The sequence below is a fragment of the Diceros bicornis genome, chromosome 38 (genome assembly GCF_020826845.1).
Source record: "Diceros bicornis minor isolate mBicDic1 chromosome 38, mDicBic1.mat.cur, whole genome shotgun sequence".
Taxonomy (NCBI): domain Eukaryota; kingdom Metazoa; phylum Chordata; class Mammalia; order Perissodactyla; family Rhinocerotidae; genus Diceros; species Diceros bicornis.
Genome location: NC_080777.1, coordinates 26819728 through 27108085, shown reverse-complemented (window position 1 = coordinate 27108085; position 288358 = coordinate 26819728). Strand labels below are relative to the sequence as shown.

Genomic DNA, 288358 nt, shown 5'->3' with positions numbered 1-288358 from the left:
ATTAGTGATGTTGAACATCTTTTCATGTGCCTGTTGGCCATCTGTATATCTTCTTTGGAAAAATGTCTGTTCATATCCTCTGCCTATTTTTTTGATTGGGTTGTTTGTTTTTTTGTTGTTGAGTTGAATGAATTCTTTATATATTTTGGAGATCAACCCCTTGTTGGATAGGTGATTTGCAAATATTTTCTCCCAGTTGATGGGTTGTCTTTTTGTTTTGTGCGTGGTTTCCTTTGCTTTGCAGAAGCTTTTTAGTCTGATGTAGTCTCATTTGTTAACTTTTTCTTTTGTTTCCCTTACTTGGTCAGACATGTTATTTGAAAAGATGCAGCATTATTCACAATAGCCAAGACATGGAAGCAACCCAAGTGCCCATCAACTGATGATTGGATCAAGAAGATGTGGTATATATACACAATGGAATACTACTCAGCCATAAAAAAGGCAAAAATAGTCCCATTTGCAACAACATGGATGGACCTTGAGGGTATTATGTTAAGTGAAATAAGCCAGACAGAGAAAGACGTATACTGCATGATTTCACTCATATTCGGAGTATAACAAATTCATGGATAAAGAGAACAGATTGGTGGTTACCAGAGGGGAAGAGGGGTGTGGGGTGAGGAGGTGGGTGAAAGGGGTAAAGGGACACCTATGTGTGGTGACGGACAATAATTAGACTACTTGGGATGACCACGATGAAGTCTCCTCAGAAAATGATAAACAGTAACGTACACCCGAATTTTCACAATGTTATAAACCATCATTATCTCAATCAAGTTACTGGGGAAAAAAAAGTGGATCCTGAGGGACTCTTCCCTTGCCCTTGGTACCAAAAAAGACACCTATTCGCTGGGGTCCTTCAGGTCAATAGATGTTATCAAATATAATCACTTAACATCAACTCGGCACTTCGTGCTTGCCCCTCCGTGTGTTTTCACCCATTCTCTTCCCATCTGGATGGAACGCTTTCTTACCTCTTTTATTCTTAGACATATTTGTAGTCTAGAATCATAGAATTCTTAGAATTGAAAGAGAATATCGAGTTGGTCAAGTTTAATTTTCTCAAATTCCCTTCCTCTGAAAGCCTGCCTGATGCTCCAGTCACCCCAAAGTGGTCTCTCTCTCCAATAACTGTATTGCCTGTTTCACTTTGTAGGTACTTAAATAGTAGCTTGAATAAGACAATATTCATGCATAAGATCCCTCAAGACAGACATTGTGTCCTAAATTTCTTTGAATTCTTCATAGACTCTAGCAGTATCTTTCTCATAACATTTATTGAATAACAATTTATTAAGCATCTACTGGGTATCAGACAATGTGCTGGTCCTTATGGGTACAAAGACAATTAGCACATATTCCTCATCCTTGCAGGCTTTACAGTCTAGTAGATATTTAATATCGCAGCAGTGCATTTGTTATGGTTTAGATGACATCCTTGGGGGAAATGATGAAGTGATATGGACTGGATGCAAGAAGCGTTAGTTAAGAAGCTAACAGGTTCAACTATCCTATCCAAAGGGTACTGAATAGTTAATGTGTGATGTCAGTCTTAGAGTAGGTTCCCAGTGTCACAGTGCCCTTGTCCCTGCTTCATTCAACATCATCTTCAATGATTTGGATGAAGATCTAGAGGATATGCCTGTCGAATTTGTGGCTGAGGTAATTGTCAGTTCTTTGAATTATTAAGTTAGGATCCAAAAGGAACTTCTTAGGTTGAAACGATGACCTGCATCTAGGAAAGCGAAATTTTCCGGGATGAAATAGGATCCTTGATTTGAATACCCAACACCACTTTTATGAGGGTAGAATAGGAGAATATGGGTTTTCAATGATAGCATGTTCCATATGAAGCAATATACCCTCTTTTTTGTCTCAGCCCAGTATCTGGAATAGGTGACATGCTGCAATAGGAAACATGGGTGTCACAGTTTATAAGGAGGAATATAGACAAACAGAAGTACATGTAGAGACGAGGAACCCGATAGTCAAAGTGACTCAAAATTATGTCGTAAGAGGAAGAGTGGAAGGAACTGAGGTTGCTCTGCCTGAAGAAGAAAAGAAGTAGGAGGACACAGCCATTGTCTTCAGTTATTCACAAGAGGGATCAAAGTCACTCAGTGTAAACCTAAGGAGATGTTGGGAAATTCACAAAGACAAATTTCAGTGCAATATTAGAATGACATTTCAACCATACACCTAAGTAAACGGTAAGTGTGAAAGAGAGAACTCAGGGAGATCCCAATTTGCCAGTGCCCCCTCTCTCACAACGTTTTTACTGCATCTTCCACGTTGAAACAACTGTAACTCTGTTTCAGGAGTGCTGTGGAGATTTTGTTTATGAGTATGGATTTTGTGTAACAGTTGTGTATTAAGAAGCTGTTTGTGTTATTCAGAATACACGATAATATGCATATGAAAACTCGCCTCTCTACATCCCCTTCAGAAGAAGACATTAGAAGAGTCATTAGCTAAATATATTCTGAAGGTGAAGCCTAAGTTAAGAGCTGAACTAATGCCTAAAGGAAATTTTTCTGCAATTCTCCACAGAGAAGCAGAGAACTGGGAAGGGAGAGCAGTGGCCTCACAGAGCCAAGGGGAAAATGGGCCCCACACCAGGAAGCTCTGCGATGGGCACCCGAAGGGAATCCTTTCTTCCAGCACACTGAATGGACAGAGATAGCAGGTAGCTGGTTCTTTTTTTTTTTTTTCTCCTGGTTTTAAAGAGAAATGATTCACATACATCACTGTATATGTTTAAGGCGTCCAGCATGATGGTTTCATTTATATATATTGTGAAATGATTACCACAATAGGTTTAATTAACATCCACCGTCTCATATAGATACAATTGAAAAAAAGAAAAAAAATTCTCCCTGTGATGAGAACTCTTAGGATCTACTTTCTTAATAATTTTCCTGTATATCATGCAGCGATGTTAACTATAGTCACCGTGTTGTACATTACATCCTCAGTACTTATTCATCTTATAACTGCAAGTTTGTGCCTTTTGACCCCCTTCCTCCAATTCCCCCTCCCCAACCCTCACCTCTGGTAACTACCAATTTGATCTCTGTTTCTATGAGCTTGGTGGAGTTTTTTGTTTTTCTTTTTGGATTCCACATGTAAGTGAGATCATACAGTATTTGTCTTTCTCTGTTTGACTTATTTCACTTAGCACAATGACTTCAAGGTCCATCCATGTTGTCGCAAATGGTGGGATTTCCTCATTTCTTATGGCTGAATAATAGCCCATTGTATATACGTATACCACAACTTCTTTATCCATTCATCCATCGATGGACACTTAGGTTGTTTCATGTCTTGGCTATTGTGAATAATGCTGCTATGAACATGGGGGTGGAAATATCTTTTCGAGCTAGTGTTCATATTCTTTGGATATATTCCCAGAAGTGGAATTGCTGGATCATATGATAATTCTATTTTTGACTTTTTGAGGAACCTCCATACTGTTTTCCATAGTGGCTGTACCAGGTGACAGGTTCTATTCCTTCCCCCTCACCGCCATACACTCGGAGTCTAGAGGAATACAAAGCAGGAGGAGAAAAAATAAAATGTGCCTAGAGACCTTCAAGCCTCAGCCTTCCCTTTCCTGAGAGATCCTCCAGATACAAGATGACCTGCTACCAAGGAGAAGTTTAGGAACCTGCTAATGTATCAAAATTCTGTTAAAATTGCAGCGCAGTGAGTTCCCAGCCCCTGGTAGCGTTCACAGCTCACAGCATCAGGAGGGCTTCAGGGGACCTTACAGAGGGGAAGAGACTCCAGTATCAGACAGAGGCTGACTAGGGCAATCTTTAAGCCTCTTTCCAATTCTGGGACTCTGGGTTTGAAATGCACTGTGCTGTTCTGGCCAACGAGTTTATGTTCTTCATGCTTAGGTCTGTATCAGCCTCGGTAGGTCTAGAGGGGAATTTTTTTTTTTTTTTTGTGGTGAGGAAGATTGTCCCTGAGCTAACACCTGTGCCAGTCTTCCTCTCTTTTGTATGTGGGTAGCCGCCACAGCATGGCTGACAAGTGGTGTAGGTCCACACCTGGGATCTGAACCTGCGAACCTGGACTACCAAAGCAGAGCACACCAAACCTAACCAGTAGGCCATGGGGCCAGCCCTAGATGGGAATTTTTAAATGCTCAGCTAAGCAAAAAAGGTCCTCTTATTCACGGACTCAACATCAGACTGAATCACTGAAGTGAGCAGAATTTTCTCATAATTGTGAACGTGTGCAGAGGAAATGTTCTGTGTGTGTGTGTGTGTGTGTGTGTGTGTGCGCGCACACAAGTCCATGCACTGGGGCACACATGCTCTGCTAAAACATGTTGTCTGAGAGGGGGGTCCTCCCACTGAGCCAGCACAACTTTGTTATGCAAAACATTGGCATTGGCAAAGGTTCATACCACCATGCAGCCATAATCTGCTTGGCAGGCACGAGGGATGTCGCAAAATCCCGAGGTTAATTGGGAACTAGGCAGTAAACACGGGCCTCTCCCAGGGTGTGCTTCAGACTTCGGAGCTGTCTGGGGACAAGGTCTACTTCTTCCTCCATGGACAGACAGCTATCTGAACTCTCAAAGGGAAAGAAAAGCAGTGGCAAGATTATCAAGATTTTACAGAAATTGCACAGTAATTTTTTTTTTTAAATGTTGAAAGGAACGTAGGGATTTAGATGGCAAATCACCTAAGATTCACAAACGTGAGGGAAACTTCTAGTCCTGGAGCCACACACAGGCATCTCAGACCACCCTGAAGTGGCTTTACATTCTGACATTTATAGGGGCTCCTTGCTCCTGAGGCTTGTTACACTCTTAATATGCAAACTGATGTAACACTTCTGGGCACAGAATTGGTATCTTCACACCACATTAGAGAGAATTCACAAGCAGAAGAAAAGAATAAAGGGTGAGGGTTGTACACGTAAGAGCTCTTCAATTCACTACATAAATTTTACTTCAATAAGACAATGTTAAACTGGAAAACATAAAGGAGGTGGGCGAGAGGAGGAAGGGGAGGTGGGGTCAGGGAAGCGCTAAACACAAGGAACATTTTGTGGCAAAACAATGGTGAAGGAGGAGGGTGACTGAGGTAAACCAGTGACTACCCTGCGAAACAGAATGAAAATGTACCGGGACCAAAAGGGAGAGGTTTGAACTGGAGAAAATGAACAGCCACCAAGAAAAAAATGGGGAAATTGAAAGCAATAGAGCCATGCAAAGAGACAGGATAGATAATATATGAAAGGAAAGAAGTTGAAAAGAGATGGACAGGGAAGAACAAAATTAATTCTAAAAGTCAAAAGAAATGTGAAATCTTTCGTAATCATGGTGCTATCTTTGCCCCTAAGAGCTCGAACAAAGGAAGAAGAGATGCCCATAGCTGTGATTTATCCATGCCCCCTGCTTCGGTGGGGTTCTCCTGGCAACATTCCAGCAGCTGTGCCATTTGCAAGAACGGGGACTTTCGAGTGCGGCTGCTCTGAGGATTTGGTCCTGTAATCTCCTTTAATGTTTTTGTTGCATCCAAAGGTCACTCTCACTTCATATGTTCATAAAATTGACACTAGTTTGAGGTCCCTTGGAGATCTGAAGCCATGGCAGACACAGGGGGATGTCTGTGGTGGAGATCATGCCTGTGTGAAAAGAATCCCCTCAAACGTTTGTCACCTCCTAAGGCTTAATAATCACGCCGCCACACCAGGCCTACCTCTTCCATCTACTATGGATGTTCCACCACAAACCAAAATTTCAGTCGCAAGCCATAATGACTGATTTAAATAAAGCAGTACTCTGCTAGACATGGCAATGGAGGATGGAGGCAGATGTGTCAGGGCCTGTGCCTGGAACTTGAGGTACATTATTTACAATTTGTGATGTATCTCTGCCCCACAACTCAGTGTCCCATGACAATTTCCATTTATTAAGATCTACTAGGTCCCGGGTTCTTTATGTGTATTATCTCTGATAGGTATTCCAGCCCTGAAGTTGATATTAATATCCTCACCTCATATGTGAGAAAACTGAGTCCCAAAGGGTTTGATCTGACCAAGGACATACAACTAGTAAGCGTCATGGGTGGGCTCTGAACCTAGATCTGACTAGGGCAGAGCACACACACTTTCAACTTTACCGCATTGGCCAGATCATTAAAAGTTGTTGTAGCCATATTTTCAATCTGCTATAGGCTAAATTAGAGCAGATGATTTCAATAAATTCAGGTATTTTATTGCATGCTGTGCCATGTCAGGCACAGGAATAGAGACAGAAAAGTGAGTAAGGCCGTTTTCCCCTTTAAGAAGCTTACCATGTAGCTCAGAGTCGATCTTCCTCAGCAAAAAGAGGAGGATTAGCACCGATGTTAGCTCAGGGATGATCTTCCTCACAAAAAAAAAAAAGAAGAAGCTTACCATGGAGTAAAGGAGGTAGACACATAAGCAAAATTCAGAGTCCCAGCCCACTGGGGCTCCAGGAAGGACTTTTCGGTGCTTCTGAAACTAATTCACACTGGACCACTTAAAGCCAATAAAAATCATGTTTGTTTGTTTTAATAAAAATTCTTCTTTTTCAAGGAAACAATAAGGCTGAGCCAATCTATCTAGAACTAGCCCCATCTCAAATAACCAAGTTGACTCTGCAAACCCTTTTCCCAGGGCCGCTGGGAAGGTTTCATGCAGTTCACTAGACTGATGAACCTATAATCTTGTCAGTCTACCCTTCAGTGATAAACACCATAGAAACTGGTCTTATCACTCACAAACGGAGGCAAGGGCAAGGCCGTTGGATGGAATCTTTACTTGTCCAGGAAGCCATAATGTCAACACTGCAAATGAGAGTCGTACTGGTGTTCCACCCCATCCAGTCTCTGTCTCTTCCCCTGTATAATGTCACTGGCCAGGGCCAGCCTTACACATGGTGAAGCACGTGGTTGCCCCATCAGGTACTATACGGGGTGCCTGTGAGGGCCCTTACCCCAAAAACGCCTCCCTCACTGGCTCATCTCAACGCCAAAATGCCACCATTTGGGAGGGACAAAATGATCTTTTATTGGCCTTTATTATAAAAATAATGCACACTCACTGGAAAAAATCAAACAGTACATAAATCTGTGGAATACAATGTGAAAATCCCCTTTTGCCATTTCTTCACCCCAAACCCACAGGCATTTCCAGAGGTAATCATTGTTAACAGATTGAAGTGTGTCCTCCCAAATTTTCTTCCCTGAATTTAAATAAGTAGTTTAATTTTTGTAAAAATGTACTTGGTTCCCTGTTGATGGACATTTCATTTGTTTGTAACTTTTACAACTACCAAAATAGTTGCAATTAATATTCCAGCATGTACCCATTCTTTGAGTACATGTGGAAACATTTCTGAAAGATAATTTCTTGAAAATAGAATTGTGGGCAAAAGAGCTTGTGCATTTTCCATGTTCGTAGATACTTGTGGAAACTCCGTAAAGCAGGACTGAGTTACAGTGAGTACACTGGAAATTGGCTATACCATGAAGCCTGCCTCCCTTGGGCTGCAGCCCAGACAGAAGGATATCTGGATACATATCCATGAATATTTGTCGTGCATTCAAACACCACCCACTATGTGTGTCCTGGAAACAAACAACGGTTGATAACTGTTGCTTTAAGCCATTCTCAACCATCTGAGAGTAGGACCTTGAAACAGTGGGTCACAGGAAATGTTAATGGGAGGGAATGTGGGTCCAAGATGCATAGTACAGAGATGATTGGCATGAGAGGTCTGGGTACCGGAAAGCAGAGAGGTGGGCACGGAGGGAGGAGAGGAAGGTAATGAGAGGGAAATGTGAAGGGAAGAGAGAGAACTACAATCCATTCACAAGTATTCCTAGAGCTAACTGTTCACAGCCATCTTCTTTGTATGTTCTCCCGGACAGAGATGTTCTCACAAGACAGTGGAGTAGGGAGGAGGAGAATTAGAGCAGAGGGGTGAAAATCCATTGCCACAGGAGAAGAAAGGGAAAGTTCCAGAATAGTTGTCTCTGCCCTCATGAAATCACTAAGTAAAGTGCTCGGCTCCAATGTTGGGTTCCTTCCTTTCCTCTCCCTCCTCCAAACCTTCTGTGAGAGCTGCCGTGAGAAATACAAAGAACTAACACTTGAAGTCACCGTCATTCCCTGGCCTCTGACAGGTCGTGTAAGCAACAGGCCACCATCAAGCTTCTCAGTTTCTTCTCCAGCCGCCCTCTGCATTCCTGCATTTTCTGTACAGTGAGTACCAATCTCTTTTCCATTTCTGTATCTTTGCATGTACTGTTCCCTCTTCCATCAACCCATCATCCTCATTCTCTGGACCAAGAACTATCAAGTCTAAATTTTAATGTCAGTCTTCCGGAATACTCCCCTGACCCCACGGCTACATTTTCCCCCAGGCTACTCAGTTCTTCACATTAAATATTTTCAGAGTGCCCTGCACCTTCTATCCCAATAGAGATTAAACAACTATTTGTATAATTGCTTATTTGCTTACGTCTAGATGAAAGAACCATGAGAAAGGAAATATATCTGCCTTGAGCACCAATGTATCTACAGCATGGCATAGTCCCTAGCACACAGTGTAAAGACTGTAGAAGGAATGATGAAATGAAGGGATGGATGGATAGATGGACAGACAGACAGCTAAAAAGCAGTCATCAAAAGAGATGAGGGATTGTGCCAAAAGAGTTGAATAATTCATAACTAAAAAATCAATTTCTGATTATTAGGAGTTAGCTATAGTCTTGAACTAGTTTGGTGAAAATTTATGCATAATCGCCATGAGATAAGTGATTCTCACCGGTAATAAGAAAACTCTGCTAGTATAGAGACAAAATATTTTCAAAATTAAATATACCATATTCAGACATATGTTGATCAAAAGGTATGAATACATTCAAATGTAAATATATTTAATAAAATATATTAAAACTATGGTGAAAGCAGTTTTGTCCATCAATAGAATTCTCAATTAAAACTGAAGAATTAGTTTCATGACAATGAAGTGTTGAAAATATTTTTGAGGGGTCGGCCCTGTGGTACAGCGATTAAGTGCGCACACTCCGCTGCTGGCGGCCCAGGTTCGGATCCTGGGCGCGCACCCACACATCACTTGTCAGGCCATGCTGTGGTGGCGTCCCATATAAAGTGGAGGAAGATGGGCACGGGTGTTAGCCCAGGGCCAATCTTCCTCAGCAAAAAAAGAGGAGGATTGGCATGAATGTTAGCTCAGGGCTAATATTCCTCACAAAAAACGAAAAAAAAAAAAGAAAAGAAAATATTTTTGGATCTTTTATGCATTAGAGCAAGGGAACTATTTCAAACAGATTAAGTCATATTCTTCTATTTACAAGAAAATTAACTTTAACATTCCTAGAATGACACAGTTTTTATTTGATACTTGATATTCAAGTTAAGATTTATCTTCATTTTCAACACTTGAAGCTTATTTAACAAAAGACATTTTATCTAAGGTGCTCAAACATGTTAATTGTAAATAAAACATTGCCTCTCTGATGAATATATATTTAGCCCTTCCACCCTTGTTAAACATGTATACTATATGATTTACCTCAAACGTTGGAATGACTCCAAATGTTCCATGTAATTACATAATTAGGTTGTTTCTTTAAATGAGGATCATGTACTGAAACAAAAAATGTCTGTTTTATCATGCCAATATATAATCAAACTGTAGACACTCCAATAAAATTCTGGCCCAAACTCATACTAAATAGAGTGAAAACACACAGGAGATGCCATTTAGGTTTTAGGCTAATGAGAATTTGGTAAACATTACATCAACTAAATTTACTAGCAAAAGACTCAACTAATATTACATAAATCATAAGGATTATATAGTTGGTGATGAAATAAAAATAAACTTCTTCTCAAAAGCATAAAAAATCAGATCAACCCAAAACACTTAAATTTATTATAGTGTTGGATCCAGCTTTTGAAATTATATTCTAATCAATATTAAAGTAGTCACTTTCTTTATCTTTATTTAAAGTTATGGAATCTCTTTTAAGCATCAAGGATTGGATTATCCATAATATTTTCGTAAAAGTAGATTTTTATAATATCTACAGCTGAAGATTTTTTTGTGGGTAAATATTCACTTATCTTACCATAGGTGGTCCCTTCAAAAAAATATTCACCTTTGACTTAGAATTATAGATGGATACCAATTTGGTTTATTCTCCAGGAACTAAATCAAAAAGCAATTCGGAGTCTTTATATTATCTTTTTAAAAGTCAGGTCAAAAGCCACAAAAAGAATGACTGAATCTCTCAAGATTTAAACTGTATTAGATGTGTCCTATTGAGAAATCCATTTGCTTTCGTAAAGAGTGAAACCAAAGTAGCAGGCTAACAATAGTCACATCTCTGACACAGAAAGACGGGCAGTCTGTATGCTGTTGTCTTCCCTGGCTTAAACATGTTCCATGTTCTTTCACCCTAAACTCAATTAGCTTGAGTTGTTGATCAAAGGAAGTTATGCATGAGAGACCATTCTGTTCACGAATGAGGGTCTGTCATGCCCTGAAACATCCCTGTGATTTATAATATATGAACTCTGCTTGAAAAGAGGTAACTAAATTAAAGCAATTTGAAAACAGAGGGGAAACCGGCTGTGTATACAATCTATCGGCCACACAGCCCTGGATATTATATTCTAATCCAACCTTAATTTCTAAATATACTTGGATGACATGGGCAGAAACTGTCCTAAATGTATGTAAGACCACACACACACACACACACACACACACACACACACACACACACGTACACACGTCAAATGTAATAAAATCACACTGGAGAAATCATTTTTCTGCTTATGTGCCTTTTAAAAATGAATTTGATTCTTTCAAGTTCTTATTGGTATAATTAAGTCAGCTTGCCCTTTGTTAATACTTTTCATTTTTACCTTTGACTCCTGCAAGCAATTTGCAGTTCATCAAGAACTTTAAGCGAAAATATTCTCTCTGCTAAACCAGGAAAAGTTTAAACCACACCAATAATAAGGAGAGAAAAAACAAAAAAGAGATGTCAGTTCAGTTCAGGCTGCTCTTGTGCATCAGGTGGAAAGAATGAACCATTCCCCTCCCTTGCAGGGAAGAGGAAGACGGCGCGCTAAGCAGAAGGCAAAAGAAATTACTGGGATAATTTCACAGGTTCCCCTAAGTCAGGGCTGTACAATGACTTAAAGGTTGTTTTCTGAAAAATTTTGAATGAGAACTCAGACGAACTCTTAGTCATAAGTAAATGGCGAAGTTTACTTCAAGCCAAATACAAATAAATTATTTTTGGACTGCTTGTAATTTGAGATAACTTTTTACATGCTTCCTCTCCATTACTAAGGAAAATTCATGTCAGTTTGGGATAGTAAAATTAAAAATGATTAGGAATGTTTGTAATAAATTTAAGGCATTGCAAGTTTTGCACATATTATTAAATTAGGAAATTGTCCTAAAAACGTAAATGTTCTATCATTCTCATGAGTTAGCTCACATCTTCTCAAAAAGAATCCGAGACGGTTTATTAAAAAATACAATCAGGGGCCAGCCCGGTGGTGCAAGTGGTGAAGTGCGCACGTTCTGCTTCTGTGGCCCGGGGTTCGAGGGTTCCGATCCTGGGCGAGCACCAACGCACCACTTGGTAAGCCATGCTGTGGCGGCGTCCCATGTGGAGTAAAGGAAGATGGGCACGGTTGTTGGTTCAGGGCCACTCTTCCTCAAGAAAAAAGGGGAGGATTGGCATTGGATGTTAGCTCAGGGCTAGTCCTCCTCACACACACACACAAAAAATACAATCAGGCTAAAAAATAAGCAACTAGAAAAAGTTGGATGAAGAGAAAATTAAAGTAGAAAAATAAGATGAGACCAGTATCAGGAGTAGTACATGCTGTGAATCATGTACAACCTTATATAATTTCCGGAATTACATTGTGAATCTGACTCTGAGCTTCCCAGCGTCCAAAGCAAAGCTGCATCAGCTAAAATCTACCCGCCATTCAGAAGGATAGATTTTCCAAGGAAGGACTAAGAAAAGCTCCTTCCCTGAATCTTCATAAAAGGGACACTAAGGGACATGGTAACATCTTCCACAATGTCACCAATATGGTGTTTTGTGTGGTGTTTTGTGGTGTTCCAATGTCACCTATTTTTGCAACATTCTCAATAAAAGCCAATAATACAGTGCCAAAGTCCTATTCAGCAAAACAATTCTTCATAAAGGCAAGTGTATGTCATCCTACCTGTTGCTTTCTAGTGAACTGGATTGATTCAAGAGTAAATTTTCAACTACCCTGAATTAATAGATTGTGTATCCTTTAGGTAGGCCTTGCAACGAAATTTCTTAAAACTAGAAAAGAGGGCTGGCCCGGTGGCACAGGCGGTTAAGTGCACACGCTCTGCTGCTGTGGCCCAGGGTTCGCCGGTTCAGATCCTCGGTGTGCACCACCACACCACTTGTCAAGCCATGCTGTGGCGGCGTCCCATATAAAGTAGAGGAAGATGGGCATGGATGTTAGCCCAGGGCCAGTCTTCCTCAGCAAAACAGAGGATTGGCATTGGATATTAGCTCAGGGCTGGTCCTCCTCACAAAAAAAAAAAAAAAAAAAGAGAGAAAAGAGACAGCTCAAGATTTTAGTCCCTAAGTGAAACCTGGAGTGCAGACATTCCCTTTGCCAATTCCACTCACCCTCCAGTATCTGCACTTTCCACATCCCAGATTCAACCAACCACAGATCAAAAGGCCTATGATGATTCCACCTGTACTGAACATGTGCAGACTTTTCTTCTTGTCATTATTCCCTAAACAATACAGTATAACAACTATTTACATAACATTTACATTGTATTAGGTATTATAAGTAATCTAGAGATGACAAAGTATGGGGGAGGATGTGGGTAGGTTATATGCAAATACTCCACCATTTTATCTAAGGGACTTGAGCATCCGCAGATTTTGGTATGGGAGGTGTGTCCTGGAACCAAGTGCCCCTGCAGATGCTGAGGGACAACTGTAACATGAGATCCACGGGCTTTGACAATCATCCAAAGAGTGAGCAGGATTTTCAGCATCACCTTAAAGAAATGATGGCTCCTGACCCAGCGATGTGGAGGGAAGGGTCACCCAACTTAGGCACCATCTGGCCTTATTGGATCAGTTCTTAAGAATTTGTATTATGCATTCTCTGACTGATATATTACAACTGATTATAGGTACCACCCTGCAAAGGAAACCATATCAGATAACTTAAATCTGCAGATATGGAAAAATGAAAACATGATATTTTTAATGACCTTTTCTGACCTCCCAACACTTGGGAATTTCTCCTTCCATGTCCCCTAGGCATTTGAGCCTTGCCAATTATAGCGTTTATCACACAGTATTATAAATGCCTGTTCCTTTTCCTGTTTGCATTCCAGGCAGGAACGGTGTGTACCTTATTCACTTTTGTGTCCCCAGTGCCTGGCCTATTGGAGGCACCCAGGAAACATCTGTCAAATGAATGAATGAAGACCACTTGGGTTAATTATGAGGATTAGAGTGAAAGAATGTATGTGAAAATGCATGATGCATAGTAGGTGTTCAATAAATTGTTTCTTTTAATCAAGTTTTCAACAAAGGAAAGTCAGGCAATTTTCAGAGCTTTCCAAAGAGTCTAGGAGGAGGGGAGGCAGAGTTGCCATCAAATCTCTCATTTCACTAGTATTTTGCCTAAAAGTTTGTCATTCTAGTATTATGTAGAGATTTGGATTCAGACTCTGGTTTTCGAACTTGGTTCAGTCAATAATTATCAGAGAACTTAATCTGTCCAAGTCTGCATTTTCTCAGCTGTGAAATGAGGATAATATCTGTAACTACTTACCTGGGTTATTATATGAGAAATAAATGACATAATACATCCACTGCGGTTGGCACGCAGGTATTATCGTTGTCTCAGTTCCTGGTCGGCAGAGCTGCGACTACTCCTGTAGCCTCTCAGACTGTCCTTCCCTCTCCAGCAGTCCCTGGACCAAGTGGACTGTGGCGATTCGATCAGGAACCGTTAAGTGCAGAGATGGTCCAAAGATCTAAATCCATAGTTCTTAGAGGTGGGAACTTGATAGCAAAAGATACAGGAGTTATAAGACGGACAGCCTTTGGGGATTTCCTCCTCTCATCTGCATCTTCCACAGATTCATTTTATCCCTTCTTCGTCCCTCTCCTTTAAAAACATGCAGAGAATGAAACCTCTTCTGTTTCTCCTAAAAACCATTCTCTCACACCTCAGTGGCATTTCTGTACAAAATTAATTCCACAGATACACGCACTCTCTTTTGTTGAAAGAATAGAGCATATGTGTTAGAGCAGAGCATTTTCAGTACTAGTCAAATTCTGGCTTGAATTAATTAATTTTAAGTCTGTTCAATATTTTCAGAAGTATATGTATTCCAGAAAGCCAGAGACACCTGAACCATTTGATCTCTCTTGTATTAATCTATTATCAGGTATAAAATCTATCTTAAACTGCTGCAACAAAGTATTTCTGAATGAAACAGAATGTTCCAGGGAACACGCTGGATGGAGAGTTTGGATTCAACCAGGTTTAAAAGGCAGAGTCAGCGACCCCAGCAAGGTGGGCGGGTGCCACGTTCAGCCTCTGAGATTCTTGAGGGCCAGAGCAGTGACCGTCCTCACAGGACCCAGCACAGTGCCCACCGTGTAGTCCATCCTCAACACACACTTATTCAACTAAACTGGTAATAAGAACGATAACAACTAGAAAATTGGAAAGGAACTTAGGAATCAGCTATTCCGAACTCCTCATTTTATAGATGGGGAAGCTGAAATTCTTCTTTAAAGTGACTTGCCTGAACTCCCATTACTGGGAAAAGCAGTCTCATGCATGCAGTCTTTTGACCACTACTTGGTCACCTACGAATGGACCTTGGGCCTGGGGCACTTCCTTACCGAGAGATGGAGTCCTCACAGCCAGTGCTGTGTTTATCACCTTGTGTGGAATATCTTTCCTTGGTTCAGACTCAATGCATGCTCCTTTGTTCTGCTTAAGTCTGTGCATCATATGGCACCTGACCCACCCCACTGCTCTACGTGTCCTCTGCAGGGAGGGGACAGGGCCCTTCTGCTGCGGCACAAGAGGGGTGTGTGCAGGCCCATAACCCTGCATAGGCTGTTGGAAGGGGCCCACTTGCCGTGGGAGACTGATGCCCACTACTGAAGCTGATCTTGTTCTCTTGCTATGTGAGTAAAGCGTTGTTCTAGCCAGCGCTGGACTGGACTGTATTTTTCTTGGCAACTGCAATGCCCAGATACAGTGGGCAGAAGTGCTCAGACTTCTACTCCTGATCGTAGGCAACAGGTGTCACTTGTTTGACACACGTAACTCATCAGTTTGTAGAATCTGGTGTGGTAAATAGCTCCCTAGAGTCCTCCCCTCCTGGCATTCATGCCTTGTGTAATCTTTTCCCCATTAGTATGGGCTGAACCTAGTAACTTGCTTCTAACTAATAAATACTGTAAAAGTGATGGCGTGTCCCTACTGAGATGAGGTTACAAAAAGACTCTGGCTTCTGTCCTACTCACTCTCTCTTCCTGCTCACCCTCTCTTATTCTCCCACTTCACCCTGATGGGAGCCAGCTGCCATGCTATGAGTTCCCTATGAGGACGTCTTCGTGGTAAAGGCCAGTAAGAATGGCCAGTGAGAAACTGAGGCCCTCAATTTAACAGCTCATGAAGAGTTAAATCTTGCTAACAACCACATGAATGACTTTGGAAGTAGATCTTCTCTCAATCAAACCTTCAGATGAGACCACAGCCCAGGTCAATGCTTTGATTACAACTTTGTGAAAGACCATAAAAAGGACTCAGCTAAGCTATGTGTGGACTCCTGACTGGCAGAAATCATGAGATCATAAATGTTCATTGTTTTAAGTCACGAAATTTTGGAGTCATTTGTTACACAGCCATAGATAACTAAAACTTCAGGATTAGGACTCAACTTAAGTGTTATTCTGCCTCATCACAGACCACTTTGCTATGATGTTTTAAAAACTATCTTTTGAGAACTGTTTTCCCTATTACTTCCATTTTTCTGCATATTTTCCATTTATTTTAAAACTTCCTCTTCATGAAGTAAATCTGAGTATTTTACTACCAAGACAGCTTTTTATTTCTTTTACTTCTGTTGGCAAAGTTCAGGATAGGTCCTGTGCCCTCAATTATAGACAATGTAAGGAAGGCACAGTATGCCAAAATGTGTGTCCAGGGACTATTTTATTAGATACATCTCAGATATGTCTATTTTTAGAACTCCATAAAGACTCGGATAAGCTGAAAAGCAAGAAATAGAAAAGACTTAACAGTTCACCCATGCAGTACACACCCCGTTCCCCATTTCCCATGGAGTTGTGCCATTCCCTCTGTTTTAACCAGACCTACCATTAAGTCTTGTGGTTTGAGGCTTCCAGGTAGGGATTCTGGATTTCCTGTCATTGACTTAGTATCTAACTTTGGGCAAGTCAATTAGCCTTGCTGTAACTCTTTCCTCCTCTCATAAGTAAAAATAAAGTATCTTGGGAGAGAATTTAGTAATCTTTGGAGAAAAATTATTATTGAAGAATATTTTCTCAGACAGTCACCCTGTTGATTATATCATATTTGTATAGAAAATGTATGTATTCATGAAGTTTTACTATTATGGTTATAGTCATATGCAACTGCAAATTCAATTGGCAGCCCCCGCTACATTTTTGAAAAGATGAGAAGTTTCTTTTGTCTATGTGGTTTATTTACTATTTACCACATTATAATAAAAAAGGCATAAAAGCAGATTTTATCACTGCTGAGAATGTACCCATAAATTACATCAATTGAGAAATTAGGATGTGAGATTATGATAGATGTTGGACCAAAGTTAGCCCAGGAAAAAATGCTAGCATATTACTGCAGTATTAATAAACAATAGTTGGTTTTTAAAAATACTTATTATTCAAATAATTCCAAAGTGTCCCATTCCCTGCATTCATCATATTTTTTTGAAAAGTAAAGATGTGGGGAATATATGAAGTTGCATTGTTGTAAAAGGATATAAGAAGAGATTTTAATTAGATTTTAAATATTTTAAACTAGCAATTCTTTAAAAAGACACTCGTTAACATAACCACTATATTGAATTACAATATACCTGATTACATGGAATGTAATCACAACGCAGTTTTATTGTGTCTCCCTCTCCTCCTTAAAATGTGTTGAGTGGAAACAGTTTTTCTCTGCTCTTACTTCCGTGACTTTGCTGGTCCGTCTTGGGTCACAGAATGTCCCACGGTCACTGTAAGTTAAAAGCACAGTCTCAAGTCAGACAAAGTGTTCAGGCTGTAGTAATAATCCAAACTTCAAACTGGATTTAAAGGGAAACTTCCCTCTTGCCAGTGGGTCCTGCTGTGGGCTTGCCATTCCTATGGGGGAAGGAGATACGGTTCTTCCCTCTTTCTTCCCACCTCATTCCTGCTAGAAGCTGTCTTTGACAGAGCCAGGGGCAGAGAAAGGGGAAGGAGAAGCAAAGGAGGTTCTGACCCGACCAGGCCTGTTAGGAGCTGCCTTTGGGCTCTCTGGGCTACAGTGAGGATGGGTCGGTTGGTCATCAAAGTTGTCTCTCACAAACTCAGCTGAGTCCCTCTGGCCTCCCTGGGGCACAAAACTCCGGTGCAGGGAGAGCAGAGAGTGACTCTTTTGACTGGCTGCTCCTGACATTCACTCTTGTCACCCCTTCTGGAGTGCCCGCACCTGCAAATCCCTTCTGGGCAGGATCCCCTTCAAAAGGAGCCACAATCAGGTTAAGAGTTCCCCATCTAGTCCCAGATATTCTCCCACATATAACCTGCTATTGGAAGGTCGTGTCGTGCACTCCCAGAGGCAGCCCTCACTCTTGGTCACGGATCTTTAACAGGAGTCAGGCAGCCTTGTGCCCCCATGGCTGCAGGGGACACATCCCACCCTCTCCAAGTGGTCCACTGAAGTCCCCTCACCTAGCTTGGGATGCAGAGAGAAATATCTCCTATTATTCCACTTCGTCAGAGGACCTCAGAGCTCAGTTCCCTCTGAACAAGTTCTCTTTATAAAATCTTCACCAACCAAAACCGTTTTATTTCCCTGGAATGGACTTGGGCCAAGAGTTGTGAAACCACTTTTAACCCAGTTCCTTAGAAGAAGTTGCATACTCACTTTGGAAAATGATATCCATCATAACTTGCCTCTTCAGCAAAATTTCCAACAACATACCTGATAGAATGAGCTGAACTGTAATGAAAAAGTCGATCCATGGCAAATGGATCCATGGTTCTATAAAACTCAGATGTTCTCACGTGTCCTTGGACATTGAAAGCTGCTCTGCTGAGAACACACACACTGAAAAAGACATAAAGTTAGCACATACTTCTCTGAGCCGATTACAAGGTAAACGTGAAAATGCCCCCTTCCGGTACTTTAGATGCCAAGGTTCAGCCTAGGTCAAAGTCTTATGGCTAAGTTATAAATTCCAGAAAACATTATTCTTGAAGCACTGACACAAGCTTAAAAGAGAGCTGTTGAGCAGGGCAGTGGGAAAATAAGGAACACGTCCAAGAGCAAACTATGAAATGTGTCTGACAATAGGCTTTTTAAAATTATAATGAATGTTTTACATGCATCATGAGTTGGCAGACTAGTTGCTAAAGAATACATCATTTGGGACATCATTTTAAGGCTGATTTAAGTAATCACAAACGGGCTCTTGAGTGTTCCCATTATCTGCTCTGTGTAATAAACCACCTCAAAATCCAGTGGTTTAGACCACAATCCTTTATTTGATCATAACTCTGTAATCTAGGCCATGCTCAGGTGGGTGGTTCTTCTTCTAGGCTAACTTGAGGTCACTCGTGTGGCTGCAATCATCTGGAGTCATTGACTGTAGCTGGAAATCCAAGATGGCTTCCCTCCCGTGTCTGTCAACTTGGCTAGAATGGCTGGAACAGCTGGGAATATGCTGGCCATTTCTCTCTGTCCACATGATCGCTCAAGCAGAGTAGCCAGAACTCTTCACCTGGTAGCCTAGGGTTCCAAAAGAATACAGCTGGAAGCTGCCAGGTCTCTGAAGACCTAATACAGAACTGGCACATGCTCACTTTCACCATATTCTTTTAGTGAATACAAGTCATAACACCAGACCAGATTCCCAGGGATGAGAAATAGACTTGACTTCTAGATGGGAAGAGCTGCAAAGAATTTACAGCCATCTTTAATTCTCCACGTGAGTTTTTAAAGAAAATAGTGTACTTTGTTATCTCTGGAAAACATTAGCATCAGGGTTGATGAATACTCTCTCTGAAATGCTGGCCAACTGAGGATCTCAAAAATCAATTTGAGCCACATCTGTAGGTAAAAATGAGAGAGACCTCACACAAAGAGAGGGTGACAGTGTGTGTAAGGCCTAAGAAAAAGAGTGAAATACATACATAGGGAATAGCTAATGCTGGAGGAGGCAAAACAGCGTATTCCTTGCCATCTCCAGCTCTGCTTCTCTTATACAATATCATTATCGAATATTCCAGTCTCTCTCACCCTAGAAACAATACCCCACTAGGTCCTTAATCTTTCATTAATCCATTTTTTCTATCCATTTATCCACTTATTCAACACATATTTTTAAGTACTTTTTACATGACAGATATTGTACTAGACCCCAGTGATATAAAAATGAACAACACACAGTCATTTCCTTCAAGAAACTTACAATTCTGTAATTACAACAAAAGTTAAGGAGTGATGTAACAGAGAGAAAGAGGGCTGTACCTCAGCCTCTGCAAGCCACGGTGTTATTTTAGATTCCTAGAGAGAACATGAGCCAGTCATTTGAGAGATGGGTAGGAGTTTACTAGGTTCATAGAACACATGCAAAGGCAGGGAGGCAAGAAAAAATTTTAGTGCTCAGAAATCTCAGAGTAGTTCAGTATGAACAGAGAACATAGTATGTATAGGAAATAAATTGATGATAAGGCTAGAGATATAAGCATGGCTTCATGTTATTCTAGGAGACTGCATCTTAAGCAGTGTAAATAAGGAGACACTGAAACAGAAGAGGCACCTCCAAGCCACCCCGTTCCTTAAGATGACAGTTCCTTTCTTTCTTTTTCCCGAGCACCATCAGTCCTACTGTCTCCCTCTGGTGAATAACACTACAGACAGACAGTATATTAAATGGTTCTTAATGCTAACATAAATCATTTAATTACCACTCCTTAAAATCTTTTCCTTAATCTGAGTTTTAGATGATGGGAATGTTATGGCTACTTATGCACAGTGGCCTATTGTGTGGGTTTTCCTAGAGGCAGTTGTTAGGATTACTAATACTCCACGTAGAACTGGAATCAGTGCAATAGTGGTAGAAAAAGCGGAAGAAATAGATGAAATATAGAGAAGGAGAAGGAAATGTGGTATGCCTTAATGTCAAAGGCATAAAAACCAATTCCATCGTTCTGCTCAGTGAAACACAGAGACAGTTGTTGAACACTCCAACAGAATGAACATAACATGTGCAATAAGAGTCACATGGACGCCAAGGAGGGCAATTCATAAAGACTAAACGTGAATTTACATAAGCCATATCCATTGTCTACCAATGATGTCCCCGGCACATTGGTAGACACAAGCTACATAGAGCTATAACATCTGCTCTCCTAGTTCTTACCATTCTTCTCTCAATTGGTGTGTGATGGAAACTTTGTAATTTCATTGCCAAGACCTGCTTTTCTTACTAATAAAGTGAGAAAGAAGGAATGGGACTTTTCGTAGGGAACGTAAGGATTAACCAAAGCTCCTCCTTACCTTGTCTTGGCTAAGAAGCTGTTAGGACTTACACATTGCCACTACTTTGTGAGGAATGGAAGGCAACAATTTGATTGGAAGGAGGTGGAGTCAAGATAACGATTGTTGAAGTTATGTATGGAATAAGGCTGGGGGCTGGGGCTTCTCTTCTGTCCTCTATAGAAAAAATCTCTCTCTGAGTGTTATCGTGGACTTAAATCTAAAGTGACCGATGACAAGATGAATGGGGTCATTAGGGATGTGCCACTCTCTAGCACACATTCTTCTATGGAAATTAAGTCCTCTAAAGGCTCTCAATCCAAGAAGTCTACAGTTCTTCCCACTTCAAATAGAATTTAGTTCATTCTCTATTTGAAAGTGAGTCCCTTAATTTAGGTACAGCTCATTGCCAAGGCCCATTTGCAGAGTGATTGAAGGTTGACTTTCGGGTAATTGTTATACAGAGAATCTTCCATTCCTAACTGTTCAAACTGAAGGCCTCTCAAAATTGGAGGCTCCATTTTGATGCTTTTTAGACACAGATCTTGGAGATATGGCATTTCGTTTATTGAGAGCTTGAAGTTGACGTCATCAGTAGTGGAATGCATTGAAGGACAGAGACGATCCTGAAGAGATCACCCCCTGGCCCTTGATAACTAAATCAAGATTTGGGGCTTAGAGGTCGCCCTAAATTCTTCAGAATTCTCACCACTAGGCTTCTCATCCTCTCTAGTTCAACCCACTCTGTCTGGACATAGTCAGTGGGATATGAGGCACTTCTCCACCAGGCACTAAATATTAATAATCTATTCATTTTGGACAGTTGGGGAAAACAATGAGAATTTAATTACTCTGCTAAGATCAATTAAAATAAGACTACCAAAAGACATTTTATAAGATTTTCATTTGGACTCCCAAGCTCTTTAATCTGGCTAATTTAGTATGAGACTCCATGCTGGAAGCCAACTTGTAATTTGGAAGTAAGATAGGCTTTTCAATTTAAGTCCCCCTCCTCCTCTCTTTTTTATTGCAGTCAAATGCAACATGCTGTTTTAAGATTCTCTGGATTATAAACATTTATGTCCAATCCTCTTTTAAAATTATTTTCTTTTCCAACCTTTAAGAGGCTAGACCTATTAAAAAGTTTAAGATTTCCTAAGTCTTAGTTTAGGAGGAAGAGCAAAACTGGCTTCTACTATTCAACCTTTTGCATGTACAAATTCAACGTTCTGTTTTTACCGAAGAACCTTTTTCCAAATTTATTTCCAGCTACTTTTGTTTTCCTTGAGGGACCTTTGAAGCACTATATTGCTACTTTTCATGTTTTTTATTTGCCCTGTGGAACAATAAAAGCTCAAAGATTCATAAATATGCATTCTGTAAATGTATTATGCTGACAAAGTGTTGCTCAGATAGCTGTTTTGCCTTTGGGGAATGCATAAGTTTACAGCATGCTTAAACAACACTGTATGGTGGAAAGAGAAGAAAGAAAAAAGAAGGAGAGTAGAGGAAACAGGAAAGGGGAGAAAGGAAGAAAACTGGAGAGAAGCAAAAAGGAGGAGAAAGAAATGAGGGAAAATTGAAGAACCACAACCACAAATGAGGGGAAGGAATCCATCGTGAATGAAAAACACAAGAGAAAATTAAACACAAACGTGCAGCCATATTTTACAAGAATTTTATACTGTCAAGAAAGAGAAAGAGATCTGTTTTTCTATCAAAGATCGGAGGCTGTTTTTTTCCCTTAAAATGACTTGAACTGAGCAACACATAGTATCTATATTCTAATTTGTGTCAAGCATTTATTAAAATAAAATTTGAACATGAGGTTTTTGTCCTTATTAATTCTAATTCCCTCTGGAATTAATCCTGTTCTGCTTCATTCAACTCAATTAGATAAACCATAGGTCTGATGATTATCAATATGCGAGCAGTGGAAAGAGTAACACGTTTCAATGACAAAACAGAAAACACCTAAACACACAAATCTCCAGTGAACTGTGTTAATGAGAGTAAGCACAGATATTCATGAACTACAGCTCTGATTTGGATGAAGTTTCTCAGGTGTAGAAATGATTATTGGTTAACCCTATGTGAACAGTTTCCTTTCTCATGAGAAATTAACTGTGAAATGTAGAAATTCTTCACATTTTTGAAATAAAAATTGTTTTACACCAAAAATAATAAAAATTGGAAAGAAAAGTAAACAAAATAACATTTGTAACTTAAAGAAAAAAATGTCTAAGAAATAGTCAAGTTACTGTGGAAAAAATTGACAAAATATTTGAGATACTAAGATTCACTGGATAGTCCATCAGTAATTATTACCAATTATTTTATGCCACAGACATTTTTATAACTGCTCAGGGAAAATACTGAAGAATAACAAGTATCCTTGACTTGGATTTAAAAAAATGAGCAGTTTGTGTAAAAGTTTTCACCCTCAGAGATAACCATCTACCATTTATCTACCTTACACCGGACTCCACCACGGAACTCTCAACCACTATTAGCTGGGTGGAAGATCCCTCCCAGTCTACTGCCTTAAATATGGTGCTTCCGTCAAGATTTCCTCAAAATTCCATAATCATGAAGTCAAAATATCTTTTCTATGTTTTACAAAAGTTATTATTTCATTTGTGTTTCTGCTTCATTTATTCAGTGGACATTGAGAGCCTGACATTACAGGAGGCTGTTCTCTGAGGAATTTCTCATCCAGAGAGATGACACCCTAAATATACCAGGATGTGAGAAGTGCTGTAAGAGAGAGACCTGAAATGCAACAGCAAGTGCTTAGTTCTGCTTGGGAAGACCACGGAGGAGGTGATATCTGAACCAGGACTTGAAGATTCATCAGGCAGAGAAATGGGGTAGAGGCATAAAAAAAGGCACCAAGACATAGAATATGTTCAGGGAGCTGTGTGGGCATAAGGCAGCTAGATAACATGTTTAAAAGAATGGGGAGCAGGGGAGACAAGGCTCGGAAGGCCATTTGGGGAAGGCCCAATAAACCACACTGAAGCAGACTGTACCTTATAGGCCCAGTGGCTTTCAAAATTCCAACCACAATGCACAAAAGAAATATTTCCTACATGCAGCCCAGTTCAAATATACATGTAATAATTAACAAAAACTTTACATAGCAAAATTTACCCTTTCAATTTGTGAAACACTGACGTTTCTATCCTATTTAATTCTATTTGTTAAAGGAGAAGATGGTTTGGAAAGTGGAGGAGTGGGAGTCAGGAAGTCTTGTTAGGACAGGCAGTAAAGTGGTCTGGGCAAGAGATCTAGAGTTGAAATAACAAGAAGCACAGTGTTCCTCACTTCAGATTGAAGAATTAATTCATAGTAAGGGCTTGGTGATTTGCTACATTACCACTCTCAGGATTATTTACATTCTCAAAGAAGATCTTTAAGACAGGGAGTTCTTAAGACAAAGAAAAGCTCCTCAACAGAGGAAATGACTTGGGAACACATCTTCCTGGAGCTACTCAAAATAGCCTCCTTAGGAGATCTCTGTGTGCACAGAAATTGGGAGTGGTGGGGCTGTTATTAGAAATGAGTATAAAGAAGTGGGATAAAGCCATGGTAATGCATGGTTTTGCCCCCATTTCTTCTCTAAAGAGTATCCTCTCTCCTGTGTGGGGGCAGAGGTTCCCTCTGACATATTGTGAGTGCAAGAATCTGTCATCTCAATATTTTCAAACTGTGTGTGGAGTGAGGCCCTGAAAAACTGAAGGAGGAAGACACGACCTCTACAGGCTAGCATCTGTGTGTCAACTTATTTTTCACTCTGTCACCTTTTGAAAATTGTATAAATTATGTTAAAATGACACAAAGAAAAAATAGTCATTGTCTCTACCATATCAATTATTTCTTCTTTTCTCTGAGTTGTAGTCCTAGTATATGTACAACTTGAATTCCTTTTCTCGTTGCCTTAAGATTTCCATATTGCTATGTGGCTTTTGCAGAACCAAAGCCAGAGGAATTTTCCAACTTCCATTTACAAAGTATTTACATATTTTCCCCCATTTTTCTCAAACTCAGTTTTAATTCATGCATCCATGCAAGTCCCAATTTCCAAAGGAGGGAGTGAATTTGAAATGGGAGAAATACGATGTGATTTCACCTAAGGTCTCTCAGAAAGTCAGTTCTAGAATTTGAATTTAATGCTGTGTTCACATCAGATCTTTTAAACTGTAGTTCAAGGTTGGGCCTTTTCTGCATGGCAGGTATATAGAGAGGTTTAGAGGTAGTGCTAAAGTCCATGTGCACTAAATACAGTGGAAATTAATTCCTTATTTTACTATTTCATCCAGTCTAAGTGAGTATTTAGATCAAGCGCAAATCCTCCTTGTTAAGCAAACAGCTCCCCACTCTTCAGGATGCCAGTTCTTCTTCAAAGGCCTTTTGTTTTAGGTCCTCAATATTTTAACATTTCATCTCCATTTCATTCTCATTCCATCTGTTAAGCCCAAATGACATTCCTTAACATATGAGCCTTTTATTATAATGTTTTCCCTTCTTTCTTGCTTTGATTTCATTCCCTTTTACCTTTTTCATGCTTTCTGAAGAGAGCCATCCTCTTCTGAAGCAATTTTATCACATCTCTGAGGCTTCTAGAAGGAAAACTTTAAAAGTCAGCTTTTATGTGCTCTCATTCACTGTCCCTGGAGAACCCAACAAAATCAGCTACCACTGTGGTTAGAAACAAATCAAAAAAGGCCCCCGAGCATCTCCTATTTATTTTTTATATTTATTTATTTATTTGTTGTGCTTTGCATTTAGAAGTTGATTCCAAGAATATTTTTTTTTTGGTTCCAGCACAGTCCTGGATATGGCTATTGAAAGAAAATGTTACTAAATGGAGAAAAGAAAAGAAAAGTAAACTGTCACCCAGGATTGTATCAGGCAGGAATCTCTGTTAACAAGAACATACACATTTCTCAGTACACTGATAATCCATCACCACAATGATGGGTCTGAGACGCTGCAAGTTCACAGGCTGCTGTCTGAGCAGGCAAAGATCATTCCATGCAGCTCAGGTCCACAAAGATGCTCCTAAGTCCTGGAAAATTAGTTTTCCCTAGATACTGTAGGTGAGACCTGTACGTAATTTCACTGTCCACACATTCAGAAACTTTGGAAAAATGCAAAAGTATCAACAACAACAGAACATACCATGTTTTGTGTGTATATTTATTTATTCACTGATTTATTCATGAATTAAATGGCCATGCTTATGGTTGTTCTATCCTAAGCTTTGGGTTAAAAGCTTTAAATGTAAAGGTCTCCATCCTTATTTCATCCTCATAATCCCATCTCCAGCACCAATAGTTTACTCCATCTTAACCCTGGCAGATTCTCTCTTATCTTCAGACTGCCTATGCCTTCATCACCTCTGCCTGCAGGTCCCTTCTGCCACCTCTCCCTCCACCGTCACAGGCTTTGCCAGGCATATGGAAATCTCCCCTTCATAGCCCTCCTTCATACTTCCGTCTCAACTAGATCCCTTCATTGCTACAAAATATGTGTATATACATGTATTTTTAAAAATTTTTATATACATACACACATTTTTAAAATTATATATACATATACACACACACGCATAGTATATGCCATCCTCAGCCACTCAGAACTGAGATAGGTTTCACTGGGCTGCCTCTATTATTCCTTTCCACTGTATATTCATCTAATTATATAATATATTCCACCATATATTCAGATAATTATAGTAGCATTTTGAACTTCCCATTTATAAAATGTTTACCCATTCCCACCCCACTCCCATTTTCTCAACAGCAGTCTTAAATGTGCTCATCGCCTAGGGCCCGCGCCCTGTCACAGCATCCTTATGTCACCATAGCTGGCCAAGAAGCACTACAATGTGGAGATCAAGAGCACGAGTCCCAGTGTCAATGCTTCAGTTCAAATCCCAGCTGTGTGACCTTGTGGGAGTTACTTAATCTCTTTGTGCCTCAGTTTCTTCCTCTGTGAAATAAGGATATGAACAGTACCTACCTTGTGGAGTTATAGAAAGGATGAAGTGTGTTGACACACGTAGTGTTTAGAAGAGCTCCTGGTACATCGTAAACACAGTCAATATAGCCTTGATTAGAATTGCTGTTTGTATTAGATTGTGAGCTCCATGGAAGCGTGGATGTAAACACGCCATAGTGGAGGAAGTCACTGCATAAGATGGGCCCAAACGGGGACCACCAACTCGCCAGTCACGGGACCTGAAGATGGAGGGCAGGCTTCCTGTGGGGGAAAATTGAACTAAAATGCCTTTTCAGCATCACAGCTGTCATGATTTCAACCTCAATTTTCTCCTGAAATCATAATCCTAAACCCCAAATGTATACAAGTCCCCAACATTTAGGTCCCATCCACAATAGAAATATTTTCTTTCAAAACGTGTCCCATTCCCCCATCCTGTGAAATGGAGCTAGCACAAAAGAAAAACAAAGAAATTGCAAAATAGTTTTGTGACTTAACTTTAAATATTTTACAAGATTAACATTAAATATTAGTACCAGAAACTTTGCCACATTGATTACATTTCCCTGTGACAGCCCCTTCCCCTTGTGCAAGTCCAGAGAGCTCTGTTCTCACTGTAACTATAGTATGTTAAGTGTGTGCTCCAGGAAATGCCAGAAGCGTAAAATTTGACCTGCCTAGTGCCCTCTGGAGTTGGGAAGCACAGAATGCTTGACTGTGTCCTCTCCACCCAGTTTTTGAAGAAGAAAAATCAAAAAGTTTAGGACTTTTTTAGGATTAGAAGTTAATTTCTTTCCTAAACTCAGTCATCTTACATTTTTGTTCACCAACCATTCCTTTGCTTACAGAGAGGACAAGCCTACATATACTCTTTATTACATGGAAACCTTATCACCAAATCTCCCTAGTAAAATTGGCAAGCAATGGGTATCTACTAAGCATTTATTTTAAGCGCAATACTAAACTAGGCACCAAAGAAATAAAAAGAGGTGTTAACCATTGTCCTCTTCCTTCAAAATGCTTGTAGTAGGCTGAATAATGGCCCCTAAAGACATCCAGGTCCTAATTCCTGGAATCTGTGCATGTTACTTTACATGACAAAAAGGACTCTGTAGATGTGATTAGGTTACAGATCTTGAGATGGGAATATCACTCTGGATTATCTGGATGGGCACCAAATGAAAATCATCAGTGCCCTTATAAGATGGGAGACAGAGGGAGATTTGACTACAAACCAAAGAGGAGAAGGTGATGTGACAAAGCGAGCAGAGATTGGGGTAATGTGGCCCCAAGCCCAGAAATGCTGGCAGCCATCAGAAGTTGGAAAAGGCAAGGAAACAGGTTCCCCCTGGAGCCTCCTGAGGGAGAGCAGTTCTGCCAACACCTTGATTTAGCCCCACAAGACTCAGTCCAGATTTCTGGCCTCCAGAAGTGTACGAGAATACATTTCTGTTGTTAAAAGCCACCAAGTTTGTGGTAATTTATTAAGGCAGCAATAAAGAAGCAAGTACAATGTTATACACATTTAAGCCATCAAGATAACAGTCTAGGAGGGAAGACAACCAATAATCCCTAGGAAATAAATTAATAGTCCCATCTCTGCTAAGAGCAAATAAGGGGGTTGTTGTAAGCAGACAGTCCGGGAAAGCCTCAGACAGGAGAGACGATTTCACCTGAATTTGTGAAATGGTGGGGGGGGGGATGATGCCGGGAGGCATGTCAAACCAGGAAACAATGCTAGCAAATACTCTCAGGTTGGAGCAGAGAGGCGTTTGAACAACTACAGCTTTCATGATGCTCTCAACTCAGTTGCTGCAGATTGGTGGTTGCAAATGATTCAGGCTCATTGAAGACAACATGAGACAGATGGAGAACTTGACAACTACGGGTCAGACATATGTCATCATTATCACCGTTGATATTATCGTTAATATTATTACAGTAAATAATACCACGCTTCTCTTAGAACAATGCTTTTAGAGCTAGAAAACCCCAGTTTTTAAATGGCTCCACTATTCACCAGATTGTAATTACCAAATCACTTAACCCCTCTGAGTCTCAGTTTTTCAGATATGACTAATAATGCTTGTTTCCAAGTGCTGTGGTGAGGATTAAAGGGCATGGCATGTGGAATACACAGAGGGCAGTGATTGCCTCTAGTAGATTCTCGCTATCAGCAATCCTTATAACAAGCCTGGGAGGTAGGTCCGGTATAGCCTGCCTCGACAGATCCCCCTGAAGTGCTCCTTGGATTGCCCATGATGTCGATTCCTCTGGTATAAATAGGAACCAAAGCCCATGGTACACTGACCACTTGTGAATAATAGGCTAGCCTCCAGGGCTGTATTCTCCAGTAGGGTAGACACCAGCTACAGGGCGCTATTGACCACTTGCAGTGTGGCTAGTTTGAATTGAGAAGTGCTGCAAGTGTAAATTAGACACCACATTTTGAAGACTTCATTTGGAAAAAGAATGTAAATATCTCAACCATTTTTATATTGATTACTAGTTGAAATGACATATTGAGTTAAATATATTATTAAAATTAATTTCACCTTTTTCTCTTTCTAAAGCGGCTTCTGGAAAATTGTAAATTACATCTGTGGCTCCCATCTGCAATTGGATAGCAGCTCTGTCCTGGAGGGGCGCCCTCAGCTCTCGGCATGGTGGTGGATGCTTAGCAAGAATGGGCTGCATGTCTCCACGTGTTCGCTCATTGCCCATTGTTCTCGTTATTGTCATTATGCAACCTGATTAAATGTTCAAGTTAAAATATATGAACAAAAAGAGGCTTGTTATTTCTAGGACAGACTTGAACAACACTAGTTGCTAAAATAAATTACTGTTAAACTCTGCATAGATGTGACAAATGTGAAGAATGGAGATAAATTACAACATATATCAAAAGGCACTTGATTGAGTTTCTTTTGTAAGGCTCTTTATTATTCCCACTTTACATAAATAAAAACTAGAAATCTATACAATACATTATAGGTACAACTTAGGTAAGACATTTCACACTAATCAGTAAAACCTATCCAGAGACTTGACATTGGTCTGGCATCAAAAGATTATTGGATGAATGTACTTTTAGACATTTTAAGTAAAATTAAAATTTTATATTGTACAGACGTCATTTTAACTTAAACTATTTTTTTCATTAATCAACAACCAGTCCTAATTGGATTAAATCAGAGGACTCTGCTATATTATTATTAATTAAGAAAATGAGAACCAAATAGCTTAAGGCGCTTGTCCAAGGACGTCGTCTAGCATAAATGGGGCCAAAGCTCAGCCTCAAATCTCTGTGGATCCGAAGCCAAAGGCTCTTTTCATTATGCTGCACTATCTCTTGGTTTATAAAAACAACTTAGACCAAGATTTACAGTTGTATGAAAATCACTGTTTCATGCTAATTCCCCTAAAAACACATTGATCTCTATAGGATTAATTCATGCAAGCAAAATAAACCCAAGACCAAATTTTCAAAAGATAGCCTTCATTTACCATAAAAAATTAAATCACTCTTCAAAGAAAAAAATAGGAAAGAAACCAACCTTTCTCCAGGTGCAATTGAATTTTCCCATTTGGCCATTTCTTTCTCATTTAGAAAATGTAAGCAGTCAATACAGAGCATAACTAAGCCCAACTATTGACCTCAACAGGTCGATATGGATGTTCGATATTAGTCAGACATAGCTCAGTTGTCAAATTTGCACTTGAGGAAAAGATTACTGTTTCAGTTCTTATTACTTATTCCAAGAGCCAGTGGATTCCCTGTGGTCTTCTATGTAACCTATCTGTCATATTCAAAGTGAAGCTGCCTTCAAATACAATATTGACCTTAGAGAGCAATCCTGTAGGACGGAGAAATTGTTCCTGGTCTGTGTTTGTGCTTCAGCCAGACTTATCCTCATCCTTGTCAATCACCTTGCTTTGCGAGAACCAGATACATGCAATGTACCAACCAGGCTATGCAGTGATGGGTCTGAGCAATACTAGCCTAATCCTACATTTCCTACATTTATTATTTAATGAAATCTGGCCATGCCTTTCATTCCAAAAGACAATAAATAATTGCAATGTTCAACTGCCAAATGAAAAGACTACAGAGACTATTCCGACAGACCAATGAAAATGCATCATCATGTGGGTGGCTGATCTTCTGGAAACAGGAAGACAAACTTTCCTCTTCTACAGGCACTAAATCTCTGCAGTGTAGCTGAAAAGAGAGGGCACCGTGCATCTCTGCTTCCCCCATTTACAAGCAAAAGTGTGCACGCAATCCTCACACACACAACAGTATCAGGAAAACAACATCAAGGTGGCATAGCTGTAAGTGCCAAATAACATAGCACAAATTAAGTGTTTTAATAGAGAGCATCACGGCAGAAAATTGTGCATGACAAGGCGACTTAATCCATAAACTGTAGTAGAATAATTGAGCTTATCGTGCCAAATTTTGAAGGAGAAAACAGGCAAGTTTGGGAAGGCATGCATTATGGTAAGAAAATGTGGGTTCTAAGATTTGTGTACCCAGAGATCATCTTCTCCTCACTTAGCAGTGCAAGTAAAACTTCCTCTTCTTAGTCTGCCTTCATTCTCTATCTCCCAGGTACATCAGATGCCCACTAGCCCCTTCATCCCTTCCAATCAGGACAGGAACGTCTCCCTAGATAAACCGCCGTAATCTCAGGGTCTACGTGTTAGACGTTTCCACTTTCATAGGATAGTTATTTAAAAATCGGTAATAAAATAATCTCCTTTACCAGTTAAGCTGTGATTATGCCAAAGAACATTTGACAATCGATTGTTTCATAAATGAAAACAAACCGAATCCCAGTTCCTTAAGTCACTGAGCCGTATGTTTGGTTTTTCTTGGACATCTAGCATGTGCTAGTGATGAGACAGACATTGGGACACAAAAATAAATGGGACACAGTCTCAGGCCCCAAAGAGCTTGGTGTCTAATGCAAGTGACACCCATATAAATGTAACGTGATAGTGCAAAACACAGAGGCATAAACAAGAGGGGAAGTCAGGACACACTTCAGCAAGGATGGAAGAATTAAAATCAGACTTGGAAGGATAAGTAAAATCTTGTCAACTGGAGGATAGATGAGAAGCACAGGAACCAGTATTTGCAAAGACCCAGAGTAATGAAAGTTTGGGTATGGTAAGGGATAGTGGTGAAGACTAGTGAGAGAGAAGGCAAAAAAAAAAAAAAAAACACAAAGAAAGAAACAAACAAAAAGAAGAAGAAAAGGAAAAATTGAAGCTTAGTCTGAAAGACTATATACACCATGCTCGGGAGTAGGACATTTACCCCAAAGGCTATGACAACCCACCAGAAGTTTACAAGCTTGGGAAAAGGGGAGGTGTCATCAGATAAATGTGCTAAGAAGAGAATTCTAGCACAGTGTCTGGCACGAATAGGCACTCAATACGCATTTGGTAATGGAAAAAGAATATGAAGGCTGTATTGGAGGGGAGATGCGCTAAAGAGAAAGAGACTAGTTTTGCAATTATTGAAATCCAGGTGAGAGAAATAATGAGATGCTACAGGCAGGAACAGGGGGAACTAACAGGAGGGACTGACCCAACTCATGTTAAGGAGGCATAACTGACCCGACCAGTTTAGAGGTTGGATGTTAAGGAGAGAGGAAAGAGTCCAGCAGTCCTGGACTTCACATTTCTGTGATTGCATGGATGGTGGTACATATAATGGAGAGAAGAAAGATAACATAATGATCAAGTTTCTGTGAGAAAATCATGTCTGTCACTATCTCTTTTGTAATGGCATATGTATTTATGAAATTATATCTTTAATATGTCTCCCCTTTAGGTTTTAAATTCCATGGATGCCATATAGCCTATGACATAATGCTTGGTACAGAGTAAGTGCTCAGTTCAATTTAGAGATGAAAGAAAGAAGGGAGGGAGGGAGAGAGGAGAAAATTGAGAGACAGTAGCAGAAGTGGGTCTAGAGTTCAGGAGAGAAGCGCACAGGTAGGTAAATAGATATTTACATAAAACCCAAACTTGACTAGAAAGTTATTGAATCAGTGGTGTCGTATAAATGCTTTAAGTCCTCCATTCCAATATAGATTTTAAAAATCAACAAATTGCTTCCCTGCTGAAGGGCATTTTTCACATGTGCTTTTATTTATTTCCAGGGAAGTTGCATCTACATAATTAATTTTTAAGGTAGTACCTTTAACTGAAATAGAATATCTTAATTTTCAAGCATCCTGAAAGTGTAGTAGCAAATTAATGATTCTGTATTTGCACTGCCATATGGAGTACCATAACGTCTTCAATACCACATGTTCAGTGTCCCATTTTGAAAGATAAGATACAAGCATTCAGAAAACTGCAGACATTCAAACAGACACCATCAGAGAAAGAAACTCCTGAAACCAAAGTTTTCAGGATTTACCACAACAGCACCCATCGTGTACTCAAGCAACAAGTCTCACATTGTCAATTTGATGTTTCCATATGGCGCTCATCTCTGATCATTTTGATTCTGTCTCTACCAACAATGTTTAGAATAAGGATTGAAATTGCTAGCATATCACAGGAAGAAAAAGAGAAGGAAAAATTTCATGAAGTGGGTAAAGAATGCTCTGCATGTTTTAACATGTTGAGTCAAATATTCTTTTACACCTAACTCAGTTTTGTCTATAATACAGGCCTGACCTTATATGAGATGATTGACATTTTCCCCCTATTTCATCTATTGTAATGGTCTTCAACTGCCTGAGCATTTCTTAATCAAAACAAGAGTTCCTCACCACCCTTGGATATCAAAGGAGAAGGTTTCCATGGCTATTACTGAACTAAAGAATTATCCTTTGAAGAACCTAAGGTGAAACATTGAAAAACCCTTCCGAGATACAGATGAAAAATGCGACATGCGTGTTTCCCCAAGTATCAGGTGCAATGCATCAAAAGACTAATAAAAACACCGGCCCACGCTCACTTGATGCGAGTATGCATTTCTCCCATTCTTCTCTCGCATTTTCTGTGCGGCCGCTGATCTACTAGTCTTACTCAAGGGGAGTATAGCAGGACTAGGTAAAAATGCCAGCCCTGATTCATGTGTCGGGTGAGGAAATGACCTCCGAGATGCTTTCATTTCAATAAACCTTTTATGCTAAGCAGCCTGGCCCAGATGAGAGAGACATCGTCATGGTAGAGCCAAAGATATGTAACACACAAACAATAGTCAGATTCCTGCAATGAGGCATGTCCTATCTGTGGCCATAATGTCACCAGGTGGAAGTTATTTAATTACTTTGTTCTGGAAACCCAAGCCTTTTTGGTTCAAAAGAAGGCATTTAGAAAGCCTACTGGGAATTAAGGTAATTAGCACATATCCCATTATTCACAAACTCAACCCTGTGAGACTAAATAATTATAAAATTCGAGTCAGAAATGATTCGACTTGTTTTTATACTGTGGCTGGCAAATGGAGTCTTTTTATTTCTTTTTAAGATGGAAACCTACCCATTTGAAAACAGAAGTTGTTAACTTGCTCCCTGAATTTAACATCTGGTAACATTTTCATCTTTTGCAAACTAGTAAAATGTTATAGTGTTTTTGACAGTGGGAGTTCAGTGCCAGAAGAAATTTTATCAGTACAAAGAGACTACAAAATAGGTTTCTTACTGGGCCACAGAGTTTCTTAATCCTTATCTTACAGCATTAAAAAAGCGCTGCAGGGAAGGTGCTATTTGCCTATAATTTCTCTAGGAATTAATTTAGGGAGAACTTAATGGCAAAGAATGGGATACAACTATTCCCGCATACTGCATTAACGCAGAGAGGAAAATCTGCTGCTGTTTGAACGTCTTTAGTTATTGAAAGACTTGATGAGTGCTGCCACTTCATTGGAATCGCTTTTTCTTCTTATTTTATCAATTACATCTATCTTTTATTGGACCGCATTTATCATTCATTGCTTTAGTTTTTAAAGCCTTAACTTTTGTTACCATGCGATATTCAAATATTAAATATTACCAGCAAACTTTTAAGATGGAAAAATGAAAACACTCTGGGGCCAGCGAGCAGAGCCATCTCAGTGTGCAGCAGTGTGCGCATCTTGAGAGAACAGAGATGATGAACAGAAGCGAAGTGGTCACAGAGCAGCACAGTAAAGACAGCACGGGCTGTGGATGTAAGAATCCGGACGTAGATTCTGGGTCTGGTGCTGGTAAGTTCTAGAGACTTGTTCAAGTCCTTTCAACTCTCTGAGCCTCCATTTTCTCATTTGTAAAATTGGGGAGATAAGGCGTGAGAATTAAGGTAATGTATGAAAAGCAGCTGGCGCAGTGCCTGGCAATCACGGAGCTCACTAACAGTAGTTGTTATTCTTGTTATTCCTGTAGGGGGCACTGTGTGAAGCCTAAATTGACAGGAATTACTTTTAAATTTCAGCCTCATGATTTTGAGCAGAAAGAAGCTAGAAGCGCATGTGCGTGCGCGCACGTGCGCGCACCCACACACACACACACACACACACACACACACACACACACAGGAGTTTATATTTGACCATGGCTATATAACATAAAAGTGAAACATTTGTCCACTCAATTTTCTGAAGCCTCTGTATACACATAAATTATTCAGCAAGGACTTGGAAGCACAAATGACTTCTCTGCGGACTAGAAGGGTCATGCTCCATAAATGTTCTGATTAAAAGGTTCTCGCAAGGTCTGATCTGTCTGTGGTATTATAGAAACAACTTAGAGGTCGGAAAGAGAATGAGCACCTTTTCACAAGCAAAATAAAACAAAAATCATTAAAAATCTTGGTTAAGGAAAAAATAATGTTACTATCACCCAAGTGTTCCATGCAGTACTCACACAAATTGAAGGAAGGAACCTATCTGAACAGTTCTTACATACAAAGAAGAACATTTTTTGCTTCATTGTTATTAAAATAACATAATTGCCAATGTTTTTTGAACAGTTACTATGTGTCTGGCACAGGCTAAGCGCTTTTCATGCGTTGTCTTATTGAATCCTCACAACTCGGGAAGGAAATGGAAGCTTAAAAAGGTTAATAATTTTTCCAAAATCTCACAGCTCCTAAGAGAAATAAAGAGGCTGGCCCTTACCCCTGGTCTATATGATCACAAAATGGACACCTCTTCAGCCTAGGTTGTGCCTGTGAAATTACACTTTTTTAAAAGGCTCTGTGAGATTAGAACAACTCAGACATCTCCAAAAAACTCTTTTGGAAAAAAGTATCCGGCATTTTTCTATGAGAGAGAGGACAATACATGTGCATACAATTTTATGTACTGCCATCAAAGACACATGTTAAAGAAATGAAAACTGAAAACCTTGATTATGTGCAGTTAGCTTTGTATGGACAGCACATGACGATGACAGGAGTGAAATGCGCCGAGAATTCATGTCACTGAGGTGGAAGATGGGGAGAGATAAAGTTAAACTTCCCTCCAGAATGTCATAATGAAAACGATAAGATGGCTTGAACCTAAAACTTGACAAAAACCATAGATCTATCTGATAAATCCCTTCCAAATGTTACATCAATAAGAGTGAAAATTAACTCGCTGATTTTATGTCACAAGATAGAAAATTATTTGTATTTCAAGCCTTGAGCCAAGGGAAGGGAATGAAAAAATTCCTTTTTTGCTGGAAAATTGAGGACTCTGTGCCTCTCCTGCTCCTTATCCATCACCTCATCTCACACGAGAAGGAGCAAAGTCTCAGCTGCTCGGGGCCAAGTCCCCGTTCTGCCCTCATAGATGGGTCACTTATAGCAACCTTTTTAACCTCTTTGTGGGTTGGTTCTGCAATTCATAAAATGGTGAAAATGACAGTATCTACCTCATAGGATTTTCATAAGGATTGGATTTGTAAAGCACGTACAACAGTGCTCAGCCCAGAGCAGACTAGTTTTTTGTTAAATAAATATTTTTAGTTGCATGTCTAAGTAGAAATATTTCAACTACAGATAATAAAAACTAACAGGTATTGACTGCTTACCCTGTGCCATGTGCTGAAATAAGTTTCTTACATGGGTTAATTTATTTAATTCTTGCAATAAGTTTTTGGGATAGGTACTCCTCAGATACAAACACTCGAGTCAGAGAGATGAGACAGCTCACCCAAGTACACGTGGCTGATAAACTGTGGAACCGAGAGTAACCCAGGCCATCTGGCTTCAGAGTCCCCGTTCTTAATTAGAAAACAGATAATTATTCTCCTAAATACAAGAAGGAAATCTCATCATTGAATAACTAAGGGAATTGATTAATGATAAGCATCAAATGAGTTCTTAAACTGGCTTATTTTAAAATTAATCTAAACAAACAGAGACAATATAGTATATTACCTTTAACTTAAGAGGAATGTGGTTCTGTTTAATTTGTCAAAGATCATTTATGTGATTCCAAAATATATACTCAAATTCTTGCTTTTCCAGTATTAACTGACTTCACTATAAAGAGACAAGAAGAAAATAGCCACATAGATTAACTACGACCTAATTATGTTAGCCTTGTTCCCTGCAGGAACTTTCAATCTTAAATATTAGCTGTATGTTGGACTAAAGACAACCCCTTCCATCCTTAGTTTTCCTCAAGTTGCGCTCTTAGAAACCCACAGATAACAGCTCTCATTGACTGGAATCTCTCAGGTTCCACGTGCTGCACTAGCCAAGGCTTCCCCAACGATGTTAAGGTAAAAATGTTCTATGGGATGTATTGAGATGATCCAAGAAAAAAAAAGTCCCAAACAAATAAGTTGAATGTTTAACTGTTAACCAGGTTTCCTTTTTTACTGCAGAATTTCTCAGAGGTATTAATGCATTTGCTAGGGTGTGCGTTGTGAACTTCCGAGAACGGAATTTAATACAGTGGTTTTTCCCACATTTATTTGACCATGGAGACTGGTTGTGAGAGCACAGATTTACATCTCCTGGAGGTAAGTGATCTCCAGAACACACTTTAGTACAGGGCACTTCAACATTGTCTCTGTTTTACATATCACCATTTTCAAATGTAGGTATTATCACCTCTGTTATGCAACCGAAATGAAAGCTGGAGATACCAAGTAACTCAGCTGAGTTGTAGTTATTATGTGGCTGTGACAGGATTCGAACTCAGCTCCGACCTGCCCCGGTGGTTCTGCTCCCTCGCGGAGAAATGGAGCCACGCGCTCCCAAAGGCTCACCGCCTGCGCGCTCGCACCTTTCTTCCTCCCAGCACCTCCGGTTACCACCAGCATGAACCTGACATTCGGATGAGAAGAAAGAAAACTGCTAACTGTGTCCTGGACTTTCTTTCCTCTTCCTCCTCCTCACCCTCTAGGGGAAAAAGTGCCCACAGATTTGACGTCTAAGATGGAAGATTTTGGAAAGAAACAAAATTTTGATCCACAGAGCATGAGCGCAAAAACCCCGTTAAAGACCTCTAGGAGCCCCGAGCCTGCTCAGAAACATCCCAGTGGAGATGGAATTCCCCTCCGGAGAAAGGCAGGCCCTTTGCCTGCTTGGACCATAGCAGCAGACCCTCCTGTTAGCGGGCAGGCTGGGCTGGAGCAGGATGCAGTCTAATTTCAACGAGGAGCCCGTGGACCGCGCTTTCACCTTCGGTAGTTGCAAGAATCGTATTTACCCCTATGGACACAGCATTTCCTTCCTTAGGATAAATAAAAGTAGTCCTTCTCTTTCTCCTGGCACATCAGCATTTTTCCTGATGTGCTCATAGATTGAGTGCTTATGGCCTATACAAGAATATTATATATTTCAATTATTTCAATAATAATTATTTCATTCTCTCTAATATCACCCAAACTTTTCTTCTTTCTACAACTTTCATTCCCTCATTTAATACTATATTAGCAATGAATCTATGGAGCTGGTAGTGTGCTTTACATATTTTTTTCTAATACTCTCAACAACTCTGCAACATATGTGAAGAAAAAGAATTTCTTAACCCCTCTGAGTACATTAGGATTTAACTTACTTGTGAAAACACTTTCTTAATATTTAATACTTATCTCTTCTACTCCATCTCAAGGTTTTTTTGTGGTTGTTTATTACAGAAAAATACTTAGAATAAAATACTTAAGTGATTTGTAATAATTAGAAACAGATTATTTTCTTTAAGGACGCAAATCTTATGGTCCTTTCCATGCAAACAGGATGCGAGCAGTTATCATTTCTAGGTGACTGGTATTACGGCGTGGGATTATTCCAATTTGAACGATCCACACAGTCCTAATTAAACAGTATCCAGCCCCTTCAGCTCCCTCTCAAGTTTTCATTGATGTATTTACTCCGGTCAAATCAATGCAGTCCTTTCTACACTGCAAGGTAACAAGAACCAGACCCTAAACATTATGTAATAAAATAAATCATTTTCCCTTCTGTTCAGTTCTTGTTCCATGCGTCTGACATGGCGTCACCATATAAGGAGGTGGCATTTCTTGTTTTCCAGCACTGATCTGTCCTCAGCCTCTGAAATTTTTGACAGCAAAGCCTCTTGAAATTAGATTGGGAATAAAGGCTGGGAAAACATTTAAGCAACTAAACTAAGCACAAATCCATGTTCAAACTGCTCACTTTTGGGTTGTCATCTAAATATCTATGGCTTATAATACACAAAAGAATTAGAAAACAGAGTCTGTACCTCCTTTAAAAGTAAACACTCAAAATACTTTAAAATTTGTCCATCAAAAACCAGTACTTTGCATTTTACTGGATTGGCATGTTTGCACAGTACTCAATCATTATGTGAATATAATTAAGAGGGTACTTTTCATAAACTATTGTCGACACCTGTGGATTTTTGGTAACTAATAAACATTACCCAAGGAAACCTCTTTTTTCATTTGCTGATGTCAGGTTTAGTGAATAAAAGACGTAAGTAAGAATAGAGTTTGAACTTGCTCAAGTGACTGGAGGGGGAAAACGGCTGAATTCAGCCACAGTCTGATGAAAGGTTGGAGTATGTGTTCTGGATCGTTCAGTTAAAAGAATGAATAAAAATAGTAAGGGTGATTAGGAGAAGGTAGAAATGAAAAGTATAGGGAGAAGCCATAGATTTCAACAAGGGATGTTAACAATTCCCACTAAAAGCCCCATATTTAGTTACTAAACTCCTCTATTCTTAAGATTAATAAATCTTTTAGGAAAAAAATTACTTTAAATAAATTCATGTCCAAATATAAATGTTTATTAATTAATGATAATCGTTTCCTTCATTTATCCAAGAAAACATGTAAGCCATTAATGGTAATCTAACTTTGAATACATCACTGTTATGTTTTCAAACCCAAGAGAGATTTGTTGACATGATGACAACTGATACGCAGAGGCAGACAGAATACTTTCCTGTCAAGAATATTCCCCAGGGCATGCAAACCTCAAGAGGAAAACATTTTTCTTAGAGGAAAAAAAATTTAAGATCAAGACTTTGCAAATGAAAACGTGCAATATTCTTGTTTTCTTCATTGGAAGAGATCCAGACAAAATGAGAAATTAGAGTGGGAGTGGGGACGAGCACCAGGAAAGGCAACTTTTGCTTTTCTCTTGGATTTAGTAAAATGCCACATTGATTTCCAGGATGTCACCGAGTTCTGTGATGACAGGTCATGTCCAGTTACAGCTAGTAGGGACACCCCTCAGCATCTTCTTACATAAAGCCACCAATTTTGAGCTGGTTGGAAAAATATGGGAAAAGATCAAACTCAATTCAATAAAAAGAAGAGGAGGATGGGGCGTAAGGAAGAAGTAGAGATGAAATATTTAAGAAAATTAGAAATACCTGCTTTCTGGGAAGAACTCCGCCAAAGAAGACAGTTATATCTACAGCTTTAGATTTACTGTGAAGCTCAGCATTCAGAACCCCTCGCTGCATGGACCCTTCCTAGGTCTGGGGTGGTGACCAAGAAATGTGTTCACATGGTGATATAATTTTGTAAAATTTGTAAAAGTTAGCTATTTAAACCACACTCAGTTAAGATTATGGTCTTCTTCTACCAACTTTCCCTCTTTTTCCTTCACTTAAAGAGTGGCTGTGGGCATTCTTAGTATACAGCTGAGGGGAAGTTGAGGTGGGGGTACATTTAATTTGGAGTGCCAGTCTGGGTCACATCAGGAGATAGAAATCACAGTAATCTAAGGTGTGAAGACTTAATACAAAGAATTATTAACTATAAAAGTATATTGGAGTAAAAAGGAATTGGCTGGTAAGAATGAGAACTCTAAAACATATAGGAATGGCAGCTATAAGTGATAGTCACTACCCCTAGGGCTGAGATAGTGTGCCCAAGGAAGAGCCCCCCATGATAGAGATCCAGACCTTGCTGGAAAGGGCATGGTCGTGGCTCCCTGAATGGCAGACAAGTCACCACAGTTCTGCATTGGTGGAAGTTGCAGGAAATCAACCCTCTAGGGTGCCAGGGAAGGCTGTTCATGGGACGGCGTCTTCTGGAAGCACTCCACTAGAAAACCACCCAAGGCAAATGCTGGGAGAAGCTACCAACTGCTGGGTGTGCTGGCCACTGGGCCCTGAAGCAGCCTGCTGCTGGAGAAGCGGCTAGAGCTGTGGGAGCTGGTGTGGGGTCTCTGTGTTGTAGGAGCTGGGCACTAAGGAAGCTGCCCAAGGAGCATACGAGAACCAGGAAGCAAAACACTTCCCTCCTGTAAGGTCTCTCAAGCGCCCACTGCTGACAAAGCTTAACATTGGGCCAGCTGGCAAAGGAAAAATATAAAGGGCCCAGATCCATTTTTACAGAGCAGACAACAAATTTGGAGCTGAGAAGTAGTAAATTGATAACTAGCACAGTCAACCCCTTTGACTATTCTTCTATATGCCCTCTTATTTATGGACGACTCTTCAGACGAGTTGAAGTAGCACGTTCCAATGTGGTCTATAGTACCTCCAAAACTCAAGAAGGCTTCTGTTTGCCTAGATGGTGCAAGGTACAGCAACTTGTTTCTCACTTTGGAGAGGACGTCTTGGCATGCTCCACTCTACCAAACTCCTGGGAACTTCACTGCGGTGGTAGGGCCCTGAATTTTTGTGGGGTTCCACCCTCTCATTTGCATCTGTTTTATTAAGGCATTTAAAGTATTTACTACTATCTACTCATCAAATCCATCCACATACTGTTGTCAGTGTAGTGAACCAGGAGATGTTTTGTGCAACGTCTAGATATATTTATGTGGTTTTCAATCACTTGCACGAAAGTTGGCTTATTGCCAATCATTCTTATAAATTCATGTATATATATGTATACATATAAGACACACTGTGCCTAGACACTGAACATTGTAACACAAAGTGCATGGCCAGATATCACACAAAATGTGAATTTTGGCAACCAACACTGGCAGTGAGTGAGCAGTGAGAAATGAAGAAGAAACAAGGTGTAAAATATGCAAAGGCAGAAGCTAATGGTGGAAGTTTCTTACCGTCATCAAACGTGTATCTGTAAGTAGAGGCTTCAGCCCTCATAAATACTTAAGCAAAATGGAAATTCTTTTTATTATTTGGTAGTGAAGCATATACAATTATGAAGCCTTGTGTACTTTTTTCTTTTTTAATGGGAATAAAATGAAATAGAATCAATAAGAATTCCTTTGTTTGTAGAGCACAGACCTGCAGCAGTACTACCTACAGCAAGAACATGTCTGTGGAATCACATTTTATGCATCTCATTGGGCAACAGTAAAAAGTTTTATCAATATGTAGGAAAAAAGACTGCATATTTTCTCTATTAGAATTGTGACAAAATGTTTGTCATTTGAAGAGGAAAACCAGGAACATGCAAGAAGCTAATTAATAAAAATATTGTTATTTTTCTGGATTTTTGTGATGCTTATGGTATTTGTCAGCCTAAAATTTTTTATTTCTTGTATTTTCATCACTCACTCTGGCTATATATTTACTTTTATATTTAACTCTATCTTGATAATTTTGTACATTTCTATTTAAGTTTTACAAAAATATGTGAGCTTCAGGCCCACCCAAACTCGGTTCCCCCCCGTATAGCTGAGACATACAAAGATTGGTCTTGTAACACCAAATAAATTTGATATTTTAGTACTCACATGTGTTTAGAGCAAGCATTATTTACATAGGCATTTACATACTAATCTTAGACTTAAGCTTTTTTTAATCCCAAAATGATAAAAGCAAATCTAAGATTTCTAATTCTTATGGAAATACAATGCTCCATCAACCAACACTACACCATACTAACTCACAAAAACAAAGATTTTGGTTTTTGTTGGGTTCCTTATGTTACAGTGTCATATGTCTTTAAAAAAATTAACTTCATTCAAATCTAAACTAAAAAAAATTGTATGTTCTCAAGGTTTACCCCAGGTCCCCCAAGAGTGGTTGTGTGCCATTTAATTATAGATTTGCATATTAAGTATAATATTTTTCCAGCAGGTGGCAGTGAAGACTCTTGTGCTAAATCAATTAGTATATTATAACAATTTCTGGGAGAAGAAAATAAAATATCTTGAGGACAGAAATTCTGTCTTCTGATTTAGACAAAGGTGCTATGTGGGCTAGTGCCCACGCTGGCCTGTTTCAGTTATATGAGAATTCTAACCTAAGATTCATATGCCAATATAATTTTGTGAGCCTGGTAACTTGCAAAGCTACCAGGAGTTGGGGATTATCTTACCCTGGGACAATTTGGAAGAGGAGAGGGGACATATATTGACAGTAATATATTGTTTCTTCAGGGAAGATCTTGTTGCATCCCTGGTGAGGGAGTATTTTTGTGGATCAAGTTAATACAACTCTTGTAAAAGAATTAATCTGTTAAACTCTAATGATTGGTAACTCTCAACCAAAACATTCACTAAAATAAGGTTAAAAACATTTAAGACAATACGCTCTAACAATGATATCACTTTGGACCTGCTATTGGTTTTATTGAAAGCTCTAGTCTTCCTTTTCACATACATGTGTGTGTGATTATATGTACACATAGAGGAATATAGTTATTCGATATGTGCTTTAGAAACCCAGAATTTTCATATGTTAAGAATGAGAGGATGGTTCTATGAAAAGGAGTGTTTACATGGTATTACAGTAAGCGATGAAGTTCAGGACTAGGAAGACAGGAGTTAGAAGCCAAAGGTGACAAAGAGCGGGCGCGGCTGCAGGTGGAGACTGAGGAGGCAACGTGCAGCTGAGAGCTTTGAGAATAACATCAAGCGGAAACAGGAACAAAGTGATTTTGAATAGTGTAAAGGCTTAAACATCACCTTTAACTAAAAGACCAGGAATGGACGTGCTGGATCAGTCATTCTTTTAACTGAAGATTAATACAAGTTGCTCCATTATTTTAGCTGCATAAGATGCCCACATATTTGATTTAGCTTTTGCTGGCCTGCAATACTTGACAGATTAGACAAAAAAGTCTCATTTCAAACCAAAAAGCATTATAATCCACATTAAAGATATTTGACAGGGGAGCACCTCCTTGTTAAGCCATTTTTCTTGTGTCTTAAAAATCTAAGAATGGTACAAATTAGACTGTTTGTACTTAATTTTCATCTTTGACTGGAAAACTTTAAAGTTTAAAGAATCTATTTGCCATGGATTCAGCCTGTCAGTCAATAAGATAGACTTTCTTTGGGGAATTCTCTCTTCTCTCCCTGCTCTTTTGTGATTCTACACCCCATAGCATTCTTAAACATCAAAAAAAATTTTTTTTTTCTGGAATAACCCACCTGTCCCATTACTATAATCTCATCATGTACACAAAGTGTGAATTTTTGCTGTTGTCTTTTTAGGATGTGTTTGGTGTGTGAGTGTGTATATGTGTACGTGTGTGTTTTGGGGTTTTGGAGAGGATTATTTTATTTGTTCTCTTTGGGTTTTTGATTTGAAGCAAGTGTCTTAGCCACATGTGAGATTTTATTAAATCAGGCTGACTTCATTGTGAACAAGCATCTTCTCCCTCCAAAGACTACTACCTGTTAAAGCGTGGCCCCCTTTCTCCCAATAAATAAAAAATTATCCAATGTAACAATACCTTAGAAATGCCTAGTTCCTGAGTGTTCATCAACCAAAGGGGCAGTAAAATTAGAAATGTGAATTCAAGTGGCATCCCCGTGTGCCAGTGGACAGGAAGAGGTCCAAGGATAAAACAAGAAAACGAAGATATTTAGAAAAGCTTTGAGATAGGAGGAGAATGATTTAGTGAAGGGCTACTTGTTAAAGGCAGCTCAGAGAGGGTGGAAATCAAGAGGTTGCTCAGCATACCATAGGTCCAGAAAGGGTTCTTCCAAAGACATCTGTGTGGATGGGAGAGCTATCTATTACTGCTCGGTATGAAACAACTGAACCGTATGACATTTAAGATTCCATTTTTTTTTCATTGAGGAGCTCCTTAGAATACAATATGACCTGACTTAAAGGAAGGGGACATAGGGAGAGAGAAGTAGAGAAAAGAGAAAGAGAGAGAGGAGAGCAGAGAGGAAAGAAGAGAGATCTGTAGCTTCGACTAAAAGTGGGACAGATTATGGAGAGTGATGGGTCTAGAAATTCCTGATTAATGTGCTAAATTGGGTTGAAAATAAGACTCTGACATAAATTACCTTCTTCTATTACCCTGAAATAGGCAACTAAGGTCCCCAAATGAAGGACATACATGCTCTAAGATAAACGCCAACAACTGGGGACAGACGCCACCTGGAGGATGTATAAGAGATTCAGAACCAGCCCTACCACAGTCATCCTGTCCCCTGCTCCCACCCTGATGTCTTACATTCATAAGAAGAGGGTTGAGGAAAGAGGAAGGAGAGAACCATCTGAATTGTGGGTTTTCAGTGTGGTAGAGAGTTCTCTGGGAGATGGGTGCCTCTCTTCCTGCCTCACCCAAATCTCAAGAGAAGAACATCATGGTGAAGATTGGGCTGCCTGCAAGAAGAGGAGATGAGCATCTTCTTTGCTGTCGGACCTTTTCTTTGCAATGGTTTTGTTAATCTGTCCCCTGTACCTATTTGAGCAGGGAAAAAAGAGAATTAGAGAGGGATGGAGGGAAGGCGGAGGGAAGGGCACGACAGCTGTATGGCAGCGGCACATCTACAGCTTCGGGAGGGGAGTTTTCCATGGGTCAAGGGGACAATAAGGAAGGCTTACTAGCCTTGCAGGAACCCTACCTGAGGGACTGTTCAGTAGGCCAAGAGATCACCACAGCAGGGGACCTTGAGGTATACATACCACGGGAGGCAGGACCAGGGAGGCAGGTGGAGGAGTGGGAGGAGTCAAGCTAGAATCAGCACTCCAAGGATGTAAAATTAGGCAGATGGTTCGCTCCTCCAGGGCCCCTTGAGAGAGTCGGTACCCGGATGCTTATCACCAGCGGCACATTTTCCGTGAAGCTGACGAAGCTTAAGCCTCCCAAGTCTGAGAAGGGGGCTGAACGATATGTTGACATAATCACGGATTTTTATGTTTTCGGGGGGTTATTTTGCCAAACTTACCAAAGAGGATACTGTAACTAAAATTTCTTGAGATCACTGTCTCTTTCCACTTCAATTTCTCTTCTGTCACATTTCCTCCCAGGTTGGGTGGTGCTGGGACGCAGTTGACGAGAAATGGACTTGGGAATGTATTTAGTTTGGAGTTAGTGGGATATATTTATGTGGGTCTCAGTCACTTCCATTCATAGTTAGGTTATGCTCGGCCCTCCTAGTGTAGAAATGACTTCCAGAAATAGTCCCACCACCCAGTGTGCCAACTCATCCAAAATTGTGGCAAAAGGCACAGAGTGAGAGGTCTTGTGGTGATATGAATGTGTCCTGAGCACCCATCACAGAAAGTATACAAGCAGTGAAAGAGAAACGAAATTAAAATGTTTGGAACCTGGAGCCAGCCCGGTGGTGTAGTGGTTAAGTTCATGCGATCCGCTTCAGCGGCCCGGGATTCACAGGTTCGGATCCTGGGTGAGGACATATGCACCACTTATCAAGCCCGTGCTGTGGCTGCATCCCACATACAAGATAGAGGAAGATGGGCACAGATGTTAGCTCAGGGCCACTCTTCTTCAAGCAAAAAAAAAAAAAAAAAAAGAGGAAGATTGGCAATAGGTGTTAGCTCAGGGCCAATCTTCCTCACAAAAAAAAAAGTAAGGAAAAAACTATATTATAGATGTGTGTTAAGCAGCTAATAATAAAAAACATTAGGTTGATTTTCTGAAATCTATCGTTTCTGGTATTCATCAGCTTTTTAATTGTCATAATTTGTTGTGATTTCTTTTCTCATGTTGAATAAGTATTTACTTTCTTATCTAATTTTGCATCATTTTCCTTAAAGAAGCTCTGCAAAATTGTTTCAGCTTGAGGCCCTGCTCGACCTGGATCCCTGCTTGCTTGTCCTATAAAGGCCTTGATGGGCAGCCAGTGTTGGAGGAGAGGTGGAAATCAACAAAGACCACGGCCATGAGTTGTTAAGTAAAATGATGTTTGCTTTTCCTCCCTGTTCCTGTTCCCATTCCCAGCAGCCAACATCAGGAAGCCAGGCTTTGAGAAGGAGGATATATCCTCAAACCAGCCCATGGCCCCACCTACCTCTGCTCCCTGGAGCTGGAGTGGAAAGAGGATAGAAAGAGTAGACTCCCCTCCCTCCCCTTTAGATCTGCTATACCTCCAGACTGGCCCTTGATAAAACTAAAAAAATTGTACAACCTTGAATCAAATATGAAAGTATAATCTTAACTCAACTAGACTGGATTTTTAATAACAGAAGACACCAAAAAGTTATGGAATCTGCCCAAGATGTTGCTAAGGGACCCATAACCTACTCAGAAAAGAAGATTTCACAGAACACATTTGGAGACAATGAGTGGAGAAAAAATAGCACTCTATAATATCTTGCTCCCACCAAGTTAAATCTACAAAAGCAGGGAAGAAAAAACAATAACACACCAGCTTGGACTGGAAATAGAGATAAGCATGGCACTGGCTGCCTGATCACTGCGCAAACAGGTGAGAGGACTGTGGCTAGTCAATTATCTACTTGTAATTTATCTCAAATTTATGTTAAAAAATAAGTTGAGGGGGCCGGCTCAGTGGTGCAAGCGGTTAAGTGCTCGAGCTCCACTGCGGTGGCCCGGGGTTCGCTGGTTTGGATCCCAGGCGCGCACTGACGCACCGCTTATTAAGCCATGCTGTGGCGGCATCCCATATAAAGTAGAGGAAGGTGGGCATGGATGTTAGCCCAGGGCCAGTCTTCCTCAGCAAAAAGAGGAGGACTGGCAGATGTTAGCTCAAGGCTGATCTTCCTCACAAAAAAAAAAAAAAAGTTGATCCCTAAGTGAGTAACTAATCTAGAACTGGGGACACCCATTAAAAAGATGAGTTGCAGGAGACGAAAGGGTTTTCAAAAGCAAGGACAAATAATATTTGAACTCTTGGGGTGTTATCAGAAAGTTATCAGCACCAGACTATGGGTTTGGGGACACTTGTTAGGGGGAAAAGTATTGCAGGGAAAGGAGAGCATCATAATTTTGTTTGGGATTTCCTAGATTATTTTCCTCCTAGATCTTACCATAGCAGAGAATGTTTAATTAAAGGAACAGGTAGCTGCCTGGGACTTGGCAGCTATCTAGCAATGTGAGAGGGTGCCACTGAGAGCTTCACTCACCTTCTTCCACCCTCTTGTTTCCTAATCATCTTCATCCTGTTTTACTGACCTGGAGTTAGAAGGCAGAATGTTATTGCCTCTTGTAAGTGGTGGCAAACCTATCTCAGTACATTCATTTCACTTGAGAACTTCTGATATTTTCTTAGATACTGAACTTTGGTCTCCCACCACTCCATCCTCCACCTCCTGCCAAAGTGATTTTTCCAAAAGGCATGACAGGTCAGGTCACTCATCTGCTTAAAATTATCCAGTGGCTCTCTTTCCCTGGAGGAGGAAATTGAAAGTTTTTCATTTGGAATACTAAGTACTTCTTGATCAGATAGATCCCAGCCTTGCCTAAAGTCTCATCGACTACATTCCTTCTCAGATATCATTGCTATAACGCACTGAGCCAACAGCTGTACCCTTGCTGTGTTTTGCACCTTTTGAATAGACCCATACCTCTTCCTGAAATTCTTTCTCCTTTACAGTTTCACATATTCACCCTTCATGACTCAACTGAAGTGAGTCATCACCTCTGAATAGTCTTCAAGGACTCCTGCTTCCCCGTAGACTCAGGGACCATTTTTTTGTACACTCAAAGCACCTCGTTCTGTGTCTTCAGTCTAGCATTTCTCTAAGTGAATTGTAAGCACTTTTTTTTGCTTTTCTATCTCTGCTAATAGACATTGAAGACTTTGAGATCTGGGACAGAACTTGGTACTTGGTAATTGCTGAAGAGATATTTTTTTATTTACTGAATGAGTGAGGAGGAGCCGGCGTGGGAAACGCAATAGCAAGGGAACAAGGTGGCAGCCTTTGCAAGTGATGATTAGGTCCTAACTCACACACAGAGATGGCACAGCGAGACTGGAAAGGTTGGAGAGATATTTCTGAACGAAACGTAAGGTCCATGAAAGAAATGATGTGGGGATTAAGAAGAGAGGGGAGTTGAGGATGATGACCTTTCCAGCTAAGACGACGACAAGAGACGTTGACATCATTAAATGCTACAGACATAAAATGTAGAATGCCGGGTTTGGGAGTATGACTAATGAGTTTACATTTGGATATGTTGACAAGTTTCTTTCAAGTCAACTCATTTTCGTTTATTGGTTTTCTCCAGGTCTCTTCAGTCCTTGGTTCTACGTCACTCCCCATCGCTAATCTTTACTTACTAAACACACCCTCAGTGACTCATGCTCAAAACCTAAGCATAGAGTGCCCAAGTGGGGACTGTGTAACTTGTAAACACTGGCTGGCTGGGCTAAGAGGTGCTGAGTTTCCATGTGAGTATTTTGAAGTCTCATCTGAGTGGTTACTTTTGTGCTTTGAGGATGGCTATAATTGTCACCTTATAGAAGTGAATGATACAGTCCTTTTAGCAGTTGCCAAAAACCTGTTCCATTTCTATGCTCTTTCTACTAAGTAAATACTACAGAACACCAGCCCTCCTCTGAGGATGGAATAACTGCTCATAGATTGTCCCTGAGATGGAGTTTGGAGGCCAGTGTAGGAAATTCATCTGGACATGGTCCCTAACAAAATACATAGTAAAAAAATCAGGGAAAGGGGTAAATTGACTGTGTTCTGCATGACATATCTTTTTTTTTTTTTTTTTTTTGTGAGAAAGATCAGCCCTGAGCTAACATCCATGCCAATCCTCCTCTTTTTGCTGAGGAAGACAGGCTCTGAGCTAACACCTATTGCCAATCCTCCTCCTTTTTCTTTCCCCAAAGCCCCAGTAGATAGTTGTATGTCATAGTTGCACATCCTTCTAGTTGCTGTATGTGGGATGCGGCCTCAGCATGGCCGGAGAAGTGGTGTGTCGGTGCGCACCCGGGATCCGAACCAGGGCCGCCAGTAGCGGAGCGCGAGCACTTAACCGCTAAGCCATGGGGCCGGCCCTGCATGACATATCTTGAAAGCAAACGAGTTTCTAACTTTACCAACAATATCATAGGTACTGTGTGAGAGGGTTTATTTTGCCCTCCCAACCAACTCAGAGAGTTTGCCTGAGCCAAATAGTTCTAGGTGGCAGAGAAAGAAATAAAAATCAAGCTTGTCTGATTATAAAACCCATGCTCTTCCCATTATATCCTATTAGAAATGTTTAGCTATTGATAAAAAGGGTCACATTCCTATCTCAGTAACACTTTGAGAGTATTATTAACCATCTGAATTAACTCCTTACCTTTTCTGATTAACTCTAGTTCTACAGTAAATCTTAACCATAAAAGTTTTACTCTAACTTTCCCATTGAATCTATTTATAAATCCCAAAGCATTTTGATAGCACCTTCAGCATAGCACAATCATTAGAGAATGTATGTAAATTATTTTAAAGGTATAATAGATCTCTAAGGACATCCTCATAGATTAAGTGTCAGAAATGAAATATTGCATTTCAACTCCATGGGTCTTTTGGAGTAGATTTGAAGACAATAATTGAGAGTCCCGTAAAGTGCAATTTATGATCCTGCAATTCTAAAGGCCAGTCATTTTCAGTAACAATTTAATAAAATGCACGATTTAGCCCCCTAGAGTAGACTCGGCTTCAATCCTGTGACCTAATGATGATGTCTCAAGCAATCAGACTACATTTGTGAATTTAAAGAATTTACATCAGTGAGCTTCATCATTGCAAAATTCTCCATGCTTCAGAAAAGAATATAATCTGCAGGGCAATATTTGGCAAACCATTTGATCTCATCTCTAAATGAAAGGATTCTTTGGAGACAGGGATGCTAAAAAATGTGATTAGTAATACAAGGAGGTTGACTGGCTCATGGACCGTTCTTCAGAATGCCAGTCACCAGCATGTCACCTCAGATATAAATGGGTGAGAGAATCAAAGAAGAAATAAGGTCCATTCCAGCCTTCTACCCAGCAAGGCAAAAGATGAATGCTGTTTGCTCAACTTTTCTGTATTCAGGAATACATACAAAACCCAGCGGTCTCTGGGCAGCAGGTGATCTGTAAATTCCCTCGTCTGTTTGGTTCTGCTCGAAGAGCAGCCTCATTGAGCTCTGTGATGTTGCTGTTTCCCCATTTGCTATACTGCTTCTTAACTCTTCAAAGAATAAGGAAATCAATAAAGTTTCTTCTGTTTGTTTATTGCAATTTGGTGTACAGTCACTTCAAAACCTCCTTTCCATGCTGGCTCTAACAGCGGAGGGAGGGCAGACGGGTAGAAAAGCATTTCTTTCTTCGGGAGCTTTGTTATTTCTCTCCCTATTCCCCGTGGCTGAGTACAGGATGATTTAGCAACACAGCGAGGTGAGAGGGATGTCATGATGGGCTCTGACATTGCCTGCCTGGGATGAAGGCGCAGGCCAGAATCATGGTGATCGCTGATCACACGTGAGAGCATCTCAACCATGGGACTTGTTTACCAGCAAATCATGGGCTCTCTTGGATTTGGGAAGAGAGTATTTCTAGCGGTAGTTTTTATTTTTATATGTTGTCAGGTTATTCAACCAAATAAACAATCATTTGTAACTGTTGCTGAATACTCTGCCAGCCTGTGGCTCTCGGAAGCTTCAGAAGAAAGCCAAGCACCAAAGCAAATGGCTACTGCTTATAAAACTGACCTTCCTTCTGTAGAATTATGCTTTAAGTCTAAGTCCCACTTCCCATTTTAATTTAAAAAATGTAAAATCTGGTCTTCTGAAAAATTCTTTCTTTGAAAATAAACAGATAAACTTGAGTTTAACCTCAAGTTAATTTTTTGTGAAATATGGTGGAGGGAGGGACCATTGCTCTACACCAGTAAATAAAAAATGAAGAGGGAGATGTTCTTCTTGGGTGCAGAGACATGGCACTTCCTGCAAAAAAATCTGCTCCTATATTCAGTGTTGGCAGCTAAATGGATAGGCATTCTCCTTTCATTTCATTCTGCAATGCAGGAGGATTTAGCAAAGCTTTGGTTATTAGTATTTTCCCTTTTAAAACTGAAAAAAAAAATTGTTCTAGAACACATAGCTCCTTCCAGGACGTTGCAGCTGCTCTTGCTCTTGGCTGGAAAGCTACATCTAAAGACTGTAGGTATAAATAGTTCAACATAATCAAGCAACATGTTGGTGTTCTGTATGGCTCCTTACCAGGGCTAGTGGCGATTACAAGCCCACGAATGCTTCAGGACAAACGATGGAAAAGAGAGCTTGCTCATGCCATCTGCGGAAGGGAGCAAATCCAAGGAGAGAGTGAGCTAATTGAAGGAGAAAATAATTCTCAGCGACTGAAGTATGTTGAAGGAGTCAGAAACAGACGTAATAAAATTCTTAGGGATGAATCAGAGCAATTATATAAAGATACAATGAAATTGGTACATAATAATTGGTGCAATGAAATTGTACCAATATAAGATGGGAATATCAAGATTTGGAAAGAAAAAATACCCTGGAATTAAACTGGTTCACAGTCTAAAGATGCAAATAATATCCAACAATCATTTACAAATCAAGCACACCCCTAAAGGTGTATAACACATCACTCATTGTCATAATTCTTATTACATCCTGCAGTGTGGACCATTTCCATGGCAGAGATTGTGGAATGCTCCAATATGATGTGGAGGAGAGTCGTGGCCATGACCAAACAGGTGTGAATTTGTTAGATCGACAATGACTCCTTGATTGGGAATTTGATTAGGAGAAGAGAAGAGGAAAAGGAATGAGGACATCTATTTCCCAATATTTTAAGGGATTTGTTTGCATCGTATAATGATTGGATTTTCTCTGCCATTTCTGAGAAAATAAGAAAAAGAATGGATCTAAATTAGTCTCGCCAATTATTTGGGGGGAGAAGGTTTATATAGATGTTTATCGGCCCATAATATAGTTTAGCCCTTACAAACATGTGTTCATTAAAATAACACGGACTTGATGCCTGCTCTGTGTCAGTGTGTGCTGGGCTGTGACAAAGTCACAGACATTTCCCATTCGTCTCTGTGCGTCCCTGCTGCTCTCAATCCTTCCATCACAGCCCTCTCTATGTGAACCCCTGCAGTGAACGATGCTAGCAGCCTCAGTTTGTGCTGTATTTCACACAAGTTTCCTTCCTTCCCAGATGCATGTTCTAAAGAGGGAAGAAGAGGTATAATGAAATATTTAATTAAATTTGAAGGTCAGTTGCTCTGAAAAATATAAAATTTATTCATTATAATTTTGTACTATTTGGTAGAATTAGAGCTGTTTCACTAGTTCTGTGTCCATATTTTCGTGGCTGAGACTGACAGCTGTAGACGACTGGCTGCCAGAGCGAGGGAGAGAGACGAGCGACCTGGAGCACCAAGCACAACCCAGTTCTGATGGGCTCCCGTGGGATCTGGACAACCACGTGTTCCCTTGGACGACAATTTTTATGAGCAGAAAATACCAGGCTCCTTTGACCTAGCTGCCCAGGTGGAGGGCTCTAACTTGTGGGTTTATGTAAAAGTGACTCTTATTCTAACTCGGTGAGTCTCTATTAGCTGGTAGAGAGATGGCAGAGCGTCCATGAGCCATAGGTGAAGTCTTAAGATCAGAATTCAAAGCTTAGTTCTATTACTCACTCCTGAGTAGCCTTGAAAAAAGTTAACTTCCTCTCAGTCTGCTTTTCCTCATTTTTCCTCAGAATGCTGTCTACCTCACAGGGCTAGTAGAAGAATCAAATGGGACGATGTACTGTGCAAGCTTGTGAACTGTAAGTAACATGAATGTGAGTCAAAATTATCATGGAATGTGGAAAGTATGTTCTGAAACAGTGTGCCCAAACTTGCGGTCTTCACACTCAGGAAGAAGTGTTTTCACCACATCATAAGAGTCCCCAGCTCCCTCAAACCTTTGCCCTTTTTCCTTTCCTCTGTCCTCTTTCCCTTGGCTCCCAGGACCCAGTAGAAATGTAAACACTTTGTAAGTTCACAGTGTAATTTAAACCTAACCGAGGTTTTACAAGTTCCCTTCCCCTTCTTCTCCTTCCTCACCTCCTCCACCACCATCATGGCTTCCTTTGAGTGGGAACTTCCTCGGCGCAAAGCTCTCTGCCAGGCACTTTACACATAGTATGTCTAAACCCCTGACGCATTTCATGGAAAATGGCACCTTAACACGGTTACAGATGGGAAACTGAGCCTCAGAGAGCTTGAGTCACCCTCCAGTGGAAGCACAGAGAGTAGGCTGACTTACCTTTGTGGATGGTGGGTCCCTTCTGAGTCACCAAATCTTGTCCACCCGAGTTTAGAACAAACTTTACAACTATATGAAGAAGGAATAGGATTTATAGGGGAAACAGAAACTTGGAAAACCAGGGTCAGCAAGAGAAGACAAAGTACAAGTCTCCCGTCCTTCCGTGTCACTTAAGTGTGGGTCCAGCTTCTGGTGGGAGCATTGCCCCATTATACTGCCTTTTATAATACCAGCCTGAGAAAGCGCCTTGTCAGTGGTGCCAGGAAGCGTAGATGTGGGTGTCAGCTGCTTACAGGGTAGTCTGGGAATCCCAGTTGGCTAGCAACTCAAGAACTTGGGGCTTATGGGATGCTGCACATCATCTGGGAGGAAGAAGCCCCTGAAACCATGGGGAGTTGATCTTGGGGACACGCCTTCTTGTTGGGACAAGGTGGGGCTGCCTAGTCTCAGTTCATTGCCCAGGCAACCCTGAATGGTTCCAGAATCCCCTTTAGGCAATTCTGCTCCATACTGACCATGGTTAGAGAGGGATTCAGTGATGAAGCCAAAAACCAGCTCCGCACAGGGCTCACTCAAAGCTCACGACCTTTCCTCTACATCAATTTTGTTACCATGTGGCCCACTGATTACCTAAAATCCTGCTCTCTACCCAGACCTCCAGAGTTTTCCACAAACAACTACAACCGCATCAAAATGTTGAATTGAAACTTCCTTACTCGAGTGTGTCACTAATTAGAAAAATATGTGGTGTTAATGTTAAGCAAAGGATCTGTTTTAAAATGTCTTATTATTCAAGTGTGTTGAGGCCAGCAGACCAAGGACGACCAGTGGAAAGGTAGTTAGTTACTCACGGAGCCCAAGAGGAGGGCACTCCACGACGGGCAGGGAAGCGCTGGGGTGGCCGGAGGGAATCGGGGGCAAGAACTGTGATTGTGGTTTTTTGGGGAAAGATCGGAAGAAGCAGGGTAAACAGCTGAGCAGATTTAAGACTGGCTCGTCAGAATAGTCTCAGTGGGCTCTGGGCTGTAGGGGTTGCTCCTAGTTGTCTGGTACCTGCTCCTGGGGTGATTAGAACAGAGAATGGTGACCCCAGAGTGTAAGTGATAAAGTAGATGCTTGGGGAGCATGGGCTCTGGATTGGTTAGTTTGCACGTGAAGGAACCGAAGCGGGTGAGTCATTTGCTATCTCTAGAAATTAACTAGCCGGGGGAGAGGCAGTCTCTCCAGGCTCAGCAAAGCCCCTAATGTCAAAGCATCAGAAATACAGAAGATAAAAAGGCCTGACTAATACAGGGTCTTCTCGCCCACCGGAGCTTCCTCTTCTTCCTCGCAGACAGCACTGCCGGTCTCTGTGCTTTCCCTCATCCCACCCATCCATCTGCTTGTGAAGAAACATAGTCCGATAGCACTGTCGGGAAAATATGTGTTTTCTCATAAAATTTACAGATAATTTAGATTTAGCCTTTTAGGTACCATCATATTCATGTTTTTGTTTTTGTTTTTGTTTTGTTTTGTTTTGTTTTGTGAGGAAGATCAGCCCTGAGCTAACATCTGATGCCAATCCTCCTTTTTTGCTGAGGAAAACCGGCCCGGGGCTAACATCCATGCCCATCTTCCTCCACCTTATATGGGATGCCGCCACAGCATGGCTTGACGAGGGGTGCGTCGGTGCGCGCCCAGGATCTGAACCGGCGAACCCCGGGCCACCAAAGCGGAGCACGTGCACTTAACCGCTGTGCCACCGGGCCGGCCCCATATTCATGTTTTTTAAAACTGGAGCATGCTACATACAGCAAAGTACACTCATTCTACGTGTATACAGCTCCATGAATTATCAGAAAGTAATGACGTTTCTTTTTCCTCTAACCATTTCATGAGACACTTTTTGAAGCATATTACACACTTCCGTACAGTGTTGCACAGTGTATAGGGGTGTAGACTCTAGTCCCAGAACTTCTGGGTTCAAATCGTGGCTCTCCATTTCCCATCTCTTACTGTTGGGCATGACACTTAACCTTTCTGTTAACTTTTCTCAATTTCCTCATCTGTAAAATGAAGATAATAATAATAACACCTACCTTGTAGGGTTGTTGTGAGGAGTAAATGTGCCCCAAACAGTTCCTGGCATAATATTTGCTTTTACATTACTGAGAAACAGTAGGCAGGAAAATGGTTAACTATTTCTCAATGACAATGATGTAAGAGACATAAAAGACGTCTCCGGCTACTGGCTTACCATCCTTGTCTACGCTCTTGGAATTCTACTCTTAGCTTTTTGTAGATTTTATTTCTTTTTACTAAGTCAGGCAGTTTGTCAAAATATTTTTTTGTGTTTTCTCATTTTTATATCCTCAGTACCTAAAACAGAACTTGGAACTTAATGTGTAGCCAATAAATATTTTTGAAAGGATGAACCAACTGTCATTCCTTGCTTTTGCCATTACTCTTGCTTCCAGTACCAAATAACAAAATTTGTTGCTTGTAAACTGCAACCAAACGAAACAAGGTGAGCGGATGCACATGTGAGCCCAGGGCTGGGACAGACATGTCCAAACACCACCAACAATCTATTTGTCCAGGAAATAAATAGAAGAGTCTCATTGTCAGGAAAGGATGAATCAAACAGAACCAGTTGATCCATTTATTAAGCTTGACGGCACTTTTTTCTGTTTGTAACTTGATTTTGATCCTGATCTAGTCCCATAGACTGATGCCATGTTCTAATGTAAATTCAAATAACAGAAAAATATCTTTGGAGGCATGAAGCTACCTTGTAATTCAGGACTGTACTTCCAATGTGGACTTGGTGAAGAAGACAGCTGTCACTAGCAGGACGTGGGGGATTCTTATCAGGGTTAACTTTCCAATGTATTGACCATTAATAAAGCATAGACTGATCTTTCATTGCAAGGATCAAGCTCTTTCATCTTCACAGCCAGAAATTAAATAAAACTTTTAAAATACTGGTAATTTCTAGAAAAATTATAATATTCTGCTGGCCACTCTCCCAAATCATTTTATAGATCCCATTCTAGTTCAATCAAAGGACAACCATATATAATGACTTAAAAAATGGCCAAAATCTTGCGGCCGGCCCGGTGGCGCAAGCAGTTGGGTGCACACGCTCCGCTGCGGCGGCCCAGGGTTCGCCGGTTCAGATCCTGGGTGCGCACCAATGCACCGCTTGTCAAGCCATGCTGTGGCGGCGTCCCATATAAAGTGGAGGAAGATGGGCACAGATGTTAGCCCAGGGCCAGTCTTCCTCAGCAAAAAAAGAGGAGGATTGGCATTAGATGTTAGCTCAGGGCTGATCCTCCTCACACACACACACAAAAAAGGCCAAAATCTTAACAGAAACCCAAGGAGTATATAAATTTTACATACATCATCAAGGATGAAGATTTAAAAAATCACCAAACAGTAGGTGCAGAAAGATTTAGAAAGATGACAAAGTTTATTCGCTCGCCATGAAATAGATGGACGACTAAATTATCAGGGATGCAAGATGTGTGGTGCCACACAAAATGTTAAAGATACACGAAATTCAGTTTTTATTTTTATAAGTTTATTTACAAAATGCTTAGTGCCCAGAGAGGGAACAGTGGGAGGCAGTGGGGGAAAGGAAAAGAGATTCCTAAAGGAAGTGCTGAATTATATATCATTTTTATTCCTTCTATAACCAGAGACGGTTTGGGCATATTTACAACACACAAAGACAAGAGTTTTGAACAGGGACTTGTGCTTGCTGTTTTAAGAGGAATACTATTGAAGACTCTCCAGATTCTTTAAAAGTGGAATAACATATCCTGAAAATGAAAAGTATCATTACATAGAATTTGGAACTGGTTCAAGTCTCTAAAGACACATACTGCGGAGGGGAGCTGACGAATTTCTGTAGTGAAACTGTGCTATGTGTGTGAAATACGAGGAAGCAAACATCTCTGGCTTATTTGAGAAGATGATATATTTAAGGGAAAGGATAAAGGGTATGAAGCCCAGGTCAGCTGGCACAGCACCACCATTTTCACACCTCGGTGTCTTACATGTCTTGCCATAAGATTAACAGCTAGATTCGTTATCACTCTGGAGTCTCACAGTCAGCATAAAGTTGGGGAAAATGGTGTTATCTGAAATTTTACTGAAAGAAATCAGCATCTTAGATTGATATCTCAGCAGAGCTATAAGTTAAAAAATCATCATTCTCTACAATTTGCCGCCAAACACATACAAAGGGGGACACAGTTTTCTGTAATGACATGCATCAAATTTAAGTTTGCTCATTTTACACAGCTGGCCTTAGATGTGTAACCCTAGATGCCAGGGTATAATGGTATGTTTAAAGAATACTAAATCCCACTTCTAAAGCGTAAATACTTTTGAATTCCTCATTTTTAAGTTACCAGGTGAATTCCTGTGGTTTAACCTATGGAAAGGCTGGATCTTAGAGTACAATGCACACACACACACATAAGCAGGCTGTATGTTCTTTTTGCCCTTAGAAGATTGAAATTTGATTTACCAAGCTAGTGGACAGGTCAGCAATTGAAATCAAACTGCTCTCTGCTTCTCAAAACACTAGGCATGAGGGTCATTTCTTCTGATTGGTTGTCCCTGGAGAGAAGTAAAGAGCAGAGGGAGAAAATATTGTGGCCAAACGCACCTGAGCTGGCTTCGGGATCAATGGTCGGTGTCAGCGGGGCTCCATTTAATGAAGCTTACACCAGTGCCACCGCCTTGCTGACAACAGTGGGCAGCACGAGTGCCGGTGCAGAGGAAGTGGAATCTATTGGAAGACAAAATAATTGCTTCATTTTGTGGTACAAAGATATAAATCTGATTTTTGTGTTTAAATCCTTAACTGGAAGAGATCCTCGTACACAACACACAGGAAAACATGATAGAAAGAGACTGTGCAGGGTGGTCCAGCTCACAGAACTGCAGGAGAATTGCTAAGTGGGCTTTCCAGTCACGGAACTCTGTAGGCAAATACCCACCCCAATGCATGCTGTCTCAGTTACAGAGAGAAAACAGTTGTTTTCGTTTGTGCTTTTCCAGGATAAAGTGTTTTGACAAATCCATAGAAGCAGGAAAAAACCCCACTGATGTGATTTACACCTAATTTATCTCATTATTGTCTCATTATGGTGGGGGAGCCTCAGCAGGGCAGCTCCCCCAAATGCTGTATCTGGCATACACTTGAGAGTTCAAGGGAAAATGGAAATGACAGACCTCACTCAGAATATCCAGGTCAGGCTTACATTTTCTCAAATTTCCTTGAACTGCCTTTGTGCTGGCAAGTAAAATTATGAGGCAGTTAAGTCCTTTTAAAGATGTGTTTCTAAATGTTACTAAGATTAAATTAAAGCACAATTTCTCTGAAACATTAACACAATGCAGCCTAAAATTAAGGAATTTGGATTATATCTATGGCATTCATGCATATTTTCAGATTTCTGCATTGTGGTGTACCTGATATCTGATCAAAAATGCATTATGCTTGTTTTTAAGCATTAGGATAAGTCAATCTTTCTCTAGATACCTGACAAATCGCTAAAACAGACCTGACCAGCTATGAAACAACACACTGCTGTGATAAGTAGAATAGGAGAGAATCGTACCTGTCTTTACAATCTTAGCGGAATAGATTGTGAATTCAAATTGATGGTCATGCAAACTGTAAGTCATAACTTTAAGGCACAATCAACACTTCAGAGCCATTATCCTTCTAAACGAACCACTTCTCTTGAACTTTTGTCAACATCTCAATATTCTTTCCAAAATCTGTTTTTTTTTCTCTTGGCTTCCTAACATTTTTTCATCCATTGATTTCTCCACACAAATATTTGTTTTGAGATTATTTTCTCCCACCACTTCCAGGCTCTGTGACCCTAAGCAAGTCAACATTCAGCTTAATTTGCCTAATCTTGTTAAAAGTTAATATTAAGAGCTACTCAATAAAATAATTATGACAATTTACAAAAATGAATACAGGGAACGTGTCTAAACATCATGCCTGGCACTTAGAATGCCCCCCAAGAACACAAATTAAACGTAACAACACTCTGCCTCTCCCTCTGGTCGCCGCCAGCAGAGATCTTCACAGGACGCTAGAGAAGCGCCTTCTTGGCTTCCGTCTGACCCCCATATGGCTGGCTGAGTGAAAGGCCCCACTCCCCCGCCTGCGGCCATTCATAATCAAGTTCCGCATCCAACACACCTGCTGGGCAGGCTGTCCTCACCTCTGTTGTTGCCAGTGTCCCTATCAGCATCACAAATGAGAGAGGGACAATGACGAATAAAACAAAGGCCTTGTCCATATTTTAGCTCTTTAATGCAATTCTGGATTTTCTCGGATGATTCCTCTGCAGTCAACAGATGACAGCATGAGACTTGAAGCAGAAGAACTAGAATAAAATCCAACTCTTTCAGTGACCTTGGGAAAAAACTCCTGCCTCAGTTTTCCCAACCACTAAATGGGGGCGATGACATCACTCTCACAGGCATATTGAGCAAATATTTAGAAATGAGTTCACGTATGTGAACTTTTGTTCAACAAGGATGTATCGGGTACTTAGCAAGTTCCAGGTGCTCTGCTAAGTACTGAGGATACAGCAGTAATCGTGACAGCCATTGCTTCTGCCATCAGGGAGCTTATAACTTTGCGTGGAGAGCAGACATTAAATAATGACAGAATATTTAATCACAAGAGGGATGAGGATCATAAAGGAGACATACAGTGTGTTAAGAGAGCATGATCCAATGGTTAGGAATGTCAGGAAAGCCTGGGTAAAAGAAGGAGCCTAATGTCAGAGGTATTGTAAATACCTGGTAAGGCGGGGTTTATAGAAATGAATTTTCTCTACCTGGATCTGGGACTCGAACAACCACTAAAATGGGGAAATGTCTCCTGATTACTCAATTTGCTTTATTTTCATTCAAAAATGCATTGTGAAAATAGCCTATAGCTTCAAACACATACACAGATCTTGGAAACGATGCAAAGATTGTGTTACTTTCTGATGATCGAGGTATTCAAAGACACATTTCAGGCTGTTGACGATATATAAGTAAATGATAGAGAAAATATAAATGTTCACCAATAACACATATTTCTTAGGCATTGTTAATCAGGCAGACTTGATTGTCAGAAGCTTCCAATATTTTATTCATCCATCCATTCATTTACTAAACAAGTACTCAGTGTCTCTATGCCAGGTACTTAGGTCATCTCCATCCCAGCTTTATGCAAAACTGTAAAGAGACATTTATTCTGAGTACTTCTCAGACCCTTCCTTGTCCTCCTGTTCCCTCGTGCCTCCTCTGGACAGGTCGCAGTCGTTCCTGAGCCCTCACACTGCCATCTTTCAGTGAATAATTCCATTAGCCAAATCCCTTTTCAAATCAAAACAACCCATCCTAGTAGCCATGTCTTCAGATTCTCTCTGGATGGTGGACTATAGCAAGGAGAAAAGTGCCCAGGTTAGCGTTCTGCAGGGACACTCTGGTGCTCTGCCCCACATGCCCTCGGCCCGCTGTTTACTCCTGCCGTTGCTGAGACAACCAGCCTCACAGGTGAAGTCCACAGCACCTGACCTCAGCTGCTGCACTGGACCGTCCACCCGGGGTTTCTCCAATGCTCGAGTGAGGCATGCCTGTGGGAATCTGCCTGGTACGTATGCACGCTAGGCCGATGAGTGAGGGAGTTGACATCGCAGGACAGGAACTGGTGAGTGAATGCTTCCCTCTTCCATCCTGCAGGTGGACAATTCCAGGGATGCATTCTCTGGTCTAGAAAGTCCCAGTGGGCTTGGGGTCCAGATTCCCTCTGTGGGAATGAACTGGCGAAAACACCCTTGAATTGCCTTTTCCTCCCTCCCTCCTGCACTCTTCCCCAGTCTCCCACTCCTGTTCTGTATGACCACTTCCCCAAATAAATTATCTGCATTCTGCCCCTTGTCTCAAAGTGCTTTGGGACTGGGGTTGGGGTGTGCCTGGGCTAAGGGATTTACTGATGTCTTTCGAGTATATGCTTGAATACAATGAGGAGGGCAGATTGTGAGATAATTCCAGAATGTGATACAGGCCTTAAAGAAGTAAGGGAGGGCAATATGGGAGTGGCTGCGTTAATGAGGTCAGGGTGCCAGTGGAGGGTGCATGGTGACATAGTATTCAATAGGGTGGTCTGGGAAGGCTTCTGGAAGAGAGAACACTGGAACTGACACCTAAATGACAGGAAGGCATTAGTGATGGGACAGTCTGGGGGAAGAAGATTATCTTCCATCAAAACAGAAAATGTAAGTCCCTTACATTTCTCCCTTAGAGAGGTGCATCCTGGAAATACGAATGAACATCAGTGCAGCTGGGGCAAAGGGAAAGGAGAGAGAATCAGATGCCGGAAAGTTCTTCAGGCCTTTTCAGGGCACAATAGAGAGTCTAGATTTTATTCCAAGTGCAACAGGAAGTTATTAAAGGATTTTAAGCAGAGAAAGTGAAATGATGTGATTTATCTTATAAATAGTTCATGCTGATTGTTGAATGGAAAACCATAGAAACGGAAGAGCGAAAGCAGGGAGAGCAGTTGGAGACTGGGGGGCAGATGACAGTGGTTTAGACTCGGACCGTGGCAGAGGGGAGAGGGAAAGTCTAGAGGTGCAGGGACTGTCGGCTTCACTGTCAGGTAGTATTGGGATTTGAAATTCAATTTGATATCCTGCTGATCGGATGCCGTGGTGTATGTGTCTTTAGCTAGGGAGGGTGGTGGTGTCCTTTTCCTAGCCTGGGGCTGCCTACTCTTACAAAATAACACTTTGGCATCCCACTTTTAAGAGACAGTGGGTTCTTAGTTTAGGATATTTTGCTCATGACATAGTCTATTCTTACTAATATTTCTGTTGTCTTACGTCACAGCAGCTTGAGGAGAGTCCATGTGCAGTATGTGCCAATCCTCCTCCAGCGCTTCTGCAGAGTGAGCGAAGGGGAGGTATTCTGCTTACAGCAGCCAAGTAAAGATCCACACCCGGATCTGCAGGAGAAAGGAAGAAGGTTTTGTTGAGAAAACAGCAAGAGGAATTTCATGATCTAGGTAATATGTAATGTTAGATTAATTAGTATTAGCACAGAGGTGAAATTTTAATTTTACAGAAAATAATGGGACACTGAAAATCAAGAATAACTAATACAAGAGGCTGGGACAACTTTCTTGGAATATTTGCTGCATGTTAAACTGATTACTAAATGAATAGATATTTACTGAAGTTAAGGGAAAATATTTGATGGCAGCAACATCTAGCTACATATTAAGAACATTACTGAAAGTGAAGCCATTTGTCGAATCCATTCTGGGAAATTATCTAACAGGCTTCTTACTGTCAGATAAGATTTAAAATTTGGAAAGATGAAAAAAAAAAAACCAACCTGTGATATTGGGTTAGAACTGGAAGAATTGGTGTAACCTCATAATTTTTAAAATATAGGCAGATAGATAATATAGAAATAGATGTGTGTGCATATGTGCATGTGTATGAACACATACACTTCCCAGCTCTGTCTATTGGAAAAGGCCCAGAAGCAACGCCATCCCAACAGAAATGAGCACCCCCAGCACCCAAATCTTGACTTCTAAATACCATTCTCCTGTGAAAGAAACCAGGGATCCTTGAAGAAATGACTGATTCTAGGGCTGAAGAAGGGAAAACAAGATGAACACCTAATTTCTTTTTGTGCCAGAAAGTAAGGAAGTACTCAAAAAATGATGGAGACTTGCCAAAAAGACACAGGAGCCAGCTCGTAAGGTCTCCTACTAACCAAATATGGGACAATTTGTGCATCAAAATAAATGACAGTTGGGCTGGCTCCAGCAGCCTAGTGGTTAAGTTCGGTGCGCTCCGCTTCATCGGCCTGGGTTAGGTTCCCGGTCTCGGACCTACACCACTCGTCATCTGCCATCTTATGGCAGCAACCCACACACAAAGTAGAGGAAGATGGGCACAGATGTGAGCTCTGGGCGAATCCTCCTCAGCAAACGAACGAATGAATGAATGAATAAATAAATAAATAAATAATAGTAATAGATTATGACCCATGGAATAACATAGGAAACTGTTTCTATATTGATATAAATAGTAAAAGAATAAAAAATAAATTGGAGAAAAAGCGAAAGTTATTCCTTACAGTAGCAGGCCAACTAATTAATGTAGGAGGAATGACAGAATGGGAAAGTCACTTTTTGGCAACCATCATAGTAATAATTAAAACAAGCAAGAATGATCTAGTGGACAAAAGTTTGTTGAGAAACACGATATTTATACATTCTCAAAATATCTACCCACCACAGACTATTAATTACAAAGAAAAAACTCAAACTTTATTGTTAAGGTCACCAAGTTACTAAGTGATCCAAGTTTGCATTAACAGTAATGGACAAACGGACATTCTTGCTTCGTAGTACATGCACAGACATAAACTCTGCATCCCTGCATCCATTCCTGCAGAATTGAATTAGGAGGAAACATCAGACAAACCCGAATTGACATTCTACAGAACAATTGGTTTGCACTTTTGAAAAGTGTCAAGGTCATGAGAGATAAGGGGAGTGGCCGATGACATCACTTTTCATGTCTATCGACTGATTTCTTCTGCTATTGACCATTGACTGAATTTCTTCGGATGTGAATTGTCTGCTTATAGCCTTTGTTCTCTTTTTTTTCTATTTCCTTTCATTTTTACTTATCAATTTTACTCATCAACTATGATTCCCAGTTTATCTTTTGTATTTTGATTTTGTTGATATCCATTGCCAATTGTTTATGTGGTCAAATATACATATGTTTCCCGTTGTATTTTGATTTTATGGTATATGTTAACATACGATCTCCATTGTCAAGTATACAGGTTACCCACTCCCATGGTTATATGGTTATGCATTCTCCTAAATTTCTCCTAATTTTTTTCTCCCTCCTTTCTTCCCCCCTTACTCCTTCCCCCCCCCCTTCTCTCCCTCCCTCCTTCCTTCGCTTTCTTCTTTTTACATTTAGATCATTGACTCCTCTGGCATTTCCTTTTCTACATAGTGTGAGTTGGGAATCTGTGTTCATCCAGTGGAGAGTTAGGCTAGTACCTTTTATTTAATAAAACATACTTTCCCATAAACAGAAGCCATCCTCTTTCATACACTAAGTTCCCATAATACTTCGTTGTGTGTCTGACCTTTCTCATTGCAACACTCTCTTCACTGTTCCTCTGCCCATACCATACTGCCTCAGTTAAAGCAGTAAGTTTTACTACGCGATGTTAAGTTCAATCTATTCTTATTTTTTAAAATGTTCTTGGCTATTTTTGTATATTTATTTTCCCATATGAACTTGGACATCATTTCATCTGGTTCCAAAAAAAAAAAAAAAAAGAGATGCGATTCAGATCAACACTGAATTACTAGGATTATATAGTGCTTGACATTATCTTTAATGGAACATGGCCTCTTTCTCTATTTGTTCAGGATTTGCTTTTGTTCTTCAACGAGATTTGATAATTTCCTTCATATAGGTTTTACATGTTTCTTGCTCAATTATTTCTGAGTATTTCAAAATTCTTAGCTATTGTCATTTTCCCCCATTAATATTACTAACTGGTTATTGCAAATATAGAGAAAATACACATTTCCAAAGCTACCTGGCGTCACTCCACGCCAGCTCACCGGCTCTCACCTTCTCAGAGAGCTGAGCACCTTCCGCCTCAAGACCTCACATCCTTCCTCTGCCAGCCAGATCTCCCCGGGTTAGTTCTTTGGCTGACTCCTCATCCTTTAGGTTTTGTTGCTTCCTCAGTGTCTTTTCCTCCATAGCACGCGTCACAATTCGCACCTTATTTATATTTCTGTAAATGCATTTCTTCCTGGATTTTAAATCCATGAGACATTTTGCTCAAGACTGTACCTATGGTCTAGCATATGGCGACACTAACACCTGTGGAGTTGGACAGATCCTTTCAGAGGACTCACTCTCTCACCACCTTCTGCACTCCCCCTCCAGTATCTTCCATTTCTTGTCCATTTGCTACTCCTCTTAAGCTCACTCTATCTTTAAAAATTGAGCTACTACTACTTCTGGTTACAACCTAATTTTTCTTGATATGCCACAATTCCTATTTTTAGCCCAATTTGTTTTCCACTCGTCTCCTGAAATGGTCGCACGAGTGTTAGCATGACTTCCTCGGTAGTGCAGGGGACTAATCTCAACCCTGACCTTCAATTTCTTTCTAATTTATGGCAGCTGATGACTTCAAATTTTTCTACTGGTTTAGCTTCTTTATTTCCGTTTTTGATCCTCTCCCCTCCCTACCCCTCTTCACCTTTCCTGATTTCTGCTGTTTTCGCATCTATGCATGAGACCCCAGAGCGCTCGGCTCCACTGACAGCGCTGCAGCGTTCACTTACTAATTCAACAGAAATAAACTCACTGCCACGAATAGGGCATGTGTTGTGTTGACCATCCCAGTGAACACACAGGAGGTACCTGTCCTGCGAGTTTAGGATCTAGCAGAGAGACTGATAGTAAACAAGGAACCACACAGTACTCCCTTGGCTACAGCTGGGGTGAGCACCAGGAGGAGCACTGTAGGCTGCAGTCTGGGCGGCTCCTGAACAAGTGCATTTACTGTCAGCCACGGAAGACGAGCAGGATGTTTTCCAGCCAAAAGGGAAGAGTTCTTTAAGTGGTACTGGCCCTAAGGTGAGACAGAACTTAGGGCCTTCGAAAAATCAGTCCAGTGGGACCAGGATGGAGAGAAAAAGGCAAAAGCTGGTGGAGCTGTCGCTGGAGAAGACATGCACGGACGCCTTCCCACACTTACCTTCAGCCAGCACTCACTTGGTTCCAGGCACTGCACTTGGTCCTTTATACAATATATTGTAATTTAATTCTCCTGTAGAGTTAGGAATTTATATCCCTCCTTTACACTGGAGAAAGTAAGGATCAGAGAAATTAAATAATTTATCCACAGGATCATGCTTCTAGAAAAGAGTGAAAAAATGATTTTCTATGCATTGTAACACTGACAATGAAAATAATTGACTTAAAAACTCCTGGTTACAAATCCTAACTTGAACGTTCCCTTTTACTTTACTTTTATCTCTGAAGGATTAACATTAGATCTAGAGACCCAAGCGAACAGTGAAATGGGTGTGTAAGAAGACCAGAAAGAAACTCCCTCGGATAAACCTCTCAATTAAAAATAAAATACACTTTACAAACTTGTACATCTTTCGCTGAAAAATCACGCGACGAGTCTGTTTTAATTCATCAATTGTGCTAGGAATTCACACGTAATTAAAAAGAGATAATGTAACGATTCCATCAAAGTTTTCTGATAAGGGTTTCATTCAATTGTCTGTCTCAACATCATCATCATTTTGATTTTAAAAAGTTATTGCATCAATTTGGTGGTAACTATAGCCGCACCAATTGATACTACGTTTAAACATATATGCCTGCTACTGATTTTTCTAATTAACAAAAAGACTTTTGGAATAAAATTTATAACTAGTCCAACACTATCTTGTGCCTAAAATTTACTACTACCCTACAATCATGCACACACACAATCTGACTGAAGGCTCTTTAAGACATCGGTTATCAAGTTAGCTATTCCTCACCACAGTCTATTGAGATGTGAGCCTGATGTGAAGGTGTCCGCATCACTACCACCAGCCTGACAGATTCCACCCCATTAAGATCTCTGAGCCTCAACGTTCCTGGCATAGAAGCAATCTTCACTTATCACATGGAAAGAACATTCCAGCTCTGTTATCCTGTTAGCAGCACATTACGGTGACAGGAATGGAATCTGTTGCCCAAATTTTAGACCCTTTTTTACAACTTTAGAAAACTTTTCTTATTCAAAGACAGAAAATGATGTACTGAAGAACAGGAACATGTGAAGATGTGCCTGAGTTTAACGCATATTTAAAAAACTCCTCCTTAGGGTCTGTCAGAGCTCCATATCACCCTTGACGGTTTCAATTCTTGGGCTTCTCTGAGATGGTCAAGTTACAGAAACGAATAAGAACTGTTTCTGTAGGTTAAGTGTTAAGTGAAATAAACAATGGAAGACTTTAGGGGAAAAAAAATCACAGATACATAAAAATTTTATTGTACTCATTTTTTAATTTTATATATTTATATTAGGATATTATACAATTTTCAAAGCTAACAACAGAATCTTTCTAGTATGTGTATTTGAAGCATAACAAAATAAAAGTATTTCACAAAAGAAGTCCATATTACAGTACTATTGAAATATGAGGCATAGGATAATTACGCATTTGTGGGTTATAAACACAATACATTCATTTTAAAGAAAAAACATTTAATATGAATAAAATTTTGGTTAAAATAAATATCATGTAAATGTTAACAGCAACACCTGAAGTATATTGATACAAGAAAGGTGTTTTGTAATAGATACTATGTAGAATGGTAAAGCATTCATGAAATGGCTGTAATATCTGACTACATTCACAATCATTGCACATTGTTGAGCACTTTATTTATACAGGGATTCCCTTCATCCACCATCCCTAAACTTCAGCTTACAAAACAAAGTCCTCCCACATTTTCCCCTGGGGAACTGGTACCAAAGTCTAAAATAAGGTTTAGAATCAGATGTACTTTTCATTTTACTCTTTGTCAAATCAATTCAAATGTTTTACTTAACATAAAATTTACTTAGAAATACGAAGAGAACATTTTATAGGTGATTATAAAAACGAAAACTCCTAATCATCCTCATAATTCTTTAAAATGATCCCATTCAAAATTAAAATGTTTTTTATGCAGTGGTTTCTTCAAGAAAAATATGAACACTTAGATAAAAAAAGATACAATATCCAAAAAGTTTCCACATGTAGAAAATCATAATGGATTTCCCTGATCATTACATTTTCCCCAGCTATTTCTGTCTAGCAGATAGATTCACTGTAAAGAAATCTTTGCTTACAAGTCACTGTGAGGGGTTAAGCTAATGAATTTTAGATTCATGTATTTTTAAAGACTGCAAGAAAAAGGAGAGTATCCGTTCCAACTAGAGAACATTTCACCTCAATCAATTATATTACACTAAAATGAGCATGACACTAATGGTCAACAAAAACAATTCTACTTATATTTCTGGGGACAAATCTATGGATGCTCAGTGTAAAGGTTGTAAGTCACTAGAATCTTGGAAAAACAATGCATCCGGCCCTCATATAAAGGACCAACCAGGTTTCTTTTGTCTATTGCGAGATAAGACGACTCTTCAGATACCATAACTAATGACGATATCATAATTGATTAAATTTTGAAAAAAAGAAGAATTTATACTTTTGCCCTTTATACAGTTTTAAAGATTACAAATGACTTGAAAGTATTAAAATGATTGTAATAAAAAGACCTATATGAAAAAACAAAACCAGCAGTTATATCGGCTAAAGGTAGGCGTTCTCTGAACACGAGGTTTCACGTTGGCAGGATTACCGATCCTAAGGTTACATGGTGGCACAGCGTCCTGTAAGGGGGACTGCCACTCGGCCTTTTGGCTTCACAATTCTGTGAGGAACTGGTCACTACTGACATGAAGGCATTCAGGGAAAACACATTTCCACAACAGCATTTACCAAACTCTGCCCATCTCCTTGAAATAAACGAAGCATTACCATCTCTGTCATCTTCATGCGTGAATACAGTACTTTGTTTGAAAGCTTCTCAACAGAAATGTTAATCTCATAAAAATTCTGACTGTGGTAATAGCAGGTTTTCATTTCTTTAAACATATTCTAAAATTACAATCTTGTCAAATGAGTTGAAACTGCATCAACATTCACAGATACGGTACAAGACACATCCTTTCTTCCTCTGTAACAAGACAAAACGCACGCATACAGGGGGTGGCCCAAATTTCTAAAAATTAAAAAAACTGTTTTAAATCCAGGAAAAGTTTCAAATACAAATATTTTTTAAAGGGTATTATGTTCTCAGAAAATCTGAAACATTAATGGATAAAATGCACATATGCACATACAATATAAATAAGAGCTAACTTGAAGAATACAAAAAAATTTCTGAAGGGGACCAATCAGAACTTCAATAAAATCTATGAATCAAAACATATGCTGACACTATAGTGTACAATTATGAGTAGAGCATTTAAATTTATAAAGAAATTGAAATATAGTACTGCAAGGCTATTCAAAGACTGTTTTTCAAATGTACAAACAATAATAAAAACACAATTAAAGCCTCGGGCAATGTGCAACTTTCAAAATTACTATCACACCAGCCAAACAAATCCTTAACCACTTTTTAAATGGGTTCATTTATACCATTTTAATGCAAAGAGAAGATCCAAGATATCAAAACAAAACAAAATAAAGCAAAAAACTCTTCAGTGTCTGACTCACATTTTGTCCCCAAATTTTTTCACATTTAATAGTTGCATTTTGACTGTATAAGCTAAGAATTTTAAATGCTTCTCAGTTTGTCTACATTTATCTTTTAAGAATTATATTTGAAAGCTACAAAGCTAAGAACCAAAACACATACTTCAAACTTTTAAAAACAAAATAATCACAAGCGTACACAATTGTGTTCCTCTCAAACGTCCATAAACGACTGGAAAGTGCACGCGTGCCGTGGTCAGCTCCTCTTCCCCAGGTCGGGAGTCAAGCTAGATGAGTGCCAGGCTGCACCTTCAATATTGGCACTGAGAGTCTATCTGAACACAATTTATCAGCAGAGAACTCTAAATAACTCTAAAAAATCTTTAGCCATTAAAAACCATCATGTTTCATTTACTCTCCTAACATGCAATTTGATCATTCCAAAGTCATTTGGGGTTTGCAGGCAGGTGACTGAAATTGGTACAAAATGAAGCTTCTAAGAAAACTGGTTAAGGATTCAAAGCACACGAGCTCTGAAATAATCATCTTAACACCCAGACAGAATGGGAGGTATGGTTTGCAGAGAAACACCTTATCCTGGTTATGCTCATCGTGACCTTCCGCGTGCCTAGCTGCTGGCGGTGCACGCGTGCATCCTCTTGGCCACGTCATAAACGTAGGCGATGTCCGGTCGTTTCTCCGGGTCGGGATTGATGCACATGTTCACTAACTGTCGTAGCTACGGAGCAAGAGAACACGACATGCTTAGGAGAACCATTCCAGTTAGTTATTAAAAACGAACAAACTTTGAGTAGCCATAGATTTACAGGGAAAGTACCTTTTGTGACTAAACATTCATGTGACTAGAAATACATGCGACTGCTGTCAATGCTTTTACAATTAGTTGAATGTTCTAAGAAGCACATTCACTGGTGAGTAGTGATGTGTCGAGCAAGAAGTACTTTCCACAATCAGAGGCTTTAAAGTGACCTTATGATTCTTCAGAGAAGTTTGATCAGAAGACAGCAGTCACTAAAGACAATATGTTTTTAACTGTAAGGCTCCAAATTAACTGTAGCTATATACACATTTATTTGATCTAGAATTGACTATATTAGTCTTGATGATAAGTTTAAATTTTCATAATTAGTTTACTATATAGCTAAATTTATATAAGGCAATTAGTGTAGCTGTCTATCAGATGCCATTTATCATGAACCTATATATATTATATTATTACAGTATATTTATATAAATTTTTTATTAGTTTTATGTTGAAGGAAAAGCACCCCTCTAAACTAAGAATAATACATTAGAATACTATTGTATTCTAATCCTCGTCTGTGTGAAGTAGTATTAATGTCCTCACTTTACAGATGAGAGGGCTGAGGTTTACTTACATCACAGAAAAAAAGCACATCTCAATAAATTAAGAAAATACCCTCCCACCTGGTCCTCGAGCCAGTGAGTGGAAGAACATGGGACTTCCTTCTCAATTCTAATTGCCATGAATCTATGCGTCTTCATAACACTGGACATGGTCTTTTATAGACGGTAAGCCAAATCAAGAGGAAGAACCAGATTCTTTTGCTTTATAAGTATGTCTTTAGGAATAATCTAGATATTTTGAAAACATGCATTAACTTTTTGTGGCTAGTATATTAGCACTTAGGTAAATTATCAAATTGCTATAATTTCTTCATAGTCGTCAACTTCTACCATAAAAAATTTTTCATCTAGAGGAAACAGAAGTGGTGACAAAATTTGTGGGCTGAATCTGTTAGCAGTGCAATGGAGAAATGTCCTTCTTACACAAAGACGTGTGTGAGGAGCTCGCCAGATGACAAGAGATGAGGGGAGGAGACAGGAGGTCCAGGGAGGTGGAAACCAGGCATGCGGAAGGCTCTTGTAGCCCCGTGCCCTCAGGTAAGTCACTGTATCTGGAGGTTTACTTTTTCGTCTACACAACAAGGAGGGTGGAGCAGATGCCCTACAAGGGTTCTTCTGGCTCTAATCCCTTAGATTACATGATTCTACCAGAACGAGGTTTCATGATTCAGCTTTACATATGGAAGGTCAACAATGTCGACGGTAATGTTACACCCACTGAGAGGCTCTGAGGACCTCAATTTATACTCCTTGCAATGGAGCAGAGAATAGCATTAAAAATTGCTATGGGGACAGCAATACACAAGGCATTTTATTATGGTGATCTAAGTTTCTCTTAGATCAGAAGGAGGCTGGCATTTTACCCATTAAAATAAAAACAAATACATCCAGCTCTACACAGTACAGAAAACAGTAGGAAAAGCATTTATAATGATACTTATATTTAAAAAGATAACGTGTTCTAACAGGTTGCCTAGTTGTCACATATTTTGTTTATAGATAAAAATCATAAAAGCAGGAGAAAGGATGACAGGAAAAGATAATTGTGGTACAAAAATTCATTATATTTAACTAAAATACAAGTAGATGCAACAGCAATTTTTTGACTGAATAAAACTGCTACATCCGTTAAGCTGGTCCAGAAACTTTACTTTTCCTGCCTAATAATTGAGAACAAGGTGCAATTTCCAACAGACTGTAGCAAATGACTGTTCTCCTGCTAGGAGGAGAAAGCGCCCAAGATTAGAGAGAGGGTGATACAAGTCGAGCTGAAGAAGACACTGCTTCTCTAGCTTTCCAAAGTAAAAGATGGGCACTAAGAATAACAAGAAGGGGGAAGATAAAGGAGGAGAATGGAGAGGCCGAGGGAGCAGCAGTGAGCAGCTTCTCGCCCTCCGTAGGGACAGCCTTCGTAAGAGATGACAGGTGAACCAGAAACGCTAGGGTAGAGAGAGACAGAACGACGCAATGTTTGCTTTTCTCTCCTCATTTATGTGGCTCGATCTCCATCAGATATGTAGCTTATTTTGTCATAAAGATTTTTCTTTTCCAGAGGAAGTATTAACAAGTATCACAGTATAAAATCAGATGAGATATAAAACATGCATACCTCACTATATTTATGAACCAAATAATCTGTTAATTTTTTCCTAAATTTTTTGTTATATAATAAACAAATTAATAAAATATGAAAATAAAACTCTATAAAATTAAAATATGCTTCAGCAGCGATTCTCACTCATTTGCTACACCAATATTTCTAGAGGGTCCCCTCTGCAATAGACACTGTGCTGGCATCTGAGGACACTGAGGAAAACTCGGACACGGAATCTACTCACAAGGGAAGGCTGACTGTCCCGGACAGGGAAAGAGAACGGGACTCACCTTCCTTTCTGAGGTCCTGACTCTTCCTCTCTGGTCATTCATTCATTCACTCAGTCAGCCAGTGAATAAAATCTTATTGAGTATTTATTCTGTACCAGACACTTTATTAGGAGTAACGGATAAAGTAACAAATGAAACATACATGGTGCCTGCCCTTATACAGCTCACAGTCTAGTGAGGGAAGATTAACAAAGAAATAAATGTGGGACCGAGGAAATGGTATAAGTAATTCCATTGTGAAGTACAAAGTCACAGGTACCCCAGACATACTTGGGAGACAGAGGTGGGAAACAGCAGCTGCCCAGAGGAGGCCATCACTGCTTTCCCCTTTTCCCTACAATCTGTTTACCTCTGACTTGTCCCACCTCGGTCACTGAACACAGCCAGCTGACAGCACTCTTCTCCACTCCACCCACTGCACCATCATCCTGGTTCACTGTGACATCCGTCTGGATCGTCTCTCCAACACAAAGCTTCTTGATTACCTGGCCTTAACCTTCACTTCCGTTCCATTTTAGACCCTGCCTCCCCAGGGGACGCTTATTGCTTAAAAAGCCGTGTGTCACACGAGAAACATAAGCACGAGCTTATGTCCTTCGCGGTCTCTCACGTCCCCCCGTACGGCTGGGCTCTGATTTGATTGAGACCACTTCCAATTCCTTCCTCCAGTGGATCCTCCCCCTTGGGGTTTACGTCATTTGTTTCCAGTCTAGACCTCATAGCACAATCCTTTAGCCGGTCATTATTAATGGGCAGCACCATTAATAATCAATCCTTTGTCTTTTCATGATGTCTATCCTGAAAAATTTTTCTTTGCTTCTACACCAGGATGTTAAGGACTGCTGGAGAAAATTCCAGAAAACATGTAGTCTGGAGTCACCAGATTCATGGTTTCCAACTGCAGCTGGACCTCAAAAGCTGTTCTGCAACCCAACTGTTACACCTGATGAGGTCCACTGCCCACAATTGCTAGTCTCAACCCTCACTAACCTGTGGGCTCAATTCCTTCTCACCCACCGCCTGCCCTCCTACCTCGCAGAGAAAAATCAAGACTAACAGGCCTAAGCTTCCTCAGTGTCTTGCCTCAACACTTTCAAACATATCTGTATCTGAACCATCTCGTCTCTGCTCTCCTAGCCTCAGAAGAATACTTTTTTCTCCTACTCTCAATTCTATCACTGCATTTTCTTCCAGAATCTGAACCTTCATCCACCAGTAACTAGAACACAGTCAGCTCTGAATGAATATTTAAGGGGTGAATGATGATCAGTTATTCCTTTTCTCTACTTTCAATCTTTCCTCCTTTGCTGATTCCTTCATCATAGTCCAGGTAAGTACAGTTAAGTCTGCCCCAGATTAAAAAAAATGCATGGAACCCCTCCTACCTACTGCCACACTTTACTTATTTGCTCTAGAGCCAAGCTCCTTGAGGGTGAAAAAAAGAAACTGCAAGCTCACTGCCATCACTTTTCCACCCCTCCACCCCTGACAGTACTTCACTGAAGCTGTTCCAGCAAAGACGAGCAGTGATCCAGTTGCTAATCTCATGAACGCTGTTCTGCCCACCTCTCACGCAACCTTTCTGCACGGTTGGCGCTGCTGATGGCACCGTGTCAGGAGGCTCTCGTCCTCAGGCTCCACACCACCACCCTGGTCTCCTCCAGCTTCTCTGACTGTTCTCTCCTGGTTTCCTTTGTAGGATTACCTTTCTTGGACAATCCCTGTAATGTTGGTGTGTCCCAGAGTTCTTTCCTTTCCTTATCTCTTCCGTTTCCACTCTACCTTCTTATCCTCAACAGCTTCGTTTACTTCCATTCCTTCACTGCTGAGGCACACAGACATGGATCTTCAGCCCGGACCTTCCGTGGGCTCCATTCACATATCTCCAACTGCCCTCAAATACTCCTATTAAACATGTTCAGAACTATAGTCTTATTATTTGTCCCCCCAAACCAGTTTTTCCTATCTTGGACAGTGCCTCCTGTATCTCAAGCCAGAAAAATCTGAAACTCGTACAGGACACCTCATTACATTTCCTCCCCACCTGCCCAACAACCATCAGCCAGGTCCTACTGTTTCCTGACTGCTAACAAGCTGCATTTCTTCTTGCTGCATGGTCTCCACTGCTGCTCTCTGAAATAGTCTTCCAGCTGACAGCTTTGCACCAGTTTTCTTCCCATCTCCCAGCACTGCCTGAACATCAAGCTAACTATACTTCAACATTAAGCATTTCAGTGGTTCCCCACCGCCCTCTAGAAAGTCTGACACCTTCAGCATGGTGCATCCCGGGCTTCTAAGATCTGGCTGCTGCTTACCTTTCCAGCCTCATCTTTGGCCCAAACCCCTCCTCCCTCCAGCCCCACCCTACACTCTAACCAGAATAAAGCACTCACAGTTCTGTGCTCACCAAAACTGTTTCAGGTCCCCACGTCTTTGTTTATGCTGCTCCTCTCATTATAACGCCTCTCTCAAAACCCCCTACTCTCTTGTCTGACTGTCACCTATTCATTTCAATGCCCATCTCTATCTAGTCTTTCCTAACCACCCTACTGCCATGTACAACTTAGGATTTTCTACTTGGCCTCCACCGTATCCTTCACATGCTTTTATCAAAGCCCTTATGACACTTTCTTGTACTTCCTTCAATGTCTGTCTTCTCTTAAATTAAAAGATCTGGAGGATGGACAAACAGTAAGTTGAATGAATGCCAGAATGAATGGGTAACTTCTGGATGAGGGAGAAAAGGAAGGTTCTGTGGTCATGGCATCTGAACTGAGGAATGAAGCATGAACATGGTTCTAATATATAAAAGGGGTGGAGAGGATTCCAAGCAGAGGTAACAGGATGAACAATAGAGCTGAGCCAAAAAGAGCGTGAGGCCTGTGAAAGCAATGGAAGGACTTCTGGATGACTGGGGAGCGACAGGATGAAACGACAGACTGAGGCCAAATAAAGGAAAGACTCAACTATTTACATCTATTCACACAAGCAACAGGAACTCGGCCTTCACCTCCAAGGGAGAGATCATTAGAGCTGTTCTTCACTACATATTTTCTTGGAATAGTCAGAGCAAAAAGAAAGCAATGCCAGTGGAACGTTCAATTAAGTTCCTCTAAGATTTCAGGCAAAATGTATTGTTCATCAGAAGCTTTCACCAGGATATGTGAAAGGAGAGTGTTGCCGTTAACATAAGTAGGAAGGAGGAGGGGGCATGAGGGACACTGAATTTTGAAGATGTCACATTTGAGATACTGACATACTGAGATTTGGGTGGAACTATGAATTCCTGAATGTTAGGTTTAATTCTGTATCTATCCCTAGATAACTGAGTTGTGTGTTTTAAACAATTTTTGTGACTCTACCCATATCTAGATTACGAAGATAAAGAAGATAGTTCAAGTGAAAGCTTGTCAACCTATGCTGAACATAGTTTTGAGTTGTACGGTTCTCTTAAATATGCACATCTTCATTTAGTCTTAAGGGCAGCTCTCATTTTGGATTATAAAAATATCCCATAATTATACAGAATTTAGTATTTTACAAATCTCCCATATCCTTTTAGCACTTATTTTTAAAGCATTTTAACCCTCTACCACTATCTCATTTTACAAATAAGGACACTAAGAACCAATTAAAAAATCGATGGCGGAGCCTGAATTGGAAGCCAAGTCAGTGAATCTTTAATTAGCCCTTTTCTACTCCCTACTGTTGAAAGCTGCTTACTTTTACCTACTGGGCCTTCTGGTTTGAATTCTTCATGATCCTACCTCAGCTCTGCACGCATGGTGATTATTCAGTAACAGGTACTAACTGGTTGAACTTCAAATCATTACCACTATAAAGGGATGTCACTTGGTTTAAGGTATTATCAATGAGTTCTAACCAAGAGAGATGAGTTACTAGATTTAACCAGGAAATACCAGTTCTAAAGTGGTCATCACAGACAGGAGAAAGTAACATCCCAGGGACTCTATTCAGCTACGCAGGGGCTGGTCTGACTTCCGCTCAGTGAACAGAGTGGTGAGATGCCTCCTCTCTGATCAAAGATGTCAACCTGACTTACTGTTTGTTTTCCCTTAAGCAAATCAGCAGAACAGACTCCAACACTCCTGGTCCTTGTCAAAGAGTATATAACAGTGTACTGAATGTTCAAAGATTTGAACATTCAAAGAGTATTGAAAGGTGTGCTACAGAGCTCCCATCAAACTCTTGCTAAGAGAATTAAAATTTAGAGAAGACCCTGTAAGGGATAAAATTCATCTGCACAACTTTGGATAATTTAGCCAAATTAGGTCACCAGAAGGCCTCATCCTGGGAGCACATTAGTTTATCCTGCTGCCAAATCACCTTTCCAAACCGTGTTTAATTCTTGCTTTTGGATTTCATGAAACATCACTTAGGTATTTGCTGCATAACTGCTCTTGAAGACACTGCCTGGCATATTATTCATGGATCCTTATAGAAGATATTTCTATCATAATTTAGTAGGAGAAAACTCTGTCTTCTCTGAGGAACTGGAATATTTCCTCCTTAGAAAAACAGGCTTACTGTTTCCCTCTGAGCCACAACAGACAGGAAGCTATAACCAAATGAGTAAGTCAACCACGCAACTCTGCTGGCCATTAGGATGGGTACAGTTACACTCCCTCCCGTCCTCCGTTCTGAACAGGTACTTCAATTTCTATCTTAATAACCTGTGAGTCATGTCTTTTGTCATAAGTTATCTCAAATCCTTTTAGAAAAAAGGTGGATTGTAACTACAAAATGGGAGATTTACACAGGCCCGAATTCTTAATTTGATGTAGTTAATTTTCTTTGATATACATGAGATAACTATTAGCTGTTCTAAAGATACATTTAAATAGACTGTTAACCTAGTGGGTGGCTGGGTGGGTAGGTGGGTTGCGGGCGGAGGGTGGTGGGAATCAGCTACAACAGTCTTTTGGCAAAGTAAGGGAAAAACAATCACAACAAATCACTTATTTTTATGTTACAAATCGCCATGGACTAAGTTTTATGCCTTTAACTTTAATAATTTGGTTAAAAATGCAAATATGTGTGGATCCATGAATAGTCTCTTGTCAACCAGATAACACTTTGAGTTATATAAATATGGTCACATCTCATCCTTCCTTCTTTTAATGTAAAAAGAAAGTATGGCCTCACTTTTAGATAGCAGAGGTATTTGTGCCCCTGCCATAATGAACAGGAGGATTAAACAGTTACCTACACATGAGAAATTAGGAATAAACTTTAAGAGACAGTAGAAAGGGTTTAAAGGCATTAATTAGAGGAAGAGAAAAACTCTTACCTTTGCCATATAGTCTCTAAATTTTAAGTTGTAAAGAACTACACAGAACAGGTAGATTCATTGGTTACTTGGGGTGCACTTTCTGCAGCTGATGGATACGTCACCTGGAGGCCACGTTACTTAGATTTAGATGCTCCACGGAACTAGTGGTTAGTTTTTGTAAGTGTGCAGTGGGTAACTGGAATACAATCCCCTGAACATTCTCAGATCCAAAGACATCTCTTTATGCTCTATGAAGTAACTCTGGGGCTTCAACTAAAACCTATTTCCAGTACCAGAGCAGAGAGAAAACCATTTCCTGAAATCTGATATGTATGGAGTTCTCACCCTGAATCAGGCACTATTCGACACATTTTTACATGATTTAACTTAATCTTCATGACCACTCTGTGGGGTGGGCACTACTATGACACACTTTACAGAGGAGTCACACTCCGAAGGTCACAAAGGCAGGAAAGGGGGCAGCCTGGATCTCAAGGGAAGCAGTCCAGCTTCAGAGCCCAAGCTTTGATAAAGTCACTGTGTTACAGCGCCTGAGGAAAATCCTAACTTGGTCTGTAGGTTCCCTCACGGCCACTTGGGCACAAAGGTGGGGTGACCTTCCAGAGAGGCAAAGATAGTTAGGCTATTTGATTCTCAAAAAATGTTTTAGCGCTAACACTGGCGCATCTGGTTTCTAAAATTAACGGATCTGCCCTCATATTTCACAGGCCAACTCTGATCAAAAATTTTCTCAAAGAATTTTCTCCAGGGCTCTGCAAAACTCATAATGAGATATAGGTCTACTTTATCCATGAGAGATATACTTAAATGATGACACAAAAGTGTTCAGATTAGTATTATGACGAGATTGACAATTTTAATGTTATTTCTAATCTGACTCATTCAATAAAGTGACAGTAACTCCCTCAAAACAAATAAAATGTACTTGAATGTCTCTAAGTTTTCTACCAGAAACTCAGAAATTAAATAATCAAAATGAAATAATTATCTTAGAGATCTCTCTCAAAGTTAATCTTGTAATTTTAAAGAAGTTCCTATAAATCTCTAGAAGAAAGGAAGTTACACTAAAAATCCTTAACATTTATCCAATACTTTGAGATGATTCTAAGTACTACATTATTAACCATGTTCAAGGAAAACATATGTTCATATAATAAGTTTAAGGATTTTATACATATACATATATGTCAGGCTTCAATGTCTAATAATATTATTAGGCTATCACTTGCTAAAAATAATTTTTGTGTGTGTCAGAATTGAGGGAATTAGCTTTCCATTTATTATTTGAAATTACAGAAATAATTCCCAAGTTAGTAGATATTACAACCTTAATAAAAATGAACAGGAGTGGGGCTGGCCCCGTGGCTTAGTGGTTAAGTGGGGCGCTCCGCTGCTGGCAGCCCGGGTTTGGATCCCGGGCGCGACCCGACGCACTGCTTCTCTGGCCACGCTGAGGCCGCGTCCCACATACAGCAACTAGAAGGATGTGCAACTATGACATACAATTATCTACTGGGGCTTTGGGGGAAAAAAAGGAGGAGGATTGGCAATAGATGTTAGCTCAGAGCCAGTCTTCCTCAGCAAAAAGAGGAGGATTAGCACGGATGTTAGCTCAGGGCTGATCTTCCTCAAAAAAAAAAAAAAAATGAACAGGAGTAAGTAAAGAAACATTTCATGGTTTAAGTTATCTCAAAAAATTTGTTTAGTTTGCATTACAAACTACATGTTTGTAAAAACATGTACTTTGTTTTTTTTCCCAAATTGTTTTATACATTAAGTTAAACATAAGGCAAAAATAGAGGTCTGAACGTGCAAAAGCCTTTACAAAATCAGAGAAGAAAAAACTCGTTAATTCAGATGTTTAAGGGGAATTTAAAAAGCAACACAGAAACATTTAAATGAGAAAAAGTATATAAGTAAAAATAAAATGGATTCTAACACTTATAAAGGATTATGAAATCATAAATTATATGAATTAAGGAATACTTGTTTCCAATAAAGTAGAGAAAATACTAATATATTTTGATTTATCTATTTCTAAAGAACCATCAAAGCATATAGGTTGGAACCAGAAATACTACAAAGGAGAGTGTTAACAGTCATTGTTGTCAGGGCGATAACCCAATTACGTATCAAGCGCAGTCACGTCCAGGTAATAACAATAGGGCTCTTTGCGAGTTACAGCTTTAGGTCACCAACACAACTCTCAACAGAATAATAAAGACTGGTGCCGTGGTACTGTTTCTTTTACACCCCCATCTTAATCCCTCTGAGACCAATTACGTTAGATCAGCCTCCCAGATAGACCTAATTTCCATCTACCCAAGGACACATTTTAGCACCCCAAAGTGGGTCTAATGCATTAAAGCATGTTCCATTTCGGAGCTTTAGATATTTATACAAAATGACTGGGCATCTCCCACTTGTACACCCAAGCGTCACTAGTGACTGGCTTGAGGGTAGGGGAGAGAGGGAAAAGAAAGCCGTCTTACACAGAGAGAAGGTAATGTAATGTCTATATTCCACAACTGAAGATCACTCGGCGTCTTTTGAAAACTGTGAAAGTCTTACAGAAAGTTACATGGTTTTATAGGATCCCACAGGATGTGTGGAATATAGGGCACCGTTTTGGATTCACGTCTTCAAGGAGCAAGTCCCCAGTGTCACTTCAGAAGTATAAGTGAACAGAAGGCCTGCTTAAATATATTTTTTACATAAAAATGGAACATGCAAAGCTTAAAGATCTAATCGTACATATATAGGCAACTTTAAGTAAGGTGGTCAAGCGATATTATAAACGATGAGATTATCTTCCTAAAACCATTTTTTGGAAAGAAAATCAAATGTTATTAACAATGTTTGAGGTAACCGTCAATGTTAAGTTTATTTTAATAAATAATTGCACAGTTATAAATTATATTTAATATTATATATTTCTTTCTACATTTTATTATTTTTAATTTTAATTTTATTTTTTTTAAAGAGATCTTAAGCAGGGTAACTGTTTTTTTTTTTTTTTTTAGGAAGACTGGCCCTAAGTTAATATCTGTTGCCAATCTTCCTGTTTTTCTTTTTTCTCCCCAAAGCCCCAGTACACAGTTGTACATCCTAGTTGTAGGTCCTTCTAGTTCTTCTATGTGGGACGCTGCCTCAGCATGGCTTGATGAGCGGTGAGTAGGTCCCCGCCCAGGATCCGAACCGGTGAACCCTGGGCCGGCAGAAGCAGAATTCAGAAACTTAACTGCTGCGCCACTGGGTTTACATTACATTTTAAAGTAAAACATTCTCATCTCACTTAGTATTGGATTATATAATTATAGGGACTACAGAAAAATTTGTGAAAATAGATTTACCTCCAAAGATTATTTGTGTCTTATAATATAACGTCCCACATTTAAATATGCTTGGGACAGCGTATTAGGAAGAATCTTATAGCACCAATTTAAATAACATTGGTTAATTTCCACTAACAACTTCAGGGAATTTATACAGTTCTGTTAAAATTTGTGAATCTAGCAACTATAAAATACAACTATTTAGACTGCCCAAATGAATAAAAAAGTTTTATAAACTTAGTGTAACTTCAAAAAATGCAAAAATAATCTGTACCTGACACTTTCATCTTGTTTTTTTTCTTATTTACATAGAGTAGCTCTTTTTTTTTTTTTTTTTTTTTTTTTGTGAGGAAATCAGCCCTGAGCTAACATCCACCAATCCTCCTCCTTTTTTGCTGAGGATGACAGCCCTGGGCTAACATCGGTGCCTATCTTCCTCCACTTTATATGGGACGCCGCCACAGCATGGCTTACCAAGCAGTGCGTCGGTGCGCGCCCGGGATCCGAACCAGCGAACCCCGGGCCGCCGCAGCGGAGCGCGCGCACTTAACCGCTTGCGCCACCGGGCTGGCCCCGCATAGAGTAGCTCTTTTATGAGCCAAAACAAAGGTCATGTTTTTTGTTCCTGACTCAACTTTCTTAAAAAGCTTCTTTAAGCAGATTCTGAACTTAAATATGAACAGAAGTTATTTATAAACGTTAGGTATAAAAATCAGTTACAGTTTTTAAAGATTTCATTTAGTATTTTTCTTTCCTTAAGGGTTACCATTTGGAAAACAGGGTTACCATTTGGAAAATAAAGTATTAGTGAAATTATGACAAACTGCAACGTTTTTTGTTTAGCATATTACAGATCAGCATATCTGATACCTTACTTGAAGTGCAGGTAGTAGTTTTTACATACTCCAATATGTAAAAATAACTCCTACCCTTCCTTCTGTCAACAGTGTCCTCATTCTTCCCTTTCAACATTGCCTGGCCCCTGAGTTATCACAGGGCAGAAGAGCTCTGAGCAAATGCCTGATGGTCTCTCTGCCCTTGAACATGGCACCCCGCTAGGTCAGGAGATTCCAGATAAACACAGTGAGTGAGAGGGTAAGAAGAGAGACGAGGAAGAACTGGTAGGTCTGAGAGTAGAAACCATGAAGCGCTCACTCACACAACCCGCGAGTGTCTTCTTCGGGCTGTGTGGTCTTGCAGCACCAGCGGTGGGATGCTCGAGGGGGGGCACCCTGGAGTCTAGTGTTTGCCTTGACACCATCTGGGTCTCTGTTTGCTCATATGCAAAACGGCAATAATGTCATCACCTTTATTTCTTTAACAAGAAAGTTGTTACATGAATTAAAGAAAATGCGGATTACTAAAGTTGAAAAAATTCATTATTCCAATTTTATTTAAAGCCATGTAAATATATTTATACTCTATAATAACCTACAAATATATAAAATCAGTTTAGTCCAACTAAAAGTTTATTATTTTGTTATTTATATATAATCAAGCATAGAAAAAGCACAGTGCTTTTTAATCCTTATATTTTAAATACTCTGGAAAAATCAATACTTTTCTTGTCTCAAGAATAATGAAAATGCTGCTGGAAATTGTTATGCATGTGACTGAAGCAACAGGAAACATACCATCAGGCTGCACCACTAAACTACTCCTGGGAGGGTCGAAAGAAGGAAAAAACCCTCCCTTCTTGCCTTCCAGTTTTCTAACTTAAAAAAAATAAAATAAAAAATAAGGGAGGGGGCATTGGGGCATTGTCTAACTAAGAAAGGAGGAAAAATAACAAAAGGGAGGTTAAAGTAAAAAACATTTATTACCATTTATGAAGTGAAAGTTTATGAGATTTCATTCATCTTCCATAAGTTCTTTGATTGGTGTGACCTTTTAGGTTGATACTTTAAAGGATAATTGTATACTTGAGAAATAGTCCCATTAATGAATTTTTAATAAAAACAGGTACTTTTCTATCTGTGGGCTGGAGTATAAAGCCACAAAACAAACAAATTTAATGTGTAACAGAGAGGCATTAAATAATGTGAAAATTGATTAGTGGTTTAATAATTTTAACTCCAAAGTTATATCTTGGTTTCTTCACCTATAAAAAGAATAAGGCCTACTAAATTAACAAGTTTTCAAACATATAATTTAAGATAACCACAAATATTGTGTCCTAAAAAGTCTTTCTTATTTATAATAAATTTAAAATTACTACCAGATAAACATCTGCCACAGCAATTCACTGGATCAACAAGCTCCGCTGTAACAATAGAATAACCACTTTGTTAAAAGGTTTAACCATTTCACCGATGTTTGATTGGTGCTTAAATTTCTTTTTCACTCAAAGCGTGATCACACAGAGGGTGGCCAGATGTAAGGTTGGCCAGACATGATGGTGGTCAGGTAGGAGGGTGATCCGATATAAACGGTAATCAGATACGAGGTGCTTTCACTCAAAGCTCCATTTAATTTCTCCCTCCTCTATTTCCTCAAACTAAGATCACCCTTGCACCCCCTACTCATTGCACCTTTCACTTTCATCTGCAAACTCTTTACTCAACTTTTCACAACTTCCTTCCAAACCTATCTGCTCAAACCTACAATGAAATCTGTCAAAAGCAACCACTGAGGCACAGTTCTATTCAACCTTTCTTGTGTCTGCTCTATTTAAACCCGTAATTTTTAATAATAAGAGACAAAATCTATATTCTGCATCATGTTAATGCTCATATTTTCAATAAAATATGTTGGTTAAAAAGAACTAACAGTATAGAGTCACACTTTAATACTTTCTAAATAATTATCACTGTAACTATTAACTATTTTTTTAACTTAGAGTCTCATGACATAATTTAGTGAACAATAGTGAAAACACGTAATTTTGATGACCACTCCAATGTCTCTCAAAGAAATACTGAGACTGAGGGAAAAAATCCATTTGTCTTATTTCCCAGTAAATGGACACTGGACATTCCAGAAATAATGCTGCTTGCTTACAAGAATGAAAAAATCATATAGCAGGTAATATCCATAAAAGAAAACTATCATAGCTTCTGGCTTGTCTTTTGAATAATTTTCTTCCTAACCAGATAGAGAGCTCTTTGAGAAGTTTCTCTCACTCATTCAACTGTCATGCACTGATTCATTCATTCTTTTTCTCATTTATTCCTTTAATCTCCCTCTTTCACTCCCTCACTCCCTCAATCAATCAACCACTGAACCTTTTTAATGTGCCAGGCTCCACAGAGACACGGATACAAAGCAGTTACTACTCCTCAGGAGCAGGAGCTAGACAGTCTGGAGGGGAGCCGCACGTGCAAAGAAACAACTACAGTGTGATGCCAAGGGAGGGGGGTACGGGAGGGGAGAGAGGGGAGAAGGGTCACTTAGGCAGGAGATGATGTCTGTGCTTTGTTTTGAAGAGAATGAGTTCACCTAGTAAAGAACAGGGGACGGGGTATTTCAGAAACAGGAAATGACATCCATAAAAACATGGAAATTCATGGAACTTCTAGTAGAATCTACATTGGTAGAGTCAGGGAAAGAACAGAGTCCCTCGTGATCAATAAGCCCAGATCAGACTGTGAGGGGCCTTTGGAATCATAATTCCCTGTACCTCGTAAATGTTCAATGAATGTGTGCTTCACTGATGTTAATTTCATAATCACCAACAAGACCAAGTTTAATTAAAACTGGGAGATTTTTAAGGGAAACTATCTTTTCAACCCAAGATTTTTATTAAGTACAGTAGTTCCCTACTGATCCATGGATGAGATCATTACTGGAAAAAGAACGACTACCGAACCCCAGAAAAAACTGTTATAAACAAAAGTATTTTAGTAAGCTACACAATATAGATTTCCTAATAGCATTCACGTGTGGCTGAGATAGTTCAATCTAGAATCCTAATCATTTGTACATAATAATAACAGCATAATTCAAAAGGAAAGATTTGGCATACAGGTTTGTTTTTCCAAAGGATACTAGTCATTTTTGGTTTTTAATGCTTAAGTGTATCTATATTTTAGAATATAAGAAATAAGAAAAAACCCACTTTTAAACTCTGAGTTCTTCTAAATGGAATGACTATATCTAGAAATAAATATTATACAGTTCCTTAGGATTCCTATCAGTCAAGGCTGGTGTGCAAGCATAGCTACTATTCTCATGAAATGTTCCTTCAAATCCTCTTTGGGCAGTACCCTTAAAAATTCAGCAGTAGCTAAACCAACCTGACATGCTTTCAAATAGACATTTGGTAGGAAATTAATTTGCTTAAAATTTTTATTTTTCAAACACTTACCAAGTCTGTTATTGTTTCAGCTATAAAATTGACTCTTATTGAATGGGTCTTTTAATTAAAAGTTCCCTGTTTAAAAACTTAATATTTCACTTTTCTTTGTTTCCTATATTTTGCCATGCTAAGAAATCAAATGGCAATTTGGACTTTTAAAAGACCTAAAAATCCTACTATATAAAGAAATATTTAAGGTACCATTCAAGTATGGCAGCATCCAATCTGTTTGAGTTTTCTGCTACCATCAATTCTGCATAATCATTTTACACACACTGAGTCCCTACTTAAGGAGAGAAATATTTATTAGCACATCTGCATTTTAAAGCTCTGGTTCTGAGAACTTTTCTACGTAACTGAACAGATTACAGTAACATTAGTAGTCTGTATTTTGTATATCTCATTCCTTTAGCAAGAATTAGTTTCCGTGTTTACCTAGATATTACAGCTTTCTATTTCGCCTCAGCATAACAGATTTTACCAATATAAGGAAGTGTACTGTCGTTTTTGGAAGGTGCACCACAAATGTGTTTTGCTTACGTCTGTTTTCGAAACTGGTAACTGTATAGAGCAAAGTAAAAAGTGGAATCTGTTTTCCTTCCCAACTCCAAGACCTTCTATCTGGGCCAGACTTTGCCATCTGCCCCTTGGCTGCGCCTCTGCATCTCCAGCCCCACACGCGGCCGCAGCGAAGGAGCCCGGCAGGCAGGCCGACTTCAACAAGCACTAGTGCTCCACCATCAGACTCCTGCTGAAGGCCTCCATGGCAACCGCCTGCTGAGGCTTCACCGCTGCACCCGGCATCTCCTAATCAGCTACCATGTGAAACGCAAATTCAGACAGTCTGAAAATTAGCCAAGAAGAATGGGGGATGAGGATGCAGATATGTGAAATATTCATGCGCTTCATGGAAAAAAGGAGACAGCATGAATGACACAACAAAGAACGGCCCCTGACATTCTTGCTATCATTCTGCATTATTGTTCACACCCTACTGTATTTCCAGGCCTATGGTTCTGAAGTTGGTTTTGTGAAATGCCGTATTTATATTCTATACCCAAAATAGTAATTAAAAATGACTAAAATAATAGCATTAACATCAAATAAAAATAATACTTCTAAATTATCATCACTGCCTCGTAAGAGTTTATTCTAATTACCTGAATACAAATGCTAAGAGTTTATTCTAATTACCTGAATACAAATGCTATGAAACCAAAAACCAGGCATCATTGATTATCAGTATCAAAACTACTAGAAAAAAGGGTACTTATGATATTCTAGGGCCACAAATACTTTACATATGGTAAAAATTCTTTAGAGATATTTATTATTCAAGTTACACTGACTCAATTTTCCTTATATAAAACTAAAACCAACTGCTATTCATTTCAAAATAGAAAGAGTGACAAGACTACCTAAGAAGTGAATATTATAAGTGTTTTATATTTTTCCTTTGCTCCTTTTCATGTTCCTTAAGCAAAAGCCCCTGTTGCTCATGGGAGGGTAAGATGTCCAACTCCAGACGGCGTTTCTCTGGGTAGACCCTCAGTGAGTTCTCCAAAGAGTGACGTGAACACAGTCAACCTGAGACACTGCTCTTCTGCATGTCTCCTTCTTAGATACTGGTAAAATCAAGACATATTAGGTTAAAACGGAAGACATTTTGTTCAATGAAAAACTGGATGTTGGGTAGAGCCAAAACAATTCATCTCAGTGGGTTACCAAAGCAAGAAGGGATTCAGACTCAGATCTTAATAAGGTAAAGTCTTGTAAAATTTTCAATCCCATCCTATATACTTTTTAACATGTCTACAATTATAACCTCAAAACATTTCCCCATAGGAATTTGATTTCAGCAGTGAGGGGGTGACAGGACAGGTATTGTCAAGGGAGGGAGGGTAAAGCTGAAAGAATAAGGCTGAGAGAATGTGGCTAAGAGATGTATGTTTCAGTTTTTGGAAAACATAAACAGGAGGGAAGTTCTGCCAAAAAAGAAAGTTCTAATTGTTTGTTGGTCTGAGAACGTGAGCATGAGGAGCTGCCCTATTCGGAGGGGCCAGCGGACATGCTGATTAACTGGAGCTGGGGTCTGAGCACTAATTCTGCCCTTTGCGCGTTCAGTGTACTGTGAAGTCTGCTACTGTTCTCACACCCAGGGAGCGGCCAATTTTACACCACATGCTGTGCTGTGTTCCGCTACACGTTACGAACTGCAGAGTCAACCCTTTAAACAGCAAGTCTCCAAGAGAACGAAAACAGAATGAAAAGTGCTATTTCTGCCACCTATACTCGTCATTTGTATTTCTGGATAAAGGAAAACTTCTTAATAAAATGCAAACGTTAGCAAAATGAACAACAGACGAACACACGGACTGAAAAAATGACTTACTTCCTCTGAATAGTGATCTGAAGGGAGAGGTGGGTAGTCACACTGCTCTATCTTCTTACACAGCGAGTATAAATTCATTTTGTCACCGTAGAAAGGACTCTGTAACGCAGCCATCTGTAAAATGCTCCCAATGAAACTGATATAGTTACAGGGCAACTTGATAGGGGATTTCATCCAGTATTTTACACTGGGGTAGAAAATAATTACAAATACTTTAAATAAAATTATCTGGGTATTTTGAGTTTTGCGAATATCCCCTTCTGAGAATTATTTAGTTAAGTTCTAAAAAATCTTACTTCAGTTTTTGGTTATTTTTTCAACATTTAAAATTCCCTGAAAGGGAGAAATTGTTAGCATATAATTATTTATTTATATACATATGCAACATAAAACCATATTAAGAAAAAGAACATACAGTAACTCTTTGTGAATACGATGCCATAAAAACAACTAGTATATCTCACGACTAAACGGACATCAATGATATATATCAACCATGTAATGTTCAAAATATAACAAAAATAAAACTGAAGTTAAAACTGAATTATAATCTAGCAATGGTTTAGGGAACAGAACACATAGTATTTCACCTTGCACAACCGTTTCTGTAGGGAAAGGTTATTTTGAGAGAAAAAATAACGTCTTCTCAATCTGAACGTTGTAACTGATCTCAAGTACTTTACAATGAATTAGAACTTCTTTTCTTTTGATAATGTCTCAGAAACACTAAATATGTTCAAAAGCTCTACGAGTCAGAGCTGCTACCTTAAGGCATCCAAAAGAGATTTTTATGCAAGAAAAAAATGACTCGAAGAACGAACAACTTTAAAAAAGACATTACGGAATTTAAATTTATTTTAAGACAAGGTTCTAACTTGACATTTAAAGTGCAAGCAAGCACGGTGGTAAGCAGGGTTACAAACTAAAAATTCAATTTAAAATGTTCGCATCCTGTTCAGAACCTTCTCAATCCTTGAACCGCGGCGGCGAGAATGCAGCACGCGGTGCGAGGCTGCCCCGAAGTCAGTCACCCTTCTCTACATGTGCTAATAAGTTTGATTCTGGAAGGACAATGTGTACATTCCCCAGACAGGCAGAGTGTGTGTGAAACACGCTCGTCCACGCTGAGCTACTCAGCGAGCGTCAGTGGGGACAGGACAGGCTGAAAACGGCTCTCATCTGTCTTTGGTGCTGCAGACCGGGCTTTAACTCCTTCAGAGCCCGCGCAGGGAGGGCGCGGCCCTGGGGACCCAAGCTGCCAGGCAGATCTCCACCCGGCCCACATTTCACATAAAACCTACACACACCGGTATGAAAGCACCTCAGCAACAGTTCTTCCACATGATGAGAAAAAAGTAAAAAACAACTTGAATGTCCCTAAACACATAAAACCCTCCATCTGAGAGGAAATATCTACAAGAGGAGCTACAATAATAATCTCATTTCTTGTTTAAAATGCAAGGACACTTTATGATAAAATAGAATATTAAAAATGCCACCTTAAAAAATATTCTGCAAATGTAAACTATACTCTCTCTCTGTTTGCAAAAACTCTAAGTTAATGTACATATATTCATTATCATATGCTAGGAGTTCATTACAGGACTTTGTCTCAATACTGCAGAGTGTTAAAAAAAAAAAATCTGAATGTCCCCTAAGGAGTTAAACAGGAATAGTATATTTTCATGCATCTCCTGCTTTGACAGATGAAAAATGTCAACTGTCCTGTTTTTATTTTCAAGCTTTTGCACTATTCATCTGGTTCATTAGTGCATCTCGATGCTGCCCCTGACAGCTGCTCGCCCTCTCCTCTCAGCAGCTGAATTTTTCAGGCTAATTTGATCCTCCACACTGAGACGATTGCCAGGATGATTGACTTGCTCCCTGACCTCCAGGGTCTGACTTCCCTGATTAGTATTCTGGGGGTGTCGGAGGGACGAAAGCCCACTGTCTGTCTGCGGGGCTGGTGGCAGCTCTCTTTTTTTTTGAACTGTAAGCCACCAACCTACAACCCTGTAAGGATGCGATTGCAGCGCCGAACAATAAAGGAAATGTGTAAAACCTACTTTTCCATGTAAAGGTCCATGTAGCAAAAGCACAGCATCTTGATTTTAATTAGTAAAGTCCACTTTGTTGCATATCAATTAAAACTGTACTGCTAGTTTTTTTTTTTTTTGAGGTTTCAGGAATATTTGAAAGTCTAATTTTTTGAGTTTAAAAGACATTTTCAAAAAAGGCTTCCTATTCCTTCATTGTCAAACAGTAAATTCTTAGTGGGATATAATATAAAGTATCTATGTGATGTTACGGCCAATTTTTTAAAGCTAAATTACTGGGTATTTCTAGTAACATTATATTAAAGTATAACTGGAAGGAGATATAACATAAAGGTAAATTAAATTTTTAGAACAATTCTAGATTTTCCAAATGACTTGCATGGAGGAATTGAGAAAATGCATTGAGATGAAAACTAATGTTAACATAATAAATACTTTAATTCAACCATCCACACAACACATAAAACTCATGGATATAGGAATGTCCAAAGCAATAATTTTTATTTTGGTGGTCACTTTAAGTATACACAAAAATGGGACACTGCTTCTCAAAGGCAAATTCAGAATGTGAGGAATTATTTCAGTTTTGACATGAGAGTCTGCTGGTCCTAAAAGAATTATGCAAACTTCCCAAAAAACACTTAATACCTCAACTGAACTTTTTCTTTTCATTGCTAAATTTAATCTCATCAGTAGAAACCAATTGGCTGTTTACTTTTAGGTGAAAGGGAAAATGCTGCTTTGATAATATTAAACTGTAGCCTGAAGAAATCTAAGGTTACCTAAACAGGTATAAAATATTTTAAAATGTATAAAGTGACTTTTAAACATTACAGTAACTTAATATAATCAAATCAGTTCTTTTCAACATTGTACCAAATTATTAACAGAATATAATATAGTGAACATAAATCTCTTTTAACCTCATGAGCAGACATAAAAACATGTATTTTTTAGTCACTAATTCATAACTTTTCATAATAAAAATTATTCTAAGGATGTTATTTAAGAACATCTAAAAATCCTTTCTTTTTAAGTGGTCAGGAGTCACTTTAGTAGGAAGAACAAAAATATTCTTAGGTTCCTTAAATTAAGGAAATTTGAATCCGCAATCAGTAAAATAACCAAGACCATGATATACATTAAAAAAAAACCTTCTGATGCTCTACTCCTAAGTAGTGGTGGAGCAATTAGAACAGATGATCCCATCACATATTTCATTTAAGTCAGGAGGATAAGAGACAAAATACAGAGTAAGAAATATATTGGTTTCTATCTACCCACTTTAGATTTCTTTTGTACATATTAAAATATGAAAATGATTCCTTCACTTTATTTTATTAAAAGAATTACTTAGATGTGGACTAATTTTTAATAAACAGCTTTGACTCAAAGCCTGTATTCCTAGGAAAATTACCACTCAATTAAAAAATAAAATTATAGATGCCATTAGGTTGAGTGTTCTTTGATACTATTCTTCTATAATGTGGAGGCAAAACGCACTCATGGTATGCTTTCTTCTACACATCCGAATTACTGCACTGCAACATCTGCTAGAGGACCCACCTACGTGCTCCCCCTCCCAGATACACCATCACCAGAGGAGGAGAGAGGGTGCCGCGCTGAGCTTCACCAACACAAAGTGCTACTCGCGGAAACTAAACTCAGGGAGAACCTGGAAGAATCATCTGTTCACATACTACCCTTAAAGCTGCAGTACTCTACGTAAAAGTGCAAAAAAATACTGATAAAGATATTTACCATGCTTTCATATTTTAAATCCATTTCATTATACTTCTCCTGCTATGCACAGATATGCAAGTTTTTATAGATGTTCAAATGCATGTTTATAAATAAGATATGCAGAAAAACATTATATTAACATAAAAAATATTTTAAAAATAAAATTCTCATCCAAAGGAAACAATTTAAAAATATACGAGAGGAAGTAAATATGCAGGAATGTATAGTCACTAAATTCCATTATAAAAAGTTACTAAGTCAATGAATTTACTCTTCACATTTAACAAGCTAATTCTTAAACATCATCCAGGAAAAAATAAGTGTCTACTATAAGGAAAGGGGAAACATTACAGTGAGTGAAAATACATCAATATATGGACTTTATCAACATTACCTACCTCATATAGCAGACAGCCAAGGGACCAGATGTCAGATTTGAAGTTGTATCCATTTTCATGTATTCTCTCGGGAGACATGTAATAAGGTGTACCCACTGCAAAAAACAAACCAAATAAAGTAAGAGGAGGATAAAAATGAAGATGCAGCTGTGGTAGGAAGTTACACACAAAATTCTGGGTTAAAAAATGTCACCAAAATAATTCATTAGGACCAGAAAATTATTTTTGAGAATATGCAAAACTTTTAAATTTCTTCTTTACTCCCTGACCCTTAAGCAGCACATTTACATCTATCCTATATTAAAAAAAGTCTAGGGGGTTAAACTTTATTTCCTCTTGATCTATTCAAGGAGAATCTAGGAAGCACAATTAAAGGAAAAAAAAAATAAAAAGAATTCTAATAAGAAAATCTACTAAGTGGCTCACATTGATTTCATTTCTTTATTTTTTTGAACATGGCTTGCGTATCCCAAATAATTAAGTGTGATAATATAATAATTTATTTTAAAATAGTTAATACGTAACAATTGGGTAGAGTGTATATAAATACTTATTAACTTTCACAGAAGCCTCCCTTAGAATATTGTTGTGACTTAAAATTACAATGATATAATCATTGACCTTCAGTACCTTCCTCACTCCCACTTTAGAAAGAATAGAACAGACTTTTGTACATCAAAAGGTTATATAAGGGGCTGGCCCTGTGGCTTGCTGGTTAAGTGCGCGCGCTGCGATGCTGGTGGCCCAGGTTCGGATCCCGGGTGCGCATTGAGGCACCACTTCTCCGTTCATCCTGAGGCCGAGTCCCACATACAGCAACTAGAAGGATGTGCAGCTACGACATACAACTATCCACTGGGGCTTTGGGGGAAAAAATAAAATAAATAAAATCTTAAAAAAAAAAAAAAAAGGTTATATAAGAACATGTGAAAGGTCACTGACATCTCTGGAAAAATGTCTGAGATGACTACTAGTGAGACCTTTTAAAGACAGGATACTCTAGATAATTTTGGGGTTTGTTTTGATGGTGGATACTTTTCTCTCGTTTTTATGACCATTTTAGAAAATGCTAACATAATACAATAACTGCTAATACATTAATACTTATTAAACATTTAAAAACACGACATATATAATATATTTTGAAGGGTAAAAACGTTTACGTGACCTTCAAAGTGAATATCTTAAACTTCAAGCTAAGAAGGCTGTTATTTCACCATTATTGGCCTAAGGCTTTTGCCAAATAGAAAAACTTTGAGAATCATATTTAGAAGCTGCACTTGCTTGAAGCAACAGCTACCCAAACTACGCTGCTACTCACAGAGAAAAGGGCATCCCCCTTTTTCTATTAATTTTCATGAACTCCCCAGGTATTTACTATAAATGTTAATGAGACTGTAACTCATGATACTGAACAGGGGTGTTTGGTCAGAGGCAACAAGAAGAGTCACACCCACAACTGAAGCATCGTCCTCAAAGACACCAGTCAGTTTTCCAAAAGAAAAAGTGATAACCTAATGGTTGTGTGTGGAAACTATACTGTGCTACAGGTGAAAACATCATGAACCATGTGCTCACAAGAAATCCTATCTATACTGAAATCCATTTTTACTAATAATGGACAGTCCTGGTCAGAATGGATGAAAGGGAAGTATTTACCAAAGTGAAGAAGAAAAGTAAAAAAAGAGTATGCAAACAGGACGATAAAAGAAATTTAAATAAAATATGAACTATTCGGATATGAAATTAATGAGACAAACTTTAAGAAATAAATTATTTAATTGTGACATTTACTTTGAAGACAAACAATTTGCCAATTTCTGCCCGGGTGAGAAAAGCCACAAAACTTGTAGAAATAGCTAGGTTTAAAGAATTTGTACTGTTACTGGGTGAAATAAACACAAGCTCTCTCGCTTTGGGAGTTCCAACCACTTTCCCCTGTAGTTTGCATAGGCAACACCGATTAGTCCTGGAAGTTCTTACACCTTCCCTTCCTCCCTCAAGGAAGACCAGCAGGTGCAGTGGGAATAATGAGTGGGCTCTGCACAGGCCCCTGGTTTCAGGACATAAAGCAGGTGAGTGGCAGTGAGGAATGTGTAGAGAGAGGCTTCACGGAATCCACAGGGGGCAACTGAAAACGTGAGGCTTGAAGGTTCAGAGTTTACCAAAAGCAAAGTAATTTCACCCCGCAGCTCTGGGAAACCTGCTGATACATTAGGGGTTTGATATGAGTGTGAAAGATTGATGATAGGGAAAAAGAAGAACAAATGCCAGCATTTTACAGAGATTAGCCCCAGCATCACACCTCAACTGCTACACAAACAACTCACAGACGCCCCGCAAGTGAAGAAGGCAGAGAAAAGAATGATTAGGAATTCAACGCAACTAAACTTAAAATGTAAAAATTAATGTACAAAAAAGCCTCTTCTAGGGAGCTGCTGGAGGTCATTACAAAAAGAGACACACTGAGTTAACACCACTACTTTAAACTGAGACGATGACTCTTCTTCATGTTATAAATAACAAACTTCTTTATATAAAATATGCATGTTTATTTTAATAATTAAATTACATATCCCTTGAATGTATATTAAAATGTAAATTTATGTATGCTACTCACCTCTTTGATTGACACACTTCCAAAAGAGTCATTATGTAAGAAGAGGAGAAAGTTTGTATCCTGCACTACAGTTATTAACTGGTTAACGTCATAACTAACTGCTGACCACAGGCATGAGAGGGAGGTCCACCATCTCCCCTTGCACACTCCCTACAGGGTGCCTCCGTGCTGGACAAGGCTCTTCTGCTGACAGACACTGAGCAGGGAGACTGAGCCCCATCACATAATGGATTCATCCTTACATCTCTACCTAGCAGAAAAGCTTAAATGCCCAGGAAAATTTGAAATACATTTAAATGCGGTGATATGTTTTCCACATTTCAAATTTAATGAATATATAATTATTTCCTAAAAACTTTTTTTTAAAAATCCATGATAGCTGTGTCTATTATTACTGTTGCCTCAAGAATGTTGTGACTTCTTTTAACAGCTGTACAAGAAAAGGGAGAGTTGTGGAGTGATGTGATTAGATAGTAAAATGATCATGCAAATTCCTATGTACTGAGGAGCCTGAGGACTGCAGGGTGCATAATTCCACTAATCTGTTGAGAATTTATGGCTGTAGGTAAAACGGGAATATATTTTACAATAGTAGATTCCTATGTCATTTTAACCTCCTAACATGAGTAAAAGTGAGTAAGAAATGGATAACATTATACACAGAGAAAGGCTGATATTAGTGGAAAACTGCTAACGAATGAAATGCTATCTGACCTTTCTTTAAAATGTACTAAGACAGTCATTCAAACATAAAAAAATTTTCATATCATTAATTGACTTATTCTAGCTATATGAGAAAAATTTTACATGGTATATACTCTATTAACAATAAATATATTCTAAAATTTGTCCTGAACACAATGAAGACCAATTTTCTGAGGTTCTACATGTTTAAGAGAGCCAAAAAATTAACATGCTGCTATTATGGAATATATGGCTAAATTAACCAATAACTTTCATTTTATCAGAACAAGTTACATACAGAATTTTTTCAACAGGTTAGCTAAAAATTTAGCACTGCAATTTCTGCAAAGACTCAAATACGAAAAAAAATAATAGAGCCATGGAAGCATCTTTTTCAATGGTTAGATTTGGGTTGCTCTTTTCTTTTGTTTTTAAACAAGGAAGCAGGACAAGGCCAGTCCGAGGCCAGGAAATCTGTTCATATCTTCCCTTTACCACTAACCAGCGAGGACCACTTAACTTCTCTTCTGCGTCCGTACGATACAGGGAGGAGAAAGATGAGATGATCTCTGAGATCCCTTTTGCTCTAAAATTCTACAGCACTCATAAAAACCCTACAAAAAGCCATATGGAATGTGAAATGGAAAAAAGGGACATATTCCTTTTTTAAACTATTACCTAGGACAGCTGAGCGAAGTATTTTAAGTCAGAGAGTACCAAGAAGCAAATTCAGTTTAGAAATCCTGCTTCTTTCTCTTGGAAACAGAGCAAACTGCAGGAAAAAAAGCTTTGAACATTCCTGGTTGGGAAAATTAAAAGGACGCAAGTCATCTTACACCTCAGTTTCACTAAAAAACACACAGACACACACAAGTTTAAGGAACAGGAATTAATTTTCCTTCTTTCCTTCATACTCTTAAATCAGCCCAGAAATTATGTTGGCAGACTTAACAGAGAGAGGCCAAATTTATTTAACCGTAGGGAGTATTATCTGAGGTCAATACAGAATGGCTGAGTGGTAGATCAATATTTCTTCTGCAAAAGGCTATTATAAAATAAAATTTGTCATCTTTTAAGTGTAACTGATAATATTTGAGAGCTTTAGTAATGCTGAGGGAGAAAATCCCACATAATTGTATTGTTACTGTTACTCTCCTGCAGGCACTATGTTAAACGCATTACAAGCATGATCCTGCTGAACTTGTAACAAATGTTTATCAGGCCCCTACTCGAAGGCACACACTGTTCTAGGTGCTGGGGAGACAGAAGCAAACGGGCTAAGCCCTTGACCTTGTGGGGCTCATGGGCTGGTGAAACAGGGACTGTCATGAGGCAGCTTCCTGAGATGTTACTACTATTATTATCTTGTTTTATAAAGGAGGCATAGGGAGGTCAGGAAATTTGCCAAAGATCATAAAACTGGTACGGTGTGGACTTGGAATTCAATTCAGGTAGTTTTATCCCTTGCATTTAAACAGGTAGTTATTTCATTAAACCTGACCACTGTTAAATTTGACCGAAAAAAAACCAATCTGCCTCTTTCCAAATTAAGAAGCAGAGGGATTTTCTAAAAGTCAGCACGTAGATATGAAAAGCTAAGGGTCCAGGTTCAATGGGCTACATGTGCAAATTAGCTACTCTGATAGTTTTAAATAAATACTTGTTATGGTGGCTGAGAGGTTAAATGTGCACAGTTTAAAATTAGATAATAGCTTCTTCTCAGAGCAATTATTTAAGTCAAGAAAGGGCTGAAAATTAAAAATAAATCAGTGACAGTAGCCGATCATACTGACTGAACATATGCTGCCTTTCCGGCCCCAAACCACACTGAACTCTGAAGGAGTATAAGCCAAAGAAAGACCCACAGAGAGGTGCTGGGGAAGGGGCAGGAAAAACAGGAACGTGACCATAGGGGGCACTTGGCACCAAAAATGGAACTGTGCTAATGTCTGGTTCAAGGACACTAATTTTTCAAGTTGAAATCAGAGGATATATCACACTTGTAAATAGTGTGGGGAACATGAATTGTATACTCAGGAGACTCCAGTGTGAAAATTCCGGTATCTGGTAGAGAAGATGGCCATGCCTTTACTCTTCTGGCAACATCACAAATCAGAGAGCCATTTGTCTCGTTGTGGAAGGTAAAGAGGAATTCAAACAACCCTGTAAAAACAACAATATAACTCCCCCCATGGGGTTTCGAATATTGTCTAGCATAAGGATCAGTATCAGAGAGTTCTGGTTAACTTTTTTTTTTTAATCTATTCCATCTTCAGGATGTACAACAAGCACACAATTACTAAATTCACACATGTACACACAACAAGAAAATCCCCCACCTTTCCCCTTCTGGCGGACGTCATTTAGCAGTGAAATGCCACATTGAAACATTATTAGTCTAACTGTTCTCATTTGCTTTTCTCCTTTCACCAGAGCAAGGTTCAGACAGGAAACACGTCACTCTATATAATAAATGCAACTCTGATGCAAATAGATTTGCCTGAACAGCAGATAACTACCCCAATTACTTACATGCACCTTTGGAGCATATAATGTGGTTAGATTTTATAGCAGATTAATTTTTCTAACTAAATTCTGTTAAAATTACTTTTTTATCTCCTCCTTTATTCCAGTCCATGATGGAGTAAGCCACTCAGAAGAAGGATTGGTACTAAGGAGAGAAGCCCCATGAGGATTAAATAAACTTTTGTAAATAATAAAAAATATAACTGCCAACAAACTAACAAAATGATAGAAAAGGACCTGTTTGCAAATTTTATATTATGCTGAGTGTGGTATTTTCTCCCTTGAAAAGTAAATGTTCATCACGATGCAGTAAAATACCTATAAGGGTCTATAATAAAAATGTGAAATTTTAATGTCAAAACATCTGTCCAAAAAAGAAAGTGCTTAATTTCAGTAACGTGAACTTCCACTGAAATCTGACTTGTAAACAATTTCACCTTGCCAGGCTTTAGAGGAGGATACAAAAGACTCTGACTGTCAAGTCTACTAAAATGGTGTGGGAGGCAGAATTTCAGCCCCCATGATCTTTGCCACCTGGTGTATGTTATGTTACATGGCAAAAGGGACTTTGCAGACATAGGGTTACAGACCTTAAAATAGGGAGATTATCCTAGATTGTCAGTGAGAGATGCAACGGAAAGGGCAGGAGAGATTCAAAGTGAGAGAGGACTTCTACCCACCGCGGCTGGCTTTGAAGATGGAGGAAGAGATCCAGAAGCCAAGGAACGAAAGCAGCCTCTAGAAAGTGGGAACAGCTCTCATCTGACACACTGCAAGGAGACACGGACATCAGTCCCACAACCCAAAGAACTGAATTCTGCCAACAACCTGAATCAGCATGAAACAAATTCTCCCCTAAGGCTCCAGAAAGAAATGCAGTTCTGCAGACACTTTGATCTTAGCCTGGTGAGAGCCGTGCTGGACTTCTGACCTATGGAATTGCAAAATGATAAATTTCTGTTGTTTTAAGCCACTAAATTTGTGGTAATTTGTTAGCGCAGCAATAGAAAACTAACACAAATGTGTTAATGATTCATGCATTGCATGGGAGAGTGGAACATTCAATTCAGTGTGCTGAGAACCAAGAACTACACTAGGCATTGAGGGGCTAGAGAGAAAAGTATATGGTTTAAAAATGTTTGACCTCTAAGAGCTCACTGGATTATTTTGGGATGCAATGAAGTATGTTTTTTGAGGATTCTCTCAGGGAGTGGAGGAAGGGGGAGAAAATACATTTGCCACAAGAAGAATAAAAGAATAAAATTATGGTGTTTTGTAGCTTAAATGAGCTCTGGCTTGTTCACCAACGGATAGGACTCTAAACTAGGTAATCACCACCACCTTAGAGACCTGCTGAACTAGAGGCACACTGGAGAAAACAGTTCCTGTGCTACACAGCATTAGTGCACAGTTGGTGTGTGAAGCTTGATAAGCAGTAATTTTTATTAAACATGTTTAAATTGGCCCAAATAAGGTCCCAATCACAAGCATGTGCAGCAGGGATAACTACAGATTTACTGATCAAGAGAAAAGTCACCAGGGATCAATACTTTCGTGAACTTCATGAATCACTCTGAATTTAAAAATAATCTCTTTGCTCAGAGTTTCCTAATTTAGAATGATGGAAATAACCAAAGGCTATATATGGTTCATTCTTCATTCACCACTTCCACACGTTTCCATTAAGAGAGTTAATTACCCTTTAGTTGCCAGGGCTACAAATATGTCACAAAAATGAACAAGTAGACAAAGGATACAACCATTTAAAAGATAAATGAGGTATTTTTCCTTCATCTCACAGCCATGGACAATGCTCACATTCATTATTCCTGGTTCTCCTCTTTCTGTACACGTGAGAGAATTACCCTATCCCACTCCCTTGAGATGGCAGGGCCATGAGACTTATTTTGGCCAAGAAAACATGAATGGGAGTAACTTGTGTTACACTCAAGCAGAAGGGTTTAGTTAAGAGCCAGTAAGTGACTCTCCATGTTCTCTTCCCCTCATGAGATCACAAAAACATATGTTGATATGAAGATAAAACAAGATTGAAGCTGCTTAAAATGCCAAGTCACCACAGAGGGAGGGCAGCTACCCTAGAGAGCCACACAAGGCCCACTGGGGACTTGGAGTGACAAGAGATATAACGTGCCTTAGCGCTAAGAACTGAGATTTTGGTATTGTTTCTTACTGCAGCATAATCCTACCTAAACTTACTGATATAGTCAAATTCATCCTTTGATACATAGCCTATCTCTAAGTGCATTCATTTAACCAACATTTATTGAGTGTCTATTATGTGCAATGCCCTCTTTTAGGCACTTGGGATATGTCAGGGAACCCAAAAGGCAAAAATCCCTTTCCTCATGAAGCTTAAATTTTAGCTGGAGGAGAGTGATAAAAAGTACTAAGCATAATAAATAAATTACACCGCATATTAGAAGATAGTAAATCCCAAGGAGAAAAGAAAAATTAAAACAGGGTAAGGACCGGGAATTCTAGGGGTGGTGTGGGAGTGGGGGTCAGGTTCAGTGTTAAATAGAGGATCTCAGTTTCCTAGTAAATAACACCTACTCTACCCATCACAGACACTGAGGAACGGAGGAGAAAATATGCTTTAAAACTGCCTGTAAATTACAAAATGCTGTAGGCATATTCATGGCTACCGTTGTTGCTGCCATTTGGTAGCGGTAGGGGATTCCTCTGGGTCATTATCACAGGAAATAAGGGCAGCTTGATATGATTTGACTAAAAATCTTATTTGGAATATATAAAGATTATTCTGTGCATTCTGCTATATTTTTAAATATTCAAAGGTAAAGATACTTGATCTCTTAGCAAGTTGCCTCTGGGTCAGAATATTTACATTTGCTGAAAGGAGATTTTAGAGTAAATTAAGAAATAGAAGTGTACCAAAAGAATACTCTGCCTCTTGCAACATGAGAAGCATTACACCTTGATCGCCATGTTCCTATTTCACAGGTTTTGGTGCAGTTTCAGTTCAGAAGAGCCACTTCTTTAGAAACATCGCCAAAGATGCTGGTTATGAAGAAAGATTTCGATATCCTAGAGGCCTGTTTCCTGTTTATTTCTGAATCTCGGAGCAGCAAGAGCAGTCAAGTCAGGAGATAGAGCAAACTGCTTTCGTGTGTAGGCTCCTAAGCCATGTACAAAGCAGAATAAGGTGATTCTAGATGGAACTAAACAGCAGCAAATCAGAAAACAGTAATTGAGTAAGGCAAAATGCCACAAGGTACTGATGTAGTGAAATAATAAATCATGGTGTGGGAGAGTAAACAGAGACTCGGAAGCCACAGACCCTCACCATCTTCCAGCTACACAGCCCATTTGCCTCTCTGGGCTTCAGTTTCCTCAACTCCAGAACGGGAACAATTCACATCCATAGCTCACACACATCTGTAAGGATCTTAGGGAGTTAAATGATTTGCAAACTGTACACAACCGCCATGCACGTTATTAGCCACCTCCAGAAGCATGGGGAGCACTGTAAATGACCAATTTATGTTTGACCAACTGAAGTGATCAAATTGCCAATCAGGAGAATGTCTAAAAGTAGGCAGAAAAATAGGAATCTGCTTTAAGTAAATGGAATAGCATGAAAGCACTGTAAACATAGACCAATGTTTTCCAAACTGCAGGTCATAATCCATTAATGAGTTTTGAAATCAATTTAGTGGGCTGCAACTAGCATTCTTTTTAGTAAAATAAAATAGAACAGACAATATTAGAATGAGCTACAGTTATGATGGAAAACACTGTTACATGAAACTTTTGCTTCAGTTATACCTGCCTATGTTCCTATGGGGTCACAGTGTTGCTGGGGTCATTGTCAAGAAATTTGAAAGCCACTTATCTAGACTATCAAGAAGCCTGATTCAAGGGAGAGATATGTCCTAATAATAAATTTTAAAGACCTAGACATATATATAACAAATTTTCTAACATCTGTAACATTTATAAGGTTCACAATATGAAAGAAATATGAATATGAAAGAAAACAGGGCAAAATTCATAGGGATATGTATAATCCTACAATTAGTCTCCCTAGCAACACCCTCTAAATAAATACAAAAAAATAGATTCAAAAGCACTAAATGAAGACCTGACTTAACATAAATTCATGTACAGAACAAAAGGAGGAGGGACAAAAACCAAAGAATTGTCTAGATCATAGACTGTAGGCAGATAAATGGGTGATGAGTCACATGGTATACACTGCCAAGTTCTGGGTAGCACAAAGCAGGAGGCACTCACATCAGAGGAAGACAACTACCAGGCAGAGAACCTGAAACAGCAGACAGTACTGGGCATGATGATCCTGAAGACGACGAAGGAGGTTCACCACTGCTGCCTTCAGATCATGTTGCTCTCCTCGTTAGAACCTTGCAGAAGCTTGCCACTGCGCTCGGAGTAAGATGTGAACTCTTCCCCCAAGACTCTTCCTTCACCCTGCTCCAGCAAGCCTTCTGCAGGCAGAGCACATCCTGCATCTGCCTCTTCGTATAAACCGCTCCTCACTCAGCCTGCGACATCGTCCCCCAGGTCCTTTTATAGCTGCCTCCTGTGCATCCTTCCAACCTCAGTTCAAACACCCCCCCTCCGAGAGGCTTTGTCTGACCACGCTCTTTCTAAAATACTTCCCCTACCAGTCACTCTCTGTCACATAGCTAACAAATCAGCTTATTTCTTTGTGTTTTTATTATCTATTTCCTGCCACCACAAGGTAAGATCCATAAAGATGCAGAAATAGAAGTATAATGATGTACACCTGAAATTTATACAATGTTATAAACCAAGGTGACCACAATAAAATAAAAATAAATATCACACACACAAAAAAAAAGACCAGCACTTGTCTTGTTCAGGCTACATTCCTGGTCCTTTGACCAGTACCTGCATAAAAAAGGTACTAAAACTTTTCTAAAACGAATCAATTTGAGTATTTTAACAGAATAAATAAACTGCACATGAATTCCTTCTCCTCTCCCCTCTTCTTTTTCTGCATCTTCACCACCACCACCACCATCACCATGTTAAGACAAACAACTTAACATTTATACAGCACATTACAGTGTTCTGAAAAGACTTTACATTCATTATATTATGAGGTTAGGGACTCACTAGAGGTTAGGGGACAACATAGGATGGTTATTACCTACACTTCTATTTTTATACATTTGGAAACTGAGCCTCAAAAAAGTTAATGAATGGCTTGATCAAGGTCCTACAAAGCAGTGGGCATGTAGATCCAGATGCCCTCCATTCTCTCTGGAACATCTGTTACTTCTCATGTTCAGAACAAAGCAAAAGGAAAAACATGGCTGGCAAAGAATGAGGTAGGAATGTGCAGTCAACGATCAGAACGGAAAGTTAGAGGACACCACACTCTAGAGGACCGTGAACACTAAGCAAGGACTCCGCACGCTATTCTTTAGGCAGCAGGAAAGCATCAAGGATTTGGGAAAAGTAACATAATCAGATAAGGTCTTTTAGGACGATAACTCTGCTGGGAATATGCATAATTGATTAAAACAGAATATTAGAAACAAGGGAGGATATTTTCCTAAACCAAACATGAAGTGATTACGGATGAAGGAAGAGGGAATAGGAAGTAGAAACATTGTGATTCAATGTATATGGTGGGAACAGGGAGGGAGTGAACAAAAAGGCCTCTGAGATTTTTTTCAATTTTGAGGATTTGAACATCCAGCAACTTCACATTTAGTATCTGTAATTTTGGTTTTTTTTTTTTTTTGGTGAGGAAGATCAGCCCTGAGCTAACATCCATGCCAATCCTCCTCTTTTTGCTGAGGAAGACCAGCCCTGAGCTAACATCTATTGACAATCCTCCTTCTTTTTTTCCCTTCTTCTCCCCAAAGCCCCAGTAGATAGATGTATGTCATAGTTGCACATCTTTCTAGTTGCTGTGTGTGGGACGCTGCCTCAGCGTGGCCAGACAAGCGGTGCGTTGGTGCGTGCCCGGGATCCAAACCCAGGCTGCCAGCAGCAGAGCGCGTGCACTCAACCACCAAGCCACAGGGCCAGCCCCAGTGTCTGTAATTTTTAACCCTGTTAAGGAATTATTCTATTCTATGTTGACATACTTTCAATTTAAAAAATTGGTTCTGAAAACTGATTGGAAACATGGCCACTTATACAACTTTATTTGCTATGGAAAATGTGACAGAACTACAGATTTTATTGTATGTTGATTTGTTATCATGGAATCAAAGGATACAAAAAAGAGATGCAAAATGAATAGAAAATTGAAAAATTCAAAGACTTGTCAATCTCCAAAGGACTGTTAAACACAAAAAATTTTGCAAGTGTGTGTCCCTATTAAAGAATCAAAATAAGTGAAAACAGTATCCTCTCTTTGATTTTTGAACAATAAAATGTATTCTGGAAAAAAGAAAGTATAAATATAAATGCATAACTGTAACAAGATGTTTCTAAAATCCTATATATTTTTGCCTTTTTGAATTAAGTTCCTAAAAACATCTTTTTTACAAAGTTAAATGAAATTTGGCTCCAGGACAGACTTCATCTAAAGTAAACTTATTCAGGTTTTTCTTTATGAATTATACACAGATCTCATTTATTTGTAATTTCACTACAACTTAGACCTGCTCTACGGATCATGCCCTACAGACTTTATCCTCAGTAAATCAGAACACAAATCAATATACCCTAAAACTCATAGTTCTATCATATTTTCTATAAGCAAAATAAATTTGTATAGGTGGCCACATTTTCAATCGCGTTTTGGAGCCAACTTTTAGAACTTTTAGAAGGAATCTCTTAAATTTGCTCTTAAAAATATATGATGGTAATAATTCTTTAAAAGTAAAAATTAGGATCAACTTGTCAACAAACATAAGTCTGTGTCAGGATTTCCATCCTTGATATGTTATACATATTCTTTGTTAGCTGAGCATTTTTCCTGACCCTTCTAAAAAGGATTTTTATTGGGTCCAAATAGCCTTAGAAGGCTAGAGCTCAAAGTTTAATTTTCGATGTTCAATGCACTTTGCTTAGTGAACTTTAGTTTCAAACCATCAAAAGCTTCACTTTGAAGAGAAGACAAGCAAGAATAAAAGAAATTTTCTTATTTTAAGAATATTTTTTTCTCAAAATAATATGGAAAATAAAAAGTCTAGTGAAAGAAATTATTTTTCTATTGATTCATTGATCAAAGAAACTGTTTCATTGTCACTTCCTCACTGGCTGTACTTTAGGTGTGTCAGAATATTTGTAATTATGTGCATCCCCATTTATTTTATATATATAATAAACATATACACACACATATGTAACTACATGACCCTAAGTGAAATGATTTAGATAAAACCTGATATTAAAAATTCTTAATGAATTATTAAATCTATTAAAATCTCACTCTCTATATCACATAACTTGGACTAAGCCATCACCTCAATTTGGAGATGCGTATGTTTGTAAACCCTGTTTAGAACTTTTCTACGAGGCAGTGGCAGGCAACCTAAAGAAGTCCATTTCCAAAACTGTTAGGATCTGGGTTTCATATGCTGGATCCCTGGGGTCAGGTGACTACTGCATGCTCAGAGTGACAGTCTGCGAAGCAGCATTTAAAAAATACACACGTGTGCATGTGAGCACTGGTATGTGCAGGTGCGTCTGGGTGTGTGTGTGAGTGTGGGTGTGCATGTGTGATTGTAACCTGGCACTTCTAAGTAAATTAATGCCAGAATGCTATTACGACATTCAGGCGAGTAACAAAGTCAAAGCATGTTACCTTCACTCATAATAAATGGCACTGGCTTGGAATAATCTAGGTTTTCTTCACAGAAATCCTCTACTATTTGCATTGTAAGTGTTGTAACTTCCAAACAAAACTTTATCAAAGTGCTACTCAAGTTTATGCACTACTTACAGGATTTCAGATCAAATTTTCTTTTCCAAAAAAATCTGTAATGCTCTATAAAAACAAATGTCAAGTGAAAGGAAAAAAACAGTCTTACTCTGCATCAGTTGAAATTTTACTTTCTTAAAGTACTTGACAAAATTGAAACTCTGTGAAAAGGGTAAAGTATTATCTTTCCAGCACTCTTTAAACTAAGATCCAATATTCCGTCATTCAGCATATACTGATTGGGTGCCTACTCGTGTGCCAGATAGTGTTCTAGATACAGAAAAATTAAATGACAGGTTCAAGACCATACAGAACCTTCATGAGAAAGCCAGTAAAACTTTAAAAAGTCTAGTCAACAAATTCAGATGCTCATTTCACTACTTTGTTGTTTAGTGTAATTCACATATTCCTCATCAGGCCATTTAAAAGTTTTTTATTTCACATTTAAAAACAACAATTTTACCCCCCAAAAAAATCAGTGGTTTTCAGTGAAATTATGACACCAAAGATGGGGCACCATTAAATTAAAGCCAACTTATTTTTATCTTAATTCTTATTTTATTCTGGCTGTCACCATTTTGTCTAAGTCTTATATTTACAAGGAGAAAATATGGTTTGAAGAGTTTTAAGAGAAGCTCTATCACTCTCTTTAGGTTATTCGGTGTAAAAATTATTTCTTCCTAGTAATTTCTATTGTTTCTAAGGTGGACAACTTTCTTTCCATTGTTAACACAATGGGGTAACAGCTACATTCAGTTCTGTTGTAGGTATCAAGGACATGCTCTAGAATGGACAAACTACAGATACCTCTTCCTTCATCATTTAGGGCAATATCTTCATCATTAGCCACAGATCATCTTTAGCTCTTCCCCTCTGCAGTAATCACAACCATATGTGTTATTTTAATAAATAAATATTTACAAACTACTACAGCATTTTTAAACGGTCAGGTGAAGTCCTCTTCCAAGATATGGTTTATTCATCATCTTATCTTAATATTAAATGTAGAATAAAAAAAAAATGCTCCATGGCAATAGTTAAAACCTGGTTTGTTCATCAGCATTTTCTTCTACCAAGTGTCCGCCTGGGGTCAAATTCACAACTGTATCCAACTGTCACATGAATGGAGACCTTATACCTCAGAGAGAGTTGTAGGTATCTGCTCAGCATCTGGTGATTTTTAAAATAGTTTTATTTAGGATGTAAGAGCTGGCATATAATTGGTATATCCCTTATGTTTTTAACCACACATACAAAAAAGGATAACTGAATGGAATTATATTGTGTCTCTTACCTAAAGAATGAGCTGCTGTGGTTTTGGAACTGAAAAACCGGCCAAGCCCGAGGTCACCAAGTTTGACCACCCCAGTGGCTGTAATGAACACATTAGCTGGTTTTATATCTGCGAATAAAATGAAGCGATCTGGTGAACGACGATGTCAGTTTAGGTATTTTCAAGGGATTAAAAATCACTTTTCATGACAGAATTTAAAATGTATCCAAAAAATGAAAGTCAGTTTGAATTTTGAACCAATTACTTTATTTTGAATAATCTGGATATACCCTAAATATTTCTGAGTTCTCAGTCCCCCGATAGATAATCATCAAGGCAGCATGATGAAGATTGCTACTAATTTTCATTTAAAATGCATTTTGTTTTCCATTTTCAAATAAACTCTTTTGAAATTCAAAGCACAAAATAAATTTGTGGCTTTTTATATCAATTTTAAATAAAATATCTTACTATTTATTGATATATTGACATAAAATAGAAAATCATAACTATTATGCATATAATTATCTAGTTAGATGACCTCAGAAATCTTGACTGCTTAAATACATTGTATTGAAATTTTTCATACCCGAAAAATCAGTGGATCAATTCCTTAGTGATGTAACCTTGACGCACTCTGCCCAGCCACTCAACTGATAAGAATATATTAAGAGCTAATGCTGAAAATTAAAAATCTAAGTGGCCATAATATAAATTCTTCATTTGAAGAAAAAAACCTCTCTTCCTTATGCATATTCAATTGCTTTCCTGCATCTATTTTTTTCCTTTACCAACATAATCAGTAAGATGTTCAGAAGACTCAAGCAGAAAAATAACTAATTCTCATTCTTATTTAAAACCAAGTAGGGCTTTACTTAAAGGTTTATCATTTCAGTAAAATTATAATTTGGAAATAAATTACCTGAGAAAGCATACTGTGCAATGATTGGAAGGTATTTATTCTTGAATTGCCTAATACCTTGCATTGTTTATAACAACATTAAAAGTTGTTCACGATTTTATCTTACCTCTGTGCATGACTCGCCGAGAATGCATATGCTCCAATGCACTGCAGAGCTGAACGAAGTACTTCCAGACAGTTCTTTCAGGAATTAGCCTCTTTTGTTTCTTAAAATGCTTTTTAAAAAATTAAAAATAAGAATATAAGAACTAAAATATTTTAAGACCAGAATCTGACATGCAAAAAACTGTTAAGTGAGAAAAACATCTACTTTTATTTATCTATTATCAACTAAAAAGCATATGATTTTCCATAGTGAAATGATTCCAGGAATTTTACCTGATATTATAGCTTCAATTTTTCCCTATTATACTTTAAGTGAGCACAGGCCACATCATACTACATCTTTGGGATGTCCTACTATTTCAAAAAACTGACATCTAAATAAACTAATTTCCTATCCTAAACAGATGTCAAATTTCATTTTAAGAAAAGCCAGAATAAACTAGTCTAGAAACTTGAAGGTAATTATCTTCATTAAAAGACAATGCTTCTCCTGATAGAAAGTTTCACTAAAGAATTCCTTTCAAATATTGAACCCCTTCGGTGATTTGAAATATCATTTAATTTATTAAAAATTAAAGACATTTATGTAAAAAGTTTTCATGAATATTTCTATTGCACATTACAAGTCAAACTTGTACTTTGCTTTAAACAATGAAACTAAATTTCACTGAAGAAAAACATTACAGAAAGGCCGGGGCAAAAAGGTGAGCAGCGATAAGCTAGGTAGGAGAGGGAGGCAATCGTTAAAATAACTGCAAAACCAGAGGTACAGATTTATGCCCATTTTCCTACATTACATTTGCTAGAAAATATACTAATAATATACAAAGTTCTTAGTGTCATAAGATTCATTACATAAAAATTATTTTTCAAAAACAAAAATGCAATTGGTTTCCTATTTAACAATGTTTGTAAATGACCAACATGAAATATTACATTTAAACAAGTTTCCAAAATTTTTTCCAATAATTTTAACTTTTTAAAATACATATAGTTATTAAGACATTTAAATATGTACTTGAATGCATTTTATCTGACATTTTCAGAAGTTCAACTCATTTGACTTTTTGTTATTGAACAGGGAGAAACTGCACTTCAACTAATTCCAAAATACACATCTCTGTCCATTTTTACCCCTGTGACCAGTTGAGGGCAGGCTGAAAGGAAACACAATACAGGGAGATCTGTGGTACCCTACTCCACACTGAGCAAACGATTAAATCCACTATCTCACATGCACTCAATGTACCAAAAGATGAATCTTTAAGGAAAAGCTAATGACTTTAGGTTAATCTTTACTTAACACACATATCATGGAAACGAACTTATTAGCAATTTCAATGGCTATTACATCAGTAGCAAGAAGCAAATAACAATTAGATGACCAGGTAATTAAACAGCAATTCAGGGTATTACTAAAATGTTGAAAACCTCCCATATCATGTTTCAATATTAAGTATTTTTAACTGCAGGCTGTGTCAACATCAGTTTTCATTCTGAAGGGGCAATGCAGCAAAATCAGTTCTGTACACATCATTTTCTTTCAGACTTGGAATGAGTCCAAGTAACTCCTGTCTGTGTGCTCTCCCCGATGCTGGATTAGCATATCAGAAGACTGTTTGATGTCAACAGGAAGATGGGGACTAGGTTTCTTTTCATTCAAAAATAAATATACCATATCATGCAAGTATTAGACCATGAAAGAAAAATTTTATGCTTTAATATAGATTCTGAAGTCGTCATGATTATAATTAATTTGGCAGCTTACTTTTAAAGTCCCTTTATTTAAAAAATAAATTATACAGGAAGAGGCAGAATGAAAAAATTGTCCTCAAAATGCACATTAGGGAAAATGCTATCAGATCAAGATGGTCTGATTATTTTCAGGTCTATATTCTTCTTTGGAAGTGTCTCTGAACAACAAATTAGAGATGAAGACAATAAAGTAACATCAACATAATGCCACCTAGACAGAATGACCCGGCAAAACGTAAGTAACCACCTTGGTAACAGGTTTTTGAAGAATAAGGTTATGAATTTGATCCGATTATAAAAGAAATCCAAGGCAGTTTCATTATGTTATTGGTATCTTCCAATATTTTTTATGTCTGTTTAAACACGTGGTTTTTCAACCATTCCTTAAGTGTAGGGATTTTTGCTTGTTTTTTGAGAAAGCCAATACTTATGAAGTGAAAAGCCTGTCTGTTCTGATGGTGGCACTGTTGGCTATCTCTCAAAAACAGGATGAACAGAAAAAAGGCAATGCAAATTTGAATTCTTTTTACTACTGGTAAACTTTATATTAGCACTACAAAGCAGAAACTTCCGTAACGCCCAAGTATTAAAAAAAATTAACAACCTTTTCTTGAAACTTATTCTAATACATACATATCTTTTAAAAGTTAATTCTCTAGCCAAACAGCATTACTGTTCAAAAATCCTATTTTTCTCTGAAAAAAAGACAGCCATATCTAAATATTTAGCTCTAGATTAGAAAACAAAATCTAATGCGAACATATAGAAATAAAAAATGTACATATATTTGTCATGTGGCAAGTTTTTAATAAAGCAATAAATAATGCAACCAAATTTTTAAAGGTTAGCATCAATAAAGATTTATGTGAAAAAGATGACTATGTGATACGGCACTTTTACTCTATTTATGCCATGAAATAGAATTGTAATGTTTTTACACCTGAAAATAAAATATCTAAAAATTTACAAAGAGGCAGAAATTAGCCCTCGGGTATACCTGATCACTTGGACATAATTTTTATTTAGTCTTTTTTTAAAAAATAGGCTAGTCTTTTCTCTATGCAAACCTCCAAATACTATTTTAAAATCATACTTTCTATCTCCATCAACATGATTCAAATAGACACTGAACATTATTCAAATTAAAAAACAGATGTAGGGGGCCGGCCTGGTGGTGTAGCAGTTAAGTTCGAGTGCTCCAATTCTGCAGCCCGGGGTTTGCCAGTTCGGATCCTGGGCTCGGACCTATGCACCGCTCATCAAGCCATGCTAAGGGGGCATCCCACATACATCAACTAGAAGGATGTACAACTATGACATACAACTATCTACTGGAGCTTTGGGGAGAAAAAAGGAAAAAAGGAGTAAGACTGGCAACAGAAGTTAGCTCAGGGCCAATCTTCCTCAAAAAACAAATCAATTAATTAATTAAAGAAAAAAACATGTAACAAAAAACTAGTCAGTGTACATCTAAAACATATATACAAATATCACATTATACTATATTCTCACTTATACCGTATTCTCACCAGCATTTCTCTTAGGTGAAATTCAGCATATCTAGTAAAATACATTTGCACTGCCACTTAAGAGATGTATATTAATATAAAAGAGGCTAGTTGATGCAAGCTGTTTCCATTCAAAGATTTTGGCAAAACAGTCACACTTTTTTTTTAATCACCATCAAACATCCTCCTACAAATTAAATGCTGAAGACCAAATGCAACTATATAGTGGACACTGAATATCCAAGTACCATTTTTTGGACTCAACTGGATCACTTGGTTCCTGCATTCTAAACACTACAACTCCAAGTGGAACACACATTACTTATTTCTAAGTTTTACAATTCTAGCATTCCTCCTCAAGAAATCTTGAGCAACATTTCAATGATATTACCCAGAATAAACTCATCCACAGAGGAAGAACAAAAAATGACACTCTTGTTTTATGTATATAAAAAAAATTGACCTCCATTGTATATCAAAATATTTAAGTTCACAGTTTGGTATGTTAGTCTTTAAAGAAGGAAGTTTCAGACAAAACATCAAAACCATCAGGGCCAGCCTCATGGGCGTGCAAACTGTGCAGTCAGCAGGGCCCTGCACTAGAGTTTAATGCTCTCTTGTTGCCATCTTGAAATTCTTCATACTTTTTTACCTGGGGAGCCCACAATTATGTAGCTGATCCTGGAACCATATACTAAGCATCTTTAGAAATGTACTGCCATAGTTAAAACAAAAACAAAGAGCAGCAAATGAGATCCTGGTATGCAAGGCATTCTCGAAGATTAGGAAAAATGATAATGAAATAATGAGAAATAATGAAGTAATAAGAGAACCAGAATTACAGGCACCAGCTGTTCTCCATCTCTTCCAAGTATCTAACAAGAGGAACTAAGTAATTTACATTAAACATAAGGAAATATTTCTGGCCTGGGAGTGTTGTCAAATGTCTAATGTGCCACTAACATAATCCATATTCACCTTTTTAATAACAGACCTGATGATGAGGCTTGACAGTAGCCGGTTGTGTGACCTCGAACAAGCCATTTAATCTTGCTGGGCCTCAGTTTCCTCACTATATTAAACAAAGAGTTTGGAGATGATTTACATAGTCCCTACTACCTCTAAAATATAGTCTATGGTTCTACAATCTCGGTTACAAAAAAAACATAAATAATAAATGCCTGCTTGGCACATTTTCACACTTACAAATAATATTTTACTGTCATGTCCTATCCTTCAAATCTCCAGCAAGAAAAACAAAGCAAAAAATGATAATAATAATACCTTGGAGATCCCCATAGGTCCAGTTAATACTATAAATGGTCTTCACACGAGATGACAGCTAGTTAGAGTTCTTTGCTATAAATTTGTAATTAGGTCAAACATTTACCATCAGAAGGGATGTTATGTTTCCAGACAAGCATATCTCTGTAATTATAATGCATTTTCATAAGACTACATTTTGCAGCGGCTATTTCAAAGAATTAAATACACAGAGACTGGATGATGGAAAAGACAGGATGCTTCTGAAGGTATAACTGGCAGTTTTAAGTGTGATTTTTATTATATATTTATCTTTCCATGGAAATATTTTTCTTCTGAAGATGTAAGGAGGTCTCAGCAGACTTAACTGCACAAATATTTGCTACACACAATTTTGGGAATTATATAAATGTGTAAAACAGTTACATCTCAATTAGAATTCTGGTAGGTAATACTAATTTGCAGCGTGTGAATATTTTCACTCTTGGCACCCTGAATAAAATTCAGAGTCTTAAGTCGCTTTAGAAAGTGCGAAGTAGAACGGGCCTGCAGCCACGAGATCACTGAAAATACTTATCACCAGCATCTCTTTCTCTCTACTTTGACAAAATATTTCCCATCCGTGCTCTACTAGTCTTTTTCTTTTACTGTAATGTTGGAAAATCCGCTAAGAGTACTCAGTTGTTTAAGTTAAGAGAATAATTTAATAGAGTATCAATGTAAGCTATTCATTTTCCAAAGTTGAAATTGTATGGGTTATTAACAGAAGCTGAAAATATACTTCATTTTAGGGTAGAAAATGTGAAACAGGTAAGATATTTTTCTGAGCGATCAAGCTTTGAAAAAAAACCCTTAAACTATTTAGCAAAAAAGAAAAATAAGCTTCTATAAAGTCACAATGCTCTTCCCCCCAAAAAGTTGCCTTCTAAACACTGATATATCAATCTCAAGGAAACTTAGCCAGGACATTAAAAATATCCATAAAACATCTATGCATGCATCAGAATTACTACAAGGAATGATCCCTGAACTGCTGCCACATGGATAATTCTTAAGAGAAGCTTCCATGTTACTAAAACTAAGAGAGAAAACACTTGGAAATACTAGGATGCTTTCTCTACTCCATCAGAGCACCAGAGATAGAGACAAAAAAGCAGAGTCAGTCTTCAGGAAGACACAGAAGGTCAGAAGATAAACGGAAACATCTGCCTCTTTCATGAATTCTTTCTGGTTATGTTACACCAGACAAGAGTAACATAGCTGGAAAGATATTTCAATATTCTCAATGGACAAGGAAAACACAGCAGAACAATAATGAGACAGTAAAAGTCCTTCAGTAGAACTCTAAGTGAAAAAAATGGGACAGCAGTGTATCTCTTCTCTTTACTTAATTGTCCATAGCTACCCGTACTCCTCCTCGTGGGGTTACGTGCTTTTTAAAAGGCAGCTTTCAATCAATATTACCTTCAAATGTAAGGAGCCAAAAGTCCCTTGAAAATTATCTTCCGATTCTTCCCAAATAAACATGGTTCAAAACTTCTACATCACCTTTTTAGTTAGGCTCACAGAATTACATAACGGTCATTATGGTACATAATTTGCAATTTACTAAAAGCTCTAAGGTCTCCACTACTACACTGTCAAACTACTTAAGTATCAAAGAAAATCTAAGTGATATTTTACCAGCAACACTGCTTCTATAAAATAAATCTGTATGACACACCTACACGTATATATCATATGTAGACATAAAGCTATATGGATCTACCCACACAGGTGTACGTGCATTATGTGTAGGTACCTATGTATATAATACTCAATTCTGTAGAGTTTTTCCAGATAGTACCACTAATTTGTAACCTCAAGACTTCAGAATAATTCTTAGGTGATCTATAGTATAAGACAGACAACAATCTTCCACAAAGGACTCCATGGAAAACAGACTGCATTTGGAGTCACTGGCAGTTCTCATAGTTGTCTGGCTTGGGCTGTACACTTTATGCCAGATGCTGAAATGGAAAGTGTAGGTATCTCGGTAAACCATAAATCAGAGTCATCAAGGTAGACGGCACTGCTGGGAAAATTTTATTGCTTTAAGGATCCAAAGGTGAAGTGTGTAAAAGACACTTCAAAGTGATTTTATTTCCAGTACAGCCTCTAAATTTGGACAAGTACAAATAAAAATGTGTCTGCAAATGCAAAAATAACCACACCAAGAAGGTGAATAAGATTTATAAGTTATAATATTCAAAGATAATAATTATCTCCAAAACATTGTTGGTATTTAGCTAATTTATCAAAGTCTGTGGTAAGTAGAATTTCAAGACATACCTCACCCTCCAAAATTCCCAAGTTCTGGTGTATAATCCCCTTCTCTTGAGTGTGAGTTGGGTTACGAATATGATGGAGTATCATTCCCATATTATGTTATCTTATATGGCAGAAAGGATTTTACAAATGTATTCAAGGTTCCAAATCAGCTGCTTTTGAGTTAATCAAAAGAGAGATTATCCTGGGTAGGCCTGATCTAATTGGGTAAGCCCTTCAAAGAAGAAAGAGAGATTCAAAGCCAGAGAGCCTCTCCTCCTGGCCTTAAGGGAGCAAACTGCCAAGCTGTGGAGAGGACCATGTGGCAGGGAACAGCAGGTGGCCTCTAGGACCCGAGGATGGCCCCCAGTTGACAACCAGGAAGACAGCACCGACTTCAGTCATACAACCCCAAGGAACTGAATTCTCCCAACAACCAGAGAACAAGGAAGAAAACCCTAAACCTCAGATGAGATCACAGCCCCAGCTGGTACCTTGATTTTAGTCTTTAAGACCTTGAGCAGAGAACCCAGTAACTGGTATGTGAACTCAATGACCTATAGAAATTGTGAGATAATAAATCTATGTTATTTTAAAGATGCTAAATTTGTGGTAATTGGCAATAAAAAACTAATACAAAGTACATTTCTAAATACAGTAAAAATCAATATATAAAATTACCTTTGTCTGTATAAAGCAAAAGAGTCTTCAGGCTCCTACCAAATTTAGAGAATGCCACACTAGTGGTAACAACGTAGAAAATACAAAGTTGACAATCCAGGAAGATGGCCTGTATTGAAATATATCAGGAATAAGAAGAGATAGTCTAGATCAGAAACAAGACACAGATACCCACGCTCACACTCCTATTCAACATAGTACCGGAAGTTCTAGCCAGAGCAATCAGGCAAGAAAATGAAAGAGAAGACATCAGAATTGGAAAGGAAGAAGTGAAATTATCTCTATTTGCAGATGACATGATTTTATGTATAGAAAATCTCAAAAGACTCCACCAAAAAACTGTTAGTTCTAATCAAAGAAGTCAGTAAAGTTAGAGGATATAAAATTAATGTACAAAAATCAGTAGGGTTTCTATACACTAACAACGAATTATCCGAAAAAGAATGAAAGAAAATAATCTCATTTATAATAGCATCAAAAACAATAAAATACTTAGGAATAAACCTAACCAAGGAGGTGAATGATCTCTTCTCAGAAAACTGTAATATATTTATGAAAGAAATTAAAGACGACACAAATAAATAGAAATGTATCCCGTGTTTATGGTTGGAAGAATTTATATTGTTAAAACGTCAATACTACCAAAAGCCATCTATAGATTCAATGCAATCCCTATCAAGATGCCAATGGCATTTTTTACAGAAATAGAAAAAACAATTCTAAAATTTACCACAAAAGATTCAAAATAGCCAAAGCAATCATAAGAAAGTAGAACAAAGCAGGAGGTACTATACTTCCTGACTTCAAGCTACAGTATAAAGTGATAGTAACCAAAATAGTATGGTACTAGCACAAAAACAGACAAAAAGATCAATGGAACAGAATTGAGAGCACAGAATCAAACCCAAGCATACACAGTCAACCAATATTTGAAAAGGGAGCCAAGAATACTCAATAGAAAAGAGACAGTCTTTTCAATAAATGGTGCTGGGAAAACTGGATATTCACATGTCAAAGAACGAAACTAGACCTCTATCTTACACCATGCACAAAAATTAACTCGAAATGGATTAAAGATTTAAATTTAAGACCTGAAATCATGAAACTCCTAGAAGAAAACATAGGGAAAAAGCTCCTTGACGTGGGTCTTGGCAACGAATTTTTGGATATGACACCTAAAGCACAAGTAACAAAATCAAAAATAAACAAGTGTGACTATATCAAACTGAAAAGTTCTGCACAGCAAAACAAATAATCAACAAAATGAAAAGACAACCTATGGAAACGGCAAAACATATCTGTAAACCATATATGTGATACGGGGTTAATATCCAAAATATATAAAGAACTCATACAACTCAATAGCAAAAACACCACAAATAATCCAATCAAAAATGGGCAAAGGGCCTAAAAAGACATTTTTCCAAAGAAGATATACAAATGGCCAACAGGTACATGAAAAAATGCATAACATATACTAGTTATTAGGGAAATGTAAATCAAAATCACAATGAGACATCATCTCACGTCTGTTAAAATGGACACCATCAAAAAGACAGGAGATAACAAATGCTGACAAGGATATGGAGAAAAGGGAATCCTCATGCACTGTTGGCTGGACTGTAAACTGGTACAGCCACCACTATGGAAAACAGTATGAAACATCCTCAAAAAGTTAAAAATAGAACTACCATATGATCCAGCAACTCCACTTCTGGGACTATATCCAAAGGAAATGAAAACACTAACTCAAAAAGATGTCTGTACCCCTACGTTAATATTAATAGCAGCGTTATTTACAATAGCCAAGACATGGAAACAACCTAAGTGTCCATCAATGGATGAATGGATAAAGAAGTTGTGGTGTATGTATGATTTCACTCATATGTGGAAGATACAACAACAACAAGCAAACACAGACACAGAGAATAGACTGATGGTTTGGGGGAGGGGGCGTTAAAGGGGTAAAGGGGCACATGTGTATTGTGACTATGGCAATTAGAATTTTGGTAGTGAACACGATGTAGTCCACACAGAAGTTGGAATATAATGATGTACACCTGCAATTTATATAATGTTATAAACCAACGTTACCTCAATAAAAAATTAAATAAAAAACAGTAACAAAAATTTTATGATACTTAAATTGGTGCAGCCTCTATGGAAAACGGTATGGAGATTCCTCAAAGAATTAAAAATAGAGATGCCCTATGATCCAGCCATCCCACTACTGGGAATCTATCCAACGCACCTGAAATCAACAATCCAAAGAGGCTTATGCACCCCTAAGTTCATCGCAGCATTATTCACCATAGCCAAGAAGTGGAAGCAACCTAAGTGTCCCTCGACTGACGATTGAATTAAGAAAATGTGGTATATATATACAATGGAATACTACTCAGCCATAAAAAAAGACAAAATCGTCCCATTTGCAACAACATGGATGGGCCTGGAGCGTATTATGTTAAGTGAAATAAGCCAGAAAGAGAAAGACAAACACTGTATGATCTCACTCATATGTGGAATATAAACCAACACATGGACAGAGAAAACTGGACTGTGGTTACCAGGGGCAGTGGGGGTGGGGGGTGGGCACAAGGGGTGAAGGGAGTCTCATATGGGGTGATGGACAAACAAAAATGTACAACCCAAAATTTCACAATGTTAGAAACCATTAAAACATCAATAAAAAAAAAAAGAACCTTCTAAAAGAGACCTATATACCTTTAGTGAAATACAGTTGTTTAAAAGCTTTATACAAAAAAAAAAAAAATTTTATGATACTTAAATGTATAAATACAATAAATATTTAAAATAAACCATTTCAAAGTACCATTACATTTCTTTTAAATTAATAAAATCAAACATTATGTTTTGTTTGTAAGAGCACTGGCTGGACTGTTAGGAAGCAGGGCCACAGAAATTGCTGTGGTGGCATCCACTAATTCAACCTTTCCAGATAGCAATTTGGCACTGAAACAGTATCCTGAACTCAGTGAACCCACTTTAGGAGGTAAGAGTCCAAGAAAATAATCCAAAAGAAGTATTTGAACAACGGTGCTCAAAAATACCACTTATAATAGTAAAAAGGAGGGGAAAAAAAAGGAAAGAAAAAAGATTGCACTACAGTTATCAGTGCATAGAATACTACACTGTGATTTAAAATAATAAATCATATGCTGTATGTACTGATTACAACTATAAAAAATCTATGCTTATACACTGACTCAAATGGATGTGAAGTCAGAATAAAGTAAATAATAGTTTTAAAAAAAAGAAGTTGTGGTATATATACACAATGGTATATTATTCAGCCACAAAAAATGAAGGAATCTTGCCATTTGCAACAACATGGATGGACCTTCTGGGCATTATACTAAGTGAAATAAGTCAGACAGAGAAGGACAAATACTCTATGATCTCACTTATATGTGGAATCTTAAAAAAAAACCAAACTCACAGAAAAAGAGATCAGACTTGTGATTACCAAAGGCAGAGGGTGGAAGGAGGGAAAACTGGAGGAAGATGGTCAAAAGGTACAAGCTTCCAGTTGTGAGAAAAATAAACACCAGGGATGTAATGTACAGCATGATGACTACAGTTAACACCACTGCATGATACATATGAAAGTTGTTTAGAGAGTAATCCCTGAGGGTTTCTCATCAAAATGAAAAAAAATTTAAGAAAAAATGTAAGTGAAAGCATTATGCTGCAGACCTTAAACTTATACAGTGATGCATGTCCATTATATCTCAATAAAACTAGGAAAAAAAGAAAAGACAACCTTAACTAATTATTTGGAATTGTGCCAAACTCCTGGCACAAAATAGATATCCATTTAAAGTATTCATATTGCACATTTCACTAAAAAACATTCATAAAAATAATATTCACTTTCTTCTTCGCCACTGTGGTGTGGTATGAAAATCTTCTGGCAGACAACAAACTTCCTAGTTTCCCTTCAGGAGATTTATTACATTGGATTATATTTTGTTTTATCGATAATTTAGCAAAATACAGGATTTTTAAAAAACAGTGTTAAATGTATGTACTTATGTTTTCTTCTACCTGTCTCAACTAACTTGTTAATAGGCAATTATAAATATAGGAACTTATACATGGTTGAATGAATAAACTATTTTGGCAAAATGGGCTATGAAAATTTTAAATATATTTTAGCGATATTTCTATTGACAAGCTGAAATAAACAAAGCTCTTGTTTACATATTTCTGAGATTAGTCTCTCATCTCCTCTACACTAAGTCATCATCACTCAATATGTTTCTTGACATGAGAAGAGTGAAATAAACAGTATTAACAAGGCATACTACAAAATGTAGCATGTATTGGTCCAAACAGGGTACAATAAAGAAAATGTATAGCATATAGATCACAAGTTGATAAACTGAAATCTGTTTTGTAAGAGTCTATTTTCCTTTAAAATTCTGATTACTGACGATAAAGAAATATACGATGAAAAATTCTGGATTTCCTTTTATCCTAAAACTCATCTGGGAAGTATTTCATCTGACCACAGCCTCAGGTATTCCTTTGTCACTAATTAGAGAAATACTGAATATTTCAACTATAAATTGCTTAATTATATTTGTCAGCCTGCTCTAAACCAATTAATTATTTACGTGTAAAAATCTTTGATGCAACGCTATCCAGAGGTTCGTTTCTGGAATACAGACCAGAAGCTATATTTCCTCTACGCCAATTAAGCTGAAGACTTGAGACAGTGAAATGCACTGCTGTGATGCACAATGATTTACAGTATTACTCACTATAAAGAAATGAATCGTGCTCCTACAATTCAGGTGTCTACTCCTGTCCTTTATAAGCATTAAGTCACTGTCACGTTCCTTCATGAATGAAGTTCCTTTGATCTTTTCCCAATGTAGTCTCTTTTATAAAGAATGGCTTACAGCACAAATAAGAGTGCTTAGAAAACAATTTTAGAATTTCTTAGGGCCAAAGAAAAACCCCTGTCCTGTATCAGGACACCGTCTTCTCTCACGCCAGTGTACGTACCACTCAACATCTCAGCGACATCCCAGGAGAGCCAAGTGTGAAACAGCAGGAAACTGCTATGACTCTGACACCACCACCCACGTGCACCCACTGGCCCCCAGAACAGACAAGTGTGACAGAGGTCAAAGAATCAACTTTGTACTTATATTCCCCACATGTTTATTGAGTTACTACCATCAGGCAGCCTGGTGAGCAAAGCAGACACGGTCCCTGTAGTCAACAGAGCTGTCAGTCAAATGGGAAACAGAGACATCAATAAATTAACCCCACACGTACAGACATGACTGTATTACTAAGCGCTGTGAAATAAGAGTATCCCAAGAGGATTAATAGTGTAAAACAGTGAGTGAGGGAAAGAGACATCCTTGAGAAAGTGATGTCTGAGCGGAGAACTAAAGGATAACAGACACAAACGCAGCCAAGAATGGTGGGAAGAGCACGCCAGACAAATGGAACTGCATGCACAGACGCCCTGAGGAAGGAGAAAGCACGGTACACTCAAGGAACTGAATGGTCAGCGTGCGGCAGCACACAAGAGGCAAGTAGGGCCAGATCTGACGGCAAACGTTTGTCGAGCACCCACTCTGTGCAGGTGCTGGCCTCAGACCAGGGATACGTGAGTACACAAAACACACCAGGACTCCTCCCTCCAAGAGCTCACACTCCGATCACACAAGGTTCAGTACATCCTGTCAAACATTTTCATCTTTACCCTCAACAGGAAGCTCAAGGAGGATTTGAAAGCAGAGGTTTTGCTTGCTTTTTCCCTCCTCACCTTCCTAAAGACAGATGGAGAAACAGATTTGAGGGATGGCTGCTGGATGCTGGGAGATTAGTTAAAAAGTCTCACTCTCCAGGTGGAAGATGATGGTACTTCATACCACAGGGAGAGAAATGGAAATGGAGTTGGGTGGAGAAATCTGAAAGACATTTGGAAGAAAAATGAACACAACTTGGTGACAGATTGAAAATCGGAGGTAAGGGAGAGACGTGTCCAAGAGAGCCTTGGTCTCCAATGAGCACGACTGGATAGACGTGCGCCTAACCTCGGAAAATGGGAGGAGGGTAGTCTGTGAGGAAGATCATGAATTTCCTTACAGACATGTTGAGTTATATGGGCTCAGAATTAAAAAAAGAGCTCCACAGTAAAGATAAAAAACTGGATGTCAACAAGAGTCTGGAGAGTAACTGAATCCACAGGCATGAATGAGATCAACTACGAAGAGTATAAAGCAAAAAAAAAAGCCAGGACTGAAACTTTTAAAACTCCATCATGAAAGGCCAGCCAGGAAGAAGAGAATGACTCAGTTAAGAAGAATCAGTCTCCAGAGAGGCAGAGAGAAAACCAAGACACTTTGGGACTCAAGAAGCCAGTGGAGGAGTATTTTAGGAAAGAGAATATGAAACGCAGAGCCAAATGCAGCTGAGAGATCAAGCAGAACGAGGACTGGAAGAGCTCCACTGGATTTGACGACAGAGGTCATTCAAGAGCCACTTCTTGCAGTGTGTTTCAAGTGGGGTCAGGGGTGAGTGTCTGACTGTGGAGGAAAACAGAACTAGGGCAGTAAGAAGAAGGAGGCAGGCGGAGGGGGGTGGGGAGACTTCAATCAGTAGCGTCTTCTCTCATCACCTTACTTAAAATAGCAACCCTCCTCCTCTACACTCCTCACTGCCCTTCTGTCCTTTACTTCTCTCCACTGCACTCTCCAACATTTGACTCACTGTATTTTCTACGTGTGTATCATTTTGTCTTCCCCACTAGAGATAAGTTTCATGAAGGAACTAGTGAATGAGTGAATGAGGGACATGTGTGCCTGCATGTGTGTGCATGTGAACATGTGTAAGATAACAATGAGCTGAGCATATGCAAATGATGACAGAAGGGATCCAGAAGATGCACAACAGTTTAAGTGGCTGACGATGCACAACAGTTTAAGTGGCTGACACTGAACTCACGCTGGAAAGCAAGGTTCTTAACTGCTAGAGAATCTATGAATGCCTTAATCAGAAGACCAGTCAATGTTCTGTAACGGAAAGCAAATTGTGCATGCATCAACATTTTTCTGGTAAGAAAGTCAAAGGTTCAAAGAGTTCTGTGACACAAGAGTCTTTACGGGCCACAAAAAAAAAACACATGAGGGCCAGCCCAGTGGCGCAGTAGTTAAGTTCACGCGCTCCTCTTCGGCTGCCCGGGGTTCACAGGTTCGGGTCCCAGGCACGGACCTATACACTGCTTATCAAGCCATGCTGTGGCAGGTGTCCTACATAGAAAATAGAGGAAGATGGGCACAGATGTTAGCCCAGGGCTGATCTTCCTCAGCAAAAAGAGGAAGATTGGCAATGGCTGTTAGCTCAGGGCTGATCTTCCTCACACACACACAAAAAAAAGCACATTGATTTTTGCATCAGACAAACCTAATTTCAAATATCAGTCCTTCTACTTACTAGTAATAATACTTATCTTCTCTAAGTGTCAAATTATCTCTCAGAATCTTTGTGAAGAGTAAATATGATCATGCACATAAAGTACTTAACATTGCTTTTAAAAACTCCTTACAACAAGCCCATGTAGCAGAGGTTACTAGCTGTGCTCAGCATCTGTTGAGAGGCTGAAGATACAAATGGACAATGGCCAGATCGTATATAAAAACAAAACTGTGACGCACAACCTGCAGCAACTTGACCGGGAAACCAACCTTTTATCTATAACAAACCATCCAGGAGGCCAGCCTGCATAAGGCAGACTTGCAGGAAGCTAGACTGCTATCTGTAGTGACAATCCAGGAAGCTAAACAATAACTTCTGTAACAGTCAGCCCCAAATGGCCAGGACTGGATTAATAACTCACAGCTTCCCTAATTTTTGTCCCTGCTTCCAACTCAGAACCAACCAGAGATAGCCAAATGTGCATCCCACCCAATCTTATAGGACGCCCACTTCTAGTGAGCTCGCCTACAGCTTCCCAGGCCAACACTTCCCATCAGGACACACCTGAAGCCTTCCCTTTTGTTCCACTAAAGATTTCCTACTCCTCCGCCAGCCTGTGAATCTCTGCCAGAACGTTAGTGACAGCAGCTGACTCCCTTGCTATGGTAAGCTCAGAATAGTTAGCCTTTGCTTTTCCCATTTGGTTGGTCTTCGTAGATTTCCACATTCATCTTCCAGAGTAACAGGAGTTTAGCTGGGCACACTGCCAGCCAGATGCAGACTGTATACTCCAGCCTCCCTTGCAGGTAGACATGCTCATGAGACTAACTTCTGGCCAATAGGATAAAACTGCAAACGCTGAGAGGCAGCACCCAGTGAGGTGCCTTAAGATACAGCAGCAAGCATCCTGTGTTCCTTCAGGCCTAGGAATGGTGACTTGAATAGCTGTAAACAGGCCTGGTCTCTGAGAATTTGATAGATCAGAGCTACCACATTAGCCCCAGAATTTTATGTAATAGAGAAATATAAATAATAATAATAATAGCAGTAGCTACCATTTACAAAGACTTACCACGTATCAGGCACTGTTCTAAGCTCTTAATGAACAGTTAACCATTTAAAACAACCCTATGAAGTAGGTCCTATTATTATTTTGTTTCTGAGAAAATGTGGCACATAGAAGTTAAGTTAAGGACAAGAAATTTTTAGGCTACTGTTATTTGGGGATTTCTAGAACTTGTAGCTGAACTTAAACTCATTTAATATGCCCTTAGAAAAGGGCATTAAATAACTTTTAAGTGGTCAAATCAGGGCTTGCTGTGCAGGGTCTGAATGCAAAGCCCACTTTCTTCTCTGGTGAAATGCTTTCAGGAAGGGTTCAGGCTGCTCTAGAATCTCCTTCTGCCCTCTCTTCCCTGAGGTCCAGAGACACAGGATTAAGAGTGGTCTGCTCAGAGAAAACAAGCTGCAGAATCTTAACTTTAGCTCACAGAAGACAAGTCTCTCAGTCTATTTCCAGGTTGGGTTTGGAGTGTTCATATATCTATGCTGACCAGTGTGAACTTCACCAGGTAAACCAGCTTCATAATCATAATCACCACCATTGCCAACCACTTATTACGTATCTACCATATGCCAGGCACTGCGCTGAGGTCTTTAAGTATCTGATACACCTGTATGTTTAGCAGACAACTCTATTAGAAAAAATATAACTTTAGTTAAAAAAAAAAAACCTTACCTTTATCATTCTGGATAGATCACCAGCATCTGCTAATTCCAAAACTATGTTTAGTTCATTATCTTCAATGAATGATGCATAATATTTAATTACATTCGGATGGTTGAGTTGCTGAGAAAAAACGACAGGCATCAAAAGTTTTATTATAAATTCCCAAGAGTCATTTATACTTTCATAACTTAAGAATAAACTCAGTTATTGCATTTCACTTTTTTTTTTTTAATATTTATTTATTTATTTATTTTTGTGAGGAAGATCAGCCCTGAGCTAACATCCATGCCAATCCTCCTCTTTTTGCTGAGGAAGACTGGCCCTGCGCTAACATCTGTGCCTATCTTCCTCCACTTTATATGGGACGCCGCCACAGCATGGCCTGACAAGCAGTGCCTCGGTGCGCACCCGGGATCCGAACGTGGGCCGCCAGCTGCGGAGCGCATGCACTTAACCCCTACGCCACGGGGCCTGCCCCTGTATTTCACTTTTAAATTACATAAATCTTAACATGACAGTATATTTTTCTTTAATCTAGTGAATTTTGAAACAAGTAATTATTGAAGGTAAAACTAGATATCAATTAATTTTATTTTAATATTCTTTATTAGAAATAATAAATTACACACTCAAAATTTTAAAAAGCATTGCTATATCCAAAAAATATATAAATAGATGCATACGAATGAATGACAGAATTAAATCACCAATTGCTAAAAATTATACTCTTTAAAATCAGAACTGTCATCTAATAGCACTCAAAGGTAAATAAAGTATCACTTTTTACTCCTATTTTGAAGATAGGGCTGATCCTAGTATAACGCAGCCAGTGGTAAAAAAAAAAAAAAAAAGAAGAAGAAGAAGAAAACTGGCATCTACTATATTATATCAAAATATTGCTTTTACATGAAATAACATAAATATACTGAATTTATCTATGGGGTTGATTCATAAAATCATCCTAAGAAAAATTTCCCCTTGTAGGAATATATCCATCAATCTATACACATTTAGTCTTTTTGTACTATCTTTTTGTTCAATCTTTACACAAGTTAACATAAGACAAATAGTTTCTCAAAGAAAATTACTGAAGAATGATCCCAGAGAGTATATGCATGATTTCCTTCTCTTCTTTCTACTTATAGGTTTTTTCCCCACAATTCCTATGATAATATATTATTTCTCTAATAAAAGGTTACATACATTTTAAAAGCAGTTACTTCGTGTCCCAGGAAATAATTAGACCCAACAAAACAGTCGGAAAACATGGTTCATTTTGATCTTACTCTTATCTTTTTTGGATAAATCTGATTCATTTTAGGCACAAACAAAAATGGAGTAAAAGATATCCAGGTCTTATTTAAAAGTTAAAAATATAACATAAGCCACGGCATTCTTCTAAAGAAATTTCACTAGAATAAAAGCAGAGCAAAGTGAAATAGTCATATTCTTTGAGTGGATGAAAAACTGAAAAGCTAGTTCTGACATACTCTTTACATCACCCTTTCTAAATCTGGAAAATAAATACAGAACTATTATAAAAAACATGTGAGCCATCTGGATCAGTCCACATTCCCCATACATTACATCTTGAGATAACACTAATATGCATTTATATTACTTAACCTTTAGAATATGTCTAATTGGGATGGTCCAGAAAAAATTTCTTCAATTTTTTATGCCCATTTTATCTAGTCTGAGTTTGAAATGGGGAATAAAAAAACTTAATCCTACCAAATGTTTCAATTAAATTATTTTACAACAAATCCAAGTTAACTACATTCTTCAAAATACTGAGATTCAAACTTGTATAATGTTACTTGAAGTCAGTGTGGCATAAGATCTTTTTGCTTATTTTTATCAACATATTCAGTTACATTCAAAACAGTCAGTAGTTTGTTTGCTATTTACCTTAAGGAGATCTATTTCTTTGATACAATCAGCACGTGCTTTGGCATCCATTAAATCAAATATCTAAAAAGAGAACCCAGAATTATTTAATAAAATAAGCCACATGTAAATTCATTATAATACTTTACATATAATTATACACCCACTAAGAAATTTTCTTTCCAATTAGCTTTTAGGAGCTGTGGATTCTGTGGGTATTTTATCTTATGCTACCACTAGAGCTTAAATTTTTCTCTCCAAATGCAGTCAGTATTAAAAATGGGAAAAGAGAATGGCTAGATATTCCAAGTCTTAGGTTCAAATGGAACAGAATGAAGTTGTGATCATTATTATAATGAAATAATAGTTAATATAATTAATAACAACAAGTAACATGTGCTAAAGAGATTTCATGAGCTACCTTATTTAATTGTCATTTAATCCTTATGAGGACAATAGTATTAGTACTCCCATTTTACCGATGAAGAAAAGTAGGTTTAGAAAGCTTAAGAAATTGACAAAAGTTCAAACAGCTAATAAATAGGGCAGCCAGAAGTCATTCTCCGAGTTATCCAATTATAACCCAAGCCCTGACATTACTTTGCACGATGGATCGTGTCTACAGGTCTAATGCAAGCATTCCTGACCGGGGGACAGCACTCCAAGGAGGCTGAAAACTGGTTCTTTGGAGAGAGGGGTACAAAATCTTAAACGTTTTGAGGATGAAGCACAGATATACATACAATACATAAAAAGCCATAATACATCTGTGGAATTAAACCTTCATGGGATGGGGGTAATTAGGAAAACGTTTAAAAAAGGCTCTTGGAAGGTGACAATGAAGAAAAGTTTGGGAAATATTGGTCTAATGAGAAAAACATAAAAATAAATAATACAGTCAAAGGGAAACTTAGTATGTCTCTGAAAACAAAGAAATCTCTCCATGTTCTAAGCGTGTGGAAAACAAACAATAAATAAAAAAGCAATATGCTAAATATTGCAGAAAATATCTGAATAAGTCAATACTACAAGCAGATTAAAACTCTAGTCACATAACAAAACAACTTTAATGACATTATAGTCCTCAACTTGATCAAGTCCTCCTGATTCAGGAGCCCATGTGTTCCAGGAAACATAGGCGTGTAACCAGGAAGCAGCAGCACAATCCACACCCTTTCACTCAGGCAGGAATTACTGGACACCTACCAGCGGGCGCAGCCTCTTCACACGGGCTGCTGTAATCCTCACCACATTCTTATAAGGTAAGGGGTACTGGCTCCAATTTAGAAATGAGAACTGAGGCTCATAGAGGTTAAATAATATGCTTATGGTGGCAAAACTGGTAAATGACAGAACCAGGACTCGAATCCAGATCATTCCAGCTCCAGAGTCTGTGTTTTCCTCACTGGCCCAGGCTGTTGTAGAGTCTAACACGTGCACAACTAGCTAATAAGTACTAAAATACATGTGTGCGAAGTGTTAGTATCAGAAACCTAAAGAAAGAATCCACATGAGGGCGGAGGGGGTAACATTAAAGCCGGACCTTGAAAGAATTATAGGATTCTGCCAGACAGAAATAACCAATATCTAAGGCACACAAATCAACATAGAATATGAGTGTATAATTACAGCTTAGAAGAGGCAACTTTTGCTTGATATCATTCCTAATATCCAAATATGCACACGGTTCTAATTCTTTCTTAATTAAAACAATCAATATGAAAAATATAAATAAAATTTTAAAACAAAAACAAAATCTATAAACTCGCTGCCTTAAACTAACTTTGCTCACTCCCTTCCATTTCTTGTACAACTGCACACATATCTTTTACATACTGAAAATAACAGCAGTATACAAAACGGTATGTGCTTTTTCACCTAACGTTACAGCCAAATATTTTTCATATTTCTACATAGTCTTCAACTTATTTTGGTTCTACTGAACCAAATGAAAACCTCAAATACCAAGTTTATGTTTTGCAAGTTTTAATGCGAAACAGCTGAGCACTGCATGTTAAGATTTGAAAAATACAGAATCTTATCCTAGTTAACAGTTTACAAAAAGAGAGAGAGAAACTGGATGGTATCCAAGTTCCACTGACTCAATTCAAGTAACAGAAAAGGAAATGTGTGTGCTAGCACACGTTTAGAAATAGTGACTTCTCGGGCCGGCCCCATGGCTTAGCGGTTAAGTGTGCGCGCTCCGCTGCTGGCGGCCGGGGTTCGGATCCCAGGCGCGCACCGACACACCGCTTCTCCGGCCATGCTGAGGCTGCGTCTCACATACAGCAACTAGAAGGATGTGCAACTATGACATACAACTATCCACTGGGGCTTTGGCGGGTTGGGGAGGATTGGCAATAGATGTTAGCTCAGAGCCGGTCTTCCTCAGCAAAAAGAGGAGGATTAACATGGATGTCAGCTCAGGGCTGATCTTCCTCACCAAAAAAAAAAAAAAAAAAGAAAGAAAGAAATAGTGGCTTCTCTCTCCTCCATCAGCAGTCATTCTAACCATCTTAGCCACAGCGAACTTGTATTAACTATATGACTTCAGAACAGAACAGAATGGGATGAAAAGAAAAGAAAAAAAAGAGGACGATGAGTGGCAAACACTATCACAAAGTTTACCTAAAATATCTAGGAAGAAATGTTTTTGCAAACATCAAGCCCTCGTATATATCAAACTTTGCTAAAATGAGAGAATATATTAGATATAAATGGACACTAATAACGGAGATTGAAGAAAAAGAACTACCAATATTAAAGCACAAGCAGGGCGACCCTACTTACTGAAGGAAAAACCTTACCCACCACAGTCCTCTTCAAGAGCATCCTAGCTTCACGCTACTCACAGATGAGCAACACGGATAAGGTTAATTCGCTCGTGTTCTTGCTTTCTATCATGCATGGTTTCTATCAAACCTATGTTGAATGCCAACTTATTATCAGATTTTATTTTAGATACAAATAAGAAAACAGGCTTGCAGTCCTTAAGATGCATACTGTCAGATGCAGAACGTAGACTGGAAACAGAAAACTAACATATAATCTAGTTAAGTGCTACTGTACAAAGTGAGCTGAGAACCTCAGGCGGGGTGTTTGGCTGGCAGGCTTCCCATACTTGATTTACACACGCAGGAAAGTGTAAGGAGAATTTCTTACAGAAATAAGTAAAATCAAAAGTTCATTACTTAAATATGTAAGCTTTACATTTAGCAATTTCACATAGAAAAGCCACTCTCTCTCCAAACTGCCAAAGGATGCCAGAAAAACGATGTTGTCACTACATAACAAGTTAAATGATGATACAAATATTAAAGTCAACAGAAAATTTTGAACTTGATGTTAGTTACAGGTAGGCAATGCTCATATACACAGAGACTGCTTATATTTAAAAATCCATACGTCAAGAGAAATAACTGATTCTTGCCAGATCATGAATGCTGATGCCATTCTTGGGAACTACTAGTCACAAGGGACTTGAAATAAGTCAAAGAAATGCAGGGAAGTGCAAAATTTTAAATGTCTTAAGACTTGGAAGGAATTCCTGAAAACATTATTTTTTAAGGAGACAGAGAAAGGATAATTCTGGTACTAGTGATTAAAATGAAGAAAACCACAAACTTGGAGACACACATAAATCTAATCTCCTAGTAATTAATGCCTCTATGATGGGGAAAATATTAAAAAACAAAAGATAGTGAGATGAGAATAAGATGTACGAGAGCTTTAGGAAACCCTAAAAAGACACAAAAAATATCAAGATAGAAATCATGAATCTTTAATTCAACTTATAACTAAGCTAATTTAGAATTACAAATTAACTTTTAGTTTTATCTGAATTCTCAGTAATATCAAAAGTCACTCCTCAACCACTGAGAGAAATAAGCATTGCTGGCACATTTAAGGCAAAACTAAATTCTTAAGCAAATTCATTTAATTGGAAATTCAGAAGTATCTTACTTTTCTTTTTCTCTTAGCCAGCAAGTCAAGACAAAAATAAATGCTGAATCTTTAGATGAAATCATTCCCAGACACAGATTCAAAGCTGTCTGATTTCAGGAGCAAGAAAAGGCAACACATACAGGAAAAAAAAAATCTGGATTTTGTAAAAACATTTTTCATAAAATATTTACAAGCTTGCTTTCAGAAGGCATCTTCTTCAGCTCTACCAAAATTTCTTTGGGTTTTTAAACTTATTTTATACTTGGTAAGAGCAAAGTTACTATTAGCAGTGTTCAGGCAAGTACTGGCTAATTAAATTGTTGGTATTCTCTGAATCATTTTAAAAGTTTTCCTCAAATTTTGCCAAAATTACTCATGACTAATGAAAGTGAAAAAGATAACACTAGATACCTTTAAGATGAAAAAGAGGCTTCAAGTAACTGAACAGAAATGTCCTTGAAAAGGCCTATGTCAAATTCTTAGAAGAAGTAACACTTAAAATGTAGCAAAGAAGTACTCTATATACTAAGAAAGTTCGACAAAACTGGTATATCTCACTTGAAATGAATCTTACATAAACAGAAATCTTAAGCAAGTATCTCCCAGCTCCCCAGCCTTACACAGCCTGGATAAATGCACTGAGCAGCTTGCCCCTAAACCGAGTCCTGTACTCCGTGTGACAACACCTCAGTCCTTCTCCTCCTGATCCTACCTCCGGATTATGCCTCTGTTCATTCCAGTGTTCTTGCCCCTTGTATCCCTGGTGCCATAATGATGCTTCCATCCCTCTATTCCAATTGCCTGATGGCTGGACAGACCCTCCCCTAACCACTGTCGGGGTCGGGGAAGGGGACCCTTAACTCCCAACTCTATCACAAGGAACATTTTTGCTATCAGCCTGCAATTTCTGCTTCTCCTATTGGCTGACTGGTAGGCAGACTTTCCCTTACAGAGCCTCTCTTTTTTATCTGAAGGGGTAAAGATGGGTGAGCGGGTTAGAAAATCCACAGCAGAAGGGCTGTGGCCTCTCTAAATATAAATTACAATCACTGAACAAGAGAATCTCCAACTAATTAAAGTCTCGACCACCAGCCCTTCCCTGCCTAAATACACAGTCACTCTAAATGGTGGGGTGGGGTGGGGATGGGAGCAGAACTTAAGCAAGGTGACTCCAAGAAGAGTTCTACACTGGTGCCAGAAACCTCGCTCCCTCTAACACCCAGGCCCGTGATCTAGCTGCTGCGAGCCTTCCGCTCTTAATGCATCAAACATGTCTGAACTACAAATTAAAACACAGGCCTCAATTTCTTTCTTGTGAATTCCTTCAGGTCCTGGCAAATGATGGTATGGAGCTAGATACCTGTTTGTGTCACTAATTATTCTATGACTATGAAAACCCGCTGTTTCCAAGGGGCTGCCTTTTAACTCAACAGGTTAGTATACAGTGATCTAACTTCCAGTCTATCAGTAGGCCCTGTTCAATAGGTTTCCTTCAAATGAAAAAGCCTCTAAAAACTATCACAAAAATTCATCTTTTGTTGTGATTTTATGAGAGCTAGAAGCTCAGCCAAGCTTAGTCAGGGCTCCTACAGATTAAGAAGCCACCCTACAGAGGAACACTGGAAGCGGTTGAGTGAGAATGTGGGTGCAGGAGAAGCAAACAATCCAAAATCGTCACTGTGACAAAAAGGGAAGCCTTTGAAGGGAACAGAAAGGGGTATACCCAGAGAAGCTGGAAAAACAAGATGGTAGGCCACAGAAAACAGCAGAGGCAAGTTCTGAGAAGCTGCGGGTGTTGAAGCACCAGAGTCTACAGAGATGTCAGTAAGAAAGTCAGCTGATGACATTACAGCCTGAGAAGGAAGGCTGACGTGGGAGAAATGGGGAGCTGGTGGAAACGCCTCAAAGGAGGCAGAAGAGGAGGAATTCATCCAGAGCACACGTGGAGTTAGGAGAAGAAGAATCAGGACAGCTAGGGGATCGTGGAAGCACGTCGGATAGCAGAAACTGTGTCCGTCACACAGGAGATGACACTTTCTGCTGAGCACAAACACCTACGGGCTGTGGCTGAGGCTTCAAAGTAGTAGTCCTTAATTTCCATTGCAGGCAACACTATAATCACGTATCCGCTGGTTTGGGGTTCTTCTTACACTGTGGTTAAAATATGTCCAAGTAGGAAGTGTAAGAGAGTGCATTTCTTAGAGAAATAACCTGAGCCCTTCTGGGTTATGGAGAAATGAAGAAACACACAGTGGAGATAAACCATGATGGGGGAGACTGTGAAGTGGAAGCATCCACGTTGCTTGAATAGCTGACAAGGGTCCAAGAAAGGTAAAAAAAACAGGTGAAACCGGACTTTAAGTAAGAGGTCTGGAGAATATGGAAAAGTGCGTGCTGGTCAGGATGATTCAAGGAACAAGTTTCGTTGGAAGCAGAGAATGGGCGAGAAATGAAAACTGTCAGTAGAGAGAGAATTTGAGAGGGTGGGAGAGAACACAAACGTGTAGGGTAAGCCATGAGTGCGGACTGAGAGAGCCAACCCCGTGCCAGGGAGTCAGGCCTGCGGAGAAACCGTGAGACCGCGTCTCAGTACAGCCAACACGGTGCCAGGGAATGGAGAGAGGAAAAACGAGAGCAAGGGGCTCTAAACATATTAAAAAAAAAGAAAAAGGTACCACAGACTGGCAGACAGGGACAAGGATGGAAAAATATATTTGACTGGATGGCACTGGCTTCAAAGATGGAAGAGTGCCAGCTGGCTGGGTGTAGAATAAGGTCGGAAGTGGCAGTGGAAAGCAAGCTCTAAGGAAGAGGACTCCACGGTGGCCCACGTCAAGGAAGAGAAGCATCTTACACTGGAGAGGGCTGTGAGGAAGTGGGCACGCCAGACGGAAGGGCAGATTCATTTACAGAACAGGGACTAAAGAGCTACTGTGAAAAAAAGGTCAGACGTACCGCCCTTAAAACCTGCCTCCTGTGTGAAAGACATTATGTCACCTGATTTGCTTTTAGATATTCTTTTAGTTCTAATGTTCACAAAACTTTGAAAATCTCATATTTTGTAATTTTTGTTCATATTGCCAATAATATTACTTATTTAATAGGTGAAAATTTTTCCATTAATAATGTTTGGCCTTATTATTGCTACGTACTGAAGAGGATGAATCCATTCGCTACACAGTAGTCTTTGCAATCTTAAAAAAAATAGACAGGATTTTATCACTCACCTGCTTAAACTCCTCAGTGGCCATTCATTACCCTTACGACAACAGACAACATATAAAGAACACATAAACCTCTCTCCATGAGCTACCAACAAAACCCTCAACATCCGGTTCCTATCTAGTTCTGTAAGCCACGCAACTTCTCTCCCTCAGTCGGTTTCCTGAGGTCACCAGGATTTGTGCTCAGGACACTCTGAGTCCATTCTATTACTGGAGGCCTTCACATGAGCTGTTCTCTGTACCTGGACCCGCTCCGCCTGGGGTCCTGGTCTTCCATCTCAGCTTAAATTTCACATCCTCAGAGGAGCCTCCGCTAGACCCTCTATCTAAAAGCCCTCCTTCTCCCACCTCGTTTGTCTCTAATACCATACCACGGTCATTTCCTTCTTGGCTATGATTATTTGATTCACTGTCTGTCTTCCCTACAAAAACTCGAACTTAATTACTTAATCTCTAATGTCAGGTAGTGCCTGCCATGCAGTAGGTCCTCAAGAAATATTAAACGAACATAATAAAAATTTTCAAGAGCATAAATAAAAAGTTATTTCAAGATTTACTCACTGGCCCTGGCCACTAGAAGAGATTATAATTTAAAATTGTTAAGATAAACCCATACAAGTAAAACTTGTGTATAATGATAACCCTAAGGTACCAGAATATGCTAAAGAAAAAAACTGTGAAACATCAAAAAAGGACAAAGGACTAAATTATTTCATTAACGTCCATTGTATCATTTAAATATTTTAACATTAGTAATCTCTTTATGCCATATATGGTAATTCATCATAACCCTGAAATGTTGTTAATTAGAATGCCCTATTCTCTAAACATTCAATAAGAGTAAAAATTTACTATATTTGATATATCCCTAGGAATGCCTAAAATAAAATTGAGCACAAATAAATAAAATTAAGAAGCTTTAATTTTTAAGATAAAATACCTATGCCTTCTTGACTAGTAAACTAACATCAATTACTAAATTATTCCCCAATAGTAAACTAATATCAATTACTAAATTGTTCTCCAATTTCTAAAAATGTAATATATGGATTATTCTTACAAATGCTTCCTAATTTTTATTTGCTCAAATAACAATTGGAAGTTTCAAAGGAAGCCTATAAAAATTAAATAATGAAGTTGATAAAAGCTGCAGGATGAATTCAATAATCACAGTAAACACTGAAAAAGTGACTGAATATATGGTTCTAAAGGTTATGACTACATCAAAATCACTGTATGCATTTATAGAAGAAACTATCATTGTCCACAAACTTCTAATTGCATGCAATCCTAATTTCTAATTACATGCAAACATGCAGGAATCTAGAATCTAAAATTAACATATGTAAGAAAGCAAGTTACATTCATTAACATACTTCAAAAAGCGATTTTCTTGACAAATGCTTTAAAAGAACAATCAAATATAAGAAAATATAAGTAAAGCCTTAAACATCAAAGAATACTTGTCCTTTCAGGAAGTTTTTCTGAGGTTACCTGGATCCAAAAGGTGAATCTGAACACAGTATATTATAACTTTGTTTGTTTTTCAGCATACAAAAGTGCTGTCCATGCCAACAAGTGCCCCTGACTGACAGGGATGTCCACAGGAAAACAGCGTTATCTGGACATACGACTTACAAATAAGCGAGAAATGAAGCATTAATGAACTGAGGATCAAAATACCTCACCTAATATTACACGATTAGGGAAAGAAAGGTCCAAGAACTGAGAAACAGTGAAACCCAAATTCATACTCCTCTAACACCATGTCATAAAATTAATAAAATAAAAATCAATTCCAATTATATAGCTCTAATCAACGAGCTAGCATAATAAAATAGAGATTGCATGTACCAGATCAAAACAATTCTTTGATGATCTTCCCACACCAAGAACTGAGGTTTTGAGACCCAGCTCATGTCCCATGTAAAGACTTTCCGAGCCCCCTCTCATCCCAGTGCCCCTGAAGGCTGTTCCCATTATAGCACCCATCTCATGAATTTAGAGGTGTCTTGGTTGCATTTCTATTGGAATCCCATGAGTCCCATGATTATGTTTATCTCGGTATTCCCAAAGCCTTCCACACCGACCAGTGAACACCAGGTAATCAATAACAGTGGTGGACTGAATTCAACAAGCAGCAGGAAGGGAGGCAGGGAGAGAGGGAAGCAAAGTTGGCACACGGAATTGCATGGTTACATCAGTTAAGGTGCCACCTTAATTTTGGCAAACAAATTATGATGGAATGTGGGGAAACTTGCAAAAAGTTTGGCTAATGTTGCCATATACATAGACTCTCAGATCCCTTTATGATTTCAAGGAAGTAACACGCATTCAGCACACACATTCTTCTTTCCACATACAGGTAACAGGCAAACCCGTAGGAAAGTCAACAGAGCCTAGCACGTTGCTTTTTTAAAGGCCCTAAGCAACTGAAAGTTGACGGTGTGGGACAAAGGTAAGAAGGGCCTTGAACACTCAGCTGAGGAATCTGGATGGTAGCTCTCAAGTGTCCCATTAAAGCTTCTAAGCAGAGAAATGGATTATGAAAGCAACACTAGCATATGAACTCAACGAAAGTATTCAAGAAGGGTTCTAGAAGAGCTGGGAGCAATAATACAGCTCTGGAGAAAAGTAATGCAGCCTTTAAATAACAAGTTGCATGAGGAAATCCCATGTTTGATTCCTTATGAATTTTTTTAAGAAGGACTAGGATTCTTCAGAAAGGAAAATAGTCTGGTTAACGATATTTTAAAACATTTTCATTTTAAGCTGTAAAGATAGCTTTTTAAAAAGGAAGAACCATGGGCTTTATTGTTGAGGACAATAAAGTGTAATATATCACAAAAATCAATAACATGTCTGAAATGCAAATATATTTGTCCTCACAAAGGTTTAAGACACTGTTCCCTAATTAAATAAGCTAAGAATATCTTTACAACATCATTTCTCTCTTTTACAAACAAGTTATTTTTAAACTAAAAGATGCCACAATCTCAACATTCAAAAAGGCAGAGAGGAACGGCATAATCCAAAGGACAAACTTGAACTCCGAACAGCAGGAGACAGTTGTCTGAGGTTTATCACAGCGTCAAACAGGGGCAGTGGAGGGGGCGTCTATCTAACACTGAACGGAAACACAACTGTGCACATTAACTCAGGTCCATTCAGATTTCCAGTCAAAAGGAAGGAAAAGAAAGGCAAGAAGAAACAATGTACATGGTACTCTGAGAGACCTAGAAGAGCTTTTATTCTTTCCCTCCCTCCCTCTTTTCCTCCTTTCTTCCCTTCTTTTCTTACTAAGTATTTCTAATGACAAGATTCTGTGATTTAAAAAGTAACCATTGGAGATGGAATGGAGCCCTGTCTCTTCTCCACACTCAGAATCCACTGGAAGGTGGAGAAGGAGACCAAGAAGGCTCCAGGGACCTCCAAATGATGTCTCAATCCATCTACCCTCTGGCCTTGACCACCCGCGACAAGTCAGCAGCTATCTTCTCTCTAGTCCATTCCGTGTGTTCAGTTTGTACTTTTACTTTGTGAAAATAACCAATTTCGAAGATTATTACCCTACTTGAGAACGCCTAGTGAATCCTTACTTCCCTATGATTCAAATTCCTGTTCCTGGTTTCAATGCTTTCCAGAATCTGGTCTCACATTGACAGCCTGGCTTGAGTTCCAATTCCACCAACACCAACAGCTCAAACTGACGTCTCCATTCTGTGAACCCCTACGTATTTATGTTAGGAATCCCCATCACAGGGTTTAACAGTTCATTGTTCTAGTTAGATGCTTTCCCCCCGGAGGGCAGGAATAATACCACTAGTTTCTTTTTTATTTCCCTCAGTGCTCAGAAATACATAGTAGAAATTCAATAAATACATTTTAAAAATGGATCAAAGAGTTCTTTTATAAGGCAATAATCATTTCAAAAGTCATCTGTTTCATGAACACTAATATCTCATTCTATACTGTATTTTCTTAAGCTATAAGTGGCCTATCAAAAGAGAGAAGATTGCTACTCTTACACGCTGCTGGTGAGAAAGTCAACTGGTGTAACATGGGAAAATAACTTGATATTAATTTGCAGTGCTAACCATGTGCATTCCCTGGGGCTCGTCATTTCCATTCTTAGGCACATACAAAAGAGAAATTCTTGCATGTGTGCACCAGCAAAGACACATAAGAACAACACAGAAGTACTATTTATGGTAGCAGATAACTGTAAACAACCTAAAGAGCAAGCAACATGTAACAAGAACAACTGAATACTATACAGCAGTGAAAAGGACAAAGTACAGCCACATGCACCAACACGGGACAACACTTATATAAAGTTTAAAGAATACAAAAGCCAACAGAAGATTTATTTAGAAATTTACACAGATGTAGGGGAAACTATAAAGAAAAGCAAAGGAACAATAAACAAAATTCAGGACATGGTTACCTCTGAGGGAAGGGAGTGGCAGACATGGGTCAAAATTACTTTAATGTTTTATTTCTTAAGCTGCATGATGAATATGAGGGTGTGTCTATTATTCTTCATATCTAACATATATGCCATATGAAATCTTTCACAAATATTTGCTATTTCATTAAAAATGTAAGTGAAAACTGTTCATCTCTGTAATAGCTGTTGCAAGTATACTGATCCTTTAAGAAGTTAAAAAAAAAAGAGGCAACTTAGGTTTCACGGGTCTCTACAGAGGAAAAATACCAGGGCTGCAGAGTACAACGGGAGGTCTATGGGCAGGTGTGAACAGTTCACTGCCTTCTCTGACAAAGGGAAGTAAAACTGTGTGATGTCAAGCATACTCTGAGGCAGAAGGACAAGTACTTTCTAGACCAGAGGGCAAGAGAAATTAGACTTCTAGACTCGTGAGACAAGCGGAACTTCCAGGGCTCCGGCACTAGAGCATCGCAGGGTAGACCTGGGGGACTAGCACACCGGGGTCAGGGTGGGACTAGGTAAGAGATGCCGGGGCAAGACAAAGAACTTGAGGAAAACAGAAGATCAGGCAATGCGGCCCCATAATGATACCAATACAACACGGAGATTTTCAATAGAACATCAATCCTCTAATTTTATCTACTTCATTTTCTTTAATTTCCCAGTAAATAAAGTTCACTTCATTTTTCTTTCATTTATTGCCAGTGTGGTTCTCTACGTTAATTTAACACCTCGCCCTAATCTTGACTGCCATTTATCAACTTCAGGTAATACACTTTGTGAGTCTATTTTCCTACTGTGATGCCTTCGGCTGAGGACCAACAGCTGGTGCCGTGTCCAGTTAGGAGCCACGGTGCTCACTCATCTGCCTCACTGGACTAGCGGGAGCGTGTCTAGGATCATTCCAGGCCTCGCTGCGTTTGGGTGAACAAAACCAGCTTTATGTTTAAAGCCTAGAAGTAATATTAAAACTAAAATTAATTTCCACTGTGTGCTACACTCAATTGAAGCGGTTTTTTTTCTTTTTGTGAGGAAGATCAGCCCTGAGCTAACATCTGATGCCAATCCTCCTCTTTTTGCTGAGGAAGATTGGCCCTGGGCTAACATCCGTGCCCATCTTCCTCTACTTTATATGGGACGCCGCCACAGCATGGCTCGACAAGCGATGCGTCGGTGCGCGCCCGGGATCTGAACTTTCGAGCCCCGGGCCGCCACAGTGGAGCGTGAGCACTTAACCACTGCACCACGGGGCCGGCCCCTCAACTGAAGCTTTTAAAGCACGACGTTTATTCTTTCTCAAGGCTGTCACCAACCAATAAATCAGGACATCCTTTTCTCTAGCTGTTATTCACATAGCATAATTTTACAGTGATTTATATAATTAAAATCATCTTACCTGCACTTTTTTTAAAGCTACTGGTACTCCATCCAAGAGACAGGCTGCTCTATAAACTTCACTAAATTGCCCGCGACCAATTTTCTTTTCTATTCGAAAGTTGGCTAACGTATTATAGCCCATATCCGGTCGTAAGGCCTTCTGTAATTAAAAAAGTCAGAAAAGTTTTCAATCACACAATATACACACAATCATGGGTTGTTTTCACATAAGTAGGTAAGGCTGCGGACACCCTTCATTCAACAAATATTCACTGAACTGTTCACGCCAGGCCCTGCTCTACATACTGGGGGTGCAGAAGCCAACTAAACAGACAACAACCCCCACACTCAGAGAATTCACATTCTGGTGGGGAGGAAAAAGAATAAACAACGTAAATATGAAACATATATATATAGTATGTGCGATAGGAACTGTGAGAAAGAAAAAATAAATCAAGGAAGAGGGATACGAAATGTCAGAGATGAGAAGGATTTTGAAATTTTAGATAGGAACTCTCTGTAAATTGTCCTTAATTCACAGAACATAAACTTGTCCCATTCAATTCAGTACTTTGATATTTCTTTTCTTTTTCAAAGAATCTTTGAATTGAAATGGATCAGATATAGATATAAAATCACACATTCCTTTAGTCCAACCTGCCAATTAATGCAGAAGTTCAGAAAAACTTCTAAACTTCCAGACAGTTATTTAACTTCTACAAAAAACATTTCTGGTGGCATGGAGTTTACCACCACATCATTACTTGTTATTTTTAAAGACTTTAGTTTTTTAGAGCAGTTTTGGGTTCACAGCAAAACCGAGAGAAAGATTTTCCATATATATCCATATATTTCCAGAAAACCCAGATTTTCCATACATATCCTCCCTGCCCCCACATATGCATAGCTTTCCCTATGATCCACATTCCCCACCAGAGTGGTACTTCTGTTACAACTGACGAACCACACTGACACATTATTACCACCCAAAGTCTGTAGTTTACATTAGAGTTCACTCTTGGTGTTGCACATTCTACGGGTTTGGACAGATGTATAAGGACACGTATCCACCATTATAGTATCACACAGTTTATTTTCACCGCCCTAAAAATCCTCTGCGCTCCAGCTAGTCCTCCCTCCCCCCAAGCCCTGGCAACCACTCATCTATTTATTGTCTCCATAGCTTTGCCTTTTCCAGAAGGGTATATAGTTGGAATCATACAGTATGTAGCCTTTTCAGATAGGCTTCTTTCACTTAGTACATAATTGTATTTTGAAACAATAATTTTTTGTCGTTCATGGAAAAAATAATTTCTGTTTTTAACTAACATTTTTTAGTACTGACTATGTGCTAGGCACTGTGCTAGCTGCTAGGGAAATACAGACAAATCAGGCATGTTTTCTACTCCCAAAGAGCCTACTCAAATACATAGAAGAGGCTCTTCACTGTGCTATGAGAGAAATAATTATAGGGTACTGGGGGAAGGGCACAGCAGTCTTTCCTATTTTGAGACAAAACCCAACTCCTTATCAATTTTATCCATTGTCCTAGTTCTTTTCTTCACTTGTTTGTTCACGGCCTCATTCATTCAATCAGTCCTAGGGTAAGCGTGAAATAACACCCACTACCGTCAGACACTGTCTACTGCTGAGGTTACAACATATACCCAAGGAGTACTGCATTTTAAGCACCTCATGACACTCAATCTATTTTTAACATTTCTACCTATATAAAATACAACAAAATAGTCTAGCTTAGCTATCATATGCCCTTGTATCTTATCTTTTTTGGCTAAACATGCATGGGCCTTTTCAAGATTCCTAGATCATTGGTAAGTACACTCTTCTAAGCCTTTTACCACTCTACTCACATTTTTCCAGACCTTCTCTATGATCCAACTTAGAGTAAACATGACATTCTTGTGAGGCATGACTAGTATACCCTCTAATGAGATTGAACATTAAATAGCTATTAATGCAATCAAACACGGTACTGGTTCATAAACACACTATGTTCAACTTGAACTGTTAGACCCCCAAGTAAACCTTTGTTAAGGCTGATGACCCCATGACTTAACAAGAAGGCTATTTTGACATATGGGCATGACTTTAACTAACCCTAATACATTTTATCTTGTTAATGTCACTGCACGTATCATACTAGCCAAAACTCTATAAAATTCTGCTCAAGTTTCACTGAAATTCAAATACAATGTTTCTCAAAGAGAAAAAAAAGAGCAATAATTTGTTAGTGTACATTGCTTTTCTTTCTTCTGAAGTCCAAAATACTGTCCACAAAAAATTCCATTCTTCAAGATATGCAAAATAACCAGAATATAAGAAATTTCACAAGTTCATTTCATAAATATAAGGCCCTAAGTAATCATTACAATAGAATAATAATAGTAACACCTACTACGATAATAGAAGGGTCCATTTTGGCACCTACAACTTAATAGGTACTAGATATTAGGACTCTATATGCCATCTAATTCAATTCCCATGACAATCCTACAATGTAGATGTTATCAAACCAAACCTACGTCTCGCTGATTCCCAAGCCCTGATTCCCAGTATATAGCCTATGCTATATCGCCATGGTTACTAAACAGTCACCTACAATATGACCCAACACTATGGGACCCTACATGATGATTCATCGATATTGTCCATTTCAAGTCCTTTGATGAAAAAAACTTTTAAAAACACTGGGAGTAGAAACACATGTCAAAAGTGAAAACAAAAATATATACCATAATGAGAAAAATAAAATTAACAAATAAAGGGAAACAACTTGCCATGCTGTTCACTTATAAGATTTCTTTTTGTAGTCATTGAGATTAATTTATAATCAAGTGTCACCGTTACAAAATGGCACCTATTTAACAAAGGAAACTTACAAAGTACCACTTCTCGGATGTATTCAATGGATATTAGCAACTTTTTCTAATTTAAGTTTAAATAAAAGTTTCATTTAAAGAGTAGAGATTTTTTTTAATTGCTTACGCTTTTCTAAGAAGTCTTTTTTAAAGATATTGAGACAGTAGGACAGTCTGTAACATCGAAGAAACAGAATTCCTTCCTCTCCCATGTACGTTCCAATCATTCCTTCTCCTAATGAAAACGTGCCAATCTCAACAGTAAAACACAGCTTCCTCAGGAGGAACACTAGCATACAATCCAGATACTTGCAATTTGACTGGGAATTCCATCTTCTGTCTGCAAAATAACTGACAAATATTAGCGTGAACTGCTAAGGCAGTGTGACAACCGCATGCTGAGAGCAGAGCCTCACTAATGTGTTTTGGCATGCAGGTTTGTAATCACACATTTACATATGCAATGACCTACATTTGCATGTCAGATCACACACTGTCTTGGTTTATTAAGACTGGGCACCTCCCTGTGCTTGGCGGCCAGAGTGGCGAGGGAAGGCCAGAGGGCGGTGTTTTCTGGCAGTTGAGGGATGAACTGCCACCAAGGATTAGGTTGATATGGCCTGAGCATTAGACACTTCATTAGACGTAATCTGTTTAACAGTGGGCAGTGTATGTAAACTTCACAGCCCATTTGCGGCACCTCTTTCCCCCCATGGCTTTTCTTCAAAGGGCACTGTGGCTGAGTGACAGCTTGTCTCATCTGCTCCCATGTCCTGTCACCCAGTGTAGACATGGAGAGCTGACATGAGAAGGAGCATAGCTGCACATCTCCAACTACCCTTGGGTCTCTGCCACACTGCAGTTTGTATAAAAATAAGCTCCTGTAGGATGAGGTCTCCTTTAGGAGATCAGACAGGTAATACATATACTTGAGTAATGATTCCATTATACTGTATTCAATGTCATACTTCATTTTCATGAGTTACATCCCATTGTAGGTAAAATTGTATTGGGGGCCTTAAAAGAAAGATGAGACATCAAGTGAGTGCCCACTCAAGTAAAGAACTATTTTTAGGAAAAAGCTATGTTCTCTTTTCTGAACGATATCCAATTTCCCATTTTTTTTTAGTTTAGCATTTGAGTTATACTGGGAATAAAATAATTCAGCAAAATAATGAGACTCAAATCAGTTTGAAATATAAACTCAGTAAAATCCCTTAAATTGTCTTTCCCTGTTCTCAGTTTGGTGTATAAACTGGGTCGTAGTCTCCTGCAGTCCCTTAAGGACCAGGGTATTTTTCTGCGCTGCACGAAATGGCTTTTGGATTTGACATAAGTCACTTAAAGGACCTTCAACTTTGATGAAAGTAAAAACCTACTCTGTTACTTCTACTCTAAAATGCGGGTAATGCCCCATTACCTATGACAGAGAGTTCCTTCAGTCCCTTTCACCCCTAGCCGCGGGCCTCGTCCACCCGCCACACCATTTGTTCGCCAAGACACCCTGAGCGCTGGCCTCTCCACGCAAGGCATTTGCTTGTCCCATGCCTTCTGAATAACTTCGCTCCTCACACCTGGCAAACCACAACTCATCTTCAAGATTCAGTTGCCAGCCCTTCTAAGGCGTCGTCTTCAGCTCGCTCACACGGCTTTACTGGCTCCAGCCTCTCTGCTTCCACAGCAATTAACAGTGGTGACTTGACTTGAGAGACGGTTGTACAAACTCGGGCACTGGGTGAGGTACTGGGTCACATCGGATTTAATCATTTGTTTATATGTATATATTCCTCCTTCAGACACTGAGTTTCTCAAAGGCAAAGATCAGGTTTAATCTTCGTACCCAGATGCCATGAAGGTTGCCTGACATGAATATTTATATAAATGAATTTTTAAAAAATTTATTTAAAAAAGACAGTAAATTTTTACTGAATAAGTGAAAGTATCTGAAAGAACTTAATGAATGTAAAAGGCTTTAAATACACAGCGCACGACTGTAACACTGATAGGCTCCAGGTAGAATCTAGCGGGGAAGCAGTGTAGTGTAGTGGAGAAGCGTCCAACTACACAGCACGGCGACTGCCTCTGCCCCAACAGCTTCCCGATGGGCGAAACAGAGAAATCCCTTCCACCTCCACTATTAAAGAGACTTCCCTAATCAACCAATGCCCCTGTGACAGCGACAGGGGAAGTACTGAACACTGTGCTCCAAAGCCTGACCTAGGCACGGCATTACAGAAGAATCCACCGCGTTCCCATACAGCCCAACAGAAAAGGCACGGGCTCTGGAGTCAGCCAGCAAGGCCTGGGCTCAAATCCCAGTTCGGATGCTCGGTATCTTTCTGAACTGGCCAAGCCAGCCAAACCTCGTTTCCTACTTCTATGAAATAGGGGAAAGCCCACCCAAAGAACTGTGTCTGAGTGAGATAACGGATGTAAGCACCCACGACAGCGCCGAGCCCACGCGGGTGCTTACTTGAACTGAAGACTTTTCTCTCCCCAAGAGGGCCAGCAGGAACAGCTCTCTACCACCTCACTCTCCTGACGGGGCTCTTGTGCTCCTGGAGCCTACTTTACGTCCTCTGGTGTTCAAGACTGGAATTCTTTAGTCTCCGCCTGTACTTTCTTTTCCAGTCCTTCTTTCCAGGCCGCAATTGGAGTCTGTCTCTACCTACTGCTAGATTTCCCATATGCCAACGGCATACTTAACAGGAGTTCTGAGAATCACCCAGTCCTGGGCCCTGCCTTCCCGCGGGGACCCCACTCATCACATGGATTATCTTCCTATTCATGGATGGAGACAGCCTAACCCCTTGGTCAGACGGCTACCTGGGTGCATACACCATTCTAACGATAGTTATTCTGCCCAAAGTTCTCTTAATAATTCTTGTGGAGGAGCATTTAATACATAAAACCATGTCTGGTGGCAATTAGGTTATCTGGTTGGAACATGCTTAAAATAAAGTTTAAAATCACAGGTAAACTGAAGAGGAGAAATCAGTTCAAAGCTCATAATCCCTCTGAGTTTGAAACCGCATGCTCTTCATGACAAAAGAAAACTGAAAGAAGGCACAGCTAATTTAGCACACAGTATCTTCCAAAATTACTAAATAAAGACTATATACCCCACATAACTATTTTCAAACAGATTCATTTTTGGAAGAAGTCTCAAAATATAACTAATTAATGGATAACAAACCAGAAGCCTACATAGGTTGTTCTTTAGTATTACTTTATTTCCAATTTACTAAATATAAGACATTCACAATTCCTTACTTAAAGGGTATAATTAAAACTGATCCTGGAAGCATTTATATTATATCTTTGTGGTAAATTATTAAGTTTAGCCTCTTGTGGTATCTGAATCTATACACTAACAGGTTATATTATAAAGCATCCTGAAATCTCAGAAACATAAATATTCAAAATCACATATGACAACTAATAAGTCAAACCCTAGAGTGAACGAAGCTTTCTAGAACATCTTAAATGTTCTGGCTTCTTCTTAGCGAATGTCTTGTGGATCTGAACGCATTCTAACCACAAAACACCAGATCTTGCTAACTAATTGGGATCAACTTCTACATGTCAGTCTGTGTTTACAGCTTCCTTCACAGAAATACTTTTCATCTGAAAATTCACTCTTCTTCGCCACTGGCTCTTATTCTCACAGGTGCAAACTCTTTAAACAATTAATAATTTCCTAGGACTAAATTAATTTCTTTAATTTGCTCTAAATTTGAAGGCAATGACATTTAATGAGCAATAAGATAATTCATGATAACAGTACGATGATAATTCTCTCTAGGGAAATCAGAGGAGTCACAGCATGCACTCAATAGACTCCCCAGAGAGAAAATTATGTCCTGATAATTCCCAGAGGTATTGTTATCAATGATCAAATAATAAGCCAGTATTAATTACAATATTTAGCATCACTAATAAGGTTTTCATTGTTACTGCAAACTCACCTCTTACTGGTGATTTTCATATTTCAATTACGTAAATTAATAAATTATATTTCATATTATTATTGAATTTCTCCAAAATTTAAAACTAAGAAAACTTCAAAATGCCCTTCAATTTTACTTAGCAATAAAACTCATGCTATGATCTTGAAAAAGATATTACTCATCTCCAAACCACACAAACTAGAATATCCTTCTGACACTATCTAACACAATTCTATCATATATTACTTTCTACAAACCTCACCAGAAACCAAAAAAACAAAACAACACAAAAAAACCCCACATGTGCCAAAGTCTAATTATTCATGCTTCTTCCCATTTGAAAAACTTTCTCCCTAAATTTTCTTGAACTATTTCAAAAGTAACCTATTCTTAAAGACACTTAAGTGTCAGAGATTTACATCAGTCTGAACAATATGCCATTAATCATTATAACTGGCTTTTCATCAAACAAAGGAGGAAATTCAGTATAGCATAAGAAAATGAGAGGCCAAATATAACCAACCAATTGTCTAGTTAAACATTTATAAGATCCTAGTATTTGTATCATTTAATCATCATTGGCTATACTACCCGGCATAATAATTACTCTATCCAAATTATGTAACCAAAGATACTCATTATCTTTCCCAGCTTATCATGAGCAGCACAGTTAACTAACGACAAAGACACTGCCATCTCCTCCACTCCCATGAACACCACCAGCTACACCCAGTAACATTAAACACAGAGAGAGAAAAAGCCTCTTACTGAGAGAAACAGAGATAGAAATAGAGACAGAGAGAAGTAGATGAAAGATGTTTCTAACATTTATTCATTTAGTCCACAAATATTAACAGCGGAGGTGGTTAAACACACAATACAAAAACAATAAAAAGACAATGAACAAATACATAACAGCATCTACTATTCATTTGTCATGTTGAAGAACTATGCAGAGAAACAGAGTGATAAAACAGAAAATGAGTGAACAGTTATTTTAGATTGGGTAATTTACGAATGCCCCTGCTGAGATGAAAAGACCAGAAGGAAAGGAAAGAGCAGCCACAGCAGAAAGAACAGCTGGAGAAAATGTCTTAGGGAAAGAATGAGCTTGGTGTGTTCCAGGAACAGCAAGAAGGCCACTGTGGCTGGAGTACGGAGAACAGGGGGACAGTGGGCAGGAATGAGGGTCAAGAGATAAACTGACAAATCACACAGTGCTTGGACAGCAAGAGCAAGGAGACTGAGTTCTAGGCAGGGGAGCACCGCACTGCAAGCCAACACACACTTTACAAAGACAACTCGCCACGCGGTGGGAGAAGGAACTGGAGAGAGACTGGGTAAAGCAAGCGCGGAGCCGGGGAGTCAGGACGTGAGGCAGTGGACCTGAGCCGGGAGTTCCCGTCAGGTGTGGACAGCAGGTGGAATCAGGCTACGATCCTGAGGTGGAGTCAAAGGAACTGCTGATGAACTGAAGAAGAGGAGTGAGGGACAGAGAGAAATCAGGGATAACTCACAGGTTTTTGGCTTGAGCAGCTGGACAGATGGTGACCGTTTACTGGGAGAAACAAGGCGAAAGGAGCAGCAGTTTGGGCAGAAGGTTGGTAATAACAATGTAATAAAGGCTGTAATGTGGGATACCAAAGCAAGCAACGGGGAGAGGAATCTGTGGGCAAAGACAATTATTGGCAGAACCTTGTCACTGTCATCGTCATTACCATCATCATCATCTGAGTGCTATGTGCAAGTATCATACTAAAAGCTGCATATCAACTCTGTGAGGTAAAAACTCTTCTTCTTCTCATTTATTGATAATAAAAGTGAGGCTTATTGCCCTCCATCACGTGGCTAGCAAGTGGGGATCCAGGAATTCAGGCAATCTGACTTCAGGGCTCAGGCTCTAAACCACCACACTGAACAGCCAGTCCCTCTGTTTCCTCCCAGTTCCTCTACATTCTCCTCCCAGAGATGCTGGTACCACAGGGTACCGCCCTCGGCCTTCCTTCTCACTTTGCCGACTCACTCTGGGCAATCTAATTCACTGCTCTGTCTCTCCCATTTGTTGGTTCTGGAAGTTAGTGCTGAGTTAAATTATTCCAGGTACTTTTCTCATCCTCTATCAGACACCCTCTCATAACCCCTCTAGAAAGGCCTCCTCCTCCATCCCCTCGTTCTCCTACACGGAATGAGATCCAGTCAAGGCGAAAAAAAGGATGCATAATTAAACTTATTCTATATAAATGGGGCTGAAGAAAGAAATAATTATCACAATTTCTAAATTTGGGAAATATTTGTTTTATGAATATTTAGTCAGAAAGCTGTGTGAAACATAATTATAGTCAAATGAAAAAGTCATAATAGTCGCATAATAATGATATAAAAGACGACAAAATACAAAGTGTGAAATAATACGACTGATTTCTAACAAACATATTCGAACACATACAGTCAATGTTGCTCTGCAAAACAGGGACCCTGGGAGGAATCCAGGAAGGCTTTCCGTACCGAAAATATGCCTGAAATTCCTCCCTAAATTGTAATCAGAGGTAGTTTGTGAACAATATGAAAGTTACTGGTCTCATTTAAGAAGATATCTCATTGTGATCAAAAGAAGAATACCAAGACTAACTGTTTACTTTATTCACCAAGTGAATACTTGGTTCTAAAGGATTTTGGAATATTTCCAAATATCAAATTCACCCTCAAAAACAGAATAATTTTCATCACTGAATTATTAAAACCATATTTCAGGCTCTGAACATAGTTCCAAATAAAGCTGGAAAACTATTTGACTAATGCTGGCCTCATCTTTGCCCACATTACTCTCAACAGACTGTCAGATGTTTAACTGTCATGGGAGGAAATGCAGAAATTTCCAAGAGAGCAGATGAGAGAATCCTAACTGCATTCCCATTCTTTTCAAAATCATCTAAATTTCTCAAGGTATTTCCTTTAAAATCTGAGGAACACTCACCCCTAAGTACATAAATATGAACAATCAATCTAAATTCAAAACTCAACCAAATTTTAAATATTTTGAAATCATTTCTCATTTGACAGCCTTCTTAGTATTCCACACTGCCACACAGTCTTTCCCTAAAAAACTCTAAAGTAACTAAAATCTACATATTAATATAGCTAACATTTAATTAGTTAATATTGATCAATATTAGGCTGGTGAAGAGGGAGAAACTAAATTAACTTTTTAGACATTAATTCATTTATCCAACAAACCCTTGTTGAGCACCCACATCTACCACTCACTGATGTAAGTACGATCTACAAAAGTGAACACTGCCCTGCTGGCAGAGGATATTCTTATTTATCAGAAGCACACTAGTATAAGGAACTACCATCCATAATCATTATTTTCCTGAGAGGAATCCTTCTGTTGTCTTCCAAATTATCTATTCCCTCTACTATAACATTTTCCTTAGGGTCTCTATCATGAAATGTAGCTCATATGCATTATAATGACCCTTATGCTCATTATGTTCCATTAGTAACTAAATCTCCTTAAATACCACCTGAGACCATTACCTCAGCACCTTAGATTTGGAGATGAGGGAGAGCATGGTATAAGCAAGATATGGCTGAGTCTGAGTCCAAAATGCCAAATGCAGCTGGAGAAGTAAAAGGAGACCAGATGACGCAGGACCTTCTAAGTCATACGAGGAAATGCAGAATTCATCCTAAGAGCAACAAAAGACCAGCTTTATAGGAGAGGAATATACTACAACATATACCTCAGAAAGACGACTCTTGCTACAATGTAAAGAATGGACTAGAAACGGTAAAACGAGAGGTAAAGAGATCAACTACCAAGCTGCTGCGATAATCCAGGCAAAAGTGACAGTAATCTGCAGTAGTTACAGTCAGCATGTAGAGAATTAGCAGATTCAACAGCTCTTCAGGGGGTAAAATCAAGAGGACATGGAAACCACCTAAATGTAGGGGAGGAAGTTCCCTTGTTGATAGATTGGGCACTAGATGGATGGAGGTACTAATCACAAGCAAAAGTGCAATCTTGGGTAGAACACAATAAATTTCACCTTGAAGACTAGGAGCTTGGGGTACCTATAAAAACATCACGAGTCACAGCGATTGAGGAGATCGGACTCCAGGAAATCAGCCAGGAAATGCATGAGGACTTTCTCTGTGAAGGCTACAGAATCGCTGGCTTGGAGTCAGACAGACCTAGGTCAAATCCTAGCTCCCCACTCACTAGCTATGCGGCAAGTCAGTTAATTAGTCTGAGCCTCAGTCTCCTCATTTGTCAAGTGTGAAAAATAATGCCTCCTATGGTTTCTGCTAGGATTAAATGAAACAGTGTATTCAAAAGGCATAGCACAGGGTAGGTGCATTATAAGAACGCAACCATCAGCAGGTACTGGTAAAGTAGCAGTACTACTGCCCAGGACATAAGTGGGAGGAATGGGATAAGATGTGAGCCAAGTGGTCACGTTTTCAACTAATGGGAGGGGTAATGAGGGGGTCAGAAGGCAATAGTTATAAGGAAGGTGACCGTCTCCTTTCGTTGGGTGAGTGACAGAAGCCTCAATGCAGCAGGTTTCACCCCTCCCCACCACCAAGAAAAAGGAGAAGCAGTGGTCTGAAAGAGGCACCATGTATGGAGCGGCTGCCTGTCCTACCTCCTGATCCTTATGGTACATGGGTGTAGAGAACAAGTGGCCTCCACTCGAGAGGGTTACAAGGGGAGCAGGGTCCTTGGAGGAAACAGGTTTGTTCCAGTGGGAGGTGAAAAAAAAGTTCAATAAGAAATGGAGGAGGTAGGTGGTTACTTGTACAATATTCATTTAAAAGGTGGTGCTTGAAAAGAAAGAAAATGGGTTGATTTGACACTAACTTCGTATTCCTTCAACAAATATTTACTGAATGCCTACTATGTGTTCTGGGTACCGTTCTGGGGACTGGGGATAAAGCCTATACTCTAGGAGAAGAAGGAAGACAATGAACAAAATAAAAAGTGAAAAGGTGATGAATTCTATGGAGAAAAACACGGCAATGAAAGCCTACTGGGCAGGTGTGAAGACTCAATTTTCAATGAATGATCAGAGAAGGGGATATCTAAATATATACGTGAAGACAACAAGTGAGCAAGCTGATGAGAAACTACCAGAACGTTTTCAACAGACATGATTTGACTGAATTTTCATATTTTATATTTCAATTTTATACAATTTTGTATTGACTTCTGTGTTAAGAGTAGACTGAAGGGAGGCAACGGTGGAAGCAGAGACCAGCTGGGAAGCTATGCAATAAGGTACGTGAAAAATCAGAATAACTCAGACCTGAGTGGTAGCGGCAGAGGAGGTAAGAAGTATTCTAATTCTAAATATATTTTAAAGATAGAGCCTATAGGATCTGTTAACAGATTAGACATGAGATGAGAGAGATGGGAGGAAGTCAGGACATCTCTAGGAGTTTTAGCTTGAGCAACTGAAAAGATGGACTTGCCAGTGCAGTAGAGAAGACTGTAGATGGGACAGTTTGGGGGGGAATATTTAGAGTTTGGTTTCAGACAAGTTAGGTTTGAGACATGCAAATGTGATGTCAAGTAGGCAACTGGACATATGAATTTGGAATTCAGGACAGAGGTCCAGATTGAGATATAAATTTGAGAGTCAACAGCATTTAGATCATATTGAGAATCATGAAGCTGGAAGAGATCACCAAGTAAGGGACAGAGACAGCAAAGAGGTCTAAAGCCTTGGAGATGCCATTGTTAGGTAGTCCAGGAGGTGAGGAGAAATCCGCAAAGGAGGGACCAGGAAGACCACAGAAAAACAAGGGTCTTGGAAGCTAAGCGATGAAATGGTTTCAAAGAAGAGAGCATGATCAACTCTATCAAATGGGGCTGATAATCCAAGAAAGATGAAGCCTAAGAACTGCCCACTGGACTGAGCACCACGAGGTGATGGGGCATCCTGGCAAGAGCAGGTTAGGCTGCGGCACAGTGCAGGAGGAAGCCCATCTGGGGCACACTTAAGAGAGTGAAAGGACAAATGGGGGAGAAAACTACAAATTAATCTTTCTAGGAATTTTGCAACAAAAGGCAGCAGAGAAATAGGTTAACAGCTGGAGAAAACAAGGACTTCAAAAGTTGGTTTCTGGTCTTGTTTTGTTGTTTAGGTGGGGGAAATAACAGCATAACAGTATGCTAATGGGACGGACCCAGTAGGGGGCTAAAATGAGTAGAGGATGGAGATGGAACAGTGTGGCTAGCTCATCTGATAACAGAAACGGCAGATCACATCAGCACGGATTCCGGGAGGAGGACATCCACCGCAGGAGTCTGCGGAAATTCTCTTCTGATTGTTTCCGTTTTTAAGTAAAATAGGAAGTCAGGTCAACAGCCGAGAGTGAGGATGGGAGAAAGTGCCGGGGGTTTGTGGGGAGAAAAGACATGAAACAGTCTGAGGAGAAGGGGGAGTGAAGGGACCAAGGACATGCCTGCTCAGCAGCATTAAGGTTTACTTGAGGTTCGTGGTCATGAATTTAAACGACGGCAAGAGTCCTCTTTCCCCAAAACAGCTGCTGCTCATTCTCTTGTACCTACATCAATAAAACTATTCAACGAAGTAAACTGTAAAAAGGAGAACATTACACCTAAATTTCTATAGACTTCCAAAAATAGATGTGCTATATGACAAGCACCCTGGCAAAGTCAATTTATCAAAGAAGCAAGCTAAATGACAACCCTTATTTTATAAAGCAAGTAATTCTGTAAAATAAGCTAAAGAAAGGTAGAGGCAATATACTTATCATGTCCAAAAGTCTTACCACTCAACAAAGTCCATTGGGGGCTACTTGGCTCTGACCCACAATGCACCCAGATTACTACCCTGGACAGGCTACGAGGTAAACTTCCTCTCATCTCTCTACACTCACTTCACAGAGATGCAAAAGCACAAGTGGGTTGTAGTCTGGCCTGCCGTGAACTTAGAGGAATGGTCAGTCTACCTCACTGCTTGGGCTGGAAAACTCCAAGACAAGATGCTCATACGTTCCAAGCTGTGAAAATAAGGAGTGCCTGTTTGCCCACCTGAAGATCTGGGATGGTCTTTCATAGGCAGCCAAAGTGTTACACTAGATATCTTCAAATTTACCAACAACAGTGATAACCTGAGCCCTGATGATCGTTAACAACTAAGATTAATCCTCCCTCCAAGCGCTCCCAGAAATTCTTAGAATTATACTCTGATTATAACTTTTATATTTAACTTTATGATAAAAAGTGAATGTACCATAGCCCTCTTCACTCAATGACCATAAATCAAAATACTCACAAAATGTTAATTGTAAACTTCCATTGTTTAAAATTAGTCTCAGTAAAAAGTAAATATTTTACTATTTCTCTATCACCATCTTTTATACAGTCCGTATTTTTTTTAAATTAAGCTAAGTCAATTGTTCCAAAAACAAGAGTCCTAAAGCAAGGAGAATATACAGGATAAAAATCTAGTCAAAATATCCTTTCAGTATATTCTAGGCTTTAGTGGAAGAAGTCAAAGAATGAAGAAAGAAAATCAAAGGAAGGTAAAGAAAGAGAAGCTAACAGAAAAGATTTTCCCTAAGTTCAAGAGAATGACAGTAATGACAAAAAAAATTAATAAAGATACATAAATCTCACATTCTAAAAAAAAAAAAAAAAAGCAACTCACACTGTACTAAAAACAAGACCACACATTATACATTATGGAGTTACAGTATTCATCTCAGAATAAGAAAAAGAAAGACATGCCAAGGATATACAACACCCTTCTTTATAACAGGGACTTGGTATCTGACACTCAGAAAGCGATTTCCTTGGTTTCTGTTTACGTGCAGACTGATACTAGCATTACAGAAGCAATAGAAGTCACTTGCGAACCATATGTTGCCGCATCACCCCCGTTACTCAGGCCAATGGTGTGGAACAAAACAAAAGAAGGCTGTCAACCCCGGGCAGAGGCTGTCCTTCCCCAGACTTTCAAAGAATGCTACTAAGCACAGGAACATTTCTCAAAGACTTAATAAGCACTAGCGCCTATAAGTTCCTGTCAGGTCATCTTTCTCTCACCGTCTCACACCATCGGTCTGAAGGCAGAGGGGGAAAACATCCCCTTCCTCCCCCGCCGGCCACGGGCAGCTGGCACCTGGGCGGACACCTGCCTGCGTCCCCAGGGAGAGGGGTCCGCCCACAGGGAGCAGCAGCAGGAGGCATGAACGAATGGAGCGGTGGAACAGGCGGCAGAACCACGCGCAGAATCTTGACACGGAAGCTGTGTGGCTGCCCCGAGTCTCACTGGAAAACAGCGGCTCTCGTTCCGGCCTTTCCTGGGTGATGAGTCAGTAGGAGGCAAAATAAAAGTGCTTGTTGTTTCTTCCCTTTGAAAAGTAGGGCTGTTCAAACCGTGAATTTCAAAATCACAGCACGAACCACCTAACGTTTAGAGGTGCATCTTTTACCTTCTGCACTAGAAACAAAATAATATGAAACAATAGTGTTTCTTTTTGTAAAACTGGTACTAAGATATGTCTACATCTAATAGACAGAAGTTGCTTATTATAAGCTTGATAATTTATGACCATAACAAAATACAGATGGTAGATTTAAAAAAACAATCATCTTGAAATTGAAATATTGGCCTTACTCTAAGCTAAAGGGTCTTTTTTCTGAATACAGAGACTAGGTATAACAAAGAAAAGCAATGTACAAGTCAGTTAGGTAAAGGGCTAATTTAAACATATTCATTTGATGGAGTCCCTGGTTGGTTTCAATGACGTGTACTCATGGAGCCCCTGATACACGCGAGAAAGTGCAGCGTCACAGGGCATCTAAGGGAAGTCAGACACGGTCCTCTTCCTCAAGGAGACTTTAATCCAATAGGAAAGATAAGGAAACCGTCCACATAAAAAGACAGGTGTCAGAAGAGACATACAAAGAATGTATCATCAGGTTTCCAAGAAAATATATTACACTTAGAAAATCAGAATAAGCTTCATAGTAAAGATGGCATTTTAGATGGTCCTTGAAGGATGGGCAACATTTCAAAAACGGGAGACAAAGATGGAGGGTGCAAAATTTGTAGGCAGTATTTTCTGAACTGTGCTTCACAGGCACTGATTCTGAGAGAACAGATGTGCTTAAAAAAAAAAGAGCCCCATAGTTAAATTTAAGTTTGGAAAACAGTACACCCTGTATCTCCCTCTTGGAAATTCACAACGTATGTCAGCATGGGGAAGGCTCTGAGGAAGCACTGCCATCAAGTAACTGTTTAATCCAACTCTCCCAAACTTAGCTGACTACAGAACTCATTTGAAAGAACCTCTATCAAGTCTTCAATTTCAGAATTACTATCTAAGCAAAACTGGGACGAGACTAGCAGAGGAAATTTGCGACATATTGTAGAATGCCTCAAACACCAAACTGAGAAACACAGTCTTTACGCGTAACAGAAACAAAAATAAGGTGCTGGCCCTGCACGGGGGTGTCTGTTATTTTAAACATGTTTTATATATTCAGCTTTATGGCCAACATCCATAATGAGTACGGGATGCTGAAGAATGAATTTCAATACTGTGCATACATTTTTTTACTGAAACATTCTTTTTACTTCATTTTATGTTACAAAAAACAAACAACTACATAACAGGAGAAACACACTACTAGTCAGAGCAAGCGAAAAGGTAACCATAATGGAAGGCAGCTGTGGAAAACGCAGGAGCAGCCCGCCTAAGCAAAGATGGGCACAGAATACAGACACTCCCACAACCGGCACAGCCACACCTGTTTTTCTCTTCCTAAGCCTAACCTTAACCCTCAAAGCCTATAGGTCATTCAATTAAAGTTAAAAGCTAAAGCTGCCCTTTTTTTCATGTTTGATATGAGAAGTAAGTATTCTAAAACAATATTTTAAACAGAAACAATTCTGACTTAAACTTGGAAATTCATAATTACTATTTTTGGCTACTTTATTTCCTAAAGGAACTGTAACTGTACTACTTCCTTCCTCACACATTTAGTATAGATATATACACTTATGCCAGCATTTATTAGAACAAATTACCTGTGGTTGGAACTGAGGAACAGGTGGCCCTTGCATTCCTTGTGATTGCTCATCCATTGTCTGAAGCAACAGGAACTTAAGAACTCTGCAAAAACGTAAAGTTAAGTTTAAATAATGTAATTATTACCAAGTGTTGCTCATCATATGCCTGATGCATGCATTCAAATACTAGAGATTTACCTACTGCTTCAAAAAGTATCCATTAAGATATCCCATACTCTTATATCTGCCGTTTGCTATATATCCAAGTTCCATTTAACTAACACGAATATTCAGTCCCAACTAATTCCACTTCTCCAAAGCAGCATTATGTGCTTAGAAAATCCTATTTTGTGAGATGAAGTTCTCTCTTCTCCATTATGCCTTATAGATCAGAGGCTTCCTTTACCCTCCCCAATATGAGAAGGTAATTACCACGGTAGGTTCCTATAATCATGGTCAGTGTTTCTCATCCATAAAATGCACCTCACCTTCATAATCTAAAGACGTTAGTACTTTTGTTCTGTACATCCAACTATAATGCCTACTGTGACTTTTAGGTTTGAACTTAAAAGGCCAGTCCTCACATGAGGGTGTTTACTCTTTTATGCATACTTCACTTGTAATCACAAAACAGACATGCACTAATTCAGTAAACTTAGGCTGAAGACCAATTATATGCCAAGTGCCACACAAGGCTCGAGAACTGAACTACAAACAAGACACAGGCGTTGCCCCTGTCCAAAAGCTACTTTCCCACCGATTCTACACAATGCCAAGTACTTCTAGGTTCTTTGTAAGCCTTATTTTATACCTAAAATCTTGTGGTTCAAAAAACCAGGGTCCATTCAAATGGGATTAACAGATGGAGAAACTAAAACCCATCTTTACTTCATCATACTCTTCAAAAAGCAATAAAAATATTCTAGACATGGGTCATTTGTATTGCAAATACTTTCTTCCATCCTGTGACTTGTCTTTTTAAAACCTTCCCAATAGCATCTTTCAATTAACTGATGAACAGAAATTCATACATTTAATATGGCCTAATTAATCAATCTTTTCCTTTATGATTAATGCTTTTGTGTACTATTTAAGAATTATTTCCCTACTCTAAGTTTTCACACATTATCTTCTAATGTAAGCTTTATTGTTTACCTTTTGTATTTAGATCTGCAACAGACCTGGAATTAAATTTTCGTATAACATAGGTAAAGCCAGTATTCAGTTTGTTTTTCCATATGGATATCCAATGGACTTCAAAGCATATATGTAAAAATTATCCTTTACCCCACACCCCACTACACTGCTGCTATGTCATCCTTGTCATGTATCAAATGACTGCATATATATATGCAGTATATATATATATGTACACACACACACACAATTAGTGTAGCTTTATAATAAAGTCTTGATATATGCTTAATCACATATCTAATTTTAATATAAATTTTACAATCAGCCTGTTTCTATTTTTTTTTTTAAAAAAAAAAGCCTGTTGGGATTACATCAACTCTATAGATCAATTTGGGGAGAACTGACATTTTAATAATATTGTGTCTTCAAATCCATGAACATAGGATATCTCATTTATTTTAGGTTTAATTTCTTTCAATAATGGTTTTCAGTTTCAACATACTGGTCTTTCACATCTTTTTCCAGGTTATTTCCTAAGTATTTTATATTGTTTGATACTATTTTAAGCGGTGGGTTTTTTAATTTCGATTTTCTAATAGTGTACAGAAATACAGTTGATTTCTGTATATTGACCCTTTATCTTGCAAACCTACTAAACTCACTTATTAGTTCAAATAGCTTTTTTGTAGATTCTCGCCGTATTGCAATGGCTAGAAACGCCAGTACAATAAACAGAAGTAGAGAGTAGACATCCTTTTCTTGTTCCTATCTTACGAGAAAAGCATTCAGTCTTTCACCATTAAGCATAATGCAAGGTGTACATTTTTCATAGATGCCCTAATTTATCAGGTTGAGACAGTGTCCTTCTATTCTTACTTTGCTGAAAGATTTTATAAATAGATGTTAGGTCTTTTTCAAATGCTTTTTCTGCATCCAGATGATTATAAACTTTTTCAGTTTGTTAAAATGTTAAATTATGGTGATTCATTTTTTCATGTTAAGCCAGTATTCATTTCTGGGACGAACCCCACTTGGTCATGATATATAATCATATTTATATATTGTTGGATTCGATTTTACTTAGTATTGGATTTGAGGAGGGGAGGAGAGGGAAGGAGAAAGAGAATCTTAGTAATGAATTAGAATGCCTTTCCCTGCAAAAACCAAATCATTAAAATCAGCATTTCACATCTAGTGTCCCACAGACAGTTTCACATGACACTCCACGAAAAAAAGCGTGTCCTGGTCAAAGCCCTCTGTGAAATACTACTTGCTATATGGAACATTCCTAGAGAATCATAATAAATATTAGCATACTAAAAGGACACAAGCAGGCCTGCAGTAAAAAAAAAACACTTCCCTTATATTTAACTTATTTAATCACAAAATGCTTTCTTTGTGTAACGTTTTTTTAATATCCCACAGCTTGACTCATCCTAAGAACACACTTTGAGAAATTCTGTGCTAGATTATAATAAAGTGGGTTTCATCATACCTACTAATGTGTAACAATAGCCAAGCAAATAAAATTATGAAGGAAAGAAGCCAAAGTGAAAAAAAACCCATGAAACTCAAAGAAACCTTAGAAGTGATTTAATCTAACAACTGCATAACAGGGAAATCACTTGTACAGTATCCCAGAGGTCAAAGAGCCTCCGCTCGGAAAATAAAAGTCTGTATGAAATTCTCATACTGCATGTAAGCTTAATAAGTACAATGAATAAAAAGCAACAAAATTTTCTTCGCATAATATCTACCATGGTTCCATGTGTCACTGGATTCTTAATACTATTACAGGATAAGAATATGTCAATGTTTATATACTGATTTAATATCAGATTTATCCTATTTTCAAAGGCCAATATATTTCTATTTTATCTTTTTCCACTAATCTCCTCATAATAAAATAAAAACAGATTTTAATATGTTAAATATGTATTCAGTCTTCTAGATTATAAATTCCATGTTGCAGGAACCTGTGTCATCCACAGCTGTATCCCTAGTGCTCAGGTCAATGCTTGGCACAAAACAGGTGTTGAATGAATATTATTTAATGAATTAATGCATCTGTCTGTCATAAAAACATCAAATAATTATTGCTACAATTCAATAAGTCTAAAGTCAATGATGAGAAAAATTATGATCAAATTTAACAAATTTGGCAATCTATCTTCAATCAAAAAAGGCTGCCTATGGGGGCCGGCCCAGTGGTGTAGTGGTTAAGTTCGGCACACTCCACTTCGGCAGCTCGAGGTTCACAGGTTCAGATCCTGGGCGTGGACCTACACCACTAGTCAGCCACGCTGTGGTGGTGACCCTCATATAAAGTGGAGGAAGACCGGCACAGATGTGAGGTCAGGGCTAGGCTTCCTCAAGCAAAAAAAAAGGAAGATTGGCAACAGATGTTAGCTCAGAGCTAATCTTCATCCAAAAACAGAAAGGGTGCCCAAAGAAGGCGCTGCCTGAACTGAGTTTTAAATAATGAACAGAAGACGTTAACAAGGCTCAGATGAGCCAAGGGAGAGAGAAATTCAGGGAAGAGGAAAGAACCCATCAAAAAATACCCAAATGTAGAACACAACATCTTCTAAGTAGTTTCAAATTAAAGTTGGCAGGTGGTGGGAGATAGTTGGTGGGGATTTAGCAGCAGCAGGTTAAGCTAACAATGTGGAAGGGTGTCAGTTCATGAAAAAAACTTTTATGATATTTACTTTACTCAGTTGGTATCAGAGAGCTAATGTTGGGTTTCAAGCAGCTAAGAGAGAGAAGTTCACTATTTCTGAAAGACAATACTTCTTGCCATGTGACAGATAGAGGGTTCACAACCACAAGCAAGACTAGTTAAGAAGTTACTACAACAGTCCAGACAATACATACTAAGGGCCCTCACCAAGGTCTTCTGACTGGATCTCACGTCCCTGAAATGCTCTGTGATCCCACATTCTCTTGGTTTTTCTCCCACATTTCTAAGTTCCTTTTTCTATCTAACCTGTATGTTGGAATGCTCTAAGACTTGAATCTTCTTTTTTTTTTTTAAACCTACAGTCTCTCAAGTCATCCTATCCAGTCCCACGGCTTTGAATACCATCCATATATGATTACTCTGAAATTAGTATCTCTACCACAGGCATCTGTTCTGAGCTCTGAGCTACAACACCAATATCCAACTGTCCAGCTGATATCTCCACCTTAAATAGAGGATTCCATCTCCCATCCCTCTAAGGAAAAAATAAAAAACCTTCTCCTCTAATCTTCTCTTAAACTTCTTAACTTTCTAAATTTCTCTTAAAATTCTTAAACTTTTGGGTTTCTGGACCTCTTTATCCAAGGACCCTAAAGACCTTTTGTTCATGTGGGCCATATCTATCAATATTTCCCATATTAGAAATTGAAACTGAGAAATGTTTAAAATGCATACTAATTCATTTACAAAAAAACAGCAATAAACCCATTACATGTTTATATATAACATATTTTTATGAAAAATAGCTACATTTTCAAAAACTTACGAGAGGCATTGTTTTACATTTTGCAAATTTCTTTAATGTCTCTCTTCAGAGAAGTAGCTTCTACATTCAATCTGTTGAGATGTGTTATTTTGGCTGAAGTATATTTAAAAAAGAAATCTAGTCTTACACAAATACATAGTTGAAAAACACAGTAGTATTTTAATATCCATTGTGGATACCACTGTGGATAGTCTTCTTTGATACAACACCAAACTTGACAGGTGGCAGATTCTTAAAGGTTAACTACAATGTGGCCTCTCTAATCTTATCAATGAACTTTCATACTCTGTTGTTAAAATCCAGTGGTCTCTCTTGCCCTTTGAATAGATCTTTTACTCATGCATGATTTTGTAACATCATGGACTGGTCATCTGGAACATTTTAGTTAAATGAGTTACTCAGATCTTCCAAATGTTGACCATTTCATTATACAATATTTAAAAAACACATTCATTAATACTACCACTAATGTCATCAGAAAAGTCTTTAAATAGCAGAAAGATGTCAAGGCTATAGTGATGAAAACAATTTTTCCAAACTTCTAATTTTCACCTTAAAAGTGCGAGTTTTATCATTAGTAACAAATAATGTCAGTTGTTTTCCTTTAGACGACAGACACTTTATTTTCAAGAAAAGGTCTACACAACATCCACGTCTGAACAACCACAGTTTGTCTGTCAGCCATTCTTTCAAGTAAAAACAGTGCTCCATGAAAAGAGCTCCTCAGCTTGCTCTTCCAAGACCTGCATGAATGCTGTTCCCCGAGACAGTTCTGATTTGCCGCAGGGGTACTTGAAGCACACTTCCCTTCTCATCACACGTATTACAAGACATGTACTCACAGGTCGAGGTGTGATGAAAATGATACTCTTTAACTGCTTCCCCAAGGACATTTTTAAGTGAAACTCACGTTTTTTTTTACTACAATTACATAACAAGCAAAGACTATAAAGACTAGTATAGTTTGGTGTCACTGCCTTGACTCAAGCTAAGGCATGAGTGGTGTTACAAACAGTAACGTCTCGGTATTATTATAAAATCCATGTGCTCTTGCAGAGCACGTGGAAGAGTCTCAAGGACCCCCCATCCCCAGAAATCTACAAGCCACACTTTCAGAAGAGCTGGTCTAGTCAAAAGCCTAAAATTCATCCTGGATTCCTCCCTTCTCCTCACCTTCCTGCTCCCCATATCCAACACATCAGTAAGTACCATTTGTTCTACTTCCAAAATGTATCTCAAATTTCTCATGTTGCTCTGTCACCACTAATACCACCCTATGAGGTACCACTGTGTCTCCACCAGGGACTACTATAATAGCCTAGTAACCGGCCTCTCTTTTTCCACCATTCTTTTCACAGCCATATTTTAAAAACATAAATCAACTCATGACATTCCCATTGCGCTTAGACTAAAATCCCAAGTCCTTGCCAAATACTGCAGGGCCCTGTAAATAATCTCCTGCCTACCTCTCCCACATTAGCTCATCCCAGTCCCTCTCACTGACGACCTTCCATCAACACTGAACCTCCTCCTGTTCTTGAAACCTGTTAAGTCTTTCCTGGCATCGGGGCTTTTGTACTCCCGGTCCTCTAGGCCAAGAATCCCCGAAGGGCTGGCTCAAAAACAACCTCTCCAAAGTGGCACCTCCCCCTCTTTTATCTTTCACATCATCACTCTTCTGTTTCTACCGAGCAATGACCACAATTTGTAATTATTGTGTTTATTTTTTCACTTTTTTATTATCTCCCTCCTCCACTATAATGCAAGTGACATGAAGGCAGGGACGTGTCACTTTGTTCCCTGCTGCATTCCCCAGCAAGTACCTGTCACGAAACGGGCCCGCAATCAATATTTGATGAGTGAATAGAAAATGAATGGAAACGAGGAAGAGAGGACAGACTTGAGAGTTGCTTATGTTTAGACTTTATGGATTTGTGACTGATCAGATAAGGTTGGTGACAGAAAAGAAAGTTATAGATGACTCCAAATGTTATCTTTAGCTTGGGAGACACAGTACACGGTGGTAGCACCATCCAAACTAGGTAACAGAGGAGAAATCAGAATGGGGGTAGTGTTAGGAAGGGCAGGGTACAGGGTGAGAATGATACAGGAAAACCTCACTGGGAATTATTAAGAGAAAGACCATATATATGAGGTTTATAAAAGCCAAATTCTGCCCAGTAGAATCTTCGGGGTAGGGAAGCTCAATATATTGTCTTGTAATTGTCATACCAATTAGTTTTTTATTAGCTAAAGCTTTTCAATGTGTTTGAAAACAGTTCTTCTCTTAAGCACATTACCTAAAATCTTTCAAATACTACAAATATTTTCAAATATATCCACAAACTCAGCACACATTAAAGTAAAACAATCTTCCCCTATTCTTTTGTGCAGTCACATATTTAACAGAAAATAAAATTACAAAATTAGGGATTTGAATTTCAGATATAAAAGCTAACTCAATGACAAAACTACTTGTAAGAAATTGTGCCTGTCAGTGGACTAAATTTCATAATTCATATGACCCTGGTAAGAAAAGTCATGACTAGTAAAAAAAATTATTAAATAAAACATAATATACTGTATATATTGTAAATAATATAGTCCTCAGTGGTACCATATAAGAAAACCATCTTAATTTAAACACTGAAATGGTGCATAACACCACCATTCCCTAAAGGAAAATAATACCTTTCCTAGTTCCCATATTTTAATAAATTTATAAAGCCTTGATAATTATAAGCCAATTGAATCATGCTAATCATGTGTATATTTTTTTCTGAATATTATTTGAATTGAATAACCATAACTAATGAATTCACCTTAGCCAAAATCTTCATCAAAATGAGGAACTTTCTTCTATGTCTATAGACATCCTCAATCAATTCCACCTTTAAAAATTTAATATTCTTTGCAGAAATTGACTTAAACCAACACATATTTCAAAACACTAACTTGATTCTTTGTTGATTATAAAATACAGTACTAAAACTTATGTAATAGAATAAAAAAAAGATGAGGCTTTAATATATATTTTTAAGACAATCATTTGGTGTATTTTATTTGTGATCATGATTTGTGGGGTTTTTTTTTTTTTTTTTTTGGTGAGGAAGATTAGCCCTGAGCTAACATCTGTTGCCAATCCTCCTCTTTTTGCTGAGGAAGATTGGCCCTGGGCTAACATCTATGCCAATCTTCCTCTACTTTATACGTGGGATGCTGCCACAGCATGGCTTGATAAGCAGTGCATAGGTCCACGCCCAGGATCCGAACATGCAAACCCCAGGCAGCCGAAGCAGAGAGCACAAACTTACCACCATGCCATCAGGCCAGCCCATGTGATCATGATTTTTATCAAAAAAAATTACAACTAGTCACTAGATGGATAAAAAATTTAAATTATAGTTAATATTAAGGTGCTTAGGTAAAGAAAAATATTTCTTTCATTCTACAACAAAAATTACTCAACAATAAAGACATAAAGACCAGTCAATCTTGCAATCTTTCAAATTCAACTTCTAACAATTTAGAACTTAAAGTAAATCCAATTTGACTAACAAAGGGTATGTATAGATTCTATCCAGCAAAAAAGACTTTCTGTTTCCAAACATACATTTTGATAATTCCATCATGCTATCCATTTTCTCTACAACTATTCTTGACACAGTACGAAATCTTAAATATGAAACTACGTACATACCAATCTGAAAAGAGATTTCATATATCCAGTTTTAGAAGTTTTTTTCTTGACTTTTTAGAATTCTAAAGAGTTGAATGAAGTATACTAATCCAAACTTACTTAAATTTCCTTTTCTTAAAATGAAGTTTCCCTTCAATCATCAAGGTTATTCATAAAATCTCAAGTTTCCTTCTAGTTATATGTAACATTTAAATACTCTATAATGGCCGGCCTTGTGGCTTAGCGGTTAAGTGGGCATGCTCCGCTGCTGGCGGCCCAGGTTCGGATCCCGGGCGCGCACAGACGCACCGCTTCTCCAGCCGTGCTGAGGCCGCGTCCCACATACAGCAACTAGAAGGATATGCAACTATGACATACAACTATCTACTGGGGCTTTGGGGGGCAAAATAAATAAAGTTTAAAAATAAATAAATAAATACGCTATAAGAAAATAAGATATATTTCATTAACCAAAACAGCAATAACTTACGAATAACAATAAAGAGGATCAATCCTATTAAAACAGCAATACTACCCTCATCCAAAAGAAAAGTCACTAGCTTAACTATATGTATAAGTGACACCTAAAAAGTGAAAGGGTGGGTCAGGCCCGGTGGCGTAGCAGTTAAGTTCGAGCACTCCACTTCGGTGGCCTGGGGTTCACAGGTTCGGGTCCTGGGCGTGGATCTACGAACCACTCACCACGCCATGCTGAGGTGGCGTCCCACATAGAGCAACTGGAAGGATGTACAACCATGACATACAACTATCTACTGGGGCTTCGGGGAGAAAAAAGGGAAAAAGGAGGAATATCGGTGACAGATATTAGCTCAGGGCCAATCCTCCTCAAAAAAAAAAGAAGTGCACTTATAAAAAAAAAAAAAAAAAAGTGAAAGGGTACCGTGGAAATTTTAGGGTGAGTGATACGTGGCAGAGTCTAAATGCTCAACTCCAAAATTAAATATTTATCTTGGCCCCAAAGTCACCATTCAGCAGGAATATTCCTGACCTCACCCCCCTGTCTCCACTTAACTGACTGAGTCATCCAGTCATTCCCATCATCAAGCAAGTGACATTTCCGTATTGACAACACAAAGAAAATTAAGTGGAAGTACTCAGTGTCGATAGTTCATTCACACATTTCTGTGTCACCATGAGTACGTTTTTAAGAGCAATACAATAACTACCAGAACTTTGAAAAGAATGATGAAGGTTTCTTGGGCATCACAATCTCAACAATTATAGTTGAAAACATTAAACTAACCTAGCACAGATCTTGGCTTCTAAATGCCATTCTCCAAGTAAAGGAGTCAGGGTGCTTCGGAGAAATGGTTGATTCCAGGCCTGGGACTGGGAAAGTACAAGCTGAGCCTGAAACATCTTGTGCCAGAAAATATAGTGTTCAAAGAATAGTGCGGACAGGTCACAAGGACATAGAAGCCAGCCTGACCGGGTTCCCACTGGCCACAGCTGGAACAATCTGAGAACAAAGGATTATAGTCTACTGAATAAAATAAGAACCCATAAGTCCATAAAGATATAAACTGATAAACAGTGGAAAAGGGGGAAGCTATTCCTTACAAGACAGTGTCACCTAATAAAGAAAGAATAACGGAATTAAAAAATCACTATTTGCCAGTCATCGGGGAAATAACTGATTCAGGCAAGAGTCATCAATGGATGCTAAACTAGTGGAACAAGTTATTTACAGTGTCTCAAAATATCTCCCCCCCAAGACACAAAAATACTTATTAATTAAAAAAGGATAAAGAATAATGTTACAGAAGAGAACCTGGCAGACATCACCTTACCTGATCAAAGTTAACAGCACTAGAAATGGGACATATAGACACGTGGCTCCAAATATGACACACTTAAAGAAAACGTAACTCCTGTGATATTCCTGCCCAAAAACCAAACCAGAAATTTAAACACGAGGAAATACCAAATAAATCTAAATTAGGGACACCTATAAAATAACTGGACTGTACTCCTCAAAACTGTCAACATCTTAAAAGGTAAAGAAATACTGAAGAACTGCTCCAGACTAAAAGAGGCTGAAGAGACACAACAAGTGGATGTGAGACACAATCCAGGATTTTCTTTTCCTATAAAGAACATTATTGGGACAATCTGAATGAATGACGAAATCTGAATAAGGTCTGTATATTAGCAGTAATATTGTAACAATGTCAATTTCCTGATTTTTATAATTGTACTGTGGTTATGTAAGAGAATATCTTTGTTTTTAGAAAACGCACAATGAGGTACTTAGGAGTAGCAAGGACATCATGCCTACAACTAACCTCAAAGGCTTCATTTTATATATTTTTTACGTTGTTATATACACGATAAAGCAAATGTGGCAAAATCTTAACATTGGGGTAATCTGAGTGAAGATTATATGGAAATTCTTTGTTCTATTCTTATAATGTCTCTGTAAATCTGAAATTATGTCAAAATTAAAAGTTTACAAAATAAACTTAAAGATACAACATGAAAAAGGACAATATACTATATCAGTATCAACAAAGAAACAGATGCACACCCTTGTGACAAAACTTTGCATTTCTTTCAATTAGAACTATTACTACCAGAAGATATGTTATTTAAAAAACTCTTCAGTCACTACTATAATTCAATAATCTATTATTTCTCAACTTTGGAAACTCATTCTTTCTATAAGCTTGTGCTAAAATAGTCTCAAAGTATTATTTATATGAGCTTTCGTACAAAAAAGTTCCTATAAATACTAAATACCTCAAAATAATGAAAAGTAAGTACATGTGTGCAGACACAGGGCAAATCAGAACAGCTCACTTTCAGAATGGCACACGATCTGAGGAAGAGGTAAAACTACATAATCTGTGAAGCAAAGTCTGTGGGAGAGAGCTGTGTATGGGATTGTCACATTTCATTCTTTTATGACAATAACCAACCGTATTGTTCCTTATCTAATACATACTTTAATATTGATAAAGACTCTGGAAGCTAGTTCCTGCTACTCATTACAAAAAATTTTTTTAAGTATTCTCAACAAAGAAACAAGTTAAAAATGACAATCCCAGGATAAAATAATGAAATCACAGCGCTGGAAAAGAGGTAGTAGAACACTGAATTCTAGCTTAAATCTTGCCCACAGCTTCCTCCATAAAGCAGAATGTTCTGTCTTAACTTTGTTAATAGTCTAAGAGGCACAAAGAAATGTACATTAGAAATAAACGTAAAACACGCTGAATATCACTGATGAAGAAATACAAATTTAAGCAACAATGAAATAGTATACAATTGATAGCTATCAAAATGACACATAGTTAAAAATTGTATATAATGCTTACCGGAGTGTAATAAGCTTTCTAGAAAGCCATATGACAATAAACATTAAGAATGTTTCATATGTTTTTACTCAGTACTCTTAATCCCACCACTCTCTCCTGAAGGAATAAATCAGTGACTGAATTTTGGATTACATACAAGAATGTATATCAGAGAAGCATTTCTCATAAAGGAAAACTGGAAACAATACAAGGGTCCAACAACATGAAAATGGCTAAATAAATTACAGTAAATACAGAAAACGAAACACTAGACTGATAAAACGTTTATTAAAATTTTTAATGATAATTAAAGATGTACTCAGTATAATGTGAAGTGAAAGAGTAAGACTCAGAGAGAAATTTCCATGTTATATGTACTCAAAGGTTTTAATTCTTATCATTATCAATTAGTTAATTGTGTCGTTATTTGCTTAAGCTATCTTGCCAAAATATAAGCCAAATGACGGTAGGAAATTGCCTATTTTATATATCACTGTACCCCCACAATGCGTGGCACAGAGGTAAACATATAGCAAATATATATTTGCCTGTAATTCTAATATGAATTCATCATATATGAAATCATAAACAGCAACCTGCATAATAAAATGTATAAAATTATCTTAACACTGTTTTTAAGAAAAGCACACTTGTATATGTGTATGGGTATGAAAAAGGGTACAGGCAACAACATTTGCTTCCAAAATGGCAAAATGGTAATTCAGACCAACCCTCCCTCTCTGAGGAAAATTAGTTGCAAAAACAAATATTTTTTAATCTGTTTTAACGCATCATAGAGCTACAAAAATAGTAAAGAATTAAAGGACCCGTATCTGAGGGATGAAGGAAACCAGAAGTGAGGCCAACATCTGAGCGTTTTGTCCCACTAACTGTTGTACTGACTGTGGAGGGGCGGTGCTGATGCCGAGAGGCTGTACAGCATTTCCTCAGCCTCTTGGGACTACAGAAACAGAAATTGTGGTCCATGGCTCAACAAGCAGCTGTGGTGGAGACCCCCACAATTTGGTTTGGGACCTTCAAAGCCTTAATCCTGTTAGACAAACCCTCTCATCACTAAATCATCTGAAATCCTGAAACTGCACTGAGGTTGTCTCTGATAGCTACTAGCCCCAGGCACCTGGCAGAAACAAATGAAAACACACTCTGAAGGCAGGTAAACTCTTAGGCTTCAAATTACTTCTATAAACAATTCTGCACATATACTATCCACACATAATAAAAAATAACCAGGCACCCTAGCAAATAAAACCACAGGAACAAAAATCAGCAGAGAGAACAGGCAGATGAAAAACACCTCAGAGAGAAGGCTGAAGACGTAGGAAAGAATAATAAAGGCAACAGAGCAAATTTAAATATATACTATCTGCATGACACACTAGATAAAAGTGATTGTAGAGTTAAAAATGCATCTAGAATTGTAAACACGAAAATAGATATATAAACAGAAGGGGTATAAATGGAGTGAAAAGTGTTCTAAGGTTCCCATTAGAATGCCTGGGAAAGGGAAAAGTACAAATTAGCATTATCTTTACATTATTTTTATGGTCTACATATCTTTTTAAAAGTTTATTTTAGCACTTCCTTTTATTACGGTATAATTTATATACAGTAAAATTGCCATCTTTCATGTGCAATTTCTGCAACTTTTGACAAATGTAGTCATGGAACTATCACCAGAATCAAGATTAGAACAGTCCCATCAGCTCATACAATTCCCCCCGTGTCCCTTTATAATCAAATCCTCCCCCAATTCCTGGCAACCAGGGATCTGTATTCTGTCCCCATAGTTTTGCCTTTTCTAGGATCTCATATAAATGGATACCATACAGAACACAGCCTTTTGAGTATGACTTCTTTCATTTAGCACAGTGCACTGGAGATTCACCTAGGTTGCTGCATGCAGTTTGTTCATTTTATGGCTGAGTAGTACTCCACTGTGTGGATGCACCACAGTTTGTTTATCTATTCTCCAAATGAGGTCCATTTGCATTGTTGCCAGTTTTGGACAATTACAAAGAAAGCCACTATAAACATCTGCATACAGGTTCACATATAAGTTTTCATTTCACGTGGGTAAATATCTAGGAATGGGACTGCTGGGTAATACTAGATTGTAATAAGTTTAGGATGCATGTAAAATACAAAGTCTTTATTTGTATGACAAGAAATTAGAAAATGAAAGTCCCTCAAGTCATCCTGCACCACACAGGCCTCCTTGTGTCTCAGTGATGTTCTTCTCACTCACTCCTTTCTTGTTTACTACTCTAACAAGATCATCACAAAGCCTGCATCTCATATTTGCCTACTGGATTTCTATTTCCCTCAAGTCATCAAGTGAGGAGGAAGGAAATGAGAGAGAGGATTTCTAATAAAAATTATGGTAAATTGTGAAATGTAATGAACCCTCAATTTTGTGAAAAAGGAGACATTACCTTCCCTTGACTATTCAATGAATTAAAATAGGTCTAAAATAAAATAGCTAATTGCATGCTGAAAGAATATAAATGCCATATTTTCACTGGAAAATTAAGCCCATTATGAGAACAGTTGTTTATGAATTCCTACTTCCTATTCCTATAAAATGCATATGGCTGTTACCTAGTCAGTAGGAATGGAATATTGAAAAAAGTAGAACACAGATAGCCAGAGAAATATTTAAACTGTTAAATACACGCTTTTTTGATATGGGATAATTTATTTGGAAATTTTTTTCAAGACACTCAAATAGGAAAAGTTCATAGCACCTGGCAAACATCTTTTTCTTTGAACTAAATCTTGCCAGAGCTGTTGCTATACTTCAGATAAGTTCTCTAAAACATCTGAAAGAAGGTATCTACATTAGAATGCAGATAAGTGTCCAGTGAAATATCACTGTAAATTTGTTTTACATTAAAGTGTCACTGAAAAGTAACAAAATAAAGGTTAAGATAAGCAGGACTAATGTTTTTAATATGGTTCTTGTTGACACCTGCTAGTCCCATTTTATCTTCCTCCTTAATGTGCATTATGTTAAGAGTCTTAGATACAAAGGCTTGTGGCACATGAAACAGAATCCTTAGATTAATCAAGGGACCACCAACCCAAAAACTAAATGAGCACACATCGGTCGACACCTCACTTCCCACATCCACCGACTTCCTGAAACCAGTGTTGTGGCTTTACTGTAACTCACTTCCCAATGAATCTAATTAATACAAACTCTCTGTTACCTAATATGTTGATTCTGCCTTATTATTTAATTCTGAGACTTCATTCTGAGACTAAAGTTATATTTTTTAACTTAGTTTAAACTGCAAAAGTCAGCAGGTCATGTTATTATAACTCAAAAATGTCAAACAATGGATGTATTTAAAAATATTATAAAGGGTTTGTTTGGTTTGTTTTAGCAGATTCAAAATCATTTATACTTGTAAAATAAGATAATAATATATGGCCCTTACTAAGTCCTCAAAATTTTACTCTCCTCCCTCCCTCCTCCTCTCCCCTAATACGGAAGTGGCACTTCCCTCTTCCTAGAAACTTTGGTGTTTCATATTCCTAACACACACAAAAAAAACTAAACATCTAAGGAAAAAAATGCCATAGTAAGCTGTCTTTTTACTTACTTGTTACTTGTTATTACTCCTTCCTCTAGTTTAGCAAACCTAATAAGAAACAGACCCCATACACCACTATTAAATAGGCGACAGGATGAACTCAAATCCAAGACTGCCCCTGAGGATACATACAAGAAAGCCAAAAAAGGTATGTGGTGTAGGTTGTAAATGCTTCTTCTTCATTTCTTAATTACGCATTAATATGTTTCTCCCATAGCAAACAGTCATTTAAATCTAAATAAGAGTTATTTTCTAATATGTCATTTTGAACAAAATTAATCCTGAGCGCATCCTGTGAATCAGTAGTTCTCAGCCCTGGTTAGCTATCAGGATCACCTGTAGGGCTTTTTTTAATTTACTTTTTTAAATATAGCTGCTGGGGCCCCCACATTCCCACCCCCGATTCTGACTGGACAGGTCTGGAGTGGGACCTACATTTCTCCACTAAAAAACAAACAAACGAAAAGGTACACAGATGATGACGACGCACCACCAGGTTTGAGAAACACACAGCACTTGAATTCAACAGGGATGGGTTGTGTCTATTTTCAGTGAGGCTCTTGTGTCCAGGAGCATCGCTGCCGCTGGAAGTGATGAGCATTTTGGCAACAGATGCCAAAACTGTGCCTTGCATTTGGCTCCACTAACAGAGCTGTTTTAGACTCCGGCAGAGAACATGAGAGAGGCAGCTCATGCTTAACTTCTTTCTGAGTCTAAACTGGGTCCAAACAGAAATAAGCAATGGGGTTTACATTAGTGGACTTAGTTGGGGCAGGGGCGGGGGGAGGAGCTGCAGCAGCTCTGGACTATCCCAAAGGGATTTCTGTTGTTGTTAATAGTTATTATTATCTGTTATCATATTTTTTTTAAAAAGAAGGAAAATTGAGAAGGCACATAAACATCTCTCAGGCACCCACAGAAGTCTCTCCTATCTCCCCCTCCTTTTTTAAAACAAATCTCAAGTCATCAGTTAGTTTCAAATTCATGTATAATCTGATTTACTCCCCAGATTGCAATGTTTGGAATAGTTATTTCAGGCAATATCTACAAGCGAAATATCTGAGTTTCATTTTTAAAATAATACATAGGTCTAAGCTACTGAACTTCAAAAAAAACAAAAATCAAGCATCTTAATATCTGCAAGCTTAGAAGACACGTGCCAAATATCATTACAGCACAGCGAAAAAGAAGTGTTAAAGACATGCTCTCATCTTTAGAGTTCTCTATCGTATCATCTAAATACAAAGACTACTACTTTCCTGAAAAGGATCTGTGAAAAAAAAAAAAATTATACAAGAAACCAGGGAGGAAGGAAGAAAGGAAGGAAGGAAACTAACGCCGGATGAATTCCACCTCTGTCACTTTCCAGGTCACATGAGGATGAAGCCAACACCCCTTGTTCCGAGCTCTCACTATCAGCAGCCCCTGCTGTGGCAAGGGGTGGGGTTCATTCTATTATTTCTATTCCTCCTGCCATAGTACTTCACTGATTAGGAAGTGTTTTCATATACATGATGTTACTTACTCCTCACAATCCCCGCTCTGTGAACAGAGGTTTATCCTCCAAAAGCCAGAAAGACTGACAAAGTCAAGAACAGAATCCTCTTCCCTTCTTTGGTAGAGCAATGTCCGGACCCACAGATAGAAACGCCTGCTTCTCCTGAGCATTAAAGCAACAGAGCTCTCAAGTGTTTGTCTAACTTCTGAGACTCTTCCATGAGTGTGAGGATAAAGCCCCCTCCTGGAACCTGGGGGTGTAACTAGAAGCAAGTCCACGTAAGTGAGAAAATCATTCTAAGCCTACTTTTTCTTTTATTCTCCTCTTCAGTGTACAACAGTTTTCCCCCAAAAATCTTCAAGTGTAACTGAAGCTCCAGGAAGATGGTTTCAAGCACTGGATTTGAGAGGTGCAGCCCTGAGTGGACAGACACTGTGGTAATCTGACCCTCCATATCAAATCGAAGCATTTCAGAATCTGAAAGGATGTGATGAAGCATCTATTTCAACTCCCTTCAATTTTATATAATCATTCCAATCACAAAGAGTAACAGACTTTAGGAATTATTGGCAAGGGGGAGAAATGGTTATAAATGCTGTGTGAGAATTCATGAAAACTTCATATTAAATATTTTATTTTATTCTAAAAGCACTTGTGATTCAAATATGTCAATTCTGGCCTTTAAAAAAAAGAAGTGGCAGGAAGACTTTTTCCCCAAAATTTTTGTTTCTGTTTTTCTCTTGAACCTTCCATCCCTGAGCCGAGAGTCATCTTGGGTACCGGGAGAGTCAGGAAGGCACAGCACCAGCCCAGCCACGGCAGTGACGTGTGCTCAGCCTATGCAGTGGAAAAGGAAGGAAGAACCTGGAAGCTGAACGCCGCCTGCCTGCGAGGCTGTGCACGCAGCACTACAGCGGGGCTACAGACATCTGCTTCCAACCCAAAAATAACACCTTCCAGAGTAATGAGTTTCCACACTGCGGATTACGGCAAGTTACTCAATGATTGACAGGGGATTGCTATAAGTGACGTGGGCGCCAAACCAGCCCTCTCCAGTCCTCCTTGCGAACAAAGACTGGGTCACATTTTTTCATGTTCCTGACAACACCTACGACAGCACTGAGACTTTAATATGATGATTGATGCCTGTGAACATTTACGTCTAAGCCAGTGTAACTAATGTGGAACTCTGGTGCTTGCTGAGGCCACGTCTGAGTTATTTCTGGTTTGGAAAAAGACGTAGCTCAAGTACCTCTGACTTTTTAGGTGCAGCCAAAAAGAGTCAGCAGACTGGATGCCCTGAGATGAATGACTGTAATAAACTATCCTCAGACGTGAAATTTTAGCTTGGTGCTAAATCCAAACTACAGTGATCTTGGTGATTGCCACACAGTTTATTAAAAGCCTTTGCTCAACAAAGGGCTCCCCAACTCTGAGTGTATCTCTCAAACCACTCTCAATATGTTACATTTTGAAAATAAAGCCTAAATGTGACCTTCAAGCGTCTCTTGTTTATGGTCACTTTGTGGGAAGACGCATCTCCCACCACTTCCTTACTGCCTCCTCAACCCTTATACACCTCTGGTACAGAAACCCTCAGTGTCTCTCAAGGTCACCTTTGTTTTCCCAATAGACTATCAACAGGGTGAGGTTCCAGAGAGAGAAGAAAATAGGAGCAGAAAAGCAATTTTAAAAATCAACTAAGGACAACAGGAGAGAAGGGAGAGAAGACACATTTTTTTCAGCCATAGCCAGTTCTTTAGAATATTAATAATGGAGTCTATGAAAAGAACTGAATCACTGAGTTTGATAATCTAAAGCAGAGATCAGCAAACTTTTTCTTTGGGCCAGGTGGTAAACATTTTAAGCTTCATAGGCCACACAGTCTCTGTTGCCACCACTCAACTCTGTAATGGCAAAGCAGCCAAAGACAATATATAAAGGAGGAGGAGTGGATGTGTCCCAAAAAAACTTTATTTACAAAAACAGTCAGAGGCCACATCTGGCCTACAAGACATAGTTTGCCAACCCTTGATCTGAAGCAATATTTGTCACATTTTGGCCCAGTGAAAATCTGGGACCTGAGAAACATTTTATGGGCCTTTGTTATCTGAAACCCTCTCTACTGAACTCAGAGCTTGCCCATTTCTACTATATACTCCTCGTTTTTCAAATGCAATTAATAAAATGAGTCAATAAAATAAAATGGAATAAAGATCTATTAAATTTATACTAAAATAAGGCTGAAATATTTTGTGGCTATCCTAACTACTTTATAAATTAAGATATGACCTATGGAATAAATTCTGGTGAGACTCATTAATTTACTTCTGTTATGCTCTCCTCATCATAACACACACAAATACAACACTCTCTCCCCTAAAAAGTCCACCAATTAATGACATTACATACAATAAAACATACTCCACGCATCAGATACCACAAGAATCACTATCTAAAATTCTATGGATCTCAACAACTCAACATGAGTAAGTACAATATGGAGGGAAGGCACCCAGTAAGTCTCATATCACAAATGATCCAAGAAACCAAAGAGAAAGCAGTTACTAACAGGGCAAAAAACAAAACAGAGAGTCTGGCAGACTCATGGCGCTGGGGAGACGAAACTGGAGGACAGGAAGCGCCAGGCATTCACTCAAGACCCCTGAAGACAGGCCCATGCCCACCAGAAAAAAACACATCCTTTCTGGAGATGGTGACACCATTCAGAGCCTCTACAAGTCTTCATACACAATATCTGATATGCAATAAAACATCACCAGGCTAGCCAAGAAATCAGCCATATGACGTAAAAGGCAGGGAGAGGCAAAGTGGACAATAAAAACAGTCTCATAGGTGAACTAGATTTTAGAATCATCACAGACAAATTTTAAAATAATTATGATCAGTACATTCTATAAATTAGTTGAAAATAAGGAGAACTTCATCAGGAAACTGAAATCTATAAAAAGAAACAAATGTCCTGCCCACGAAGTGATAAAAGTCCTAATGGAACGTGGGCTCTAACAGGTCAAAGATGTGCTGAAGTCTCTAGGGTGTTCTCTAAAAGAACAGCGAGAGAATAAACCACCAGCAGGGCAATGGGGCAGGGGTGGAACAACAACAACAACAACAGAACGATCAACAAAGACAAGAAAGGAGGCAAAATAGGAACAAAGAACAGTTGGAATAATAGAAAATGACAGGCTTAAATTCAAATATATCAGCAATGACATTAAATGTAAATGAACTATAAGCTCCAACTATAAGACAAAAATTATCTGACCAGATTTTTAAAAATTCTAAATTGCTTGTAAGACATGTCTTACACAGTAGAACACAAAAAGACTTTTTAAAAGAATGAAAGATACTATGTGAACACTGGCCAAAAGAAGGCTGGTCTAACTATATTTACCCTAGACAAAGCAGCTTTAAGACAAAAAGCATTATTAAAAATTGGAGGAATACTTCATAAAAATAAAAGGTACCATTCAACAAGATACAACAATCCTTCATTTGAACAACACAGCCTGAATCTATAAAGCAAAAACTGATAGAACTAAAAAAAGGACAATTCCACAATCAAAAGTGGTAAGTTTTAAAACATCTCTCTCAGCAGCGAATAGAACAAGCAGACGAAACAACCCAGTATATACAAAAAGGTGTTGAACCACACAATTAACTAATTAATAGTATTAAGTACATACACTGGAAAGGAAGAAAGTCTGAAAATCAACATCTAAGCCACGCAGAGGATACTATGGCGCACCCTCCAGGCGGCCCCTCAAGACTGGGGCAATCGGTTCCCAAGCTTCAGGGAGCGATGGCTGCTGAGGGCTCCACCTGAGTCCCTCTCTAGGCAGCTGCATCCAGTGACTGGTCAACGTGAGGGTACAAAGGTAGAGACCGCTTCCACCAATCTGGGACAATCCTCAAGGGCTATTCCAGCGCCCGAATGTTCCCATGGGATTACTGAAGCCTTTGCTGATACTACAATGCAATTCAGCTTCTCCTGCCCAGTCTTGCTTCCCTCCCAGGTGTTTCTCCCAAAAGCATTACACAAAAAAAGGCCATGCATGCAGATCTCCATCTCAGAGTCTGTTTCTTGGAGAATTCAGCCAAGACAGTTGCTAACAGGAATGGTCCAGACAGCCGACTCGAAGATGGGATTGTGCAGCTGGATCATAGGTGGAAGGCGAGTATGGATAGCCTCTTACATGAGTAACAGTGCAATTGTCAAAACTTGCACTAGGCATGAAGCGGAACGGGTACCAGTTGAAGGAAATTTATTCGCAGGTGAAATAATCTCACACATCTGAGAGGCGAGAGGAAGTAGTAATTACAGGGACTATGAATAAGCTGTTCTGAGGCTGTCAATGAATACGGGGGAAATAAAAAACTGAGAATGATTTGACATCACATGTGAAAACTAAGAAGGCTTATTTCATCTTCTGCAGTCAGAGAGCAGAAAAGGCTGAGGATTGGGCCCCAGAGCTAACTATCAGGGCAGCAGATCACCAAAGAAAAATGGACCACTCAACCCTGTTAAGACCGCTATTCCAGGTCAGGATCCTGACTGGGAAGAACTGGGACCCTGAGACTTAGGCTTGAAAACCCGGAAACTCCAGATCACCATAAACCCTCTAGGCCCACTTCAGAAGTGGCCCACTCCTCCCTGTTAAATGCTGGACTCCTCCCTCACCTGAAAACAATCCAGAAGCTTCCTTCTGTAGGACAAGCAAGCCCCCACCAGGATCTACTCCCACCTCCCCTTGAGGCCACCAGACCAATAACCAGGATCAAGAGAAGGGAGTAACCACCGGAATCAAGCACAAGGATGGCTTCTACTGTCCTGGTAACGTTCTATATCTTCACCTGGGTGGTGGTCACAGGGGTGTGCTCACTTTGTAACAATTTATTGAACTGTACACTTAAATAGACTGTACTGTTCTCTGTTGCACATCAATAAAAAGGCTTTTTTTAAAAAAAATAATTATATTTAATTTACGTTTTTGAAGAAAAGTGCTTTATTAAGAAACTCACACAGATCTTTATAGTAATAATATCCTGTAATACTGCTATTCAAATATTTCTATCTTTGTCACTATATCTACATAGTAAGGCAGACACCATACTAACTAAAAACTATTCTTTTAGAAACGTTAATTGCCAAAAGAACAATAAAACCAATACTATATATTAAGTGACAAAATGACAAATATAATCAAATTGTAGAAATTTCTATTTATGCTTGCATAATAAATCAAGATACTTAATCACCGCATAGAGAGAAACAAAAGTAGAGACTATTTATAGGTTCCTAAGTGCCAGGCACTGGGCTACTTGCCTTACAGGCATTACTCATGTAATTCTCATAATAATCTTCGTGTATTAATTCTGAACAAATGTATCTGTCAGGCATTGTTCTAGACGCTAGGGACTCAGTAGTACACAAGAAGTCCAGGTCTCTCCCCCGTGGTTCTAGTACTGGGCCCCAGACGAAACAGGCTTACGCAGGAGGCTTACGCAGGATGCCCACGGCACCCGTGGTCAGCGAGGCAGACACTGCAGGCTGACCAACCCCATGTCCACTCTGAACGGCTCCCTTGCCTGCCTCGACCACAGGCAAGAAAAGTGTGTTTGTACATCTACAAAACTAACTGCAAAATATGAAAGAAAAAGGAGCCAAAAATAGGCAGGAAACTTTTGCAAAACACCACCAAGGTAAAGAGTCTTTCCCAAACAGATAGCAAGGCTTCCTGAAAATGCAGGTGAAGCAGGAAAAAAACAAGACCAACGGAACAGAAAAAGAGCCTAGAACACAACTACTCATGTATGAAAACCTTACATATGACAGAACAGGCAGCACAGACAAGTGCAAGTCCAGACTATTCAACAAGGGCACCAGGACAACCGGTCACCAATAATATTAAATAAATGCCTACATGCGCGTGTGCGTGCGTGCACGCGTAAATCAGGGAGTACCACCATAAAAAACTGCAAGATTCAATTACGTCTGTTCATCAAAAGAGACAACTGAAAGAGTGCCAAGAGAAGTCAGCCACCAGGAAAAACAACACTCGTGATACATACAACAACTCAGTTACTACCTAGGATCTGTGGAGATTCAGTAAATAAAAGATTACCCAAGATTTAAAAAATCGGCAAAGGCATGAACAGGTAATTTTCTGAAGAGCGTTTGAAAAAATACTCAATCTCAGTACAAATCAGGGATATGCAAATTAAACTAATAATAGGACACCATTTCATACCCATCAGACAGGCTAAAAACTTTAAATTCTGGCAAAATAAAACTACGATATGGAGTAACTGGAACTTTCATAGACCATAGGCGGGAATATTTGGAGGGCAACGTCTCTTTGTCCTCACAATTCCCCTCCTGGGCATGTATTCTAAAGAAACTCAGACATGTGTGCAAAAGACACTCAAGAATGCTCAGGGCAGCATCGTTTATGACAGCCACAGGCTGGAAAGAGCATTTCACGTCCTCCAGGCCCCCAGGGGTAATGACAGCCCAGGACCACTTCACGTGTTGGTTTCACAGTTTGAGGGTCGCTAATCCACTGAGTTAAAATAAAAGTGATGTGTAAACTTAAATGTTGATCTCTGTTACTACTTGTTTTAAGACACTTGAAAAACATGAAAATGATACTATGAGATACAAAGTAAATAATAAGCAGAGGCACCAAACAAAATACTAGCCTTTGGCTGTTTAATAGAAAACATAGCAAAATCCTTCTACTGATTTAGAAAAGTCAAGATTCTAACAAATTCCACTTGTTGGAAGTAAAGCAAAATAAAAATTACCATCCTTCTCTTCTTGGACCAATCTGCTAATAAATGGTGGAAATAAAAAACAAAGAAAACAATTATTTCCTAGAAATATTTATTAATATAAAATACCTAAAGTATTATAGGAATAGGCATTTTTCAAATAACATACATGTAATAGTATAGTAATATATTACATTTGAGTTCTGCTTTCAGAGTTAATAAAGTCCTTTTGTAATCTGTCATTGAGTCATCCTGACACTCCATCCTACTCCAAGCCAGAATGAGTCCTTAGCTCTTTCAACCTGAAAGATGCAAATATCTACTTTTTCTCTCATGTGCTTTAAATATAACTAATCAAATTATAAGATGTTTGTTCATACAAACAAATCCCAAAATATTTCTAGGAAAAAATACTAATACTATAATTCCAATAATAATTATTTAGAAAAACTGTATTCCATTCCAAAAACTGTATGTATTCCATAAAACAGCATACTCAATAAATATTCACTTTGTTAAAACTTAAGTCATCTAAAAGCATTAAAGGAGTGTGATACCTCCAGCTTTGTTCTTTTTTCTCAGGATTCCTTTAGCTATTCGGGGTCTTTTGTTGTTCCATATAAATTTTAGGATTCTTTGTTCTATTTCTGTGAAAAATGTTGTTGGAACTTTGATAGGGATTGCATTGAATCTATAGATGGCTTTAGGAAGTATGGACATCTTAACTATGTTAATTCTTCCAATCCAAGAGCACGGAATATCTTTCCATTTCTTTGTGTCTTCTTCAATTTCTTTCAGAAATGTTTTATAGTTTTCGGTGTACAGATCTTTCACCTCTTTGGTTAAGTTTATTCCTAGGTATTTTATTCTTTTTGTTGCAATTGTAAATGGGATGGTATTCTTAATTTCTCTTTCTTCTACTTCGTTGTTAGTGTACAGAAATGCAACTGATTTTTGTATGTTGATTTTGTATCCTGCAACTTTGCCATATTCGTTTATTACTTCTAAAAGTTTTCCGGTGGATTCTTTAGGGTTTTCTATATATAAAATCATGTCATCTGCAAATAGTGACAGTTTCACTTCTTCCTTTCCAATTTGGATCCCTTTTATTTCTTTCTCTTGCCTGATTGCTCTGGCTAGGACTTCCAATACTATGTTAAATAGGAGTGGTGAGAGTGGGCATCCTTGTCTGGTTCCTGTTCTTAGAGGGATAGCTTTCAGTTTTTCACCATTGAGGATGATATTAGCTGTGGGTTTCTCATATATGGTCTTTATTATGTTGAGGTACTTTCCTTCTATACCCATTTTATTCAGAGTTTTTATCATAAATGGATGCTGTATCTTGTCAAATGCTTTCTCTGCATCTATTGAGATGATCATGTGATTTTTGTTCTTCATTTTATTAATGTGGTGTATTACGTTGATTGATTTGCGAATGCTAAACCATCCCTGCATACCTGGAATAAATCCCACTTGATCATGGTGTATAATCTTTTTAACGTATTGTTGTATGCGATTTGCTAGTATTTTGTTGAGGATTTTCGCATCGATGGAAAACAGTATGGAGATTCCTCAAAAAAGCAAGGATAGAACTACCATATGATCCAGCTATTCCACTGTTGGGTATTTATCCAAAGAACTTGAAAACACCAATTTGCAAAGGTACATGCACCCCTGTGTTCATTGCAGCGTTATTCACAATAGCCAAGACTTGGAAGCAACCTAAGTGCCCATCAAGGGATGAATGGATAAAGAAGATGTGGTATATATACACAATGGAATACTACTCAGCCATAAGAAACGATGAAATCCAGCCATTTGTGACAACGTGGATGGACATTGAGGGTATAATGCAAAGTGAAATAAGTCAGAGGGAGAAGGTCAAATACTGTATGATTTCCTTCATTAAGTAGTAGATAATAACAACAATAAACAAACACATAGGGACAGAGATTGGATTGGTGGTTACCAGAGGGGAAGCGGGGAGGGAGGAGGGTGAAAGGGATAATTCGGTACATATTTGTGGTGATGGGTTGTAATTAGTATTTTGGTGGTGAACATGATGTAATCTATGCAGAAATAGAAGTACAATGATGTACACCTGAAATTTTTACAATGTTATAAACCAATGTTATTGCAATAAACAAAAAATTAAAAAAAAAACTAATATCTTTAATATAAAACTATTATAAAATAAAGGGGCATAATTTACAGTGAAAAAAATAAAATAAAATAAAAGCATTAAAGGAAAATAATGGCATAAAAACTCCACCACTCTGCCAGTTTGAATCGGGATGCCTGTTTTGTGAGAAAATCTCGGGGTACAGATTTAGGAAGACAGAGGCATGTTGAAATTTAGAGGAGTCTGGGAGAGTCTGTTATGTTTGTTGCAACTCACTGAAAACCAGCAACGTGTTCCTGACGACTACCCTAAAATGGACTAAATTACAGGTTTTCACAGTGGATTTTTATGGCAACTGTGACAGTATTAGGGAGGAAAACTATTTCTGCATATTTTTTTATACATCTTCAGGAAAAGGAAACTTAATTGAAGTAATATTTTCATCAGACCCTTTTCACCTGTTTCCTTTGTTTCAAGTATAAGACAATCACTTTGGGAAATAATATGACTAAGAGTACAGAAAGAATTTCTCATGGAATTTGGAATGGTTAATTTTATGTGTCAACTTGACTGGGTCATGGGGTGGCCAGATACTTGTCAAACATTATTTCTGAGTGTGTCTGTGAGGGTGTTTCCAGATGAGATTAGCACTGGAATCAGTAGGCTGAGCAAAGCAGATTCCACTCCCAATGTGGGTGGGCCTCATCCAATCCACTGAGGCCTGAAGAGAACAAAAAGGGGAAGGGAGAATTCACCCTCTCTGACTGACCGCTTGAACTGGGACACTGGTCTTCTCCTGCCCCCGGACTAGGACTTACAGCACTGGCGCTCCTGGTTCTCAGGCCTCTGGACTCAAACTGGAACTACACCACCAAGTCTCCAGTGTGCAGATGGCAGGACTCTCCAGCCTCCATAATCACATGAGCAACTTCCTTATAATAAACCTGTGTACGTATGGATGGATATACAGCTAGGTGCACAGGTTAAGGCAACCACATATATAGAGGGGGTGTGTGTGTGTTGTGTGTGTGTGTGTGTGTGTGTATCCTATTGGTTCTGTTTTTTCAGAGGGGGGGTGTGTGTGTGTGTGTGTGTGTGTGTATCCTATTGGTTCTGTTTTTCCAGAGAACCCTACTACAGTGTTGTATTCTTAAATTAATATATTTGTTTATATAGCAATACAAATCAAATAATTAAGCAAACACAAATCAATGATCCCCCTGCTCTTTTTTTATCATTGAAACCTACAGTTAAGTTTAACTTTTAAATCAATTACTATACAAACTCTTTATTCATTCTAACAACTTCTTAGATAAAATGCTGTTTGAGTAGTTACATTTTATAATTTTTACGTTCATCATCTGAGCTTAGTAGCTATTGTGAGTATAATACTAAAAATAATGCAACCCCACAAGGAATGAATAAAATAACTTTAAGTTGTTGGTCCCAAAAGAATAAATATTTTGAAAACATGTTTTGAAATGTAAAATTTGCCCTCATCTTAAAAGCCCTTAACATTAATCTGAGTGTTTAAGGAGGCCTGTAAGTGGGACATGGGATATTTTTTCCCAGCCTGAAAATCAGTATACAAATTGTTCCCTGGAAAGAATTTTCACCTAGGAGTTATAAAAACCAAAAGAAAGATTAATAATGGAAAGTCTGACCTCACATCAGCCCAACTGCTAGGATACTGTCCTCAGGACGATCCTACAACTGTCCATCCTACTTGGAGCCAGAATGAGTCCTTAGCTCTTTCAACCTGAAAGATGCAAATATCTACTTTTGCTCTCAATTGTGCTTTAAATATAACTAATCAAATTATAAAATGTTTGTTCATACAATCGGGGACATATTACATCATAATTAACTAGAAATAACATAATTTTAAATGTCTGTTTCAAATGACATTCTTTTTCATTCTCTTTTCCTAGATGACACTATAACCAGTAAAATCTTAATTCAGACTTACATTCAAAATATGTAATAAGCCACATATAAACTGGACTAAATTTTAACACTGATATATTTCCTAAGCAAACTGTTAACTTAGTATTTTGAAGGAAGCCTCAAGAGAGTAATAAACTTACTGAAATATCCATTGGCATACAAACATTATTCATAACCTACAAATCATTATTTTCTAGTCATTCAAGCATACTTGGTTTAGGGCAGTAAAAAGAAATCATGGGAGTCAACAGACATGGGTCCAAGGTCTGGTTCCTCCACTTATACATATAAATAACCTGCCATGTGTCACTTAACCTCTCTGAGCATAAGTTTTCTTCTTTTACAAAATGGAGATGATGACACTCTCCTGACCTACTTCACAGAGTGGTCAGGATGACTCAATGACATAAGTTACAAAAGGACTTGATTAACTCTGAAAGCAGAACTCAAATGTAATATATTACTATACTACTACATGTATGCTATTTGAAAAATGCCTATTCCTATAATACTTTAGGTTAGGTATTTTATATTAATAATAACAATGTCAGGAAAGCCGTCTGCCATGGGCCCCAAGTGTCCCTGGATGGCCTCACCGAGCACACCAACTACAAGGTCTAACCCCCTGCGACCCTGAGCCCTCTCTAGAGCTAGTGGTCAGAGCAACCACAGGTGTAACTTCAGCACAACTGCCTCCTCCCTGCCTGAGGGGGACAGGCTTGCCACTTGCTACAAAAGGTGCTGAGCCCTTAAGCCCGGCGTCCTCAGCGGCAACCGCACTCACTGAAAGCACAGCCGCCATCTGAGCATCACCTCTCACCGAGGGACTGTCAACAGGAGAACCAGCACACCACGCTGACGCTCCTGCTGTCTGCTGCACTTTAATCCATCTTGGTCTGATCACTAAGTCTCACTGTCCACGGCCCTCACCTATGAAGTTGTACCAGGCCAACCTGCTTGCTGACTTAGTCATTCCCTTTGGAATCTTGTTACTCCTTGCATTCTCTATGAGGTACAGGTTCTTCCCCCAAAAAATCGGTTCGGCAAGCAGTGTGCTGAGATCTGAGACAGACAATGACTTTTTGGAACTCCTCCAAAAGGGCCCAGCTGGAAGGCGATGTGGCTATGGCTGTTAAGACGGGAGTTCCCTAAAAAGAGATGCATGGGATCAGCACCAAAGAAATTTGGTTCCAAAACTGAACTATGGGAGTCCCAGAGCAAGCAGTTGGTTGAAACCAAGGCAGTCTGGCTGACAGCAGAAGCTCCTAGACAGACGCAGATTCCTCCATGGAAATCCATGCCCCACAACTGGAGGAACCACGAAGCCTAGTGGTGACCTTCACACCTCCACTCCCTAACCCTGTGCCCTTGCACCCTGACTTGTCAGCCTTTAAAGAGAAGGGAGGCAGAGATGGGGCCAAGGTCTCTCCATCGTCAGGGAGACTGCAGGAAGAAAGGGCAGTGTGGGGGATACAAACTTTTATGGCTCTTCTGGATGCCGATGCTCAGGTGGCTATCTTACCAGCTTCTCTTGAAGGGCCAAGGCCACACATTCAATTGGTTGAGTTTGGAAATAGAATAAAAGGAATAGAAGTTACTGCAGCCATCCAGATGGGGCCATCTGGACCCCCGTTTTGCTGCTCCAATGCTGCTGCTCCCACTGCTGAATGTACACTTGCCACTGATGTCTGACATAATTGTACTGTGAACGCTCGTTAAACCCAAGGGGGTATTTTCTCAATTTGCAAGATCTGCTTGTAGGAGGTGACAGTAGGAAAAGTGTATCACAGACCACCAAGTGAGGCAGTTCCCTCCCACATTACACAACAAACACAATATAGAACTCCAGAGGAGAAAAAGAAATCACAACCTTGACTAAAGACTTAAAGGCAGCAAGAATAATGAAAGATGCAATATCTCAATAAAATCATATGAAATCATGCATGGCCCGTGAAAAAGGGAGCTGGAGGCCTACAGTGGATTCTCACCAACTGAATTCAGTTTGTGCCACTGTGCTCCGGCTGTTCCAGATACTATGACTGTGACTGACAACTGCAGAAACTGATGACACCTGGTATGCCTTCTTGGGCACTGGACTAATGCCTCTTTCTCAATCCCTTCGGTACCAGAAGATCAAGCTCACTTTACCTTCACCTGGCTGCAGATTCCAAGACAGGATTACTGAGCGGCCATGGGGGTACTTGAATCCTCTTGCTGTCTGCACCAATGCAATGTAGAACGAGCCCTTCTCCCTTCTGGAATGACTTGGTTCCGCTATATCGATGATATTATGCTGAGTGATAGGCTCAAATAAAGAACAGGTAGCAATAACTTTGGAACAGAAGTTGGCTAACAGGAAAGCCCACGGATGGCTCATCAATCCTGATAAGACACAGGGACTAACCATCTAAGTCAAATTCCTGGGAGCAGTGTAGGCTACCCTGAGACATTAAAGGAAAAATCACTCACCCTCCAGGCCCCAGCTACCAAAAAGGGGCCCTGGTACTTAGTTGGACTGTTTGGAGACGACATGTGCCTCATGCAGGCTAGCCTACTAGGGGACACACCGAGTCTGGTTCCAGAGAGCAGTGCAAGTTGTGTTCCCTGGCAGTGGGGCTCAGGCCCTAGAGCAAGTGGTCAGGAACCTCTCCTAACTTTAGTCAGCACAGTCAATGAGACTGTGCAAGCTCTAAAGACCAGTAGGTCAGTCCCTTGCACAAGCCATAGTGGATAACATTCTAGCCTTAGACTGCATCCTGGCTGAGCAGAATATGTATGAATTAATACCACCAGACCGGTGGAGCAACCCATATATCCCGTAAGAAAGGAAGCCAAATAATCATCTGAAATAAGACCTAGTGGCACTCTCTGGGACTGGCTGAATCCAGAATCCTGGGGTACCCTGCTGAGATGAACAGTGCAGGCTGGCCTCATCCTGCTGATAATCATCCTTACCAAGTGGTGCATGAGATAATTTGAATGGATCTGGTCTCAGCACCTGACAGCACTTCTAATCGGAATTGCTGATGGTGTGGCATACTAATGTAAAAATTTGAGTTCAGCCAAGAATGTATATGGCCAAAGGGTGGACTGTTAGGAGAGGCTGTCTGTCATGGGCCCCACGCGTCTCTGCACACCCTTGCCAAGTGCGCCAAATTGCACAGGCAACCCCCATCCTCTATCCTGCAGCCATTTCTGCAGCTAATCCTGGAGGTCAAGGCAGCCACTGCAGGGAGATTGGGATCCCCGCCTGCTCCCTGGTGAGGGACATAGGCTTGCTCACTGCTCGCTTCAGAAGGTGCTGAGCCCCTAAGCCTGGGTTCCTCAGCCATGACCCAACTCAACGCAAGCACAGCCACAACCCAGGCCCCTCTTATCTCACGGTGGGACTTGCGGGCCGGAGACCCAGCGCTGCGATGCTACTGCTCCTGCTGTCTGCTGTGCTGGAATCCACTGTCTGGTCCCACCACCATGTCTCACTCTCCACGCTCGGCACTAGGGAGCTGCAGCAAGCCAACCACTTGCCTGCTCTGTCATCTACTTTAGAGTCTCAGTACTCCTTGCCAGCCTGCATGATAGCTGGCCAATAAGAATCATGAAAAAAAACCACCACAGTTCTTTACACAGTATCCTGGAGTTTCAAATCTTTAAAGAAAACTGTAAAAATAAGAGGAAGTTCAAGAAATCAGAACATTTACTTTCATGCATTTAATATTCCACTTCACCAAATATCACAAACAAACATCACCTGAATTATTACTAACCAGAAAATTAAGTAAGCAGAAAGATAACGTTTCAAGAGCTATGGAAATAATTTCAAATACTTCCTTTCACAAGTAAAAATAATTTCCATTAATCATTTTACTGTTCTAAACATATTTACGACAAATTTAAATGAAATGACCATTAGAAAGGTGATCTGGGAACACAAATCTTGCAGCTAGTTAAGGAACTGCAGCATGAACTCTCCCTCTCCTGCACTGCACAGCTCCTGAGATATGGTCATCTTCTAGAGCCAGGATTCTGTGCACAGTTTCAACAAAGAAAATGACTTAGAGATTTTCATTTTCACTTTCAATATTTCCGTATGCACCCACTGGTACAGCTTCAGGAAAGTGAAACAGAAATGACATCTTATCTGGAAGACGACCAGAAACCAATAGCCAGTCAAAGTGAATAAGTCCCTTCTTTTAATAAAATCCAGCCTTAAATATTTATATCTAACTTTTTTATGCAAACTCTATTGAAATAAATGACAGGACTCTCTTTCTCCTCCCTCTGGTCCCTTTCATCCACTGTTATTCCCTCATCAAACTGTAGTTATGACTTCAGCATCTATCACCCAATACGCAGAAAAACAACTACTGTTCAGACTATGTGAAGAAGGTATCTGTTTCCTTATCAAATTCAACAATTTACAGCTTTCTAAGGCTGTTTCCCTGGTGACACTTCACAGTTACATGAATGTGTTGGTCTCAATTTTTAAGAATACAAGACACATACACAGAAATTAACTTGTGTGCTCATAGGTATGTTCTGTACTCGGTACAACACTCTCATGAGTGTAAGAAAAATTCAGAGTAATAGTTTCTAATGTTTAAATCAGTTTGGGCATAAGTAAGAAAAAGAAAAAGCATGTTTTAAAAACAAAGAAAAAATCTCTTTGAGATAGGCTCCTGTTACATCTCTAGCCTCAAACCTGTTCCCACAGCTCAGGAGACAGAGAAGTAGTCAATAGTAACAAAAATGGTTTCCAAATCCATTAGACCTGTGGCGGGGCAGGGGAGATAGATGTTCTCCAAGAAAGGAAACACAAAAATCAGCCAGGATGTTAAAGCATTGAGAACCTGATCGTAAGGCGAGGCAAAACCACATATGCTAAATACCCAAGGTCAGTTGTTAGGAAGACAATTCAGCTGTCATCTCAGCACACTTAACGCACACCCAGCCACACAGTTAGCCCAGACAAAAATAAAACAATTGTAGCTGATCTGGAGGAAGGCCCTGGTCAATTTATTTTCAGATTAGTTCAAATCCACAATGGGAAGCAAGTCAGTACAGTCATTTCCACATAACGACGTTTCTGTCAATGACGGACCACATATACAATGGCGGTCCCGTAAGATTAGTACCATCTAGCCTAGGTGTGTGGTAGGCTACACCATCTGGGTTTGTGCAAGTACACTTTGTGTTGTTCACACGACAATGAAATCACCTAATGACGCCTTTCTTGGAACGTATCTCCGCGGTTAAGCGACACGCGACTGTATGATTATAGATCAAATCTTTTAATGTAATTTTCAATTCTAATGTCTTTTTCAACTTTTGGCAATTCACATATCATACACCACCTTTTTCTTTTATTACCTTCAGATTGACATGATTTGTGTTTCGCCCAATTTCATTGACAATGATCTCTTCATTGAAACAGATTAAATTTAAAACTTTTAATTTAATCCATCTGAGTATTTTTATGTTCACATCCTTGCCACAATAACATTCTCTATTACAAACCAGGCACTATATGAGGCACTAGTCATGCGACCTGCACAAAACCGACACGGGGTCTGCCCTCACGGAGCTTGCAATCCAGTTAGAAAGACTGACTTGGGTGGGTAGTAACAAGTGTGATAAGTTTGACAAGCAACAAATGCAAGGTGACAAGGAAGCATAAAACAGAGTTTGGGGAGAAGGGGGAGGTGTCAAGGAACTATTCCCACTGTAGAAGGGATTCTGAGCTAAGGCCTTAAGGATAAGTAGGAGTTCATCTGTTAAAGGAGTAAGAGAAGGGGAGGAAATGCGGCAGAGAAGGCACTCCAGGCAACACAGCCTCCAGATGGGAGGTACCCTGTCTGTTCTTCATACTCAGTATATACAGAAAGGTCACATTTCATGGATGCTCAGAGGTGGTTGGCAGCTTTCAATACGTTAAAACATGGTATTTGTTAAATTTCTCATGTTTTTATATCAGACCACTATAAGTTAAGAAATGAGATTCTTAGTTCTAAGTCAGAACAAGACTTTAATAGATCCATCAAGAAAGCTTTACTGAGGCACATTATGAATTGGGAGAATTCATTTCCTCCCTCCCAGAGGAGTAAGAAGTGAATATATCTTACGTAGTTTCACTGATCTGAACCACACACAAAAGGAGGTGATCATTGATAACACTTCTTAAACACAAAAGATCTGCCAGAAAACTTGGCTTATCTCAACTGATGGACACAATTCCCATTCATGACAGAGCAAAGTTCAAATGCAGAATCACTAAGCAAAAAGCTTCTCTTTTGAGAAAAGAAAAAATATAGAACTTGGGCAGTAACTGCTCAGTAAAAGAAACAGCTCAGAGACAGAGTGGACATCTATAATAACGCACCCAGTGTCTCCATGAGTATGCTTGTCTGTATTTGGGAAATAGAACAGTGAAGACACAGTTTTTAATACAAATCGTCCTGGCACCTTTCAAAAGTATCTTGTCACCAGACTTTTCTAGACCCCCCCAGTAATGATCTATTTTGGCTTAGAATATTTTGCCATTTCATCAATGAAAGTCAGGATAACTTTGTTGTTGTTATTGTTGCCATCACTGCTGTGTTGTGCATATATGTGTTTTAAAGTTGGTAAAGCTGCTTTAAATACAAACTAAATTTCATTTAAGAATCCTTAAGTCAACCGTTAGTCACAAATTTTCTAGATTTCTGAATGATCTAGAAAAATAAGGACAAAGTTCTATGAACATATAAGCAGTTTGACCATCTAAAACGAAAAATATATTCTGCATTTTCCAACAAGAGCCATGTAAAATTTGTCTCTCAGTCAAACAGGTTGACAGGAAGTAAGTCATGCCTATCAGTTGAAGAAATCAAATCCAGAACTCTAGAGTGCTTTTTTATCTACTCCTCCAAAAAATGGCACTCAGTCACAAAGTCATAAACTAATTATTATAAAGAATTCTGATGCCTAATATTATGCACATTTATTTATAATTTATTTACCATTTGTGAAAACTGCCCAGTGAATAAAGTCAAGGCCTTGCAGACTGCTAGGGTACCTAGTATATTGTGAAGAATCAATGAATGTGAAGCAGCAATATTAAAACGTTTTTTGAAAACTAAAATCTGGCATGTGCATATCTCATTATAAAACCATTTTAAAGAAAGGTATTGTTAATTAAGCATCAAACTGTTAAATAGTCCAGGTACCACCACCACACAACGTTCAAGGAAGTCCGGGGAGGCCCCCGCACTCCCAGATCTTCACTTGTGATGTCCTTTAGAAAAAATGGAACACAGGAAAGAAAAGACTTTTTACCTTTTCTTCACATGAATTTTGAACCACTTGAGAGTTCCCAATGACATGAGACCATACAAATGCCTCCTGGAGTCACATGCGTGTCTGTCTCCTTATCACTGGGCCCCCGATGCTTAGAACACAACAGACACCCAGTAGACACTCAAATATTTGCTGAATGACCGAAAAAATAAAGCCTACCTAATCCTATCGTCTTAGTGAACTTAAAAACAGTGGTTAAAAACCGACTCTAAGGCTAATTTAGAGTAAAAGAAAGCAGCAGGAATTGGAAGCTCTGCTCCACGAATTGACTACCCCACATGTCTGGGACATCATTAACTACCAATGTTTATTTACTCTAAGTCAGAAGTATTTCAGAGCACAATGTTCAGACGGCTAGCATGCACAATAATTAATTCACTGCAATTAAATTAATCATCCTAGAACACCTTTCACTATATCAGTCTTTTGTTTAAAAATTTCTCATTGTTCTCCACCATCTTTAGAATAAAGTCCAAATTCCTTAGCCTGGAATCGCTATCAACAGAAAGGTACTGAATTCCTTCTTCGAAGCAGGTAGGGATGAAGGATAAAGAGATGAACAACAAATGGACCCTTCCATTAAAGAGCTGATAACCTGGTGAAGAAGTATGCAGAAGCACCTGCCAGAGACAAAGCCAAGGGAAAAACAAGAAAAGTCTCAAGTTTCAGGCTATTCATTGCAACCTCTGAAGACTGGTTCTCAGATGGGGAGTTACAGAGTTGGTTTTCATTTTACAAATACCATTTTGGCAGCTAGGAAGAGAATGAATCAGAGCCTCATGTCCCACTATTTTTGCCAAACTGGCCCATTTTGGGGCTTTAGAAATCCTCATTTCACCTACCACAATGGCTTCCCTTCAAAGCCCAGCACAAACCTCTATGCTCCCATTGGACCTTCATGGGGTCCATTCAAACCAGAGAGAGACCTCTCATTCCTCGGATGTCCCTGCAGCAGCTCCAAGGGCCTCCCTATATTGTTAATGACACTATCAGTCAGGGTTATCAAGTCCTTGATAACAAAGGCTGTAGTGGATTCCTCTGAATCTCCCATTATATCTGGCACAGTTCTTTTTCCACAATACGCTTCACAAAGTACAACGAATAACTGTTGATTATAGGTTGGATCATACTTTATTGAAAATTAAAGTATGTGAAAGTCCATAAGCAGATAGTTAGCCTAGAACGAAGAGCAAAGAGTTTAAAAGTAACCGTTTCTAAAATCTGAAAACAGAAGTAATATTTCTATAAAATAACCCTAAAATCCCTGCATTGTTTTTTTCCAGATTACTTATTTATAATACATATAGAAATCAAAGCCACAGGTCTGGCAGCAAGAATACCAACCAGAAAACCAACCTCAAGTCCTAAATCGTGGTCATAATCCCGGGCTATAAGAAGAAAGCAGGCATGCACAAACCAATCTCTCTCTCCTTCTCTTTGTCTCCCCCTCCCTCTCTTTCTCACACTCACACTCACACACCACACATTTTTTCATACCCATTCTCTACTTCTCTCCAGTTCAAAGCCTAAGAGATTACAACAATCTTTTCCACTTAGAGTCTAGATAAACCTATTTATTATTTCACATATTATTTAATCAAAAGAGAAAAACCCAGAATGATGAAACCATTATTATGTATGTCCAGGAACACCTTAGCCAGCCCTGGAGGCCTAGCGTTAAGATCTGGTGGTCTCACCTTCACGGCCCTGATTCGTGTCCTAGTCAGGGAGCCACAACACCCATCTGTCGACTGTCATACTGTGGCAGCTGCATGTGGCTGTGATGCTGAAAGCTATGCCACCAGAATTTCAAATACCAGCAGGGGCACCCATGGTGGACAGGTTTCAACGGAGCTTCCAGACTAAGGTAAACTAGGAAGAAGAACCTGGCCACCCACCTCTGAGAAACTGGCCATGAACACCCTACAACTAGCAGTGGTACACTGTCTGATAGGGTGCCAGAAGGGGAGAGGATGGCACAGAAAGACCTGTGTCTGCTCTGCTGGACACAGGGGCACTAGGAGTCAGAATCAACTCAACGGCACTAACGACAAAGAACACCTTCCCAAATGAAAGCTGACCATCAGATTACCCACATCTCTAATTCTTCTGGGATTTACAGTTTTGCAGTTAAAAATGTTCATTATAGTCAACTATTTAGAAGTTGATTGTTCTGAGACCCCGCTACTGACTTCTCCCTGTTGCCTATTTTTTGATTATTTCACTCTATTTCCATCAAACAGAAGTAAACCTGAAGAATATCTACCCATATTTTGTTTGGTAATATGTCAAACTTGTCAAAACATTTTAAAATTACATGTTCAGGGGCCAGTCCCGTGGCGTAGTGGTTAAGTTCAGTGCGCTCTGCTTCGGCAGCCTGGGTTCACGGGTTCGGAGCCTGGGCGTGGACCTACACCACTCGTCAGCCATGCTGTGGTGGCAACCCACATATAAAATAGAGGAAGACTGGCAGAGATGTTAGCTCAGGGCTAATCTTCCTCAAGCAAAAAAAAAAAAAAAAAAAAAGAGGAAGACTGGCAACAGATGTTAGCTCAGGGGCAAATCTTCCTCACCAAAAACAATTACAAGTTTAGTCATTTTTAGTATTAAAACATAAAACCCAGTACCTAACAAATGCAATTATTTCATTAATGGACAGAGTTTAATGAGATCTCCAATTCAAGCACTTACCCTTTTACTTGTCATTTTTAAGGAAGTAATTTGCTTTATGCCATTAAATGTTAAAATACATTTTAAATTCAATCTGTGGATTAGTCCACCATCTAGGTGGAATTTTTCAAATAATCATTCTTCTGTTCTGGCACTGAGTGAAATCTACAAGTCAGGCAACCCTACGAGTTTAGAACTTTATTTTTGTTGTTGTTGTTTACTTCTTCAGTAATTTTACTAATGTTATTGAGGAGATTCTCACAGACACAAATAAGCATTGGGGTAGGACACTGAGGATCCAAGTCTTAACCCATTTTCACAAAGAACTTTCTTTGTAACATCTGACCAATCCCTCTGAGCCTTGGTTACCTCAAATATCAAATGAAGATATTGGAATATATGATCTCCAAAGTCTCCTTCAGTCTCAAAAGTCCACACAATTCCAATTTCTTCTGAAATAAATAAATAAGTCAGGTACAAATTCAGAGTTTACTGACATTTTGATTCAAGTGGAGCAGCTCCCAGCGTGGGACTCCAAGGTGCTCCCGATTAGTTCCCTCCCCAGAGCAGAGCCTCACTGGTAGTGCACGATTAACTCCTAAGAGATCTTAACAAAAATCTCCATGGAAGAGAGCACTATTGGAAAATATTCAGCGTTCAATGAATCTGAAGTCTAAAATACCAAGAAGGAAAAAGTTCTGATTTGCTTGGAATGCCATATCGAGTATATAGTTGACCTCACAAAAAAATTAAGTTAATGCTTCTGGGCTTCTTGTTGTTTTCTGAACTATTTAAAGACGATGTGATGCTCTAAGATTCCAATTTATAATAATTTATCTCATCAAAGTAGCATGGGAACTATCACATGTTTAAAGTTAACGGGAAAACTATATAAAACAGGTGACATTCTCAGCTTCATAAGTTATCCCCTTTTAACCTTTCCCATATAGATACTTCTCCTACATTAAAAAAAAAGTCAATCATTTTATGAATGCATATTTAGAGCATCATTTCATGAAGTATTTTATACACAGTTTTTCCTATTATAAATCAACACTGAAAATCGTGTGAGCTATAAGCCCATTACTTATTCACACTTTTATTTTTAGTAAATGACTATATGAACATAATTTATTTAATAAGCCTGAGAATTTGTTTTCTCGAAGAAAAAATTATATGTCCTCTTATTGAGAATACTCCATATGGGTTGTCATTGTGATTCTTCAATTCAATAAGCAAAATCTACACATCATTCAACCATCTTCCTAAAAGATTATGATAATTATCAAAAATTATTACAAAGTCATAATTACCAGCAAGAAAATGCTGTACCCAAAGGGGTAAATGTGTTAAATAACAACAAAAATTATGAATTCTAACCCTGACTCTGTCATCACCCAGTAAACGCAAGCTTAGGAAACCCATGTGCTTTCTCTATGCTCTTCCTATACCATCTGTCAGGTGAGGAAAAGCCTGCCCATTCCTCAGGCAAACTGTTACAAAGAGAAGAAACCTCACTCAAACCCCTTTTGTCACCTTTTCATCTATACAGTAAAACTACAGGTTTCCATCTACATCTTGAATAAATTTCTTTAGAATAAGTAACGAAATGTTAGCAACATAGATACTGATTCTGAATTATGACACAACTGTATTATTCATTTTCTCTCTGTAATGCAAAGGCTTTTAAATATTAGTTAAAATTGCATGCTTAATTTTTAACTGAAAACCCAAAAGAAAAAAGAAAATAAAAAGATCATGTTTGCCTACGGCCATGATTTTTAGGGTTTCCAAATTCTATGTTTATATGTACTCTTCTAGCAAAATGAGTTCCAATATGCTTTATAGACATCTTACAGTTTTGTAATTTTCAAAAAGTTTCCATAGGTATCTTCTCAAAACAATACAGTGGATGAGTGGGAAATAATTTCCAGATTACTGAAGAGAAAACTAAAAGGAGAGAAGTTATATGACTTATTCAAGATTAGACAAAGAGAAAATAATAGAACTCAGAGGTTTCCTTATTCATGCAAAGCAGTATTAAGTCCAGCCTATTTCGTGTGTTTACACACAGACACACACATACACGCCAAGCTCTGTCTAACTGCAGCTTCTTTCTGGAAATTGAAAAGACTGTAGAAATCTGCATACGAACAAAATTTTCTCAAGCTCTACAAAGCCACAGTTCAGGGCTAGGATTTCATGGACCGTAAGGCAGTCAAGACCATAGAAAACCTGTGTTTAGCTCAAAACTCAACCACATCCTGGAGAGTTCTGAGCCAGCCTCAGGTCTCAGAATGCCTTGATTTTCCTCTATGAACACTTCTGCCATTACAGGAGTCCTCTTCATGCATCCTGCTTTACCAAGGATAACCTTGGCCAGGATAATCCTTTTTTTCCCCAGTTTTATTAAGAAATAATTGACATACATCATTGCATAAGTTTAGGATGTACAGCACAATGGTTTGATTTACATATATTGTGAAATATATTGTGAAATGATTACCACAATAGATTCAGCTAACATCCATCACCTCATATAGATACAATAAAAAGAAAAGAAGAAAAAAGAAAAAAAATTTCTCCTTGTGATAACTCTTAGGAATTACTCTCTTAATAACCTTCCTGTATACCATACAGCAGTGTTAACTATAGTCACCATGCTGTACATTACATCCCCAGTACTTATTCATCTTATAACTGCAAGTTTGTACCTTTTGACCACCTTCCTCCAATTCCCCCTCCCCAACCCTCCGCCTCTAGTAATTACAAGTCTGATCTGTTTTTCTATAAGCTTGGGTTTTTTTTGTTTTTTTTAGATTCCACAAATAAATGAGATCATACAGTATTTATCTTTCTCAGTCTGACTTACTTCACTTACCATAATGTCTTAAAAGGTCAATCCATGTTGTCACAAATGGAAATCAAAACTACAATGAGATATCACCTTACACCTGTTAAAATGGCCATCATCAAAAAGACAAGAGATAACAAGTTGGCGAGGATGTGGAGAAAAGGGAACCCTTGTGCACTGTGGTGGGAACATAAATTGGTGCAGCCACTATGGAAAACAGTATGCAGGATCCTCAAAAAATTAAAAATAGAACTACCATATGATCCAGCAATTCTACTTCTGGAAATATATCCAAAAGAAATGAAAACACTAACTCAAAAAGATATCTGTGCCCCTATGTTCACAGCAGCATTATTTACGATAATAGCCAAGACATGGAAACAACCTATGTGTCCATCGATGGATGAATAGATAAAGAAATGTGGTACACATATGCAATGGAATATTATTTAGCCATAAAAAAAACAGAATAATCCTTAAGAATTCAAAGCTTACTGGATAAATGAATAAAGCAAACATAAAGGCCCATCCTGAAGAGTATCTATTTCAATTTTGAAAAATCATGTATGTTTTACACTTAAAAAAATATTTTACACAAAGAAAAAATCATTTTTTTCTAAAATCCATTTTAATCTCAAAATTACATAAGGATATGCTTGCAGATAACATTTTCATTTAACAAATAGCTATAGAATGCCTAAAATGCAAGGTCCTATATTAGAATGGGTGACAAAACAAGGTCAAAATTAACTTATTTCCTACCCTCAAAGAGCTTAAAATACTGCAGATAAGCAGTAATAAGGGCAAATTTTTAAGGAATTGCAATAAATTATGATATTGACTATATTTCATATCAAATGATATCCCCAATTTTTTTAATTAAAAAGGGAGGATATCAAATGATATCAGATGCTTTTCTGCTCCAAGCTTATCATACAAGTTTTCTTAGTGAACCAAATAAGGTAATGAGTCATATAGCTAGATCTTTTCTATTAACCATCTTTACATGCTCCGATAAACCTTCCTTGGTCATGATTAATGACTCTTTAACTGCCCCATTAGTCTTAATTTTATTACAGATTTGTGCACCAATATTCACAAGTGTTTTCCAAACTCTGCTCTTTAAAACACCAGAATTCCATAGTTGTTAATTGGTATTCCATGACTAAAAAAAAGAGAGAGAAAGAAAGAGGGGTCCATGGTCAAATGAATCTGCAAAATACTGGGCTAGACTTCTCAGGGGTGATTCTCCAAAATAGTACCTCAGGCAGATTTTTCTAAACATGTCTAGCCACAGAATTCTTCCACAGAACTTCTATTAATGTCTTAGAGAATGCTGGTAATCTGTTGACCACAGCTTCGGCAACATTTGATCTAATGTTTTCCTATGGTCCAATTTTTGGTATTAAGAATATACTAACTCAGGCCGGCCCGGTGGCTTAGCGGTTAAGTGCACGCGCTCCGCTACTGGCGGCCCGGGGTTCAGACCCCGGGCGCACACCGACGCACTGCTTCTCCGGCCATGCTGAGGCCACGTCCCACATACAGCAACTAGAAGGATGTGCAGCTATGACGTACAACTATCTACTGGGGGGCTTTGGGGAAAAAAAAGGAGGAGGATTGGCAATAGATGTTAGCTCAGAGCCGGTCTTCCTCAGCAAAAACAGACGAGGATTAGCACGGATGTTAGCTCAGGGCTGATCTTCCTCACAAAAAAAAAAAAAAAAAAGAATATACCAACTCAAGGGCATGAACTGGAAGGTTCCCATTCATTTAATTTTAAAAAGTAAGAATTTAAAAACTGGCCCTAGAAGTCTGTTGTGAAGGCAACTCACATAACTTTATCTCCCGTAGTTGTTAGTCTATTAGTTATTACACCCTGAAGTCAATTTAAAAAACTGTTCTTTATCTTATTAAGTGCTTTTCTTCACTAAATTCTTCTTTGGAATTCATATTGTTATCCTTCTGTCTTTTCTGTTATATTTTCCTTATAAATCTTGGTCCACTTTTTATTTTTAACCTTTCTAGGTTTATCTGTTCTAAGCATACCTTTTGAAAGCAGCACACAGTCAAGGATTGTTTTTTTTAGTCTGAGTCAGTCTTTTAAAAAGGAAATTTAATACACTGCATGTAAATTGTTTTACTGATACTTGTCTTCTCTGATCTTGTTTTCCGTTTCCTTGCTGTTTATTTTTTTCATCCGTTCCATAATCTTTAATCTTGTCCAGCTATTTAGAAAACAAACATATATCATCTCCTAATTTAAATTCTACTAATGGTGACTTCCAAGTTTTTTAAGTCCTCCTTTAACCAGTTTTTGGCCAATTATCAAAGGAAAAACTGAAATCCACCTCATGATACACAATCTGAGCAGGTTAGCCAAGGCTTGATCAGGCCATTACCCTCCTCTAATACTCCACCGCCAAGATCTAATATTATAAGCTTGATGAGCATAGCCTATCTTTCTAAGTTAGTTCTGTCCTTTTGCACTATTTCCAATAGTGTATAACAACTGTTCAGGCTTATTTCTACATTTAATTTGTTTCAATGCTTATTCTCTGTGTTGCTGTACAAATATGTCCTTTCCCAAACTCTTAATTTTAACTCTTCTCCTATAGTACATCTTCAAGTAATTTTTTTAAAGAGCACACATGTGATACATTTTCTGCAACCCTTGAAAATGTAAACATATCATTCCATTTTCATCACACATGAGCAATAATTTAGCTGTATGCACAATTTTTTAGCCACAAACCTTTGTTTTGTTCTCTGCAGAACTCTCAAGTGACTGTTCCGTTCCTTCTGGCATTTTGTGATACTAAAGAGAACACTTTGATCCCTTCCAATTTCTTGGATGAAGATCCGAGTTCCGGTGACTTACTTTTATCAATTACTGGTTAAGAACTGTGTATGTATTCGCTACTACTTAATCTAGGCCCTGCGTGGACTACATCAAGCTAGCAACGTGAATCACCACCATAAAGGGCGTGGTAAGGAAACTGTATTATATCTGCTTCTTTCATTTCCACACAAAATACATCTTTGCTGTATAGTCAATAATGGATTCTGCTCACCCTCTCACTCAGGGTTCCTTTAATGGTGAGTCCCTTGATTATTCAAATCAATAATCATGCACTTTCAGCTGGCACGTAACCTGCCTCCCACCTACTGATGATTTATGAACCAGTAGCTCCAGAATCTCATTTCCAGCTCTACTGGATCTCTCCGCCTGACAGCCAAAACAGAGATGTCTAAAATCTTGAACAGCTCAAACCCATTCTACTCCATATTCCCACTCCTAGTGAATGGCACTGCCACCTAGTCATCCCAGATAGTTCCTAGGTCATCCCAGACCCTCTGACTCCCTCACCTCCACGTAAGTCCCCGACTCCTATTAATTCTACCTCCCAAACATCTCTCTGCTGCTTACCCCAGACCCACGATTCTCGCTACTATTATAACCTACTAATTGCTCTTCCCAACTCTGGATATAATTCCTACTCTATACACTCACCATAATGATCTACCTAAACCGAAAATCTAATTATGTCAGACTCCTGCCTAAAACCCTTTAAGGCATGAAATGCACTTTTCTTAGCCTTGCTCCTTATTTGCGAGCACTTTCCCCTTTATAAATCTTATACTCTGGCTCTAATGAACCATTTACACTTCCTCCAAATGCCACGCTGTTTCACGCCTGTGCCTCTGACACAGGTTGTGCCACATCTTACTGCAACACGCTCCCAGTTGGTCCGCCTGGCCAGGCGTGCTGCGCACTCAGGTAGCCCTTTGTAAAATACCTCTTTATGTATTCGTCTTAGCATGCTTTAATGAATCAGTTATCTGTCCATCTGAGGGCCTGCCCATTTACCACACTAGCAACTACTACTTAAGGGCAGAATCTGTTTCTTCCACGTTTTTTTTTTTTTTTTTACCTCCAGTACATATTAAGGTCAAATAAACACTCTGTTGAATAACCAAATTAAGAAAACAAGAAGTTATCAAGAATATAGGTCTAACAATCAGGACCTAACTAGTTCAAATTCACAAGAGCATCTACTTTTGAATGATTAAAGACAAGTTACCCCCCTGTGTCTCGTTCACTCCCCTCTGAAGGAAAGTTCATAAGGAGCACATAGTATGCGATGACAGAGCAAGGTCCCAAATCCTTATTATCCTGGAGTAACAAGTACAGGGGGCTTCCTACTGTAAACAAACGGCTGCAAGCATAAAGTACCAATACAGCTCAAAAGTGTTAAGTGGTACATAAACGCAAGAGAGTATTATTTCTTCTGCGTATATTTACAGACGAATTTCCCTACCAGGATGTAAAAGACAAAGTCTACACAGCCCTTTCAAAGAAGATTGTCCAAAAAGCTTTGGACAGACTTTCTATTTGTTTAGGTTAACGGTGGGCAAAGGATGCTGTCACAGACACAATTTCCCTTACACTCCTGCCATGTCATTCGCTTACTCACATGGCATCAACTAAAGCCTGGCAAAAGCACATGATTATGAAGCTACTCATTCCGCTGTAACACTGGAAGACTCCTGCTAACCAAACGATAACCATCCACAGTGAAAGACAGACATACATGAGGAGCTAAGACAAAGGGCTTGGACTCATCTTCCAAACCTGACTATAAAAATCACCCTACTGAACTCCTCATACTAAATAATTTAGAGTAGTGAATTCTATCATAACAAAGATGATAAGGCCCTATGGAACACAGGCTAGTAACTGGAAATACTTTCATTTGTATGAATTACTTATTGTAAGGTCATTTGTTTTAACAGCCTTTGGTCTGTAACACGTACTCACTAACCAAAAAATCATCACAAAAAAAAAAACCTGAAAACACTTCTCATTTAAATAAAGGGAAAGTTTAATAGATTTTTCTGAATTAATACATAATCTTACATTTTATCCTTATTAAGAAAAACTTAAGTGCTCTGTTTGTTCATTCGTTATGCACACCTACTCTATTACAGACACTGTTCTATGCATTGATTATTCCTGAACTTCCAAAACCCTCTTTTCTTTACAAATTACAGTTTACAGTAAACTATAAACTAGTTCTACAAGATTTCCTCTCAATTACTTCTTTGACGCTCCTAAAAACTAGACAAGAAACAGGCCTGGAGCTAAGTGGTAATGCAATGACCCCAGCTCAGCTCTCCTGGGGTCCCCTCCAGGGAATTCCTTCACCAACCCTCACCCAGGCCCTCATCACAGTCTTAAGATCTGAGTTAGTCACAACAGAGTCTACTTAATGGAGAACCAGGCTAGTAGGACATAATCAATGTCAATGACAAATCTAGTGTGTTACTCTACTTCTGCAAAAACCCGTGCATTCGCCCTGCTCCTGCCCACTCTCTACCCTCAAAAAAAGAACGAGGAATAATAACTGGACCTCTGGGGGGCCAGCCCCTGTCCAAGTGGTTCCGCATGCTTCGCTTCAGCAGCCCGGGGTTCGCTGGTTCGGATGCCAGGCTCAGACTTACACCACTCACCAACCACGCTGCGGTGGCGACCCACATACAGAAAACAGAGCAAGACTGACACAGATGTTAGCTCAGGGCTGATCTTCCTCAAGCAAAAAAAAAAACAGGAAGATTGGCAACAGATGTGAGCACAGGACGAGTGCTCCTCAGAAAAAAGTAATAACAATAATAAGTGGATCTCTGGGTTTGCTTCATCTCATTTTTACTGGGCATAGATTCCCAGTGCAAATTAAAATTAGGAGAAAATTAAGAAAAGAGGGAAGAAAGCAAGTATGTAAAAGCCACTGACTCATAGTTACACAAAACTGTCCTAGCTTTTAATAAAAAGGTAAATTACGGTTACATTTTGGTTTAAAATTTACCTTCTGAGAAACTAAATTCAGTTGCTGTTACCTTCTTCTTGCCATCACAGAACTGAACTCGCCTTTGAATAGGTTGTGCAGAGTTAACCGAGGCAAGCTGCTAAGCAAACCTTCTCACCAAGCTCTGCCAAAGGACGTCAGTCCTGACCTGCACCATCCTGCCAGCCCTCTCGCCCCTTCACACACACACTACAGGATCACGCCAGCCTTCGCGCAGCTATCTTTTAACATATACAAACATAGACTAGAAACAAATGTACTTTCTCTGGCACCCTTATTATGTGAAACTATGATTTTATGAAGATACTATCCAAAGAATAAGGATTACTATTTTAAATTAATAGCAGGAATAACAAACATAATGTTATGTTGATAAAGTGATCTAGGATTTTACAAGAGACTTTAAATACAAAGGACTCACAAAAAAATTGAAAATCTAATTAATAGTGATTATAGACTTACAGACACTTGAAATGGAATTACATAATCAATATCTATTAAATTTTGCTTTCAGAAACCTTCTGAATCTGTGAAAATCCATTCCTCTAACTAAAGAATAAAATTTTAGAAAGATGGAATTCAGTAACAGGCTTTAAAAGCACAGATTTTTTAAGGATGGAAATGGTATCATTTGGGTCTTCACAAAAAAATACCTTACATACTATACTCAGAGCGAAAGTTAGGCAGCAACACCTAAGTTAACGTTTAGTTTCTCCCAGTATTTGTTGAGTATTTATTTGCCTTTTAATGAAACTGCCCTTTTAAGGGAGCAGGATGAACAGGACCCCTAAAACACTTTCCCCAGACAGACTCAACTGCTTCCACACGTACTCCACCCCTCTCTACCCAAGACACCAGAGCTCTACCCCAGGTCAGACTTCTCTGCTGCATTCAAGCTACAGATAATCCACCGCCTAGTAGATACTGTCACCCTCGTATCCCACAGCACCACAAACTCGACATGAGAGAGGCATCTTCCTCCACCACACAAAGAAGCCACTGTTTGTTTTTAACTGGGCTAGTTTTGATGACTGTAGATTTAATGAGAATTGAGGAAGCTATTCTATACTCTCTGCTTAAACAGTAGGACTCTCAATTCTAAGCTGATCTGGTCAATATTTCTTCTCCTTTGCTCTTCAGAATGAGGCACTATGACAACTTTATCTATAACTTTATCTATAACTAAGGCGAAACCTATATTCCCTCATATCTTACAGTACTTCAACTCCCACCTTCCCTAGCCAACAGCAGGAATTGATACCATTTTGATATTCACTGGATTTGCAGGTACTATGCATGGGAAGACCTAGATGACTATCTCAGCACCAAAATGGCATGGAAAGGCCAGCTGCAAGCATATTTTGTATAAAGATATGAGAAGATGTCTAAAACCATATTGGGACAAAGTCTGTTCTTCCTAACTCTCATGATCATACTCCTATTGTTTATGAAAGACTAAAAATAAGAGTCAAAACTGCAAAAGAATTAGAAAAAATCCCACTAAAAGGAGAGATTATCTCTCTTTATGGTTAGTGAAAGACATAAACTACAAAAAAGTTAGGTCTCTAATTTCTTTATTTTCATCCCACTCCAATAAAGAGCCACAGCTACTCAAAGTGTATGGGGGGGGGTGGTGCTAGAACTGGAGACGAAGCATCTCTCATCTACTCAGTCCCCCTGCCAAAACAGGGGGCTACCCTAGACCCCTCATCTCTCCTATCTTCTCCAACTCATTCCTTAAGCCATTTTTTCCTGCTGAGAATACAAAAAGGACCACGGCAATTCCGATCCCTCAAGTCATTCATAGGGGAGACATATTGTACAATGTAAGGAAACAATATTCTAACAGACAGGGTCACAGGGAACTGCTAACAAGAGCTGAAAGGAAGGTAGTAAGCAGCCGGACCCTGCAGAGAAGACAGCGGAGGCGAGTCTCACAGAATGTGCACAAGCTAACCAGGCAAAGACGAAGCCATTCCCGACCAGAGCATGGAACAGCAAGGGAACTACCAGCAGTGCAGGAAGACAGGAGCATGGGACGCAGCAGAGGCAAGAACCAAGGCCCAAAGCATATTTTTCTCTCTTTTTTTTTTTTGTGCAGAAGATCAGCCCTGAGCTAACATCCATGCTAATCCTCCTCTTTTCGCTGAGGAAGACTGGCTCTGAGATAACATCTATTGCCAATCCTCCTCCTTTTTTTATTTTTCCCCAAAGCCCCAGTAGATAGTTGCATGTCATAGCTGCACATCCTTCTAGCTGCTGTATGTGGGACGTGGCCTCAGCATAGCTGGAGAAGCGGTGCCTCGGTGCGTGCCCGGGATCCGAACCCGGGCCGCCAGCAGCGGAGTGCGCGCACTTAACCGCTAAACCACGGGGCCAGGCCCCAAAGCATGTTTTTAAGAGACTAAGGGATTGGAAATTATTCTGAAGACAACAATCGAAGGATTTTAAGCAAGAAAAAAACCTCCCTAGAAGTGGGTAGAAGGTATTGGGAGTATTTCTCTAAAAACTGCGTAGATAGGCAGATAAACAAATAAATAAATTTAACTCAATCCAAAATTTTAAAAAGGGGGAAAAAGATACTAAAAGCAGCTCTGTCGATAAAAAAAGAAATAACCCTTTTTGTTGGTAATTTTAAAGTATACTACAGTATCACTGAAGTCTGGATTTTCAAGTCTAAACTTAATTTCTTCATCCATCTCATAAACCAAACTTACCTTACTACATTTTTTAACACATCTATCTGAGGTCTCCTTTATAATACTCTTGATTCTATTTTGATGCTTGTTCCTGACTGGCCATTAATTAAGAACCAAATAAAGAGAAATCAAAGCACGATAGCTTTTATTGCTATAAAAAGCAAAATTTGAGGGCCAGTTGCGTGGTGTAGTAGTTAAGTGAACGACCTCCGCTGCTGGCGGCCTGGGTTTGGATCCCCGGCGCACACCGATGCACCGCTTGTCAGGCCATGCAGTGGCAGCATCCCATATAAAGTGGAGGAAGATGGGCACAGATGTTAGCCCAGGGCCAGTCTTCCTCAGCAAAAAGAGGAGGATTAGTGTGGATGTTAGCTCAGGGTTGATCTTCCTCACAAAGAAAAAAAATCAAAATTTGAAAACATAAAGATACAAGTAACTCTTTACAATCATACCACAGGAGAGGAGGGTCAGTCTTCCTAGGACAGTATTCAAGGATGTGATAATGCAATCTCTGGGTACCTTTCCAGGTCAATTTCCTATGTGTTTCTTTGTTAGTTCATGGATACACAAGGTATCTTTGGTCCTTTTGGCATAGGCCTTTTATAAGTAGTTTAAATGTTTTTAAAAATAACTGCTGACATTGTGATTGTTCTTTTAAACTTCTGGCAATGAAAACTATGAAAAGATACTAAATAAAATGTATCTTTTTTTGAAGTGGAACCACCTTTCACTGTGTCAGAATTTGATGGCCACATGTCAAATGATAATCTTCCATCAATTCAAATTAGTAATTGTTCTTAAGAAGGTAATAATTTCAAGTATTAAGCTAGTTATTTCTTTCTTTAACTCAGTTCAACATTTTCTCCATGAGGGGACTGTTAGAACATCAAAATAGAATTTAGCAAATATACAGCAAGCACCTTTTATGGGCAGAGAGCTTCCTACCCCTTTACAGACCACTTAACTTGAACTAGGAGTGGGACAGCCCCTAAGGAAGGGAACTATAAGGATACTTAGTCAACAGTTTAGTAAAGCAGCCTCAAATCAATCTCATCTGCCTGCCGGTCTTATTTCAACCTCACGCTCTAATTCCAAGAACTCAGTTCTTACTTTGTTCCTTGTTGCCCAAGCCTCTAATTTATATTAATCGTCAAACTGGTCTCTCAATCGTCCACACCCCTCCCCATTCCCACCAGGTTCATGTTTGGCATACCCCTGTTTTTCCTAGTACTGGTTCCTATCTTGCCCAACTCTGAGATCTTGCAGAACTTAAAATTCAGAAGTCAGATACCAAGCCTCGACTCTCCGATTAGATCTCTAGACAGCCCGACGGTGACCACTTGCAGATCAGACCTTTATCTGTATCACAAGACCTCCCTCACATCACGTCCGAGGGGGCTTGCAGGGACAAGTGCCTGGCATTCATCTTAGACTTCCCTGAAAGCAACTGCTCAATTGTTCTGGACATTCTCTCACTGCTCCGATCTGCCCAGACCTTCTGCCCACAGGGCCACTGGGATGCAGTCATCTGCTGTTCCCTGAATGGCCAGTTCTGACAAGAATGGTCCCAGGCCTGCAGGAAATACAAATACGTACAGGACATGATTCACATCTTCCAGAAGCTTATATTCCGGAAAGGAAGCTAAGACAAGTACAACCACGGGGAGAGTCAGTAAGTACTAAAGGCCTAAAGAAGCAGAAGGAAGATTTCTTTATATTTTCTGTATAATATTTGAGCAGAGCCTTAAAGGATGAAGAAGATTTTAATACACTGTGATCAAAGAGTTGAAGTGCAAAAACTAGGCATGAAAAGCAGTGAGAAAAGCATAAAGATAAAGCAGAGAAGCCAGAAAGGGTATAAAATTTATCGAAAAATGGTGAGTTTTCAGATGTGACTAAAATACAGAGGAGTATAAAGAAATGAATCTAGAAAGCTAGATCAGGGTCAGGCTGAAAGCAGAGGTCCCAGCGTAGAGCCATTAAATATGGGCGTCATTCCTGTGCTCCCCTCTTCTGCAACTAACCAAACTGAAATGTTGGTAAAAGCATAAAGCTAGATCTTTGTTTAGATTATCTGTTGACTCACTTTCTGCTATCTACCAACAACCCCCAAATTTCAACCTGTGAATGGGTGGGACCCATTCAGAAAACAGAGAAAAGAAGAAAGGAACAAATGGAAAAAGGATCCTAAAGTGAGTAGAATCACAGAATCACTCATCTTGCAGTCTGTCCCTCTGCTTTCAGACAACCATGCCTTCCAAATTCAGAGGAAGCGCACCTCGACTGGAAACTAAGTTTCACATCAAATGCTGTGCAGTCAACTGGATCATCGTTTGAACAGTCTCAAAATGCAGATATGCAAATACCCCACAAAGTTGACACGGAAGAACAATGGATGTTCCTGTCTTACTGTGCAAATACTGACATTCAGAGGACGACACTCCACCCCATGAACAAAAAGGGCCTCGGAATGGTAGCACTGCCCCGCCAGGGACCACACCTGGAAGACAAGGGTCCCCAGCCTTTCCTAACTCGCCTTCATTAGTACATCATCACAGCCCAGACTCCTGTTCATCATCATCTGAATCATTAATCACACTATCGATGCTCGCTCCTAGGCCAAACACGCCACTCTCACACTGCATCCTGTGTCTATGAATTTAGCTCACACTAAGTGTCAGACTCAGGGTTGGCATTTGAAAAGATATAAAAATGAACACCTGGACTTCATCCAGAACTTCAAAACCTTCTATGTCAAGCTGTCTCTCATTATTATATCAAAAAAAAAAAAAATGGTGGGGGATAGGAATGGTCATAAACAAAAATGGCCTGGACTAATTATAAACTTCAAATCAGAGAAAAAAGTAAAAAAAAAAAAAAAAAAACACTTACTTATAGAAAGTTGTTTTAAAACAACCGAGTAGGCTTTCTTGACTCGAGAACATACTTGCATGCAAAGGCCTGTATCTACGGACAAGGAGAGAAGTTAAAAGGGACTTCAGCACCAAGCCCTTGTTATCAATGGAAACAAGACAGTCATGGAAAAGGAACAGGTTACTCATCGACTCATCGCGACGTTCCTGAACACCTGGCAGCACGGCCAGACGTGCAAGACAGGAAAGCGGGGTGCAGCCCAGCCCAGGAGCAAGACTGAGAACTGCAGGCAGGACTCAGGCAGTGGGGACCGGAGGCCGAACCTGAGTGCGAGGCAAAGAGCTGTGCCCGTGAGCAGAGCAAAGCCTCTCAGGGTAAGGGAAGTGGTGAGCTTTCACACCCTGCTGAGAGAAATACCTTAGAAACGCCAAAAATGGTGAGAAGAGCACGCAGCATAAGCAGCGCACTAACTGAACTAAAAGTAACACTCAGATGCACGACTTTCTTTCGCTAGTTTGAAGGGGAATTTTCTCGTCTGTTATTATTCAGTTGTTACTTACAAAATATTTACACTTCTTTATCCAATTTACTTTAATTGATTAATAACAGTGATGTCAGTAGCACCTATCCCCCATTTGTGCTGGGACACTGGTTACTGGCACTAGAAGAGTCTGGGTGTCAGGCATAAGCTCCTCCAAAGGGCTGCACCGAAGCCAGAAGTGATGTCAGCAGTAGGAACGGACTCTCATCAATAAACAATTTTTAAATTTAAAAATTTTTTAAAAAGACCACCTGGCACTTCTTAGTGCGGCCTGAAGAAGAGCTGCGTTAGCGTCACCTTCAGGACTGACTGTAAATGTAGGTTCCCATCACAGAGCAGCAGCTTTCCAAACCTGTGTATAAAAATCACCTGGGGTTCTTGTTTTAAAATGCCAATGCACACACTTATCAAATCAGAATCTCTGACGCAGGCATTCTGAGGACCACAGTCTGAGAAACAGAGTAATAAGACAAATGCTATGAAAATACAACTTATCTTGGTAACGGCAAAAAGGTCACCTATATAGTCTTGAACAGCTATACAAATTTTGTAAAAATTATTTTCAACGTACAAAGAGATATAACTATTTCAAGGAGTCATGAAATAAACCATTTTGATTTGATTTATCTCTAACCATTCTCCTTTGCAAGGCAGGATTTTCACTGAAACAGGGAACATGTATAATAACCACACAAACAAGAACCAACTTCTAAGAGAGGCATGGCTCCAGATGAAGGAAACCCAGCCAATAATGATCTCTGAATCACAGCAAAAGAAACTAGAGGGAGAAACCAGTCAGTGGGGTCGCCAAACACTTCAGGCAAACACACAAGAAGGAAGGGGGACTGTAAGTTATTTGCGATATACTAAAATGACTAACACACAATGAAGGCTGGCTCTTATGAATCAAGGCGTCTAATATAATGAAATATGTATTTATGAAATATTGACCAGACAACCTGTGACCACCTGTGAACTTTCTGGCCCTTCCTATCCTATCTACTGCTTCTAACTAAGGGCTCCTTCCTGGGACTAACCTCCATAATCATAGTTTCCTCTTCTTTGAGCCTATTTCAGAGTGAGGATATAGTAACACAGCCCGATGTTCCTTATTTTAGAGAAATACTTCCTCAGTGCACAACTGGGCACTCAAATATTCGCCAACTTGAATCAAGGCTCTTAGATGTGCAATCAGAGGTAGAATGTCATCACTCTATCAGCAAGCCTGTTGAGCATGTGCCACAAACAGAGCAAGATTCTGCTAATTCAGGAGAAGTGGGGAAAAAAACAAAACACTGTGCCTACTATCCAGAACATTGCAAGGGTAACACACAAGGCAACAGTGACTGTTAAGGATTCTAGAGGAACATGGATTAGCAAGTTTCCAACCTTGGGTTTCAGTTTACTCTCACAGTAAATGAAAAGGCCAATTCAGACAATTCATAAGTTTCCTTCTACTTCTGAAAGTTTTTGATTTAGTGAATTGCACACTTAAGGTCTCCTGAGGGAAACTACAAGATGATAACGGTAAACAGAAAACTAGATTTTGGAACAGCTGTTTTGTGGCAGCAACAGAACAGTAACTGCAGATGACATATGGAAAGGATAGCCTGGGCGCCTTTGCCTGTTAGGTACAAGCCCGGACAGCCTTAAGATGTTCTGCTCAGAACAGAATAAAGAGATCAGAAGTCTAAAAATCTTTTGTACGGTAAAGAATCTGAAAGGAGAAGTGGAGACTTTGCTGGTAAATTTTAAGTCTAAGAGTGATTAGAGGTAAAGATGAGGTCATTAGGCGGCCCTAATCCAGTATGACTGGTGTCCTTATAAGAGGAGAGAGGCAGACAGAGACACACAGGAAGGACACCACGTGACAGAGGCAGAGACTGGAGTGATTCGTCTACAAGCCAAGGACCATCAGGGATGCTGCCAACACCAGAAGCTAAGACAAAGGCATGGAACACATTCTTCCTAGAGTCTTCACAGAGAGCACAGCCCTGTGGACACCTTGATCCCTGATTTCTGACCTTCAGAACTGTGAGAGAATAAATTTCTCTTGTTTTAACCCACGCAGTTTGTGGTCATTTGTTGGGGCAGCCGTAGGAACTAACACAGGTGTTAAGAGCCAGGGCTGAAAGCATCCATTTCCTGGACCACAGCAGTCAAGGTCTGGTTCTGGGGCCCCCAAACAGCACCTTCCTTATTGTGGCTGTGTCCTGACCAGCGCAGTGGCTGTGAAGTCTCATCACAAAGAGGCAGCAACTCCTTCGGTGGCCTGGCACCAGGAACTTTGCTGGAAGCTCAAACTCCCTCCCAGTCATCAAATACTATTAAATACAATGTAATAAATTCCTTCCTACTTAAAAAAAAAGAGAGAAAGATTAGAAGAGTAATGGGAGAACTGCTGAAGAAAATACAACTCTTCATCAACAGCTGATATTTTAAACACTCCAGGTCATAAAATAACAAAGTGAAGTTGAAAACAATATGCCATTCTACAATGAAAAATTCACCAAATGTAGAAACTTTATTAAAACTTTATTTCAGATGTATGTTGAAAACGTTAAGAAATGCCAGTTGTCACTGAATATCTCACCATACTTTTCTAAATGTTTTCTAACACCAAAGACTGTAAAGAAAACAAAGGAAGTAAATCTGTAGATTGTCATAAGAAATTGAGAAAAAAACATCAATTTCTTTCCATAAAAATCAATCCATCAATATGCATTCTTCTTGTATAATATCTTTCAATTTACCCATATTTGCTGAATAACAAATTATGCCTAGAAATAAACCGTTTGGAATAAGGACATGCTATTTGCCTATAATAAATTACCTATTGTCCAGCTCTGGGTGTCTTCATGACAATATGCAAACATATCACATTATTTTACTACAGGATCCAGTGGTTACATATAAAAAGCAATGGAAGATGTGTGATTCCTTACACTTTGGAACTATAACAATTTTTCATAAGTATATCTATTCTATTTCCCAATCATAATATAAGAGAGGATATGTGGTTTTGTTATGGTTACAACCATGACAAAAATTATAGTAATCTGCCAGGTAAATATGTGGAAAATATTTCAACAATAAAAAAATGAAACAGAATTGTAAGCATACTAGAAAGAATTTTTTTTTTTTGAGGTAGATCAGCCCTGTGCTAACATCTGCCAATCCTCCTCTTTTTGCTGAGGATGATCAGCCCTGAGCTAACAGCCAATGCCAATCCTCCTCTTTTTTGCTAAGGAAGACTGGCCCTGGGCTAACATCCACGCCCATCTTCCTCCACTTTATATGGGACACCGCCACAGCATGGCTTCCCAAGCGGTGCGTCGGTGTGCACCCGGGATCCGAACCGGCGAACCCCAGGCTGCCGCAGTGGAGCCCTTGCACTTAACCGCTTGCGCCACCAGACTGGCCTCTAGAAAGAATATTTTTAATTTTGCCATTTTTAAATCAGTATTTATGGATCTTTTTGCAACTCTCATTTTTTGCTGTCCAAAATATAAGCACCCAAGCCTCTTATAGTTTTTTCTACCTGAGAAACTAAGGGCTACTGCCTCTCCTCGCCTCCAAAAGGAATCATAAAAACACTAACTCAAATGTGGGAACCGTTCAATTATGAATATGGAAATCAGAGGGCAAAGAGGAAGGAGCAGAATTCAAGCTGAGAAAGTAGAAATGGCAGTCGAGCTAGGGAGGATCCTGTTCAGACAAGCTGGGCTGGGGCAGAGTGGGCAATAGGGCCTGTCATCAGAAGAAACTGCGAACAGGAGACGGTTCCCGTGGCGGAAGGTCCTAAGAACAGAGAAATGGGTGAAATGAAACTAACACTTACTGAGCCTCCTACCAAACTTTTACAAAGATGTCTTCACTTACTCCTCAAAGCAATCTTTCCTGAGCTGAGAAAACTGCGGTCCAAACAAATGAAGTAACCCGACTAAGGTCATAAAGTAGGAGACAAACCTGGGACTTATCTTTTTCACATCGTGGTAAACACAGAAAATGATAATATTTGTGCAGCAGGGTCAGACAAAGAGAAGAGGCTGATTGTAGCTGGTGGCAACGAGCCTGGAAGCTCTGAATGCCCCAGGCCCCATCTGACCAGCCCAGGGTCAATATTCCGGCACACCCAGAACCCACTCCTGGCCGGGGCTGGGCAATTCAACTGTGTCATTTCAAAGCTGTTGCATTTACCATCCCATTCTACTGCTTCTCAGCAGCTGCACCCAGGTCAGCCTACAGCTAGTTCTCACAGCAAAGGGAAGAGGTACCCCCACACACATACCCCAGGCCACACAGGTCCTGACTGTAGGTCCTCCCCACAAACACCGGCCCTTTCCAGTGTTTCCTCTACTGGAAAAAAGTCTTCTATAAAAGACAGTCAAGTTTTCTTAAAAACAAAAAACATCTTCCACCCTTCTTGCTCATGCCAGAAATTCTCTCTAGAAGCAATAAAGGCAGTCATTCCAGTGGGCTTAAAATGAAAACTACTAGTTAGAGAAACACATCAAAACACATTCACATTCAAGTGTCACCAACCAGTCAAGCAAAGATAAACGTCTGACATCAGATTCCATCTCGGTTTAGTAAGAAGGAGGAAGCTGGAGAGAGGTGCACATTCATTCAATGTCACAGAACAGGGGCCGGATCCCCCAGAGGCAAAGAATGGTGGAAAACCCTGAAAAAGTAGATAAACCGAAAAGCAGTTCATACATTTATGAAATCTCTGAAATGAAACACAAAATTTGGTAACGAATAACTAGGCATTATTCTGAGGGGATTGAAAAAGATCAAGAGATTGTCACACGGGTCTAAGGACCAAAAAAAGTTATATAAAAAACACTGCTGTGGAAAATTCATGTCAACCCAAACATCATTGACCTATAATCCTATTTAGACCTTTGGTATTATCTTCGGGGGGTGGGGGGGGGGGCCTCCAGCCTGTTTGTATAAATAAAGTTTTATTGGAACACAGCCACACCCACCTGTTGAGGTATTCACCATGGCTACAATGGCAGTACCTATGGCAGAACCCATATAGCTCATAAAGCCAGAAATATTTACTATCTGGCCCTTTAGAGAAAAAGTTTGCAGACCCCTGTTCTATAAAAAAGCAACCTAGAATGAAAAAGTTGCCCTTAACTACTTTTACAGTGACTATCAAGAGAAGACCAATGGCAAAACTTACAGAAAGGTCTATTTCCATTAAGTAACAGAAAACATGTATTTCTTTTTTATAGACCAATTCAATAAGTTCCATTCATTTATATTCTGTTCTGATTAACACTTTGGACAGCAACTATAAAATAGCTCATTGTATAAGTTCATTATGTAAACAGTGTGACAGAGCTGTTATTTTGACAAAAGTTAAGAAAAGAAGTTAGCCTGCTGGAAAAACTAAGGAATGCTTTCACGACCACCTGTCCCTCTCATTTCCACCACCCACTAAAAACCATGAAATACATCCTCTAAGTGTTTTCTTTAGAATAAAAAAATATTTTGTAAAGATATATAACATATAGAGATAATCAAAATATTAATCACCAAATGAGGAATCAGCACCTTCAAAGTTTTACAACTCTAAAAGTGAATAGTTCTACACCAGTTTTATGAATAAGTTTAAAAATTCTGAACTGCCATTATATCCTGCAAATAAATGTATTTAATTACAATTACATAACCAAATGTTATTCACCCATATTCCCTACAAAAATGAGAGGAGAAATTAAATTGAAACATTCAAAAATATGGAAACGTTTCTTAAAAGATCTTGCTATATATTTATAGAAATGCTCATAAAGTCATCACTGATAAAGCAATTCAGAGGAGTCATCACACATATCATTGCCAAGACACTCAAGGATTATACTAAGTTTGCTGCCATATTTTATATATAATGTACTAAAATACCTACCCACATAACTCTTGAGCAAATACTTGAAGGGACAAATATTTTAATTTGAATGAAACCAGGAATGTGGTCAGAGTGCTGCCTTCCGCAGCTGCAGCTACACTGTACATTTTTTAAATACCAAAGCCTATTTAAAAAGAAAATCAAAGGAAACAAAACCAGAGAGGAAATTTGAAACTTACTCTCTAATTAAGCAACTTTTTTTCCAAAACTGCCTTTAAATAATCACTATTCTCTCCTCTCCAGATGCCCTGAATGGTGGCTACACTGGTAATACTCTAGAGATACATTTTAAAACCACACAGTTCCTAGGAAAATAGTGACTGATTCTAGAAAGGCTGTAAAAGGATCTAAGGATGCCTCAGTCCACCAAATATTTGAGTGGAAAAAAAAGAAATCTACATTTCAGTAAATGCCCAAAAGTTGAGAATACTTCAATGTTTGCAAGAAATCAGAGCCCAGCTGTCAACTGCAACTGCCTGAAAATGAAGGAGAGGGGAGGATGAGGTTAAACACTTATTTACGCAAACTATCGCTGCACTCCTGGTCATTTAAAACCACAATTCTGACTTTTACTATTCGGGTCTGTTCATTACACCAGCCGCCGCCACCCCCCACCCCCCCCCAGGAAGCCGTCCTCATCCCAGACGTGGCTTCTTCATTCTTGGGACTGCGTGCTGTTTTCCTGGGCTGGAAACGAGCTCTTGGAAGTGTCCAGCCAGGAAAATGTGGAAGTGGGGAAACGAATGGACGGGCCACAGGTAGGATCTAAATAAGGAAACCTGAAGATTGGTTCAGATCATACGAGTCTGTCTGCACTCAAGTGACAGTCGTCTTCTTAAATTGAGACAGATTTTTAACCGCAGAAAGATTCCCAGGTAATTGGGAAAACGCTTAATGACTTGGATTCTGACATTTCTTGGTTTCCATTTTCAGGCCATTTCAGAGGAAAACCCCCATCAGACAGTCGCTCGGACAACATTTAGTTTGCTGACCGGCTTCGTTTCTTAACAACTGCCAAGTTTCAATCGAAGCGGCGAGTCTGAGGTGCAGCTGAATTGGGAACGAGGCACGGACGAGGGGTCGGAGGAAACTAGAGCTTCGCCCCTGCATTTTCACGTCTCGGTCCCACGAGGGCCCCTGGGCCGCCCGCAGACATCCCTCGGGAGGAACATCGCGCCCTTCTCAGCCCGGGTCGGCAGGAAGTACCGCCCTCCGAGCGGGAGCCGCGCCGTCCACACCACGCATTGGCTGCGGCGCCCGTCAGTCCTTCGGGGGCGGGGCCTCCCGCCCGAGAGTGGAATCTCAGGCCCGCGCCTCCCGGCGGGTCCCCGGGCTTCCCCCACCCCGTGAAAAAGCCACCAGCCTCCACCTGGGGCTCCTTCGCTTTTATTTCGCCGGCCCTCCTCTCCCCGTCCCCATACCTTCTGCCTCTGTGACTCCTCCAAGAGGCAGAGTTTTTCAAAGCTCCAACATCTCCCCCCAGCCCAGCAAGCTTCCAGTCCTCCCAAATAGAGGATGCTGCGGTTTTAGGAGTGCGGCAAGCTGTAGACTGGGTCTCCCAGGGTAGCAGAGAACTCCTTTCTCTGTGAATGAAATAACTGCTTAAGTTTAAGTTAATCGTTTTAAGAGCATTGGCCTTCACCAAGTGTTACAGCCAAAAATCCATTCAGCAAGAGTTGCCAAAAAGCATCACAGGGTTAACTGTATCTCTTAACTATCCACCGTTCCCAGTGTTTGTCAGGTGGTCCAAACGTACCATAAGCTTTTTGAGCGAAAGTACTATGCCATTCTTCGACCACACCCGCAGCAGCTGAAGCTCCTGCCCAGAAAAGATTTATCACACACATATTCCGCAATGCAACCTGACAAGACACACGGCTGTTGCCTGCAGGGAGTGTGCATACTTCTCGAAACTGCAAATTCCTTGGAGGAGGAACTCGGAACAGTGGTTCTAATTATGACGGGTACACAGTGCTCTACACACTATGGGCATTTGATTTTTTCAACTGCATCCTTGAGGAGGAAAATCATTTCATTTCTGTAATACGTCTCTGACTTTCAGTTCCACCACCAGAACTACTCAAGGATGGAAGCATATCTTACTGTAAGATCAGTATATTTTTAGTATTTATCCCTAACAAGGACTACAGCCATGGGAGAACACGATTCATCTGTTTGATACAGCTCCCAAGGCCTACTCTATATAGCAGGAGTTCCTTAGATCACTGCAGCATCCTCTAGGTTGTGTTCGCTTCCTGACGCTGTCCTGCGGCAACGTGGTCCTCTCACTTTTCTCCTTTTCCCTTTGGGCTCCCCTTCGTCTCTCTGGCTCTGGCCTCAACGTTCTATTTATCTCTTTTCCATCGCCACCATCACCCGCAATGTTCGCTTTGCCTTCAATCCCTCTCTCCGACATTTCCTAATCCTGACAAAGTCTCACTAAAGCTCATTTTCCGACAGGACGGTCCCCCTCCCCGGACTCCTCACCTCACTTCAGATTCTCCGCTATCTGGACGGCTCCCACCATCCACTCACTCCCAGACAACTTCACTCTCCTAAATCTGGCTGCTGCCGAATCCTGACAGCCGGACCTAGCCAATCCGCGACGGATAAATAACCGACGCAGCCAATGAGCAAAGCCGGGAGGCGGGACTTCGTCCAAGTTCCTCCGGTCCTGAATCCAAAGACCTGTTGCCGCCGCCGCCGCCGCCGCCGCCGCCGTGGCCGCGGAGTTTCTTAGTTACCGCGGCGCCCAGGGCGGCCTCGGGCCCCCAGCCCGTGCCGGGCGCCAAGGTCCTGCCGCCCGCTGCCGCCGCTGCCCCCGACAGCACCGGAACCCCCACCCCGCTGGAGCGCGCGCGCCCCGCCCCACTCCCCGGGCGAGGGGACCCCGAGGCCGCCCGCGCGGTCCCGACCTCCCCTCCCCGCCCGGCTACCGCAGGCAGCCCCGCCCGGCCCGGCCGCCCGAGCCCCCGCGCCCGGGACCCCCGCGCCACTCACCAAGAAGTTAGGAGTTTTCCGTTCTCCTGCCCGCGAGGACCGGGGCGGGCGGGCGGCTCGGCCAGGCGGCGCCGTGGAAAGACCCGCTGGGCCGGGGGCTGTGGCTGCGAGGCCCGGAGCCGATCGCCACCTCCCGCCGCGCCGCCCCCGCGGACGCTGCAGGCGCGGGCACCCACCCTGCGCTCGGCCCGGCGCGTCCCGACTGCGAGCCTAGCGGCGGCCCATCCTCCCGCGGCTCCCGCTCCTCCTCCCGCGGCCGCGGCCGTCCGCAGTGTAAACATCCCGGCATCCCCGAGGAGAGGGGCGGGGCGGGCGCAGGCCCCGCCCCGTGCAGGCCCCGCCCCGCGCCCTGCCCTCGCCGCGCCGCCTCCCCGCGCCCACACGGCTCCCTGGGGTGCAGAGGGAGCCCCGCAGCTGCCCCGCTGGAGCGAAGCGGCTCTATAGGAGCCGCCTCCGGCAGATTTCTTCCCGCCGTCAGGCCTAGCGTGGTGCGGGGCGCACCGCTCTGCCGCCTTCGCCCTGTTCCCCTCCTTTTATACTTGAATACCCTCACTTGCAAGCGGTAAGCCGAATCGGTGACGTCCTCTTCCTTCTGGATCACAGCGTTTTCAACCCATCCTCTTTTACTAAGTAGTTTAACTACTTCTGGCGAACATTGCGTTAAAGTAAGAGTCCCAGCAAAAAGGACAACGGCTTTTAGGACGTTTCCGAAAGGTGAACTACCTGAGAATCTTTGGGGGGAATATAATTTATTATTTATCCAAAATACATATAGATATATCCATATCCCAGAACCCTAGTAGACGGAACTTTTTGCAGTTTGGAATGCTTTGAATCCTTTGGCTCCACTACTTCCAATAACGGGACATGCATTACTGGAGGAGACCGCTAGGAGGCAGTATGGAGTCAACCACGCCTTGATTGTAATCTCAGCTCAATGGTTAACAGTGATTGTTAACTCTGTGACCTGGCGTCCAGTTATTTCACCTCCTCCAAGTATCAGTCTCTTAGTCTGTAAAAGGACAACAGTAATAATAGGCATCTCCTGGACGGTTAAAATTAAATGAGACAGGGGCCAGCCTGGTGGCGCAAGCAGTTAAGTGAACGTGCTCTGCTGTGACTGCCCGGGGTTCCCTGGTTCAGAACCCCTGGCGTGCACCAACGCATTGCTTGGGAAGCCATGCTGTGGCGGCATCCCATATAAAGTGGAGGAAGATGGGCACGGATATTAGCCCAGGGCCAGTCTTCCTCAGCAAAAAAAAAAAAAAAAAAATTGAGACAAAGCAAAGTGCTTTAGCAGTAGGGCCCGGGCCATAAGAAGGGCTCATTAAATAGTTATTACTCCTAGGTCTTCACTAGTCCACTTCCCTACCAAAGGGATTCAGTCCAAGAATGAGTAGATTATAGCTCAAATGCTTAAAATGTTAAAGCTATGGAATTAAGATTTGGAAAGTTTATTTTTAGAGAGAAAATAATTCAAGATCTCAAGAGGAGATGTTATTCTGGTGGCTCAAGAAGTAATAATAAATGTGCTAGGCACTGTTCTAAGGAATGAGGATACAACAGTTCACCACGATACAAAGTCCCTGCTCTCCTGGAGCTTACATTGCAGTAGCAAAGGCAACAATAATAATAATAAGCCAATAAATACATACAATGTCAGATGGTGATTCATACAAAAATAAAGCGGGGTAGGGAGTCATGGGAAGGGAGGATGCTATTTGAAATATGTTTATCTGGGGAGGCCTCTCTGACAGTTTGAGCAGAGACCTGAAGGAAATGAGGAGATGAGCCACGTGTCAGGGGCAGAGTAGAGCACTTTGCCCAACAGCAAATGCAAACATCCTGAGTGGAAGTGGGCTTGGCACCTTTGAAGTATAGCCAGGAGGCCAGGGTAGCTAAAATCCAGTGAGCAAAGGGAGAGCAGTAGCAGAAGAGATCGGAAGAGGGGGAAAGGGATAAATGTAGAACCTTGTAACTTTTAGAATTTATTCTGAATAAAATGGAGAGCCATTGGAGGAGTGACCCATTCGGACTTGGTTGAGAGAGAATAGCTGTGCTGTGGAGAATAGACTGCAGGGTAGGAACAATTAGAACAGTTAGGAGACTATCATAACGGTCAGGTAAAGGATATTGATGATTTAGACCATTGTGCTAACAGTGGAGGTGATAAGAATCATCAGATTTCAGATATATTTCTAAGACAGAACCAACAGGATTTACCAATGGATTGGATGTGGGGTAAGAATGGAGGCAAGAGTGAAGCCAATGACGTTGGCATTTGAGCCAGATCATTCTGTCAGATCACCCCAAATCAAAATCAGTCAGTCAAATGAGAACGGTGTCACCTGAGTCATATACAGGCACAACTTGTAGGAAAAATAACAAGACATTGCCAGAGTGAAGACATTTTAACTCAATACCAGGGGCATGATTAAGGGTTTTTTTAAACTATCTTTTGTACTACCTTATAGAAGATGTAGAAAGATGATAGATGATAGATAGATAGATAGATAGATAATCAATAAAACAGCACAGTTTAAGTAAACTTCAGATTCGTCTACAGACCAGATAGCTCATTGGTATAAGGAAAACTTACATACCTTATGAACACTGGTAGGCACATGGATCAAAATGAATTCATGAAGCCCTAGTGGCAGCAAAGTCTAGGAAGTATCCTATCAGTGGCTAGATGGTGCCCAAAGTGTTGAAATAATCCATATGTGTCCTATTTCTTCATCTTAAAAGACTACGATGCTACAGTGAAATAGTAGTATAGTGTTTTCAAGGTTGTGAAGACTGTCAGAACTCAATCCACTGCACTTTCTCTTTGTGACTTTTTATCACCTAGCTGGTAAATAGGGAGGGTTGTCCCCAGCCACTGGCCCCTTGTTAGTGCCATTGAGTGGATTCCAACTCCTAGTGACCCTGTGCACAGCAGAGTGGAACCCTGCCCTGTCTTTCACCTTCCAGCGCTATATCGGACAATGCTCGGCTGCTATTCATAGGGTTTCATGGCCAATTTTTTCCGAAGTGCATGTCCAGGTCCTTCCTAGTCTGTCTTAGTCTGGAAGCTCTGCTGAAACCTGTCCGCCATGGGTGACCCTGCTGGTATTTGAAATACTGGTGGCACAGCTTTCAGCATCAAAGCAAATGCTAGCATGGAGCAAATGCTAACGGAAAAGCAGAAAGGTCTGGCCAAAGAGGTCCCTCTCGTCCCAAGGATCATTAGAACAGAGTCCAGCGGTAACTACTCTTCTATTCATCCCTCCACCAAGCTTGCTCCAAAAATGCTTGTTTGGCTCCACAAAACGCGTTAATTACAGTTCTTCATGTGAGCTACTCAGTGTTTATACCTAATTACCATGCAATACATACCGTCAACTATCAGATTAACTTTACTGCAAATGGTATTTGATTATTACATTTAAAACCTTGGTTTACACCAAGTCTTCATGTTTTGTTATTCATGTAGCTTTCCTGACCCACACAATTAAAAATAAAAATCAGAGGTAGTATTGATTGTCAAAACCTTTTTTTATCCATAGGCTAACCCAGATCAGATGTTACATACCAGGTTCAGTGTAAATGCAACTTCTCTGTAAGGAGCTAAGCTTGCTAGAAAAATATTTTCCTGATGATGAAGGATGATAAAGTAATATTAAAAATACGTCTCCTTTAAATATTTGCAAAACATACATCTGACAAGGGGTTGATCTCCATAATATATAAAGAACACACACAACTGAACAACAAAAAAATAAACAACCCAATCAAAAAATGGGCCGAGGAAATGAACAGACACTTCTCCAAAGAAGATATACAGATGGCCAATAGGCACATGAAAAGATGTTCAACATCACTAATCATCAGGGAAATGCAAATCAAAACAACACTGAGATATCACCTCTCGCCCATTAGAATGGCTATAATCACCAAGACAAAAAAAAACAAATGTTGGAGAGGATGTGGAGAAACAGGAACACTCATACACAGCTGGGGGGAATGCAAACTGGTGCACCCTCTGTGGAAAACGGTGTGGAGTTTCCTCAAAGAATTAAAAATAGAAATACCCTATGATCCAGCTATCCCACTACTGGGACTCTATCCAACAAGCCTGAAATCAACAATCCAAAGAAGCTTATGCACCCCTATGTTCATTGCAGCATTATTCACCATAGCCAAGAAGTGGAAGCAACCTAAATGTCCCTCGACTGATGATTGGATCAAGAAGATGTGGCATATATATATATATAATGGAATACTACTCAGCCATAAAAAAGACAAAATCGTCCCATTTGCAACAACATGGATGGGCCTGGAGGGTATTATGTTAAGTGAAGTAAGCCACAAAGAGAAAGACAAACACTGTATGATCTCACTCATATGTGGAATATAAACCAACTCGTGGACAGAGAAAACTGTATTGTGGTTACCAGGGGCAATGGGGGTGGGGGGTGGGCAGAAGGGGTGAAGGGAGACATATATATGGTGATGGACAAACAAAAATGCACAACCCAAAATTTCACAATGTTATAAACTATTAAAACACCAATAAAAAAAAGATACTTCTCCTTTGAAAAAGATCCTAGCCACTGGGGTAGACCAGAAAGGTCTCGTCTTCTTGACTCAAACACAGTGCTGGCAACAGGTGTGCTTAAAAAACTACTGGTGATATTGGCAGCTACTGAATTTGGCAGCTAAATGGTGATGAGGCTTAGTCAAGCTCTTGAAATGTCTGGACTCAACTGGGCCAGGAGAAGGAAGTTGAAGTGCAGACTGCAGACAACCCAAGGGAGATTGCTTTTCTCTGGCCCTGGCTGTGGTCACCATACAGTGTCAGAAAATAAATCTTCATCTTGCTTTGAAAACACTCATGAAAAATGTTAGAAAGCTACTTTTTCACTTTAATGGCCTCTTGCATCTAATTGTTAATGGATCATACAGATGAACTTCCCATTAAAACAATAAAATCCATCTTAATTTTATCCTCACATCAAATCCCTCAAATTCAAAATCACAAAAAGAAAACTCTGCTATGTTCCAATTATCTAGTTATGGTATTTTGAGAATACAGTTCATAGTTAAAAATAGTGGCAAACTGGTGGTGGTTTTTTCCTGGCTATTTTTGTGGTAGGCTGAGGGAACATCTCAATACACTATGTATGTGTTTTAATGTAGGGAAATGTAATCTTTTATATTGGTTGCCAAAGAGGAAAGAAACAGTACAACTAGCAGTTTATGTTTATATCATAATTTCCTTTGGTCAACAGAATCCAGAATTTATGGTTTGTGTCTCTTAGCAGAAAAGCCAGAGGGCCAACATGCAATGGGTAATAAGTCAAAGCAATGAAGGAAGTATATTCAGAAATTATTTCCCTTTTCACACTTGTACATCCCATCCTGGATGTGGAGCCAAACCGTGAGGCCATTTCTCAGGCCACACTCTCCAGAACAATGGTGGCATTTTCGCTGAGCACTCACGAGCACCTTCGATTATCTTTGCTAACAGAGAGCTGTGGTGGTACAGTAATCAAATCCCAAAGACAACTCAAGAAAGTGAAGGTTTCTTTGGAATATTTTGTGTGCACCTCTCTACCCTGGAAAAGCGACGTTACAAATATCCTGTGGTTTCACAAAGCTAAATGAAGAGTCCTGCCTCGTTTCTGTCACCCTCGATCTCTTCTGACCCATCCAGGCCTCTTCCTCGCCCCCCACTTCAGTCTTGGATACACCGAATCCACTCAGGTCTGAGCAATCAAAGCAACTGTCTATTTCCTAAACAGGAAACAAAATGGAGCATAGAGAGTATTTCTGTTTACTTTTAGTTTTTCCTGATAGTTAAATCAAGAGGCCACTCGTAGGCTACAGATCCAAAAGCACATCCCTAAGAAAGTGGATTCAACAGGTGAAAAGTTGCATTCAGTGTTGTTTTCATCTTTCTAACCCTCTTTGCTCATGCTTGAGCCTTTATTGCTTAAAACATCTCTTCGATCTTTTTTTTCAGCTGTTCTACTTAATGGCAGAAGTACGTTTTAAAATACCTCAGTAATTATTTCTTCAGCAGTTCCATTGCACTGTTAATGTTCAATCTATTTAGAAACACAGGATGTGAGTAAAACCAGACTTGGAGTCATGCCACATCGAACTCAAAGGAACCCTGAACGCAGGCTCTTATTGTCTTTGTGACGACCAGCCTAGTTAATCATCAACAGGCCCAGCATTCTCCATAATTCTGCCACTGAATTCACTGTTGGGTAAAATTCAAATTCGGAAGACGTTTTCTTTCTTTAATCACTCTGTCACATCAGCTTTTCCATGCAAAAGTTCGCATTATGTAGAATAAAGAGCACCCAGAACAACAGTTTCCAGAAAAAAACTGTCATTTCCAAAGCTTGAGAATTTGGGGGCAAAAAATCAGAGGTGTGCTTAAAAACTTGATGAAGTGCCCATCTCTAAAAGTCAGGGCAAGAACCTTTAACTTCATAAGCCGTTCAAGCACTGAGGAAGGTAAGCCAATGTTTATCTGCAGGCTTGTGGGATAATCCGTTCTTTGAAAGAGTAGAAGACAAACAGTAGAAGGTCACCCATGGGAACTGCAAACAGTCCTAATTGGGCAATATCCTTACGTTTGCCCATCAGTGTTATTTATAACTCTATAACTAACAGGATTATTTAATCTGCAGAACTTTTAAAGTACTTATATAAATATGTAATTATTTATGATTATTTATTATTTTAAAATATAAATTATTTTTAGTCATTTATATGTAAATAACTTTTAAAAATTATTTCAAAGTATATAAATATACACACAGATAAAGTATAGTTTGACCAATCAAAGTAGGCAACTATTTAAAATTCTGTTTTGTTTTTATTTGTCCTTTCCTTGCTCAAATTGAAAGATGAAAATAATTACCTTTTTCTGAAGACAAGTAAATAATCAAAATATTACTTTTTCATGTTCTAAATTAAGCAAAATTAATGCTTCATCAGGTCTATGTCCTATAACTTCTATCTAAGTAGTTAGGTATGTTTTACTATTTTACAATAGGAAGTTTGTAGAAATATCACAATGTAAATTAGAGATGACTGGAAAAAAACACAAAAATTAATTGTGTCATGTCAATGATTAGTTAGTTTTCATTTCCGGTATAAAATATTTAAAAATACATTACCGTAGTTACTGCATAACCAAACCTTTATTACTGATGCCTAGCTACTGATATCATAGGCGATTATACTGTCTCGACATCTAAATACATAGAGATTATATTAAGTCAGAACAATCACATCATCTGAATGTTTGTGGCTGATGTTTAGCCCCTGAAGGATAGAATCTACCTTCATCACTTTCAGAATCTATTTTAATTCCTTTTAAAAATATTCTGAGTATTTCCCTGCTTCATGATTCTTTAAAGTTGTGTGTAAACTGTACAAAAATCAAACCCAATACTCCCATCTGTTTCTTAACGTATATTGAGATAATCAGCTGTTATATTAAGAGATTTCACACCTCTGATGAGGCAGCAGCTCATGAACCACTTCTGGGACAAGTACAGCTTCGGGATGGGATTCCATCAGTGGTTTGCCCCTGGGGTTCCACCTGGGATGATCGAGTGTGATGTGATGCAAGGAAAAAATGGTGAGGCCCAGGAGGAGAGTGGAGGTGCCAACGGTAACAAGCCACATGGAAGTTTTCCAGTTATCACATCCCGAGACAGCAAACGGAGAACGAAGTTCATGTATCAACAGGCTTGCTGTTCTCCTTCACCAGTCAAGACAGAGCAATAAAGTGTCCTAAAGTGAAACATGAAAACTTCCAAAGATACAGCCTAGAATTAACTGTAAGAAAGAGTTCCTAACCTTGTGGAGTCGGCTTTCAAATAGCCTTCTCTAATGAAATTTTAAAATGGAATTGAGCTCATCTCTCTGGCCTGGCTTAAATGTAACCCATCCGAAAGCAGGAAGATGGTCTAGAATCACATAAGCCTGCCTCTTACCTTACATAAACCACACTGAGCTTACAAAGCAGCCAGTCAGCAGTCCAGCTCCAGAAACGGGGAAGGCAGTCAAGCCTATCCTTGACTCACACCCTTGCCCTCGGCGCAGGGCTTTGTTCTCATTTACCCTCATGGATTAACCATAAATTTGTAGTCCTAGTTTAAAGGTTAATAAGTGTTAGTGCATGTCACTGTGTTTATTTTTCAATCTGAATCTTGTAATTAATGCGTAGGTTTGCATTCCTTAAGTTCCTAAAGGTTTTTTGACCTTTGATATCTCTGTCAAAGTATACATGCTTTTGGAAATGAGAGACACGTGAAGCCTACTTAATGAGCACCGTGTGGGGAGGAGGAGACAGTCTGAAGAGAACAAAGGGTGAGATGCTCTAAGAGGAACTAACAAGAGGGGACCCACTTTAGCCTGGGTGGTCCGGGAATGCTTCTCGGAGGAAGTGACATTTAGAGTGAGACCTGAAGGGTATAAAGGAGCCAGCAATGTGAAGCACCTGCACAGAGGTCCAAAGGCAGCCACGTGCGTTCTTCCTCCCTTCCGCATGGAAGAAAAGCGGGCGGAGCGCACAGGCCTGCAGTTACAAAGATGCCCCTCGGTGGCTTCATCTTTATTCCCTTGGAAGCGTCAAGTTACTGTTGATGTAATAAATCAAGTTTCCAACAGTAAAAAGGAAAATTGGAATAACTTCCCACCAAAAAAGCTTCAGAATTATGTAATGCTTTGGGAAAGATATGTAATTATTCTTTTCTGCCCTTTTTCTCGCTTTTCTTCCTCTCTCCTTTCCTCTCCCCCTCCTCCTCCACAATCTTCTTCTCTCTTTCCCTCCTTCCTTCCTTCCATCCGTCCGTCCTTCCTTCCTTCCTTCTTTCCTTCCTTCCTTCTCTCCTTCCTTCCTTCCCCAGATTTATTTATTATCTCCCATTCATTAAGACTCCACTGGATTCTGCAAATACAGCATTTCATTGTTTCTAAGGCATTTTTTTTTCTTTCACATTTAACCCGTGAAGTTGGAATGCATCTCATATTTAATGGTATCTTAGAATCAATGAACTATGATACAATGGTGCATACCAATGAATCTCTGTTTTAAAAGAAACTGAATATTTTAATCAAAATCTGAGTATAAAATGCAAATTATAAGTAAATTGTATGCAAGGATTATACATGCAAGTGAGGGAGGCACTAAATCAAATCTTTCTACATATTTCTTTGGAAGTTCTGTTTAGAATTATTTACTTTACAACTCAACGTTTGCTATTTTCATTGCTTTAATAATTTTAGAAATCTGAAAATAATGGAAAAATGATTTTGACTCAACCTCCAAAAGCACATCTGGTAATTGGCCATTATGAATAAAGCACCCATCACCACCAAGTGGCTTTGTAGCTTAGTTGTAGGAAGGAGAATATAGAAAGAAAGAAGAAAAGTAAAGATATAGTTGCCGAGCTGACTCTTCTAGGTTATAGCAAGTAGGAGGTGCTCAGACTGGTTATAACTTCCACACTTCGAATAGAGGAATTGAGAAAGAATAATAAATGCCCAGAACAGGTGGAAGTAACAAATACTTGTGATGCCAGCTGGTCAATTTTTGCTCAAACTCTTAAGAATAGAATATAATCCCAGGGCTCCCAAGTGCTTTCTCAGCCATAGGATAGGGGGAGCATGCCTGAAAATGAAGTCAACATACAGGAAAGCAGAGCTGAGAAGTGAAGGAGGACAGATTCCTGACCCTTGAAGCAGCCATGCCTGAAGTCAGACTCCAGTGGATTTCTCAGTTACACAAGTCAGTACATTGGTTTTGAATTTTAGTTTGCCAGTTTAAACAAAGTTTCTATCCCTGTAATCTAAAGAGTCCTAACCAGTGTGGCATCACATCATATATCCATCCCAGGAAGACTGACATCTGGGTCATGAAATTCTCCTTCCTTGCAAAAGAGGGAGGTGTAAGAAGGGCAGCAGGTGGTAGGCTATTCCGCTTGTTCCTCCTATGTGCGCGGCACCTCTTGTAAGCCTCTGCTTTCAGAGCCTGAGTGTTGTGTGCTGATTGGGACAGGTAGACTCAGAAGAAATGGAGCAGCTGCTCCTTTTGCAAGAGCCCTTAGGCATTCCTATGAACTTGGAATCAGCTCTAAGACTTAAGCCTTTGGTAATATGACCTGGGGAGGCCAAGACCATGGTGTCTTAAGCCCTCCCGAAATCCAAAAGCCAGAGAGAAACCTACAGCCCTACGGCGATACCTCACACTTGGCCTGGGCAGCAGACCCAAGCAGAAAGATAGCCTGGATTTTTATAGCGTGTTCAGATTCTTTCTTAGGGATCACATTTACTGCCTGCCTCTGCTGCTAAGTACCATGACCACTGAATCAGAGATTCCCTATCTTACTTTTGTAGTCAATTCATGGCCATCTGGAACATTCTCCAAGTCTTAAGCTCTTCATCACTAGAATAGGCTTAATGATACTTAATGCAAATAGTTGTTATGAGTATTGAATGAGATAAAGCCCAATTAATACTACTATTATACTAAAAGATAAAATATACATATTGGATTTCCCCAATGTTAAAATCATGGAGATTACACTTTTTTACTTTATAAAATAGTTATGAACTTATTTATGTAATATTTCCTTTTTTAACAGTACTATATTGAGGTATGATTATATATAGTAAAATGTAAAAATATTAATTGTACAGACTGATGATTTTTGACAAATATATACACCTGTGTAATGAAAAAATACCTTTCATCACCCTGGAAATTTCCTTCCTGCCCTTTACCAGTCAATCTCCCTCACTCCAGTTGATTTCTATCACCCAAGGTTAGTGTTACTTCTTTTAGATTTTCTCATTAAATGGAATCATACAGTATCTACACTTTTGTGTCTCCCACCAGCAATGTATGAGAATTCCGGTTGTCCCACACCCAAATCAGCATTTGGTATTTTCAGTCTTTTTATTTTTGGCTACTCTAACGGGTGTGTAGTGATATTCCATTGTGTTTTTAATTTAATATTTCTTTTTATTCCTCAAGTTATCCTGTTTTATCATTAAACTCATTCTACCCCGTTATTATATCAAAGTTATTAAAACAATGAGTTCTAATCTTAGTTTTTCAAATTCTAAATTGACAGGTGAATATTTCATTTTAAACAATGTACGCAATGTTAACCATTTCGGGAAGGACCCCTTAAGATGCTGTAAACTAAGTCATGGTATCTAGACCCAAAATTTTACTTTAAATAAGAAAGCTATTTAGCTACATTGGAGCAAGCTTGCCTTTAGCATCTAAGAAAAAGAAAAAAAGTACTGCTTTATATATTTCTCATTGTTTCGTCTTGGAAAAGAGTCCCATAAAAACAGGCACTTGTGCACGTACACACACATACACATACACACACTCTGAAGCCCAATCAGGTAGAGATGAAATGCATGCACGTGGTAACAGTAGAGGTCCAGGGCAAGGTATAGCTCAGTGGTTCTCAACGCTGTCTATACCAGGCCCCACCTGCAGATTTTCTGATTTAGCTGGTTTAAGGAGAGTCCTTTATAATTGATATTTTTAAAAAGCTCTCCAGGTGATCTTAATGTTCATCTTAGGTTAAGAACCACTAGCAATTGATATTTACTGAGCTCCTGCTATGGCTAAAGCTCCGTATTAGGTACTCTGGGGGACGTAAAGGGTTAAGGAGTATAAAGTTCAGTACTCCGGGGGATATAACGAAGACTATGATATATGAAGAACCCACAATAATATGATCTTGAGCCACCATAGACTCTACCGCTGGCATGCTAAACGTGTGTGGAACTGGTGTGGGATAGTAGCATCACCTCTAGGTGCTGGCAGGATGCACGTGGACGTTCCGTGTGCACACACACAAACAGCACATTGAAAAGACACCTATAAGAGATCGAGACTCATTGGTGTCATTATTTGTGTCATGTGCTGCACAAGCAGTACCCTCTACCAGAGATTCTCAAAATGTGCTCTGCATTACAATCACCTGGAGAGCTTTTTAAAAATATCCGTGTCCAAACCCAGGACTGTAGAATTCCAGAGAGTGGGCCTAGGGGTTCCAGGAATTTGCATTTTTAGTAAGATCTCTGGTGATTCTAACTCACTGAAATGTTCCAAACCACTGTACAAACCAGCAATTTTTTCCCTTCTGGGGACAGTGTCCACCTGTGTGAATGTGATCACGGGGGTTGGGGATGGGGAGTGGCATTATAACCAGATATTGAAATAAATTTTGCCTGTAACCAAAACTGTTGCCTAAGGCATAGTTACCAAACATGTTAATGATACATCCGTAACAGCCATTGTTAGGTGCAGGGGCATAGATTGACTAGGTTGTTGGTAATGTACAGTTCCCACTTCCCTAGCTGTCATATCTATTGCTTCCTTCCAACTACAGAAAAAAGTATCAGAAAGTCAATGAGTGAGTCATATTATTATAAAAATAACTTTTTTGTGTGTGTGTGTGAGGAAGATCAGCCCTGAGCTAACATCCGTGCTAATCCTCCTCTTTTTGCTGAGGAAGACCGGCTCTGAGATAACGTTTATTGCCAATCCTCCTCCTTTTTTTTTTTTCACCAAAGTCCCAGTAGGTAGTTGTATGTCATAGTTGCACATCCTTCTAGTTGCTGTATGTGGGATGCCGCCTCAGCATGGCCGGAGAAGCAGTTTGTCGGTGCGCGACCAGGATCTGAACCCGGGCCGCCAATAGTGGATCGCGTGCACTTAACTGCTAAGCCATGGGGCCGGCCCTAAAAATAACTTTTTATACACTCTTACTTTTAGGAAAATGATTGGTACCTTCAGTATTCTAACTATTGTTGATTAACACATTATTTGCTCAAACTGTGTTCACCATAGTGAACATATATGGGAATATTTAGGGATATTTTAAATACTCAAGGGAATCACAGTGATCCTCGACATTTGTCAGACATCTTATGAACCACTAGCTCAAGGTTGCTCACTGTTCAGACATTACATTGAGCTACATTCCTTTAGACGACATCATGTCTTTGTGAAGCTGAGTTTTGGGAGACTTCTGGGATTAAAAAGCAAGTATAATGAGAAAATCAATGTAGAACCAAAAATGATGTGTGGGTGTCCAATCTGACTCTGAGGTTTGAGAAGCTGTACAGAGTCCAACAAACATGCACATCTATTAGTAAGTAACTGATTATTTAAGAATAAAATAAAAATATTCTTTGTTTTCTCAAATTATACGTATTTTTTTCAAATGGCTACTAAGCTGTTAGGACATAAGTTCTAAGTTGTTTAGATTTAACTACTTGGTGAACTGAATTGCTAGTGTTTGTTTGTTGGCTAAGGGGTTCTGTAAAAAAATTATTGACATACTTAAGGGCACTTGGAACCGACATGTCTGATTGCAGCATACCAGTGAATTCTCAGCAACAGAGCTGGGAATTAGTGCTCTTGACAATCTAGATTTTAATATACCTGAATTTGGCTTGTCTCCATCCAAATTCATCTATTTATTCAACCAATATTTATTGAAAACTCACTATAAAGTACAAAGCACCCAGGGGCATACACCGACAAACGATATGAGACTTCCCTTGTAAGTTTCCTTTTTATCTGCCTACGCAAATATGCTTCCTACAAGAGGAACCATTCAGTGATAAGATCTTCCTTCTGTGCCACACACGTAAAAATGCCATATCCCTGAAGAAAGAATTAGAACAACTATTAATTCTACCACATTACCATGTTCTACTTCCCCAAATTATGCAGGTTTATCAATAATTCAGGAAAACTTTCTGTGCGATGTACTAGACAATTTGAAGCTGTCAGAGCTATAGCTTTAGCCAGTGTAGCAAGATGACATTTGTGGCTCAGGAACTGGAAGGCAGACTCAGCATTCACTAACATGATCATTATCCTTCAAGGGTGAAAGATTAGTCACTTCCCCTTTAGGAGAGAGCGCACTGGACGTGCTGGGAAATAAAGAAGGAGAATTTTAACTTCAGAAACAATCTTATCCCACAGGATAAACACTCTTGGGAAAGTTCTACTAGTTATTGTTTTTTCTTCTTCTTTTTTTAAACTGAATAATACTCCTGGTATTTTAAACAGTACAACTCCAAATACCAGGGTAACATGATGAAAATTTAATACCAGAAAATTTTAAAGTGGTTATCTAAAAAATCATTTTATATTTTACTTCATAGCAATAAATATTATGCTGCTGTCAATGCATGCCAAGAGGGCACTGAGATAATTCAGGCCCTCAAATATTTGAAAGTTCCTTGCTGGAAGTTCTGCATGATTCCCAAATTTATTGTGATTTCTTTCAATGAGACAGATTTGGATTTAGAGAAAAACGTTGAAAAAAAGACATAGTTTTTAAAACATTCTCTCATATTTTCTTCCACTATTCCTTAACTAGACTTTGAATTATTGAGTCATCAAGAAAATGGCCGAAGGAGGAGACGGGAGAGGAAGAAGAAGGCGGAGGAGGAAGAGGAAGAGAAAGAAGAAATATGTAAATATTAGCTACAAGAGAACTGGAATAAGCTGAATTTACCATAGTTAATTAAGTTGAAAATTAAACCTGGCATTGCAAAATTTGCTATTATGCCAAAGGATTTCCACCAGGGGAAATAACCATCCTTCTCTAGCTTAGAAGAAAGAAAACACCTCATTTGACGTGTTGTCTTTGTTCAAGAGACTTGTTGCAAAGACTCGCTACACTGAATGGAAGACTGCCACCTACTGAGGCCACCAGCACCTGAATGGGAGAAATAAGCAATCTTCCTCATGGGTCTCCTTTGCTCCTCAAATGTGTCCTAAAGCTCCAATGTTTATTTCAGCATTCCAAGTTTCTTCATCCATTCTCCCACTCATCCCTTAGGTGGAAAAGTGATTCCTCCTCCACTAACCATGTGCTGGTGGATTATCTATTTTGTCAATCTGAATATCAGTCAAAGGTGTTCATTTACATAGGAAATTATAGCTGCTAACCACTTAAAACATTTCTAAACGTTTCACATTTACGGCTTGCTAAGGTCAACTGGTACTCTTTTGAATTTGAGTGGCATAAAGACATAGTGGGTTGGTGTTTTGTTGGGGTGGGCATTAAGAAAGCTATTTACAAAACTATTACTTAAATTTTGAAATACTGAACTGGCTTGGCATCTGTTATCAGCTGAATTGTGACCCCCCTGCCCCCCACAAATTCATATGTTGAACTTCTAACCTCCAGTACCTCAAAATGTGACTGTATTTGGAGATAGTGATACCGAACCTCTTAATCTCAGGTCTGCGCCCGATTCACAATAAGCCAATCACTGAGACACCAATGCTTGGAGATAGACAAAGGTTTATTCAAATTGGCCAAAATGAGAAGCCAAGAGAGGATGTTTTCTCAGATCTGCCTTAACACAAGAAGAAAGCAGGGAGTCTAAGCTAAGGGGCCTGGGAAGTGGAGTTTCGTGGAAACAAAGGGGAAGTCCGTGTTTCTTTCACTTCAGATAAGACCTTGAGCAACTAGAGTTCTTTGGTGCCGGCAGCAGCTGGGGTCAGGTCATCTGGTGGTCATAACTTCCTTGAAGGCCTTCTTTTTCTTCTGTAAAACAAGCTCATAAATCCTTGTGACCACTGAGTCACCCCTCTGGTTAAACAAGAAAACAGCAAATTAGAAAGCTATAATTTTGCATGGGCTATGAAGCAAGCATTTGGGCTCAACAAATATATCTAACGGGGATTAGGGTTATTTATCTAGGATTTACATGGGTACTAACTTCTTTTGTCTGTGGCTGTGTTGGGAACACAGGTGGAAGGGTAACCATGTTCTTATGGAATATTTATAGTAACCCTCAGGTACTCAGCTTCAATAGGGTCTTTAAAGAGGTAATTAAGTTAAAATGAGGCCCTTATCCAATCTGACTGATGTCCTTCTAAGAAGAGGAGACTAGGACATACGGAGAGACACCCGGAATGCATGCACCAGAGAAAAGACCATGTGAAGGGATAGCAAAAGGACAGCCATCTACAAGCCAAGAAGAGAGGCTTCAGAGGAAACCAATCCTGCAACATCTTGATCTTGAACTTCCAGCCTCCAGAACTATGAGAAAATAAATTTCTGTTGTTTGATCCACCCAGTCTGTGGTATTTTGTTATGGCAGCCCTAGCAAACTATTATGGCATCTTGGAATTTAACTGGTGTATGTTTGAAATCTTATAATATTGTTGAACCATTTTTTAGTCTGTTATAGAAGCCTTAAAAAAAATAGAGGAGATTCAGATTTCTCTTCTAAGGAGAGCATGGTTTTTTAAGAATTATTTTTAAAATCTTCAGTGTTCTCCATTGATAAGAATGTTGAATAGAATTCTGGAAGAGAAATAGAAATGATTCTAAGTTTGCTTTTGTTTTAAAATTCTGTGAAAGAAATAGGGCTCTGAACATTCCAGTGAGATGTGATTTTCTTAACTCATTTAACAGGAATAGCGTTTTTTGAAGTATGCCCAATTTGCAGTGAAAGTTAGTTATTAAATTTGAGCTTAGCTGGTCTTTTACCTGTGTCTAGTTAAGTTTTATAGTAAGCTCTGATAGCTCTTTTCAGTTTCATAGCTTTCTCTGAATTTATATTTGCACAACATGTGCTGGTTCATATAAATCTGATTGGTTTCGGTGGTGTTTTCCCATGAAAATGAGCTACTTAGAAAGAAAAGCATTTTTAGAGCTCTGTCTGTGGAGTCCTTATATCTATCTCAATAAATACAATGAAAATAGTAAAGTTTGTATTTTGTAATTGATAAAAATGTAAATGAAGTCCTTAAAAATGTTAACATCACATTAAGATGATTCGTAAGCATTCAGGGTTCCACAAGAAGAAAATAAATGCTTTCTCATCTCTCTAACCAAATAGTTGGTTCTTGATGTGAGTTTAGTAAAATCTTGAGTCAAATATTGTGATTCCCAAGGATTTTATGTTAATATTTTTCTGCTGAGAATTCGCCAGAGAGTCTACATGACCACTATGCTTAGTAACTACTTTCTCTGTTCATGTAAATTCTGTAGCTGACAGATGGCTTAAAACCTAGGCTGTCTCTCTGAGTCATCCTTCAGGAAGGACAGTAAATAAGTACAAAGAGTTAACTTGATAAGGTTTTCCTTTGACTATTTTCCAGAATTACCATTGGTCAAAATGGTTAAGGATGCTAATACTAATTTTGCTCTTGTTAAAATAGGTTATGCTTTTTTTCTTTTTTTACTAAACTAGGTTTCTTTCTCCAAAACCTCTCTCTCAGCCATTCATCATGGTGATAGCATTATCATAACTAGGAAAACTGATCACACGCTCTCCTCTGAGGCAGGTGGTAAAACAGTTCATTAATTTGTTCCCCAAGTCGGTCAGCTGATGCTTGCTGTCCTCGATGAGTGGTCAACTGTAACCAGGTGAAAGAAATGTTTTAGAAAGTCATTAAAAGAGCAATTTGAAGCAATATAGTGTACTGGGATAGCATTATTACACATTTCTTATCAAAATGGCATTCTACATAGATTAGAGATAGGGTTGCAAATTTCAATGGAAACAACTGAGATTAACTGCCATTGTTATTCAAAGGATAAATGACAGCCAGCAATTAGATTTCTAGAGTGACAAATTGAGTTTCAGTTATGCACAAAGTCTATAACATCTTCATAGCATAATTTTCAGATCCTGCTCTCCCACTTACATACACGTCTTAAATATTCTACGCGTATTTGAGTTGCCAGAAAAAAAAAAACTGTATTTAGGATTTGGGTGCTATGTCTTATTACATGAAAATATCTAGAAATGCAGTTCTGAACCATTATTTTGCCTAGCCAAATTCAGCAGTGTTATTCTACTTGTAATGTACAAAATTCTTTTCAGAGCAGTACATGTGCTGTTCCCTTTACATTAAGAATTTGTAGAGTCATCTGTCAATATTTCAGTGACAAACCCTCAGCTCATGAGTCATCTATACCCATACCTGGGACTCACATCAGGCAAACAAAGAACAGGAATCTGAAAATAAGTGTAATGTTAAGATTTGACAAAGTGAAGAGGCGGCACACGTATATTCACTCTTTGCTTGAAATTTGTCATAATAAAAATAAAAAATTTGGCAAGGTATTTTATTTGAAAGAATATTGAAGTTACTTTATGTTTATTATCCGTGATTTTTACTTCTGTTTTCGTCAGTTCGGGCTGCTATAACAAAGTATCATAGACTGGGTGGCTTGTAAACAACAGAAATTTATTGCTCACAGGCTGGAGGCTGGAAGTCTGAGATCAGGGTGCCAGCATGTTTGGGTTGGTGAGAACCCTCTTCCAGGTTATAGACTGCCAACTTTTTCTTGTATCTTCACATGGCTGGGAAGAGAGAGCTCTGGATTCTTCAACCCCTTCCTTCTAAGGGCACCAATGCCATCATGATCATTATACCCCCATGACCTCATCCAAACCTAATTACCTCCCAAAGACCCCACCTCTAGATACCATCACACTGGGGATTAAGCTTCGACATAAGAATTGAGGGGGGAACACAAACATTCAGCTGATAACTTCTCATTGTACAGTCTATCTCTTACTAATAAGGAAAATATAATGAAGTTTTTATTATGTATTTTAAATATTTTATACACCATTATATGTTCCTTGTTAATTGATTATATTGAAAACATAAGTTTTTGTCAAAGTGTTACATGCACGTGATTTTAAAAAATCAAAGAATTCAGAAACGTTTATAATGAAAAGCACCTCTGCCCCACTTCTATCTTCCCCCAGTCCTGTTCCACAGACAACGGCCACTTTTAAATGTTTCTGCCTTTGGCTCTTCTGGTAGTTACCACTGCAACTCTAAATAGTATATGCTGATATTTTTTGATTGATCAAAATTGATTGATCAATTTTGATTTGATTGATCTATTAACTTTCTGCTCTGATAAACGAGAATTTAGGTATAACTCCCCCAATGCTTCCCTAGAAAGTTTTATATCAATTATTCATTCATCCACCCATTCATTCACTCCGCAATTGCTTAATACTTTCCTATTCCAGGAGCTTTTCTAAGTGCCTGGATACGTCAGCCAATAAAAGAGACAAAATCACTGCCTTTCTTGGGGTGGAAAATAAACAGCACAATTAAGTAAATTATATTTAGTATGTTAGAAGGTGATCAGAGCTACAGAAAAAAGGTGAAGAGGTAAAGCGGAAAGGGTAAGTGAGACTGGGAGTACTGAGGGCAGGTGGGTCCTCAAGGTATGAGAGAGTTGGCCATGCAGATACCTGGTGGCAGAGTGCGCTGGGCAGAGGAATCAAGCAGCGCTAAGCAGGTGCTTAGGAGCCTGTCACTCATGTTTGATGAATGACAGGAGACGCAGTGGCGAGAACAGTGAGTGAGGGCAGGAGTGCGAGATGAGGTCGAGGTGGGGTAGGGGAGAGCAGCAGATCATGAAGGGTCTGGCAGGCTCTCGGAAGGCCTTAGACTTTTACTCTGAGTCATCTCTGAGGTCTTTGCATGGTCATGAGCAGAGACATACTGGCACCTTTCTTAGATCTTGAAAGATCTCTCTGGCTGCTGAGTTTGAATATTCTGTAAACGGACACTGAATGAATGAATGAAGCAGGGAGACCAGCTGGGAAGCTATTTTAGTAATTTAGGGCACAGACTGCAGTAGCTGGGATGAAGATGTGAGCAGGAGAGGCATTAAGAAGGAGTCATGTTCTGCGTGTATTTTGAAAGTTGAGCCAACAGAATTTCCCAATGAATTGCACTCAGGTTGTAAGAAAAAGAGATGAGCAAATAATAAGGCAATAATTTTAGTTTCTTCAAAGAATTCTTGTAACTTTAAATAATATACTTTTATGTATTGTTCCATTGATGTAGTAGACATCTGTCATTGCTATTTGAGAAAAATCCAATATCATGACTCCTTCCTCTCCAATATAAAAGTCAAATTTAAAGTCTCATTTCTGGGCCGGCCCCATGGCTTAGTGGTTAAATGCACGCGCTCCGCTACTGGCAGCCCGGGTTCGGATCCCGGGAGCACACCAATGCACCACTTGTCCGGCCATGCTGAGGCCGCATCCCACATACAGCAACTAGAAGGATGTGCAACTATGACGTACAACTATCTCCTGGGGCTTTAGGGGAAAAAAAGGAGGAGGATTGGCAATAGACGTTAGCTCAGAGCCAGTCTTCCTCAGCAAAAAGAGGAGGATTAGCATGGATGTTAGCTCAGGGCTGATCTTCCTCACAAAAAAAATTAAAAAAATAAAGTCTCATTTCTCTTGTGTCTACAACAGAATCATGTGACCTAGTTTCTGCAGATCAGATGCATCTATACGAAGTCGCCTTTATACGTGAACAACATGAGGGACAAGAAACAGGCTCCTCTGGGACTTCCATTTGTGAGGGTGTGTGGACGGCAGCGGGTGTCAGGTGAGGGCAATGATAGTGGTAGTGGTTTCCCAGTGTTGCATGATTGATTTCTTGGCACAAAAGTGTAACTGGTTGGGCAGCAGAGGTAGTTTCTTCCAGTGTTCAGTGGATAGCCCCCAGGTTTTTTACCATCAGACCTGCTCTGCAGCATGCTTTTGGATATTATTCTTAGAAACAGCCTTGAGCCTGTTTTTTTAGCTCTCCCAAAGCTAAACTCTTATTGTTAGCTTTCCAATCTAATTTTAGTGATCTCCTTTCTGCTTAGTAAAGTCCAAGTCACCTTCCATTGCTTGCATCTAATAGCCTTGATGAATGCCAGCAACTAGAGATGTTATCTTTTCATTCCCCATTTTGTAAGATGAGCATGCTGGTGGCCCTACTTTCTCATAAGTGTTGCTCTCCACCTTCTACCTTCCAACATCAGTAATCCAAACTTGAACTTTTAGAGAATCAAAGTTGAAAATGGTCTCTAAATGCAGCGGTTGCTTGTCCATTTCTCTAACTATAGTCTCCCCCTGTTCCATTTTTATGGCTATAAATACCATCTTATACTGATGTGTCTCAAATTTATTTCATCAGCCCGAACTCCTCTGCTGAGCTCCAAATTTATATATACAAGTGTCTACTTGAGTCTCTACTTGGATGTGTTGGACACATCTCAAGTGTAATATAACCAGGATGAAATTTCTGATTGCTTCCTTAAACTAATTCCTTTCCCCATCTTCCATAATTCTCAATTACTCTCCTTCCCTTACTTCCCACATCCAGTCCATTAGCAAGTCTTGTCAATTAAACCTACAAGATATTTCAACAATTTACCCACCTCTCATCACTGCCACTACCTTGGCCCAAGCCTTCATCACCTCCCATCTGGACCACTGCTAAAGCCTCCCCATTAGTGTCTCTGGTTCCACTAGTGCTCCCTACAATCCATTCTCCACACAATAGTTGGAGAAACCTTGAAAAGGTGAGTCATTACATGCAACTTTCCCATCCCCGAACTCTTTAATGGCTTTCCTTTTCAATTGGAATAAAATTCAAACTTCTTTGTGTGGATCCTCAGGTCCTTCAGGTCACACAGCTAATACTTGCAAGAGCTAAATTTAGTATTTTTAAAAATTATTTTGGTTAATTAAGGAAAAATAGATTGAAAGTGGCCAACAGTGGACATAAGGTGACCAGTGAGGAAGGTTTTGCAAAAATCCAGGCTACATATGGTCGTGGCCTGAACTAGACCATTAACAGTAGAAATGGGGAACAAAAATGGAGAGATTGAGATATAGTTATTTTTTAAAATGATATGAATGTACCATCATGAAAAAATACCCACAATAAAAGGTTAAAGAAAAGAAAATTGTAGACCAATATTTTAGTACCCATTTTGGTACTGAGTTTGAGGTACATATGTGCTATCCAAGTGAATGTCAAGTAGCCAGTTGATTACACAGATCTGAATGTAGAGGTGGTAATGATTATTGAAACATAGGTGTAAAGATGGTAAATGAAGCCAGGAGGGTAGACATCGTTGCTAAGGGAGAAAGAGAAGCAGGATGAGGACAATGCCGATAAAGAATGCCGACATTTTAGAACAAGGGTTGTTTATCTGATCCACTGTAATATTTTCCACCTACATGGAGTGTCCTAGTTGTTTTAATGTTTGCCAGTGTGGAAGGAAAAAATAACAGGGTTATCTCATTGTTTTAATTCACAGTTTTTTGATTACTTGTAAAATTGTCTAAATATTTTCCCATTTTTATCAATACACATTTTCACCATAGAATCATCTGTTCCTCTCCTGATTTTTAAATTGTATAAGATTTTTGTGAACTAAGAGGGAATATACATAAGAGTGAGTACTCCCCATAAAGATAATTCAATCTTATAGAAATGAATATCTTTTATTTAGATTTACCAATCTGAAAGGTAACACATACCATGGAAAAGATAAATGTGAAATGATAGGTGTGATGAATGTGAAGCATAAAATTATACATTTGTAAAGGATAGTGGATCTATTTCTCAAACTTCCTGACCATATCTCTTGATTGAAAAATGCAGTTTTGCTTTTTTGAAATGAGGAAATTTGACTACATAAGCAATCTGAATCCTTGTAACTCTGAAATTCTGTAACCCATTCACAACATAATGTGATCACGTCACCCCACAGAGTCGTCCACTTTATATAATAAGAAAGGACTTTGGAGATCCTGTATTCATTTGTTATCTTTCCAATGCATGTCTTGTACTGTATTTTGTTCTTTATAGGTTAGGAATTATTGTATTTGACATTGTGTGTAATGAAATACTTCATATTGCCTAACACATAACAGTCACTTGATAAAATATTAAACTCTCCCCAAAGTATTCCCTTTTGTAAACAAGGAAGAAAACTGAGAACTAGAAAGGTTATGCACTTTTATAGAATCACTCAGATAACTGATCAGCCTGTAGGTTGTTAAGTATGACCACTAGCTCAATCTGAAAATATGGAACTAGTTTTGGGCAAAACATTTAGCCAAAAGTGGTGTTCTAGGACTAGCTATACAATAATGTGACATAGTTCAACAGTAAAATTTTTTTTTTTTGGCCTTTCATTGTGTCAAAATCCAAATTCTGCACAACTAAATATAACAAAGCAGAAACATGAGTTTATTGCAAGGGTTTTGACCTGCAATCTGGGAAACTCAAGGCTACAGGAGCGGTGAGTTCTGAGCTGCTCACAGACTAAAGGATTTTTATGGGATAAGTATGGAAGTTATCTGGCTTTTACAGCTGATTGGTTGCCCAGTGGTCATCTTTCTTACTTTGGGTCAGGTTAGCTGAGCCAAGTGCACAAGGAAGTCCAGAGATGGTGTGAACAGGCTTGGCATTGGGATTGGTTCGTGTCCTCCTCTGTAAACTCCTGTAAGGTTAAGTTAGGATTCCTTTGTGCACCTGTGTTGAGCGTCTCCATTTTGTCCTTGACAGAAATGACTCCATTTTAGTTTGGTTCTACAGTTGTATGGTGACATTCCCCTCATTCAACAACAGCCAACCTTTGCCTCAAGGTAGATTAATGGTGAAAACAAACACACAAAAACTTTTCAATTCCAAATACTGGTCTTTGAAGTCTGTGTCAGAAACAATAGACAGGAAAGTCAGGTTTTCCAATTCAAAAGCAAGGCGATTTAAGCCGTAGAATGAGGTAAATCTTGATGAATGGATGATTTATTGCCTCCCCAGTTGGAGGTGGGATCCTGGAGATAAAGGGAAAAGAGGGAAATGGGTTGGAGGGAGAGTGTTCCTGGGGATCAGAGATTCTGAACTGCCTTGTGCTCTGTGGTTGAGAATGCTGAAAGACCACCAGATAGATTCCCTGTCCCGAGCATAGGGGTTTATTCCTACTTCCTGCCTGGAGCTCTGTGAAGAGAGGACCTCAAAGCCCCATGCTGACATGGGACAGACCCAGTAAAGTGTGAACACTGATATGGCAGGTCTGAGAGGAGAGAAGGCGTTGATATATGACATATGACACATATGACACCTCACATACCTGCCACAAGCCACCCCATCTCACTCCAGTCCCTGGGGAACTGGAAAGCTGGAAAGCGCTGAAGAGCCAGTGATGAGAAGGCTAGAATCTGGATAAGGAGGTAGGGTTGCTGCGAAAAATACAGGAAGCCCAGTTAAATATGAATTTCAGATAAAGAACAATTTTTTTTTAGTTTAAGTATTGCATAAGACATACTTATACATACAATATTATGTGTTGTTTATCTGAAATCAAATTTAACTGGACATCCATATTCTTGTTTACTAAATTTGGCAACTCTAGTGTCAAACTATTTGCCAGGCTGAAAAATTGTTAGCAGTTTTTTAAAGTTAGGAGAGACCTAAACATTGGTGGCTAGAAAAATTACAGTGTCCATCCTGGATTAGTCAGTTGATCATGTTTTGAATTAAAATTCCTGCTCACAATAAATTTATTATTTACCTTCTCTGTGTTTTCAAATATTTTAATTTTTGTAATTGGATTTTTCTGCCCCTAATGACAGTAAGAGTCCATGCTTTATAAAATTACCAGTGAGATGTAAGTTTATATTCACCATTAGAAAGAAACAGAGAACTACCTGACTTCACTGGTTGACCTTTCTAAATTATAAAAACATAAAATCATCTTAACAATATTTTATGAGATTTGGACTCCTAACCTAGCTAGTTACTAATTACCAGAAAATACTTGACCTAGGGGTCACTGTTATTACTGAAAGCGGCTTAAAATTCATAACAAAAATATTACATAATCAGTGTTTTATGTGTTGAAATGTGAGAAGTTGAATGGTCATTTGCCAACAGATTCTGTTCTGCTTGTAGTTCTTGTGCTTTTTAAAAAGTAGTTTAAAGAGTACTCGAGTAACCAGTTGGAAAGCAAGTTTTAATTCTCAACATTCCATTGGGTTTATAATATACAATAAGCCTCAGGGCTACCACTTTTCACTGGCCCTGCAAATTAGCCTGTCTGCGTCTAGGTTGGAAACCAAGCCAAGAATTGAGTGTTAAAAGAAGTTAAAGTGGTCTCTATTTAATCCATAGTTTCTGCAATCCAGACCACACCACTGTTATGAGTCAAGAATGAGAGAGGTTTTAGCGCTGCCCAGCTCAATGCTTTACACCACGAGGGATCTGACAGTGATGAGTGAGCCCTGACGCCTCAGAGACTGTGGTTCCTTTGGTGGAGCGCCAGCCCGCAAAGTCCCTGGTATTTAAGGCTCATCCTGATTGAGCCTTCTGTATTTTGTGTTCTCAGTGAAGATTCGTGAAATTTTTCCACTCGGAGCTGCTTGGATCCAGGGCATAATTTGTTATTTGGAGAGTCCAGCTTATTCTTAAAAGAATATTTATTGGGTAGAAACATTTAACTTTCTACGCTTTGATTCCATTCTACCACCCGTTATAAGACAGTATGGATTTTAAGACAGCTTTTGGGAACAAAACAAAAAAAGCAATATTATTGTATATATAATGTAATATGTATAATATATAACTAATAGCCAATATTGAATACAGTTATTAATTGCAAATTTAGTCTAATTTCAGAAAATTACATTTATTCTTTCATTCAACTAGTATTCATTGAACTTCTCTTTTTGCCAAGTACTGCTTTAATGAGCCAGACAAGGAGCTACATTCTAGTAAATAAAAAAGATATGTCATAGGATTGAAGATACAGTACCTTAAGTCAATTATTTAGAATTAGTAGCCTTAATTAGGCCACAGTGGAAATGAAGACATACGAGAAACTGTTAAAGGAATCTTGACCCCCATTTGCAAATAGACAGACTCTTGTTATCTATATGTGAAGCATCTGTCATTGGCATTGAATCTGAATATTATGTATACTTTAGCTGGCTGATAAGTGTGGCCACCCATCAGCCATCATTTTAGCCAAATTTTAATATGCAGGGTTTTTGTATGTTTGTTTGCCACTCAAAGTAACTGACTCTCGTTTTAAAAAATTTAGACTGAGCCATCTGAATATAATTTTGGATGGCATCCCTCCACTAGAAACTGCAGAGAAAATTAAAAATGATACATGAGTCCCTAGTTTAAAATTACTAGATACCTTCCTTGCTCTTCTTGGAAATATCTCAGATAGCTTCATAGAGAGAGGGACGTATACAAGAACAGTTTGTGCATTTTGAGTCAGTCCCTTAAATACTATTACCACCTCTTTATTAACTTCTATTTGCTTGACAGTTTCCTCATTTGAAAGGACTTTCAAGTTGCTGATTTTGTAAGAAATAGAGAATAGTCGTTGCCAGTACTATCCTTTTTTCAACAATTAGTATTTCTAATCACATTAGACACGTATTCGGTATCTAGAGAGGATGTCTGCTCCCTACAGCTATCATGAACCATTAACTTTAATTAAAATTTACAAGTCTAATGTTGTTACATCTGCTAAATGCATTAACTTCCATGTTAATTACCAAAATGTTAATGTTGCATTAAAATAATGTTCCCTGTTGACAGTTCATCTATAGTTTAATTATTTATTTTGTTGGGGAATATGTTCTAAAAATTGAAAAGAGAGTAGACTATGAAGTCAAATTAGAAAAACGAGAGACTAGCAAACTTCTAAGGAGTAACCTTATGGTTCAGACGAAGATGGCTAAAGCACCCTTGTCTTCTTTCTCTTGTATTTAAAAGAAATATATCCTCTTGTCTTACATCTGAAATATTTTTTAGAATAATGCTTCCCCTTTCTTTGCAGCTAGTTTATAGTGATAGCACTAATATTCATGTCTGATCCCACTACTCCCAAGAGTTTACAAGGCTACACATTCCTTATCCATATAAATCATTTAAAAAGAAAACTTTGGTTAAAAAAAAAAACCCAGCCTTCTGTGTTTTCTATTTAAATATTTATTTATTCTTTAAAGCAGATTTATTTCAATAAGCTATCCCATATACCTCTGAGCAAATAAAAATAACCAAAGGAAATTCTCAATGATCTGCATGGGTCATTCCAGTGAGCTACTCAGTATGAATATTATTAAAGCATCTCATACTTCATTGAAAGGGATTATTCTATAATAATATTAACATTTATTAATAGCATTTTCTTATCATGGGTGTACTTCCTGAATATATCCTTTAAACGTGTCAGTCTATGTACATGGGTTAATTTTCAGATGGATGCTTCCTTCTAAAACAGGAATACATTTGGAGTTGAGCAAAATCTTAGTCGAGTTTATAGGTCACAGAGACTGTGCCTGTGTTTTTTATCTCTGTGTCCCCAGTGTCTAGAACTGTGCCTGGTGGATGGCAGGCACTCAATAAATATATGATAGTTGATTGAATGCCTTTGCAAATTCCCTTTTTTATTTTATAAAATATTACTGTATACTTTTTCTTGTGGGAGCTTTTCTGTGTGACTCTAGAATTTGTTTGAGTAAACGTACAAGTCTTTACCTGGTCCTTTCGAAATTATGTGTAGTCAGTTGTACACAGGTGCATGCTATTCCTAAATGCTTATTGTATACAGATCAAATTAAGCTGATTATTTGGGGGAAAAAACCACAGAATAAAGTTTTTTCTGTATGAGAGTGGTAAATTAGTTTTAAAAATAACAAGCACTCTAAATACCTAAAAGAATGAGGAATCCCAATTTTTCTTGAATTTCTGGATAATGAACCCTTAGTTCATGTAGGTACTCCAAGTGTTGCCGAAAGTGTCGATGGGAAATTTCAGGGCTCTCTCTGGTTCTCCAGACCTTTAGTTCACCATCTCTGAGGCACACAGCTGGGCTGTAAGGCAGTTGTTGAAAAGACTAAAACTCTTGTATTTCTCTCCTTATGTTTATACCTTTACAGTTATAGTTTAAATAATGTTCCACACACGTTATCTCTGAGTGCGTCAAATCTTGCTCCAAAAAGGATCTGAAGCAACTTACTAAAAACATATGCCAAAATTAAAACATCTGGACCAATGGGGGAGAAAATGGAATGGGTGGTTAAGGCAAAGAGAAAAGAATACGGATAGATAAGCCACAAGTTCCTTACTGTGTTGGAATTTGGCCCTAAGCTTCCAGGATGACAAAGCAAAATTTTACTGTGATCAGCTGCGTGGTTCTCCATGACCAGAGGAGAAAGCAAACAGATTTCCCAGAGTCAACAAAGCTTCCAGCTCTAGCTTCAGAAGAAATGGATCATGTGTGGCTTTTTATAAAGGGACCAAGAGAAATGAGGTATAGTGGTTTCTCCAACTTTGTTAAGAGAATGTTAAGAATGATATCTTATTACACAATCCAATGTATGAAACAGATAAGAATGTGGCTGCTCTCATTGAACTGGGGCCCTGGGCAGAGTCTCACCTGCTAAGCTTCCCCCTCTCTTGGCCCAGGGACTCCTGGGGCCCTAGGGCAGCAGCACCACCCACCAGTTAGGAGCTCAGACTCCAAGTCTGGCTTTCCCCTCCTCCACTGACTAAATTTGTAATCTGGTAAGCTTCTTAATTTCTCTACATGACAGTTTTCTCCCTGTGAAATAGGAATAGGCGTAGAAGCTATCTCTTCCTTGAAACAGTATAGCACAGAGTGTCACATGATAATACTCAATAAATATTTGCTAAATATGTGAGTAAATGGAACAAGCATGAGTGCTAATGCAGGTGTTTTCCTAGATCTATTGGTGAGCAGTTTAGGTTGTATTTGTCTGAGAATTTCCATTTTATATGAAGTAGAAGTCAAGGTTTTCTGCTGAAAGGAAGGGCAAGGTTGGGGTAGGAGGTATGAAGGAGGCCTTTAGAGAGTGAGAGAGCACGCCAGCTCCAGAAACTGGGTATTCAGGGTCCGCGAGGGCAGGTGAGCATGGACTCATACTGCACCGACGCTTCCTGCCAGCTCAGTGGCCAAGGTGCAACATTGGAGGGTGGATCCTGGGCTGAGGTATTGCCAGATGGAAGCAAAGAAAGCACAAAGGGGCAAGGGAATTGAAAATTTGGGCAAGAAGAACAGAGGATTGAAATGAGTACTTACCTCATTAAGTTGTTGTGAGGGTTAAATGAATTAACACAATAAAGGACTTAGAACCGCCTTAGTGCCTACCATAGGGTAAATGTTCAGGAAAAGTTCATTATTATTATTATTATCATCATTACCATTACCATTAATTTTAAAAATCTAAGCTAAAGAGAGAGGGAAATGAAATCAGGAGAGAGCCCCTGAAGAGAAGGAATGCAAAGGGAGAGGCCTCATTATATCAAAGAGAATAATCGAGAAAATTATCTGGAAAGATAGAAATTCTGGTTAGAGACTGATTTCTGAGCCATTAAACTAAAATGTGGGGTAGTGGATCTCAAAGTTTACTTTGCCTAAGGATCATCCGGGAGGATTGTTAAAATGCAGGTTCCCAGGACCTTTTCTTAAAAAATGTGATTCAACAGAGCTGGGCAATTGGCCTTGGAATCCACATTTTTCTCAAGCCTCTCAGACAAACCTGGTGCAGCCAGTCCCTGGACCACACTTTGAGAACTCAGGGCCAGAGACGACTCTGGCTGGTGGCCATGGAGTAGAAGAGCAGAGGAGATGAGGAGACCAAGGAACTGAGAGGCCTGGGTGTGGGATGACTCATTCAGATGGTTGCTGAGGTCACTCAGGATGGACACCAGACAGGGTGGAGAAAAGGACCATGAGCCAGAGGGCAAAGTCCTCAATGAAAGGGGAGGTACAGCGAGGGGCGAAGAACAAAAGGCTCTTCATGACGGAGAAGAGCTAGGGTGAGGGTAGGGATTTAACCTGACGGCAAGAGTCTTATAGGAGCAGGAGTATTCCAAAAAGACGAGAAAGTAAAGGTCTGGTGTTGGCTTTGAAAAGTAATTTAGTCACTAAGAGAATATGTAAGGGAATATTCATAATATGAGGGAATAAGAAACTTCCGTTTAAGAAGGCTGCTGGAAAAGCCATGTACTCAGGGGAGAAATTAATTTTGGTTAAAGAGTAGGATATATCCTGTGAAGAAATACAGGATATAGGAGAGTTATTAGATCATGGAGAAAGTTCCAGAGAGTACAATGCAAAGAAGTGAGGAGTGGGAACCTAGATAAGAGAACAGGAAGCACAGAGAATTATGAGACTGAGAATTTGGAAAAATGAAGTTGGCCAGAGGGGTTGACATTTTGGGCAAAGATGGAGGAAGTAGGATGTGAGGCACGGGGTAATGTAATCTTGACGAACTCAAACAAACAAGCATCTTTCCTCCCCACTAGGTACCTGGGTGGCTGGGGAAGAGGTTTTAAAAGGAAAGATGTCCAAAAATTTTTAAAAATATTTCTTCTTAAATATCTATCTCATACATTATGTGTGAATTTCTCAAATTTTCTCGTTTCACAGTGACCTTAGTGACTCAGTAATTTTTTCACGGCAATCCTAGGACAAATGAAATACTTAATAGCTCTGTTTAAGTAATTAGGTCCAAACAATTTGCTAAGTGGTGGTATCCTAACAACTTAATAGCTATTTGAAAAAAAACTACACATAGTTGAAAGAAAAAGTAATTTTTATATCTTTAATAATCCTTTCGTAATGTGATGTGCATGTCAGTTGGGCACTGAACAGCTTCTCAGACCTCGGAATCAGACTGGACACCACTACCCTCATTTCCTGTTCCACGTTGATTTTCACATACTACTTGTTTTTTATCACAGAAAACACCCCAAACCAAGCTTTGCAAAGGAATGACGTCATCAAAAGATGTGTAGCTTGATTTGATGTTGAAACTATTAAGAACCTTGAGCTAGAATTTTGTGCAGGATCTGACAGATTTCTGTGTTTGTCTTCAAATTTTTAAATACCCCACCACCCTCCTGTGGAGTTTGATGTGATGTCCCAGGGCACGTTGGTGCACAGTTTGGGAACTGTGGTACTACGCTAAAACATTTGGATATTATTTATATTATGGGGAGGCATCAAAGGGTTTTAAAGGAGGTGAGTAACATAGTCTTAGAAATATCAGTGTGGGGAAGAGGTTGGAGGAGGGTAACAACAGAGGCAAGGAGACTAGTTGATGGTGGTGACAGCAGTTCAGGAAATAGTCTCAAGGCTAAAGCAAGGTACTGGCAGTGGCTTAGAGAAAAGGAGAGTTGCGGTGTGGAGGGAAAGATCTCTGGTGGTTTTATAACTTGGCCCCTCAATTCTCTGACCATCTGCCCATCTAAAAGTGTTATGTCCCCCCTCCTTGAATCTGGGTTCTGTGACTGCTTGAATAATGGAAAATGGTGGAAGTGATAGTGGGCCAGTTTCTAGGCCCAGGCCTTAAGAAACTGACCGCTTCCACTTCTGTCAGCAGGGTGCTTGTTCTTGGAACCCACTTCCTCTCTCGTAGGGTGCTCATTCTTCATACTGTGAGGAAAGCTAATGGGCAGAGAGGCTTACCTAGGTCTCTGGGCCACAGCCCCAGCTGAGGTCTGCCATAGCCAGCACCAACTTGCCAACTACGTGAGTGAGCCACCATTTTTTTTTTATAGTATGTTTCATTTATACTTTTTTTTTTGAGGAAGATTGGCCCTGCGCTAACATCTGTTGCTAATCTTCCTCTTTTTCTTTTTACTCCCCAAAGCCCCAATACACAGCTGTGTATCATAGTTGTAGAGTTATAGCTCTTCTATGTGGGACGCCACCTCAGCCTGGCTTGATGAGCAGTGAGTAGGTCCACACCCAGGAGCTGAGCCAGCGAACCCCAGGCTGCCGAAGTGGAACGTGGGAACTTAACTGCTACACCGTCAGACCAGCCCTGAGTAAGCCATCTTGAAATGGACCCTCCAGTCCCCAGTCCAGCTGCCCCAGCCAATGAGCTGCCCCCTTCAAGCCCTAATTAATTTACAGGTTCAAGAGCAACATACATTCATGACTGGCTTGTTTAAGCCACTAAGTTGTGGAGTGGCTTGTTACACATCAACATTTAACTGATACAAAAAGCTAATATTTATTTAAGACATTATGTGTGTCAAACATTGTTTGAAGTGCTTTATGTGAATGTTTTATTTAGTCTTCTCATCATATATTACTAATATCTCTGTTTTATTCATGAGAAAACTGAAGCCTAGAGCATGTCCCCAAGGTCTTACAGTTAATTGGTGATGAATTAGATACAGGAAAGAGGAGGGGAGCAGGTGAGAGAGCCATTGATGGTGACTAACTTGTAAGTTTGGATGTCAGCGGTGTTGTTGCCTGACATAATAAATATAAGAATAAAGGAAAAGATAGGAAATATAGGAAAAAGGTAAATCAGGGAGTAAATCAGGTAAATTGGGAGGAAGATGATACTTATAGCTTTGGACATGCAGGTGACGATGCCTAAGAGCATTTGGTGTATGAGTCTAGAGTTCAAAGGATTTATAGCTACAGATAAAAACTTGGAAACTACTAGAATATAAATGATAATTAAAATGACAGTTGATGAAATCACACAGGAAAAGAATGTAGATTCAGAGAATAAGAAGAGGATGATACTCTGGTTGTGATAAGATTTAAGATGTGAGGAAAGAAGGAGAAAAGAAAACAAGAGTGGCACTCTTTCTGCAAGAGTGGCAGAAAGAAAACCAATAAAAAGCAAAATGAAGAAATTCAAGGGATCAGGTAATTTCAGTAAAAGAGAGATTGGGGGCCAGCCCTATGGCGTAGTGGTTGAGTTTGGTGTGCTTTGCTTTGGCGGCCTGGGTTCAGATCTGGGGCGCAGACCTACACCACTCATCAGCCATGTTGTGGCAGTGACCCACATATAAAGTGGAGGAAGACTGGCATAGATGTTAGCTCAGGGCTAATCTTCTTCAGCAAAAAAAAGAAAAGAAAAGAAAAAGGAGAGATTGGCCAATGTTTTCGAATTCTACAGAAAGGGCAAGTGAAATAATGTCTGGCAAAGAGGAGGTGAATTAGTGACAGAACTTTTAGTGGTGTGGTAAGACTAGCAGACAGATTACAGTGGATGAGAAATGAATGAGAAGTGAGAAATTGGAAACAGTGGGGAGTGTCACATAAGACTTTTTTTCATGAAAATGACAGGGAAAATAATACAACTGAGATGAATTATGCAAAAAGCTATCTATTGGCTCATGTAACTAAAATATTCCAGAGTATTTCTGGCTTTAGTCGCTGCTGGACTCAGCAGCACTCATGACGTTACCAGGATCCAGTTTCTCTCCACTTCTCGGCTAGTCTTCTTTTGGTTGCCTTCTCAGCTGGGCTCTCCCCTTTGTGTTGGCAGACAGCTTGGTGCAGCTCCAGCACTATTGACTTCCAGGTTCCAAACCCTTGGAAAAGAAAATCTACTTTCTCAATAACAAACAAAATTCCCAATGTTGCGTCTAAGAGGTTGTAATTGGCCTGATGTAGTCAAAGGTCCATCTCTGAATCCATCAAGATTGCCCTTGTAAATTGATGGATTGGTTAGATAGGTTTAGATCCCAAGGAGGCAGGAGGGACCAGTTCCTCAAAGGGAAATCAGGGGGCCCAGCCCCATGGCTTACCCGTTAAGTGCTCGCACTCCGCTACTGGCCGCCCGGGTTCGGATTCCGGGCGCGCACCGACGCACCGCTTGTCCAGCCATGCTGAGGCCACGTCCCACATACAGCAACTAGAGGGATGTGCAACTATGATGTACAACTATCTACTGGCGCCTTGGGGAGAAAGGGGTGGGAGGAAGGAGGAGGATTGGCAATAGATATTAGCTCAGGGCTGATCTTCCTCACAAAAAAAAAAAGGGAAATCAGGTGCAAAAGCAATGCTCTGTCATTACAGGGATTATGAACTGCCGTCTGATAAAGTTTGGCTGGAGAGGAAAAAGAGAGACCTATAGTTAGAATAGGGTTGAGTGAGAGTTTTAAGAGGAAGAAACAGCTGAAACAGATGCTGAATATGTCAGAAGGAGAGGGAAATAAACCACTGAAGAGTTGGTTGGATCAAGAGAACAGCTGAAGAATTAGCTTTGAGCTGGAGGAGGGGTACCTCTTCCTCTGAGCCCAGGCAGAAGGTCGGGTACAGATACAAATAAGCTCTTAGATGGAGGTGCAGCACGTTTAGGAATGTATACCTCATGACCTCTGCTTCATCTGGAATTTCGGAAGGAAGGTCATGTGCAGAGACTGAGAAGGAAAGTTAGCTGGGAAAGGACTGTGATGGCTTCTGTAGGAGAGTGGGAGAGTTTGGACATGCAGACAAATTGCTGGATGACAACATTAAGTTTTAAAAGAACATAATTTTCAATTCAATTTTTTAAATATTAATGCCATTAGGAATTTCAGTGAATACAACAGAACATAGAATCAGCTCATACCGTGGAAACGGGATAGAATTATGCTAAAGCGTGGAGATGCGTTTATTCGCTTATTGGCTAGCATGGGGATCATTTTAGTGAGAAATCTTTGTTGGGAAAATTGATTAATAAACTCGGTTGGGGTTCTGAGACCTGTAGTGGCCTCCAGGGGCGTGAAGCTGATCTTCAGAAGACAAAGAGAACAGTATTTCTTCGTTTCTTAAAGAATGAGGAAGAAAATGAGAGAAAAGAAAGAATGCAAAGACAGCAAACTGAGGGAAGACTGTATTCCTTTTGAGATGATCTTCAAATCTTTAGTGAAATTGCTAAACCTTCAAAATGATTGGTAAAAGTAGTTTTTGCTTTAATGTATGTAAGTGAAGGACTGTGTTTCCAACCTCGGTTGATGCGAGCAGAATCCAGGCAGTGCCATGAACGGGGAAGCGTGGAAGCTGGAGGCATCTGGGGCTGGCAGCCCTCGGGATGGCAGGAAAGGCTCTGGAATTGCTCTTCAGGCTAACTTCACCTTTGCTCGGAGGGCATACTCACTGGTGAACACGTATTTTTCTGGTCATCCTCTTACATTTATTAAAATAATAGCAGAAAATAGAAATCATATGGATAAAATAAAATGTAAAGCAGATTTTATTTACCATGGCATATAACCATTTAGTTCACAGAAATTATTATTGGTACTCTACTATATTGGGAAAATGTCTTCATGATGCTCAGCTCTTTGTGTTTTCATTCAAGCTTACTTGGCTTTTTCTTTCAGGGACTGGGTGTATACTGTGCACCAAGAGAATAATGGTTGTAACTGTTGAACGTTGATCTACTGTGACAGACTCCCTGTTCAGATGTACATTGCCTTGAGGTTACAAACTACAAGATAGTAAATATTTTGGTGTAAGGTGGATAGATTACGATTATCATCCCATGAACAATTTTGTTCACTTGACAAAAAATAATGGTATTCCACTAGGGCCAGTTCCAGCTTTGGGCTTTTGGAGGTATAGGGTATCATTATCCAAATTCACGACAGTGTTATTTTATCCTCATAATGACCTGTGAGGAAGCAGGGAAGGGTGTTAGCCTTTTTCCTATAGCTCCTGAGATAGGATAAGTGATGTGACCAGGGTCACATATCCAATAACTTAGAGCTTCTCAACCCAGGTATTCTGCAAGTAGAAGCATGCTGAGAAATACTGATAACCACAGTCCTCAGGCAACAGGAAATACTCACTGCAACTCCATCCCCCATGCATGCACGCAGACACGCAGTCATTCATGCACGCACACAGGCAGGGAGCAGCTTTCTCTATGCACCACAATTACCATTTTTTATTGTGCTATGATGGAAAATATGATAGGGGGGGTTAGAATTAGACACCCAGTGTAGAGCCAGCTCCACTTCACCCCACCGCCTCTTCACGAAATCCATGGGATTCTTTTCTTATAAATCCATTTATTATGAAAAGAGTAAAGCTTTACCCATATGTATTTTCTTAATTCAATGCATTCGATATTTATTTACCTATTTAGCTCTACAATGTGCAAGCGACTTTCTGGGCCAAGTTGATATTTCATCAAATCTGGATGGTTACAAAGAATCAGTAGGCACTGGTGGAAAACTACCAGTGAATCTTTTCCAGTCCATTAGCATCTGTCTAGTAAAAAGGATGTCCACTCATCATGCCTGACCTGAGTACCAAATCTTGCAAATCACCTGTGGTAGATGGTTGCTATAGACCGAATGTTTGTGTTCCCCCAAAATCCTATGTTGAAAACCTAATGCCAAATGAAGTGGGGCCTTTGGGAGATGATTAGGTCCTGAGGGCAGAGCCCTCATAAATGGAATTCGTGCCCTTATAGAAGAGGGCTGAGAAAGGTCCTTTGTCCCTTCTTCCATGTGAGGTTACAGCAAAAAGATGGCTGTCTAGGAAGCAGGCTCTCACCACACACCGAATCTGTTAGTGCCTTGATCTTGGACTTCCAGCCTCCAGAACTGTTAGAAATAAATTTCTGTTGATTATTAGCTACCCAGTCTGTGGTATTTTGTTATAGCAACCTGAACAGATGAACACAAATTCCTCTCGTCCCCTTATACACAACCCCTTACCATGTCACTTCTCACTTCTCTTTGTCTATTTCTCCACTCCCTTAAATCTAGGCTGTATTTGTGACTTGCCATGATCAATAGAATGTGACAGAAGTGACGTTGGCAAATTCCAGAGCCTAGACCTTAAAAGGCCTTATGGTTTCCATCTTGAGCCTCGTGGAGTGCTCTCCTAGGCTGCCATGGCATAGAGAATTCCAGGACGTGAGACCACTTGGAAAAAGAGGCCCAACTCTCCCAGCTGAGAACAGAAAAGGGATGAATGAGCCCAGGTGAAACCAGCTAACCCACAGAACTGTGAGAAATTACTGTTACTGTTTTAAGTCACTGTGTGTGGGGGTGTTTCTTATGCAGCAATAGATAACTGATAAAGAACTCTCGGGAGATGTCGGGGTGTCTGTTGAGCTGCCAATCATTTTCTTGGTCTAATGGAATATTTCAGATACTTGGAAAACCATAAATAAGACAACGACATTTTTAGGTTCTTTCTACGTATCATTGGGTCCTTAGATTTATTGGTTTTTTCTGAAAGCCATTTTCAAAGGTGCAATCAAATATTTTGCTTTTGGAAACATTTCAATTATGTATTTTTTTTCCCCAAATGGGGATAAATGTGTATGACTCAGGATTGTGCTTTTTGGCAATAAAAAGGCTATTGGGAAAATGCACATAATTTCTGCAGGGCCAAGGAGCGAATTCATCCAATCACTACCTTTTTCGTTTTTTGTTGGCTCTTCCCTCATTCCAGGGGAAAGGGTGCAAATCATGGTGGATTCACTTTCTTTTACATAAATTTGAGCTCATTTAAGAATCATTTTACTTTACATATCTTTAATGCAGAATAATACTGAAAGAGTAATTGTCGAGAATAGCATAAGAGAAAGCACGTTTTTAGGGAAATCTTTTTTCCAATAATGTAGCAGGAGGCAGCCTGCTCCTGGCCTTTGTTAAGTTGCATAGATTTAACTGCCGAGAGCAGGCCTTCTGAAGTCAAGTTTACCAAAATGTGAGGCTCTGGGACCCTATTTTCCGGAAACAAATGCTTTTCAAACATTTCATTTTATAAGTTAGTTGTATCTGGACTCTGCAGAATATGAATATTTTAAGAATTAAACCATTGATCTGAAAAGAAATTGATATCCAATATACAATTTTTGAAAGTTACCCAAATTAAGGTAATTTTTTGCACATTTAAATGTTACTACCATACCTAACGCACTCCACCCCCACCCCCTGAGCCTTTCAGCTCTTAAAACTGTCTGGAAACCAAACCATACTTTAAAAATTATTTTTATGGCAGAAAAATGAAAACACATTTCACTTTTCTTTATGTGAGATGGCGCACCTTCCCATGACTCCTGCAGTTTGCCGGGAACCAGGAGTGGACCCCACCACCTCTGCTTGGTCCCACACAGGAAGAGACAACAGTCAGAAGACTAACTTTCTAATCCCAGAATTCCTCTGCAGAATTATCAAAACACCTGCCCTAATGGCAACTCCAACTTAACTTTGCTCTCTGGTCAACAGCCCCACATGAGCTTAAGTATCTTTATTTTAACTCTTTCAGAACATGCCTAGACCTGTTTCTCTCATCAGGAATGGGGTGGGAGTACTTGTCAGAATAAATTACAGTTTTTGGCAAGCATCTGTGTCTCTTACCCACTTAGGAACTAGAATATTGCCTTGTAAAACAGTGCAGCCCTTCTATTATTACTTAATTACAAGGCCAAAATAAGGACACTGTTTTATAGGTTTTTTAAAGGTATATGCATAGGATTTTCATCGTGGAACATATCAAAAGAGATTAAGTTTTTCCTAGGCGCCAGCGGGCTGGTTCTGATGATACCAGCTCAGTAGATTGGTCAGGAACTCCAATCTCGAGGTCCCGGGGGAAGTGACACAGCCCATTTTCTTTGTCTACCTTCTCCTCCTCATAAACGAAAGGTTCACGCACCTCAAACCTGAGCCAGGAAATCTCAGTTCCCATTCTTTCAACACAACTCCATCAGGGTCCCCAAGAGGAGTTCACAATGATTAATCCCTGATGCCGGAAGAACTATGAGGCTCCTCAGGTCCATGAGGCACCTCAGGTTGACAGCAAAGTTCTCGTGTCACACAACACAGAGGCTCTGTCTCACCTGGTCCCACGGTCATCTCGAATGCCCGACCCCTACCCCAGCTTCTTAACCAGACTGTGCTGTATTGTGCTGGGAAAAGGAGCAGATTGTATAACCATGAAGAAATGGTCGACATTTGGGAAAGGACTTGGGATGGCCGATACATGTCTGTAGGTCAAGATTTGATTCTCTGCTCCACTCCATCTTAAATTAATTTTTTCAGGACCAATAAACCTCTAGGAGAACTGGCTTACACCACCAAAACTTAGGTGAGACAGACGTGAACCAGAAAATATATTTGATATCTTACAATGATAAATATCTATTGGCATGCCAATAGGTATTCAATACATTATTTTCCACTTAAAGGTGTTTATTGAGGAGACACAATATCAAAGTGGCTTGGTATGAATATGGGGTTTCTAGATGAAGTGTGTACCCATGGAATAAACCCCTTTAAACCAATCAGTTGCTCCATTTCTCAGGCCTTGCCACCGTGACTCCTAATCAGTCCTGGGGAGCTATGCCCAGGTTTTTATTTCAGTTGCCTTACCAGTTTTAGGATCACAGCAAGAACTAATGTATTCAATATGCTGTGTACAAGAGGATGTATAATCATCTACTATAGGGGCAATAAAAATTTTTTTCAGTTATATTTACACTGGATCTCAAGCGCTTTGGATTTGGGGGTGCAGTGTGAACTTAAGACTGAATGTAGACCTTCAGGTGAGAATTTGATATTTAATTTTATAATTGATCTTAATTCTCTGACACTGACATTTCTGCTTCCTTCCTCCACATTTAACAGTTTTTACGGTTACATTGGGCTCTTCTGGATAATCTAGGATAACCTCCCTATTTTAAGGTCAACTGATTGACAACATTAATGCCATCTGCAACCTTAATCATCCTTTGTCATGTAACCTAACGTATTCACAGGTTCAGAGGATAAGGATCTTTGGGACCATCGTTCTGCCTACCACACAGATACACCTCAGCTACAAGTGGTTCCAGGGTAGAAAACAAGGAGGTATTCAGCATCAGCGAACTTTGTCAAGAGGCAGCAGAGCTTCAGGCTCTACTGGAATTTTATGGGCAGAGACTGAAAAACTGACAGACACGGTGCAGGGCTTCAGGTTTGGAGGCATGCACTGGAGAAAAGCACTCAGGTTAGCTGATGACTCTGAGCCACCCAAGTGTTCAGTAGGAATGATGTAAGTGTCTCCTAACAATATTTTTGTCCCAGGGTCTGAAGTGTAAGTGAACTCACAAGTGCAGTTCAAGTCCTGAGTGCTTTGTTGACTCATCTTGGGACCACCAACTGTGGCAGAGCCACAGTAACGGGTTGTGGAAGGTTTCAGAAGCTGACAGAGATGATTGGAGGGTGGGCAAATTTCTAAATATATACATCTCTCCTTGGTCTCTTCTTCCTTATTTCCTCAGATGCCACTCAAATTGTATCTTGTGCTGTTTATCAGTTTGTATTAAAGTTGTAGACAGCTGCAAAGATTAACTTGTTGAAACTCAAAACAGAGGTGTATCCTAAAGGAAATGAAGACTGAAGTCTATTTTGAATGAATGATAACTACGACTCTGGGGAGTAGGCTGCTGCTGGGGTCTTCTGTGCTGTGTCACATTCTCAGGCCTTCAGAATCCCAATCCAACTGGGTGACTGACTGACCAAAAAGAGCTCTCAGAAGCCTCCACCAAATCATAGCCAGTGATGATGATGGTCCCAGAATATTGAAGGAAAAACAAAGTCAAAAGAGCTACAATCTAAAAATAATTCCACTGCATTCCCATCTCTCGTATCATCTCTATCTTTGAAAAGGAAGAACAAGGAGAAAAGAAGGAGCTGAGAGTTCGAGAAGAGAAGAGAGGGAAAAAAAGAGAACGCCATAAGAAATTAGTGCTTCATGCATTATTTTCTTAAATTTCTTTTTATTCCCTTTGATATTTTACAAAGAAGGGGAAAAACCATACCAAAGACTATCTACTTACGTAATAAATAAATCTTTCTATGCTATATTGACAGGTTGGTGGTTTTCCAAGTCGTTAAATGGGACAGCTGCTTACAACGAATGCATACCTTATATAGGCCTCATCTGAAGACAATAACAGCACAAAAAACCAACATGCGTGGTATTATACAGTTTACAGAGATCTGTACCCTAAACTCTTTTCTAAAAATCTGTCTACCCTGAGCTAAAACCACAGTTTAATGGTTTGGTTTCTGACCTGGTGACCTCATAGAAGTCTTTCCTTTTTCTCGTATTTCCCAACCATACAATGGGAAGAATTTGAATACTACATATTTACATATTTGAGGACTACCATAAAAATATGTTAGTGTGTTCTATCTTGAGATTGCAAAATAAAATGCTAGTATTGAATGTAAAATATTATTTTGGACTTTCTTTAAGGTTTTTTTGTCTTTAATAATTGTACCTATAAAATTTTATCTTTTTTGTCATTATGCAAAATGGAAATAATTTCCCTAGACTTAATGAGTAATTTCCAAACAGATTCCTCCTGAAAGCCAAAAGAATTATCATTACTATTTTCCTTAATGGATACATATGATTTTATCCTTCAGACTTCTAGAATCCAATCTATTAGCATGCAGTAATAAGAATAGAATATCTTACAGTAATTTTCAGTTGAAGTGCCCAATATGCTCTACAATGCAGTGTACTAGAGTGGGGGGCAGCATACTATAGAGAAAAGAGACTAGATTTTGGAAATCAAACAGAAATGGTGTGAATTCTGCCTTTACTATCAGCAAGACTCTTTACCTCTCTGTGTTTTCGTTTCTGCATCAGTACAATAAAGTAACTGATTCTTAACTCCAAGAATTTTTGTGAAGCTTAAATAAGATAACGTATTTTTTAAAGGCCTGGAAAAACTAGTCATTCTGTAAGTGTTAGATCTCCTCCTCTTACCCTCCCTTTAATGAGGTTTCACTGCTTGGGGTAGTCACAGGTGGCGGTGTCTCCAGAAGAATTTTAGAGGATAAAATGAAGCACAATATTAAGTCTCTTGGAACTCCATGGCCAGAAACAAAGGCCAGATTGTTTTAAGGAACGCTGACTATTCCTGATTTGAAACCCACCCTTATGCCTAAGACACTGATTTTCTAAGGGAATTTAGCAAGATCGTATTTGGTCCTCTACTCTTAGCACCAGGCTTGGGCTCTGGTTGACAAAGAGAAACTAATTGTCAGTGATCAGGGGCTACCCACTGTTAGGTTCTTCAGTGTCATCACACCTGGCTTAGTCTCTCCAGGCTGCTCCATGGTGGCCTGGTGAGAAATGGCAGAGCCAGGAGTGGAAACCAGGTCCTCTCACTCCAGGCTCTGTGTTGCCTCCTCTATGACTGCATTTTTGCTAGAGTCTTCTACGCTCGCCTGGCATTTATGCCATTCTTAGAAAACCAAGGTCAGGCTTGACTTCTCTTTTCTGAAAAATTTAATCTAAATTGTCCCAGAACCTGAGAGCAATTAGAAATTCTCCATATTTACCTCCCATTATTTACAGAGTTATGGTACTTAGCAATAAAATAACACACATGGAGGCTGTGTCTCCATACGGTGGCCATATAAAACCAAAACGGATAGATGTGGCACAAGAAAATAAAGCTCCAGGCTCTAGCTAGGAAAGCAAGATTGTATCTAGTTTTGCATCTGTCACTATCTCTTTGGTTCTGGGCTGGTCATTCAACTTCTTTGGATCTCTGTTTTCTAATCTTTACATTGTGCAAGTGTTTATTATCTACAAGATACAATTTACAGCTCACATACCAATGCCATAGACTTTTGTTTGACAAATGGTATTGCATCAAAATACATAAAGCAAAAACTCTTTGCAGGAAAAATGGGCAAAAACATAACTTTAGTAGAAAAGCCACTCCTAATTGAGTGGGAGATGTTCAACTAACAGGGTTGGCTTTAGATGATCTCCAAGCTTTCTTCCATTGGGGAGCCTTCGTTTCTGGTTATGAGATCAGTGTTGACAATAGTTGCCTTGCTGTGTCATCACATAGCAATCCCAACCCAACTCCGCATGTCCAGTGCCACAGAACGTATAAGGCAAAACTTCCAGATTCAGTCTGATTCAAGCACTACTTGTAGGCAAAGATATGCCCTCGGCAGCAGAATTGGGAACTGAAGACTGGCTCGTAGATTTGATCCCTGATGAGTAGAGCTCATGGTTTTGAAGCACTGGACATATTTTGTATCTTTCCAGAGGAAGTGTTTGTGTGCTTGACTTAGCTGAAATACATCACAGGCACTTTCTTTGTTATCTTTCTTTCATATCTGTTTGCTTGCCACATTTAGTGTTTTAGGCCGCCCTCTACTTCCTGGCGCGGAAGCGAAGACTGAAAGTTACAGCAAAGGTAAAACAGTTTGAGAATGTGGTTAACAGTGTGGTGTGACTGCCCTCGGCTAAAGTGTTAAAATGGCCAGTAAATCAGAAAGAGAAGAGAAGTCGGAGCATTTGTCCAAAGCCCGAAGCAGAATTTCACCAACATGAATAATTTTCAGGGCTTAGGGGTCTATTAAACCTTTTCTTTACACATATTTTTAAGCTCCTTTGAGAGCGCTCACTGAATTCACAGATGTTTATAATATCTTGATGAGTCAAGCAATGCTCAATTTTAGAATCAAACTCTAAGTCCCCTCCAGCTCAAAATTTTTTAAATTTTATTATCTTTACTAACAGGTCTGGCACGCAGTTTTAAGACCATAATGTGAAACTGGGTCAGACGCATGGTTGAACTAGTGGCTTATGACTTCAGTCTCAAAATTTAGGAATGCGCTAAATCTAATTACCCTAATAATACATTCACAAATTTTCATGCAAGGTTTTATTTAAACAAACAGTGACTGAGTCACTACCCTCCACCAGCTGCCTGGGCTAGGAGCCTGCAAATACGTGGTCCTGTACCCAAGTGGAGGAGTCTTAAACAGGCTTCACGTTTATGCTAGTAGTTTAGTTTATAGTTTTCATATCATAACATTCCTCAATTCGTCTTTCGTGGAATAATGCCACTGTTCTTAGACTCTAGAATCCTTCGTGCAACCAGCATATGATGCATTTAGGATGACTTCAACGTGATGAGGAAGGAAACCCAAGGCTCTCTGGTTCTGAGTCTCGTCACCAACTCCTCCCCACTGCCACCCAATGTACGGAGACATTGGAGTTCCCTTTGCAATGCAGGGGACCACTGTTTGGATGGGTTCAACACATCTGAGAAAGAAAAGGGAGGATTGTCATGGCTTTGTGTAATCCTGAGCCACTTAGGTAATTATCTTAGAAAAGATGCCAAGGAGTTTTGGCCAGATAGTGTCTTATAACCAGAAAGGATCTGGTGTAGAGAACCTGTCTTTGAGCGACATGATACCTTTGCTTACATTGACATGAACTTGAATTAGTAGATAATGTAATTTCTCCATGGGTATTTTCAGGCCCCTTTGTTTTCTCCAAGTCTCCAGGGACCGTTTGAGTGGTAGTTATACCCATTGGACTATTTTTTAAAACTCTGCACTTTTTTTTTTTTTTAAAGCCCTTTACAGAGCTTAAAAAAGAAAAGGTGAGGTGGGCGAGAATGAGGAAAGAATACAACAGAAAGCTGGCAAGTGGCCCTGCAATGCTGGAGTCATACCTTTATTTGGTTCCTCGGTCTGTTCAGGGCTGAGTGGGTTGGGAATTCAGCACAAATAACCTGGGCTGGAAGGGGATCTGAAGCTCAGCCAAATGCTGCGAGGCGCCTGAAAAATTGTTTTTTATCCGATCCTGAACCCATTTCAGCTGCCCTGGTTATATCGCTGAAATCACTCTTTCATACTGTAGATCTAGGGAAAACATGCCGGCATCTTCTAGTATAATTACAACCCAATCCCTGGCCTCCACTGGCCCCTCCCAGGCTGCCAGAGGGTTATAGCTCAACATTTCCTGTCATAAAGAGTCGTTGTCAATTTTGTAGTCGTAAAACAGAGGAAAATGCAAAACCATCACAATCCGTTTCTTCCTCTAATATCTTAGTTACTAAATACAGGCCCATAAAGCTTGTGTCCAAAGTAATCAAAGTAGAAATAGTCAATGAGTCCTATTAGAATTGCTCAGCAGATTTAATAAACATTTAAAATATATTCTACGTGTTCCCATTTTATTTTCTTTGTTTCATTAATTTTTCGAATAAATCAATGGAAGAAAATTCTTGAGTCCATTTTTTTCTGAAGGCAGAAAACAAGTAAACTTGGGTAAGATTAATACAAATGTATGGAATTTCTGTAAGGAAAAAGCAGAAATTATGACATGAGTAAAAAGGAAGGCACATTGTTTTTATTGCTGCATGCCAAATTTATGTGACCCTTTTATTTATGCTATTCAGTATATCTAAATTATCTATATAATAGAAAACATCAAAGCTACTTTTTACCTTAAACATTTTAAATGGAAACATACTACTAAAATGCAATAACCCGGGCTAACCCAACTGTCTTTATTTCTGCTCCCAATTCCAAGCTGCTGAGAGTTACTGGATAAAGGCCCAGGATCCAGCTGATTACACACCCATGATGCATAATCTTACTCAAGCCCACAGGACACCTGACAAACCCTCAGTTTGTCTCCTATATAATTTACCAGGTTAACGCTTTCAAACTGTTCCCCTTGTTAAGCCCACAAACTCTTCTAAGATATTACTATATAAACTGATTCATTGATAAAAAGATTAACCTTTCCTTCCTCAAGTTTCCCCTTTCTCTTTAGTCTTGGGGGGCAAAATGCCCCCCTTTCCAGGGCAAAGGTTCCACTTGTGCTTTTGAACCAGTTCGTTATAATGTCCACCAGGTCCTCGATGGAGCACTACCTCCCGCTTGAAACTTCAATCTCTCCCCTCTACTAGCTTCTTACCTACACATCTATGTTTAGGTCTTAAATCTTACCTACAAATCTACTCACATCTCTCTCATCTAAAGATATCCTCCATTCTCTTCAAACCAGGTGTCTGTACCTACCACTCATGAAGACTGACCTCTACACTGACAAACCCAAGAGTCAGTTCTCGGCTCTCATCACCCTTGCCCAGGCAGCAGCATTTTGCATGATCACCCTGTCTTAGTCTGTTCAAGCTGCTATAACAGAATATCACAGACTGGGTGGCTTATAAACAACAGAAATTTATTTCTCATGGTTCTGGAGGGTGGGAAGTCCAAGATCAAGGTGCCAGCATGGTCGGGTTCTGGTGAGGACATGCTTCTTGGTTCATAGATGGTCCTTCTCACTGTGTCCTCACATGGCAGAGAGAAAGAGAGAGAGAGGAAGCTCTGTGGGGTCTCTTTTATAAGGGCACGAATCCCATCTATGAGGGCTCCACCCTCATGAACTAATTACTTCCCAGAGGTCCCACCTGCAAATACCATCACATTGGGGATTAGGTTTCAACGTAAGACTCTTGTGGGGACACACGACATTTGGTCTATGGGACACTCCTCCTTTCTTCAATCACATTCTCACTTAGATTTCAGACCATGTTCTCCTGCTCTTCTTGCTTCCTCATGGACCACTCTTTCTCTGGCTCCAGCTCCACTTCTTGATCTTTGTATCATTCATGACCCAGACCTTGGTCCTAGGAACTCATCTCTTCCTTATCTCCCTCACTACTTATGTGATCTCATCCAGTCATCTGACTCTGAGGACAACTTACATATTGATGAACCTAAAAGATACGTATATTTCTAAACTCTCCTTAAGCTTCAGACTTATTATATCCGAATGCTACTTACCATCTCCTGCTACTTACCATCTCCACTTAAATGTGTAACTGATATTTGAAACAACATATCTAAAACAGCATTCTTGATTTCCTACCTAAAACCTACTTCTCCATAAATCTTCCTTATTCAGTATCCTCTCTTTCTATTTACCCGGTAGTTCTTCCATTTCCTCACACCTCACACCTGTCCACACATAAAGTTTTTTTTTTTTTTTTCCCCTTTTTCTCCCCAAAGCCCCAGTAGATAGTTGTATGTCGTAGTTGCACATCCTGCTAGTTGCTGTATGTGAGACGCTGCCTCAGCATGGCCGGAGAAGCAGTGTGTCGGTGTGCGCCCGGGATCCAAACCTGGGCAGCCAGTAGCAGAGCGCGCGCACTTAACCACTAAGCTACCACTAAGCCGGCTCCCGACACATAAAGTCTTTTGGCACCGAACTTCAAACTGTATCCAGAATCCAAACTCATTCATCAACTTCCATGATTACTACCCAAGTCTGGGACAATATTAATTTCTTTCAGGACTACAGAAGCCTCCTAACTGGTCACAGTGCTTTTTATCTTGCCTCCTAGGGTCCATTCTCCACACGGGATTCAGGGTCCATTTAAAACAATACACATGTAAAATAATAAAATTCTAAGTTAATATGTAGAATAAAATCCACAGTCCTTTCCATGGCCCACAAGACCCTACATGATCTGGTGTCCAGCCTACCTCTCAAAACTCATCTCCTACCATTTTCCCATTTGCTCTCTGAATTCCAGACACACAGACCTTCTTCCTTCTCCTCAAATACTCTAAATTCATTTCTAGCTTGTCTCTTTCCCATTACATTCACTCTGTTGAAACAGCCCTCTTGTAGATCATCAATGACCCAAGAGGCCAAATGCAATTAGCCTACTGCCAGATCTCAACCTAGTTACTTTTCCATAGTGTCTGAAACCATTAACCAAATCTGTCATTATTGAAACCCTATCCTCCCCTGGCTTTCTTGATATTGAATTCTCTTGGTTTATCCATGAACTCTCCAAATATTTCTTTTTAGTCTTAGTGAAGTTGCCTTCCTCTGTCCATCCCTTAAATGTATACTTTCAATCAAATAAACAAAAAACTGTGTATAGGAAAATAGCTTGAAGTAAATCACCAAAATCTTTTCTGAGGGTGGTGAGAGAATGATCTATTTTCATTTTACTACCATATATGTTCTATTTTTCTCTAATTAACGTAACTTTCATTTTATTTTTATAAAAATAATGCATGCACATGCTTAAAAATTAAATAGCATAGAAATATTTATAACAAAAAGCAATGTTTACCTTCTTTCAATCGCCATCCCACACTCAATTTTACTTTCGAGAAAACAACTTTTAATCATTTCTGTTTTAAGTCTTACACGCCTTTGTATTTTTAAATATTTGTAGGAGTAGGATACAAGTCAGGCTGTTCTAACACGGCACTCAAAAATATAATGGTATAAGCAAAATAGAAGTTATTTTTTTCTCCTTAACAGTACCAGGAGGCTGTTTAGGACAACCGGATCGTGTTGGGACCCAGGCTCCTTCCATCTTGCTGCCCTGGCCTCCCTGTGGAGGATGTGGCGCTTTCTCACATGCTCCATAGACTCTTCGCTGTGGCTGCATTCCAGCCTGTGAAAGGTGGAGAAAGAGAGGTGAGGAGGGCATGCTTCTCTTATTTTAAGGACCTGATCTGAAGGTTGCACACTGTACTGCAGCTTGCCTCCCCGTTGGCTGTACGTAGCTGCAAGGGAAATGTGGTTTTTAGCTGGGTGGCCATGTACTCAGATTCATTTTTATTGTGTGAAAGAAAGGGAGGATGAATATCACAGGACTCCTGCCAGGGGTATACAGCTCTTTTTGAATAATCGGCTTCAGATGTTATCTGCTGACTTCTGCAATGTTACGTGAAGATCTCGTTCATCTATAATAGCCCTTTTCTTCTCTCTCTGCCCAATAGAGGTTGATCACTAATATTGGTCCCTCTGTTTGTTATCTTTATTCCCCTCTTTGTAAAATGGCCCTGTCATCACCTGTATCCTTCCCTCCACTTCACAATGTTGTAACCAAATCTTACTTTTATGTTTTCAAGGTTCATAACATTTATGTTCTTTTATGTACCCAAATAAAGTCTTCAGTGTTTGCTCGTATGTTGATTCTATACATTGAAAAACCAATTAATGGCAGTTACAAGATCTGACAGGGTACATGTTGATCACCGTCATGCCAAATGGTGTGCTCCAACTCCTTTCTCTCCTTTAGGACACCAAGCTCATGAACACTCTCAAGAGGATCTTCCTAGAGTCAAGTTCAAATTGCTTCTCCTTTCTTATTCTTTACCATTTATTCGAAACCATGTCATATTTTCGTTTGCTCTACTTTTGAACCATGAATTTCTCACATAAATATTTTATTCTTCTGTTTCTGAATGTTTTCTTTTTCTTGTTTCCTTTTCTTTATCCCTAATATCCTCCAGCTTCTTACTCTTCCTGTCAATTGCTTAGAAGGCACTTCATTCATCTTCATGAAATGCCCTAGCTCGTTTCCTTCATGTTCAGGCCATGCTTTTCTGTTTTGACCTGGAATTCCTAGTCCCCCATCTTACTCTGTGCGTGCTCTGCCATTTTCTTGTCCCTGAGTCTGTCAGCACCCAATCGCACCATCTGTTCTGTGGCCGCTCCTTCTGCCCTTTGCTCCAATCTAGTCTGGCTCCACCAGCCCTGCTGCCTGGCTCTCAGCCTGGAACTTCCTTCTGCTGCTTCCCTAACTTGGTTGCGCTGTTTTCTGGATCCCACAGGTTACTCTATCCTGGCTTACTCCTTTCTTTCCTGGAACATATCCTCAAATAACTTCCTTAGAAAAGCTATGTGAGAGGCAAACTTTGTGACCCCTTGCATGTCTATGAAATGTCTTTATTCAACTCTAACAGGGAGTAATGATTTAGGTATAGAATTCTGGATTGATGGCATTTTCCATGAACTTGGAAGGAATTGCTCCACTGTCTTCTAGGATCCATTGTATAGTTCCATATAGAAACCTGTAATTAACCACTATATTCAGTCCTACTTCTCCAACTTAACTTCTGACAAATCTCGCCTGATGGTCAGGAATCCAGGGTCTCCCCGGAGTTCTGTTGGTTAGGCTGGCTTCTCCTCCTTCCTCTACTGCAGCCTCTCTGTGGGGACTTTAAGCCCAGCTTCAATCACCAGGACCTTTTTAGCAGTTTTTCTTCTTCCACATCCTCTGATATCCACCATGCTTTCTCTCCATTGTACGTTTAAATCTTTTTTTCTTTTACTATTTTAATGAGGGTTCAAGCAGAATAGAATGTGCTCAGTCTGGCATCTTACATTGGAAATACATATTTTGTGTTTAAAAAATTTTAACAAAATTAGTACTCTTTAGAGTTTTTCCCCAGTCTCTTCTCCACCTGCTTGCTCATCCTCCCTCTTCACCATCACTATTGAGATTTCTCCAATTTTTCCATACAAATGATTCCTAAATTTCTACATGTAACCCTGACCTCCTACCTGATGCTCAGATCTGTATTTAAATTTCCCTAGTGCCCGCCCCGTGGCCCAGCAGTTAAGTGCACGTGCTCCACTACTGGCGGCCCGGGTTCAGATCCCGGGTGGGCACTGACGCACCGCTTCTCCAGCCATGCTGAGGCCACGTCCCACATACAGCAACTAGAAGGATGTGCAACTATGACCTACAACTATCTACTGGGGCTTTGGGGAGAAAAGGAGGAAGATTGGCAATAGATGTTAGCTCAGAGCCGGTCTTCCTCAGCAAAAAGAGGAGGATTAGCATGGATGTTAGCTCAGGGCTGATCTTCCTCACACAAAAAAAATAAATAAATAAAGGACATACTTTCAAAGAAAAAAAAAGGTTAAAAATAAATAAATAAATAAATAAATAAATTTCCCTAGATGAGCTACAAGAACTTCCAACTCATTAATCCACTCCTGGAGATTAGGCTAACAGGAAAAAATAAATCAGAAGACTCATCCCCAACCCAAACCCAAATCTGGTGCCAGGTGGAGAGAGGTTACTTCTGGAGCTCATGGAAATATCTCATTGGAATTTTAGAGACTGCTTCTTCCTATGTGGTATGTAATAAAAACCCTTCCCTCTGCCATCCTTATAATAATAATAGCTAATGTTTCTTTCTGTAGTGCTTACTTATGGAAAGTACTCTATACACATGGATTTATTTAATACTCACCTTCCTCTATAAGATAAATACTATTATTATCCCTACTTTATAGATGAGGAAGCAAAGCCACAGAGGATTTAAATTACTTGCCTAATAACTCACACTTAGAAAGCTACAGAGCCAGGATTTAAACCACGTTCTTGGAGCCGGCCCTGTGGCGCAAGCAGTTAAGTGCGTGCACTCCGCTGCGGCAGCCCGGGGTTCGCTGGTTCGGATCCCAGGCACACACTGACGCATCACCTGTCAAGCCATGCTGTGGCAGCATTCCATATAAAGTGGAGGAAGACGGGCACGGATGTTAGCCCAGGGTCAGTCTTCCTCAGCAAAAAAAGAGGAGGACTGGCAGATGTTAGCACAGGGCTGATCTTCCTCACAAAAAAAAATAATAATAATAAAAAAATAAACCATGTTCTTAATCATCACTCTATATTGCCTTCTGGTGGAAGCATCAGCAAAGTCCACATTTATCAAGGTGCTTTTATAAAAAGAGCTTTTGTATGGAGAATGCAAAAAGATGCTGAGTTCTATATTCAGGTAGTGAGAGACAAAGACAGATTAATTTCAGGGGTGCAGGAGCAAGAAAATGAGGTGACAGCTAACAATGGGGTTATAGAACAAGGGTCATGTCCCCTTCGTCACTCCATATCCCCTTCAACATTTAGTCTAGGGTTTTGCACTGAATAGGGGCTCAATAAATATTTGCTGAATTGAGTTATAATACAGTAAATCTGTATGTCATAATAATTTATATGTGTCAATCCAAAAATTGTATACCAATAGTTTGAAGGAAAGTCAGTTAGAACTGCCATTTGTTGAGTAACTGCAGTAAATATAATTTGCCTTTTCCTAACTAAGCAAATCCTCATTCTCATATGATTTTATTCAAAATAAGAGGTAATATAGTGTTATGGCATGCTCATCCATAATCAACAATTAACTGTTAAGTTACAAATTAGACCTGCCGAGTAGCCTTAATCCTCAACCTTTCAACTCAAATAACATAATTTCTATGGTCAGTGAAGATTAATAATTCATCTTAAATAACTCAAACATAAAAACATTAGTTAACATATTACCTACTCTTCTGATTACACATTCTTCTAGGACTGCCAGTAATTCTGATTTACTGACAGACAGCATATGTTTTGTTTTCGTGACATTTAGCAGGAATATGCCATTAATCAGCCTTTTATTTTTCCTAAACCTGAAAATCCATTCCAAAAGAGTTTCGTAGAAACTCTTAATTAACAAAAATCATGATTCTGCTCCTACATAATGTTCTGAATAATAAATACTATACTTATGGGGATTAATGATTAAATCCAGCTAGGAATCATAGTCTTCCTAAGGCAAATAATAATAACAATTGCACATAATAATGTTCAATATCTATGATGGGTATTGAAAATGAGAGTGCACCAACGCATGTAAAAATAGTCAATAACAGAGATTCTGTACATCATAGTAAAATAATTCTGAGAACTTCTCCAATAGAAGTAACTGTTGGTCAAACTGAAGAGCGTGAAGTATCTACTACCAGGAATCTGTATGTCCTTCCTGACCTATCTTTTAGGATCCTGCAAAGAAAGTCTCTTCTAACCCTAAAATTTTATATTCCTACCCATGGGCGAGGGATGAGGCCAGCATGCAACAAGGTAATTCAGTAATGTTGGCTTTGGGGTTCAACAATGTTGAGCTTAAATTCTGGCTTCGGGTTCAACTACCGACTAGCTGTGTGATCATGGACCTGTTACTTACTCTCTCTGATTCTCTTAGTTTCCTTATCTATATAACAAGGAATATACTAGCTATTTAGATAGGCAATTAAGAAAAGGCTCACAGGAGGTGATATTTCTTCCAGAGTCCTGAATGATAGAAAGGGTTGGCATTTCTAAGAAATACACAAAACCTCAAATTCATAGAGGAAAAAAAATTTATAATTTCTTTATAGACTCTGGGAAACCATAACCCAATTTGCAAGGAAAATGACAGACCTAGAGATAATTTCCATAATAATAAAGAGTTCCTGTAAACCGATAAGAAAGAGAAGAACAATCAAATAAATAAAAAATAGGAAGTAAAAAAGAAATTCAGAAAAAAAACACCTAGGGTCAGTAAGCGTAAGAAAAAATGCCCAACTTCTATCACAACATCAAATACCATCAATTAAGAAAAAAGAATTAAATTTAAGAAATTAAAACAAAATAACAAAAAACTGATGCCGCCCAGTTCTAGAGAAGACATATCGTCTAAGGCTGCTTTTGTGCTACAAGAGCAGAGCTGAGTGGTTACAGCACAGCCTGAAATAATGACTAGCTGGCCCTTTACAGAAGATGTTTACCAGCCCCAGATACACAGGAAAGCTATTCAATTTTATATATTAACTTATAAGCAACGTCCCTACTGAATTTTCTTATTGTTTTTAGTCATTTTCACTTTTCTCAGGTTTTCTAGATTAAAAAATCATATCACATGCAAGTAGTGATAATATTACCTCTTCTTTCCTTTATTTAAAATTTTTATCCTTTCTCTGTTCTAACTGCATTAGATGGACTTCTCAGAGAACTGTCAAATAATTCTGGTGGTAGCGGGCATCTTGACTTTAGTAGAGATTGCTTCTAATATTCATTGTAAATTGTGGCCCTGGATTTTAGCTTGAGGTGTGTATTTTTATCATCCTAAGGAAATACCAATCAATTCTTATTTTACTCGAGTTTATATTAATCAGGCTTGATCACTGACCTTCATCAAAGAACTTTACAATATCTACCATCTCTTTTGAACAGTCTTCACCCATTCCTGTAGCACATTTATACATTTCCTAAGATGGTAGACCCAGAGACTCACCGTTCACATCTCCCTTGAGGGCAGGATGTGCTGCCTAGCTGTGGGGAGTGTGGCCACAACACAGCTGCCCGCTGTCATTCCTTCAAAGTCGGCTTCAGCTGTAGTAGAGTTGCCTCCTCGTTGTCATGCCTTTCCGGGGGCATCCCACAGGTCTGGTGACTGAACAAGGACGGGGCGGAAGCTCCCTGTGGGAATGACTGCCTGCTTTGCAGGTCTCCCTCTGCCCAATCCTGCTTTCTCCTCCTTCCTTTCAAAGATGTTGATCCCTAATAACTATCTTATACTCCCAAACTCCATCTCAGCACGTGTTGCCAGAGAACCTAACGTGCTGTGCTTAGGGAATTACCCAAGGGCTGAATCTGAGGTCCTTACTGTGGCTACCCGGTTATTGTGCCTCTGGCTTCCCCTGTCCCTTCCCTCCGCATCCTGCCTCCTTTGTTCACTCCACTCCGCAGACTGGCCTTCTTGCTAATCTCCGACGGGCCATGCATGCTCCTGGCCCAAGGATCACTGCCCCCACGGTTTCCTGGTTCTGGAACACTCTCACTCCAGCTGTGCCCTGGACTCATGCTCTCACCTCACTCAGGCCACTGCTCAGCTGTCTCCTCGTCAGAAAGGCCCTCCTGACCCCGGACCTCAGGTGGTGCGCGCTCTCTGCTCTCCATGGCATCCCAGCTCCCCTTTCTCAATCCCTTCATCCTGCGGCCTGTCTTTCATGGCCGATCACGACCTGACAAGTGTGTATGTGTCTCATCACTTCCTGTGCCTCTCCCCAGCGTCCAGGAGAGCAGGCCTTTGCCCATTTTATTCATGGAAACAGTCCTGGGAACAGAGTAGGTGCTCCGTATGAACCTGTGGAAGGCACAGGCGATTACCTGAAAAGAAAACCATCCTACACGACAGGGACGATAAGATCTTACACAAACTTTTATAAACATTGAAGGTAAAATGATTGTTGCAAAGAATCCTACTTTGTTCTTGACCTACAGTATTCATTTGGAGATGTTTGCTTCATGTTATGTACTGAAGTTAATTTTCAGGGACTCCTAAAATTTTGACTTTAAATTTTTCTACTACCATCCTTTCTCCATAACTAACAAGGAGCTAGTAAACTCTAAAGCATTCAAATATGATTGATAAAGCTTGATAATTGGTAAACCTCTTGTAATATGGATAGTTATCTCTTAAAATTAAATTTAATTAAAGTAGTATATGATCATATTCTTTTTGAAAAACAAAACTAAAACTAATGATAAGGCTAATGTCTACTTTGACTTTTACCCCCAAGACTGGCTCCCTCCCTCTCACTCAAGCAGTACACTTCATTAGCATTTCGGTGTGGATTCATCCAGATCGCTTTCTAAATACTATTTGTATATATGGTTAAATGATATATATTTATGTGTATTAAATTCATTTCATAAGTGTATTAACTCATTCAATCCTTACAACAGCCATACGTGGAAGGCCTTATTTATTAATATTATAATAAAATATTATGTATCTTATAGGGTTATTTTGATGATTAAGAGAACTCACATCAATGAGAACACTTAGCAGTGTGCTTGGCACAACGTAAGCACTTCTTCAGTGAGAGCAATAATTATTCTATATGCTAAGAAGCTTCCCCTCCTCTTCAATTTTTTGGAAGAGTTTGAGAATGACAGGTATTAAGTCTTCTTTGAATGTTTGGTAGAATTCACCAGGGAAGCCATCTGGTCCTGTGCTTTTATTTTAGGAAAGATTTTTGATTACTGTTTCGATCTCCTTACTGGTGATTGGTCTATTCAAATTCTCTATTTCTTCTTGATTCAGTTTTGGAAAGTTGTATCATTCTAAGAATTTATCCATTTCTTCTAGATTGTCCAATTTGTTGCCATATAGCTTTTTGTAGTATTCTTTTATAATCTTTTGTATTTCTGAGGTGTCCATTGTAATTTCTCCTCTTTCATTTCTGATTTTATTTATTTGAGACTTCTCTCTTTTTTTCTTGGTAAGTCTAGCTAAAGGTTTGTCAATTTTGTTTATCTTTTCAAAGAACCAGCTCTTGGTTTCTTTGATTTTTTTCTATTGTTTTTTTAGTCTCTATTTCATTTATTTCTGCTCTGATTTTTATTATTTCCCTCCTTCTACTGATTTGGTGCTTTGTTTGTTCTTCTTTTTCCAGTTCCTTTAGGTGCACTGTTAGATTGTCTGAGATTTTTCTTGTTTGTTGAGGTAGGCCGGTATTGCTATAAACTTCCCTCTTAGAGCCACTTTTGCTGTATCCCATAAATTCTGGCATGTTGTATTTTCATTTTCACTTGTCTCCGGGTATTTTTTTTTTATTTCTCCTTTGATTTCTTTATTGACCCAATCGTTGCTCAGTAGTATTTTGTTTAATCTCCACATATTTGTGGCTTTTCTGATTTTCTTCCTGTAGTTGATTTCTAGTTTCATACCATTGGGGTCAGAAAAGATGCTTGGTATTATTTCAATCTTCTTAAATTTATTGAGACTTGTTTTGTGGCCTAATATATGATCAATCCTGGAGAATGTTTCATGTGCATTTGAAAAGAATGTATATTCTTTGGGTTTTGGACAGAATGTTCTGTATATATCTACTAACTCCATCTGATCTAGTGTGTCATTTAAGGCCAATGTTTCCTTATGTATCTTCCATTTAGATGATCTATCCATTGGTGTAAGTGGAGTGTTAAAGTCTCCTACTATTATTGTGTTACTGTCTATTTCTGCTTTTATGTCTGTTAAAATTGCTTTATATATTTAGGTGCCACTATGTTGAGTGCATAGATATTTACAAGTATTACATCCTTTTGTTGGAGTGTTCCCTTGATCATTACACAGAGCCCTTCTTTGTCTCTTGTTACAGCTTTTGTTTTAAAGTCTGTAAGTATTGCTACCCCATCTTTCTTTTCACATTTGCATGGAGTATCTTTTTCCGTCCCTTCACTTTCAGTTTGTGAGTGTCTTTAGGTCTGAAATGTGTCTCTTGTATGCAGGGTATATATGGGTCTTGTTTTTTAGTGCTATCAGCCACCCTATGCCTTTTAATTGGACCATTTAGTCCATTGACATTTAAAGTAGCTATTGATAAGTATGTACTTTTGCCATTTTTTAATTTTTTTCTGGGCATTTTAGCAGTTCTTCTCTGTTCCTTTCTTGCTCTCTTCCCTTGTGGTTTGATGGCTTTCTTTAGTATTATGTTTGGGTTCTTTTTTCTTAGTTTTTTGTGTATTTATTCTAGGTTTCTGGTTTGTGATTACCATGAGGTTCATATATAATAACCTACATATATAGCAATCTAAATTAAGTTGATGGTCTCTTTAGTTTGACTTCTTTCTAAAAGCTCTACTCTTTTACTCTCCTCTTCCTACATTTTATGTTTTTGATATTCTATCTAACCCCTTTTTTGTGTGTTTGTATCTGTTGCCATCTTATCATGGAAATAGATAATTTTTTCCTATTTGTGGTCTTCTCTTTCCCCCTTAAATAAGTCCCTTTAGTATTTCTTGTAGGACTGGTTTCTTGGTGATAAACTCCTTTAATTTTTGCTTGTCTGGAAAACTCTTTATCTCTCCTTCCATTCTGAATGATAACCTTGCTGGGTAGAGTATTCTTGGTTGTAGGTTTTTTCCTTTTAGCAATTTAAATATATTGTGCCACTCTCTTCCAGCCTGTAAGGTTTCTGCTAAGAAGTCAGCTGATAGCCTTATGGGGTTTCCTTTGTATGTAACTTGTTGTCTTTCTCTTGTGCTTTTAGGATTCTCTCTTTATCTTTAATTCTGGACATTTTAATTATGATCTGTCTTGGTGTGGGCCTCTTTGGGTTTATATTTTTTGGTGCTCTCTGTGATTCCTGTACCTGGATGTCTGTTTCCTTACTTAGGCTGGGAAAGTTTTCAGCTGTTATTTCTTCAAATAGATTCTCTGCTCCTTTGTCTCTCTCTTCTCCTTCTGGGACACCTATGACGTGGATGTCAGTGCCCTTGCTGTTGTCCCAGAGGTCCCTTGGACTGTCCTCATTCTTTTTAATTCTTTTTTCTTTTAGCTGTTCAGCTTGGGTGATTTCCTCTAGTCTTTCATCCAGCTTGCTGATTCTTTCTTCTGTATCATCTACTCTGGTTTTGAGTCCTCCTAGTGAATTTTTCATTTCCAGTATTGTATTTTTCATTTCTGATTGGTTCTTTTTTATATTTTCAAATTCTTTGTTGACGTTCTCACTGAGTTCACCCATTCTCCCAAGATCAGTGAGCATCCTTATGACTCTTTGTTTGAACTCTTTGTCAGGTAGATTGCTCATTTCTGTTTCATTTTGTTCTTTTTCTGGGGTTTTGTCCTGTTCCCCTACTTGGAACGTATTCATTTGCCTCCTCATTTGCCTCATTCTCTGTGCTTATATCTATGAATCAGGTAGGTCAGCTACGTCTCTTGATCTTGCAGAGGTGGCCTTATGTAAGAGATGCCTTATGAGGCCCAGCAGTGTGCTTCCCTCTTGTCACCAGTTCCAAATGCCTCAGGAGTGACCCCTGTGTGGGCTACGTGTGTCCTTCTGTTGTGGCAGGGTTGCTCTTGTGGCAGGTGCCCAGGGAGGCTGAGCTGTCCCCTTGGCTGGCTGGTTGTAATGCTCAGCTGCATGTGGTTGTTGTGGACCCTTCTTTCTCTTTATTGGGTGTGGGAGGTCCCAACACAGTTGGCTGCGAGGTCTAATAGCACATTCCTGTTTCAGTTTTTCTGTTAAGTGAGTAGGCCCCCAGCACGGCTGGTTGTTAGGCTCAGGGGCTTACAATTGCTGTAGGCCTCCAGCCTACAAGGTTTTTGTCAGCTCTCTCAGGATTGCAGTTGGGTGGAGCCGGCCCAGGCGTGGGAGCACCCAATTGCTTCAGGCTTTGGGAGGTGGAGCTGATTCCCTATGTGGCTGTTTGAGAAGCACAGGTCTTCTGCAGCTGACAAGCCCCACCACCCACAGGGCCACAAACTCCATCAACACAGTCCTGCCCTGTGCACACGTCCCGACCCCCTGAAGCGGACCCAGTCACGCCACTGCAGATGTCCCATGTGCTCCACCTGCTTCTCATGCACACCCTGCCCTGCAGAGGTGAAACCACTCACCTGGCTGCAGAGGACCCAGGCATCCAGCCTATGCAGGCCCACCTGACGGCTTGCTGTTGGGTGGAGCCAGTCCCTAGGGCAGGCTGTCTGCCCCAGCTGAACTGGATTAACTTGGTGCTCTAGTGGATGGGGCAGACCCCTGTGCTAAAAGGCCAGGGGAAGAACTCCAATGGCATCTGCCAGCTTCTATGTCAGCACACCTGTACTAGGCCACAATAATGGCTGCCACCAATGTCTTAGTCCCTGGAGAGATCTCACCATTCACTGAGATGCACCCAGAGCCTATCAAGTGAGTCTCTTTTCACCAAAGGACTGTGCACCTTTCTTCCTGGTGATTTTAGGTTGCTTTCTGAAATGGGTGAATTTGTGTGTGGGCCCTTTAAGAGCTGGCCTTTCTTCCCTTATGTCCAATAGCTTTTCTGGGGGTATTCCCTGTTGTTGTTAGTAGCCAGCAAAGCCAGGTATTATGACACTCATGTCAGTTGTCCTGGGACCAAAGGTGCTTATAGCAGTAATGCTCCCCCACTCAGGTCCCCCATTCCTCCAGGGAAGGCTGTGTACCTTCAGATTGCTCCCGGGTGGCCCTGAAGCACTGTGGCTTGCAAAGGTGGATTCTTCTCTCTCCAGAGAGGAATATCTGCCTCTTCCACCTCAGTCAGGACTGTCTCTTGTTGCAGGCGTTCTTTCTGTCCAGTTTTCAGTTCTCTCTCGGGGTAATTGTTCCAAGAGTAGCTGTGAATTTGTTGTGTCCATGGGAGGAGGTGAGTTCAGAGTCCACCTACACTGCCATCTTGACACCAACCTATGTCAATATCATTTTAATGGTTACAAGATATTTCATCACATGGATATATCACAATCTATTCCACAAATTCCGTATTGTTAGACATTTAGTTGCTTCCAATAAATAATCCTATAATGAATGTCTCTGTTCATAAAATTTTAGCCAGATTTCACTGCATTTAATAAGGATATTTTGCATTGAAACCAAAAAGCTATCTTTAACTATAATAAGATTAAATTATTGTATTTTTTAAATGAAAACTATAAACCACTAATAGTAGAATTACTAAAAGTATAAGAATTACTGTGACATATGAGAATTTCTTAGAATATTAAAAAAAGTTTTTCATCTCAGGAATTGAATGTAGGTTTTAGAAGTCCCCCACAATCCTACCACCACAGTGATTATAAGCACATTTCATGCTCTCCTTTTAAGCACAAAATCACTATATATTGTTTTTTAAGCTACATAGTTATTCAACTCTTTCTCTTATCATTAAAAGTCTTTGTGAATATCTTTTTTTTTTTTTTTTTTTTTGCTGAGGAAGTTTTGTTTATTCTCCACCATGTAGAACATGCTTGGCCAAGGGCCACTAAAAGAAAAAAAAGAAAAACTCCCCAGTCCTCCTGTTGGGACCACTAAGTTTTCTCAATGTCTTTTTCTACGTCATCATTTCTCCTATCCCCTAAGAATGCCAAGAAAAGAAAAAATTTCTCTCCTCTATGAAACTTGGGGCAAGTTTCAAAACCTGGCTAGGTCTCCCCCTAGTGACAAAGTCTATTCATTTCTTCTGAGACACATTATTTTTGTTTTCATATTTCATTATTTCATAAAGTGCAGGAGGCAAAAATTTTCCAGAATATGAAACCTAGAAGAAATTCTTTATAAAAATGCTATGGAACACATATAGACATTATTAATGGGAATCCTGATTACATGGCAAATTAATATCACAATTTCAGCATGAGGTCATAAGTCATAATAAACTCCAAAAACATAACCCAAAGGTACTCTGAATTATTGGTGCTGGTGATGTGGATGAAATCATAAATTCCATAATAGCAAAGTTCTAAAATTAGTTCTCCCAACATCATTCCTAGGTAGATATTATTATCCATTATTTATTTTACTATGTATTATTTATTTATGACAGTTAAAGAAATGGAGGCTCAAAGAAGTTGATGTGTTCAAGATAACGTAGCCAGCAAAAGGCAAACCTGGAAGTTGAATTTTGCCTCTCTGATTCCCCACTCTTTGAGCTCTACGCAGCACTGTGTTAACCTCTCATTCCATGCCCCCTGCCATCTGGTCTCCTGTTGTACATGTACTGACTCTAGCTTGGAAGTCTGACCCAGACCTCAAGATTTGTGCATTTTTCTGTTGTAATAATTCCTGTTTATCCTTTAGGCTCATCTCAGTCTTTGCTTCTTCAAGGCATCTTACCTCAGCCCATAGGTTCTCATTTCATACAGTACCATGAACTCGCATACCCCATCACAATTCTAATCAGATACAAAGGCAGGTGATGGGATGCTGTGTGCCTCCACCCCCACCTCCTCACCCTTCAATTTAAATGCTATAAAGGGAAGGACTCTGCACAGAGTAGGTGATCTGTAGATGTTTGCCAGATGAATGAATCAATGAATGAGTGAATGAGTGAGTAAACAGATGGATGAGCACATCTCACTCACATAAGCTATGTTTCTAACGTCAATTCTTCTGTCACCTCTGCCTAGCCTCAAATCCTGATTCCCATGTTTCTGCTGCTGATCTGATTACTTAACTCTGATCCTGATTTTTGACTCTGTCCTTGGTCTAGTGTTGGCATTTTTGGACCTGGGTTGTATTCCGAGTATTACACATGGAGCGCTTTCATCTTAACGGGAAGCAAATAAACTCTTTCCCACGTCATGGTCAGTGCCGTTAAACTAACGGGGGAGAAAAGGATTCGAGGGTCCCCATCTCTGGGGATGCTCCCTAGACGCAACTCTGCCCAAAGAAAGTGTAAGAAAATATATCTACTTCATAACCCAACACCTTTTGGAAATCCATTTATTCTACAGATCAAGAGAGATGCAGTTGGGGGAAGATACCTCACCTAAAATCTTTAAAGTGTGGCTCTGTGAATGGGTTAATATCTAGTCAGTTACTTGACCTTAGTGAAAGACACAAGGCCAGATGAAATTTTCCATTTAGAGATAACCTGCTACAGTCTTCCTTATGTGAGGAAAAAGGGCACAAGGTGTGTCCCATCTTTTCTCCAATTTTATTTTAAAATTAGTTTATAAATATTTAAAAGCTATGGAGGGCAGGCCCGGTGGCTTAGGGGTTAAGTGCGGGCGCTCCACTACTGGCGGCCCGGGTTCGGATCCCGGGCGCGCACCCACGCGCTGCTTCTCCAGCCATGCTGAGGCAGCGTCCCACATACAGCAACTAGAGGGATGTGCAACTATGACATACAACTATCTACTGGGGCTTTGGGGGAAAAAAAAGGAGGACGATTGGCAATAGATGTTAGCTCAGAGCCCGTCTTCCTCAGCAAAAAGAGGAGGATTAGCACGGATGTTAGCTCAGGGCTGATCTCCCTCACAAAAAAATAAATAAATAAATAAATAAAATAAAAGCTATGGAAACAATATTATTTATTAAACATAACCCAAAATGATTACTTTTGATCCTATTAGCACATACATTATTTGAAAAGAAAAGCTTTCCAACATTTTCACCTGACTGAAAATATCTTGCAAATCTGTGCTTACCTTATGCATTTTACCAACTACCTCATAACCATAGGCTGTGATTTGCAACAATGCTTAGAATAAGCTGTTTTATTAGTTCAGTGACCCAGGAAGAGTATATATGCACAAAGCATATATCATGAGAATACTTGTGATGGTGATTAATTACAGAGCGTGGCATCTTAGAAGCATGTAAATGAAGAACTGAACACCATACTCCATTATTAACATTCTTCTGCGAAGTGAGAGGTGTGGAGAGCGCGGAACAATGGCGTGCGGGGAAGTTGGGAGAGACAAGTGATAAATCAGCGGTGGAGAACCCGAGAAGGAATTGTCATAAGCATTAAGCTACCAGGCTCACACGATGAATGCAGAATAATAATAGTGTATTTGTAATTATAATGATGTTCCTTATAAATTATAGATCAATTCAAAAAATAGCACTTTTATATTTTTAAATAAACGTAGACAGTATATCCACAACAATAATGAAAAGCATGCACAGTATGCCTCAATGAAATCTTAAATCCTAAAATACAGCTCTCTCTTTATGTTAATGCAAGGTAGGAATTATTCCTACCTTTTCCATAAGACAAAGAATCATTGTATTCAATTTCCTTCACCTGCATATAATAACTCACTTGTTCCTTTCTCTCTGAATGTCAACTCGAAGCCCTGCCAATGACACTGTACGTAGATTAAAACAACCAAGATCTGGGGAAGCACCTCCGATGTCTTGTGAATGGAACAAGGGGTGTGATGATTTTGCCCACAGCCTTCCTGTTTTCAGGTTATCTGTGATGTCCCCTACTAGACTCGAAGCTCCTTAAGAACTGGATCCTGTTTGTATTAGTGTTTCCTATAGTGCTGCTGACAGTACTGTGTCCACGGTAGATATCTGGTAACTTTTTTAAGTGACCACTTTAGAGGCAGGCCCGTTCTGTGATGCAGAACAAAAGAGAGTTGGGAGAATCAGACTAGAAAAAGAAAAAGGAAATCCAGTAGCCTGGATGGGTATCAGTATCACCTCTGTAGTTTCAAGAATACACAGATTCTTGGGCACAACATCAGACCTACTGACTGCACATCTTTGGAGGAAGGCCCAGGAATCCCTGCCTTGAGTGTGGATCCCAGGTGATCCTAATGTGCAGCTGAGAACAAGAACCACTGGTCTGGTGCCTAATCTTTCTTTTCCTAGCCTGGTGTGCTATAAATTAGTGCAATAAATAACACCTTTTTGCTTTGTATTTCTCAAGGTGTAAACATATTATGTATATATATGTATTCAACAAATGTATTCAACGAATTGTTACACTGGTAGCAAACAGACCTGGGCAGCTCCCTTCACCTTCCCTTCGTTCCCCCTGGGCAGGGCCCGCCCCCAGCACGGGTCCCTCTGTCTGCTCACACTCCTGACCTCGAATGAAGACGAGTGAAGGATACATAATAGCCGTGTGCGGGAGGGCCAGTGTTTGAGCCTTGGTCTCTGTGACACACCCAAGCAAAGAGCAGACTTTGCCTCTCCTCCAAACCACCTTTAATTGGTTCATGAATGGAAAAAAGAAAAGAGTTTCCTCTCAAAACAGACAAAAAACTTCCCAGGCTAAAATGATCAAAGCAAAACTTGCCGGGTTATGGACTTTGTGTTCCCAAAGTGGTTCTGTGCAGACACAACTTCCAGTGCATGAACCTCGCAAGAGTTATATCTTTTTCAGTCATACAAAATCATTCCACAATGATGAGAGGCTTGACAAAGATGTCAAATCTAGCTCACCTGTCGTGAATGCTGGACAAGCTTAGGTGCTGGCAGTTGTTCTCCGTGAGGTTGGGACAAGGCTGCGGAAGGGGAGGAAGATGATCCTCTGCCCACTCTGGGTCCTTTCTGGCTGGGCTACAAGTTAAAGTGACATGAGACTGAATAGCAGGAAAAAATCAAACACAGCTTTATAACAAGTGTACTTGGCAGAGACCAGGGAAACTGAGTTTCTCAACAAAATGGCGGAGGTTCTCTTCTTAAATAGATTTAGGTAAAGACAAAGGAAGATGTTGGGGGTGGGGGAGTCAGTTATGGAGATTAACAGAAAAGCACAGTAAGGTTATTATGCAGCCTCACCTTCTGCATTAATAAGTTTCTAGAGATGAGGTCACTCCCTCTTCTTCCCAGTACAGAGCGGGAGATACCTTTACAAATGGAGATTTCCCTTACAATCGTAAATGTTTGGTAAACAGAACTTTGTAAAGAATGGGCTTAGCAAGGAACCTCCCAGTCTATCGATCAGTTAGTGGGGGGAGAGGTCAAAGTCTCTTTCAGAAAATAATCAAGGTAAAGAGATATATTTTGAGGTGGCCAATTCTGACCTCCCATACTGCCATGTATGGTTGTTCAGGTTTTGCACTGCACAAGGGCACCACATCTAAGGGGACATTAGTTACAGTACAGACTCCTTTATTTCTATGATTACAGTTTTATTGACTCTAAAGATGGGCAATTTCTATGTTTATTATGACCATTCTTTTGGCAGATGGCAGTAAAGTGTCTTGTTCTAATATGGTCAGGGTATGTCATTCTACTTTGGCTTACAAAAATGGAGTTAATTTAATCAAAAAACCTAGTTGATGTAACAACATCTAAAATAACCTGTGCTTCTAAACAAAGTGCAGTTTTTTGTTTTTTGCTCTAATGTATTGGTTGGTAAATACATTAATTTTTTAAAAATCTGTTGTTGGGGTATAAGTGCACTGGGTAAATTGATGTTTCAAATTGCAGTTTAAACCATCTGCCTGTTGTTTACTATGCTACAATGGTATTTCCAAGCTCTCAATTTAAATATACATTTAAATTAGTCTTTATGCTCCAAATCTCCATGTAATAACCAACAGTCACCAATAATAACTCACAAAGTATTATTTGATGATAAATTGGGCATTATTATGTAATAATATAATAATTATAATAGTTATTTTTTATTATGGAGAATACATCAATACAAAATTGAACTGCTGCTAAAATTTTAATAGCTTGTCACACATTATTTCAAAATATTACAAATTTTTAAGCAAAATACTAATCACTATTTTTCTTCAGATATCAGAAAAAACATAATTTTTTTAAATTCTCAAGATCAGAAAACAGAACATAGAAAGACAATAGAGAAGTAAAGTTTGAAAATATTTGGAATATTGAATATATATGGCAAAAATAGATGTAAATCTACAATAAAAGGAAAAGTCTTCATAATTACTACTTCGAACAAAATGTAGCATAGAAAGTAGAGGATGTTTATTTCACTTCTGTTTTCATGTCAACCAAAACCAATGATTAAAAAAATACAAAACAAAACAAATTTTAAAAACTAAAAATTCATTAAATGTATTTCCTGCCAACCCAGGTATATGGCCATAAAATCTGAATATTACAAATTACGTAATTATATAACAAAAACATAAAAGTTTTGTTGACAATTATCTACCTCAAGTAAAAAATTTAAACTATAAAATGACACTGCATTACAAACAGAAAGATTTAGGGAAACTTTTACACACAAAAACCATCCAAGCAGTTATGTTACCTTATTCTCAAAAGACTCTGCATTTCATTCACCTTAGAAAACTCTTTGGGGATACAAAACAAAATTATTTCAAGACTGAGAATGGGTGCAATGGTGGGCAGCATTGATTAGAGATTTTAGTAAATATGAAGTAACGGAAATGCATGCCCATAGCAATAGCGCTAAGTATTCAAAATATCTGTTATCTGATTTGAAAACTATGTAATTAATAATGGTGCAGAAAGAGAGGATGTGATAAATGAGGACAACCGCACACTGTTGTTGAATTCATAATATACACGATTCCATTTTTGATAAGACAGTCATAGTGTTCAGAGAATCACCCAAGAGACTTTATAAGCCTAAGAATGCGAGTTGTCTTCATTTGGCAGAAACCACAGCAATGACTGATAATAATATAGCAGAATCTTTATATAGAATACAAATATTAATATCAAATAATATTATACTTCTTAGGGAATGAAATACAAAACCAAAGGATTAAAATTATAGTGAATGCAGTGAATAAAATTATTTTGAGTGACACAAAGCAATGTTAATTATTCTTCAATTATTATTGTGGATGATACAAAGTAATGTTAATTATTTCTCAATTATTATAGCTCCAATCTTCATGTAAGCCATGTAGAATTAAAAAAGATTATTGTTATATTTTGCAGATTTTCAAAAGGCAAATATTTAGCCCAGTAGAACACACAGTTCCAAAAGAATTATACACACTTTTAGTAGACCATTTTTAAAAACTTCATCTAGATAAAACTAATTTGAGAAGCCAAGCATACAACAGTCACAGTATGTGTGGAAAACATAATAGATTGCAAAACAATATCCTCAAAAAAGAATATTTAGGCATTCTACATTACTTATAGTGTGCATTATATAAGTTTGATAATGAAAAATTCAGGTGAATTCTTTTCTGATATCACCACATTTTATATTATCCAAAACCTGTTCAACTATTTTTCAGCTTCAATGAAACATTAAAGTGTAAACACAACTTGAAATTTTTACTGACTATGCTATGGGATAGTCAAGTTGATATTATGACACCACCAAAAACTCAACTGGAGGTAGGATGCTCTTCTCTTAGAAACTACTGATGATATTAACAAAGATATCTATTCTAGGGACCAGCCCCGTGGTGTAGCAGTTAAGTTGGGCTTGCTCCACGTTGGCGGCCTGGGTTCGTGGGTTAGGATCCTAGGGTGTGGACCTACACCACTCGTCAGCCATGCTGTGGTGGTGACCCACATATAAAATAGAGGATGATGGGCACAGACATTAGCTCAGGGCAAATCTTCCTCAGCAAAAAAAAAAAAAAAAAGAAGGGTATCTATTCTAGAACACAAGCCAAAGTTTCACTTTTGAATACTTCCTTTTTAAAATGTATTGCTCAGGATTAATTGGGCATGATATCCAAAGTAAAATTAGTGTTATGAGCAAAATTATGCAAGCATCAAATTCATCGTACATAATTTTCTTGAAAGTATCAAAGAGATTAACACATTGAAGAAAAATTAAGTAATAATGTTAATAAAAAAATTGTTGTTTAAAAACAAATTACAGCCTCTTGGCATTGATATCAACTTATCCGACATGACTAATACTAGCAAAAAGAGCAAAAAGACTGATTTCCACTGCAAATTCCCTGATCAAGTGGGTCTAAACTCTAAAACTAAATGTCAAAATCAATTTATTTTTTCTATATTGGATATAACATCACCATCAAAAGATTGATGATACTGAAAAAAATCATGGCTTGAACTACTGTGACTATGTAAACATTTTCCCTTGAAATCAATTAATGACCCAGACTGTGCCATTAAAAGACTGAAATTGTTTTCTCAAATCAGACACCAGTGGAGAATACAGCTCTTTAAAGTTAAAATATATTAAAAACGACTTAATACTTGCAATATCTCAAGAAAAACAAGATATTGGAGCAAATAACCATCAAAAAGAATTTCCAAAAGAGCAAAATGTATAACAGTTTTTAAGTTATTATATCATAGTAACTATGTATAGTAACTGAGTTACTACTCAGTTTCTATTTATTGTGATTAAATATTCTAATTTTCTCCTATTTTATGTTCTAAAATTTCATTTCATTTACTTGAACAGAATGACATTACAGTTGTTGTAACTGCTATTATTGAAAAATAAATAATATGCTAACCATAGAAGGCTTTTCTAAAAGAAAGGGTACCTTGTTCAAATTTATATGAGGGTGCCTTAAAGGATTATTTGAAGCCCTGGGGTTAGGAAGACGGCCTCAAGCAGGTCCAAGTTCACATTTTTGTGTTTCATGACCCTAAAGGCAAGCAGGACCATCTTCCCCCATGCTCTAGCTCAAAAGTCCCAGAAAGAGCTCTCCTTGTTCCAACCTGGCTCATCTGCTCATCGCTGAACCACTGGCCAGTAGGATGAGATATCTGTTTGCCCAGGTCCAACTCACATGTCCAGTCTACGACCAGGATTGGGAAGTTGGGGTCAAGGTACCACGGTTGACAGCCCCAGGAAAGCTACAAAGAGAGGGAGGAGGGAGGGAATTCCCGAAAGGGAGGGTTGAAGGTGCTGATACCAAAAGGAAGAAGGAAAATCATTCAGTAGACTAAACCACAACCAGCACCATCCACTACCGTTGGTTAAGATTTTGTATTTGAAGTCTGGACTCTGAAAAATTGCTCACGGAGGCTGAGAACAGCCAGCAGTAAACACTTTATCAGCCTTTCTACAGGAAAATGACCAACGTATTGCAGATCAACATGAGGCAAGAGTCAGTGAAGAATGCAGAATGAGATGATAAATACAGAAAAGTTTGCAAATTAAAGTGGGAGAGGAACAATTTTCTTAAACATATCAGGCTAAGTGCTTTACCCGAACATAAGTGAAAGGGACTGAAAGTTGGCCCTAGAATCCCACTGTCTTCACTCCTGTATATTATTTGAAATTTGTAGCATAACATTTAAATGTTTACTAAACATTTTATCAACCATTCTATATTGTGGTTTCAG

The 288358-nt window shown here is 39.2% G+C and overlaps 2 protein-coding genes across 3 annotated transcripts; one reads left to right on the top strand and one right to left on the bottom strand.

The window, feature by feature from the left end:
• Window positions 1-68836: 68836 nt before the first annotated feature.
• NEK7 (NIMA related kinase 7) lies at window positions 68837-220037 on the bottom strand. Of its 2 annotated transcripts, XM_058533742.1 has the most exons (10): window positions 219804-220037; window positions 158444-158528; window positions 141561-141701; window positions 128567-128629; window positions 126665-126775; window positions 109953-110061; window positions 108946-109053; window positions 93910-94004; window positions 89712-89825; window positions 68837-71839 (listed from the first exon to the last, which is right to left on the bottom strand). In XM_058533742.1, the coding sequence occupies exons 2-10, from the start codon at window positions 158498-158500 to the stop codon at window positions 71729-71731; spliced, it is 909 nt and encodes a 302-aa protein (XP_058389725.1). In that variant the 5' UTR covers window positions 158501-158528; window positions 219804-220037; the 3' UTR covers window positions 68837-71728. The 2 variants fall into 2 exon arrangements, with proteins under 2 accessions (XP_058389725.1, XP_058389726.1); XM_058533743.1 differs by lacking the exon at window positions 141561-141701.
• Window positions 218659-220247, top strand: LOC131399564 (uncharacterized). The gene is made up of 2 exons (XM_058533904.1): window positions 218659-218767; window positions 219430-220247. The coding sequence occupies exons 1-2, from the start codon at window positions 218659-218661 to the stop codon at window positions 220245-220247; spliced, it is 927 nt and encodes a 308-aa protein (XP_058389887.1).
• The last annotated feature ends 68111 nt before the right edge of the window (window positions 220248-288358 follow it).

Excerpts from the sequence above, each read along its gene's own strand:
- NEK7 (XM_058533742.1), bottom strand. The coding sequence starts at position 158,500 with ATGGATGAGCAATCACAAGGAATGCAAGGGCCACCTGTTCCTCAGTTC. Across the intron at positions 141,702-158,443 it reads TTCCTCAGTTCCAACCACAG|AAGGCCTTACGACCGGATAT; the intron begins GTAATTTGTTCT and ends TTTTAATTACAG. Across the intron at positions 128,630-141,560 it reads TAGCTTTAAAAAAAGTGCAG|ATATTTGATTTAATGGATGC; the intron begins GTAAGATGATTT and ends TTCTCTTTTTAG.
- LOC131399564 (XM_058533904.1), top strand. The coding sequence starts at position 218,659 with ATGCAACCTGACAAGACACACGGCTGTTGCCTGCAGGGAGTGTGCATA. Across the intron at positions 218,768-219,429 it reads AGTGGTTCTAATTATGACGG|CCAATGAGCAAAGCCGGGAG; the intron begins GTACACAGTGCT and ends TAACCGACGCAG.